This window comes from Sarcophilus harrisii, chromosome 2 (genome assembly GCF_902635505.1).
Source record: "Sarcophilus harrisii chromosome 2, mSarHar1.11, whole genome shotgun sequence".
Classification (NCBI taxonomy): Eukaryota; Metazoa; Chordata; class Mammalia; order Dasyuromorphia; family Dasyuridae; genus Sarcophilus; species Sarcophilus harrisii.
The window spans coordinates 22,185,055-22,473,412 of NC_045427.1; the positions used below are offsets into that span (position 1 = coordinate 22,185,055).

Below are 288,358 nucleotides of genomic sequence, written 5' to 3' on the forward strand. Positions count from 1 at the left end.
AGGCTGCCAGTTAAAAAGACCCTGTTCTTATTGGAGATTGAATGTGGATCAAAATTTAATATTTTCACCTTTGTTGTTATGGTTTGTTTGATTACTTTTTCTTTCTCGCAATATTTTCCCTTTTAGTCTGGAGAAAAAATAAGGAACACAAAATTTTACAAAAATGAATGATGGAAACTATCTTTACATGTATTTGGAAAAATAAAATACTATTATGGAAGGAAAAGAGTCTATTCTGGTTACATAGCCATTTGAAGGACATTTTCCCCACAAATCCTATCATTACTATGTTATCCATATATTAACCTGCAGAAATGATGATCAAAAAGTGATTATCAAAAAAGCTGGCACATAGTAGGAGCTTAGCAAAGATCTTTTGTTTTTACATAACATTCATTCCTGAATATATCTTTTCTTTCCTCATCACATTTTTGAATTTGAACTCTATCTCGTAACACACAAAAAAATTAAGCAAACATCAGATATAGCTATTTTATCTAAAAATTTATACAACTTTCTGTCAACATAACAAATTTGACAATTATTGTTATCAGATTCATTCAATAGACATTGATGATCTCTGTAAGGAGGTGAAGAAATGCAAATGGGACTGAAATCACTTTATCCATTTAGCCCCACATATTTATTGGATGAAAACATTTTTCTTTCTCTAGGTGACTTGGTCACCACTGCTAGGGCCTGAATAAGACCCTGGGGGTTAGAGAAAGCAATCAAACCAAGAAAGAGTGATGATAACCAAATCTCTAAGGAAGAACTACTTGTTGGGACAGGAATAGAAACATCGCACTCTCCCTTATCCCAACTCCTTTTAGTCCCCAGCTACAGGAGGACTATTCTGGAGCCTTCACCACTTGTCTTGACCAATGTCTTGCCACTGGACTCCAATAACTCTGCAGAAAGTGAGGCGGATAATTGCACAGCTTTGCTTCCCTTAAATCCAAGCCATCTGTAAGTCAAGACATCACCCTTGTGCCATTGGGCCTCTTGGAGAATGGAGGACGAACAGGAGGATTGTGTGAGTTTTGAAGGCTCTGGAGGATTTTGGATTTCCCTTCCCACTTTTGGTGTCCTATCAATGCCCAGAGAATAGTTGATGTTTGCAGCAAGAACCAAGGATAGACTGGCCCGTGACTATCACAGACTCAAGCCTCCAGGAAAAGCCCATCAAAAAAGCTGCACCATAATTCAAAGGAATATCTTGACACTCTAGCAAAAGGATTTCTGGGGGCCGTTCTTGACCCCCTCTGACCTCTCAAGCCATGTTCTCTCTTACTGGCTCATTCTGGAATTCCTCCCAGTGCCTTGGGCCCATTCCCCAGAAAATTCTTGTGGCCGCTCGCCGTGGAACGTTCTTCTGCAAGATCTACCCCACCTTCCCTCAATGAGTTCCTGCTGGAGACTCCATTTATTCTCTTCCTTCAAAACCATGATGTCAGGGGCCTTCTTCCCCCTTTCAACTCTTTTATGTGTTGCTCTTCTTAATGAGAATATAGGCTCCTTGAAGGCAGGGATGCTCTCTTTTTTGCCTACATTTATATCCCTAGTGTCAAACCTTGACTGAGGTGTGTTAATAACTCAGGTCCGGTCGGAGTGAGCACGGTACATAACAGCAGGTGTAAAAGCCTAGGGCCGGGGAAGGTGTGGGCAAGACTGATGGGAGCTGACTGCCTACAGCTGCCCCTGCTTCCATGGGTTGGTGATGACCCCATTAAGGCCTCCAGATTGTGACTTCCTTTGGGCAGGGTCAGTTGGACCATCCATCCCACTAGAGAGTCAGCCATAGTGACCAACCAGCTGGTCAGTTCTGGCAAGGCTGGATAACATTGGATAAAACCATGGATGATTTTTTTTTTTCCTGAGGCAGTTGGGGTTAAGTAACTTGCCCAGAGTCACACAGTTAGGAAGTGTTAAGTGTCTGAGGCCAGATTTGAACTCAGGTCCTTCTGACTTCAGGGCTGGTGCTCTATCCACTGGGCCACCTAGCTGCCCCCTTGGATTTTTTAAATACAGTTTTAGAAAGGTATAGTTCTGTGGAATGGGAAGGGTTGGAGGTTTTATCCGAGGTACACTTACAGTGTGAACCCAGACGGTGTCCTGGGGTCCCATAGGCTTATCTTCTGAAACTTGTGCCCATTGGGATGTGACCAGTGGCCGTGACTATGACTATGCTAAACTTCACATGCTTAAATGAGTTATTTGGCTAAGCTTGTAGAGGCAAAGGAAAGGGCACATGCCTTACAGTTATATTCACACATAATATAGGGATTTAGACATTTAATTAAGTCATGGAAACAGCTGACAGAGTAACGTTCTCTGCTTTACCCAGTTCTCATTTCTCCATTTCCAAAGCAAATCTTTTCATGAGAGGGGCTCATAGATTCCACATTAGCAGCTACCATAGTGCCTGGCACATGACATGTTTAATTAATGCTCGTTTCCTTCCTTCTCTTGGCCACATACAGTTTGAAACCTTGTCCCCTTGGAATCTATGTGTATTTGTGGAGAGTTCATCACAGATTTTTGGGGGGAGAGGAGTTCGTAATAATTTTTCTTACTATGCAATATATAAAAATATCCTTTTAAAAATTTAAAAAAATTTTAAATTAAATTAAAATTAAAAATTTAAAAATTAATCAATTCTGGCTGACTAATTGATGTTAACTGATAATCATAGCTGGGTCAGTGTAGTGGTAGGGGCTCATGAACTATAAAACTAGAAAAGACACCTGCTTTGGGAGTATTCCTAGAGCCCTGAGTGGAAATGTAGTAGACACAAATTACCCAACTTGTTAGTGCAAGTGGGAAGTGGAGTAGTCATCCCAGAGCCCGTGCTACACAAAGATGAATGGGAAAGGGTACCTGCTCTCAAGGAACTAATAGTCTAACTGGAGACAAAAAGCTAGAGAAATGTGTGCAATAGAGTTCAGAATGTGGTTCAGTGCTACCTTGCCAAGAGTTGGCACAAACAATTTAGGAGCTCGGGGAGAAATAGAGGAGGCTCCATGGAAGAAGTGCCGATTGAACTGGGCCTTGAAGGTTGAAATCGATTTCTACTGGTAGAGTTACAGAGAAAGTTCCAGGGAGAGAGAAAAGTGGGGAAAGTACAAGGAATGATTGGAGAGAATGAGTGGACCATTTTAGCTGGAGTACAAAGTGTGTGTGTGAAGCGGGGAGAGCACAGTGGGAAATGTGGACTGTGGCCAGATTGTCTTAATTGTCAGGTTTGGATTTTGTTCTGGATTCACTGAAGGCTTTTGAGGGGGAGGCTGACACAATCTAATCCAGCCAGGATGGGTAGAGTACACTGAAGGAAGGGGAATCTGGAGTCTGTCACTATAGTTTAGATTAAGAGGTGATGAAGGTCCAATTAGGAGAGGGTCAGGAGGAATGAATAAGAAGAGATCAAAGGGAAAAAGAATCAGCGTGACTGGCGCCTGATGATGTAACTAGGACTAAAATACCCATTAACCTCTCAGATGATCACAGTTTTGTATCTTGGTACAGTCTCTTCTGTAATACTGGGAACTAAATACTGAGATGTAACATATTTCTAAGACACCAAAAAGGGGATTAGGGGAACTCCAGGGGGAAAAGATGGTAGACTCTCCTGGCCAGAGTCTGCTTTCGAGTTCCCTGCCTGTGATCCATTCCCAGCTAAGATATTCAGGCAATTTGGAGGTTTTCCTCCATTTACATCATAAGATAATACTGAGACTTAGACCTAGATTTCCTGTTTTTCACTTTATCGACTAGCATCATTGAATCAAACATCAGGTAGGAATGATCTTTCTTATATTCCTTTGCCTTCTTGCAGAAGGAGTAACCCTTCAGAGACCCTTCCTCAGTATTTTGAGGCCAAATTCCACCTCCTATCACTTTAGTTTCCTACTCACAACATGGAAATGGTAGATAGAGCTAACCTACAAGTTAATTGTTTTGTTTTTCTTTAGTTATTTTTCAGTTATGTCCAACTCTTCCGAACCCTGTTCCTAACCAACAACCCTGTTGTTGAGGGTTTTCTAGGCAAAGATCCTGAAGTGGTTTGTCATTCCCTTCTCCAGTTCATTTGATAAATGAGGAAAATGAGTCTGAGGCTGGATTTGAACTCAGGAAGATGAGTTTTCCTGACTTGGGGACCAGGATTTCATCTCCTGTGCCACCTAACTGTCCTTCATTATCTTATATTCCTATCAAAAAGGACCTACACAAAGGCAGTGAATTCTGACACTTGTTAATTGTGATGCTGGTTAATTCACTTAAATCTTTTTAAAAAATTTTTATTCTTACCCTAATAAAACACCAAATAAAATGAGCATTTTCATACTAGTAGAACAGAAATGAGAAATGTAATTTCTCTTATGTACAGCTTACTTTTCTTTTCAAGTATATAATAAATCCAACCTGTAGTTTTCTTTTTTTCCTACATTTTTTCCCCACTGAGATGAAATTATAGTTAGTAAATTAAGCAAAAAATAATTAGCATCAAAGAGAATGGCTTCTTAAAAACTGTAATATTGACTGATGTCAGAATATGTTAAAAATTATGAGTATAAATATCACATAAAAATATGTCGACATTTTGATCACCATCCAAAAGGAAATACCAAAAACTTTAGTTCTTTTTAATAAGCATCTTTCATTTTAATTCATCCCATCAACCTGCTAGAAATTAGATCTGACCCTCTCTAAATTAGGTTAATATGTGTTATACATTGCACGAATTTTAAATGACCAAGACCACTATTATAGGGACAAGTAATTAATTAACCAACAATTTTATGCTTATGTTTTAGTTAACAGAATATTTGAATTACCAATGTATATTGTATTCTTCTTCTTCTAATAGTGTTTTATTTTTCCAAATACATGCATAGATAGTTTTCAACATTCACCTTTGCAAAACCTTGTGTTTAGAAGTTTTCTTTCTCTCTCCCTTCTCTTCTCTCCCCCCAAACCACCAATCAATTTGAGATAGGCTAAACGTGTAATTCTTCTATATATATTTCCATGTTAGTCATGCTGCACAAGAAAAATCAGCTCAGGGGAAGCTGGTTGGTGCAATGGGTAGAGCACCAGCCCTGAAGACAGGAGGACCTGAGTTCAAATCTGGCTTCAGACACTTAACATTTCCTAGCTATGGGACCCTGGGCAAGTCACTTAACCCAATTACTTCAGCAAAAAAAAAAATATATATATATATATATATATATATATACATATATATATTAAAAATAAAATAAAAATCAGATCAAAAGGGAAAAAAAAACATGAGAAAGAAAAAAAAACAAGCAAAGAAACAACAACAACAAAAGGTAAAAATGTTATGCTTTGATCCACATTCAGTCTCCATAGTTCTTTTCCTGGATGTGAAAGGCACTTTCCTTTTCAAATCTATTGGACTTGCCTTGAACCACTTCACTGTTGAAAAAAGTCCATCAGAATTGATCATCACATAATCTTGCTGTTGCTGTGTACAATGATCTCCTGGTTCTACTCATTTCACTCAGCATCAGTTCCTATAAGTCTCTCCAGGCCTCTCTGAAATCCTCCTCCTGGTCGTTTCTTACAGAACAATAATATTCCATAACATTCATATACCATAACTTAGCCATCCCCCAACTGATGGGCATCCATGCAGTTTCCAGTTCCTTGCCACTATAAAAAGAGCTGCTACAAACATTTTTTGCACAAGCGGGTCCCTTTCTCTCCTTTATGATCTTTTCTGGGAAACAGACCCAGCAGAGACTTCTGGATCAAAGCACATGCACTTTTATAGCCCTTTGGGCAGAGTTCCAAATTGCTCTCCAGAATGCCAGCCTGGAGTTTAAAAAAATGTTCTATGTCTCTGTGCTCCTTTTCAGCCTTCTTTTTCTTCTCTGTTCTTTTAAAAGATGACTCATGTAGGATGTATTTGTGTTTCCCATGAAGATTTTTTATATATAAAAATCATCATGGGCAACACAAATACATCCTCTATCTATCTATCTATCTATATCTATCTATATGAGTTTGGCTAAATGTGGTTCCCAGGAGACATTAATAGATAATCCTGTCACCTCGCCTAGTCCTCTCCAAGAAAGTCTCTGATTACTGCCTTGGAGGGGAGTAGGACATTTGGACCACTAACCTGCTCTGTTCTTTTCAGAGGAGACTAGACTAGAATTATATCTTTCTTTCCCCTCTAAATGTTGCTAATCTAGGGGAAAGGTTTTTTAGGTTCAAAACAATTTCCTGTCAGTATGAGAAAGAATTCCCTAAGCTATATCCAAAGACTTGAATCTCTTCCCACCAAATTTTAGTTACACAAAACCAATCACAAATAGCAAATAGCAGATAAATTTAATTTATCCAAGAAGGTAGCAAACAGAAATCAGAGAAATCATAGAGTGGAACAAACAAACAAAAAATATCTCGATTGAATGATATCTTCTTTTGAGAATTCTATCTCTGTTGAGAGACAGAGACAGACAGAGGGGGGACCCCTGATCTCACCCTCAGGGAAATGTCCAAAATCTCCAGTATGGAAAGCTGGAAATAGGGGGATGTTAAGGTACTGACTCCTTTATATCTCTGCTTCTTCTTGAAGTGTTTTTACTCTCTTCAGGATTCTCTCCCTGGAAAAAAGTCTGGAGCCACCTGTATCTTTTTTTTTTTTTTTTTTTTTTTTTTTTTTTTTGCTGAGGCAATTGGGATTAAGTGAATTGCCCAGGGTCACACAGTTAGGAAGCTGAGGCCAAATTTGAACTTAGGTCCTCCTGAGTTCTTTAGGCTTTAGACTTTAGACTCTTAAAGTCCTTTAGACTTTAAGGTGGATGCTCTATCCACTGTTCCACTTAGGTGCTCCCCTCCTATCCCTTGTATCTTTTGACAAAGCTATAAACAAGAAGAGATTCTCCTTTCTCAAGCTCTCACCAATTCACACTATCAGGCAATCATTCTGTCAACCAATGAGAATCTCAGGTAAATGAATCCAGCCTCTTGAACCCCAGTTTATATTCAAAAGGTGCCTTAATGAATCTCTTTTCTTGTGTGTATTGCTACTTAATGATACTCCCTTCACACATACCCTTCATCTCCACTGGGAAAGGAAAAAGAAAAACAAAGCCTTTAAAACAAAAATTTACATTCAAGCAAAAACAATCTCCCATATTGACATGGAAAATATGTCTTATCTGGCACCCTGCAACCTCAGGCACTTACTTGCTAAGTGGACAAGTCAATCCACTGGAGAAGGAAATGGCAACCACTTGAGTATCTCTGGCAAAAAAACCCTACATTCAGCATTGCCATGCTGTGGTCCATAGGGTTACGACTGAGTGACAACTCTGTTATCTCTGGAATATATATATTATTTATTTCTGGCTTAGACCGGTGATTTCTTTGTAGAATAGAGGGTTGGAATTGAAGACGTCCATGATCCTTTCCAGCTCTAAATCTATGACTCTGCGAACCTGATGCCCTGAGAGATTGAGGAACTTCCTGAAAATTAATCAAAGACTAGACTCGAACCCGGATTTTCCTGACTTTGCAGTAAGTTCTCTGTCTACTATGTTGCTTTTATGAACATACTTTTTTTAATTTTATTTTTTATTATAGCTTTTTATTGACAAAACATATGCTTAGGTAACTTTTCAACATTGACCCTTTCAAAACCTTCTGTTCCAACTTTTCCCCTCCTTCCCCCCACCCTCTCCCCAAGATGGCAGGTAGCCCATACATGTTAAATATGTTAAAGTATATGTTAAATATAATATATGTATACATATTTATACAGTTATCTTGTTGCACAGGAAAGATCGGATTTAGCAAGAAGGTAAAAATAACCTGAGAAGAAAAAAACAAAAATGCAAGCAGACAATAACAGAAAGAGTGGAAATGTTAAAACACATCTTTTAAAGACAGGATACTGAGTGTACAATATAAACAGCAAAAATGAGCACAGAACGGTCATAGAAAATTACCCACGCTACAGAGAGCACATAACAGGCGCACACATGTTAGCATTCAGGTCCGAGGAACTCAGCCAAAGCTGTCCCCCCCGGGATTGAGACCATAGAGCGTGCGTAAAAATACTGCAAACGGCAGCCCAGGAACACGCATCCCCTATAGAACACAGGGACACATGTTACAGGGTGTCAGATGCATAGATTGTGTGGAAAAACACAACACAGACGTGGATCACATCAGCATCTTGGTGAGCACAAGGCCCAAGAATAACTCAGTTAGAAAGCGTACGGGAGAGCGCAGACGCACTTTGTAATGCGTTCCATATGTTGCAGTTACATATAAAGCCCTGTTTCAGGTCCTCCGGCAACGGTTTCATCTGGCTCCATGCGTCCCCATTGTTCCTGAAGCGCCGTAAGTTAACTCAGTCATCGCTGGCCCAAAAGGGCCCCTTCTGGTAGATTCCCGGTCCCTTCTCCATCTCTCTCGTCTTCCTGTTCACTAGGGAGTCTATTTAACTTCCCAAAAGGCAACAGTGGGAAGGGAAAGGAAGGAGCAGCCTTTGTAGGATGCTTAAGTTCCCTGCCAAGAACTTCAGCCAAGGAAGGAAGAAGTGATCTGCATCCAGAGAAAGAGCTGATACATAGAAGCATGTGGAATAACTTTGCATATCTGTACATATTTGTATCTAATGGTACCCAGCTCTAGGATGGAGAAGGAATAAGAGAAAGTTACGTGATAACCTTATCATATAGTTAAAAGGAATAGCAAGTTGTATTTAATAGAACGGCAGTTTTCTATCCTACTGGGTTATGGAAATATTTGTTTTATTTATGAAGTTCAGAATAAAAGAACTGTAGGGAACACACAGAACAGTGGAACAATGGAAAGCTATGCTAGGCCAACTGGTGGAAATATTATCCATTCTAGGAGATAGGCTTTGAGAAAGGTCAGAACTTTTTGTAGTCAATATATGGCAACTTCTCATTGCCCGTTGTGGAGTTAGTTGGACTCCTAGGTGATATATACATACATATATATATACATACATATATATATATATATATATATATATATATATATATATATAATATATTAATTGACTAAACATTTGGATACTGCACTAAACACTAGGAATATAAATATGAACAAGCAGGATATTCCTCAATTAGGAAATGGCTGAACAAGTTATAGTAGATGAATGTGATGGAATGATATCGATGAAAATGATAGCTTTGAAAAAACTTGGGAAGATTTGTATGAACTGATGCAAAGTGAAGTGAGCAGAGTAAAATTTACAGAGTAAAATGAGCAGAACAGAGAGATTCTCAGGAGAACAATGTATGCAAAAACAGTAACACTGTAAAGACAAACAACTTTAAAAGACTTAGGATCCAGATAAATGGAACCAACTGCAGTTCCAGAAAATCCACAATGAAACATGCTATCCATCTCGAGATAGAGAACTGCTAGATACAAAACACATATTGAATTGTATATGTGTATGTATATATATTATGAAAGTATATTTATATATATATTAATAAATGAAAATCTGTGGATACATATATATATGTGTGTGTGTGTATATATACACACACATATGTGTTGTGGACATGGCTAAGAGCAGGAATTTATTTTGCCTGACTATACATATTTGTAATGTTTTGTTTTTCCTGCTTTCAAAATAGATAAGGGAGGTGAGAGGGAAAAAATCTGGAACCAAAATTAAAATAAACATGAATTAAAAAACAACAAGTACAAACAGACAAAACAAGACCAGCCCTCAAGGAGCTTATATTTTAATCAGGGATGACAAAAAATAAAAGGAGCCTTCACACTCCTGTTGAGTAGTTGGAGAGATGCCTGGGTTATCAGAAGGCTGGGCTATCAGAAAGATGAGTCAAAAACTCACCTAGTTGAACCAAGTTTGTTTTTGTGGCAGAATCCAAAGTCAGGACGATGGAGCAGGACAAAAAAAAGGATAGAAAGTTAGTCAAATGGCTCTGATAAGATCTCAGTAATCAGGAACAGGACATTTAGCAGCTTTGAAGAAAGGGATTCAAATAAAGAAGATAAGAGGTGTTGTGACAAGCCAGAAGGATCTAGAGATGCTTCAAAGCTATCCCAGGCCCCTCTGGCCACAGAATACTGGATCTGGGAGCAAAAAGAGCCGTGTTTGGGTCAGGGGCCAGTTCAACAATATTTTGACCTATAAATTGATATAACAAGCCATGCTAGCAGAGTGATGAAATGACTCTCCCATCCTCACACTCTCATCCTAAACTAAACTAGGTGGGGATTGTGGGAAGAGAGGAATGGATTCCCAGATCCGCGAGTCACGAGGTTACCTATTGGCCCCACGAGTTTACTATGTGTGTCTCACGACCTTGGTAGTTTATATTTTGAGCCCACTTTCCCCAAGACCTTTGAGTAGAAGGGAAGAGTAGAGTCTTGAATTCTTGGGATTGTTTTGTAATTATTGTTCTTGCTACACTTTCTCATTAAATACTTTTTTGTAAAAGCTAATAGATGGTCAGATTATCCAGGTGGCACATACCTATTCTAGAAAAATCCTGAAATTTGAGCCAACAAATAATGATAAAGAAATCCTACAGTAAAGGCTTGTTCCATCCCAGAACTACACACACACACACACACACACACACACACTAACCAGAATAAGAAAGGAGGTCACTAGCAAACTAGCATCAGTTCAGGCAATTAAGCCCACAGCTTCCCAATCAGATCAGAGACTGTAGTCTGCAGAGTAATAGGGAAGAAGAAACAAATATAATTTCAGCACCTCATTGGAGGGTTAAATAAGAGAATCAGAGATGTTGGGGTGGGTTGATTTTATTCCAAGGGTTTTAAGAAGAAAAAGAGAAAGGAAGGTAAAAAGGGGCTGAAACTTGTTATTTTTCATAATTAAGTTGTTAATGAAGAGTATTCAATCATGCAAGAAGGGGTATGGAGAACTGGGATCAATTGAACTTTGTTCTCATCTAAAAAGGACAAAGGAAGGTGAATCACATGAGTTTGATTTAGAAATACATTAAACTCAACAGGGAAACTAGTGAGGATGGGGGGAGGCAGTTAAGAGAGAGAATGATTACCAGGATGGAAATAGCTACAAGCAGATCAAATTTCATGAATCTAAAGAGATCAAAAGGATGGAAAAAAGCAAAGAATTCAAATCTAAGGGAGGTACCTATTAATGAGAGGAATGGTGGAACAAATTGTGGTATAGGAATGAAGTGCCACATTATTACAGTGTAGGAAATATCCACATCCAGAGAATCTGCGGTGGCAGAAATTGGTACAGAGGAAAATGAGCAGAACCAAAAGAATAATTTGTACAAGGATATCAATATATATATATATATATATATATTTTAAATAATAGCTTTTTATTTTTCAAAATACATGCAAAGATAGTTTTCAACATTCACCCTTGCAAAACCCTGTCTTATAAATTTTCCTGCTTCCCTCCTCCCCCCTCCACTAGACAGCAAGTAAGCCAATATAGCTTAAACATATGCAATTCTTCTAAACACATTTCCACAATTATCGCGCTGCACAAGAAAAATCAGATCAAAAGGGGCAAAAATGAGAAAGAAAAACACAAGCAAGCAAACAACAACAACAAAAAGGTGAAAATACTATGTTGCGAACTACATTCAGCCCCCATAATCCTCTTTCTGGGTGCAGGTGGCTCTTTCCATCCCAAGTCTATTGGAATTGCCCTGAATGGCCTCATTGTTGAAAAGAGCCACATCCATCACAATTGATCACCATATAATATAGTGACCTTTCTGGCTTCCTTTAAGTCCCATCTAAAATATACTATAGCTCCTTTCAAACCTTTCATCTTTCCAATAACCTTTAATCTATCTGTGATTTTAATTCTCCAGAGATCCCGCTGTTAATGTGACCATGTTGCAATATAAAAATACTGCAATTTAATCTATTCCTTTCTGCAGTGAACCCCCTCATCTTAACTCTTTCCCCAACAGTTCCTGCATCTAGGGCCATTTCCAATCATCCTGATCTATATCTTGTCACAGAATCCAGATGGCTCTAGAGGAGAAAGTGAGGCTGGTGACTTTGCACAGCCTTCTCTCACTTAATTCCAACTCACTTGCATGACTTCCTGATGCCATGGTTCTCTTGGAGAATAAAGGCTAAACAACAACAACAACAAAATCCCACCTTCTACAGGAAGCTTTCCCAATCCCTCTTAATTCCAGTGCTTTCCCTCTTTTTATTATTTTTTAATTTACCCTGTACAGAGCTTGCTTTGTGTGTATTGGTTTGAGTATTGTCACCTTCCTTAGACTGTAAGCTCTTTAAGGACAGGGACAATCTTTAGCCTCTTTTTGTATTTCCAGTTTTCACCAGAGTGTCCGACACATAGTAGGTACTTAATAAATCTTTATTTATTGATTGATTGAAATGGAAAAATAACTTCCAGTGGGTCACACATCCTAAATCCTTGTGGGGGACAGCTTTCCATGTCCTGGGAAGATTTCCAGGGGCCAGATTCCCTTCTGATAAGGGAAGGCTGACACTCTTCCTCATTGTCTTTGGGTTGAGGAAAGACACTTCCAGTACCAAGACAATCCACTAGATTTCTGTCCGTGCTCTCAAGTGAGGAAGACTGCTGCTCGCTGCCAGGTAGAGCGAAGGGCAGCAGCAAGCTGTGTTGTTCTACTCAGCCACCATATTTATTTGGATGTAAGGTGTTTCTTTTGTGTTCACTTTTACCAGAGGTCCAAAAATGCACAGAAATGGGAGTGTGGAAGTGGTTGGTGAGCCTGAGGGATCTATCAAAATCATTCCAAATTCCCTCGACAGTCAGAGTCCTAGATCTGGTGGAAGCAGTAGCGAAATTCAGGGGCAGTTCAGCAGCTGAAGGACCAGCAGTAAACTTGGACATCACTTTATGAAGGGAGTCTTCTCTGCTGAACAAGAGAGTAACTTTCTCATCACTGAAGTTTAGCCCAGAAAGGACGTATGTGAAGGGAGGTCTCGGAGTCCCAATCTTTCAGTCCCACGGGTGCTCACATGTGTGCCTCAGTAGCTTTGCTCTTTATTTTGAGCCCACTTTCCCCAGGGACCTTGAGAATCATACAGAAGGGAGAATATGCCCCAGAATATTGTTGTGATTGATGTCCTTTCTATGCTTTCTCTGTAAATATCCCTTTATAGAAGCTAATTTATGTCAACCAGTAGATCAATATTGAGGGAAGTGTATTTGGTGGAGGCTGATAAGCAGAACTGTTAGAAAATGGAGCTCCTTAAGGGATCTTCTGAGGCCAGGAGAAGGGACCTGGCCAGCCATTGTGAGTGGGGAAGGAGTTTAAGATGAGAATGTTCATTGCAGAAAGGAATGGACTAAATTGCAGTATTTTCCAAATGATGCTCTATGATCACATTAATAGCATGAAGATTAAAGGTTATTAGAAAGATGAAAGTTTTGAAAGGGCTACAGCATATTGCCAAAGATGAGTCAAATCAAAAAGACCTTGTATAAAAGGAATGTATAAAAAGAAAAGGGGAGAGGTCAGACTACATCAAGAGTAATGGATAGAGGCAGCTAGGTGGTGCAGTGCATAGAGCACCAGCCCCGAAGTCAGGAGGACCTGAGTTCAAATCTGATCTCAGACACTTAATAATTCCTAGCTGTGTGACCCTGGGCAAGTCACTTAACCCCAAATGCCTCAGGGTGGGGGGGAGAGAAGGTCAACAGCCTCTTCATTGCACTGATTCTAATGAGATATTAGAAGAATCAAAAGAAATTACATAGAACTGTGGTGTTAAGCACAGGATGGGACTTCCAAGTTTTGAAAGAACAAGACTAAATTGCAATTGGGAAGTGTTTAACAAAATCAATGGAAGTAGTATAAAGCACAGACAATATTAGCAGATAGTTTTCTAAGTCGGTATGTGGACAGCAAGGATCCTTATGCATAATTTAGTGATCTCATTTTCTGTTTGTGTTTGGTGCTACTGTTGTAGAATACTGGGTAAACATCCCTTTCTGGAAGATTCTGGGAAGATAAGACCCTCAGGTTCTTCCAGAAAAGAATCTAATACTCTTTTTGTAATGAAAGGAAAAGAAGAATCACACAGGATGAAATGTGGGGGGATCTCAATCTGCCCCCATGAAAGGAGAATCTATAAGAATGACCTCACAGATCCACTAAAGAATCAAAAGAATAGCCTTCAAGACTCAACTGTTTAGCAGGACAATTTTGAAAATGACATGAATTTATTATATACCAAAAAAAAAAAGCTGTAATATTTAGCAGAGATTTGAAATTTTATCACAATTTTTTTTCCTCTGTTTTATCTGCTATGTGGAAATGCTCATTTTATTTGGTGTACATTCAATTTAGAATTTAAAAAGTTAACGTTTTAAGAAATTGCCCTAGAGAGTTTGTTTAGACATTTCAGTCATGTTCTACTCTTTTTGTCATTTCTTTCTCCAGCTCATTTTACAGATGAGGAACCTGAGAAATAGGGTTAAGTGATTTACCCAGGATCACACAGCCAATAAATGAGTGTCGGAGTTCAGATTTGAGCTCAGGAAGATGAGGCATCCTGACTTAAGGCCTGGGACTCTATTTTCTTTGATATCTAGTGGCCCTTGTCCTAAGGATATTGACTTTTAAATTACTAGGTGTGTTACAGTTCTTGAAAAGATATCTGAGCTGGATCAAGGTTCCAGGTAGAATGCCTGTTAAAATCCCTCCCCCTTGTGGTCAATGACTACTTGGTCCCTAATTCTTGGTGGATCTGGACCTCTTTATACTTTATTCATGCTTGTTGTGTTTCTCCTCCTCACTTATTATAACTGCTTTTCTTTTTTTTAATCATCTTTGACAATGCTGGATGTGAGGTAAAACAACTCAGGGTTATTTTAATATGCATTTTTCTAATGTAACCCCAGTCTCAAAGTCCATTGGTCAGAGACTTTTTACTTATTGGTGGGGATCAATGTCCCATGCCTGCGTGAAAGATGGGATAGAATGCTGAATACAGGGAAAAGACGAGCTCTTCAGTTTTCTTAGAACCTTTCTGAGCTTGAGTCTTTTTTTTTTTAATAAAGCTTTTTCTTTTCAAAATATACTCATAGTTTTCAACATTCACCCTTGCAAAATCTTGTTCCAAATATTTTTTCCTTCCTTTCTCCCCATCCCCCAGACAACAACTAATCGAATATATTAAACGTGCAATTCTTTTATACATACTTTCACATTTAATATGCTGCCCAAGAAAAATCATATCAAAAAGGAAAAAAATAAGAAAACAAAATGTAAGCACACAATAAAAAAGTGCAAATATTATGTTGTGATCCACACATGGTCCCCACAGTTCCCTCTCTGGATGCAGATGGCTCTCTCCATCACAAAACTATTGGAACTGGTCTGAATCATCTCATTGTTGAAGAGTCACATCCATCAGAATTGATCATCCTATAGTCTTCTTGGTGTGTACAATGATCTCCTGGTTTTACTCACTTCACTTAAGAGCTCCAAAGTCTTCCTCAAATTCTCTTCAAGTTTTGAGTCACTTTAGTGCTTCAAGAGGAAAGATAGATTGTCAATCCCGATGCTGAAGAAAAGGTTTTCAGAAGGCACGAGAGCCAGCATCCTCCATCAGGTCTCTGTTCCCAGCTTGTTACTCTAAAGATTTCAGGGATTACCTCTTTTTTAATTAAAGCTTTTTATTGACAAGACATATGCATGGTAATTTTTCAACACTGACCCTTGCAAAACCTTCTCTTCCCACTCTTCTCCTCCTTCTCCCCATGCTCTCCCCTAGATGGCAGGTAGTCCAATATGTGTTAAATATGTTAAAATATGTATTAAATCCAATATGTGTATACATATTTATACAGTTATCTTGCTGCACAAGAAAAATCGGATCTAGAAAGAAAGAAAAAAACCTGGGAAGGAAAACAAAAATGCAAAGCAGACAACAATAGAGAGAGTGAGAGTGCTATGTTGTGGTCCACACTCATTTCCCATAGTTCTCTCTCTGGGTGTAGATGCTTCTCTTCATCACTGAACAACTGGAACAAGTTTAAATCATCTTACTGCTGAAGAGAGCCACGTCCATCAGAATTGATCATCATATAGTATTGTTGTTGAAGTATATAATGATCTCCTGGTCCTACTCATTTCACTCAGCATCAGTTCATGTAAAAGTCTCTCCAGGCCTTTCTGAAATCATCCTGCTGGTCATTTCTTACAGAACAATAATATTCCATAACATTCATATACCAGAACTTATTCTCTAATTGATGGGTTTCCATTCTTTGCCACTACAAAAGAGGGCTGCTACAAACATTTTTGCATGTACAGGTCCCTTTCCATCCTTTAAGATCTCTTTGAGATACAAGCCCAAGAGTAACATTGCTGGGTCAAAGGGTGTGCACAGTTTGATAATTTTTTGAACATAGTTCCAAATTATTCTCCAGAATGGTTGGATCCATTCATAGTTCCACCCACAATGCATTAGTGTCCTAGTTTTCTCACATCCCCTCCAACATTCACCACTATTTTTTTCTATCATTATAGCCAATCTGAGAGGTATATAGTGGTATCTCAAAGTTGTCTTAATTTGTATTTCTCTGATCAAAAGTTATTTGGAGCACCTTTTCATATGACTAGAAATAGTTTCAATTTCTTCATCTGAAAATTGTCTGTTCATATCCTTTGACCATTTATCAATTAGAGAATGGCTTGATTACTTATAAATTTCAGTCAATTCTCTATATATTTTAGAAATGAGACCTTTATCAGATCCTTTGGATGGAAAAATGTTTTCTCAGTTTATTGCTTCCCTTTTAATCTTATCCGCATTAGTTTTGTTTGTACAAAAACTTTTAAACTTAATATAATCAAAGTTATCTATTTTGTGATCAATCCAATCTATAGTTCTCTAGTTGTTCTTTGGTCACAAATTCCTTCCTCCTCCACAAATCTGAGAGGTAAACTATCCTATGTTCTTCTAATTTGTTTATAATATCATTCTTTATCCCTAGGTCATGAACCCATTTCAAACTTATCATGGTATATGGTGTTAGATGTGGATCAATGCCTAGGTTCTGCCTTACTAGTTTCCAATTTTTCCAGCAGTTTTTGTCAAATACTGAATTCTTAAAGGATTACATCTAGGACTCTTTTTCTTGGTTGAACTGAATTATTTTGCTCCCAAGGGGAGAATGATGTGATTTTTTTGGGGGGGTCTGGTATATATTCTCCTATGTATACTTTTTCTGATTTTTGTTTTGCTACTGATTTGGATAAATAGATGTCTTGGCTAATTGTTTATATTCTTTCACTGTGGAACAGGTATTTGGTGGTAAGGGAGTAAAGTATTGCACATAAATCTGCTTGAACCTAAAAATTTTATCCCTAGTCTAATAACATTTAAAGGAGCAGATATAATTCTAGTCTAATACCCTTTCTCTCTGAGTGGAAGCATCTGTCTTCTACTTCTTGTATCTCATCCTGGCAGGAATTAAACATTTTTTGGGGAGAAGGTTTGAAGAAAAGGCCAGAGATGTCTGTTCTGCTTCCCTTCAAGCGACACAATGACATCTTGTTGCATGTAGGGGAACTGCCCTCACCACACCAGCCCTTGCTGTGTTAATTAAACTACATTGGTTTTATCTGTGCAAGATTTTACCATTTTTATCTTCTCCAATCCTCTCTGTCCCTTATTTGGTCATGAACTCCTTCTCCCCCAAAAGATAATTTCTTCCTTGCTCCTCTATTTATTTTTGATTTGACCTTTGATGTGTTTTATCCTTTTGAAACTTATCTTGATATACAGTGTGACTGATGATATACAGTGTGATATACAGACTAACTTCTGCCTGCTTTCAAGTTCTGCCAGTTTTTATTAAACAGTCACCCAGAAATAGAGCTTCAGCAATTTAATTTTAATAAGTATTGAATATACATTAGTGGTTACACTTGTGTTAGATATTTCTGAGAAAGCAAAAACAAATTATCTATTCAACCACAGAAATTAGAACTGGATCAATCAAGCACCCAATATTTACTTAATGCCTATCATTTGCCAGGCACTGTGCTAAGTGCTAGAGATACAAGAAGAGGCAAAAGAAAGTTCCCATACTCAGAGAGCTTACAATCCGTGTGAAAAATACATTCAAAGCAAGCTATATATAGGATAAATAGGAAAAAGCCAGGAGGGAAGGCACCAGAAATCTTCCTGAAGGTGGGATTTTTAGCTGGGACTTAAAAGAAACAGTAGGCAAAGTGGAAGAGGGAAAATGTTGCAGGTATGGGAGACAGCCAAAGAAAATGCCTAGAGCCAAGGGAGATGGAACAACTAGGAGGCCAGGGGCAATAGGCTGAAGACTATGTATTGTAGAGTAAGGGATCCAGAAAGGTGGGAGGGGGTTCAGTTGTGGGGCTCTGAATGCCAAATAGCATTTCAACTCTTGAAGGCAATAGGGAGCCACTGGAATGAGGAGTGACATGACTGGACCTGATCTTCAGGAAAATCTATTTATTGAATGGAAGATGGACTGGAATGAGGAGAAAGTGAAGGCAGGCCCTTGCAGTACTCAAGGCATGAGGTGGTGAGGGTCTGCCCCAGAGGGATGGCAGAGAAAACTAGGGGTATATTCGAGAGATATTGCAGAGGTGAAATGGATAGCCCTTCATGACAGCTTTGATAGTGTTGTGTGTGTGTGTGTGTGTGAGAGAGAGAGAGCGACAGTACAGAGAGATAGAGACAAAGAGACAGAGAGAGGGAGGGAGGAAGGGAAGGAGAGAAGAGACAGAGACGGAGATAGAGACAGAGAGTCAGAGAGACAGACACAGACAGAGAGATAGAGATAAAGACAGAGAGGCAGAGATGGAGAGACAGAGAGGGAGATGGAGAGATAGAGAGAGGGAGAGAGGAAAGGAAGGAGGGAGGGAGTGAATGACAGAGACAAGAGAGACAGAGAAAAACACAGAGAGATAGACAAAGATAGAGACAGAGACAGACAGAAAGAGGTGAAGTGCTAATAGATTAAACAATTATAGATTGGATAAAGGGATTTTAGAATTCTTGACCATGGAGGTGGTATATTTATGGATGACAAAATCAAAAGTATGACCAAGGTGGGGTGGATGAGTATAGTTTGTGGGGGGTGAGTAGACTGAGGAACTGAGTAGGGTGTTTGAGGGAGAATTAAAACGTATGTTGATGTCTCCCTGTGTGAGAGCAGAAGTTGGGGAAGAAACGGCAAATTCATTGAGGGAGTGGAATGACTTGAAGGGTCTGTAGCCAAAATTTTGGTTGAGTGATAGATATGAGCAACATGAATCTCAATGGATGCTCTGAGCAGTGAGCCCCAGGGAAGGAGCCCAGGTGCAGCCAGTATTGTAAAGAATGGGCAAGGGGCAGCCAGGTTCTGGTCAGAGCTAATGGAAGGAGTGGGAGAATAGATTTAAGATGAAGGGAAATGGCCAGAGGTCACAGGGAAGATGAAACCCTGGGGTGAGAAGGTAGATGAGTCTGAGGATGAGGAATTGGGTGGTAGAGGGTGAAAAGTGGGTTTTGGACGGCTCACTCTAGGAGTTCAATCCCTGGGAACTGAAGGGTTTGACCAGGTATGAGAATGTTCATCACTGAGTGAAGGTGCCATTCATCTACCATCAAAGGGGAATCTGGATTTGAAGGCAGAAGTGCTCAGGAGAGTCCAGTGCATCTCTTTTTACAGATGGGAAAACCGAGCCCTACTAAAGTGAAATGACTTGCTCAGCCATGCTTAGCCCAACCCTCCCTTGGGACAGACAAGATCACCTTAGCAGAACAAACTGGTGTCATTTCCATGTCTGACAGGATGCGTTCCTCGTCCTGTACCCATAGCCCACCACTTTTCAATGACTTTCATCATCAGTCCTCCAGAATTAAAACTGGTCCTTACGCTGATCTCCAAAGTCATTTTCCTTGTGTTCCCTTGGTTCTGTATCAGTTCAGAGAAATCTCTTGAACCTTCTCTGAATTCTCCATGCCCAGCTCTTGCCATGGTGCAGCAGTGTTCCATTCCATTCATATGCCACCATTTACTCGGCTATTGCCCAACTAATTGTCTTCACTTTTCCGAAGGATGGAGAGATGGTGCCTCTTTGTCAAGGAAGGGAGCAAATAAGCTGGTCAAGGAGATCCTCATACTTTTTTTTTTTTTAGGCAGAGACTTTCTCCTTCTACCCAACTCTCAACCCCCTCTCCCCCAAAACCAAAACCCAAATCCCACAAAACCTAGGATGGCGATTTTCTATTCCTGGGAGGCCGGAGGATTTCTAACCCCTCTCTCTCCTGGTAGTTGCCATAGAGACCATGTCCTTTTATTCTCTCCCAGCACCAGGCACATGTCACCAGTGCAGAAAGGACAGAGGGTTTTAGCAAAAACATACAAACTATGGGAAGAAGCGCCCCTGGGTGGTGTGTTTACCGCCAACAGGTCTTACAACGGGCCAGCTGAGAAAGCCTGATGGCTACCAGCTGCTCCCCAAAGTCACAAAGGACTGCCCGGGCTTGGGCTTTGCCACGGAGCCGGCTGGAGGCCCCTGGCTAGGGCTCAGCAAAGCGTGAAGGGGACGGGGTCTGCTTGTCAGGCCCTTGAGGAGGTTTCAGTCTGGACATTTGTTAGCTCCCTGCTTCCTCTGGAAGGAAGGAAAAAGCACTTAATGGGCACTTGGTGTGTGCCGAGCAAGCCCTTTGCGGAGATTATTTAACCGGCTGAGGAGCGCTAGTGGGAGCCGGGCTTCAGAGCTGCGGAAACTGAGGCAGACACAGCTGGTGAGGATCCGAGGCTGGACGAGAACCGGGCTTTCCTGCCTCCAGCTCCGAGGCTGCCTCCCCCGCGGCTGCTTCTCCGCAGAACCAACTGCAGCCCAGTGAGGGGTGTCAGAGGGACCGAGTCGGAGGCCCCCCCTCCTGCGGGGCTCTGGGCTGCTTCTGTGGGGCTTAGGCCCATTTGGAAGGTTTTGGGTCACGGAAAGACGGTTGTTTTGGGAGGGGCCGGGTTTGAGGGGTGTTTGGGGGCAGTTTGTTACGGGAAGCTGAGGCTTAGAAGGTACTTTTGGGGATGATTATTTTTATGAATGGCGGGGTTTGGGAACTGGGGCGGCTGTGCGGGAGCTGGGATGCGGGAGCTTGTTTTTGGAGGGCTGGGCGATGGGAGGGGGCTACTTGTCAGTGTTTTGGGCCCGCTGTGGGGGGGGGGGGAGCTGGGGGACTGCAAAGTCTCCTTCTGGAAGTTGATTTTTGAGGGTACGGTTTTGTGGGGGGTGGAGCTGAGAATTCTGGGAGGCGGGTAATACACGCCCTGGAGGAGCAGGAGATGATTTTTCAGGGGAGCGATTTGATGGCTAATCGTGGCACTCGCAGGGAGCCTGGGAGGTTGTTTTTGGAGATTATCGCGGATCCCGAGGGGGCTGAAAGCGTTTCTGGGAGGTGGCATTATGGGGAGCCGGGGTTTTAGGAGGCACATTTTCGAGGGGTGAATTTACAATATAAAGGAGCTGGATTTTGGAGAATAACCGGGGAGCTTTGGGAAGGACGGAGTTTGGAAGGTTATTTTTGGCGGGAGTCCTGGGGGGTTTAAAACTTTTTGAGGTGACGTTATTTTAGGGGGCGGTTGGAGTTATTTTTGGCAGGTGACATGATTTGGGGGGAAGGGTTTGGGGGGAGGGGGAGCCTAGCGGGAAGGGGGCGGGGCAGCGCCACCAGGGGGAGGGAGCCTGGAATAGGCGGGAGCGCCGAGTTCCACCTTCTTTCCTTAGAGCAGTCTTCCCGCCCACGGGACGATGGAAGGCGGGGACATTCTTCAATTGGGCGGACCCTCCGTCACTCTGCCTTTTCCGGAGCCGATTGGACAAGAACGTGCCTTTCTCGGTCCCCCTCCTTCTCTTCCTGCCGGTTTGGCTCCCTCCCCCCCGCCCACCCCGCGCCTCTCTCATTGGACAGCCATGCAATCACTCTCCCCCCATCCCGGGAGCCCATTGGGCGGATAGCCGCGATTGGCTCGCTCTGCGCCGGCGCATGGGGAGGAGGCCCCGCGGAGGGCGGGGCGTCGGCTGAGGCAGCAGCGGCCGAGGAGGGGGAGGCGGTGGGCACGGGGGGCTGGCTCGAGCGGGAGAGGCGGCGGCTGCAGCTGATGGGAGCGGGTCGGCCTGGAGCGCCTATGGAGCATCAAGCTAGGGCCTCTGCTACCGCAGCTGGTACTCCCCCAGGGCCGCCGACCTCCGCGTCGTCCTCGTCCGGAGAGCCGGGACCCGGGGGGCCGGCGTTGGAGCCGCGGAGGCGAGAGCCCGCCCGTCGCCGGGCCAGCAGCACCTCGGCCGCTTCCTCCCTGCCGTCGAACGCCGCCGCGACCGTTGACAGCCAGTGTCGGGGAGCGGCGGGCGGCATGAACCGGGAGCGACCGGGTTCCTACAGCGGCGCCACGCACGCCACCCGCCAGCGCCTGGAAAGCCTCAAGAAGAACCGGCCGCGTAAGTGATGCCCGGCCCGGCCCGGCCGGCCCCGCCGCCGAGCCCCGGGCCCGCCCTCCAGCCCGCCCGTCGCCCCCCGGTCGCCCCCAGCCCCGGTCCGCCGTTTTTTTCCCGCGCGCGCGCCCCCGCCCCACTGCGGAGGCCGGCGGAGACGGGGCGCGCCCCCGCCCGCGTGCTCGCGAGCCTCGGGGTCGCGCGTGGGGGCGCGCCTCTCCCTTCTCCTTTGGCCCCGCCCTCCGCGTGTCGCCCCGCCTATCTCCGCTTCTTTCGCTCCCTCTTCTCCCTCCCTCTTCGCCCCGCCCTCTCCTTTCCCTTCCCCCTTCTCTGTTCCCGCCCCCTCTTGTCCCTTTTCCTCTGCTCGCCCCGCCCTCTCCTTACCCCCTCCTCCTTTCCCCGCCCCCCTTACCCGCTCTTCTGCTCGCCCCTCCCCCCTTCTCTCTTCTCGCCCCGCCTCCTTCCTCTTATCTTCCCCCTCTGCTCGCCCGTCCCTCCCTCTTTCTGCTCTCCCCACCCCCTCCTCTGCCGCCATCCCTTCTCCTTTCCCCCTCCTTCCTCCCCCAGCCTCTCTTGCTTTTCCCACCTCTTCTTTTCTTTTCTCCTCCGAAAAACCCCGAACCCTTTTACCTTTAGCTCCAAATTTTGTGTCCCCCGTTTTACTCCCTTTCATTTCCCACCGCAAGTCTCCAGAGTCACCGGGGCGGTAGGGGTCTAGGCGGTGCCCTGGCCGAGTTGGAAGGACTTACGGGGTCCTGAACGCCAGGCCCGAGGACCGCCCCTCCCCTGGGGAGACGAGCGGGGGAGGGGCCAGGCATTGGCCTTCTTGGGGCTTTTGCCAGGCCTGGGGGAGCTCAGTTGGGAGGGGCTTCCCCCCTCCCCAAGTAGATTTCTGGTTCGGGCTCACGGCCCCACCCTAGCGGGCGAGGTGGGAGGAGGTGGGTCGGGACAGTTCTGCCTGTTATTGCCGAAGGGAGGGGGGAGGGGGCTCCTGGAACCTTGACCCTGCTGTCCCCTCCCCCCCCTTGCCCCTTCCTGGACGCTGGACACTAAGCACGCCTCGCCCCCACCCCTCCTAGGGCTTGACCTGCAGGTGGTCATCCGTGGATTCCCTCGATATTTGCCTTTTGTGGGATTAAAAACCCCTTCTTGGAGGCGGGCACTCTCCAGATGTGCCCTGAGAGCTGCTCCTGCTCGGGCCTGTTCTTCAGGGGCCTGTTAGTGTTTCCCTACGAACAAAGACCTCTCAAATCCTACACCTCGAGCCCGGATGGCCCTTCCCTGCAGTTAGAGAAATTGCCCGCCCTCCTGAGCTTTTAAACTGGGAGAAATTCTGTCTCTCTCCTTGGCTGAAACTAGTTCTTAACGCAGATGTGATGGTTAGAATAAAATGGCTTGGCCACATAATCTGAAATCCTCAGCTGTGATCCCATTGCATGACACCCCGTGTTGCATGACAACAACTTTGAAGCAGTTAATCAGGAACTTTATATTTAATAACAAAATGACTAGTTAAGCTTAACATTTAAATTAATTTCAGTGCATAAAACTTAACTTTCCGAAGGGATTCTTTGTCATGAGGCCAGCTTTTTGGTGCATATATGAGGGGGGAGGGGTGAAAGGGTCCTCAGAAGAGTTTGGGCCAATCCCCATTTTTTGTGTAGTCTCCTTAAGCTATAGTTTTACACTCACATTAACATTTCACTTAATCTCAGAGGTTGGCTCTGAGAGTGATGCATGTTTTTACTGCTAGTCATTTTGCTTCCTGATCTTAATGAATTAGATGTTGTCTCTCACTTCATGTCCTAGGAGTGAAGAATTACATTTACTCCAATGAGGTGATAAAAATAGTGATTTCCTTAAAGATTCTATAATGTGGAGATGTCCCTTCATCCCATATGCAGAAGAAATAGCATTATTATAAAGATAGAGCCTGGACTTGCGGTTTCATTAGTAGAGGGAACCCTACAAATCCCCAGCCTGCTTAGGAATTTTCATCAAATGGAAACAATGAAAACAAATGTCCAAGTTGCAGACAGGATTGGACTAGAAAGTGAATTTAGCATGAGTTTACACACACATATATATATAACTATGTCTGAAATATGAGCATGACTTCCTAATCCAGTATGAAACTGAGAGAAGATTCACTTGTGTACCACAAGTATTGTAGAGAGCAAGTTTGAGAGAATATAGTTAACAATTAGTGTTTTTGTAGGAGATCAAGTGAGTTATTCTCAGGAGAAGAAAACCCGCCTTTTGTTTATTTCTTCAAGTGTTCTTACCTGAGTGACAGATCAGGTTACCTTATTAGGCCCACAATACAATTGCAAAAAACCATTTGTGCCATGTTGCTGACCTTGCCTTACTTGCCTAAAAAATTGTTGACATTTGAAACTTGCTAGAGCTACGATCATTTATGTTGAAAGAGGAGAGAGAGCTTTGACACTTTATTGACATTAAATTGTGCTGATTTTTATTTTGCTGGATAAATGACTGGGAAATTTGGAAGATTTACTTTGATTTTTGATCTCTTATCCTCTTCATTGGTGTGTCTATATAAGGGTGAAATAATGTGGCTTTTAATTTGCTGCCTCCTGCTTTAATATTCAAATTACTTGAATGCATGTAGTATTTTTCCTCTGAATAAACTTTATAGTTTGATAGTACCTTATAGATGTTGAGGCCTAGAAAGCTTATGTGACAACTTGAAAACATTAAGTTGGTGAAAAACTAGGAGTAGCAGCAAGGTATACATCATCCTCCCTGAACAAATAAAGGTTCCTTATTTAAAGTGGGGAGGAGGGATTAGAGAAAAAAATAACTATATATTCAAGGAATTTGAGTAGGATTTGGAAGTACAGAGTAATTAGGAGGAGCAAATTGAGGTCTACAGAAGGAACAAAGGCTGGGGGTAGGGGTAAGCATGCTATATTGGGGGGGGGGTAATAAGGAAACTAACAGTTTCACTCTTTTCTCTGAGAATTTGTTGGAACTTAAACTGTAACTAACACAGGAGGTGCAGCAGGTGCTTTCAGGCCTGCTCACTGAAAAATGAGTCCAAAGGAAGATGTACAAGCTAAGGGAAGGCCGAGGCGGATCTCTTCCCAGATTCTAGGAGAGGTTAAAAAAAAAGATGCCTGTGGCTGAGGGTGAGGAAGGCACACCTGGCATATGGACAGGAGCGCACTCGAGGAACTGAGGCTCAAGTAGTGCCAGCCTTGCTGCAGTGTGCCCGTTTAATAACTTGGTTTTAAAATAGCTCCACACCTCTATTCCAGAGTTGATTTGAAGCTTAAACACAGGTCTACTTCATAGACCCTTGTTTTCTCCTTTTGTTAGTACTACAGAGCCAGGAACCTGCACCAAGTTATAAAATGTTTGCCAAATTGGGGCAAAGAGGAGTGTGGTGAAGCTTAAGTTTGTTGGGAGATGCCATGGCACTTTGCATTCTCTCTAGAGCCTTCAATTTAGTTGGAACTCTAACCAGGCTTGTGAAAAAATGATTAGTTTTTTTGCTTTTAAATAAAGTGTTTTTTTTTTTTTTTTGCCAATTTTAAATATACATAAACCTAAAGCAAACATGGCTTGTCTTCTCACAGAAAAAAACAAGGAATATAAAACGTTGGCAATATCTAAATATAGTCAAAAGGAAAGTGAATTATATGGTGGTAAAATGTTGTAGTGCATATTGTATTTTAGGGGCTTCAATGGTCTGCACATAGGAATCATACATTTGAATAATAATATAGCTCCAGGTTTCAGCATCTCTGCCCTCTTGTTTATCTGGAGAGAGGACAAGTAAAAAGAACTGTATATTATGTTATCAGACACATCTTACTTAAATTATAGAGAGAAGAGAAAAACCATATTTAGTACTGTAGGCAGTAAAAAGAGTGGGGGGCGGTGAAGGAGGAGAGGATTTTCCACATTGGCTCTTTAAAAAGCCATTTTATGTTTAAAGCTTTAATCCAGAGTCTCTCAGGATTCATAACTTGATGTCTCCTTTTCCTTATGTAGTAATTGTCTTTTTGAGTCTTTGAGAGCATTTCTTCCTTTATGTACTTGTGCTGGTAATTGGAACAGTTGAGATGTATGCTCTCAAAACACTCATCGCGCTGTTTCTTTGAATAATGTTATATATTATCTCCAAACAAAAGCTTATTGGAGACTGCTGTGTTGTATATACGTTGATTCCCTGATTTACTACCCTTTTTGTGGAAGCAGAAATAAGCATCTCTCATTATTTGATTACCTTTTATTTATATGTTGCATATGGAAACTTAATGATAATGTGTATGGGTTATACCTTTCCCCTAAGGATGGTAAATAATGCTTTAAAAAATAACGGGGATATTAACTTATTGTGATAACTGTATAATTTCCATTGGGGAAATGATTCAGAATATAAACGCCTTAGTTTATTTCAGAAACTCAGCTTTTCCAAAGGGAAAATTCTAGTGTGAAACACTAAAATTCTGCCATAATTAATGTAAGGGCAACTGTGTCACTTAATAAGTTAAAAGGAATTATTTCAAGGAGGTAAAAGTGTGAAGACTTTTTATTGTATAGTTTTGCAAGTAACAGCTTATCAAGAAAATTATGCCAGCTTTGCTTAGACCTTGGAAGATATGAATAATCCAGTAGATTTATTAATGTTGTCTTGACTTAATTTTACAAAGCAAACTAGAGTAATGATATTTCCTGAGCTTTTAGATTGGCAAAACATTAGAAAATAATGGAATTATAGATTATATAGCAGATTAAGTTTTAATCATCAAAAAACTTAACTACTAATAGACCTTTCACCATAGCGTTTTTTGTGAGGATGAACAGTTTGATCCATTATTAAAATGAGAAACCATGAAAAGGCATATATGGTAACTTTTATTATCCATCTTCTCTTTAATATCTTTTTTCCTTTAATCTTTCCTTCCTTTCCTTTAATATCTTTATCCTTTTCAGAAATACTGAAGTATTTCTACTTTAATTTTCTGAAAAATTCCAATATTTAATTTGTCAAAAGCAGGGTGCAGGTGTTTTGAATTCTCAGGTATATGTAAGTTGCTACTTTCAAACAGTAAAAAAAAGCTAACAAGTTTAATAATGTACATATTTTAAAGTTTTATGGACATGGAAACTTAAAGTAGGAGAAATTAATTTGATTTATGTAATTAACAAATGGAGGTACCAAAAGTGTCAATGTGGTTTTAAGATATTAAAGCTTAAAATGTTTCTGGAATACCTTGTATCATTAAGCAGAGACCAGAGTCAGGAATTTAAGTTAAGTGTTTGCTATAAGTAGCATTCAGACTTTTAGCTCCGTTTGCATATGGGTGCACTCTGTATTTTTCTTATGTCAGATGAGTGAAATTCTGGGATTTTAGCAGGAATTAATTTTGTTTTATTAAAAATTTAATAATAGCTTTAAAAAATTTTAAATAATAACTTTTGCTTTTATGTAACAATAGTTTTTCAACATTCATCCTTGCAAAACCTTGTGTTCCATATTTTTCTTCCTCCCTTCTACCCACCTTTCTTCTAGACAGCTAATCCAATAGAGATTAAATTTTGTGTACAATTCTTCTAAACATATTTTGACATTTATCATGCTAAACAAGAAAAATTGGGTCAAAGGGGGGAAAAAGAGAGAAAATAAGTAAACAACAAAAAAGGTGAAAATACTATGTTGTGATCTACATTTAGTCCCCATAGTCCTCTCTCTGGATGCAGATTACTCTTTCTCTTTCAGGAGACTATTTTAATTGGCCTGAATCATCTATCGTTGAAAAGAGCTTGGTCCATCACAGTTGATCATCACATAATCTTGTTTTCTCTGTATACTATATGTTCTCCTGGTTCTCATTTTACTCAGCATCAGTTCATATAAGTTTCTCCAAGCCTCTCTGAAATTAGCCTGCTGATCATTTCTTACAGAGCAATAATATTTCATTACATTCATATACTGATTTATTCAGCCATTCTCCCACTGATGGGCATCCACTTGATTTCCAGTTGCAAGGATGAATTTTAATTATGTGTAATTTCTGATCTTCCATTTTACATATAAACCTAGATAGAGCTTTCGTATTTTTGTACTTTAAGAGGATGTATTCATGTGATGGACTGCAGAATATACATTTTTAAAAATAAGATATTGATTATACTCTTTGTTACTCCAGCATGGGAAAACTTGACTTTAAAGGGTAAACTACTCTTAATAAAAAATGATCTTCAGCCTCAAGGAATATAAAATTGGATTCTCAAACTCTCTTTACTATTTAGGATGATTTAAATTTCTTCTTCTGTTGATACTTTCAGACAACTTTTATTTTGTTTTGCGACTTTCTTTTGAATTTCTCAACTAAAATATGAGGTCAAGTAGGTTTTTTTTTTCTTGAGCAAATAAATGTTTTGGAGCATTTGTATTGTTATGGTCTATGGTGTGAAAGGGAATTTTAAAGGTTGGGAGAATAAAATAATAGAAAACTTTTGTATATTCCTTAAAAGTTGATAAAAGCACGTCATTTGGTTCACTAAATTTTTTTATATGTGATATCAATGTAAGATCCTTGAGTTTTAGGGACAGTTTTTCTTTGTTTTATAGATGGTTAATGAATACTTGTTAATTGGTTGGTTTTACAGGATCCTTTATGGCAGTGCTACATTGCATGTATAGATAATTATGTTCTGATGCTGAGATCAGTGGGGCTTTAATGAGGCAGAGTACCAAGCTTCACATTAGGAAGAATTGAGGGCAAGTCTCAAACCTCTATTTGCTTCAGTTTCCTCATCTGTAAAATGGGGATAATAATATCTCCTGGGGTTGTTAGGGAGCTATATAAATGTTAGTCGTTTTTAGTGTATGAGCAATAAGCGGGAAACCAAAATGCTGTGTAGGCTTAGAAGGACAAAGGGAAGGTATGTAGGGTGTTACTTTTGATTGCTTCTGTTTTCTGTATTCCCTTTTTAAAAGAATATTTTTTGCACACGGTGGCAAAAGTGCTAGATTTAGATTAGGGTTGTATTCCCAGTTCTGTTTCTGACTATACTTGATGTCTCTGGGTTTAGTTTTGTCACCTGTAAAATGATCTCTTCCAGCTTTAAACCTTTGATCTCATGATATATATATATATATAGTTTTCTTTCATGCTTTTCTTTCTTCACACTCGCCTTTAAAATCCCCCTTTTAGGTAAACAACCTGTCCAATTCAATTCCTGTTACTAGTATGTTTTTCTTAGATTGCAAACTTAAGTCCTGGCATTCTTTATTTCTGGTGACCTAGAAGGACAATTCAATTGCACTAGAATTTAATTTTAGCACTACCTTTCCCTCCCCATTGTAGTTAAGCTAGAACTATATAGCTCTCCTTCCCTTAGGCTGATAGTAAGGAAGAACAGCAGTCCTAAAGCCATTTTTCCAAATGTTTGTGTTTATGATTCATTATTTTAAATATAGAAACTGTTTGACTATGAAATTCAGCATTGTTTAAATCATCCTATAGATTAATAGAGCGCTCATTTTATTTTCTAAATTTGACCTTTGTCCTAGTTTTGTTTAAATATGTGATTCTGAGATTTTATTTTACTGTGTACTTTTCCTTATACTCTGAGATGAGTTTCTGTTTAGTTGTTTTTAAGATCTGGTCCTGCTTGAGAAATTTTAACTATCTCAGATCACTGTATCTTCCTGACTGTTAAAACTTAAATAAGGTAAAAGTTAGCACAAAGCTGCCTTCAGAGAAGTGTGCCTTCTTTTTGATCGGAATATGACTTTTTAAATTTGATGTTCTCTAGATTTGTCAATTAAATATGAAAATGAGAGGAACTTTATAATTTAATTGTAAAAGTATGGACAGTTCCATTTAAATTTTGACCTTTTTAAAATAGTGCATTTTACCACCAAATAGTGCCTATGCTAAGAATATGTAATAAGCATAAGATTATTCTCCAGAATTATATTGGAAATAAGGTAATTAAAATTTTTGCAATCCACAGTCACCTTGTAAAACTGTAGGGAGTGAACCTAGATTGCTTAGTTTAATTGGTAGGCAGAATTACAATTTATCGTTGTTGGTTATTGCAGCTGCAGAAAAAAATAAGAAATTTTTTTCTTTTTTTTCCCTTTTATTTCCCATTTAGTCTTTCCGTGGTTTGGCTTGGATATTGGTGGAACCCTGGTCAAGCTGGTTTATTTCGAACCCAAAGATATCACTGCTGAAGAAGAGGAGGAGGAAGTGGAAAGTCTTAAAAGCATTAGGAAATACCTAACCTCAAACGTGGCATATGGGTCCACAGGCATTCGGGATGTCCACCTTGAATTGAAGGATTTGACCCTGTGTGGACGTAAAGGCAATCTACACTTTATACGCTTTCCTACTCATGACATGCCTGCTTTTATTCAAATGGGCAGAGATAAAAACTTCTCAAGTCTCCACACTGTCTTTTGTGCTACTGGAGGTGGAGCATACAAATTTGAGCAGGATTTTCTTACAGTATGCATTCTTTTTTTAGCTTATATACAATTTATAGTCTATAATGCTTTGTTCTTAAAATAGTACAATAGGTCATGGTGGAAATATTTCCATCTGCTTCATTATTTTAAATCCTGGCCTTCTAAATTTAGAGGGGTTTTTTTTTTTTTTTTTTTTTTGAATCAAGTTCAAATTAATTTTGATCTGGAAATAAACCAATAGCAAAGTGGGACTGTTAAATATATGTAGCTTTTGGCTTCTTGATGTGCAATGCAAGAATCAGCCCTTAAAGTATATATATATATATTTTTTTTGGGGGGGGTCTCTTTTTTTTTCTTTGGTCTCTATGATGAATATTAAAAAAAAAAAAAATAAACACAAACAGAGAAGAAAATGCTTGAAAAGCAGTTTTCAAAGCTAAGACCATATATCCCAGTCTGTAATCTTTACTTCCTAAGTTATTTCTAGAATTATTACCAAATGACTCAATTTTATTTTTTAAAGAATTAATGGAAGACAGGGAAATATTAATTGAAAAAATACAAATATTGTCTTCAAATAAATTATCTTAGTAACATTAGCCTGCTCAGTCTTACCTAAGTTCCATGTTAGAAAGAATGTAGCGAACTTAATTGTTATTTGAAATTTATGTTTTTGTGTCTTAAAACCAATATTACAGAGAGCAGACTAAGAACAGATTTGTGTGTGTGTGTGTGTGTGTGTGTGTGTGTGTGAGAGAGAGAGAGAGAGAGAGAGAGAGAGAGAGAGAGAGAGAGAGAGAGAGATTGTAAAATGCAATAATAAACAGAGACTCTGGAAATCTTGATGTTAGGTTTTTTGGTGATTTTATTTAAGCTTAGTCACCTTACCCCTAAAATGAGAGGATTGGACTGGATGATTTCTAAGGACTTTTTAAAGTTCTCAGCATTCTAATTCTATAGAACACAAGTGTAATGGATGTTAGGAATGAATAAAAGAATGTTTTGAGGAGGTATGCTAGAAAACTCTCCTTTCCTTCCTCTTACATTATCCCTGAAGAGCAAAAATCTTTTGGGTTGAATAGAATTGATGTGCCACAATGTGATGTTGGCCTAAAACTGTTGAGCTTTTCGGGAGGAGAAATATTTGACATAGAGAATATGATTGTCTCTGAATTTCCCTGTAATATGTCATGATGGTGATAATAGGTTACATTCACAGAATACTTTGTATAGCTAGAGGAAGTGGCTGTGATATAGTGAATGATGCACTAAAAGCCTGGAGTTCACATCCAGCCTCAGATACTTAGTTATTTCATTTTGGCTGCCTCATCTGTAAAATGGGTTGGTATGGGATTCCAGTGAAATTATATTTGTAAATTACATTATTTGGGACGTTGCAGGGACATAAATGCTTGTTTCTTTCTTTCCTTTTCTCCTTGAACCTACCAGCTCTGCACTGGGGACTATCGATCAAATGACCATTTATTTTTATTTATCTTAGGATATTCTGAAAGGAGTAGATCATCTATTTCTCCTCCAAAAGCAATGACTTTCAATGAAGTAGCATAGTAATAAAAATAATAAAACATTTCCCCATAAACATTGAACTTAGGTCCACAAATAGAAATACTTTTCCTGTGAAGAAGGGACTTATGGGAGGATCCCATGTGAGGTAAGATGCAGTCAGGTTCATGCTTCTGGTGCCACAGAGCTGCCCAAATCTGCTGGTGGTGTTGTTGCCTTGCTCTCTGCTGGGTCTGTTCCCTGGAGGAGTTGGCTCTGCTTAGCTGGTTTCCAGCTTTTCATCTCTCTTCAGGCCCCTCAGCTTCTGTCCAACATCCCCAGACCAATATCTTACTTTAAGTATGCTTCTCCCTAGCCAGTAGAGCTGCTCCTCGGCCAACTCAGAAGTTGATAGTTCTCATAGGCTAAGGTCAGATCTCCTCAAACTGCCTTATAGTATTCTCTGATTCCCTTAATTCAGCTTTCATCTGATTTAAGGACTGAGGACCTCTTTAAGTCAGTTCTTATCTCACTTGTTAGTTTAGCATAAATACTCCCAGTAGCAGATCATCTGATGGAAATGCTTTTGTTGTATGCTTTTTAAACTTGGAAGTATTTTGTTTAGATTATTAGAAATAAGCATCACTGGGCCACATCCCTAACCTTTGAGGACGATTTCATAGTATTAATCTTAACTGTGATCTATAAAATGCTATCCCTTTGTCTCTGCCTCTTGATGCTTTTTTTAGTGAAAGTATAACTAACCTGAATAGACCCTTGATATGGAGTGTGTTGAATTTAGTTCTTTTGTTTATAAGTGCAATTATTTGTGGGTGTTCTGTAACAGACATGTTGCGTTAGTAATTTTTAAAATATATTTTGCATATGAAAGGAATGACTTGTTTTCTACTTGGCCAGTTAATAAAGATATATTTGTTTTTAGCAGAAGAAAAGCAGCTTAACAGACCTGCTTGAGCTTTCATTTGCAGAATATATTTAGGTGTGTGGGTTGTTTAGATTTCATTGTACAGCACAGTCTTCTGTTCCCTTCCCCCAATCCCTTCCCCAAACAGATTGCTCTTTGTCTTCTATAAAACATATATTAGTTCTATACTTTAGTAACTAGCCTTGATTTCACTTGGAGGGGAGGGGGGAAGGACGCGGCAGGGAGGTACTCTTGGAAGGATTTGACTTTACCTTTAGCATTTAAAAAATTTTAGCCAATTTTTTTTATTTCATTACAGATAGGTGATCTTCAGCTTTGCAAACTTGATGAACTAGACTGCTTAATTAAAGGAATTTTATACATTGATTCTGTGGGATTCAATGGACGGTCACAGTGCTATTACTTTGAAAACCCAGCTGATTCTGAAAAATGTCGGAAGTTACCCTTCAATCTGAAAAATCCTTATCCTCTTCTTCTGGTGAACATCGGCTCTGGGGTTAGCATCTTGGCAGTATATTCGAAAGATAATTATAAACGTGTTACAGGTACCAGGTAAGGTCCATTAAGCAAGTAATCAACATAATTTTAATGTTAGCTTGGTTTCTAAAGAGCTGAAAAGTATGCTTTTTGAGAACATTTTAAATCATTTCACCATATGATACATTAATTTTTTGTTATTGTTGCTAATACCCAGACTTTTAGTTTAATGCTTTCTTAAAAGTTTAGAGTTTCCATTTTCTTGACATTCTTCATTTGTCTGAATCTGAGATGAGATGAACACTCTTAAGATTGTTCAATTGCAAAATGTGTCATAGGTTAGTATGCCAGTTGGGACACTCACTTCTTCCTTTACTTATTGTCTTGGATGATTAAATGGTAAATGTGTTCTGAGCATGGAGATGAATTGTCTTAAATGTTAACATTTTTGTGTTGTTTGCTCTTAGATGTGACTGGCATCTCTATGTTTCTGAATTCTCTGGATAAACTGAGGTGTGGGGGTTCATGGTTCCTTGAGGGGGGTGTTTTTAGTTACATAACAAAGTTCTTCAGTCTTTATTTTGAAGTTTGGAGAAAACGATGCAATGTGTGATACTGTTTTTTTTTGTTTGTTTGTTTTAATCAAAGTCTTGGGGGAGGAACCTTTTTTGGTCTTTGCTGTCTTCTGACTGGCTGTACCACTTTTGAAGAGGCTCTTGAAATGGCGTCTCGTGGAGATAGTACCAAGGTGGATAAACTCGTTCGAGACATCTATGGAGGGGACTATGAGAGGTTTTCATTGCCAGGCTGGGCTGTAGCTTCTAGGTAAGACTTGCTATGGGAGAGGTGGGAACCTCAAAATATTTGGAAATAAAATATTTTTATGTTGGCTTTGTGACTAGGTTTAAATTTAAAAATGTGACTATTACATTTTTGAGCACCATTTTTTGATAATTTTTCTGATATGTGATTGCACTATAGATTATTATTTCAGTGTGTTTGCAGTGTTGAATTTGCATTAATCATTGTAGTTGTAGTTAACCAATTTAACTTTTCTAGCACCATTATAATTGTAGATATCTCCTGATTCCTTGCCAGAGGTGTGAAGGTGGAGGTTCATAGAACATCATATATATTTTCATTATATTAATTTATTGGGCTCTCATTGATTCTTAATTTTTCTTTTCATTTTTTGTTATTGGATAGGCTTCTGGGAAAGATAAAGGGAAAAATACTAGGAGAAAATTTAGCTGAGATGAAAAGATATCAATAAAAATTCATTTTTAAAATATAGTAAAAGAAAAAGAATTTTCAATATTACACTAGTTTTAATTCTTCTGAAGTTTTTAAAGAGATTTGATTCTATTTAAATAAAAACTTTAAGAAATGCCAGAAGTATTGACTAAAAACTCTGATTCTCCTGTATTCATTAAACCTACTTTATGGAAATTAGGAAATAGACATTTTTGCTTCTTTCTGCATAGCAGGTTTGTGTTACACATCTTGCTGTAACAATCCAAATGGAACAGCTAGCTAGTTGAGCGGTTAAAAAACATCCTCTTTTAGGATTGGGGATGGTACAGGAAGAGAAATGGAAGCTAAGAGGTTCAAGGCCATGAATCAGTCTTCTCAGACGTTTCCTCAGGGACCTAATGAGGGCCTAATGAACTTCAATGGACTGAGATGATAAGCAAAGAAAAGGCTCAGTTGAATATTTGGATTTTTCTAATTTCTAATTATTAAAATTCCAATGCAACCATATTACACAGCTGTCTTTTTGTTTAAGATACGTTTGTATTTCAGTTGACACAAATTTTTGTCTTTGACTAATTTCCCTATAGTTTTAAAATAAAAATTTTATTTCTTTTCAAAATTGAGTTTAACTGTACTAAGTTTCCAATACCTTTTGCACTGCCTTGTTTTTCCCCTCATGTAGTGCTGGGTTTTCAATATTCTCATTATAGTTTTGGGAACATGATGAGCAAGGAGAAAAGAGAGGCTGTCAGCAAAGAGGACCTGGCCAGAGCGACTTTGATCACCATCACCAACAACATTGGCTCAATAGCACGCATGTGTGCTCTTAATGAGGTAATAAAAAGAAACTAATCTCTTGGTGGTACTTTGAGAAAGAAAAGAGACTTCCCACATGCCGTGAGGCAAGTTTCAGATTCTGGCATTAATGAAGACAAAAGTGACATTTATAGAAGGGGGAGGGAGAAGGGAGAAGACAGCAGGTGCTGTGGGGGTTGGGGGCGGGCTTGCAGTGGGGGAGCAAAGTGGGGATCAAGGGAAGGTAAGAACCTGCTGGGAGGTGGAGGAAGAAGGGAGCCTGAAAACTGGGTCGCTTGCCCCAGGAGACTCTGGATGGCTTCTCTCTCTTGGTGCTTTCAGCTTCTTTACAGTGCTGCCTTGTTGCATTGATGTCAAGCAGCATTGTACAGGGCTATGAAAGAACCAAGACGGATCTTCGCTGCATTCGGGCAATAAGAGTGTTGTGTAGTTTAATGTTAAAGAAGCATTTAGTCTTTTAGGGTTTGTCTCCTACATTTGAGAATCTGTTTGAAGTCAGCATTCAGTAATCTGATAATGGTGTGTCTGGAGTTGGGAAGACCCGGGTTTGAATTCTTGGGACTGTGGGCGAGTCACTTAAATCCTGTAAAGCCTCAGTTTATCATCTATAAAATAGGGGTGATAACCTGTGCAAGATATTTCATAGAGCTGTTATAAAGGTCAGAAAACCTTTAAGTGCTCCATAAAATGAGTTATTTTTTCAGATTTCTTCTCTTTATGTTAGCACATTTCTCTTAGTGTGGAGTGAAGTGTGAGAGGATGGAGTAGAGGCCAGTGTTCTGAAAACTTGTTGATAATGAACCTGAGCCTCGTCTTATCTTACCAGCCATTCCTATTCCTTCTGCATTGTGCTGAAGCAGACAGTATCAGGGGTAAATGAGAAGAGGTTTTGGGGGGAGGAGGGTATAATGCTACCGTAAGATCAGGGGAGAACTGGACTTCAGAAAAAGCAAATGGTAATTGCCCTGCCAGGGGTAGGAGGCAGAAGCAGGGACCTGTTCAAGTCAAAGTAAGGAAAGTTTTTGGTCTTAGGCTCCTTGGCTGTCTCCTAATGCTGCTTCTGTCAGCAGAAGGGAAAGGGAGAGATGGAGACTGGCCATTAGATGACCTCCCTTCCTGTCTTCAGAGTGCTCTGTGTTCCAGAATTGACCTTCTATGTGTGTGTCTGCCCCTTCCCTTGGTACTTGGGGGTGAGAAAGCCATCTGCTGTGGCTGCATGTGGCTGACAGGGTGGCTTTTTTAGTTTCTTCTGTGGCTTGCTAACCTCTCTTCTTCCTTTCTTTTCCTATCGATAGTTTTAAGTATCTGTAGGTTTTAATTAAAAGCCCTTACAAGCAAATTTTTCTTTTGTGGCTTATCTTGGAGAGAGGTATCATTTGTCACCTTATTTTCCTAAAGAGCCCTAGATGTCCTAATCTCCCCTTTGGGGACAGGTTTAGTAATCCATTTTCTTTTAATCAAGGACCAAAAAGAGGGCACCTAGAGTCCCATTATTCCAAGAGTTCCTGGTTGACTATGTTGCCCCCTCCCTCATTTTGGGAATGAAGATGTTTGGCACAAAGCTCCTGAGAGTGGATTGATTTAAGACAGGGGTGGACCCTGATTCAGTTTTTTGACCTCAAACTTAATATTGGGGAAGGAGGAAACAGAGCAATAGCCATCTCTGCTCTTTACCCTTCTCTTTTGACCTTCCCCTTCTTTCCAGTTTCAGAAATCCTTGCTTTTACAGTGAATTAACTTTATTTTTGTAAACAACTTGACATGGACAGTGACAGTTATATAGTATCCCATTTAAGATGTAGCAGACAAATTGTAAATTTTGTTTCAGAAATTTGGCTGTTTGGGTACACTCTAGCTTCATAAAACAATCTTTTAACTTTGAAATTAGAAGGGAATTTGGACATAGGTATTTATTAACATCATAGACTTGTAGAACTGGAAGATATCTTAAAGGAGATTTTCATATCCAACTCTAATTCCCTTCCCCTTTCCTCCTCCCATAAGGTGAGTGAGGTGTAGAGAGGTTGAAGTCCTGGGATTTGATATTTTGTTGGACAGAAAACTGAAGCCGTGGCTTCTGGAGATTAATCGAGCCCCCAGCTTTGGAACTGATCAGAACATAGGTTATGATGTAAAAAAAGGAGTGTTGCTTAATACCCTGAAGTTACTCAACATCAGGACAAGTGACAAGAGGAGAAACTTGGCTAAACAAGTAAACAAGTCTTGGCTAAACGCAGAAGAGACTTTATGGTCAGGGTTCAATGAAAAGACTCAAGAGTAAGCTTGAAAGTTAGGTGAGCCTTGGACAGAGTGCCTCCTGTTTGACTTGTTCTCGTTTGGAGAGCTGTCCCACGTGGTCGGCATTAGAGTTTGTAGTCTTGTCTTCTTCCTAGTGGTTTTTCTTCATTCTTTTGAACTCTTAAGCAGTGTTGCTTGTTTTGTCTGGAAAGTCTTTGCCTTCTTGAAGTTGCTGAGTCTGTTGCACATATAATGGAAGATACCTATAAAGGGCTGGGTTGTGTGCTCTATGCATTCCATTCCTCATGGCTTATAATTCAGCTGTTGGCTATTTCCTTACATATGCTTTGGGGGAACAGTGTCTGTCTGTCTGTCTCTCTCTCTCTCTCTCACACACACTTTTGCTGAGGCAGTTGGGATTGCAAATTGCCTTAGGGTCACACAGCTAGGAAGTGTTATGTCTGAGGTCAGATTTGAACTCAGGTCCTCCTGACTTCAGGGCTGGTGCTCTACCCACTGCGCCACCTAGCTGCCCCATCATACACATATATTAAAATGAATCTGATTTTGTGAATTTGGGAGTCTTGTCAACACGAATTAAGTATTTACTATACTGTAATAATATATAGAGCTTCACTGTGTGCTAAGCACTTTACAGTGATTATCTCATTTGATTTTCACAGCAAATTAATCCCATTTTACAAATGAAGTTAAATGATTTGCTTAGTAAATGTTTGAGGTTAGATTCCAACTCAAGATTTTCCTCACTCTAGGCCCAGTACTTTATCCACTATGCTACCTAAAAACAAGCAAAAAAGCTAGTCAATTCCTGCCTTCAAGGAGCTGAGAATGGGGGAAGACAAATTTGTGTATTCACTCTAACTAGAAAGTTTGTCTGTGCTCTCCCATCCTGGGCGTGTCCTCTCAAAACTTCACTGCAGGGTGTTCAAGCCCACTGGACTGAAGGTCTTCCTTTTCTGCCCTAGGACAACCCTCTGTCCCTTTACCTATCGTTCCTCATCCTTGCCTTGTGAATTTAACTTTGGGTGTTCCAGGCAAGGAACACATTTGGTGTTTCTCACTGGCTACACATGGTAGCCTACTCTCACTTACCATAAATCAATAAGCATTTGTTAAGTGCTTTATCTATACTAAGCTCTGGGAGTATTATCCAATGAATGACACATTTTCTTTTCTTATGGGTCTTATCTTTTACAGTGCATCTCTGTTGTCTCCATGTGATAGTTATTTTTTTTTTATCCTCCTTAAGAGAAGTAGATCAGTGGAATGAATTAAATAAGTAAACAGACAGCAGTCAAGTGTTTGATTAACAAGAACACTGTCCACTAGACAAAGGAATGCATTTGGTAAAAACTGGGAGAACAATTTGGTGAAAAATAGGCTTGGAATCAGTATCTCTTAGATGTTGTAACAAATTCCAATTGGATTGTATCCTAAATATTACAGGTCATAGCAGAATAAAATTAGAAGAGAATGGGAGATTATAACTTTAACAAATCTGGATAAGGAAAAAAAATTAACCATATAAAAGGTGAAGTTTATAAGAATTTGCTTTATCTGGACAAAGTTATAAATTCACTGGTGGGAAGTGCTGACTCCAGCCAACCAGCAAAATGTTCTCTTTACAAAGTAAGGACTTTGGCATATAAGAATCTCCTGGCTTCAAATGATGTGATCCTAAAACGTAGATCCTTTTTTTTTTTTTTTTTTTAAACTGCAACCCTCCTTGATTATGGATAGAGGGGGGAGAGGCTGTTTTGATGTTTTACCTTTGTTGTAGCATGTTTTTGGATATGTTGCTTTTCAGGTTTAGTGGCTGCTAATATGGAAGCGTTTGGTGTTGGGAGTGTGTGGTTATGGCTGAAATAAGGAAGTCCACCCCCTCCGAGTACTTTTTTACTTTGGAAAGTGAAAATTAGACGTTTTTTAAAGGGTGAGCACCCTATATTTGAGAATATCCCCGATGTGCATTCATGAGACCTCACAAATCGGTGTATCTTTAGGATGTGAGCTTTGAAGTTCACTTTAGGGGGTAACTATGTGGCACAGTGGATAGATCTGTGGAGGATCTCAGTTCAGATTCGGCCTCAAATACTAGCTGTGTGACCCTGGGCAAATCACTTAATCCAGATTGCCTCCCCCAAAAACAAAGGGGAAAAAAATCCAACAGCAGACAAACTTAATTTTTATATCACCATGTTTCTTTCCTTTAAACCATGAATTAAAATTTATTTGCATTTTTTGTTGTTCTTAAAGTAGTATAATAACTAAGACAAGTAACTTAAGATAATTTAGTTTGTTTTTGTAGTGAAGGGGAAGGAGATGGAAGCCTATTTTCTGTAGAGGTGTCTTTCTTCATTTCTGGCATGCTGTGAAATGGGGACTTAGAACTGGGAAAGCCTTATAAAATAGCATAAATAAACTCATGAATGGTAATATCACCCTGAAACTCAAATGCTTTTACTACTCAATCTTCCCCATCTACCCTCAGAATGTTTTATTGATTAAATAGTCATAAAGATGCTCTTTGTATGTGATATTTAAAATGGAATGGTAACTATGTTCAAATCTAATTCCCTTTTTTTCCAATGTGCCCAGAATATTAACCAGGTGGTATTTGTTGGAAATTTTTTGCGAATTAATACCATTTCCATGAGACTTCTTGCGTATGCTTTGGATTATTGGTCCAAGGGGCAATTGAAAGCACTTTTTTCAGAACATGAGGTAAGCCCATTTAAAATAACATGAATAAAACTGAAGTGCATGCTTAATATTTTTCTATTAATAATTTTTGAGGTATAAAATAATGAGCATTGATGATTTTCATTCTTTTGGGGAGGAAGGGCTCAACATGGGGTCAGTGAATGTAGTCTAAGGTATGTAGCGTTAAAGCTAAAAATGGTTTTGGTGTATTGAAAAAGAAAATTCCCAGTTTTTGGCTGAAAATAGAGAAATTTTGTATAAATAGCCTGCTTTTTCATACTAAAATAAAACAAAATCATTACGATGGTTGCATCATTTCTCTGTGGTTATCTTGCCATTCTCGAAGTTATGTCTGAAGCAGGAAACCTTTGATACAAGAAATCTCAAACCATGCAGAACAATTAGAAATAATCTTTATATGAAATAAGATCCAGTGTATTTTCCACAGACCATTTTTTTTTTCTTTCTGTATTTATTTATTGATTTTAATTAAACACGTATAGGTTAATAAACAGAGTTCAGAGTTAATAGGTTGGTGTTAGAACATTTATTAAAATAATGCCGTGGTTTAATAGAAACAGCAAAGAACCAAAGAATTAAAATGCAAGCTAAAATCCCACTAAAAACCCAAATGTATCTGATGTACTCATTCAGTAGCTAACTAAAAGGCCCAAGAAAGACTCAATGTAAGTAAATTTCTTAAATGTAAGAAAGGACTGCAAAACAATTGGAAATTTTCAGTTATCAAAATTATGGGATTTGCCTTTTGTATTCTTTTCTGAATCAGGAAAAAAAATTCTTTTTGAATGTTATGTACCATATGTATAGAACAAGATAGAAAAATACATTATAAACTTGTAACTGTGGGTGTAAATACATTATCTTTCTTTTTTTTTTTTATAAGCAATAGGTTGGCTATGATATATACATAGCATGGAACTATTAAAATAATAAAAAGTATACAAAACGCATGTCAACTATATGGTAGCATACAAGCAACATTTCCAATCTACCCATTCTAAAAAATTACATAATACTGTCAGAAAAGTCTTAAAACTACATATTTTAATAAGAAGTAAATTCAGTAAAGAATGATAATACTGAGAACCAAGACATTCAGAGATTTCAAAAGTCATGCTTTTTTTATTTCATCCAAAATTACGTCAAGTAAGTTTTCAAAAGTTTGATTAGAAATGTCACACATATATTTCATACATTTACTTTCTTCCCAATAAAAGCTCTTTGATAAATATTTAAAATGTCCAGGTTTATCATAGTTGAGATGAAACTGGAACATGTATTGGTGACATTTTAGTACATGAAACTGTTCTTGAAATTAGATTTGGTAGTTTCATTCCCATTACCTTCATCTCCCAGTTATTTTTTAATTTTAGTAATTATTTAGGAACATTCATTTAAATCTTGGTGTACTTTATTAATAAGTATCTTGGCTTTTTTGCCTTTCTAGGGTTATTTTGGAGCAGTGGGCGCTCTCCTAGAACTGTTGAAATTACCCTGATCTGTTGTCTGAAGTTACTACCAGAGCCTTCTACAACCACAATGGAATATGCAGACTTTTTTTCCCTTATAAAAAAAAGAGATGTATTCCAGTGGCTTTTATGATAATAGAATATAACCTAAATCAAAGTGAGAGAAAGGACAGAAGTATTTTTTAAGTTGTGAAGAGAAATCTTGAGTTATGTCAAGAGAAACCTCTAAAAGAAATGAATATAGAGGGGTGGACTCTGCCCATTCATTGAGTATCCCCTGTTTAAATTCATTCAGTAAAGTCACGTTAAACCTGCTGTGTGGAAAAATAGTGTCACTCGATGAAGCCTCTTCAGGGAAGCTGGTCTGGCTTCAGTAGGCAGCTGTTCAGTGTCTCATCCAGAATGTTAAATGTCAGTCACCTTGTCTGTATTCTAAAATCTAATCACATCTTTTGTATAGTTGCTCTTGGGAATCTTTTCTCTCCATGTTATTACTGAAGTGTTGGTTTTTCAGGCTTTTGTGTTGCTGAGAATGTCAAGCTGTAACTATGATGTGTGTATATGTATTTTTTTTTTTTTTTAAAGTGTTTTATTCTGAAAAGTTCTGTGTAGTCAATCCTTGGGTTTAAAGGTTTCTGTGCCATTTTACTCAACTTGAAAAACTTGTTTAAAAAAGGCAATTTGTCAGATTACATTATAATATCTTAATCTTGGGCTAAAGTATTTTTTTAAAGCATTCCTCTTAAAAATGGCAGTGTTTCCTTCCCTTTTTTTGTGGATTGGATTATTGAGACGTTTTTTCAGTCACTGGTAATATGTGTATAGTATGTATAGTTATATGTGGAAGAACTAATGGATAAAGCAACCAGTGTCTGATGTCGACTTAATTTAGGTTACTCAAAAAGGCAAGCAACAAATAAAAATTGACAAGTTGTCAGGAGGTGGGAACTTGGGAGACTACTTCAGAATTCAGTATAAAATAGACTAGAGGCTTTATTTGAAATTCTAACATTCTCAGAGAAGTATTTTTTATAAGCTATGGAAAATATATGCTTTGCTGTTTTTGAGAGTAATCAGAAGAAAAATTCCTTCAGAGGCTGGCAAAGGGAAAAATACTAAATCTTACTTGAATTTCAACTTTATATGGAGGTTTGGTGAGCCTAAATTAGCCCAAATGCTAGATTTTCTGAAATTACAGGATCAAAATTCGTTCTCCCCCAAAACATAACAACTTATTAAAGTTGTTTGACAACGACCATTGCTGCCATTTACTAATTTAGAAGCAGGTAGGGCATTTTGATGGGTCCTTCTCAGCACAAAGTGCTATCCTCACTTAGGTTCGTGTTTCTCTAGTCAACCTTTCCTCTCCCTCCTTGAGGAAAATCTGTAAAGGAAAAAGTCTGGGCACTAGTAGGAAGCCAGGTAAGTCAGGTTGGGGATCAAGAAGAACTGATAGGTGGAATTTTGAAGATCTCTGGAAAAGTTCCTTTATATGAAGGAAGGGAAACTTCCCTAATCCATCCTCTGTAAGATTTAAGTTGATGATTTATTTTCTAAGAATTGATAAGTGAATGGGACCTTGGCATTACTTAATTGGTGCTGATGCTGTAATTAAGTATCAGCTTCAAAAGATGGCCCAGGCTGAAGTTCTGGCCCTCAATTTAGGTACCAAGAGGACTTGGAGCAAATATTCCTGACGAGGAACTTTTATTTTAAACATGATTTTCTCTTCTAATTGTTTGTGTAATGCTTTTCTTAATGACTCAATCAGTATTCCTACAGTTCTAAGTCCTGACTTTTTTGGGGGGTGTGGAGAGGGGCGTGTTCCTGGATTAGGGAACAAAGATCTGGTCTCTACTTGTATTTAAATGATTAACTGTCTATCAGTTCTTAACCTAACATCATCTTGCTAGTTTTGAATCAGGTGTCTCACCAAGAAGCACAGCCGCTGTTTTGTTACAAAATATACTGTTCTCTAGAGGAAAAGTATAATGCTCCTGACCATTTGATTCCTACCACTGCTGCTTTAACACTATGCTGAAATACCCCATTCCATTTTCCTCTGAACTTAACACAGTGTTTAGTGTCTAGAAACCCCAAGTCAGGATTTTTGGGTGCTACATCTGTGCTGGTCAAAGCATCGGTCCCAGTTAGCACCAGCTACTAAGACAGTTTCATTGGCAAATGCATTTTCCTGACCTCTTCAGAAATTCCTCAGAAAAGATCAACGAAGTCTAGACAGCACCGATCGGAAAAGCCTGTGAGGAATTAGGTTTGGAGATGTGGGAAACTAGTCCCTTGGAGTTTACTCTTTCCCCTGTATTAGATTATAGGATGCACAGAAGGATATCAGGATGGTTTGCAATGTTTTCAACTGACCAAGCACCAGAGTACATGCCTTATTTTTGTCTGTCCATTCATCCTCTCCTTACTACCGGTGTACATTCTTAAGTCATTTGGCCTGGTGCAATTATGTATTTTACTAGACCCTGGCAGTTGTGAGCAAGAGTTACAAATACAAAGCCTGAGCCTGCCCTCACCATCATCTTTTACCCTTTATTTTTCCACTTTGCCTGCTTCATCAGTGTCTGTATACCTGTATACACAGAACTGAAATACTGGAAATAGTTTTGGAGAGAGCCAAGAATTTGGCCTTTTTATTTTGAACATTGAATTTATGTATGCATGATGTATTAAAAACTTTTTTTGTAAAGCAGTTTTAAAAAGTTCACTGTGGATACACTTATTATGATTATTTTTATATTCTCTTAAATTATTGAATTAATTGATCTGCATCTCTGAGAGGGAAAGAATGAGTACTATTATCCCATGGAATCGGGGTGAGCAATCATGGGTTAGATACTTTCTCAAGCCAGGTAACCGTGGTCATCTTCAGTTGAATTGTAAAAATCTTTACTGGGCAGAGTGTTGGACCAGACTGGATCCTGACCGACCCGAGTTCTGTGAGAAGGGGGCACATTAGTCCCAGCAGTTGGAAAGGGCTTCCTGGATGCTGGGCCCTGTTGAGGGACTGGGGATGTGCTGAAAATCTCAGGTTTCTATTCTAGTGGGAGAGACTAGAAACATAATTAGATAGAGGCAAGGTAAGTAAATGGGGAGAGGCTGGTCTTCCAGGAGATGCCTCTTAGAGAAGGTGGGGTTTGAACTGACTTTTAACAGGAAACCAAGAAGTGGTTGAGGAGGGGGGGAAGAACTTGGTCCTGGAGCTAAGAGAGCCACTATGGGCCAATATGGTTAGAACTGCCCTTTAAGAAAAGAACTGGCAAATGGGCAAGAGAATTAGTACAAGTCAAATTCATATTACATATTTCCATTGGGCTGGAACCGTTCAACATATTTTGCATAATTATAACATCAAATAGTGCAAAGCTTTTTCCCTCCTATTTTTAAAAGTTTAATATTTCATTTTTTCCCAGTTTAACATGTTACTAAAACTTTTGAGTTCTAGATTCCCCTTCTCCCCTCCCCTCCCCATTGAGAAGTAAAAAGCTTCTTAAACTCTTGATTACTGCCCCATATGGGGTTGTGTAACTAACTGAAGGTGGGGGGTTGCAAAAAAAAATTTTTTTTTGGTGACAGTAAAAGGAATGAACACAACCAAAAATTAGAAATCAAATGTAATGAATCTGAGGTGTTTCTGGCAAGGCTCGCCAGTGTTGCATTGTGCAACTTCACTGTGGCCTCCACTCTGATCTCCCAACATCTGCACCTTGTACTTCGAGTGCGCGAACACTGCCAGAACACCTCCAGAAACACCGTGGCTCAGATTTGAGATGGGCAAAAAGGTCATAAGTGGAAGAAGGACTGAGGAGGTGTGTTTTAGGGGGAGGGTTGGTTCATGGGACCAGGTGATAACCTGAATTAGGGTGGTCTTAGTGTGAGTGAAGAGAAGGGAAGCCATTACAGCTGAGAAGGCTTTGGTTGTGGGCTAGATATGAGGCAGGGGAATGAAGAACACTAGCCTCAGAAGGCGACTTGAGAAGGTGAAAGGGATTGGGTGAGCCATGAATTATGTGGTGGACATATTGAATTTGAAATTTCTAAACATCAGTGATTTGACATGGGAACTTTGGACAGAGAATAGGGATGGGTCTTAATGATTGGAAAATAGTCTGTTTTATAGAAGTACTTGAATGGTGGGAGCTGAGGTATAGCTAGAAAGGGGGGCCCAACAGAGAGTCTTGGGGGACTCAAGTGAATAGGCAAGAAATGAGGGCCTAGGAGGACTGATAAAAGGAGGGATCAGGGAGCTAGGAGGAGAGCCAAGAGAAAGCAGAGAATGGGAGTCCCTGCTTTTCAGCACCTCATCTCCACTTTTAACGGGACTAATAGTACTCGGGTGTACTTGAGTCTATATATAAAATATTAATAGTACCTTGCCCACTTTTTATGACTGGACTCTATATAAGCCTGTATCTGTTCTTTGGGTTCGGTCCTGTGGGAGGAGAGGGTCCATATCCTAAGGTTATGGTCTAGTTAGGTAGAAAAGATTCATGGGAGACCGATAAAAGCAGCTGCCCAGTGATTGGCATTGACCTTGGACTGAGGTAGTGGAGCAGTTCCTGGAGACGGTGAGGATGGCAGAATTGAACAGATGTAGGGCAGAAACTTGCCTTTGGGGGTAGCAAAAGCTGCCATTTATATCGTGTTGTGTGGGTCGGGGTACGCTTTGTGCTTATCTTTGAGCTCTATAAGAACAGCTCAGAAAAACAAATGGGATCTTAGAATTGTAGAGTGGGAAGAGTCCTGAACAGCTGTTGAGGCCAGTCCGTGCCCCCATTACAAGATATCAGACAAGGGTCTGAAGAGCTACAGTGAGGGAAGTACCTGTTTCCTTTGAAAGCATCCCCTTCTTTGGGTGAGCTCTTGTTAGGAAGTTTTTCTTGAAGTGAATTCTAAATGGGCTCTTGGAAGTGTGGCCCTTGGAGAAGCCTACCTTTCGGATCTTAAAAGACACCGAGCTTGTACCTAGAGCAACATTTTCTCCAAGCTCAATGTTCATTCCTTTTTCCATCCTGGTTACCTTTTTCTGGACCTACTATGGCATATTAATGCCTTTTCTAAAATAAGTTGCCTAGAGACTATAACTTTTCAGAGGAGGTCTGACTCTAGACCATGATGGGGAGCAGTTGTCCTATCCGTATTCCTAGAACCTGCCCAGTTTGTGACTGCCTAACGTCTCCAGCCCAGCTGTGTTCTCCAGGTAAGCCAGAGCTGCCTGGAGACTTGTCTTTTAAGCTATAATTTCTATAGACACTCATAGGCTTGCCCTGACACATAGTACTTTGGCCAGTATTTGAAGACCTATTTGTATGTCCAGCTGGGCTAAAAATGGGGGAAATAAGTAGCCTCAGTTCTTATCTTGAAGTGCAAAATCCACCTAGTACTATTGTTTGAACCCATTTAATGTTTGCCACAAGAGTATCAGACTTCATTAAAAACCTTAGTTATATTTCCCTCACCTGCCAGTTTAATATTATTTAATAAAAATGGGAATCTTGATGTAAATTCATTGAATGTCTTGTAGGTTCAGAGCTAACTTGGTAATGGGGAATGTTCCCGAGGTCCATCTTTGGTTCCATTCAACAGGATAGGACCTGTTGTGCTACCCAACATCTTGTACCAGGATTTGGAAGCCTCTCAGATGTACCTTACTGGCTAGTAGTAAAGACTTCCTTTAGGTGATTGGACATGCTGAGCAAACTCCTTTATGCTGGACTTCTTTCACAGTCCTTCCAGAAACCAGCATATCCTTGACCACCGTTTCCTACCCTGCATCTTCTGTTGCCTTCACCCTATTTTCTGTGTTTATTTCATGGATTTCATACTACATAAGCGCAAATGGGTCTTCACTGGAGCTGACTAGCCCTTGTCTTTCTCCTTAATCGATGGCCTCTTTTCCCACAGAACCTATTAGGTAGGAGTTCCCTTTTCTACATCCCAAAGCTTCTCACTCCTTGGAGCATATCTGTCTTTGTGTTGTGTTCTCAATTCCATCCTCGTCCGTTGAGTTTTCCCCTTCTTCCTTCCATCCCACCGGATGCTGCTCCCTTTCAACTAGTTCCTTCTCTTCCACTCTCAACCACACCCTAATCTCCCCATCCTTAAAGCCTCCACTAGATCCTGTCATGCTCTTGAGCTACTCAAATATCTTCCTTGAAAAAAGTGATTTCCACACTCATATCCACTTCTCAGCTCTTTGCATTCTGGCTTTTAACCTCATCACTCAGGTGAGATCTCTCCAAAGTTATGCATTCTTAATTTTCATTCTGTCCCAATTAATCCTTGGCTTACTGTTGGTGACCCTCTCCTGTCTTAGGTTCTTTTCCTGCCTTTTTCTTCAGGTCGGGAGCCCTGATAATGTCCCCCAAAGCTCTTTCCTGGGTCCTCTTTTCTATATCTCAGTGAGTGAAATCTTCAGTTTCTCCCCAGAGCTTTGATATTTCAAACTGGATGTCCAGAGACATTTTCAATATTGACATGTCTGTAACTGAAACCGCACTCCCTTAATCCTTCCCTTTTCTGGATTTTCCTGTTTTAACAAAGGCAGTCTTCCCCTTCTAGTGTCTCAGGTTCATAGTCTTGCCATTATCCTTGATTCCTCAATCTCCACCCCATGTAGCCAGCTGCCAAATCCCGCTGTTTTATCTTCCTCTCAGTTGTATCCAGTCTCTCTCCACAGCTCCCCACAGAGCTACCTACTCCTTTAGTTCAAGCCCTCCTGTCTAAATTATTCCAACAGCCTCCAAATAGGTCTTCCTGCCTGGAGTCTTTCCTATATACTACTGCCAAAGGAATTGTCTTTTAAGTGCAAATATGACCGTGCAGTCCCATACTAACCCAACTCCAGTGGCTTCCTGTTACTTTGAGGATAAAATATAAACTTTATTCAGCTTTGAAAGCCTTTGCTTCAACTTCCTTTTCGGGTTTTAATGCACATTTACATTTTTCCAGCACTATTGTCCAGTCCAACTAGCTTTCCCTCGATTCTTTGGGTCAGTTCACCTCTCATTTTTGTATTGGCCATCCCCCATGCCTAGAATTCATTCTCTTTACCTCCCTCTTACTGAGTCCATTTCTCCCTTTACATGCTCAGATATTTTATATTTATCTTTATTATGTTTGCATTTGCTCACCAACAGATAACATGTTTTATTAAAATGTAATTTTCTTGCCAAGTAAGGATTGATATTTTGTGTTTGTATTCCCAGACATTAAGCACATTGTAGGTGCTTAATACTTGCTGATTTTTAGCAGATATCATCCAAGTATTCTCTTAGCTCTTGACGCAAATAATTTGTTCATTGATGACTAATCATATATTTGCCAGGACTCCAAGTCAAGCTCATCTATGTGGAAGTTTTGTAGACTTTTCTTTTTTGGAAATTAGGATTTTTGTCTTTCTCCAGTCCTGTGACTCCATTTTCTCTTGGGATTTCAAATATTGAGATTAATAATTATATCTGCTAGTTCCTTCATACTGGAGATGCACTTTGGGCATGCTGACTTGTGCTTATCAAAGGTAAATAGATTCTCATTTTCTTTGAGTAAGAGGAGTCCCTTTTGTTTGGTTCTTCCCAGGCCGGAATGGTTTATCCACACTGAGCAGTCAGTCCTACTGCCCCTTTGATCTCTCTTTCCCACTGTCTTCCTGACCACCAGATCTCTCTCTAGCACACTCTCCCTTCCAGGGCCACCTCAGACATGGCAGCCCTGCCCTAGGTGCGGTTTTCCTTGTGCTTCAGCGGTTGGCCGATTTTTCTTCTCCACTTCTTTGTGGCCAACAGGATTATGGGACTGGCCCAGGGTCAGCCTGGAGGCGGCTGAGGGCAGATTTGGGCTCTCCTGATCCAGGCCTGGCACTCTGGCCAATGCAGTTTGCATTCACATGATTTTGAGTCCAGATCTGGCCACATTACTCCCTCACTCACAATCTAGAGTCCCCCTCCCCCAGGATAAAATAGACACTTCAGCTTTTAAAACCTTTAGCTTGCCTCAACATACCTTAATTTCATTTTATGTTGTTCCCCTTCTGGAACTCAGCTCCTTTGTTCCTCAAAAAACGCACCGCCATGCCTTGGCACTGGCCATGGCTTATGTCTGGAGTGCTTTTTTTTGTGGATGGGTAGTAGGGAAAAAGAAACGGAGAAATTCCCCCCTAGCGAGGAGTTTGTGTTCTTCTGGGGGTATGTTAAGAAATGCAAACAGATTATTTACTTGAAAGCTAATCAGACTCCCTTGTCTCCACTTGGAGCATCCTTAGCTTCCTTCAAAGGGCAGTTCATCCCATGTCCTCCAAAAGGCCTTTCTCATCCCCTAGTAGGATAGTATAGTTTTGAATAAACGGGGAAGAGAAATTAATGAGGAAACAAAATGGTGTAAGGGGCAGAAAATAAAATTTTAAAACAAAAGTGAAAGAAGAGGGAGGATTTTGCTTGACTATTGGAATAATGGGAAAGAATGAAATTGGTAGATGGAAAAAAAAAAGGCAACAATGAAAAAAGGGTATCATGGGAGTGGGTGGGCTTAGGATAAGGGGAAGACAGCTGGTGGGAATAGGGTTGCTTTTAAAGTAGATCAAGCTTACAACGAGACAAAGTGCTATATGGAGGAAGATCAGGAAACAAAAAAAAATTAGCAAATGGAGAAAATAGTAAACAGCTGTCATAACTAAATGTGAATGGATTAAAAACTCCAATAAAATGAAAAAGTAAAAGGTTGGATAAGAAAACAAATCTAACATTTCATAGGAAACACCTGAAAAGCAAAGAGACATAATAAAAATGAAGGTTGGAAAATTTTTTTTATGTATCTGGTGAATCCAAAAAGCAGGAATTGGAATCATGTCAGATGAAGCAAAGACAAAAAGCCAAACTGAAAAGGGATGAACAAGGAAAATGTGCTGAAAGGAATCACTGACAACAAACCAAGAGCAATAATAAATCTATGCTTCAAGTGCCTTTGCATCTACATTTATAAGTCAGCAGAATTACAGGACATATACATACTAGCAGATTTCAGTATTCCTCAGTTTGGCATAAATCTTAACAGAAGAAAGAAAAACTACAGAATTTAATCGGAAAATTGAGCTAAAAGACTAAATAGGGACTGTTTAAATAGGACTTCAGCACCACATGGAACTTCTACAAAAATTGACCACATGCCAGGGCATTGCAAACAAATGTAAAAAAGGGTAGAAATAGTATTCTTTATAAACCATAGCTAATAATATAATCAGGTCAGGGAGGACAAAGACTCAAATGGGGACTTAATAAAATCCTAAATAATGAGCGGATCAAAGAACAAACTAGAAACAATTATTGAAGTCATGAGACCAAAATTAGATTCTAGCGCTAAATTGTAGAGAAGGTGCTTGCCAATTTTTACTAGTAGCAGGAGTCCCTTCTTGATGGCAGTTTTTGATACCCGTCCTCCCCGTGTAGTGTGGACGCTGACGGCCAGTGAGTTGGGGCTTGTGGCAGCAAGTCCTGTCGGGGCTTCCAGGATGAGACGGGAGGGGCTGCTTTCTAGTGGTCCCGGAGCCCTCGGCGCGGCCGCAGCCTGGAGCTGCTTTTGCCCGCACGTTCCCCAAAGCCGCCCGGGGAGTGCCTCTTGCGGAGCTGCAGTGTCTTCTTTGGGAGGTGCTTTCATTGGGGCTGCAGTGCCTTCCTTGGGGTGTGCTTTCTGCGGGGCTGAAGTGCCTTCTTTGGGGGGTGCTTTCATTGGGGCTCCAGTGCCTTCTGCGGGGCTGCAGTGCCTTCTTTGGGGGGTGCTTTCTGCGGGGCTGCAGTGCTTTCATTGGGGGTGCTTTCTGCGGGGCTCCAGTGCCTTCTGCGGGGCTGCAGTGCCTTTTTGGGGAGTGCTTTCTGCGGGGCTGCAGTGCTTTCATTGGGGGGTGCTTTCATTGGGGCTCCAGTGCTTTCTGCGGGGCTGCAGTGCCTTTTTGGGGAGTGCTTTCTGCGGGGCTGCAGTGCTTTCATTGGGGGGTGCTTTCTGCGGGGCTGCAGTGCTTTCATTGGGGGTGCTTTCTGCGGTGCTCCAGTGCCTTCTGCGGGGCTGCAGTGCCTTTTTGGGGGGTGCTTTCTGCGGGGCTGCAGTGCCCTTGGTCGGAGCCCCCCGAGGACACAACCCCCTTTCCCGTCAGCCCCCCCCCCCCCGCTTGCCTTGGGGCCGCGCTGCACCCCCGGGGGCCCGAGAGCGCCCGGCGCCCCCCTGGGAGTTCTCCCCAGGCTTGGCTGCCTCGGCTCCCGTGGTCGAGGTCCGGAAAGGGTCCCTCCCAAGGGAAGCCGCTCCGTTGCCTGGAAACGGGCCGCCTTAGAGCTTGGGTCCCTTCTGCGAGGCGAGGTCTCCTGGCTAACAAGGGCCCCACCTAGGACGGAAGGCTCCGAAGGCGTTTCGCGCCGGTCCCTCCGTTTTGCCGCAGCTGCGCGGGCAGCGGGCACTTCTCCTTAGCGGTGTGAGTGAGGTCCTGCCGAGAAACGCCCCTGCCTCTAACTCCGCCCGCGGCTCCCGGGGGCTTGTGACGGACCCGGGCTGGGTCGGGAGCGGGGCCACGGGGCGTCTCCTTCCGGACGCCCGCAGCTGCCGGGGCACCTCCCCGCCCCCCGGCTCCTCCCTCACCCACTAGTGGCGGGTTAGAGCGCGAGCTCCCGCGCAGAGGCCGCCTAACGTCCGGCCTCGTGCACACAGCAGGCGCGCGCTAAGTGCTTTGTTAAAAACCCTTTTTTAGGCGGGGCCGAGCCCGGGGGCGGGCGGGGCCGAGGGGGCGGGCGGGGCTTTCTTGGCCGAGCCCGGCATCAGACTCTTGCCGGCCGCTTGTGATCCTGGGAAAGTCACTTCACCCGAGCCTCAGTTCGCCCTTCTATGGAAGTGGGCTCGTCGCTTCTCCGCAGGGTGACTGTGGGGGCTGAAGCCCAGCCCGCGCCGCGTAAATCCCTCACCGCCCCCGCGCCCCCGCCCGCCACTGGGCCCGCCAACGGGGCCGACTTCGCCAGCACCTCGCCCGAACCCCACCGGCCCGGTCCGGGTCGGGACGTCGCGGGGCTCGGCTCCGCCGGCTGGGGCAGCGGCCGCCGCCAGGGGGCAGCGCGGCCCCGCAGGCGGGATCCCGACGTCCCGCCTCCGGCCTGGGCCACGGACCCCGGGGCTCCCGGGCGGGCTGACGGGGGGAGAAGGGGGCGGGGGCAGGGCCTGCGCCCTCCCGAGACAGACTGGGGGGGGGGCGCCGGGTCTCCGGCCCCCTCCCCCCCTCCCCCAGCCAGGGCCGGTGGCTCGGGGCAGGCCGGCCCACGGAGCTCGGAGCCGGTGGGAAATCCCAGGCCGCCCGGCCGGGCGGGAACGCCTGTTCCGGCTGCTCGGGGAGGGAGCGGGGCGGGGAGGGGGCTCTTGTGGGGCCTGGAGAAGGTCACGACGGCTGCGGGCCTCACGCTACAGCTGCGGAAGCGGGGCTCCCGTTCGGTCCTGGGAGCGGCTCCTCCAGCCTCAGGCCCCCGGCGCCTGGCAGAAGCTCCCGCGGTGGGCGGCGCCCGGGGCCGCGCCCTTCCCTGGGACCTCCGCCCCGCCCCCGCTCGGCCGGCCCTCCGCCGTGCCAGCGCGCTGCCAGCCAGGGCCCAGGGCCCTCCCTCGGCCTGACGCGCGCCTGCCCTGGTCCGAGACACGTGGTCAGCTCTGGAAGGGAGCCCAGAGAGCTTCAGGCTCCCCCGAGGCGCGAGAGGCCCCCCAGGACCGACCGCTGCCCCGAGGCCTCCTGGGGCCTGGGCCCCCCCAGTGCCCTTTCCGGCTCCGGCTCCTTGTGGGGGTGGGGGCGGGACAGGCACCCGTGGCGGCCCCGACTGCTGGGGGCAGAGGGAATGAGAAACCTCCTCTACAGGTGTGGGCGGGGGTAGCCGATCTCGTAGGAGGTGAGGGCCCCTGCAGATGCCCTGGGGGTCCCCGTCTCTTTGGGGGCCATCTCTGAAGGTGTAGTAGGGGTCGCTTCTCCCCAGAAGACAGCGGCCTGGGGGCAGAGGGACGGTGGCCCCGGCTCAGCTGGCCCCTTCCCTCCCATCCCCTTCCCCTCCCCTCCCCCTCCCCTGCCCGGAGGGCCCCTTCCCTCCCATCCCCTCCCCTCCCATCCCCCTCCCTGCTCGGCGGCCCCCCGCCCCTTTGGCCCCTCATCCCAGGGGCAGATGTGTGCAGGGAGGCGCAGTTTCGGTTTCCTTGAACTCTTTCTGTGCCGGGAATCTTGATCCTCTGGGAGAAGAACAGAAAGTGAAATCTTGGAATAATTTGGCCTGTTTAGGGGAAGAAAAGGAAATGAGGGAGAGTTCTTCTTCCCAAGGATCCCAGGCATTCCAGGAGCCAGAGGTCCCTCCCAGCATTCCCCAGTGGCTCCGGAGCCTCCCCTTGAAGGCCGGAGGAACAGAGGTTTCCCTTCCAGGTTCTGTTCCAGATGGAGCATCCTCCATGCCGGCCCCTGGGAGGAGACCAAGGGAGCAGGACCCACGGCCCCACCGGGGCTGGGGACTTAGAGGCCCGGACTCGGATGTTCTCCTGCAGCTGGAGGCTGGGGGTCTGGGATCAGGGGTCCCTCCGTCCTGGTCAGGCCCCGTCTGGGGCGGAGGCTTCGTGCTGAGGGCCCCGCCTTGGGAAGGACCCCGACGTGCTGCAGGGGGGCCGGAGCAGGGTGGGGGGCAGATGTAGGCTCGATGCAGAGGCGTCCAGCTGGGGGGCCGGGTCTTCAGGAAGAGCCCCATGGGCCTGAGCTCAGTGCAGCCAAAATGTCGACAAACTCATCTTCCCATAATTCACTGGACTGGGAAGCGGCCACGCGAGCATTTCTGGGAAGAAAACCTCATGGACAGAGTGGTCCACAAGGCCAATCCCCAAGAGCGATCCAGCAAAAGTGGGGCGGCTGCTTGTTGGGGTGCCGACGAGGGGATCCTGGACTCCTGGCACCCGCGTCCCTTCTGGAGATCCCAGCTCAAGGGCAGGAGGTGGAGACATGGCTCCCTCCCTCAAGGAGCCCCGGTCAGCTGCAGGGCCAGCACTCGCGTTTGGAGGTCAAGCTCCCTGCCCATCTCCAGCTACAAGCGGACATGTTCCCCTTCTCGCCTTCTCTTCCCAGAATACAGTGGTTATGTCATTGGGGTCCCAGAAATCATTACTGATTACGTCCTCCAACCTGAGGAGGGGGCGTTCTCACATTACCCATTCCCTCCTTTCCGTTTGAAGAGATCATCCCCAAGTTTTCTTCTTTTTCTTTAAAAAATGATTTATTTATTGTTACATTTGGGTTCCAAGATGTTTCCCTTCCTCTTTCCCAGCCCTGAGTTAGAGAAAGGCAACGTCTGACATTATATATGACATATATATATATATACACACACACACACACACACACACACAAATACATATTGGACTTCTCTTTCTCTGGAGCCATTAGCATCTTCAATATTTTTTCAATATTATTCAAGATTCAACTCAATTCAATGTTCAGTATTATTTAGATGTTTTCTTAATTTCATTATTAACATTTGTTTCTCATTTATTTATTTCACCGTTCTCCTTATTTCATGCAAGTCTTTCCAGGTTTTTCTGGGATCAGCCTGCCCAGAACTCCTTAGGCCATCACCATCACGATCCGGTAGCACAACTTTTTCAGTCCATCCCCAATGTCGGGGCAGCCCTTTCCTCTGTAGTCCTTTGCCACCACAAAGAGCTTCTCTAACTATTTTGGAAGCATTGGGTTCTTTTCCTTCTCCCCGATCACTTTGGGAAACAACGAATAGTGAGTGATCTTGTTGGCTTAACGGGTATATCCAGTTTGATGACTCTTTGGGGGAAGTTCCAGATCGCTCTCCACAACGGCTGGATCCCGTTGCGTTTCCACCTCCGGTGAATTAGTGTCCCCGTTTTTCCCACATCCCCCTGACACTCGTCATTTTCTCCTCATATCATTTTAGCCAATCTGATGGGTGATGATAGATATTTTAATTTGTATTTCTCTAATCAATAATGACTTGGAGCATTTCTCACATGACTATGTACAGCTTTGATTTCTTCCTCCCAAAACTGCCTGTTCATTTCCTTTGTCAAGTTATCAACTGGGGAATGATTTGTATTCTTAAAAAGGTGACAAGGTTCCCCACATATTTGATATGAGGGAGGCTTTTATCCGAAAACTCTTATCAAATCCCTCCCTCCATTTCTCTACTTCTTTCTAATCTCGGAAACATGTATTTGTAAAAAAACAAAAAAACCTGAACTTAATGGGATCAAAATTATTCACTTTATGTTCCACAATGCTCTTTAATTTGTTTATTCATAAATTCTCATCTTATTCATAAATCTGATAGAGGGTACGTTTACTTATGAGATCTCCTTTCACGTCTAGGTCATGTGTCCATTTTGATCATATCTTGGTAAATGGTATAAGATGCTGGTCTATACCCAGTTTCTGTCAAACTGCTTTCTAGTTTTCCTTCCAATTTTTTTTTTTAACCAGATGGCGAATTCTTGTCCCGAAAGCGTAAACCTTTGCATTTGTTAACCAGGAGCTTGTTACAGTCTTTTCCGACTGTGTGTTGTATATCTACACTGATCCACCTTTCTGTTCTTTAGTCAGTACCTGCAAGTTGAAATAATTATAGCCTTATGATGCATTTAAGAGCTGGACTCTCATGCCAGATCTCCTTCCTTTACTTATTTCCATGAGTTCCTTTGATATTCTGGAGCTATTGTTCTTCCAAATGGATTATATTTTTTCTAATTCAATTAATTTTTTGAGTGATTTACTTCAAATGGCACGGAATAATTAGATTAATTTAGATAAAATTTTATGATATTGGTTTAGCCCACCTGTGAACAATGAATATTTCTCCAGTTATTTAAATCTGACTTTATTTGTATAAAAAACTTTACAATTATGTTCATGTCTGGTTTTTTCCCTTAATGCGTCTTTTTCTTAAGGAAAATCTTTGCTTGATCCTGAATCATTGCACAGAATGCTTCCTTTCCCTGTCAAGTTCAAGTATTGATAAAGCGCCTACTATGCGCAGATACTCTGCAGGAGGAGGCCGGGTTCTGAGGGGCTGGTTGGGACCCTCCGAGGCTCACAGCAAGTCCCCAGGTCCCGCCGCCCAACGCCTCTCACGGATTTCGCGGCCTGTCCATGGTCCCCCGGGGCTCGGGGTCCGAGGCGGGATTTGAACTTGGGGCTCCTGGAAACGCAGCTGCTACTGCGGGGCCTCGGAGAGAGCGTGCGCCGGCCCGGAGAGAGACCCGGAAGTCCTGGGGAAGAGCTGGCCCAGGGAAAGGGAAGGTGGGGGCAGGGCAGAGTCTGGGGAGGCTTGGGGGGGGGGCCTGAGGGGCCGGCCGGGGCCGCGCCCCCCCCCCCCCGCCCCCCCCCCCCCCCCCGGGGCTCACTGAGATGCCGGGAACTTGTAACCCGGAAGTTTTACTGATGATTCTGAGGTTTAGCCCCAAGAAGGCCCCGGAGTCAGTCTCCTCTCCCCAGGCCTGAGGCCCCCTCCTGGCCCCCGGTCACTCCCCCCCCCCACGGGTCCCTCCCTGCTGCCAGCCTCGGGCTGTGCCCCCGGGGACCCACCTGCTGGGCCTGCCCTCGTCGCAGTGCTCAGGTCACCCGGCGCACAGAAGGCGCTTAATAGATGCTCAGAGACCGGAGAGGAGAGGCCCGCGTACCGACGGCTGCCGGGGGGCGGGGGAAGGCGGGGGGCAGGCCTTCTCCTGGTCCCGCCTGTGCCGCTGCGGGTCCCGGGTGCGAGGCCCCCGGCCTTGGCCCCCGCCCGTTAGCCGTTAGTTACTTGGGCCAAGCCCTGCCCTGAGGCCCGAGGCCCCGAAGGTGGGGGCGTCTGAGGGGGAGGGGGCTGCTCACTGCCAGGGGCTCGGGCTTCGTTGCTGTTGGGTTCATTCCCCGGCGAGCTCCTCCTTCCGGAGAAGCCCCGCACTGAGGGCCGGGCGCTGCCGCCGCTGGAAGGCTTCTGCTCCCCAGGACCTTGCGGAGGAGGCCCCCGACAGCTCGGCCGCAGAGAGGGCGCGTCCCGACAACATGTATTTTCAAAACCTGCTTTTATTTACATTTCAAGTCAATCACATGCAAACGTTATTTTTTCAAAACAAGGATGTGATTAGCAAAAGATGCATTAGAATTTTAAAATAGCAATTAAATATACAAAAATATAGCTTACAAAAACAGCGAATGATTTCAAAAATATTCTGCTGCAGAATCCTTAGTGTATAAATATGTCTATGAAACCAGAGGCTCAGAGTTTCACAAACTTTCGCAGGAGTTACACGATATCGACTTGGATCACCCAGGGGCGGCGAGCGCCGCGTGGAGACCAGCTCGCGCCGTGGGGAGACCAGCTCGCGCCGAGGCACCGGAGCGGCGGCTGGCCGGGCTCCCCTTCCCGGGGTCGGGGCTGCCTTATTCTTTCACGGGAGACTTTCAGTCTCTCCACCCGTTAATACTGGATGTCTTGCCTGGCGATCAATCATTGTTAAAGGAGAAGGGCGTTCCAGCCATCCCGAGGGTCAGCAAATGAGAAACAGCGGGCATGGTGGGAGAGCCGCCGGCAGCAGTGCCCGGGCCTCTGGCGGGACTGACCAGGAGGCCGAGCCCCGCGCCCAGCTAACCGGATGGCACCGATTGGGGGCCCAAAGGCCCAAAGGCTAGAAGGGCTGGCGTCAGGCCCCGGGCAGCCCCAGGACTGGGGCGGTCAGAAGTCCCAGGGACGTCTGAGGGGTTCGGTTCTAGGAGAAATTGGTTCCTTCTGGGGGTTCCGATGTTAGGGTTCTTGGCCACTCACCCATGAAGACGGGAGACAAATAACGCTGATGAGAACGACTTGTAACAAACCTCGATCCTAAATCTCAACTCCCAAATACGTAGTTTTCAAGATATTTTTACAGACTCTGAACCGGGAGTAAGCGTCCGAGTCGTTTATGAAAAAAAAGCAGCGACTGATTCTCCCCCAAAGCCACCGGGGACAAAGTTCATTGCATAAAGCCTGCACAACACCCCTCCTTTCCCCAACGATTGTTTGCAGTTTGGGTAAGGAAAGGGTTAGTGACTCAGGATGTGGGTCTGAGAGAGGGAGGGATGGAGGGAATAAAGTCTGAAAGGATCTGAAAAGTGCTTCTGCCGAGCCTTTCCTTTCAAGTTTCAGCTTCAAGGCTCAGGATTCAAGTGCTTTTGGCCCAGGGCCGGGCCAGGACTCAGAAAAGACGAGGAGGTGGGGGCTGGGGGAGGGGAACTTTGCATGTGGCTCTGGGTGGCCAGAGGCGGCCGGCCCAGTGGCCGTGCACCAGATGTGCTGTCAAGGGATCCGCTTTCCAATCCTATCTCCACAATTACAGCCGGTTTAGCCGCCACTAGGAGCCTGGGCCTTCCCCACTCGCCGGCTGGAGGAGGAATTGGCTCTCCCCGCGCCGGCCCCTCCTCAGGGAAGGAGCGCCCGTCTCTGGCAGCCCGACACAAGCCACGGGGCCCTTCCTCCCCAAGCCCCCCGGGCTCCAGCTTCTCTAAGGAGGTGATGAGGAGAAAGGATGGAAAAGGTCCGGCTAAAGCAAGGGCGGTCGGGGAAGGGGATGGTTTGGCTGACTTGGGCCCGGGCCACATGAGGGCCCTGATGAGTCCACGTCCCATCTCTGGTTGGTTGGGCACTTAAAAGGTCAAATCTCAGCTTTTATGGCGAGGGTGAGGGAGGGAGTGGAAGGTTCCGTTTGTCTAGAAACAAGGAATTCCATTATGTCGTAACCGAGGATCTGTCTTGCTGGAAAGGAATGTGGTTCAAGAGCGATTCTGCGGTTCCAGATGGACTGACCGTGGCTGGGAAGGGGAGCCATCTCCCCTCCCAGAGAGGGCTCACAGTCAGCCAGCCCGGAGAGCTCAGAGCCATGGCCGGGCTGGGGCGGTGAGGGGGGAGGCTGAGGGCCGACAGCGGCAGGCGCTCCTCACGGGCAGCCCTGGGAGCCCGCTGGCACAGTGACCACCCCCGGCCACCCCTGCAGGTCATGGAGCGGTCTGATCGTGGTGGTAATAACCTGACAGGGGAGGCCAGCTAGTCCTCGGCCTGGGGGGCTCACGAGGGAAACACACGTGGGCTCTTGTTCCAGACCGAACGCTCCAGGTGTGGGCTCCATGATTAGAACGTAAGCCCTCGGAGGGCAGGGAGCCCAGCATGACCCGGCAAGAGGAGGTGGTGCTGCCTACACTTTCATTTCGTTTATTCTGTCCCTAAATCCCTCCTGGCGGGTCTCATCTGAGGAAGTGGAAAATGCTACAGGTTCTGCAGCTAAGAAAGCCGGGAAGCCCCGGGCTGCCTCCCAGGCCCAGCATCAAAGGCCGCGGGTTCCTGTGCCCTGTCCCTGAGTCCCAGTGAGTACAAGAGATTCCGGGTCAGCAGCTGGAGAAGGCGAGTGAGTGGCTGGCGACGGGTCAATGAAGTCCAATTTTTCAGCTTCCTTTCTTCATATTTCAGTTAGAAACACAAAAATCATTGATGGGTAAATAGGCAAAAGTCCCCAAAGGCCTAAACTTCCCCCTGGATCTTCACCAAGAGATGGGGAGCGGCCAGTGACTTCCAGGGCTTTCAGCTTGATTCAGGGATCAAAGGGATTCTTTTCTCATTCCTTCTTTCTCCTTCTTGGATTTAATACTGGTGCCAAACGTGCAACTACACCTACAACTACGTTCTGTATTGTTCTGGCCGGAGCGCACGATCACTTAGTATTTCTATCAGGACCGGTCCGGAACGAGCAGGGAATGCCCCTGGGAGGTCTTTGAGCAAGGACCGTTGGCTTGGCCCAGAGGGTCTCTCCCATCGCAGACTACGGGCTGGATACCTCCGTTCTCCACTAGGTCAGGGTCACAAGTCACCAGGCTTAAGGGGCTGGGAGAAGTGACTGGCTTTTGGCACTGGGTCCTCAAACTCCATTACAGGAGCGGATGACTAAGCAGAGGCAAGATTTCTTCCGATCAATCGCTTGCTTAACATCATCCACTTTGCTTATTGACTAATGTCAGGATGGATTCGTGGGGACAGTGCCGACTTTCTGCTTAGACAATTAGTGTAAACAAACAGTACAGACACCAGGTGGAGTCTGTTGGGACATTTGTACCCAACTGGACTCCTTTCCGATCTGTGAATGAGAAGACATTTTGATTTTGTTATTTTGGCCCTCGGTCGACGGAGCTAAGTTGGAATTATAGAGTCAATGTCTGAACAGACTTTCAGCTGGAAAGAATATTTGAGATATTGGACTAAAATGTTTTGCCCTTAAAAAAAGTCCCTTGCTGAGGTCCCTACTCAAAGAAGCAGAGCAACGGCCCCAAGGGGGTAGTCCTACAGATTGGGGTTGGAGGGGACGGGAGCACAAGCTAAAAGCTTCACGGTCCCCAGATTTCTGACTTCTGTTTTGATCGTGGCCCCATATGGAAGAAATGGCACTTATTCCAAAGCTGTCCCATGTTCCTGGAAAATCCTAGGCTGTAAACAATGTAACTGAACTGTACAGATCCAGAGACAAGCCCAATATTCTCTTTTGACATTGGTCACTAAAAATATTTTACTGTAAACCTGTTTTACCAAAGTTCAGGCAAATCTATTGGTTTCCCGGCACTTAACGACTGCCAGAGATGCAGAAAAGGAATAGATAAGTCAGAAGGGAGGCGGGAGTACTTATAACTGGTATCCTTTCCATTAATGGCTCAGAAAAGAAGCATGGAGCCCAGCAGGTTAAATTTAGCTCTACTATAAAAATAGCCTTCCCTTCCACTCCCTTGTTCGAGAACCCGGACAGGACCTACAGAACCCCCCAGATCAGACCGGGGGAGGAGTCCGCCGGCTCCCCACAACTGCAGTTTCCATTTTCCTTTTCTAGCCCCCTAACCGGTGGAATCCCTTTCTGATTTCTAGTGGATGGTGGGGAGGGGGGGGCACCAGCGGGAAGCACTTGAGGATGAAATCTTTTGCTTTAGTTCAGTCTTGGCCCGCCATGTTCCAGCAGGTGTGGGACATGATACAGGCAGAGCAGCCTTCCCGGACACGGAGGCCTTGCCGAAGTTATGTGAGGGGCCGGGCTGGGCCGTGGGGAAGAGCCGCTAGGGCCATCGCTTCTTTCTAAGAGCTAATTTACAACATATTCTGGTACCCCCCAAAGATCAGCTACTTTTGGGTCATTTCTACAAAAGTCTGTGAGTGCAAGAGACAAAGCCATCTATGGCTTCTATAAATAGGCTTTTTGCTAATGTTTCCAGAGCCAAGTACAAAACTAAACACACAATCGTGGGCTCCTTAATCCTGGGCTGCTGAATACAATATTTACAAGTTCAAATATTTTTAAAAATACAGACCGTGGGATGTTTTCAGAGCAGTGCCTCAGAGCTAACTGGAAACTCAAGAACCGTTTGTTCTAATAAGGACAAGAGATGGGTAGAACTGGGGTCAGACAAAGGGGTTTGGGGAGGACAGACGGGAGGAACAGTTGTGGGCTGAGCCTGGGATCGGGTAGGCAGGTGCTTCTTTTGGGGGGCTGACTTTCAGGGGCGCTGGTGTCCAATCTGGCTGCACGGCCACTAGTCTATCCGCTGGCGGCCCAGCTCCCGGAGGCTTGGTGACTGTGGGCTTACTGAGTCATTGGGGAGGGTGACGACCCGGTCCGGATGCTCCCTCCTGCCCTTGGGTCTCGGGGCTGCCCCACCCCAAGTCCTGTTACTCAGTTCGGGCCAGCAGGAAGTCCCGGGGAGAACCCGCCGCCGCCTGGCTGGGCAGTGCTGACCACCCATGCTCTTTCTCCGGCTCCTCACTGTCTGACCACCGGTGACAATCCAGTGCCGAGGGCTGTGGCGCAGTCACCGCTCCCCTGGGCCTTGCCCAATCCGGCCCACAGCGGCTCCGGGCTTTTCATCAGAACCACGGGATTTGGGGATCCAGGATCAGGATGCCAGCGGGTCTGGAGCGGGCCGGCTCATCTGGCGGCTCAGGGAGCTTCACGCTTGGTCTCTGGGGGGGGGTTGACCTGGTGGTCCAGGGGTCCAGCCCCCGAGGCTCAGCCCACAGTCCCTCCTGCCACACTTACCATCACCCACTTGCTTATCCAAGGCAAACTCTGGGTGGGCACAGGGGCTGGGGCCGCACACGGGACCCCCCACCCGCGGGCCCTCCGTGCCAGGACGTGGGCGGGCGGCCGAGGCTTCCGGTGGCTTCGGGACCCAAAGGAGCAGCTCTTTGGGAGGGCCGGGGATCACTGGTGCATCTGCGCGGGGGCGGCCGGTTCAGGGGCGAGCGGCCCTCCGCCTGGGGTTCTCTGCGATATCGTGTGTCCGAGTCCGTCCTGGGGGCGGGCTAGACTATGTTCTCGGCCCCAGGGAGGGGGCCCGGGGGGGGGCCGCGGTCCTGCTTACTGTGTAGCTGCGCCAGCTGCAGCACCGGCATGTTGCACAGTGGGCACACTTTCCGGACCTCCAGCCACTTGATGAGGCACCTGCAAGTGAAAGACAAAGGGACAAGGGGGCATTAGTCCCCTGCGGCAGCCCCTTTCTGGGGGGCGGCCCCCCATATCACGTACGGCCTTTGTGAGGAAGAGAACGACGAATGACAAACTGGACATGTAATGGTCCAACGGGGGGGGGGGCTGAAACCCAAGAGTGGGGCTGCTCTGCTTCAGTCTGGGGGCACGGGGCAGTTCCCCCCATTCTGTGGTGCTGCCCCCGGTGGCCACATCCCAGACAGCAAGTCCCTGGTCCCTGGCTCTCTTCTAGTAAAAGCCCCTCCTGTCCGTGGGACTCTGTCACTCAATATTTCCTAAAGGAATAGGCCGTCTTGGAAGGTGGGGAAGTGGAACGAACTCTCCTGGGAGAAAAACAGAGCAAGTGCAATTTTTTTAGGCCGTCAGGAAAATGCTCAGCAAGAAAACCAGTATATTTTGCCAACCCCGATGTCCCGGATTCCGATTTAAAACCATAATATGCCCTGACTACGAGATTATTTTGCGAGACATGATCTCCAAGTGGACAGCGTGGCCGAGCCGCTGCTGCTCTGGCTCTATCCAGGGCAGAGGTGTGGGCGGCTGGGGGGATGCTCTCCTTCCTTTTCCCTTGATGATTTGCCATCCACTCTCACGCCATAAACCTGACTTTCTCCCCTACCTGGGAAGCATCCTGCCCACTGGAAACCTCCTTTCCAAATATAGCAAAGAGTCAAAGACAAAAGTTTTGTCCCCACGTGACTCTTTCCAAGAAGGAGGTGATTTGGGCCAGTTCCAAAGGACTTGTGATGGAGAGGGCCCTCTGCACCCAGAGGCCTGCGGGGACCAAGTGTGGACCACAACACAGCATTCTGCCTCTTTCTGCTGTCGTTTTCTTGCATTTTACTTTCTTTCTCATTTTTTCCCTTTTTAATCCGATTTTTCTTGTGCAGCAAGATCTGTATAAATGTTTACCTATATTGGATTTAACATGTATTTTAACATGTTTAACATACATTGGATTACTTGCCATCTAGGGGTGGGGGTGGGGAGAAGGGGAAAATTTGGAACACAAGGCTATGCAAGGGTCAGTGTTGAACATTTTCCATGCATGTTTTGAAAATAAAAAGCTTTAATAAAAAAAAAAAAGTTTTGTCACTAGAGGCAAGACTGAGGGAGCATCTGGGTTATTTTCCTACTTCTGAATGCCCATGGTGTGCTCCGTTAAGATGATTCTAATAGAAAATGAGTTTTCTGGGATTTAGTAAACATAGCCCAAAATAAAAGGGGGCAATAGAGGGGTGTATTTGACCTTGGCCAAGGGCGTTAGTGTGGAGGGGGTACCTAGTCCCCACGGGACCTTAATTTAAAGCTGCACATATCCTGTCACTGATGTAAATACACCATAACACGCAAGAGCCCCATACTCACTTCCTGTGGAAGGCGTGCTTACACGGGCAGATACCCAATTCATCTTTGGGCTTGAAATCTTCCAAACAGACAGCACAGATCTGAAAGAAACATTCCCAAGTGAGAGCCACTCCTTGCTGGAAACAGTAGCCTGGGGCAACCCCCAAGCCCGGGCAACCCCTAAGCCTGGGTCCTCCTCACCCTGCAGGGCCAGAGCATCCCCCCAAGATGTGACTCTTTCTCAAACATGACTGAAGCTTTGGGAAACAAAAGCCAGAAGTCGGGAACACTCCAGGAGAGGGCTCGGGGCTGTCCTTGCTCTAGCTCTGGCCACTCAAGGCTAATGGTTCCTCTATCACAATTTAGCTGGAGCTAGACCCTGAGGCAAAGGCAGCTCAGCGGGCTCCCAAGGTTCTGTGAGCCTTCAAGAAGCACTTTACACGTGGGTAACTGGATTCTCACAACAGTCCTGTCCCTTACTGGTTGGAGGCAGACCAACTACTAAGTGTTCATTTAAAGCTAGATTTGAATTCAGGTCTTCTTGCCGGCAGGCCCGGTGCTGGGACACTATGGTGCCATCAGCTCATTATAGGGTCTTCGATTCTGATTTGTCGTGATTTAGAAAGTTTTGAAAACATAGAGGGGGAACCGAGAAACTGAGCCAACTGTTGGGAACAGTGGCAGAATTTTCCCCGGGGCTGTGGTGTTGGGCGGGAGGGGAGGGGGGGGGAGGAGGGAGGGGGACAAGCTAATGGGGGGGGGGGGGGGGGGGCACGAAGCCGCTTTCACCTGCTTCCCTTTCCCTACCAGGAGCATAAAAGGTCTAAGAGAAACAGCTAAGCAGAGGGTGGGAATCTGCTCCCCAGTCCCCCTCCTCAGGCCCTGGGGCCCAGCTTCTTGCTCTGTGGGAGGGGGCAGCCGGGAGCCCCCGCAGAAAGCTTCCCCACAGAGCACTGGGAGCATGGGGGGGGGGGGGGCCGGGGGCGCCGGGGGGCCCAGAGGTGGGCGGGGAGTGCCTGGGAGCCCGTGCTATCTTAGGGCAGGACGTGAGCCTCTCAGGGTTCATGGGAAAGGGTCGCTCCGGCTCAGGGGCCGTGGTCTTGGTCTCCTTCCCACGGAGATGGGAGCACTATACACAGCCCGTGGGCTGGTGCTAAGATCTCTAAATACCCGCCGGGGACGGCCCCTGGCCAGGGTTCATTTGACACAAAAGAAAAAGTGTTTCTAAAATTGCTGAATCCATGCTCAGGAAAGGCGGTACTGAGCCAAGCCGGTTACGGTGAGGGGGAGATCTGGGTCCTGGGGGGCCCGGGGGGGGGGGGGGCCGGGCCGGGCCGGGAGGAGCCTCTCCTCTTTTAGGGCTGGCCCCGAGGCCAGAGTCTTTCCCTTGGAAGGGTCAAGACTCCGCCACACAGGCTGCCTCTCTTCATCCATTGTCATCTTCATCTTCTTTTCCTCCTTCTGCTCCTCCTCCTCCTGCTCCTCCTTCTCCTCCTCCTCTTCTCCTCGGGATGCTAGGGCCTTTTCCAGGATTCTGGATAAAGCCGTCCGAAGGCCTCGGTCTCAAAGCCTACAGTCCCGGGGGATGCTGAGGAGCGGCTCCATAGGAGACAAGGGAGGAGTATCAGGAAGGGTCCTGTCCCGCTCTGTGACACACGCCAGGAAGTCCAAGTACTTGGCCATGAGGTAGAAGGGCCTGGGTTTGAATCCCACCTCTGCCTCTGATGACCCCCGCGGCCTTGGACAAATCATCTTCCCCCAGGCTTTGGTTTCTCTGGTCGCTGAACCTCTCTCTACTCCAGAGCCACGATCACATGGAAGCGGACGGAGGTGGAGGATCCGGATCGGCTGAGCAGCCCCAGGCGCACCAGCAGCGGCAGGTTTGCTACCACAGAATTCTGGGGCAAACCGTTTGTTCTGTAGCTTCAGATTTCCTTGTTGTTGTTTGGGGACAGTCTGGTGCACCTTTGTCCTGATTTATAATAATGGAGAAGTGAGAGAAACCGCTTTCAATGCTCGATTCCATTTATAGGGCCCGGAAGGGCAGCCATGACTTCCAGGATGGCTCCGGTGTCTGTGCCTGTATGAGTAACTCGCAGCATGACAGCCGGTGCCAGACAAAGCTCCCCCCTCCTCGTCCGTCAGTCGGGCTCAGTGGGCTGCGCCAAGGGGCCCCCGACCCGCTGAAGAACGCCCGGGTCATGCCTTGTGATCCAGCACAAGGCTGATGGCTCCCACTCCTTCCAAAATCAATGTATTCTTTACAAACACAAGTCTTTCCCAGTGACTGCCGCCAAGATGGAAGGTGGCAGAGCAGTGTCTGCCCCAGGCCTCCTTATTTCTCTTGGGTACGGCTGTGCCCCTTTGCCAGCCGGGGCCCTCCCCATGAGGACTTCCAGCATGGCCGGCCCTGGTCCCAATGGTCCTTAGGGCGTCGGGTCGGAGGGCAGCTCTTTTCCATGACATGCTGCCTTCCTCCCAGCCGCCCTCGTGGATCCAGCTCTTTTGTTTGCAGAGCTGTCTCACACATGGTCCTGCAGCTCTCAGAACCAAACCCAGGGTCCCGATCCCTCCGCAGGCCAGGCTGGGGGGCATTTCAGAGGCAGGAAGGAGCTCAGCAGCCAGGCAGCCCCGGCCAGACGGAGTCCCCATTCTATCAGCCCTGACGAGGGGCCATCCAGCTGCTTCAGGGCCAGAAATGGCTCAGCCCCCCGAGGACGGCCGTCTGCTTCTGACATGAAGCTCCCACCCTCCCTTCTGCGCTCTGGGACCAAGCGGTCAGTCACTGGGCATTTATTAAGTGCCCGCCCTGTGCCGGGGGCTGTGCTAAGTGCTGGGGACACCAAGATGTCCACAAACATCCCTGCCCTCGAGGGGCTCACAGTCCAGTGGCAGAGACGATATAAAGACACAGCAAGCTGTGCACGAAATAAATGGGGCATGATCCCCAGAGGGGAGGGGAGGGGAGGCTGGGGAGAAGCACTCAGGGGGAGCTGGGCAGGCCAGTGGGGGAAGCAGAGGAGGGAGAGCTCTCCAAGCCCCGATTGTGTCGGGGGGAGCAGGGGGCTGGCTTATAGGGGCTTTCCTCCCAACCAGAGGGTGTGTATCTGGTCCTGGAGTCCCCCGGGAGCTCTGGGAATTTACTGGGGGTACGGCAGCCATGAGGAGCCAGACTTTGGCTGCTGAATGGTGGGAGTGTGGGGGAGGAGACCCAAAGCGGATGGAGGCTACAGTCCAGGGAGGGAGGAAGGTCTGCACTGAGGGGAGGCCGGTGTGAGAGGAGAGACGTGAGATCGGAGGCCCGGCAGTGGCCTGGGTGTGCCGGGAGAGACCGGAGTCTGGGATGAGTCCCAGGTTGTGAGCCAGGGGCACTGGGCACAGGGCACTGCCCTCACAGAAGGAGGGAAGGCGTGAAGAACATTAGGGAAGAGCCCCATGCCCACTTTGGATGATGTCTGCAAGCCACTCGGCTGGAGAACCCAGAATGACAGCCGGGGACGGGACAGAAGAGGCCCCTGGATTCCTCCTTGCTCTCAGCCTTGTGGACACGGCCCTCACGCTCCCTTGGGTGTGAGGGGATGCCCCGTTCCTTCAATCCACCCTTCCAGCCTTGGACTCGAGTGCTCTCCCACGCCAGAGTCCTCTGGATCCCTCCAGGGTGTCAAGGCCCTGCCTGGGGGGGAGGCCCCTGAAGCTCCAGAGGAGGTCGGGTGCTGTGGCAGGCTTCCTGGAAGCTCCGTCTCCCTTAATTCAGACCGGGAATGAACACGCTTTCTTGGCCACCAGACTGACGCCCAGGACGCTCGCAGTCCACCAAAACCCAGAGGCCTTTTTCAGAGCTCTTGACTCTCCATCTCTCCCACTTTATGGTTACGAAGCAGTTCTTTGGTGCCCAAGTTTAAACGTGACCTCCAACCCCAGTGAATTCCATTTTCTCCCCACCTCAGGGTTTAGCTTGTCGGAAGGCGCTCTCTCCTGTCTCGCTCTGGGCCGCCTGCCACCGGGGGGACCGGGTGCCTTTCTCCCACTCGCTGGCACGGCAGAGCCGGCACAGAGCCTGAGCGGCTTCCCTGGAGACTTCCTGCGGGGCTCGCGGAACCTTTACTGTGATTCTGAGTCTGGCCGAGCAACCAGCTTTGCATCCATCTGAGGTTGTTATCATCTTGGGTCCATATTTTTCCTTCTCTGAAGAAAGGCATAAAATACTTTATCCAAATTTTGCTGAGATCTAGTGATCCAGAGGATTCTACTCATCCGATTAAGCTTAGTAACTGTCAAAAAGGGAAATGGTCTTTCATGAACTCTTCTTGATGCAGTCAAGCTGGGCTCTGTGACCACAACTTCCTTTCTGAGTGTTTACCAACCTCTCTGTCTCTGTCTCTCTCTCCTTCTCTGTCTCTCTGTCTCTGTCTCTCTCTGTCTCTGTCTCTGTCTCTCTCTGTCTCTGTCTCTCTCTCTGTCTCTCTTTTAACCACCCATCTCTTTAATGAAATGCTTAAAAACAACCAATGGCAAACAATTAGTAAAAAATTAAAACCCGCGTACAGATGAAAGTCCAGAAAAAGTCCGGGTGCCTCTGTCTACTCTGTGGCCCCAGAACTGCGTCCTGCCAGCCTGCCCTTGTCTGACCAGTTGCTATGGGTCCCTGAGCCAAGTGGAGTAAGGGCTGCTGTCCCGGCTGCCCTGGGGCTGAAGTCACATGATGGCTCTCATGGTCTCAGGCATTCCAGAACCGCGGTTCAGTTGCTCACTAGTTTCAGTATCACTATTAAAACAACATTCAATGTGTAACCATTTTTGCTCCCTTGGTAATCATTTAATCAGCACAGGGCGCCAAGTATTGTTAAGACATTGTTTTGTTAGGCTTCAGGAATGCACAAAGGAAAACACTTTGGCGCAAGACTCCTGCTACCCAGAAACCGGGGAGAATGGGTGGGGAAGTTAAGAAGCCACACGGGGATCCCTGGGGAAAGCCGAGTGGTTCTGTTGGGCTCCTCGGCCCGGCTGGGTCAGCGGCATCACTGAGGCAGAGGAAAGGGCGGGGGTCGTCGGCAGAACCATGTACCATGCACCCCGCCCCAGAAAGGCAGGTCCCTAAGCAGAAGGGACAACACTACCATCGCTTAAGTCTGAAAGCCAGCTTAGAACTAACTCGTGGCCGTCACAGGCCTTTGGGTGTGGAAAGGTTAGACTCCAGCAGAGATCAGGGTGAATCTCAAACCCGGGCCTGTTTAACCAGCATTCGGCCTGACGAGCTGGGAGAGAACCATGGAAGATGAGCTTTTTGATAAAGGAATCTGGGTAAAGGGAAAGGGAGTTTCAGAGTTCACTTTGCAAAGTTGATGACTCTTGAAAACCTGAGTTCGAAACCTGCTTCTGATCCCTGTTGGGCAGCTTAACCTCTCGATGCCCCTGAAAACTCTAAAATAAAAACTGCAGAAGAGCCGGCAGTCTGAGCTAGAAGCAGAACTTCTACGACAATGACATCACAGGTCTGATCCCACCCTGAAGTCTTATTAACTGAAAACCTCTTGCAGATAATGCCCATCAATAATAACACATTTAAAATCCAACCCCCTATGAAGTCATAACTCACTCAAACGCCCCTTGGCTGACTGCCCATTTCATAAGCAGCATTAGCAAATTAACTGCCTCCAATTTTTTTTTCTTTACTTAATATTGTATTTCTTTAGAATCAATTAAGTTTGGTGAGGATATGGCTGGAGTCGTGTTTAATATGGAGGAGGGGAAGGAATACAGAAACCTTTACAAATACGAAGTTATGATAAAAGTTGTATAATAAATGGGTAGCTTAAAAAACTCCAACCTGACAACTTGGGTTTTGGGATGACCTCTCCCTCTTCCCATGTATTCATTCTTTGTCCAAATCTTGATCCCCCTGCTCTCAGTTTGTAGGGACCATCCCCTAGCTTCCCTTGGATCCCTATAGTCTCCCAAGTGGCTTTTCTGGTTCAGGTCTAATCCTTCTTCCATACAACAGCCAGAGGGACAAAAATAGGCTGAACTCTGTCACTGCCCCCTGCCCTAGAATGAGTCAGTGGCTCCTTGCTGATTCCTAAGATAAAAGTCCAAAATCTCATTTGGCGGCTAAAGCCTTTTCCCACTTGATCTGCAGGCCTGGTTTTCCCTCTGTCGTCCCTCGTGCACATTATAAGTGGGCCTGCCAGACCTGTCACTGCTGACCTTATGCCTGATATTCATCTCCATCCAGTACCTCTGACCATTGACCCCGGGGCCTTCTACTTCTTCTCCTCCAGGAGAAGACCCTGCTCCTCCCACAAAGTATTGACTTGTATTGACGGCGCCCACTTCCAGGGATGCAATATGGGGCCTTTTTCTCCTCATGGGATGGACGGAAACTCCTCCAACGTGGAGCCCTCTTGCATTCTGTTCCTCCTCACTCCTTCCCAGTCCAGGATCAGGCCTCTGAGCCAGGCGGCAGCATCTGTGCTTTGTCTCCTTCCTTTCTCCTTTCAGTGCTTTCTTCCCTGTTAGCAGGCAAGTTTTTTCAGGGCAGGGATTTACATTTTTGCATCTCTGACACTTGGCAGAGTGTCTAGAACACTAATTAAATGTATATTCATTTATTTATTCAGCGCTCTAGACGTATACAGGCCCTGAAGAAATTTGACGATCTGAACACAGATTACAAGAATTTGAATAGAAGCTGGAAATTCTTTACATACATTTAACAATTCAATCCAAGAGCATTTATTGTATGTGTGCTATGGCCGAGGTCCTGTGCCAGGTGGCCCTGCCCTTCAAGTGCCCACAGACCGTGAAACGTGTCCTTGTGCTGCCCACTGTTCACTGCAGATCATCCCTCTTGCTTCCTCCTGACATCAGGAGGACATCAGAAGGAGCTTTCTGGCTTTCCCCTTCTCTCTCCTGCCATGTGTCCTGTTCCCCTTCCCATTGTTGTTTGGAGTTTCTCATCGGTTCTTTCCATTGCCCTGTATTGGACCCTCATTTTGGGTTTTTGGAGGAAGTGTGTACCATGTTTTACCAGCACAGCAGCAAAGTTTCAGTGTTGAAAAGAAGGATCTTTGCTTTTACGGGGGCTTGGGATCAGTAAAAGAGCTCAGCAATTTCCTAAAAGCAACTTAGCCACCACCTTGTTTCTCTTCGTTTCACGTCTATCTGTACAGTCTGTCCCAGACACACAAACTGTTGGATGAGCTCTGTAGCGTATTCAAATTTCTGCTGAAATGTGGGCAATAGACATTCTTCTTTTCCCTATTCTGCAGGGAGGGACGGGCCAAATTCCTTCAAGGGCTTTCAGATTTCTTTTGAGAGGATCTGCAATATCTGGGGGCTGACATAATTTTCAAAGTGCCATCTGCCAACGCCCATACGTTGGTATTACTCAGAGATCCGGGACAGCGCAGCAGCAAGACTGAGGCAGGAATCCTTGAGGAGACAAGGTCCTCGAGATATGAAACCCTTAGTGCAAACATGGCGTAATTTCTGGAGCTGAGGGAGACTTGGCCATCGGGCAGTCAGAAAAGGTTTCCTGGGGGAGGTGCTTTGAAGGAATCTAATAACTTAACGGATTGTTTCATATAATGTTGGAACCTCCTAACTTCTGTAATTTCAGAGGTCATCCTGAGAAACATAGGCTCAAACTTGAATAACAAGCAGGGATAATCTTGCCAATAAAAAGAAACAAACTGGTTCGCTGAAAAGTAACCCTGACTTTATCCCATGCGACCAGTAATCTCTTGACAACTGGCCATTTCCTGGGCATCTTTTCATTCCATCGGATGATATGGGCCTCTAGGGAGTGCCAGGTGACTGAAATCTCTTCATTCCTTGCTCATACCCTCTCTCCCTCCCTGCATTTCTTCCTTCCTTCCTTTTCTTTTTTTCAGTTGTGAATTCTGCCCCCCCTCCAGCCCCTCCCTCACCCATCAGGATAGCAAGAAATAGGATATCCATTATCCATAAGAAGCAGTGCAAACCTGTTTCTATATCAGTTGTGCTGCAGAAGAAAAACAAGAAAAGCAAAGGGAAGGAGGCGGGCTTCAGGCTGCACCCAGTTCCTCCTCCGGAGGTGGACGACGTTTCTCACTCGGGGTTGTTTGGAGCCGCTGACCGTTCACAGTGTTGCTGGTACCCTGTGGCTCTTGGTTCTTCTCATTTCATTTTGCATCAGTTCATACAATTCTTCCCGTGAGTTTTGGAGCGCGCCCTGAGCGTCATTGCTCTCAGCCCCACAGCGTTCTCCCTTGGGCCCATGCCTTGATCCACTATTCTCCAACTGACAGGAATCCCCTTGATGTCCAGTTCTTTGCCACCGTAAGATGAGGGAAACAAGTGTTTTTGTACATCATCTATTACACTTTCCTTTCTTTCCTTTGGGATGCAGACTTTGTAGTTACACTGCTGAGCCATGGGGTATACACAGGTGTATGGTCCTTAGGACAACTGCTCTCCAGAAAGGTTCGATCAGTTCACAAAACCACCAAACAGTGCGTTAATGTTCCAGTTTTTTTCACATTCGCTGCAACATTTGTCATTTTCATTTTCTGCCGCGTTAGCCAATCTGATAAATATCAGGGAGGATCTTAGAGTTGTTTTAATTTGCATTTCTCCAATCAGGAGTGATTTAGAGCTTTGTTCCAAATATGACAATGGATAATTTTGATTTCTTCTTTTGAAGACTGCCTGTTTATATCCATTTGCCAATTGGAGAATTTCTCTTTCTGTTTCTCTCTAAGTCTTCTCTTCTTAACAATCACTCTCTTTCATTATCTATTCCCTTAGTTATTTTTTTTATCCATCTTGCTTCTAAACCAGTAACATTTGAATATGAAATAATAAGAAAGTAGCAAGACATAGTACTTAATGCCTGATTAAAATGCTTTCTCTAGTGCTATCTACCCAATGAGTTCTCTGTTAATATAAAATAACTGATCTCAGTGGCTCTGAGACAATAAACTCACCAGAAGAATCCAGTGATCATCTTTGATAATTTTAAGAATTGTGCAAATTGGGACTTTTAAAATTAGTTGTTTATCTGAATTACAAAACCGTGGGCAATAGATAACAGTTATAGGAAAGTAATAATAATAACAATAATGATCATATATATAATTTTAAGGTTTGCAAAGCACTTTCCAATTATTACTTTATTAGAACGTTAAAATAATCCTGGGAGGTAAGTATTGTGATTATTTCCATTTTGTTGATATGGAAACTGAGGCCAGAACACATTAAGTGATTTGTCCAGCTAGTGTCTAGGGTAGCTACTCGGGTCTAATTCAGGGCCTTCTGAGAGGGTACAATGCTATTTAGCTGCTTAATTTTCTGTTGTGAGAGAAATGTTATTCTCCATAGTGTTTATGCAGGGAAGAAATTGCCTAATTTTTAAAAAAAAGATCTCATCTATAATAAGCACAGAGAAAATCTCCAGCTGTTTTAAGGATTGTGGAGAACCCATCAGTCAAACTTCAAAAAGTGCTGTACATGAGTGTATCATGATGAGTGTATCATCACATTGTCTATCAGCTGGGTTTAAAGCAGCCATAGAATATAAGTGAAAGGAATTCCTGTCTGTAGTTAGTGGTTGAAGGGTAATGCTAATAAAGTATAAGCATGAGGATGTCCTTGTGAGGTGGTGAACTTTTCTCTGGTTTGTGGTCATCAAGCCCATCCCTCCGCTCTGGCCCTTCACCCCCAACATTTGTCTTTGCTCCTGAGCAGCCACAAATAAAATTGCATAAAGGAATCCTTAGCAAACCATTCTGTTTAAAACAAGGATGCTCCTAGTTAACCACCATACAAGATAAACTACTCACCTCATGCAAATTCAGCTCTTTTACTTTTTCTTTTAATATAACCTGAAAAAGAAAAGCTTAAGTTTTTATGCTGATCTCTTTGTGTTCCCAGAATTTGTTGTTATTCTATTTATAAGGTTTTAACAGCTTTTCTTCTGCGCAGCCAGCTCATTTCATAACCATAAATTCAATGTTTTTCAGAATTTTTTGTTTGAAATGATATTGCAAAGCATTTTAATTAATTATTTTATAAACCATGTTCAGAAACCCTTTACTCACTCCCAAGACAATTTAATTCAAATGTTTAAATGTTTCTCCTAATTGAAGGATATAAAAAAGGGACAATGGTTAAAAGAAATGTCAAAATGATGAGGTCCCTTTCAACTCTAAGAAGCCAAAAAAAGGGGGGGTATTTTCAGGAAGGGCATTTTCGAGAATAAAACTGGTTTTATGTTGTAGAAACTACTTTTCAATTTAAAACAAAAAATAAAGAAGTCATGTTTGAGAATAAAAATTCTAGAACTGACGTAGATCTCTTCCCTAGTCCCAACAAAGAAGCAAAATGACTTTTATGGTAAATCATATTAAAAACGTTATAATCCCATATTACCATTCTCTGCCTTGGGAATGCATGCCGTGTTCCAAGATGATATTACTAATTTCACTCCCTCAAAGATAAGTTTACTTTCCCCTTTGGAGACAGTTTTGCTTTCTGACCCACTGCAGGGTCCAGTTTCACTTTCTGAGTCTGCCCACATACTACTGTTGTGTTGATGTTTCAACATTATCGGAGGAGGCAAACAGAAAGTAATATTTCTGTGAGTTACTTGTTACAGTTAAAGGGCAACCAATGCTAAAAATAAGTTGAACTACTAAACGTCTCTTTTAATATTCTGCCTTTTCAACTGTTTATGAGACAAGAGAAGTCGTGAACTTAGAACTGTTATTTTTGAAGAACCCTTAAGAATATTTGATAAAATAGGAGACAATTGCTAACAGATAAAAGCACGTTTTGGGGCTGACTTGGCCAAATTTGAAGATCACTATTCACACAGAAAATTGAGCACTATTGACTTTATTGGGATTTGGGGCTCATTTGGATAGATCATCACTCAGAAGCCTCTCTCGAATGGTCTACTTCGTTAGCAAAGGATGTACAAGCTGATAAAGCAGTCTGACATCTGAGAAGATATTAATTCCTACTATGAGATGCTACACTGAAATCAAAGCCGAAATGAAGATTTATTGCATGGATACTGGCAAAATGGCCATTTTAAAGGCTAGGGTGTTTTAATTCTAGACCGAGAAGCTACTAGAGTGATTAGGATCAATGCAAACCATAGAGTCCACATTAAACAGCTCCAGCTAACATTTTTTATCCTGGTTTCCTTAATGGGATGCCTAACAGCTCTTTATGGCGATATCTACACACAGATTCAGAATATGTTGGGCTGTGTAAAAATCCAGCCAAATGCTAGAGTCAATTCACTCTGGGATGACAGAAACTTAAAGTGGTAAATATACAGCATTTATATACTTCCTTGCAAAAGTCTTCAAAAGAATTTAAAGGCAGACACTGATCCATATGCATGAGATTTGGGAGTGTTCATAAAATAGGAAGATTGGAGAGAAGCAGTTTACTCATTTAAGGATAGTTAGATAGAAGGACAAATGAAATTGTAGTAGCCTTTGTAAATCATTCAATGAAAATGTTTTCAGTTTAGATCTAAAATGTACTATATAAATTTAATTTCACAATTTTTAGCGGGTAGTTTATTGGTTTATTCATACGTTGTTCAACTCCTCCTGCTTTTAGTCAAAATGTTTTGCATTTAACTATTCTCATTACAGATATCCATCTGATTGAAACACATTTTTTTTTTTTACTGTCAAATTCAGATTTATGGAACAACTACAAATGGCAACTGTAGAAAATTAAATGTGGGAACAAAAGATTCCTTCTATTTATTTATTCATTTATTTACTCATTTATTTATTTATTCATTCATTCATCTATTCATTCACTCATCCATTTATTTATTTACTCACTCACTCATTTATTTATTCATTCATTCATCTATTCATTCATTCATTCATTTATCCATTCATTCATTCATTCATTTATTTATCTATTCATTCATTCATTCACTCATTTATTTATCTATCTATTTATTTATTTATTCATCTATCTATCTATCTATTTATTTATGTAATAAGGTGAAGTGACTTTTGCCCCAAATCCCACAGGATTCTTTAACATGAGAAAGCTCATCCCAATTGGCCCAATAATTCTTTTTATTCCTAGCTGGTCAATGTCCTTTCAGGTCACTATGTTGTGCTGTCTGTTTTCTGTAGCCTTAAAGTTCTGAGTGAAAAGGCCTGGGAATGGTAACCAATAAAGATGATGCCCACAGGATGCCCACTCCACCTGCTCAGCACTGGCAGGAAGAAGCCCATGACTTCTCAAAGGTTCAGCGTAGTTACGGGCAGCAGAAGCGTGTTGGCTCTTCTTTTTTAGGAAGAAGCCAAACGAAAGAAAAGGTACAAACTACTTTTATTATCTCACCTGTTTGTAGGCGTAAAATTCTTTGTGGGCTTGATGTCTTAGCCTAAAAGAATGGAAAAAACAAAACGGTCTCAGATCACAAAATGCCAACCAAGCGCTGTGCTCAAGGCTAAGAAACAAACCTGCAAAAAGACAGTCCCTGCTCCCAAGAAATGCACCCCCCTCCAACTGGGACAGCCGACACAAATGAGGTTTCAGCTTCTGGGCAGATGGGAAACCTCAGGGCTCCTTTGGATGCCTGAGCTGGGGTCAGGCAGGATCTGGGAGTCTGGAGGATTTGGGGCAGAGCCTGGTGGTCCTATCTCACTGGATGGATTTCTGCATCCCAGTCTGTTCAAGCAGTATGGGCAGCGGATTTCTCTTCCAGAGTGCTGGGATAGGGTCTGGGCCAAAGGAAGGGCAAAGGGGAAGGCCATGCTCACCGGGAGTTCTTCTCGTAGGACCAAAAAAAACTGGGCTGTTTCTTGGAAGAGATGTAACCTTCAGTGGCTCACTACTGATCCCCGAGTCAGTGGCTCGATTCTGCTACCCTACTATTTGCAGTTTTGTTGCGGAAAGAACAGAAGGCCTGAGCTCTGCTCCTTATTAGTCATGTGACCCTTTGAACCTCATTTTCCTTAGACAGTGTAGTACTTGTGTCATGTACAAGCCTCACAGGACTGCTGAGGAAAATTCTTTGTAAACCTCAATATTGCATAAATGTGAATCATCGTTATTTTTATTAGTTGTGTGTCCTGAGGCAAATGACTTCCCCTATATGGCTCTCAGTTTCCTCATCTGCAAAATGAAATAGTTGAACCAAATGACTTCTAAGATTCCTTCGCTGTGACATCTAATGAACCTAGAAGTTCACTATTGCAGGAGAATGGTGTACAAGGCAAAGACTCGTTTTGTAATCCAAACAATCCCTCTTTAATGGGCCTGTTTGCTCTGTATTTTTGTGGACTGAATTTCCTTAAGGTAAAGCTATATCTGTACTGCTTCAGCACCTAGCACTGCCTTCATTTGAATTGCATCACCCTCTCACCTTTGCAAGTATATTAGGAAATGCTTAGAGAATGAAAAAAATGGAAAATAAATTTCAAGTAGCTGTAAAGTTTTAGCTCACAGTATTTTGTCTGAGGAGAATGGTGAACAATTGAGAAACCCTCAAATCCTGAATTTAGCTTTTAGATATAGTAGCTATCTTTTATATATATATCTTAGATATATTTGGTTCTAAATATAATTTGTATTCCATGGTTAATGACAAGTCAAATATATGTAAACTCCACGTGTAAGCTTTTAGTTAAAATTGAACTCTTTGCACAATGCGCTACTAATTTTTCTTTAAACAGAAAAAAAGGATAAGAATAATATTTCCCTTTTTAAAAAATCTGCAGACTGCCAAGATTTATTTCAGGAATTGGTAATGTTATAAAAATGAAAAAAGTATAATTATTAAGTATATAAATATATACTTATAAATACATATATAATATATAAATAAATATAATAAATAATATTAAGTATATGAAAAAGTATAATTATTAAACTGGTGGCAAGAACCACAATCTAAAATTGCAACATCCCAATCATGATCTTGACGAACCTTCTGAAGGTAGCTTTCTCCAGAGGGATCTGCATACACCTGACTTTTTAAAAAGTCACATCTTTTATGTAAGACATTGAATGGATGAACTGTAGTTGTAACCAATATTACACTTTTTCTCTTCTAACTCAGATCTCTCAGGATGAAATGTTGAAAATACACTGATCACAGGAGTCCTAGGTCTGGATCTGGAACAGATCTCAGAAGCAAGCCACTCCAACCCATTTTACAGTGAGGATATTAGGTTCAAAGGCACATTGGTAGCAAGGGATTTTAGAAGTAAGGTCCAGGATTCTGAACCCCTCGGCTTCTCCAAAACTCTCTTAAAGCTCAAGTTATTTATTTAAAAGTAAATAGTCAATGTTCAGGTATTCAGTAATAGCAAGACTATTTCCCAAAGTTATATATGTTAACTAAGGGCCAAAAATTTTATAGAGATGAATAAGATTGCCAGTTTCAAGGTCAGAACACTGAAAATTAAACTGCTAGCCGAGCAGGACTTCATCACATAAATGCTGTGGCAAGTCATAATTATTTCCAGAACATAACTCTTGATGTAATAACATTTTAAAAAATTTCTAACAATTCCCTTGAGCTTTTGGACTTAATGTCTGATATGCCACCAAATAAGAAAGAATAAGAACTTGTTTCTAGATTGAAGATTTCATATATTTTTATTTGCTGCCCATAAATGGAAAGACAGTTTTTCAAATCATGAAAAAAATGAAAATAAACTACAAAATTTCCCTGAACACTCATATATTCTTTAATAGAATTTTCTGTATTTCATCAAACTATGAGATATTGCACTTAGCTCCCCAGATCAACAAGTTACTTGTTTCTTCTAAATTTAGAATCTAAAAGGTTATAAAAAGGAACAAACAAAAACTTCCAGTTTCTGCATAACTAAAAAATTCAAAAAATCAACTAACCTTAATATGTAATACGTTAAGTTTGTATTATAAAAAATTATCCATGGGCACAATTAAATTTTATTCCTTTGCTTATGTTTTCATAGTAAATGAAATAAGATTATTTGCTTCTCTCTTTCCTTTGTTGACGCTTTAAAAAAATATCCAATGAAGTACAGAAAAGATTGATAAGGTGTCATTAGGATATTTCCACTCTTAACAAAATTAAGGACATTGGGTTTTTTAAAAATATTAAATAACCTATAATAGGCCCTTATACATTTTGGAGTGACATTAAATACTTTATTATCCTAAGTCTTACTTAACAATTGTTTTCTTTTCCTTATGCTTCATATGAAATTTATTTTGTCATCTTTATTAATAATTCTGTTTTTAAACACTGAATTGGCAAATTGCCTATAATCTATATAGTGCCATTTATAACAAATATTGCTTCTGATAACAGTGGTCCTGGAAATAGTTCTATTTAAATGGTCACAAAATCATAGAATTTCCGAAGGGGAAAGGAGCTGGGAAGCCGTCTGGTCCAAACCAGACCTGAAGAAAGACTGTATGTATCCAAAAGCATCATTTAATCTTCTCTGAAGGAGCCATCGGAAGCCCACGCCATTTCTGCTCTTGTCTAATTGTCAGCAGGTCTGGCTACATTGGCCTTTGGGAGCCTCTGACCCCAAACACGACAGATCCTTCCTCCCTATAACAGCCCTTTGAATTCTTGAAGACGGCTATCATGGCAGCCCTGTCTTTCTTTCGCTTTCCTAAGATACATCTCCCTAGTTACTGTCATGTAGGACTCAAAGCCCTTCACCATCTGGCACCCTTTTCAGAAATGGGTTTAAATATAACATCGGTTTGGACACAGTGAGTTTGGGATGTCTGGGGACCGTCCTGGTGAGATGGGGGACTGGAGCTTTGGAGAGAAAGAAGGTGGAAAGACTTGGGGGGGGTCTGCATAGAGATTAAGGTCAACTATTAAGTCGACCCCTTGGGGACTGAGGAGATAACTGAGAGCAGAGGGACAGGGAGGATAAAGATGATGATCCAGCACAGGTGGCTGAGAAAGACTGGTCTGGAGAAGGGTAGAGTCGTGGAGATCCAGGGAGGAGAGAACAGTAAGAAGAGGGGGATGGTCACAGTGCCAAATGCTGCAGAGACGGCAAGAAGCACGGGGACTGGGAAGAAATCAGTGGGTTTAGCAAAAAAAGGACCTCTGGTAACCCTGGAAGGAAGGAAGCTGGGCTGCCTATGGCTAAGAAGTAAATGGGGCTGAGAGAGCTTTTTCCCCTAGGAGCCTGGCTGCACAAGGGGGAAGTTATAAGGCAAATATCCTCTGCCTCCTCAACAGCCATCATATGATCTCAGGCCCTCATCATCTGCTGATGAACTCCTCTCTGGTCTTTTGCCTCCAGTCTTCCCCTGCTCCAATTTCATCCTCCTAAATGGCCAGAGCATTTTCCTACTAGGCTGGTCATGTAATCCTCCTCTTCCCCCACGTGAGGTTCAATTTTTCCTGTCATGTCTCACTCCTTGTGACTGTGTGATTATCAGAGGTTTCATTAGGGCAGACACATGGAGCGGGTCCCCATTTCCTTCTCCAGCTTGTTTTACAGATGAGGAAACCGAGGCAGATAGGGCACGGTGACTTACTCAGGGCTACCCGGCTACGAGTGTCTGAAGCCAGATTCCTGATGCCAGGTCTGGACCTCTGGGCCCGGGGGGGCCCATGGCACCCCCAGCTGCTTCTCGGCCCCTCTTGTCTGCTCTGCTGACTGTTTCCTTTCTAATTCTTCCATTTCCCGACCTCATTCCCTCTATGAACTTCAGGGGCCTCCTCCTCCCAAGGGCCAGTCTCTCACTCTCCCTTGTTTCCCTCTCCCCTCCCTGGGCTCCTCTGGCCTGTCCCCAATGACACCGGGGGCTCCACTCTGGGCTGCCTGTGCTCCCTCATCCCGTCAGCCATCAGGCCCAACCTTGGGTTACTCCACCCTCGGCTGCCTTTGTTCCCATTTGCTCTCTGGTGAATTAGTCTGGAGAGGATCCAGCCGCTGTGTTGACTGGGATCACAGCAGATTATGCTTGCGTTTGTTCCTCCAGAACAAGGGGCCACGGCCTGGAAAAGTCTCTAGATCTTTTTCAAACCGCTTCCTGAGCGAGTCTCTCCCATCTCGTTCTTGGGAAGCTGAGGTTTCTGACCCGAGTGAAAGACTTCATGGTTACCCCCATAACCCTTCATCTTCTTCTTTTCAGGACAAAGGTCTCGCTTACCGAGATGCTGCTGGAGACTGACCCCGTTATCTATCCGTGTGTCAAGGTCCCTGCCAGGGTCATCTGCATGGGTGGCAATCAAACTACATCGAGGCCTTGTCCGTGCACATTTTCTACCCGTCATACAACTTCCGTAAATGCTGCTTTGCCATAAACTCAGTCACAATCTATTCATGAATTATCCTAGGGATCTTCTCTCGGCACAGCTAGACTTAACTTTGGAATATGTGGTGTAGTGACATCTGTGGTCAAGGCCTACAAATTCATTTAACGAGGGGCTTATGTGAATTAGGGCTTCAGAGAACGGGGAATCACTTACTGCACTCAGTTTTACATTCCTAACCAAGTATTTCTATGATTTTTCTCTGAATAGTGTGAAATCACCGTTACCAGAAAAGCCCAAGCCACACCATGAATATCATCAAGGAGAGAGATTCAACCCTGAGAAGGACTCACAAGGACCTAGTAGTCACTATTAGGATAAGTTACTATAAAAGCTATTTTTACAGTGACTTTTTTCTCCATTATAAACTATGATTTAAAAACATGAAGCAAATATTAATTGTATAATTATTTAACTATTGTCATTTATATGTATATGTACTTCATGAATATGTTAATTTAGTATATTTTTATATATTATATATAATAATATAAATTAATATATAATTTAGTGTATTTAATAACTGATATGTTATTTCCACTTCTACCATAAAAGTTCTTCTCACTCATTATGCCTTAATGGCATCATATTTTCTCTCTCTTAGATTTGAAAATCAGGACTTATTTTTTATCTTAAGGCAGGACATCGGGGTGAAACAACTGAATGAAATTCAAAACTAGATATAACTAATTTGTAGCTGGTGCTGCAGAAAGAACAATGCACGTTTCATCCTGTAGCTTATGATTAAAGAGACACCCACAGAAAACACTCAAAACTGTCAGGCAAGAAAGAAAAACCTTAAATGTTTTAGGGAAAAGAAACTTGTTTTTTGGGCCAAAATTCTACATTTTTGATAATATCCTACATTCCTGAACAGCGATTCTGTATCATTTTCGATTATCATATGAAGTCTGGAAGTTATTTGAAATTTGTGGGAATGGATCTCCCTGTATCTAAGACAAATCCAATAAAAAGGCTACTTAATCTTCAAAACAATTGAGCTGCTAGATGGAAAGGAGTAATATATATTGGTGGCCAAATATCAATTCTAAAAGTATATTATTCCCATTTATAGAAAGGTTTCATTTAAAGAATGCATTTAATTGCTTAAAATAGGCTGAAATATCACAGAAAGGAAGTACAAAATGAATTTACCTGATTAAGTAGCAACAGAAGAGTAAACTAAGTATGAAGACAAAAATCGCAGTGCCAAAAACCACAATGTATATGTTGAGAGGCAGATTCTGGAACCCGATGTTAGGCATTCTGAAAGTGTAATGCTGGAAATCGGAGCTCATGGATATGCTGGAGAGAAAAGAAAAATGGGGGGGGGGGGACAACAGCATGTTAAGGAGAGGACAAAAATCAGGGAGCATTAACTTTGTAAGGAAAATTAAAGAAGGGAGGGAGGCAAAGGCCTGCTTGTGAGTATACTCCTTTTTAGGCACCTCTGTACTTACAGATTAACATCATCATTGATTTTAGGCTTGGATGGGGTTTTCTGGGAGAGGAGATGGAGAAGAAGAGGGAGAGAGAGACTATAATACATCAGGAAGAGAGAATGATGTGGAGAGCAAACCAATAGGAAGCTTCACTGACAAATTTATCTCCTTTTCAGAGATCTTTTGCCTTCTTTTTGATAATTTATTATAAGTGAATGAATGACTAAATAAATGACGAAATCCTCAATTCTTCAAATTATTCCCTTCCCATGACTCCTCATGTCCACCTTGGCTACACACAGTGAGGAGCACACATACCCTTTGTCTTGCTGTCACCCCCAAGCTGAAACGTTCAACTTCAAGAACTCCAAATTTCCGGTATCTGATCATAATCTTTGATTTTTCTGTCTTTCCCTCTGCCTCATGACCCCCACCGCCCCTTCATCCTCGATCTCCACTCCTTCTGCCCCTCAGTTCTTTCCCAAGATGTCATCTTTGCACTTTGTAAAACAGCTCAACTCTACACTAATTTTTGTCCTCAAGCCCCTGGCCTCCTTATCTTGTCACCAGCCAAGCCTCAACCCTGGACCATTTGCTGCTTGTGCTTCTACTCATTCGCCACTGAACCGAGCTGGAGACCACGCTGATGGAACCCACTACAAATCTGCTACCTTTTCGGGGCAAACCTTTCACACCTCCCGATTTGATTCATTATCCCACTCACCACTGGGGTTCTTCCAACCCTCTTCATCCCTCCTCAAAATTCCTATCGCCTCCCTTCCCCCATCCTCTCAGAAGAGGAACTTGTCTTATATTTTGCTAAAAAGGAATCGATACCATCCCTCCTCTCCCCTTGGTCCCCATCTTCTCCTTCCACTCTTGACCCAAAGAGATGGTTTTTCTCTCCTTGCCACAATTACGCATGGCGACGCTGTTCCATCTGACTTCTCCTGGAGAGCACTCCTTATTGATTTCCTGCTTCCCCCCAACTCCTGGTTGCTTTCTTGCCTGGGTCTCCTCAAGCTCCCTGCCCACTAACGAGATCCCCGTTTCCCCATCCTTTTCTGGCTGATTCTGAGGAGGCGATCTCTAACAGGCGCCTCCACTTTTCTCCTGGCTCTCTGCTAAACCTTCTACAACTTGACCTCGTCCTTCAGCTCCAAAGCAACCCCTCCTCCCGAATCTCATGGCCTTTTCTGCCTTCACCCTTTGGGTCCTCTCCGCAGCCTCCGACCTTGTCAGCTCTCAATGCTGATTTCTCTCTAGTTTTCGGTGGGTCAGCTACATCCTGGTTCTCTTCCTAGCTGTCACGTCACTCCTTCTCAGTGTCTTCTGCAAGAGCCTTGAAGGCTGCCCTGGACCCCTCTCATCCTCTCTTTTGCTATTATTTTGCTCAATGACCTCATCAACTCTCATGGTTTCTCAACTTATTCCACAGCAGATGATTCTTACATTCTTACAATCTGGTTGGGCCAGACTCTTACATCTTTGGTCTAGCTCTCACTGATCCCATGGCCTACCAGACATTTCGAAGGGAAATGTCCTAGACCTCTTAAACTCAGAATGTCCAGCACTGAATTCATCAGCCCAACCTTCCCCTCTTGTTTATCCCCCCATTATCATCGCCAAGGGCACCAGCAGCCTGCCAGTCGCCTTGGCTCACAATCTCCCTCCCCCCATATATCCATCTGTTGCTGAGTGCTCTACACAGCGCCCCTCTCACTGCCAGAAACGGCTCTTCATTTCTACTCTCCCATCACTTGTACTAGAACATCAAGAACTGCAGGTATCAGAGGATCGATCGTCCTCTTCAGTCGACCCCCTCTTAAGCAAACAAAGAAAATTTGAGCAAAATGATGGCCCAACACTTTTAAGTTTTTCTCAATCTTGGCTCATTTGGGACAGATTTCTCTTCACAAAGCATTTTCCCCTTTATTTTAGCTTCCTGTCCTCAGATCTGCCCGGGAAGGCAGGGAGAGAGAGCTAATAAGCAATTTTAACAGATCCTTATCATACATATGGCCAACAATTATGGCTACATAAAATTGCACTGCACATTCTCCACTTTCATGACTCTTTTAGTAGTCTCCCAGTCCTCTGAAGCAGCCATTACTAAGCTTTAAACTACTCCCTCTGCTTAATGGGAAAATAATTTCCTCCCTTAAACAGATGGTGCTTAATAAATTTTTTTTTAAATCATTTTCAAAAGTGTCAGGCTTGAGTCAGCTGTGAGCCGGTTAATAGTCAAAGAGGAACAAAGAAAGGCGTGGAAGGTATGTGGCTCACGTGGGAAGAAGCCAGGCTGGAAGTAGGGAGGCTGGGCTGTCACAGCCTCCCTCCCAGACCCAGGTTCAGAATTCTCCCACCTCTGTCCCTTCACGAGTTAAGGCACAAGCCTTAACTTCTCAGGCCTCAGACCGCAAGGCGAAGAGAGATTACTCTAGGGCCAGAGACCTCTGGGATTCTGGGACAGCCTTGCCCTACTTTATCCTGAAGGCGGGTAAGGGACGTGGTCGGAGGAAGGCTGAGAGACTTTTCTTTTTGTCCTTGTCTCTTCGGCCCTTGGTACAAGGCCCGATACATTGTGGCTGTTCAGGCCTGTCCCACTCTCCATGACCCTGTCTGTTTTGTTTGTTGGGCCAGACTTTGGAGCGTTTGGCCATTTTCTTTCCCAGCTCATTTTATAGCCGAGGATCTAAGGTAAACGGGGGTGAGTGACTTGGCCAGGGACACACAGCTCCTAAGTGTCTGAGCCGGCTGTGAGCCCACTGCCCCCCAGTACCCCCGTGGCACACAAGCTGGCTGGCTGATTAAATCCAGGGAAGCTTGGGACGAGACAAGAATTAATACAGGACAAAAGAAGCGAAACTAAGTCAATCCAAACCAGCCAGCACTTATGAAGCCCTTTCTGTGGGCTAGGCCCTGGCCAAGCCCCACAGCTCCGTGCACAAGGACTCTGCCTGCCCTGAGGAGGAAGGACAACATGCACATGGGCTTGGCGGAAGAAGGTGTGTACTGGGCAGACCTTGGGGACAGGGGGACAGCCTGAAGGGGCACAAAGGCCCGGCTGGCCTGGCTGGCTTCCTTAAAATGAAGGTTCTGAGGCATTTCCATCACATGAGCCAAGAAAACAAGTTAACCTATTGAAGCCACAATAATGCAAAGAGTAAGAAAAAACAGTCACAAAGCTGTGACTAAAACCGACTTGAGAAGACTGATAACAAAGCCCACTCTTGGCTGAGCAGGGGTAGATTATGGGAGCAGAATAAGGCACCTATTGTCAATTATGGTCAATCTGGTACTTTTTTTTGTTAAAGGAAGGAGTTCCTTGGAGGAAGAAGGCACTTGCAAACTACAGCCAGGCAACAACAAAACACCTTCTTTTCAAAAGAAACAGTATACAAAGAATAACATAGTTTTTAGACCATCTAGAAATAGTAACAACTTTTAAGTACATTAAATATGAGTTTTAAATCTCCAAGGAAGTCTCCCCTTCCCTTACTCTGAGCCACTGAAGTCAAGTCTTATCAAATCACCCCTGGATATCCAGGACCCAATACACTGACAGGGCCTGCAGACCTGAGCCTCCATCTCCACAGCCAGGGCTCTATGCTCCAAGGTCCCCGACTCCAGGACCAGAGCCTCCACCTCCCACTTCCAAGCCCTAGCCTAGGACAAAAATGTAGTGATCAGATAAAGTAACGTGGAGTGAAAAAGAACAGCATGTACAAGGACTATGGCGATACAAGTCGGTACTAATGGAAAAACATTCTGGACAAATGGGTCACTTCTATACCCTTTGGGTTAAGGGCCTGGGGTGAGGTGGATCCCCTGTGATAGATTTATGGGAAGACATGAAGGATCTTACTGTATTAAGAAGGCATAGGTGGTTTTTGGTCCTTCCTGTTGAAGGACTCAGCAGAATAGAAAGCCTGAGCTTGTATATGCAAAAGTATATAAAGATCATTATGATTTCGAGCTAGATATAGCTGTTAGGTGGCCAAGTGACTGTGAACAATGTACGTGTGCACAGTATCTTTGCTGCCATGCTATTCATACAGCTCATCCACGCAAGACGCATAATCTAATTCGATTTGTCTCTATTTCAATACTTTTTATGTATAATAGGCTATTTCTCTAGCATTCTGTCAACCCGAATGTTTACCTGGTATTTAGAAGGTAAGTGATAATTTCACATTCATATGATAATGCTGCACCTTACTCAACCATCAAGGCAATTAAATGATCATTATGATGACTCTAATTTAGTTTTGGGATTTTCACTGGGCTCTGATTGTTTGAAATTGGTCATTCACATAACGTTTTATTTGATAGTTGACAGCTGTATAAAAGCGAATATCTGCTTTATCAAAGCACCGGATTCTATAACCTGCAGCAGTAAGTGACTGGGCTTTCTGCTCGTCGATGGCTCACCTTTGTGTATCTTGGCTCCATGAGTGGAAGAGGAGGCTCAACTAGAAGAGGGCTGAACTGTACAAGGCAGGCTGGCAGACTAGTATATCAGAAGAATGGGGTACATGGAGTTCATCTAGATTTTATTTTTTGAATGTTATTGACACACTTTGTTTCGACACAAAATGTATTTTCCTACAAGATAATTCTTCTACAAAGTTTATTGTTATTGTTGAGTCATTTCAGTCACGGCCCCATCTGAGGTTTTCTTGGCAAAGACACTGTGGCGGTTGCCCATTTTCTTTTCCAGCTCATTTTTACAGATGAGGAAGCTGAGGCAAACTGGGTGAGGTGACTTATTCAGGGTCACACAGTCAGGAAGTGTCTGAGGTCAGATTTAAAGGCAGGTCCTCCTGACTCCAGGGCAGGTGCTCTGTCCACTACACCACCTACCTGCCTTCTGAATGTACAAAGTACCTTCTCTAAGACAGTCAATAAGTAGAACAGCAGAAAGGAGGGCGAGGGTGCATCTCATGTCTGGGGGACAGTCAATCAAGGTATCGAGACAAAACATGTAATATAAATACTACTCATTCTTTGTTCCTCATCAATGACCATTTTCCTATTTTCTAGTCACCTATTATTTTACGATACACATGCATACACTGTCACTGATAATATGTTGTAGCTCCCTTAACAATGTCTCTACATTGAATTTGGGGTTATCTTCTGTAAAGGGCTGAAGCTCTTGAGTCGATGCACTGGGGTCGGTTCTAGCACTTGAGGCTAATTACAGATTGGACAATACTCTATGGGCATGTGCTTGGGGAATGGCCCTTCCCACTATGCTGTGCTGGCTCGATAATTGGTGTATGCAGAGAATTGTAGGAGGGACTAGGAGGTGGAGTAAGGCTAGCGAGAGTCACTTTTGGCAATAGAAGAGGAAAAAGGAGGCGTGGAGATCCTGCATCCATCCAATTCAATCCTACCTCTAAAGACCAAGAATAAAGACCAAGGACTTTTCCTTATCCTGACTCCGGCTGATTCTAAGGTATCCAGGGGGCTAACATGGTCATCACAATCTTCATTTTGATTTACAATTTCCCCAAAGCAATCTAGCCCACTGTCTTCCTCCTATTCAGCTCTGGTCCCAGCTTGTTGCCTGTTTGTAGTATCTGTCCAAGAAATGTAAAGTTTTACACCTGCTCAATGAGGTGACCATTCAACTGCAATTCACAGTATGAAGAGAGCCATTCTTTGTCTGGTTGGTTGTTGTTTTTTCTTGCATGGATCATTAGGCCAAACTCTGCAGTCATTATGCATCTCAGAAAGCGCTGTAGAATTTTGAGTCTTAACATAATTAGCTAAGTATCATTTATCCACCACAGGCCCAAGACTCTTTCTCCCTTTTGGATTTGGATCAGTGGCACGCAGCTGCAGTGAATATGTTGTATCCCTTATTACGGAGTATCCCCCCATATTAAAAATCTGAGGGCTGAGCACAGTTATTTATCCTTCTTTTGTCTTGTTATATTACATCAAGTAATTTTGTGTGAACTACTGAGTGAAATACTTTTAAAGAGTCAAATTCTGTGAGATCTTATATTTCCTGTATCTTTCAGTCAATTATATAACTGTAAAGGTTTGTGATATAAATTTGTAAATTTTGCAAATAAATTTTTGTAATTTGTTTGTAATAAATATTTGTAAATAAAAATTGTGGAAGCTTGACTTCTGTAACTTCTCATATCAAGAATATTTCTGATACATGTGCAGATCCTCCTCAAAGATTTTTTGAAGAGGTGAGAAAGTGGGCATATACCAGCATGTTCTGTCAGCCTTGACAAGGCTTCTTCGTTTAAAAAGAGGGGTTTTTTTTTGGAGGGGGGAAACAATGGAGGAGAAGAAGAAGGAAGCTAATGATAATGATCCATAAAGAAAATGATAAAGGATATCTTAGAGGAATACAGACAAGCAAGGCAACTTTTGAACTAGTGAGAAAAATAAATTTCAAACTTAAAAAAAAAGATGGAGAATCATAGTTTCAGCTTTTTCTGTTCACTGTATATATAAAATTATTCATATTTACTAATATTTGTCAAGTTCACGTATATATGAATATATATATATATATATATATATATATATATATATATATATAAAAGCATATATACACACATGCACATACCTACACATAGATATAAGAAAGCTGACATATGGGTCAGTAATTTTTGGTGTCTTTGAAGTGTTTTTGCCCAGCATTTTTCTCTTGGTCTGGATCTGGGGTTTTGTTGGTATGACAAGTCTCTCTCTACATATACAGCTTTTTTGCGGCTTGTCTTAAAGACTAGCTTGGGGCATGGGGGTTAACTGATCTGCAGGTCACACAATCAGCGCGGATCTGAGGTCACACATACACACAGTCCCGGTTGTCTGGCTGCCAGGCCGGGCCTCGATCCAACCATTCCACATCACATTTTTTAAAAAAATAAATTCCTTGGTAGCTTCCCCTCTGGGACATGTTGAAAACCAGCCACTGAGGCTCTCCAAACCATGTGTATCTCCTCTGGCCTTGGCTTCCTCTGTGTGGGCTTGTATTGATCCAAATGCTATTTTGGTTCTCATTTTTCTTTAGTGTCATTTCCATGTCCTTGGGCAATACAGGGGCATCTGATAAATCTGTATACTACTAAATACACAAAGATTATGAGCTGGCCAGTTTGGGAACTGTTTTGCTTAACTATAAATTTTTGTAATAGGTTTTGTTCTTCTTGCTTACTTAGTAGAGGAGGGAGGAGAAATGAGAGGAAGATAATGCAGATTTGAAAATATAATAAATCCTTTCAAAGTTTAAAAATATTTTAAAAAAGAAATACAAAAAAGATTAGGAGATGAAGGTTTGTGGGAAAGGTCAGGCAACTCAAGAGGAGGAAGAAGAGGAACCAGGTTAAAAACAAAAACCATCTATAAAGTTTCAGTCTGAAATATTTAACAAAATCCTACCTGGGATTAAGGCAGAATAAACAAGGCAGAAAGACTGATGTAGCTAAACTGAAAAGACCAAAGAGATCACTTATGATAACTTCTGCTGACATATAGGAAACAGGACCTTTTCCAAGGTGGTAAATACGACCTGACCACAACCACAAAGTTAGTTTTGGTGGAGTCTGGGCTAAAATTCACACCTCCTTTTGTCTAGGTCTGGGGTCTGTCATCCCAGCTGTGTCCTAAATTTTAAGGAAAGAATATGAAATACTTTAATTATGCCCTTTTCCATATATTAAAATCTCATTAAGCAACTCAATCAAAAAATATTTAAATGTTTGCTGTGTTTAAGACACTGGACCAAATGCCCTATACAGAGAAAGAGAGAGAAATGGTCTCTATCCTGAGGGTACCTATATTCAAATAGGGGATTCAATGTATAAATCAGAATATGCAAGAGAAACAGAGTAGATGGGTGATAACTTCAGAGGCAATGACACATTTTAATTTTAGTGTTTGGATAAGTTGGAAGCCCATTGAGATGGAGTGCATTAAAATAAGAAAAATTCTATATTCAAATATAGCCTTGTTTCTATTTTAAATGGCCTGAAATGTAACTTGACTACTGAGAGCTCGTGAAATAAGAATTACAAAATGAATTAAAAAAAAAAAAACAACTCCACCTATCCCTTCCATATATTGTTAGAGGAAAAGGTCCTTTGTAGGAAATACCAAGATCCAGGTACTTTGCTTAACTTATCCTATTTAATCATACAAGTACATTTTCAGTACACATTGGGGAAAGAACTGCTTAATAATGGGATGGCAAGGGTGAGTAAAAGCATTAATTTCCCCCCCAAGTTTATTAAACTATAACTCTTTTCTAAACTATGAGAGGATACCATGATGAAAATTACATAATAAAATTAATTTATTACTGAATCAGGATTAAGAGACTTTCTGGAAGAGACTTATCTGCTTGGAGTTTGGCCAATGAATCATACATACCAGACCAATTTATCTTCAGGGACAATTGCCTGAAAACTATGTTTCTCTTTAAATGAATTTGAGCTTAGTTCCAGTCATATCTTTTCCTAAAAATGAGTAATTCCTACAAAAAAGTTCAGGTTTTTGTTTTAAATTACAATTCTTGAAAAAAGGATGTGAGACAAATTTATATATTTAAAATCTGCAAATAATTAAATGCTTTTATAAAGATCCAGCAAAGCAGAACTTTGGCTAGCTAGCAAGGTATGGCCCCAATTTTTTTTTTAAGAGTCTTATACTTTGACTTGAACTCAAGAGATGGACTTTGTTCAAATAAGGAGAGCTGAAAATTTCAAAGAAGCAATTCTTCTATGAGAAATACCCTGAAGATTAAAGTTACTTTGAGAAACCAGAGGGAGTAACTCTTATTATAAGAGATAAACAGTAACTATGGTGTTGTAAAGAATATCATTGGATTATATTTTATAAATCCAAACTTAAAATACTATATATTTATCTGATTGGGCAAAAAGAAAATCTATTAACTCATAAATTATTTGCATATTCCAGTTTTTGGAGGTGATCTTGGTAACTGCTGGCACATTGGATACGTTTCTCTGACAAAATATCTACTAGTGGTTGTTGTTGCTGTTGTTTCATTCGTGTCTGATTCTTTGGGAACCCATTTGGGGTTTTCCTGGCAAGGATATAGGCGTGGGTTTGCCATCTCCCTCTTCCACTCATTTTTCAGATAAGGAAACTGAGACCGAGTTAAGTGACTTGGGTCACTGTGACCCTGGGTCACAATTAGTGTCTGAAACAGAATTTGAACTTGGATCTTTCTGACTCTAGCCCAGCACTCTATCCACTGTGTCTGACCCTCTAGAAGTCAATCTTAATAACTTTTCTAGCCATTTCAGACTGTGTGAAATATATTCTTTATTAAAGATGGAGCTCTGTTAGACCAAATGCAGCCGTAACAAAAATGTCCGTATAACCGGGTTCCTGAGCCTAAGCAGACAATGCCCTTCTTTCCCAGAGAAGGGCCTGGGCCACTTTCTTCATGTTTGTGGCAGTAAGAGTTGATTTATAAGCAGGAGATGGGAGGGGAATGAGCGCCTCTCATGTTCCAGGCTTTGCCACAAATGTCCTTTTTTGCACTTTATCTCTGGGCCTCCCAGCAGCCCTGGGAAGCACTTCACTTCCCATGTTAGGAAACCCAGGCCCACTGCAGATATATGGCCCAGGCTCCCGGCCGGTGAGTGTCTGAGGCCCTTTCTGGCTGCCTTACAGTAGCCCCCACCCATCCAGAAGGGGTAGACCCAAGGCTGACACTTGGGGTTAGCATAATTAACCAGGCCGAGGAGAGAAGCCGAGAGGTGCTGAGAGGGCCAGAGCAGACAGAGGCTTCCATCTCAGGCTCCTCAGGCCCATCCCCACCCCTAACTGGTCCTCCTTTCTCCCTTCCTTTTCAAATCTTGCCTTTCCTTCTCACTTCCCCAGATTCCCATAGCCTTGCCCTAGGCCCGATCTTGGCTCCTAGTCCGGCTTCAGCCCCCAGACTTTCTGGGCCCAGGTCCCCCAGAGTCACTTTGCTCAGGATTTCCCTGTCCCAGAGCCTCAGAAGGCTCCCCACGAGGACAGGACAGTGTCTGAACTCCCTGTTCCGGCCTTCATAGTCTCCAGTCTTGTCTCCTGTCACTGATTCCATTCATTCTCTGAATCCTCCCTCCCAAAGTTTCTTTCCTCATGATGTTCTTCCTACCTCAAATGTCTTTTCTAAGCCTCCAAGTCCTCCACTTTTTTCTCCTTTAAGGTCTTGCTCATATCACCTTTTTCTTGAAATCATTTCCAATTTTTGGTCACTTTTGACACTTTGTGAACCCTTACTGCCGGTTAATGAACATTTATTAAGCATCTCCTATGCATCAGGCACTGTCCTGCCCTCAAGAAGCTTATAGTCTAACGATGTGCGAATAATGACCTAAATATATATATATATATATGGAACAAATTGGAAACAAACAAAAAGCATGAGAATTAAAAGGGATTTGGGAAATGCTTCCTGTAGAAAGTGGGATTTTAGCTGGGATTTAAATCCCTCAAGGAGCTTATAGTCTAATGGAGGAGGCAATGTGCAAATAATGACCTAAATATATATATATATATATGGAACAAAGGGAAACAAACAGAAAGCATGAGAATTAAAAGGGATTTGGGAAACACTTCTTGTAGAAGGTGGGATTTTAGCTGGGACTTAAAGGAAGTCAGGGGTAGAGATGAGGGAGGAGACATTCCAATCCTGGGGAACAGCCAGAGTCACAGGATCCAAGAGTAGATCAGGTTATAAAAGGCTCTGGACACCAGGTTGGGGATTTTATATTTTCTCCCCAAAGTGATCCTGAGCTGCTAGAGTTTGGTGACTAGAGGGTGATGGGACTTGGGTGATTTAGAGGACAGGCCCCTGAGAAGTGATGGTGGACAATTGATGGTGCTCTCAACAAAGTGGTGATCATTTAAGATGCGGGATGAGATGTACAACTTTGGACATGGGACAATGGGAAAATTTATCTTTCTTGAATACACATATTTGTTATAAGAAATTTCTTTCCTCTTTTATAATAGAAATGAGGTGGCAACAAGAGAAAATAAGTGCCTGCTAACTGAAAATAAAAGCATTATTAATTCATAGTGGGGTTTTTTTTGCCAACTTGTATTTTCTTTTCTTTTTCATGTATTTTCTTAATCTATAAACTTTAATAACACAACTATTACCATGTGTATGGTGTGTGTTTGTCCATTAAATTGTGTGATATTAAAAACAGGTTCTTATGTTAGAAAACATGGGAATTACCATGTTTGAATTAAAAAAAAATACTGGCTTGAACACCAAAGTCCACTCAGCAAGTATTTAAGTAAGAAGTCCATCTTGCTCAATATTCTGTTCTTAACAGTGACACCAAGGGAAGGTTATGGGCAGTTCTTTATTGTATCAATCTTGAAAAATTTAGCAATCTTCCAAAATGTCCTCCTTTCCTTTAATACTTTTTTGGAATTTATTGTTAACAAATTAATTTTGATCTTTTGAAATGATTTACAATTTCAGTTTGCTTTTCTTGATCTAATTTTAGCATATTCATGATTTGCAGATTTTATCTTTCCAAGTTGAAGAATCCTAGTTTTTGTAGCCAGTGCTAATATGACAGCTTCTCCATCCCTTTGTTAATTTTAGGTGATCTTTTTTGAGTCTTTGTCTGACTCTATCACGTCTTTCTGGAGGGAAAATAGACAAAGAGGGTGACAGAAAGAGACTGTAGCTTGTTCTGTGCTCTAGATGGGCAGTGTTTTGCAATTTAAAAATAATATTCAATGAACCTCTATTCCTAGTTAAACCATTTTTCTTTCAATATAACCAGTTTAAAAGCATTGTTTTATAAACTGATCCTAGCAAAAAGCAATTTATTTCCTCTTTTCCCTCCCCTACCCCCAAAAGGCAAACATTTTCCCTTCTGGTACTTTTCAAAATTGCAAATATTTATTACATATCAATTTATTTTGGATCTCTAGGGTATCAGTCAGCATACCCAAAAGAGGTAAATAGTGAATGATATTTCAGTGGCCCCATTCAATTAATTTTCTAACAAAAGATAAAGAAAACGCCTTTCCTTAATAGTAGCTTTAGACTCGATGTCCTATTAATGGGAAAGAAAAATGATCAACCAATGAAGCTTATTCATGGAAAGATGAACAGAAATAAGGATTTAACACTGAAATTTTTGTAAAGCGACTTTCCATTTTATTTCTATCTTACATCTTGCTATAGGGGGACAGCTAGAAGGACTTTAATTCAAACCCAGCCTCAGATACTTCATATTACTTGTGTGACCCTGAACAAGTCACTTAACCCCAACTGCCAAAGGAAAAAAAGATTTAATAAAAAAGAAACAGGGAGACCAAACTTAGGGGCGGCTAGATGGTGCAGTGGATAGAGCACCGGCTCTGGAATCAGGAGGAACTGAGTTCAAATCTGGCCTCACATACTCAAAACTTCTTAGCTGAGTGACCCTGGGCAAGTCTCCTAAACCCAACTGCCTCAGCAAAAACAAAACAAAACACCAATATCTTGTTGCAATACAAAACTTTTTAATCTGGGATCTATGGTCCCCCAACACATTGGGAAGAAATTTCAGGAGATCTGAAATCCTTGGCTTTCTTTGTAATCCTTTGCATTTTATTTTATGTACTTAAAAAACATTATTCTGAGAAGGGACCCACAAGCTTCACTAGACTGCCAAAAGGGGTTAGGACACAAACAATGTCTAATAATCTTTGCTTTGATGTGACACCAAAGCAAATAAAAGGAATAACAAAAGACATTTAAGTTATAAAAATAACATCTGTATGAGGAACATTCAAGAGCTTATTACTAACTTGGCTCACAGTTAGATCTACTGATTATTCCTTAAACAGGCCCATAAGGTAGACCATTGATTCAAAGATAAAAAAAGACATAGAAATGTTTTTTCCCCCAAAGTAACAGCCCATGGCAGAGAAAATTTGTTCTATTTTCTTCTTTCATTTCAGCTTAAAATATCTAATTATTAGGTAATGAACTACCAGCAACCATCTGGTTTTTATTTAACATGGGAGCTAAAACTGCTCTGATGTCTATAAAATAACTGAAGTTGGGGAAATCTTATTTTCTATTCAACACTGCTTCATCCTTGATGCACAAGATAAAAAATTGGAAATGTGGCCCACAGAATCTTACACTAATTTTGACCACAAAACCTGAAAAATGCAAATATTTGATTCAATTCCGATGGACAGAATTGATGTCTTATCTCTAGTCAAAAGACAGAAGTAGGACAGTCTCTGCTCTCCAGAAACCCTCATTCTCCTGGGGATATATGGTCCTCTAGCCATAGAAAAATAAAGCCCAGCAAGTTGGAGGAAGGTGGTGGGGGGGCAGGGGTAAGTAGCCATGGAGGGGAAGGTTCCTGGAGGAGATTCTCAGGTGAGCCTGGGGCAGGACTTTACTCTGGCCATGGAGAAGCTTCGTGGGAGTGCAGGGCACCGAGGGAGCCTTTAGTCTAAGCTGAGAGCGAGGCAGGGGGACACGTTTCATCCCTGGGGCGAGGGGCCCGATATGGCCAGACCTACTACCTAGGATGATTCCTTTAGTAGGTTTGGGGGAGACACCTTGGAGGGGCTGCAGGGGCCAAGCAGGGAGACCAGAAGTGCCAAGGGGAGAGGGCTTTGGGGGGTTGGGCAGAGTGGGGGAGAAGAGCAGAGTAGGGAGAGTGTGGAGGGCTGGGCAGGGCTCGGTCAGCAATGGGGTTAAGGGAGGCCAGAGTGATTCCTATGCGACAAACCTGGAGGGAGGAAGGAGCGTGGTCGCCTTGGTAAAGACCAAGGAAACTTGGAAGAGCCGGAGGCTTCAGGAAAGGCAAGTGTCAGCTCAGCTTGGACACAGTTAACTGAGGGGCCGACAAGACATCCATGGGGCCCCGGCAAGTGGCTGGCGACAGAGACATCTGCCCAGGACGTATCTAAAAAGTCCCACTCTGGGCATTTCTTTTCCTGCTGAGGAGTCTCCACTTTTGGTTAATTAGGCTGACATGAGTTCTTCATGGATGTTTATTTTAAAAATGGCCAGAGACTAGACTTTATGACCCCTGCCATCGGACACCCCCTGTCTTAATGATGTCCCTCAGTGATGTGCTTGCATTAGCATTTTGGGGCAGATTTCCCATAGCTCTGAGAGGAAAGCCCAGAATGCACAGCCTGTAGTGAGCAGGAGAAGGGCAAAATGAAGAAAGACGTCAAGGAGGAAAAGAAGAGAAAGATGGGGCCGCCCTTCCTACCCCCTGCTGAGGAGCCTCAGGAAGGGCCCCTAATCCCTACCACCCCAGCCCCCAAGGAAAGCTGGGCTTTCTGGCTAAGTCTGCACCCACCTTTTTCTTTCAGCAAAGCTCTGGGCGTTCCTCCTTAAAAGAAGGAAACCAGAGGGAAGCAAATCGCTGCTCCCCTGACCCAGCCAAGTCCACAAATATCTTCGTGTTTAACGTTACAGGTTACCTGGATTAATCGCTCCCCAGCACACAATTCAGTGAAAACCATTAGCCCTCCTTGCCTTTAAGCTGGCACTTACTCTGTACTAACAGCCTCTTCCCCTCCTTGGGGCAGGTAAGCAGGGATTTGGCAGCAAACCTCAGGGCAGGGCCAGCCAGATCAGGAAAAAGCTGTCAGACAGTTCTGTTCACCCAGTGTCTGAGTGGCTGCCTGCACAACCTGCTTGGCGAGCAGACAGCATTTCTGGAGAAGGGCAGCTCCAGGTACCAGCGCCCTCAGGGGCCGGACTTGCCACATCTCCCTGCCTCTCTGGCGTTAGAGCCCCAGGAGAATGGCAGCTCCCTCCTGAGCTTGCTCTGGGTCCCCAGAACCCTGCCCAGAGCCCCAGAAGGGAACCAAGCTATACCCCCATTGTACAAAATGGGAACGGGCATTCTGGGAGCCGTGAAATGGGGCTGATGCCAGCCTGCCTCACGGGAGTATCCAGGGAGCTGAAGGAGACAAGACGGGCAAACCCTCGACAGACAGGAGGCTTTATTTTATTCATTTATAATATAATTTTCCCTAGAATTTGGGAAACCACAATTTCAATAGCAAGTACTTGGAGCGGGCAAGTTCCAACTCGGGTTGAAAGGCCTAGAACCCCAGAAGAGGGAGGTGACCGTCCTGTGGAACCCAGCCTTGGTCAGGGCTCGCCTGGAGCGCTGTGATCACTGCCGGCCCCAAACCCCAGCAAGGATACATCTCCCGGAGCAGCTCTGCCTAGATTACGGACGTAGCCAGACCCGTTGGCTGCTACGAAGGGTCCACACACTGAGGGGAACAGGCCGGAGGAAAAGCCACCGCATCCTTGAGACAGAAGCTACCCTCGCTCTGACAGATGCTTATTTTATATCGGAGAAGAGCCAACAGCCTGGATGATCATTATGGTAATGCTGACCTCCTAGTCTAAGTCTGGCAGAGGCTCAGGAGGGTTCCCTATGCAGATTTAAAAACCTGATGAATGAATATGCACCAGAATTGTACATTAAGGATTAAAAATCAACAACTTTAAGGATATTAATGGAAAAAACAAAATGACAAAACTGCATTCAACCATAAAAAAACCAAGCCCAAACTGCCTGATGGCTCCAGATTAACAGCTCCTCCCCAGTTAATTCTTTCAGTGAGAAAATGCTTTCATAGTATCAGTTTGGGAGGGAAAAAGCCAGATTTGACTGGATTTCTCTCTCTCTTAAAAATAGCAAAATGATACCCAAGATTTTACAAATAAATGGTTTATGAAAATTTAAGAACTGACATTAATGGAAATTAACTAGTATTTTTATTAGATTTTGATCAGTTCTGGGGAGAAATGCAGCAAAGTATGGATCTGAGACAATGAAATGAAGCCAAAGACTTATAGATTACACAGAAGCTTCACACTTTAAAAAATTATGAGCATTTTAAAACAAATTAGTAGGCACTGGACACAATGAGATCCAAATAACAGATTATATTTTAATGAACAAGAAGAGACTTGCTATTGACAGAGAAGTTATGCCTGTAAATACTTAGATCACAGAGTCACCAGAGCTAAGATCGGGTTTAGAAGAATAAAGACTAATAATCATAAATTATTTAATTGAAAATCAAAACTGGGAAATGGACTAAAGAAATGAAATCAATATTGATATAATGATTTATTCCAAAAGCTTAACCAATTTAAATTAGCTGCTGAAACAAGGAGACCAAAAGAGCCAGAAAGTGAGCAAACATCTACTGCCAAGGTAACACTTTGAACATAAACTCATTTGTAAAATCTTACAAAGAAGGACAGCATACAATTACGAATGGTATTAATGTTATAAAGCAAAGAGAAGCAGTGAAGGATATATCAATTTAAAGAAAGCATGGCAAGATAGCCAACTATGCAGCCTTCCCAAAGACTTAAGAATGAAAATGGAAACTGTATTACAAACAAACAAAAAAAGGAAAATATTTGCAAAAACTATTTTAACAAACTTTTCTTAATTAAAGTTGGTGGAACCATCACACTTAGATTCTAACATAATATCCCCCAATGTGTTTATAGAGGAGATACATATGAAACTAAAGTGAACAGAGATGGGAAAAAAACAGATTCAACCAAGTATATAAAGAAGAGACCCTTTATATTTAGAGAATCCTATGGAATCAACTAAAAAACTTGAAATAATTAACAATTTTAGAAAAATTGCAGGATATAAAATAAACCCACATAAATCACCCGCATTTTTATATGCTATCAACAAAGCCTAGCAGCAAGAGATAGAAAGAGAAATCCCATTTAAGATAACTGTAGATAATATAAAATATTTTGTAAGACAAATCCAGGAATTACAATTACAAAATAGTTTTCACAAAAATCAGATCAAAATACTAAACAAATCAGATCTAAACATCTGGAAAAATATCAATTGCTTATGAGTGGGTCACCCAAAGTTCATGGATATCAGCTCCTCAATGAATTTTCTTGTAAGTGAGGGTAAATCAGAGGAACGGTTACCAGCATTGGCCTTTATCTGGATATTCTATATTTTCAGGTTCAGTGCAGCCCAACCGTACTGATCACTCTCCTATAACCAATCTCTGGCCTGCTCCACCTCTACACTCTCTGTCTGGCCCCTTTAGGCCTATAAGGCTCTCATCTTTTAATGGTACCAACTCCTACCGCGTCCAAACTTTTCCCATCTCAGTGATGTCTAAAACTGTCAGTGTATAAAACCTTTCCACTGGGCTACACCCCAAAGAGATCAAAGAGAAAGGATCCATATGTACAAAAACATTTACAGCAGCTCTCTGTGGTGATAAAGAAATGGGAACTGAAGGACTGTCCATCAAATAGAGAATGGCCACACAAGTTATGTTATGTGAACGCGATAAAATACTGTGTTATGAGAATTGAGGAAGAAAATGGTTTCAGAGAAACCTGGGTAGACATGGATGAACTGATACAAAGTGAAGAGGAAAGAGCAGACCAATTTAATTTAATAAAGGTAATTAACTTTGTAAGACTTAGAAACTCCGATGAACATAATGACTAACCACAGTTCCAGAGGACTATGGTGAAACATGCTATCCACTTCTAGACAAGAGATAATGGACCCAGAATGAAGCAATTTTTTAAGTATTCTTTTCTTTTTTGGGGAGGGGGTGGAGGGACATAGCTAACTGAAAATTTGTTTTGCATAACAAAACTTATTTGTAATGGATTTTGTTTATTTTACTTTCTTAATGGGTGGGGAAAAGGGGAAAGGAGGGAAGAATTTGAAATTAGAAAAAAAAAAAGATATTTATCTTTAAGAGAAAACAGTTGCAGCTATCTAGGACAATAGAAATAATTAGGAGTCCAATTTTGATACTGACTGAGGTCTATTGGGTGCCTCAATTTACACTCTAACTGCTAGAACAGGTCCGTAATCTCTAAAACTCTTTCAGTTCACAGTTGAGGGTCCTCTGAGGATCTAGGTTAACTTCTGATGTAGAAAACCCAAGATTGGGTATCTTAATTCCTGGGGAATCCCTAGCTATTGGAGAGACTCCAAAATTTCCAAAATCTAATTGATTATCTTATAATTCCTAAGGATCTCAAGTAAAGCCATCTGTTCATTAAAAATTCCCATCTCCAAGGACCAAAGATTATTACTTGGAATGTTTATAGGCAAAAGAAAACTCCAATTTGTAAACTGCAATGTTAAGTGCCCAAGATAAAGAGGGATGTGAACTGGCTCTATTTGATGGCCTGAATATGGCGGCCAGACACTCAAATAGTTTACAACTATCTAAACTTTGGGCCACTTGCTTGATAGGAGAATTAGCAATAAAAGACAACGTCTATGTTTGTTTAGTGGGAAAGAAATTAACAGGGAGAGTTATTTAACAGCGCAAAGAAGGAAATTCTGGAATTTATATTATTAGAGAGTTTTAAAAGTAATTGAATCATCTGCCTTAGCTTATGTAGGGTTCGTTAGCCTGGAGACAAGGGATTGGTTGTTTATTGCTCTATGTTGCAGGTTTCTCTTTTCAGAGCAAGAGTCCTCCTTACTTAGAATCAGATTTGAGCTTTTTATTAATGAGTTCTGGCTTTTAAGTTCTCTTGAAACAGGAATGAACTGAGACTATCCAGGGCCACATTTGGAGGTCTGCACCAAAATGAGGAACAGAGGGGTACTTCTGACAAATGGGCCGAGTTAAACCATAGCCTCTTTAATGGAAATCTATGACCAACTCGGGTGAATTAAATTCGTATACTGTAACCATCATTTTCGACTCTGGTCTCCGAGGAAAAAGTTGCCTGCCTATGTTATTGTACAAGAGCCTTTTCACTCCCACGATTTAGACAGTATCCTTCAATCTAGCAAAATCTTGGGTCATGTTGTATGTAGTTTGAGAGGAAAAGTATTTGCAACTTCTGGGGCTATTATGCCTAACATTACTGATGCGGAGTTCTTTCTTTGCCTACCATTCTTGCTTTACTGTGTTAAACTGAACCGTAGCCAGATGGCTTCATTATGAGGCCTATTTCTGCCAGATAATGAATCAGCTGAGACAATAAAACAGCTGAAATACATTATACAATACAACATTGTGGGGTGTGTCTGGTTTCTGCCGTTGTTATGCTTTCAAATATTCTGAACAGGTCACAGACATTCCACAAGGAAGGAATAATTCTACTGTAACTGAGTCATGAAGAGTTGGTACATTTAAGATAATTAGTACTGGCAGTCTCTTTTCTTCTAAAATATTTTATGAGGTAATAATTAATACCCTTCATACAAGGCACAATTTTGTAGCCAGGTAAACTGAAGCTCACTGAAATTAGCTTACAAAATTTAGCTCACAAAATTTAATGTAAGGTAAGATTTTTACCATCTACTGGTGGAAGGAAGGGTAGAGCACAGCTTTATTTTATGTTAAATGACTAGTGATTTAAGTCACACATAAGTTATGTATGTCTCGGAAACCATCAGAGAACCAAAGAAAATCAAGTCAAAAATAGCCTCACAAAACATATTTGCTCAAACTGCTCTTTTCAACTTTTTTATTAGCCATTTGGCATTACTAATTCTGAGGTATTCAAAATGTCAGTTGCATTTATTTTTCCTTTAAAGAAAAATCAGCCCCAAAGGTCATGATGGAAGGTTATTTTCTAAGCTCCATTAAAAAAGAACTGTTTTCCTACATCTAATTTTTGAATGCCTGTAGGAGTGCAACTGGTTCTTATATATGTTTCCTGTAGTATGACCTTAGAAATATTACTAAGTAATATTTATGTATTTATGCTATATTTATGTTTAATATTTATATATAATATTTATAGTATTATGCTATCATTTTCCCAAAATAATGAGCTGCCTTGGGAGGCAGAGAATTATCTCTGAGGGTCTTCAAATTGAAGTTGAATGAGCATTTCAGATAATCAGTGTTTATTAAGCACCTACTATGTGCCAAGCATAGAATTAGGTGCCAGGGCACAAATGAGGAAAGGGAAACTTCTTTAGGAATGAATAAGGGAAGCTATATGTACGTCTATACTAAATAGACACACTGGGATTTGGCAGGGCCGAGGTGGGTATGGGAGGGGGCAGGCACTAGCAGTTGGAGTGGGGAATAGAACAGGCTTCTTGTATACAGCAAGGGCCCTTGCACTGAAGCAAGCTAGGGATTCTAAGAAGTAGAGAGGAGGAGGGAACATGCTCCAGGTGCAAAAAGCAGGAGCTGGGATAAACCCCGTGAGGAACAAGCCCAGTTTGGATGGATGATGGTGGGGGTGGAGGGGAAGGGGCGCTCGTGGCCATATAAAGGGGGACAATTTGTCCTTTTGGGAGTAGACTCCCAGGCCTGGCTTCCGAGACCATGACCCTGGATGGGTCGGGTCTCTTTAGTTCCCCTTTCTTTTCCCCTAAGCTCCCACGGCAGAGACCTTTCTTTTTTTATTAGTGTCTCTAATACTTAGCACAGTGCCTGGCACATAGGGGATGCCTAATAAAGGCTTTTTAGCTGCTCGCCTGCCTCAATAGTCGGAGGGTCTGTGATTTCATCAGCATCAGGGCTTCCTCCACTGATGCAAATCAGCATCTCTCTACAATACAGCCCATAGACAGCCCTGGAGAATGGCTGAGGTTGCAGTTACTAGGGGCCTGCACTTTTGGAGAGCATGTACTCTGGCATTTTTAAACTGGGAGAGCTGGCAACACCACAGAGAGTGCCATCCTCCGTCGTGTTCGGGGATGCTCTGACTATGGGAAAGACTGGAGTGGGAGCCGGGCAATGGCCAGCTGAAAACGCAGACCTTGCTACCGTCAAGTGATGTGGTCCGAAACACTGATGTCTCGCCAGGTGGAACGGGGACTTCTATATTGAGCACCTCATGGGGGAACAGGTAACATAAGGAGTAATTATGTAAACGTGTATTTTAAACTTTGTTTACAATGGCAGAGTATATTCGTTAAAAGTGATTAATAAATGTTTCCTGTTCCCTGAAAATCCAGGTGAGATAACCGTGTCTGAACGCTCCCCCAGGTTGCCACCAGCCCAGGACTAAGCCCAGTGGGAGCCGTTTTTGCCGGGCAGAGGCCGGCCTGAGCCCAGGGTCTGTTGGCACAGAGCTTCACCGGCCCAGTGCCACTGGCCCCGCAGGATGTGGTGTGACTCTAGTGGACAATAAAAAAAATGAATCAGAAGGAAAAAAACTGGAGCTACCACATGCCTTCAAACAAAATTTCCTTTTTAAAAGCAAAGAAATGAGCAAATTGAAAGAAAAAAAGGACCATTCCAACATAAGAAGTACTGTGGCTTAAAGGTACTGAAGCTGAAATAGAAGGACAATTAAATAACCTTGAGGCTTCCTTTAAGGAAGCTGAAATAGTTTTTAAGAACACCAAAATGGGTAAAAGTTAGGTCAACAAACATTAAGCACTTACCGTGTGGAAGGGGGGGTGGGGAGGAGGGAGGAGGAAGGATGCTAAGAAAGACAAAGAGAACCTGCCTCCAAGGAGTTCCCAATCTAAGGAGAGAGACAACCTGTAAGCATCTCTAGACCAACAAGATGCAGACAACATCAACTAGAGATTATTTGAGAAAGCATAAAGATTCAGAAGGAATAGGAAACATTTCTTGCAGAAGGTGGGATGTTAGGTGAAGGAAGTCAGGAGGTGGAGGGAGAGAGGTGAGGAGGGAGAGAATCCCAGAATTCAGGGAAAATGAATGGAGGAGAGTGCAGGAAAGGTAGGAAGGGACCCATTGAAAAGGGGTTCTAAAAGCCAACCAGAAGATTTAATAGTTGATTTTGGAGACAATCAGGAGCAACCAGAGTTTATTAAATAGGGGAATGACATGGCCAGACCTTGGCTTTAGGAAAATTGTTGGGTGAGTGAGCCTTGGGGTAGGAGACAAACCAGAAGTCCAGGTACAATATGAAGTGTGGAGGGCCTGCATCAGGGTGGCAGAAGGGGCAAGGGCAGGGCGGTACACCAGAGATGCTGTGAAGGAAGAATCAGTAGCACCCCTCGTCAGATAAGATTTGGAAAGTGAAAGAGAATAAGGCGCCTGGGTAACTGAGAAGAGGTGGTACTTTTTACAGAAATAAGGAAATTATTGAAGGAAACAAAAACAAAGGAAAATGATAATGGGATGTAACAAAGAAGGTTCAAGATGACCTGAACAACAGTTTAGAACAGTATATGAAGAATACAAATAAAATAAAGGCTTTAACAAAAAACATTTTTTCCCTGAAGATTATAGAATGAGACCCCCCCATACTCCCATAAACAAGCAGACAAGCACAAAAAAATCCAAATAAAAAGTTCTAGGAATGTTAGCAAAATAAAGAAGCCATTGGATCTGAAGAACAGAGGTTGGAAAGATAACCTAAAACTACTATATTCTTCCCAAAACAGGAAGAATAAGCTTGCCTTCTCTATTACAGGAAATCATATAGGAAATATTCCAGGAAATATTAAAAACAAGGGGCAGATTACTGAGATTCTTAGGAAGAGTAACAGAATTCTTAGGAAATTCATCAATCCCAGAGCCATGTCATTGAGACACAATGACAAGGAGATGTTTTACATGCTGTTATGAGGAAGACTTTTTTAAAAAAATTGAACTACATAGGATTTTTTTCCAATATATGATAGTTAAGGAAATTAACATTTCACATCTAAGTTAGCTTCCCAGAACAGTCAAAGATACTTTCTGAAGATAAAATAATCGTTTAAGAGTCCATAAGAATTTCAAGGAATGTACTGGGCTTAGGATAAGTGAAACCAAGAAGAATTGGCTCGAAATTCACCCTCAAGATATATGTTAGGTGAAATGTATAACAGTGATTTCCATCTCAATGTAATTTTTACTAGGGAACCAAATATAACAGCATTGTGGGTCTAACAACAAAATGACATAAATGGGCTTGAGGGAAAAGAGAGGGAAAAGGGAAAAGCGAAAGACAAAGTTGATTGGGGCATCAGAGATAAAAGGATGAAAGGGAAAATAGGCAGAGTGAGGAGGATAGTGTGGGAAAAGCCCATCTCAGAATATCACTCCCACCATAACCTTAGAGACCAGCTGGTGAGAGAAAAGTTTGTCAAACCAAAATAGAATGGGCTGTCTCAGGGGAAAGAGGGATCCCCTTTTACTAGATGTCTTTAAGCAAAGGCAGGGTGACTTTTGTGTAGCTAGATGATCTGTGAAGAACCTTTTGTATCTAATATTTGTGATTCTTTGACAACTCTATTGGGTTTGGTCCTCATTACTCTATAGATAAGGACACTGGGACCCCCAGAAGTTAAATGACTGAGAGTCACACAAGGTGGGAAGCAGTCAACAGGAAGTTCAGTAGGGCTGACCATATGCCAGGGGTCCTGCTCTCAAGAACTTATGTTTTATGAGGGGAGATGTGTGTGTGTGCCCCCTCCCCAGGTGTAGATAAAGCTTGTTTTATGAGACTCCATCCCCCCATCTCCACCTCACATTTGTTCTAGAACTCTGCAGATTAAAGGGATCCCCCCAGCTCATCTTCTCCAACTCTCACCACTTGGCAAATGGGGCTCCGAGAATTGCAGTGACTTCATTTGACAAAGTGGTTTGGGGGTCCGGCTGAGAGTTGAATCCGAGTCTCCTCCCTCTTTATCAATGTGATTTAGGGCGGCGTCACCCTGATGATGAGCTTGCTCAGTCTGTCAATTTATCTATTTTAATTTATCTAATTTTAACTATGATCGACTCGGCTCTTCTCAGAAATACGGTGATCCAAGACAACTCCAAAAGACTTGTGGACAATGCCATCCACACCCAGAGAGAGCACTATGGCGTCTGAATGCAGAGCATTTTCACTTAAAAAATTTTATTTTTGGTATTTTCTTTCTTATGCTTTTTCCTTTGGTATGGATTCTTCTTTCGCAGTATGACTGATATGGAAATAGGTTTAACATGATTATACATGTATAACCTATATTGGGTTGCTTAATGTCTTGGGGAGGGGAGGAGAAAAATTTGGAACTCAAAGTCTTATAAAAATGAATGTTGAAAACTATCTTTACATGTAAGTGGAAAAGATAAAATATTATTAAATGCAAAAAAAGGTAATTGCTAACACTTAGCTGCCTATTGGTTCTTAGAAAACAGGTGAATGCTAACTCTTCAGTGCAACTGATTTAAAAGAGGGAAGCTGGAGGGGTGTGTGTGTGTGTGTGTGTGCATGCACAGGCGCTGCCTGAATACGTGCTCCGTCTTTTGTGACATTTTGCTGTGGTAGCCATCTTTATCTTTCAGAGGGGACCCGAATAATTATTTTAAGAAACTGCTCTTTCTCATCCAATGCTCTCCCCAGGGATACTTGTCTAAAATGTCAGAATTCTGTGTTATTAACTGAGGAAATGATTTTAAATTTTCATTTGCTATCAAAATATAATTTTTCTAAAGTCTAACAGGTATCTGTAAGAAATGACCAACAGGATGATTTCAGAAAGGCCTGGAGAGACTTACACGAACTGATGCTGAGTGAAATGAGCAGGACCAGGAGATCATTATATACTTCAACAACAATACTAGATGATGACTAGTCCTGATGGATCAGGCCATCCTCAGCAACAAGATCAACCAAATCATTTCTAATGGAGCAGTAATGAACTGAACTAACTATACCCAGAAAAAGAACTCTGGGAGATGACTAAAAACCATTACATTGAATTCCCAGTCCCTATATTTATGCACACCTGCATCTTTGATTTCCTTCACAAGCTAATTGTACAATAATTCAGAGTCTGATTCTTTTTGTACAGCAAAATAATGTTTTGGTCATGTATACTTATTGTGTATCTAAGTTATATTTTAATATATTTAACATCTACTGGTCATCCTGCCATCTAGGGAGGGGTGGGGGGAGTAAGAGGTGAAAAATTGGAACAAGAGGTTTGGCAATTGTTAATGCTGTAAAGTTACCCATGTATATATCCTGTAAATTAAAGGCTATTAAATAAATTAAAAAAAAAAAAAAAAAAATAAAGTCTAACAGGTAACAGCTCAAAGTACATGATTTAAACTCAAACCAGATTAAAACAGAGTATCCAAGAGGGCAAAATGAACATTAGATGAATGTGCTTAGTGCCCAGGAGAGACAGGTCTAGGCAAAACGCTAAGAGAAAATGGGAGAAGGGTGGGACTGCTTTGAAATGAATCAAAGAAAGGAAATAAGAAAGCAAAGACTGATTGCCTTTTAACCGTGACCAAAGTAATTTAGGTGCTTTGAATGTGGTTATTTCCATAATATTTAAATAGACGTATGTTTAAGAATCATGCCTGAGATTTGGTTGAGATTTTGACTAAAGTCACCATCTTTTGTAGCTTACATGGAACACTTTTTTTCCTTGGGGTGGGGAGAGAGGGTTAGGTTTAAATATATATATTAAGATAATGGTGTTAAATCAAAAGAGGAATGAGAATCACTTAACTATTCATAAAAATCTCTGAAGAGGCATACTGACTTAGAAAGCCACATATCTATGTTTTATTGTATTATTACTAATTTTGTTGAATATTTCTGTAAGCACATATTAGCTCTAGCTGCATTTGGGAGTGTTATAGAGTGTTTAACACCTCTAGTTCAAGGAATTAATTTTCATTTATAAAGCAAAATTCTGGCAGATTAGTCCTTCTTTCTTTTTAACTTTAGAAATTGAAGTTTATAATTTGAAGGCATCTGAAGTAAATTTTCCTGATATTTCATTCACTTCAATCATGAAATACTTTAATATTATCCAATATAAATGATGAAAATTACAAAGTTTCTAAAAATCATGCTAAATTATTGGTTAACAGGTATAGAAACCATATTTTTGAACCCTAAACAATCCAAAGGATATTCTTTTAAGTATACTTATTTTTAAATCTCTACAGTTTCAAAATATGTTATATCGATTTGAACACAATATTAATGAATGTAAATTACTGGTTTAATAAGTCTAATTATTAGGCACTCAATATTTACTCAGTGAGGGATTTTAGTTCATTGTGTTAGAAACATTTTTAAAAACAGAATGAATAATTTAAATTATGGCACATGATCTTTGTAAACTGGGCATGCTACTGCTAAAGTTGCCTACATACCAAATTTTTATAAATAAAACAATATTTGGCTTAGTAATTTATACAATCTCAGCATCTCGCAGTAGGAAGGAACCTCCATGGTCCTCTAATCAAACCTGAACAAGCATTCTCTCATCAACACACTGACCTCCCAAGGAAACTCATTTCACTTCTGGATGTATTTTCCTTTCAGGGCTATCTTCCAAGATTTCTGGGAAGTTTTAGACGGAGTCGTGATTCGTCGGTGTGGACTTCTCCTGGCTTGCACCAGCCCCTGAGCCTCTCTGGTCCTCAATTTCTTTATTTGTACGATGAGGGGTTGGACTTGATGGCCTCCATTCCTAATCTACATCCGTGATCATACGATACCCTGTGGTTTGTGGCCCTTCTAAAATTTAGCAGAAGGACTTAGAGAGTTTGGCCAAAAGGTTCACGGCTCTCCAGCCAGCCTGGTGAGAAGCATCTCTGAATGAACTTCATCCCCGATCCGAGTTGGGCAGGACTGGCCAAAGTTTTTGTACTGAGAATCTAAGATGAAGGCGTAGGGCTTACACATATAAACAATCACTCTGGTGAAACTGCTGCGAGAATCCTTCCTAGAGAGCAGAGATTCTGCAGTTGTTAGAAACGGTTGCTCCCCTGAGTTCTGTTCCTGAAGTTCTGATTTGTTTTAGGGTTTGCTTACTTGTAAGGTGAAGCAGGACAGTGTTAAGAAACATTGTGCTCTTGCCCATAAACCCAGAGCATAGTGGGACTCAAGATGGCTAAGTTGTCATTTCACATTCTTTTCAAGAAACCACATTTGAGGGCTGGCTTTCAAAGGGCTAAACTTTCAGTTCCAGCATCTCCTCCTCCCTCACTTCTAACCAAGTACATTAGAACAACTGCCAAAACCCATCAGCAGCAAGATAGCCTGTGAGCTGAACTGTTCAAGAGCTCCTCAAGATAATATTCCCATTTCAACAGGAGACTAGAACCACAGGATTCTGTTATTAATACAGAAGCAGACAAAACAGAGCAGCAGAAAACTGGTTTTGAAAATTCATCTTTTCCTTACAAACTTCTAAAGATAAAAAACCCATACCAAGACCAATTTCTATAATAAATTTGGATAGAAATTATCCATAATAAAAATCTTATTTTTGTCATATATACTTGCAGATGAGTTTTCTTTTAGAAATCAGATAAAGAATATACTTTAAACACTCCCTTTATTTCTATGCCAGCTTTTTCTTCCTCAATTAAAAAATACCCTCCTAGTCTCTTCTAAACTCTCACCATTTGGGTATATCCCAAAGAATGCTGGATAAGCACAATGAAATCCAGTTTTATCTAATCCCTGTAATTTTATCAATGTGTTGAGCCAGTAATCCTCCGAGTTGGTCTCACTGTGAGAGATCAGAATGAATCTCTAAGACATTTCATTAGTTTTACTGAATAGGAATGTCAAGAGATGTAAGAAAAGAACAGCAGAACACAGGCTAACTATGGAGGCTGCTGCCACACAAGAAGCATTAACATCAGGAAAAAAGCTTAGGGACCCATCCTAAGAAAGGTAATTTTCTCATCAAAATCTCCATTTTTAATACATGTCAATATTAAAAAACAAACAAACCTGTAACCCATAAATTGCTTTCTCTGTCTCAAGCTAAGGCCATATAAGACAACCATGTGAAAAAATATTAATAAAAAATCATCTCTCAATATCAAGATAAATGGAGACTACAGAAAATTTTGTTATCCAAATATACTGAAAAGAAGAGCAAGACGTAAAGGTCATTTGGAAGGCTGAAGTTTAAAAAAAATTTTGCTTTCTAACTCTTTGGAAAATATAGTTTGTAGACAGTGGTCAGGAAAACCTGTGATGGAAGGATGCAAAATGAAATAAAAATAGAGAAAGAGATAACTAAAATCCTCTCTTTCCCAATCCTTTCCTCCCCCCAAAACCCGAACCAACTATATTCATTCAATGAACCACACAGTCGGGTAACATACTAGATTGGAAAATAGTTTGAAAAAGTAGTTTTAGAAGTATTGATGTTCAAGAAATCATGAAAAGTTTCTAATGACTAAACAAAGGGCAATGATCATGTAATTTTTCTAGAGAGTGATCCTATAACAGTGATACCTCCTAAAGTTCTAGAACAAGGAAAATAATGTGCACTCACGGAGAGCAAAGTGATCCACCCTAATTTAATTTCCCTTTTCTACACTACAAAAGGCCCAATACTGGGGAGAGATCAGATCCCAGAGAAGGTAATTTGGCCTTTTTGTTTATTTTTTAAGAAAATAAGCACCACAAACTACTGATGGACACAGGAAAGCCTGCTCCAAGTCACTGATGTAACAGAACAAATGAAAATCAAACCCCCCCAAGGAAGCCTCCCTCACAACCCACAACTGGTGACCTTAGCAGGCCCGGGAAGACGGGCCCACTAACGAACGTGCTTTCGGTTGTGCCGTTAATTGGTCTGACCGTTATGGGAAACAATTTGCAATTATGAGAGAAGATGCCCTAACGCGGGCCTGTCCTTTGAGCCGGAGATCCTCCTGCTGGGCGTACCCCGGACCAAAGAAAGCAGGACCCCCCAGACCCCCCCAGAGCCCCCCAGAGCCTGAGCGGGCCCAGAGCACAGAGCCGGGAGACGGCTCCAGACACACGATGTGGGGGACGCAGCCTCCTGTGACAGACACTGCACCAGAGGAAAAATGATGTGACCAACGGACCAGCGTTCATTAAACAAGCCCTATTGCCAGGCCGGGGCTGGGCCCTGGGAATAAAACAGCGCCAAGAAACAGGGACAAAGGCCCACCCCGAGCCAGCTCTGCCCTTCCGGAGCCTCCACACTCTCACGGGAAGAAACGCACACACACAAGGTACAGATGCATGGAGCACGACCCGGAATCCCTCCAGGGGACACTAACAGGGGCGACCGCGAGGCCTTTCCTGGGAAGTGAGGCATGAGCTGAATTTTGAAGGGAGTGGGAGCTGCTTTTTTTTTTTTTTTTTGGTCACTGTAAATATTCCACTCATTTGAATATTATTTTTCAGAAGTTTGGCTTTGCCAGGCCCCCATTTCTAAAGGTACCCTCCTCTCCTCGCCCGCCTGGCTACAAAAGCAACAGGGTGGTCCTGGAGACAGGAAGATCTGAGTTTGGGTCCAGGCTCAGACACTAGCTACATCTGGGGCAAGTCACTGGGCCTGCCTCATTTTTTTCATCTGTAAAATGGGAATAAAAGGGTTGTGCATCTCCTAGGATTGCAAAGTTCAAATGAGACAACACCTATAAAGCACCTTGCAAACCATAGAAATTCTTCCTGCTCTGCTTCCTCTCTCTCCTCCGTTCTCAGAGTCACCAGTTTCCTGAATCCGTCCTATTTATTGTTTTTAGTTGTGCCATAATCTCCCATGGCACCCCACACTTAGAGAAGAGCATCTCCATTATTTCTTCTATGACTTCTTGGATGCAAATGGGACCTTTTCCCCCGTCTCTAACATCCCTCCCCGCTGAGCAGTGGGAACTCTGTATTGACATTTTGGTAACTTTTCTAAGCATCATTCCAAGCTGCTTTCCAGAATAGTTGGATCGGTAATTAACTCACAGCCTAAAGGTTTCCAGAGCAGCCCATTCCATTCTAGGATCCTTGTTTTTGAAGTTTTTTCTTATGCTGAGTTGAAATCTGCCATTCTATAATTTCCATCTGTTATTCTTATGGCTAGGAATGGTTTAGATTGCCTTTCCCATGGAATTCTGCTATTTTGCACAATGTAAATCGGGACATCAAAAAAGTATATGAAACAATTGGGGGATTAAAAAAAAAAACAACCAGCTTAATCTTCTCTGTTCCGCTCTAGAACGAAGTTTCCAGAACTATGGGTCACGAGCCCACATGGGTCACATAACTGAATGTAGGGGTTGTGAAAAATCTGGCAACAATGAAAAGGATCAGATTTTCCACCAAGATTTAATTCTTTATGTAAAAATAAACAAGCCCATCCATCTCATCAATATCCAAATTCATTTTCATCTTTAATAAATGGTAAGATGATATGTATAGTATAATATATATATAACAATATAAAGAATTATTTTAAAATACATTTCTTTATGATTGAATAACAATAAGTGTTCAATTTGCAAGCTTATTTTATATGCCTTTATACCTGAGGTTGTGTAAAAATTTCTCAGAAGAAAAAGGATTGCCAGTGGGAAAAGTTTTAAGAAGCACAGCTCTAGAATTTCCAGTTGTTCTTTAACCCAGTCCTAAATCTCTTCCAGACCAACTTCCATGAACTCTGACAGTATATTTGATGCTCTAAGACGCTCTGTGGCCAAATTACTTTGGCAAACACTGGAATAAAAACCCACTTGCCTCAGTGTACAAAGCACTGAACCAAAAGGTCTCCTGAGGCGTCTTCTAGTTGGAAGATTCTAAGTATTTATTGAAATGAACTTTAATCTATAAAAGTTTTGCTTAATCCCCACCTAACATTAAGATTTAAGTACAGCGTTTGCCTTCTGTATTTATTTTAAATTGTCATAGAAACAAGTTCACATTTCATTAAGATAATTTAAAATTTGCTATTGTTTGATTTCTCTCGGTTAAACTCCCTAGGGAGTGGGGGGGGGGAGGGAAGAAATGTGACTGGATTTCAATTGTGTAGGGAAAATATTCTGATCGATGCCTGGCTTGGTAATCTATAGTCTCAGAGTTGTGGGGGCCACCAGAGGTGAAGGGACTTGCTCTGAGCTAACTAAACTGATTAAAAAAACTTACATGAAATGGTTAGATATTTAACAACGAATCCTACTTTCTTTTAAAATAATCTAATAGATCTACCTCAGAAAACAAATATAAATTTAAAGAATAGTTTTCCGTTCTGCTTTCCATATGGCAGCTGGTTTTATATCCTTCCTTCCTCATCCCCCAACTAACTGTGTAATATTTCTGTACTGTTCTGGAACTTCAAATGGTGATGACAATAAATTCGCAGTGAGAAAAATGAGACATGGAAAAAAAGGAAGCCACAGCTGTGATCTGCACTGATTTCAGAGGGTTTCTTTTCCACAAAGATCTTGTCTCTTGCTTTCTCCATCCTCCCTCTCTGGAAGGATGACAGGGCAACCTTTAGGAAGCAACATGCATCAGGGATGCTGAAAGTACCGATGAAAGGGTGGCCACATTCATATTCCAGGGCCCCCTGAGCAAACCCCTTTATGACAGTTTCAGATCACAGGCTTTTCTGCATATGTTGGAAGGCTCCAGGGTAGAGTGGAGGCAGAACCAGCCTCAGAGCCAGCAAGCCCGGGTTCTGGGTTCTATTTCTGACAGATCCCAACTGTGAGCCATAAATGTCAGAGAACGGTCCGACCACTGGCCGATCTCAGAACTGTGAGAGAACATCTGAGCATGTGAGGAGACTCGGAGAAAGCTTCGTCCTTCAGGCTGGGTCCTAGAAAGTGGAAGATGGAAATGGCAGCCATTTCCATGTCCATTTCCCAGTGTGACAGGATTGTAATGTATTTAAATGAGGTACACAAAATAATGAAGGTAAGGGTTGGGGGCAGGGGTGTGTGGGGAGGGGGCTGCCATCAGATCTTGGAGGAACTTTTAAGTGCTTAGCTCAGGAGTCTGTATTTAACCTTGTGAACAACAAAGAGCTACTGAAAATTCCTGATCAAGGGAGGAGCCCTGGGGAAGCCTAGAAAAATTATTTTACGGCTGTTAGAAGGGGGGAGAGAAGTGGGAGGGGACCCACTTGGATTTATATTACACTAGCTCAGGTGAAGGGTGATGGGAGGCTGAAGCCGGACGGTGATCCTGTGAGCTAGCTAGAGATTGGCTGTGAGGGATAATTCAGAAAAGTTATAGACAAGACTTGGCAAATGTGATTGGTTGTGGGAGGAGAAAGAAAAATCACAAATAACTCTGAAGCTTTAAAGCCAAGTCATGGGGAAGATGGTGACGCCATCAACAAAAATAGAGTCGGGAAATTTAAATTATATCACAAAGAATGTAACTCTTTCTTATCCATACAAAATCACAGAATAGTCCTTTGGCACCTCTCTGGCATCAAGGAGCATCTGATTGATTTCTAAGAGCATTTATGTGGCCCAGACACCTTTATTTCAACCTGGTATTTAGGTCAGCCTGAATCCAGTGGCAGCCAAACAAGGTGTTTAATTACATTTCCAAAGGGGATGGGGGAGATCAACAAACCCAGAGTTATTACTGAGGCTGTCTTCCTTCTCATCACAATCTAGAAATTGCTTTTTTTTCTTTTTTAAACATAGTGTTACTACAGTAAGGAAGCACTGAGGCATCTGGGAAGAGTTTCAGGAGGGGGTCCTGCTTCTCCTCCAGTTATTCTCTAAGAATTTTTCCATGATTCCTATGACAATAGAGAGCTATGAACATCTGGGTGTGCATCTGAATAGCAGTGATGTCCCCAGTCAATGTTCAACAGGATTGTTTGCCCATCCCTGCCGACAGCCCTCGTGCACACAGCTATCCTTCTGCCGCCCTTTTCCTCCTTCCTATAACTTTGCATTGTCTCAGAGGGATCAAGTTGCAGTTAAACTGGCTTCATTTTCATTGGTGATGGTAAAGTACTCCCTAGCCTTTCTGCCACATTTCTTATGAGGCTTCGTAAAATTTATTTTCCACTGAAAGAAAGAAAATGAATGTCTGGCCCTTCTGAATTCAGTCTCCTTCTTCCAGCCCTTTCCATAAATTATACTATTTCGGGCCTGGGTTTTCATGGCTGCCAAGTGCTTCTCCAAGACAAAGTACACTGAGGATGTGCCCGATGTAGGCAAATGATTGGCCCCAGAGTAGGGGAGCACCAGGGGCTGGGGTTTGGTCAGAATTCACCATGGCCGTTATCTGGCAAAAGGTGGGTTTATTTAGGAGAAGAGGTTACAGACAGAATGGAGGGACCCAGTTGGCACTGGGAATGGTGACTCGAACAGAGTGGGAGAGCATACAGTTAGCAAGAAAGGGATCTTAATGAGTCAGGATGGAAAAGAAAAGTTCCTGGCGGAAGTCACCATTACCCAGCAGAAAGGGGACACCCCCATGGGGTTGGGGCATCTGCTTACCGAGCAGGCTAAACCCTAAAAGGGCTCTATCACCCTAAAAGAGTTAGTTAGCTGTAAGGAGACACCATAAGGCACAGTGGGGTTAGGAGAAAGATCACGTGGCCCGGGAGAGGGGAAGGGGAAAGACTGACCCAAAGGAGGGCAGCCAGGAGGGCGTGGGCCCTCGGCAGGTTTATGGGCAAGATTTTTCCTCAGGGACATGACTGGGAGTTCCTGCAGGAACGGCAAGGTGAGGCTGACCACAGACCCCAGAAGGCCTTGACATCACTTGGATTTCTAACTGGATGATCTCCAAGAGGACAGGACTGTGGAGCTAACCTGATTTCTATCTCCCTGCCCACCCCAGCAAACAATTCCACCAAGGCTCCAGTTTCTCTCAGCCAATCACATCCACAATTCAAAATCCCATCCCTGGGATGAGATACCTGGATTCTGTTTCAGGGTAAAAAAATCACTTCTATTTTTCCAAATCCCTAAATAGAAGACAAGGGATTATATCTGGTGCTTTTTGATCTCCTATATATGACAAACACACTGTGTAATAAGTGAAATTGGTAAGGAAAGAGACAATTTAAGGAACTTAATGGACATGATTGGGTTACTGATCTTAAGAATGAGATCTACTCATTATCAGATAAACAGAAAAGCGATTCCATTGGCAGTACCCTATTAACTGCTTTTGTCCCCATCTAAAATTAACATGTCAGAGAGTTTACTGATGGAAAGTATTCTGCTAAGTGAAGAACACATGGGGAATAAAGTGAGAGATCAGTTTTCAAACACCAACCTTCCAGAGGGGTGTGAATAAAAAAACCCAGTTTAATCTTAACAATCAGACTTAATGACTATTACTGCCCCAAAAGACTATTTCTTTAGAAGACCAATTTGAACTACGCTTTAGGAAGACTTGATCTATGAAAATCAGGACTTTCAAACTGGTGAAAGGAGGCTGAATAAATTAAAAGTATTAAAATATAGCATTCTTTCAAATAAGGAGCTCTCAGTGGTCAATTTACATTAACCTTGTCAAGAGGAATCCTGTTGTTTAGAAGTGGGGAATATTTGTAATACTATTTAAAGCGGCTTTATTCCCAATTCATGTATTTAGAATCAATTATAAAGCGTGGTCTGACTCCCCAGAGACAGGGCCATGGACCACTCAATGATTCTGGATTGTCCCTGAGGCAGATAGAAGGCCAAGCCCAGCTTCCCTAAGAGTAGCCAGCTGCAACAAAGGATGCCAACCAAATTCTCCAGGGCCAGCTGGCACAGAGTAAAGTGGCTACACTCCGGGTTCTTACTCCCACAGTAGACAGGTTGCAGCCAGCTGGCTTCTCAATGGACTGGACTAGTTGGAGTGCATACAATCCCTTCAAAGCCATCTGGTATTTTTTTTAGAACCCTAAATTTACCCAACCTGACACTCTGATATCTGAGGGAGCTACTTTGTTGTTCAATAGTTCTAGTTACCTTTCTCCATAGGGAAAAAGAAACAGAAATGAAGGAAATATTTTCTTTTAAAGTTTAAACGAGAGACTAATTTATCATAAACAGCTTTTTAAAAACCTATTGTAAATGACACTTAAAAAGCCCCATGCCAAAAAAGTATAGGATATAAGGATAAACTAAGAAATAAATATTAAATATATAAACAATTATAAACTCCCTTTGGCTATATTTTGATATTGTGTTTTTTTTTTTAGAATCTTTTTTGAGTTTCTCTCTTTCCTCCAAAGTTCGATAGCACTTACTATCACATTGGTTCAACAAATATTAAATGCCTACTGTGTGCTGAGTGCTGTTCTGGAATATGGAAAAGAAAAAGTTGGATATGGCCTGGTCCCTGCCCTCAGGTAGCTAAGATGGGGATAAAATAGCAACATATATAAAGCATATAAGTATTTTACACAAGAGATTAAGTGTGTTTTAGCTGCATAAAACAAGCTTCTAGTAGAGGTCTTCAGGGAATGTCTGAAGCTGATCAGGGAAAGGTTCATGAAATAGGTGGCAGTTGAGTTGGAAAGGAAGCAAGCAGAAACAGATTATGAGGAGGAGAGAATGCAATTCTAGCTTTAATAAAGAGAGTGTGAGCAAAGGTACTATTGCAGGTGAGCTGGAGCAGAGTGCAAATATAAGAATGAAATTATATAATCATTATCACCATCTTTAGAGCTAAAATGTTTTTAAGGTTCATAAAATGCTTTCCTCAGTGTAAGATCAGCTTTCTCTTCCTGAAGATCGAATCCCCCCCCTCAGTCATTCTCTTTATTCTCATCTTCACTCTCCCCACCTACTGGCTCTTTCCAGGCAGCTGAGTGAGTCTCTCTTCTCTTGAAGTGCTCCTATCCACTCACGCTCCCATATTAAATGTTTCCTCCCTTTGCAAGACAAAACTAGAAAAATAATTCTTTATGAACTCACTACACGCACTTTTTCTTGTCTTGCTCATTTCCAGTGGATTGCACCTTGTTCCTGACCTCATCACTTGACTGCCACATCTGATGCAATCCTCTCTGCTGCATTTGACTGCTGACCATCTCCTCCTGGAGACTCTCTCTTTTCAGGATTATCAAGACCTGCTGTCTTTAGATTTTCCTTCTTCCTGTTTGACTAGAGCTTCTGTTTACTCTGCTGGTTCTTTATCCACACGTCCCTTTCACTGTGAGGTTCAGTGATCTTTTTGATCCTGATGACTCAGATCTATATATCCAGCCCTAATCTCTCTGGCTGCCTCCACCTGCCTCTTGGGCATGTCACACTAGCTGTCCTATGGCCATCTCAAACAACCCAATGCAGAACTTTTGTCCCAACCCCCTCCTTCTTCAGAACTTTCCCATTTCTATGAGACCCGTAGCTACCATCCTTGCACTCACCTAAGGACACTTACTCTGACTCCTACGGTCCCTCAGCCCTTATAACCAGTCAGATGCCATATATGGCCATTTCTACCTCCAGAAAAATCTCTTGATTCTTGTATATTTTCTGGATTCACACCACCTTCATCGAGAACAAATACGACATCGAGGTGAGCTGTCCTATGGATGGTAAATTCTTCAACCGGAAAAGGCTACAAGCCAAGCCTAAAGTGGAGGGAGTCTTAGGGGATGGGGGTTTTGGGTTTGCACTCAGGGCAGCTTCTGGAGCTGAGATGCGACATAATATGGTGGGTTCTCTGCAGTTTGTGCCAATCTGACCCAACAAGGAGCACAAGAGAGCTCAGGTCCCCCACCAGCCAGCACCCGCCAGCCGCATGTGGAACCCCCGTTACAGAAAGTGGAGAAGTTCTGGAAGCTGTAGATGAATTCATTCCCTTGGCAGTAGACTTTCCAGACACGTACGTGCCCATTGACAATGAGGTTGACACATACATGCATTGCCGGAGCTAGCTCGGTGTTAGGGAGGCTCCGAAGGAAAGTGTGGGAGAGGAGGGATCGGACTGATCCCCAGACTGAAGTCTGCAGAGCCCTCCTCGACCTCACTGCTGTCCGCCTGTGAAGCCTGGGCAGTCTACCAGCGCCATGCCAGGAAACAATTGCTTCCACGGGAACTCTCTTAGGAAGATCCCGAAGGTCGCCTGGCAGGAGAAGGTACCAGGCCCTGGGGGCCTTTCTCAAACTAAGCTGCCCGGCATTCCGACTCTCCCGCAGAGGGCACCACTCCATGGCCCTGGCCACACATGCGCATGCAAAAAGATTTTTTATGGAGCACTCACAAGGGAGAATCTCCAAGGCTCTCTTCAGAACTTTGGAGTAGTTGTGGGACTGTGGGAGTAGTCAGTGGGGACACTGACACGGGACAGCCCATCATGACACGTCCTCATCAGAAAAGGTGCTGTGTTCTGTGAACAAAGAGGAACGAAAGCAGCTCAAAGGAAACACGAGATGTCCCAATTTAGAAAATGTTCTCCCTTGGACCATTTGTGCCCGACCTGTGGTAGAACATTCTGAGCCCATATTTGTCTGCCAGCTGTAGCTGGACACACTGTACCTGAACTCTAAGATAGCGATGTCATTTTGGTCAATGGACAATAACCAATCAGCTCACATCACCCCCCTAATTTACGGCCTTCTAACCTCTTGTTCATCCTGATTCAAATCTCTCCCCTCTCCAATTCATCCTCAACTGCCAAGGTGATTTTCCCTTAAGTGGAGTTTTAACCATGTCACTACCTTACTCAGTAAGTGCTAGTAGCTCTCTATTGCTTCTAGGATCAAATATCTTTTTGTCATTTAAAGCCCTTTATAACCTGGTCCCTTTATACAACTACTGCCTTTTCTGTATTCTACTATACGGGTAAGCTACTCTTCCTGTTATTTTCGTTTCCCATCTCTAACTTTGCAATGGTTATCCCCTCCATGGTGCTTTGTAGAATATCTTTTTTCCTTCAAAGTTCAACTCAAAATAGTTTATACATGAACCCTTCCACGAACTCCTCTGCTACTAGCAGCCTTCTACCATTATGAATTATTTTTATGCTTATTTTGTATATACTTAGTTCATATGTTCACGTCTCTTCCAATAAAATGCAAGTAATCTGAGGACAGGGACTTCCATTTTTGTCTTCTAGGTTCTGAGAGGAAATATTTCTTCTATTCCTTTTGGAATACAGAGAAAGCAGTCTCTTTCAATTGATCAAATATCTCTGCTTTATTTTTGACTCCTAAATTCAGACTTCATAGATTTTACCCAGTTCTGGTATTTTCATCAGGATTTTTCTGTGTAGGAGTATATTCAGTTTTTCTTCACAGTAAGCCTTTATCTTTCATAGTCCAGGCTCTCCTTTCTTGCATTGCTTTGTGTGACCGTGACCGTGGCTCGTTGGTACATGAATTCTTTTTGTATGTCTCCACTATTTTGTCTTTAGCTTGGAACCTCCAAATTTTGGCTATGACATTCCTGGGAGTCTTTATTTGGGGGTTTCTTTCAGGAAGAGAGAAAGATAGATTCTGTTTTCATTTTGCCTTGTGGTTTTGATAGATATTCATGATTTCTTGAAATAAGGTATTCAAGGTTTTTTGGGTTTTTTTAGGGAGAGGGAGATAGAGATGAGTGGGAGCAGGGCAGGTAATACAGTGATTCTTAGACTGTCTTTCCTTCACCTGTTTTCTGGATCAGCTTTTCTTTTTTTTTAATAGTAAGATGCTTTTTATTTTCTGTATAGAGAACTCAAATTTATAAGAATACAAGTCATTCCTCAACTGAGAAATGTTCAAAGGATATAAACAATTTTCAGATGAAAAAATTAAAGCCATTTCTAGTCAAATGAAAAAATGATCTAAATCATTATTGTTTAGAGAAATGCAAATTAAGCCGAGGTACGCTCAGATTAAGATGACAGGAAAAAATAGTGATAATTGTGAAGGGGATGTAGGAAAACTGGTTCACTGATGCATTGTTGGTGGAGTTGTGAACTGATTCCACCCTTCTGGAGAGTAATACATATTCTTTGATCCAGCAGTCTCACTACTGGATCTGTATCCCAGAGATAATAAAAAAGGGAAAAGGACCCATGTGTGCAAAAATGTTTGTGGCAGTTCTTTTTGTAGTGACAAGGAACTAGAAATGATGGATGCCCATCAGTTGGGGAATGGCTGAATAAGTTATGGTATGTGAAAATGGAATATTATTGTTCCATAAGAAATGATGAGCAGGCTGCTTTCAGAAAAGCCTGAAAAGACTTGCATGAACTAATGCTGAGTGAAATGAGTAGAACCAGAAGAATACCGTACATAGCAACAGCAAGGTTATGTGATTCATCAACTGTGATGGACTTGGCTCTTCTCAACAATGAGGTGATTCAAAACAATTTCAACAGACTTGGGATGGAAACATCAGTTGAATCCAGAGAAAAAACTATGGAGACTGAATGTGGATCGAAGCATAGTATCATCTTTTTGTTTGTTTGTTTTTTTCTTCCTCATGGTTTTTTCCATTTTGGTCTGTTTTTTTTTTTTGTTTGTTTTTTTTTGCACAACATGACAAATATGGAAATACATTTAAAAGGATTATGCATGTTTAACCTATATCAGATTGCTTGCTGTCTTGGGGAGTCAGATTGTTTGCTGTTTTGGGGAAGAGGGAGGTAAGAAAGGGAGAGAGAAAAATTCAGTTCAAAATTGTACAACAATAAATGCTGGAAACCATCTTTACATGTATTTGAAAAAATAAAATACTAACAAAAAAAGATGCTTTATATTTTCTCCTGCTTTTCCAATTTAAAAATTTCATTATTTCTTGTCATCTCACAGAGTCCCTAGTTTCTAGGATGTCTAGTCTAATTTTTAAAGAGTTCACTTCTTGGGTAAGATTTATCACTAAATATTCTAAGCTATCAATTCTCCTTGTCAATCTTTCCTCCCTCGCTGTCATTTCATCTAACATTTCATTTCAGGTCTCTGTTTCATTTCTTGCAGGTTCTCTTATAGTCCCTGGGTACAGAATGTTCTTTTCCCAGGGCTTTGTTTGGGCTTGCTGTGCAGTTACATTTTGTTCAGGTTTTACCTCTTGGGCTTCTCTCAGGCCGTGGTATTCTTCCTTGAGTGGGGCATTTTTTCCTGTTCACTGAATCTCAGTTTCTGCACCAGGCTTTGTTTGGGGGTCAGATGCTGTTCCCTTTTGTGTTTCTGGGTGACGGGAGCTGTAGGCTTTATGTGCTCCTAGATGCTCCGGCTGAAAGAATACTAGGTTTGGTCCCTCAGCAAGGGCTTTGATCTTGACCTCTTTTCTATCTTCTCCCTTTTTGAGTAGTCTCAGATCCAAATGGACTTTGCCCCGAGCTAGGACTCTGATATGACTCAAGAAAAGGTTAGCTCCGCTGGGGGTGTCCTGCACGACCTCCCAAGGGCTCTCTGAGCCCATTCCCCTCACAGCTGCAGGGTTAACCCCAACTCTAGTTTTGCATTCTTCCCCATCCCATTACTCAGTTAGCTCTGATGTGAGGTTGATGCTAATCATCTCTAAATCCTGGTGACTTCTAAGTCATTCCCTTCCTCCAGGGGCTGGCTCACAGGTTTTCTCTCCCAGCTCTCCAATCAGCAGACTTCGGCACATACATTGATTCTCCTCCTCATCATTCCGCTCTTCAGTCTCTCCGCTCCTGAGACTGGCTCCTCCATCTCCTCCCCCCCAGCCACACACACGGGGGTCCCACCTTTGCTCTTGCCATCACCCTCAGAGGCTCCACGTCAAAGAATTCTGCACGAGCCACTCCCGCCTCTTCTCCCCATCCGGGCTCCTGGATGAACAAGTCCATGCTGCCCTCCTCTCCTGAAAGCCTGGCTCCCTGATCTTATTGCCGATTATAGCCTCACCAGCCCTCAGCCATTCATCACCTGCCCACCGACATACCGACCCAACATGGAGAAGGTCGTGCAACTGTGCTGACCGAATCCATGACAGACCAGCTCAGCTGAACCCCGCTGCTGGGCAATGCTACTTTACCCCCTCATCACTCACTCTTCCACTCTCCACAGCACTTCTTCCAATTTTTTCACCCCTCCTCAATCCTCCCATGACTTCCCCTAGCCCCAGATCTCAGCTGAGAACTTTGCCTTATATATTACAGAAAGAATTAAGGCCAGTGACAGTAACTTCTCCACTCTTCCTTATCTTCTATCCCTCAGGGCTTTTCTCCCATTCTCTCCTCCTTCACCTCTGTCTCACATGAAGAAGAGGCGGCCTCCTCCCTGAGGTTAACCACTCTGTCTGTTTAGTGATTCCACACTTGTCAGGAAGAGACTGCTCCAAGGTGTCACTTCTGGTCTCCCTGTTTAGTGGTTTTCCCCTTGTTCCTATCGATATGCCCATGTCTCCCCCATCCTGCCAAAACCTCCCCTGGAGCCTTCCCTCCCTGCTACCTCAGTGTCCCTGCCCTTTGTAGCTAAGCTCCCCAGTAAGGCGTCCCCTCACCATCACAGGGGCCTCCACTTTTCTGGCTCTCACCGGCTTCCTAGCCCTTTATAGCTCAGCTTCCAAACCCACCTCTCATTCTACCGGAAGTATTCTCTCCAAAGCACCAGTGATCTCTTAGCGATCAAGTCCAGCAGCCATGCTGATCCTCCTGGAGCTTCCTCTTGTGCTTCTTGGAGCTCTTTCCTGAGCTTCTCCGGCTTCCTCTCTGAGCACTCCTCACTGGGTCCTTCCTGATCCCACCCCCGACCACAGATGTCCTTCTGTCCTGGGCCCTCTTCTCTTCTCCCTCGGTAGTCTTCGTTTGGTGACTTCCTTAGCTCCTGTGGATTTAATTTCGGCCTCCGTTGATGGCTCTCAAATCTCGCTTTTCTGCTCACCCCCAGCCTCCAACTGCCTTCCACACTTCTCAGACTGGATGTCAGTGACCATGTTAAACCTCTCCTCCCTACTGTCTCCATTATTTTAGAGGCAACACCCTCCTCCCAGTGCTCCAGGCTCCCCCCAGGATCTCATCTCTTGGCAGATCTCTTAAAGAGACCCTCCCCTTTCACTTCTGACCTGAGGAGGCCTTCGGTATCTCACACCCAGACCCTGGCAATAACCCGCAGTCGGATCTTTCCTCGCTCCAATCCGCCCTCCACTGGGTCACCAAAGTCCCTGAAGTGAAGGTCCCACTTTGCCACCTCCCACTCAAATGCCAGGGCTCCCTCTCATCTCCAGGACCCAGAACAGACCCTCTGCCTGGCATTCAAAGCCCTTTTTGACCCGCCTCCTCCTCTGTCCCATTTTCTGTCATCTCACTCCCTCTCAAACACAGTCTTCAGTCCAGGGCCGCAGCCTCCTGGCTGTTCTGCAAACACAGGCCTCCCTCTCTTGGCTCAAGGCATTCTCTCTGATGGTCCCTCACTCCTGCAAAGGTCTGTTCCCTCCACTAAGCCTACTCATCTCCCTGGCTTCCTTTGAGTCCTTTTATTAGAAGGCTTCCCCAGTGCCTTCCCTTTCTCATTACTTCCTATATATCCCAGAACTGGCCTGCTTGGGATAGAGTGGTTTGCAGGTTGCCTGTCCCTTGTACTTTCACTTCTTGGCAGTGCCTGGCATGCAGTAGGAGCTTACTAAGTGCTTCCTGCTTGGTTACTGGCCTTTTCTCTTTGGGGGCTCACTTGTGGCTTGGTCGTCCACTGGCCAGACCCTGGGCAGCTATAGGCTGGGGGCCGGCATGCTCGTCTGGCCTGGTCTTGTGGTGTCTGACACCTTCCTTGGGCTCCTGACAGTCTTGTTCTGGCCTGGAAGAAGGAGTTTTGAGCTATTTGCTTTGGTTTTCTCCGTCCTCATTTTTATTGCGGTTTTGGAGCTTGATGTGTTTGCAGGAGGTCTGCAGACCCTTCACCATTTCCCCCCAACTCTTTGCCCATTTTAATCTTTGTATCCCCAGTGCCGCCGAGGAGAGGCTCTTAATGTGTATTTGTTGATTGAGACAAAAATTTTTAATAACTGGCCCTCTGCAGATGAGGAAACTGAGGCTCAGGAAGATGGCGTGATCTGCCCATTCACATTTGCCCATCAGAGCCCAGCTCTTCACTGCAGGGCCAGAAAATCGGCCAGGAAAGATCTGATGGGGATCTTTGACTTAGAGGCAAAGGGGCAGGGGAGAGTGGCTGAAGGTTCCTGAGCAGAGATAATCTGAGCAGATCTATGCCGTAGGATGATTATTTGAGCAAGAGCATTAATGGATTGGAGAAGGAAGAAGGTTGAAGAAATAATAATAAAGATTAGCATTTATGGAGCACTTTAAGGTTTGCCAAAGTACTTTACACATCCAAACTCCATGTTTCCTCATAATAATCCTGGGGTATTAAGGTTGGTATCTGAGTAGGTATTATTTACCAATAAAGATGCTGAGTCAGAAGTTGTCTGAGACAGGATCCGAACTCAGCTCTTCCCAACTCCAAGCCCAGCTCTATTCATTGTCACTATTTCTGATCGGAAAGGAGACAACTATTACAAAGTTTATGTGGGTAGGAATAAGGATCTTTCCTAGAAGGGAGGGAGGGAGAGGGAGGTGAGAAATGTGAAGGGGACTCCATGGGACTTCACTGATGGCAGGAGAAAGACTAAAGGAGACAAGATAAAGAGAAACCCTAAGGTTTGGTGAGCAAAAAGCTTGTGGTCCCACAGATGGAAAGAGGAAGTTGGATGAAGAAAGAGGCTGGGGAAGGGGAAGTAACAAGCTCAGTTGTGGATATGTGGAGTTAAGAGGTGAGCTGGAATAACCCACTGGAAGTCCAAATCTGTGGAAGGGTATTCTGGAGCTCAAGAGAGAAGTTAGGACTTAGGGTTTGGAAGAGGAAAGATGGAAGCTGTGGAAATAAATGAGATTCTCTCTGGAGAGAACAAAAAAAGAAGTAAGCTGAGGACAGGCCCTAGAAGGACTCGCATATTTATTTTTTTAGGTTCAGAAAGATGAGGATCAACAAAAACAGCTGTTAGAGAGGCATAAGAACTAAAGCAGCATAGTTAAAGATTCTTTTAAACATCTGTTATTTTGAACTCGACAAATAGCAGAAAAAATGAGCATTTCCATATACAAAGAAGAAAAAAATTAACAACTATGCATGAAACAGTGAGTCTTCATTACATATAACTATAACTTATATATATATATATACATATATGTTATATAACATAAAACCATAAATTGGTTTTTAAAAATAAAATATATAATACATTTGGCATGTTAGTCCCAAGGCTGTCCCACTTGTTTGTTTCCCTGTTCTGGGCACTTAAAGATGCTACATTGATGCTATAATTTTTTGCATTACTGTTATTACCCTCTATTTTCCTAAAAAAATTTAATCCCTCTCTTCCAGTCAATAAAGCAGTCAAGCAAAATAAATTGCTACACTGTCCATATCCAGAAAAATAACATCTCATTCTTTACCTCCAGTCCATCAGCCCTGTGATGAGATCTTCTGGAAACATGCTTCATCATTGGTCTTATGCAGTCAAAAGTAAATGATTAAAAAAAAATTTTTTTTTAGACTCAGAACCAGAATTCCAAGGTGCAAATTCTGCCTCTAATATTGGTTATCTGTGTGATCCTGGGCAAATCACTTCATCGTGATAATAATTGGTATTTCGACGGTGCATTGAACTCTGAATCTCAATTTTCTCTCTTACAGAACAGGGATGTTAATTAACACGAATAGTATCTACTGCGGCAGCATTGAGGTGGAACAGTGGATAGAATGTGGGGGCGGGGGTGGAGTCTGGAAGACTCATCTTCCAGAGTTCAAATCAGGCCTAGCTGTGTGACCTGGGAAAATCACCTCACCCTGTTTGCCTCAGTTTCCTCATTCGCAAAATGAGCTGGAAAAAGAAACGGCAAACCATTCCAGTATCTGCCAAGAAAATCCCAAATGGGGTCATGAAGAGTCAGACATAAGCAAAATGACTGAACGATAACAAGATAGTATCTCCTTTCCATCTTCTAGAGTAAGTCTTCCCCAATTGTTCTTAACTGTGTGCCTTTCTCTCTTAATTATTTCTTATTTACTCTATACATATTTGTTTGCATGTTATCTCCCCATTTAGAACATGAGCTACTTATGAAAGTCTTTTTGTATCTATGTATCTATGTATACACTGTGTAAGCACAAAAGTGCTTAGCATAGTACTTGGCATATAAGAGCTTAAAATATTTTTATTGATTTTGCTGACTGAGTGTTGTAAGGCTCAAGTAAGGCAGTGTAGATGAAATAATTTGTAAACCACAAGCACCATATAAATGCCATATATTAGACAAAGTTGTGCTGTTTCCAAAGCCAAAAGAAGAAAGTGTCCAGTATTAAAAAGAAGCATTAGTGTCAAAAACTACACATTTTCCCAAAAGGTTAAGATCTGGAAAGAAGTCATTAGATTTGGCACCTAGAAAGTCATAGTGACTTTTGAGAGACCAGTCTCGATAGCAAGGGAGAATTTCAACGTTTCAGATCTTGGCATTCTGAGAGATGGTAAGATCTAGTGTGAGACCATCCTGATGCTCTACCAAGTTGGATGACTGAGGAGATTATGAAAATTGAGTAAGCTCATTGTTGGTAGAATTGTAAATGGATCCAACCATTCTGGAGAGCAGTTTGGAACTGTGCTCAAAAAGTTATCAAGCTGTGCATACTCTTTGACCCAGCAGTGTTACTACTGGGCTTATATCCCAAAGCTATCTTAAAGGAGGGAAAGGAACCTGTATGTGCACGAACTTTGTGGCAGCCCTGTTTGTAGTGGCCAGAAACTGGAAACTGAGTGGATGCCCATCAGTGGGGGAATGAAAGTAATGGAATATTATTGTTCTATAAAAATGATGAACAAGCTGATTTCAGAAAGGCCTGGGGAGACTTACACAAAATGATGCTGAATGAAACAAACAGAACTAGGAATACAGCATACACAGTAACAGCAAGAGTGTGTGATGATCAACTATGACAACTTGGTTCTTTTTAATGGTTCATTGAAAAAGGGCAATCCCAACAAACTTTGGATGGAAAATGCTGCCCACATCCAGAGCAAGAACTATGGAATGAATGTAAATCAACCATGCTACATTCACTCTTTTTCCTTTTCTTTTTTTATTTTTCTCTTGTGATTTTTCCCTTTTGCTCTGATTTTTTTCCTCCCAACATGTTTCATAAGGAAATACGTACATATGTAACCAAAACCCAAAAACAACTTTAAAAAATATACATGTATAACCAAAAGCCCTCCAAAAATTTTTTATATGTAAATGTGTAACTGGGGACAAAAAAAAGGTCCATGAGGAAGAATGGGAGAAGGTAACATCAGGCGGGACCTTATTCCTTAGGATTTGGGTTCTTCAAGGGAAGGCAAACTTTCATTGAATGAATTTCAAATTCTTAGTCTGTTTTCACTGTTATTATTTTCATATGCATATCTTAGACTTTTTCCAATTGAAGTGTAAGTTGGGATTTGTTTGGAATTGCAGGGAAGCCAGAAAAATTGGATTTAATTCCCACTTCCAACACGAGCTAAATATAAAACCACTATAAAAACCACTTAAATTTTCTGAGCCTTACCTGTAAAATGTGGTTAATAATAGTGCCTCCCTTATAGAGTTGTTGGGCTCAAATAATATTGAAAAAATGTTTATAAACCTTATCAAACCAAAGAAATGCAGTTATTCTTATCATTACATTGCTTTGTATATCTAGCATGTGCTCATTCATATTTTAGCCATTCAAAAATTTATTGTCGGATTGAGATATTTTAAAGAATTTTATTTCAATTTACTTATTGACATGCATTTATTAATTATCAACTATATGCTAAGCACCATGCTAGGGGCACAAATATATAAATAAGTCTCTGCCCTTACAATGTACTAGGGAAAATTGGCTGGAGAGGGAGGGAATATGAACCACTGGACAATGGCATTGAATCACAGGCTTGGCTCTAAAGCAAATCATCAAACAAATGATTCAGCAGCTGTGATGTGGTTCAGTTTCTTTGTCAGATGAAGATAGTTCTACTAACTTAGAAATTAAAGGGTTAATGTGATGAATAGAAAAATAGTACACGAGGCATAAGATGGAACCCTCAAGCACCATCTAGTTATAAGTGGAAATAATGTAACACAGTAGGGATAAGTCAATTTTTCTTTATAGAATTAGGCAGCCAATTGGGGTGGTGAATAGAGCACTGGGCCAGGAGTCAGACAGACCCGAGTTCATATTCAGCCTTAGGTACTTATTAGCTGTGTGATTCTGGGCAAGTCACTCAATCCCTGCTTGCTTCCGTAAATCTATAAAATGAAGACCTTCCTCTTTGGATTGTTGTGAGGATCCAATGAGATAATAATTGTAAAGCACTTATCATAATGCCTGACACATAGAGCTATATAAATATTAACTGCTCTTATTAAGAAAAACATTTCAGTGACTAAGGCAGAATCAGCCCTGTAAATTGGGCTAGGCCGTATCAATTATAACTAATTTGCGAAGAAGGAAAGAATCATGCTTGGTCTCTTGAACTATGGCCACCCAGACAAAAGAAATAATAAAGACTAGTATTAGCTGCCATTCATTAAGGTCTGCAAAGTCTGACAGACATCATCTCATTTAATTCTCACAACAACCCTCACCTAAGTCCCACAGGCATTGCCACTCCATTTCACAGATGAGGTAAGTGTAAAGAAAGGCCTTACTCATTTCATTTGTCTCACAGGTGGAATTTGAGCTCAGATATCACTTAATTTGAAACCTAACCCTCTTTTCTGTTTTAAGCTCAAATGCACACTGGTCCCTGCGCCACATGTTGACTTAGAAAACCACAACTGCACATTTTCTATGTTGTATTTTTCTTTCTTTCATGAAGCGTTTCCCTGCACCCTTGCGCCTGAAAGTGGCCGGTCTAACACCTTTAAACTAGGCCCCACTGATAATGACAGTAAAAGGAAGTCACAGCCAGATGGACAACTACAAAGCTCAGCCGGAGAATGCAGAACCACAGGTCCTTTGCACAGAACAAGCAATCATAAAGGAGTGAAGGCAAAGAGGTTAACAAGGAAACTTCACACCGTGGAGGAACACCAGCGGATAGCAGATACCAAGGCCCAGAGGGGAGGACTTCCAAAAGTCCTAGAAGAGTTAAAGGAGGAAGGCTGGATTTGGATTGAAGCCCTCTGCCTCCAGACCCCCATCCTTCCATCACACCATCCCATCTGTCTCAGAAATGAGTCCCCAGTTCAAATTCTGCCTGACACTCACTAACTTCTGTGATCACAAGTCCTGGCCTCTGATGGCCTCAGCTCTCTCATTTGATAAATAAAGTAACACTTGCAAACCTACTCATGGGACTGTTGGGGGAAAAAAAAATTCTTTCTAGGCTTTAAATAGCTACAGCCAGGCAGACTGCATTCCCATAATCTGAATGAAACGCTTTAGGGACCGACAGCGGGAGCAGCTACTTCCCAGTTGATGGTAGTGGGTTGTAGCCAGAGAAAGAAACCCAGTTCTTGGGCTCTTGACTTGGAAAAGATGGAAAAAGATAAGAAGTGATATCAGCGATATCACTAGAAAGAAACTGCCTCTTTTTACAGGAGAGGATGGCCTTGTGTACTGTAGTGGATGTGTGTGTAGGGGGTGGGGGGGAAGGGAAGGAGGGAAGAGATGGTTCAGATAGTCACTGATGAGGTGGAAAAAGCAGTTTTATTCCTGTTGATAACAGGTCTGCCTTCTGGAGCGGCTCTGATTATTCCTGCTGTTCCTTGCCCTGTGATGCTAGAAAGAACAGTTTATCTGGAGTGGATAACTTGATGCTGTACAAGAAGAGGTCATACAACACGAGAGCCCGGCATTAGAAACCAAAAGGCTGATTTTGTACAAATCCTGGATCCGCTCCTGGCAAGGTGATTTACATGCTGTCTCACCTATCATACCATTCACAGCTTATGAATGCAGTGAGATTAAGGAATAAAATACATTAAGTACTTTGAAATCCTTCGTGGACACTGGTACATTTAAAGTGGGGCTGTTAATTTTAACTCCTCTGGGCTCAGTGGTCTCTGAAGAGAGGCCAATGGTCTGGCTCCAAAGGGTCTATGAGCAGTCAATAGAAGGATCCCATCGCCAATCCTAAAACTTGTGTCCAACATATTCCTACTCTCCCTTACTCTCATCTCCTTCTTCTATGCAAGGTCCCCACGTTCTTGATTCTGAGCCAGAGTGGGAACCTCAGAACAGTTCCAGGAGATCTGAATCTAATTCAGGAGTTCTTAACTTTTTATGCCATGGACTTTGGGCTGTTTTGTGAAATCTATGCACTCCTCAAAATATCTGTAAATGCATAGATGTAGAGATTACCAAGGAAAGCTCAATTTGTCTCTGTTAAGAACCCCTAACTTCCTAAACATTCTCTGGGTACACCCACAAGAGCAGCTGAACAGGTGCCATTGGTACAACCCTCGCCACCCCAAGCATCCATCCTGACAGTCAGCTCTATGAGTGAGTCACAACAAAGAGCCTATCCCTTTCTCCCTTCCCCCTTTTCTTTCTGGGGCAGGACAAGACATGGCCTGTAATCTGCATTAACCTTCCCTCCAAATTCACTCTCCTCCTCGGAGGGCACAGCCATCCTTCCAGTTCATCCACCCCTGCCTCCTCACTCTGGCTCACCTCCTATCTCCAATCAGCTGATCAGTTCTCCTCCTTCCCACTCCCACAGGCCCCCAGGCCCTCTCCCTGAGATGACTGTAAAAGCCTCCAACTGGTCCTTTTTCAAGCCTTTCCCTTCTCCAACCCCTCCTCTGAATAGCCGCCCAAATGATGTTCCTCAGGCCCCTACTAAACAGCTTCAGTGGTTCCCCAATGATTCCAGGGCCAAATGTTATCTCATCTAGGTAAAGATAAAGAAAAGGGCACCAGGACTGGGAAGTGTTGCTGCTATAGAAGTGGCCCTTGCGCCCCCAGGAAGAGAAGCTGTTAATGGGTCTTCTCCTCCCTGAGGGTCCTGCATCATCACCATCCAAAGGGTGATGGGGGGCCCAGCTAAAGCCCAGCTAAGGCAGAAGAAGATAGAAACCTGCCTTTGCTATGGAATTCCCATTCATCTTTCTAAGCGTGGTTCCTGGAAGCACTGAAGATTTGGTCACAGGGACAACAGATCAGACCGCTAGGTTATCACAGGATCCCTTTCCCCAAGGGCCCTAGCTTCACCTGCCTGACACTGACATAAACCTGATTCCCACTTCTAGGCGCTGACACAAACCAGCCTAGGAACCTTTCCCCCAATTCCCCAGTCAGCCTTCCGGTTAAATGCCACTGGGATTTTCTCCTTCCCAAGGCCTAGTCCCCTGGCTGTGGGGTTCCTCACACAATCACCTGTCCTGACATGGCAAGCTAAGGACCCCCTGGCTTTTCTATTATACAGATGAGCTATGTACACACACACACACACACACACACACACACACACACACAATTTCTCCCAAATAGAATTCTTTGAGAGCAGGGACTACCTTGATTATCTATTTGCATTCCTGGCACTTAGCATAGTCTTGCCGCTTAAAAAGTGCTTAATAAATGTTTCTCTATTCAATTTCATTTATCTCATCTTTTTAAAATTCCTACTTTCTGTGTATGTTTAATGATATACATAATTATTAGGACGGCAGCATGTATATAATTTGCAAATAAATGAATCTACTTTGCCTGCACATTTTGTACTAAAAGAAACAAACTAGCAAAATTTAGGAACCAATATTCTAGAGATGACCTCAAAGGCCCCTTTCAGCTTTAAATTTATGAACCTGTGACCCCTGAAGAAAAAGTTCCATTAAGAGAAAAACCAAGAATTAAACTGGTATTAAGGTCAGGCAGAGAAACTCTTAAGATTACACTGAAAAGGCTTTCAATTTTTAATCAAGAATACTATGGTGTCAGGAGGGGTTTATAGGAATGAAAAGAACAATTTGGCAGCAGAATCTCTCTTGCCTTTAACTACATAGGACCAGGTGGTTTCCACTGATTCATGGGATCAGGCAGTCACAAAGTGTTCTTAAATCGTGAATTTACAGATTATAAATTTTGAAATGGTAGAAATATCCTTAATTTATTAATCCATAATAAATCCCATTTAGGTGTTGCTTAATGGTTTTCTGGTTGATTAATTTTAGAATAAACAATTATAGAATTCATCTGCTTGTTAACTTTAAATATATCTGATTTGATTAAGGGCAAATGGTGGTCCTCCATTCAAATAGTCTAGGAAATAGTTACTGAAGCATAGCAACAGCCTCAAATTTCACCTCCATTTTATTTGTACTACTATTAAAAGCTGCATCTCTTTTCATAAAAACCTGTTATACTCTCCTGAACAAAAGAATAAAGGACTAAATAATACAACAAAGGTAAGAAGGTAGTAAACAGGACACTGAGTTGGTTAGGTGAGAAATCCAGATATAAAGCATTTAAGGATAACCATTTCCAAAGAATGAGAATACAGTAAAATACATCTAATACTGTTTCTGAACAGAAAATCTCTGTGATAGTCCAGAATTAACTTCATGATTCTTCAATATTCCAGTAACATCACTATAAACATTATCACATCATCAGCCATGTAAAGTGATAGTTTTAGAAGAATAGGATCAAGAGCAGAAAGTTCAGTGTATTTAGATCTCTTAGATAATATGCAAAGTAGCTTTGTCAGGTGTCTTTCTATTGACCAAAAATCTCCTAGATTTGACAGGATTCTGAAAACTTCTCAAGCAGTGATCAAGTATGTTTCATCAACAACTGACAGAAACAGTTCATAATAAAACATTTGGAATCCTTCAAAATTCAAGTTCTTTAATTTTCGAAAACTTTGATTCCCTAGAGTTGATTCATTGATATTTAAGTTACTGAAAAGGATTCTTGTTAAATAATGCAACATAAATCCAAAAGCTGTACAGAGGAAAGTTCAATCTTTGCCGATTTAAACCATGATAAAAAAAAAAAAAAAAAGAATTCAGTTATAGACACACCCAAGGTGAATTTGTAAGCCTCTAAAATGCATACTATACAGATGAATAATTTTTACCCTCTATTAAAAGTCATTGTTTTCTATAGGAGAAGATAAATCTTTTTTTAGACCATGGCTAAACTTTTTTTAAAGATTCAAGGACTCAAAAGCATTTAGCTAAAAAAGAACCATAAAAGGTAATCAATTAATAATCTATACTCGGCCACATCCAGGGACTGGCCGATACTAGGTAATTTTTAACACTGGGCAGTTTGTCATTAGTATATTTTACCCCTCTCCCCCTTCAAAAGTGTGAAGCCAAAAATTTCGTGGGAGACATTTCCTATTCTTGTAGCTGAGGAGGCTGGTTAAAGCAAACATACATGAAAGTATGATTGTCCCTATAGAAACAGCTCTAAAAACTGACAATTCCAATCTGAAAAAAGATTAAAAATAAAACGAGGCAGACGGGCCCGGAGGGATGATCTCTGTCCAGGGAGGAAAGGGCTCCCTTTATAGGAAAAGTCACCCACAGACACATAAGACAACAAAGTAAGCCAAGTCGGCCCGACAGCACGCAATCCTGCCAGAGCCAAGTCCTAGAGGACCAGGACAATGGGAAACGGCACTCCGACATTCGTTTCCCGGCAGTCCTGTGAGAGGAGCCATTGAGCCGGGCTGCATGACCCGAGGATTAAAAGCAGGGCAACTTCACAGCAAAGCGAAGGGGACCGTAAGAAAGCCTTTAGCTAAAGGTTAAATTAAAAAAAAGGAAAAAGGAACAAGAAACTACCTTGTTCCTGGGACACAAGGCAACGGGAAGGAGCTAAAAAGGACGAGAGCGTACCGACACCCAGCTAAGCCCGACGAATTAGGGCACGAGGCGCCCGGGACGATGCTCCTGCCAGGCAAACCCTGCGCCGTGCGGGGCCCCTCGGGCGGGCTCTCCCGGGAGCCCCCGGCTCGCGGCAAGACCTGGATCTCACCGACGCGAGGGGGAGCGAGCGCGCGCCTGCACAAAAATAGCAGAGACCAAAAGCTGGGCTAAGTGGGCGAATCTGGGGGATGGACGGAGACGGTGCGAGCTGTTGGCGAAGGGAGGGAGGGGACGCTGCGGAACCTGACGGGGAAACCCCTGCCAGGCTCACAGGTGACCCCCCGGGAACGCGCCGCGCCGCCCCCGCCCGCCCGCAAACTTCCCGGGCGGCCCCCAGGGAGAGAGGGCCGGGCGCCGGCCCCGCGGCGGGGATGGCAGGGACCGGGAGCCTTCCTTCTGCGACTCCGCCGAACGGCAGGTTCCCGGGACGCGCGTGCGGGGCTGGCACAGACGCCTCGGGAGGCGCGCTCTCGGCCCCCGCGGCCCCGGAGCCGCCCCGCGCCCCGAGGGGCGGCCAGCGCCAAGTGCGGCCCCGCCTCTGCTCGGGCCCCTCTCCCGAGGGCCGGAGCGGCGCCCCCCAGAGAGGGACGGCTCGCTCACCCGGGGTGCTGCCCCAGCTCGGGGCGCAGGAACTGCCTGAGGGGCGGGGAGCGGGGGCAGCTTCCCCCAGGACCCCCGGCCCACAAGCACGGCTGGCCCCCGCTCTGCCTCGCTCCGCCAGCGGGACGCCCCGAGTGCGCGCCCTGCCCGGCCTTCCCGGGGCTCAGAGGTCCCGGGGGCGCCTTTCCTTAGCGCCCTCCCGACCTCCCTCCAACCCCCTCTCAGCGCGCTCAGCCCCTCGCCTCTGCCCCCCTTTCCCAGCGCCCTCCTCACTTACTCCTGTTAGTCTTGTCCTCTTACCCCGCCGCCCAGGACCGCCAGCCCCAGAGAGCTCTCCCGGGCCGCCTCCCGCCCTCTGAGGGTGCCCACCTCGTCCCCGTGCCCCTTACACGCTCTCCGCCCCGCTGTCCCAGACTCCCTCAGAGAGCCCCCTGCCTGGCCCACCCCCTCCCGGCCGTGCCATCCCCCTCCCTATCCCATGACCTCCCTCACTGACTCCCCCTCACTGACCCATCCCCTCCTGCCTGACCCCCTCCTTGTCCCATCCCCCCACTGACCCACCCCTCCTCAGTGACCCCCTTCACTGATCCCCCCTCACTGTCCCATTCCCTCCCATCCCCCACTCATGGAGCCATCCCCTCCTCACGGACCCCGCCTCACTGACCCCATCCCCTCCTTACTGTCCCATTCCCCCCATTGACTCCCCACTGACCCCTCTCCCCCCACGGTCCCATCCCCTCCTCACGGACCCCTCCTCATTGTCCCGTCCCTCCTCACAGACCCCATTCTCCCCACTGACCCATCCCCTCCTCACGGACCCTCCGCCCCCGCTGTCCCAGACTCCCTTAGAGTCCCTCACTATCCCACCCCTCCTCACTGACCTCCCTCACCGCAGCACCCCGTGCCCCATCTCCTTACCCCGTCGCTACTGCCCCATCTCCCGGACTTGTCACTCGCACCCCCCCTCACTGACCCCCTGTCCCTGTCGCACCCCCCCTCACAGACCCCCCTCCCATCACTGTCCCACTCCCTCCTGACAGCCTCACCGCTGTCCCCATCCTCGGCCGCTCTCCCTCCCATCCCTTCCCCGCCCCCTCCTCGCCCCTCTCCCGGACTCCCGCCCCGCGCACCCCCTCCCTCACTCACTGGCCCGGGACTGCCGCGGACCGGGGTCGGGGTCGGGGTCGGGCCGGGCTCCGGCTCCTCGGCTCCAGCAGCGACCGCTCCTCCTTCTCCTCCTCCTCCTCCTCCTCCTCCTCCTCCTCTTCCCCTCTTCCCCTCCTCCTCCTCCTCCTCCTCCTCCCGCGCCGGTGCCTCTGTCTGGGGCTCCCTCGCGCCGAGGGGCGGGGCGGGGGCTCCCGGGGGCGGGGCCTGTGGGGGCGGGCCGAAGCCGCTGCTCCTGGAGGGAGGAGGGACCCGGATGCTCTGGGGCCGCTGAGGGCAGAAGCGGCGTCAGGCCCCGAAGCGCGCCTGCGCAGCCGCCGCTGGTTTGGGGCTCACTGCGCAGCCTCCTCGGCCCGCCTCCCCCTCCCCTGTTCGCAGCAGCGGGAGAGGCGGTTCCCGGCTCCCTTACCCCTGGCGCCGCAGAATTTGGGGAACTCTCCCTCCTGAAGCTTCTTGGCTTTGTTCAATTTGCTCCGGAAGTCCTCCCTTTGCGGGGCGAGCCCCGGGCGCTAGCTCTCCCCAAGCCCTCTCTATACTTCCCGTGCTGGTTGGGTGGTCCGAGGGAGAGACGGGGACGGAAGCGCGCCGGGCTGGCCCTCGTGTCCCGGCCCTCGTGCCCCGGCCCTCGTGTCCCGGCCCTCGTCTCCCGGTCCTCGTGTCCCGGCCCTGGTCTCCCGGGCACCGGCCCTCATGTCCCGGCCCTCGTGTCCCGGCCCTCGTGCCCCGGCCCTCGTGTCCCGGCCCTTGTGTCCCGGCCCTCGTGTCCCGGGCGCCGGCCCTCATCCCGGCCCTCGTGTCCCGGCCCTCGTGCCCCAGCCCTCGTGCCCCGGCCCTCGTGTCCCGGCCCTTGTGTCCCGGCCCTCGTGTCCCGGGCGCCGGCCCTCGTGTCCCGGGCACCGGCCCTCGTGTCCCGGCCCTCGTGTCCCGGGCACCGGCCCTCGTGTCCCGGCCCTCGTGCCCCGGGCGCTGGCCCAGGGCTCCCGAGCCCCTGCACGCCGTCCTGTGCCCTGAGTGCGCGCTGCTCAGGCCTTGTTTAGTCCCTTAGCTGAGCCTGCAGGGGCTGGGAGCGATAAAGCCTCGCTCCTTGGCCACCCAGGGAGTAATAAATCGGTGTCAATCCGCCCCTCACAATTTGTGGTTGCCCCAAGCTTGCATCTGAACGCCCCCGCCCCGCCAGGGGCCTGTTAGTGCTCTCAGAGGTCAGCCTGCAGGCCCAGATGCACTAATGCACGGCCAGAAACGGCGGCCTGGAGGCCGACCAGCTCCTGCTCCTGCTGCAGGGCCTGTGCCCCTCAGGAAGACGGTGGCTTGGGCCGATGACCCTCCACGTCCCGAGGCTATGGTCAGGGTCCTGCCCGCGGGGCGGGCTTCCACCGCGTTCCAGGCCCTGTAGCTTGTGCTTGTGGCGAGCCGGAAGGTCAAGGCCGGGGACCTTAGGCTTGTCATCTCTGTGACCTTGGGCGGGAGAATACTCTCTGGTCTGTCCCGTTTCCTCCTCTGCCCAGTTGGGGCAGATCTTTAAAGTCGCTTCCAGTTCTGACCTGTGTAACTCATCTCTTAAGTCCCCTTAAGGGTAAAATTGTAGAGGACAATGCCCCTATTCTTTTTTCTTTCATAGTCTCTTCTTTCCATAAATCACTCTCCTCTTTTCCAAGATAGTTTCCTCCGCTGGCTGTTCCCCCACCTGCCAAGAAATGCAGGGATCTCCCAAACTCATTCATGCCAAGGTTATTAGGGACTTAGCGTACTGTCTGTCCTCGGAGTGTTTGCATTTTAACACTGGGCGAGTTCTTTTTTAATTCTAGGTTATTGGGCAGCAGTCCAGAACCTGCTACTTCCTTTGCTCCTAAGTAGGTCGCCAGTGTAAAGGACCCCTGTTCATTCATTTTGTGTTAGTGACTCACCCTCGAGTTCCTTGGAGAGGGGACACATGGTCCACACAGCTAGAGATGAGTCACGCCCATCCAGAGAATTCTGCTGAAGCCTTTGGATTGATCGGGGAGATGATTCTTTACTATCCAGAGCCAGAGTTCTGGCCCTTTTTGATGCCCCGGACTCCTTTACCAGTATAGTGCAGCACATAGATCCCTTCTCAGAATATTGTTTTTAGATGGATAAAATAAAATATATGATTACCAAGGAAACATTGTATTGAAATACATTTTTTTTTATAACACATTGAAAGATCTGATCTAGGGTCTTAGACATCATCTAATCACAACTCTGGAAATTTTTAGAACAAGGCCCAGAGAAGGAAAGGAACTTGGATCTCTCCTGTCTTTCACAGTTGAACTGCTAGACAGACTTCACTTTGATTTTTACTCACCTCCCACTCAGTTCTCAATTCCTTGCTATCTTCCTTCCCACTTCATTATTCAATTGAAAGTGCTTTTCCCAAGGTTACTAAGGATAACCTTAGCTGCTAAATACATTTAATCTTTACTTCTTTCTCAATCACATGTAAACAAAAATTTTAATATTCTTTTCCCCCTTCATTTTGAATTCCATATTGTTTTCCTCCTTCCCCTTCTTTCTCCCCTCTTTGAGAAGGCAAGCAATTTGGTATGGATTATACATATACAGTCATGCAAAACATTTTCATATTAGCTATGTTGCAAAAGAAAATACAGACCCCCCAAAAAAACAAATTTTTGTTTGAAAAAATTTAAAAACTATGTTTTGATCTGCATTCTGACTCCATCAGTTCTTTCTCTGGAGGTAGATAGCATTTTTTCATCATAAATGCTTTAGAATTATCTTGAGCATTGTATTGTTGAGAATAGCTAAGTCACAGTTAATTATCATGTAATATTGCTTTTACTATGTACATTGTTCTGGTTCTCCTTATTTCATTTTGCATCAGTTCATGAGTTCTTCCAAGTTTTCCTGAGAGCATTAGTATTCCATTACATTCATATACCACAACTTGTTCAGGCATTCCCTCAATGTTGATGGGCAGCCCCTCAAGTTTCCAGTTCTTTGCTACCACAAAAAATTAGCTGCTAAATCCAACGGCCTTTTTGTAGGGCTCTTCTTTCTGGACCTCTGTAATTTTAAACATTGTTTATTATCTTATTTCTAGATAATCTCTCTTCCTTATGATCCTAAGTCTAGAGTAGGAAGGGTATTCAGAAGTCATGACACATTCTATACTTGAGGTCCACAAAGGTTAAGTGATCTGACCTGCCTGCTATTGTACATAAAGTCCCAGATGGGATTTGAACCTGTTCCTCTCAATTCCTTGAGTGACTGCTCAGTGTTAATTCTTTCTGTCCACCTCTGACTATTCAGTTTTCATTGTTGGATCAGCTTCTTCCTGATCTCTGAGTATGATTAACCCAAGCTTGTTTCTTCTCTCTCCTCTGGACTTTCTTCCTTAGTGCTGCCATTGATTCAGTTGTAGACAATGAACCAGACTTGGCAATGAATTGAGGGAGTAGGAAGAGGCAAAGATGAACCAAATGGCTGGGAAGAAGGGATACCAGAAATGCATAAGTGCATCATCTCCCTGTCTGCAGACCTAATCCTAAAGTCTTTTCCAACCCCTTCCCATATTAAAGCTGCCTGTGGGCATCTCACACTTGCCTTGTCTGGAACATAAGTCATTGAGCTTCCTCCCCAGACCCTTGGTTACCCCAAACTATTCTATTTCTTTTTTTTCTTATTGTAAATTGTAAATTTTTATTTACAAGATATATGCATGGGTAATTTTTCAGCATTGACAATTGCAAAACTTTTTGTTCCAATTTTTCCCCTCCTTCCCCCCATCCCCTCCCCCAGATGGCAGGTTGACCAATACATGTTAAATATGTTAAAGTATAAATTAAATACAATATAACTATACATGCCCATTCAGTTATTTTGCTGTACAAAAAGAATCAGACTTTGAAATAGTGTACAATTAACCTGTGAAGGAAATCAAAAATGTAGACAAAAATAGAGGGATTGGGAATTCTATATAGTCCAAAACATCCTATTTCTGTTGATGATACTTTAAACTTCCCAGTCACCCTTGGGGTCAAAACTTCAACTCACCTCTACTGCTTCCCTTTCCATTGAATCTTCTTTCCAGTGAGTTGTCAAGTTTTGTCCATCGCAATACAATCTTTGAGGTAGGTCAGGCTCTGATCACCTCTCTCACCATTTTGGGTTTTCTTGGCAGAGATACTGGATGATTCGCTATTTCCTTCTCCAGCTGATTTTACAGATGAGGAAACTGAGGCAAACAGGATTAAGTGATTTGCTCAGGATCATACAGCTAGTGTCTAAGGCTGGATTTGAATTCAGGTCTTCCTGACTCCAGGCCCAGTGCTCTATCCATTGCTTGACTTAGCTGTCCCAGCATAGATGGAAGGTAATCTGAAAAGGGAGAGCATACAATTTGGAAAGACCAGGAAAGAGCTCCAGGAAAGATGGGCTTGGAGCTGGGCCTTGGAGGAAGTCAGGAAAACTAAGAGGGAGAAATGAGTGGGCAGATCACCACAAGCATGGCTCCCAGCCACTGATATCCAGACAGGAAAGTGAAATGTGCTAGGGAGAGACATCAGGGAATGGAAAGAACGGAAATTTAGAAAAAGGGGCCAGGTTTTGAAAAGTCTGCAATATCAGAGGAAACCAGGGAGAAGGCTAGGTGATAGTCCAGGTGAGAGAATCAGACGTGACTAAAGAACAAAAACATTGCTGGATCTATCTTGTTTGTGCCTAGTAGTTTATGTGCTCTCCCTCATGTTAGTGTGGAAGCTCTTTGAAGTCAGGGATTACATCTCTTCTCTTACTTTGTATCCCCAGTGCTTAACACAGAGATTGGAATGTAAGAAGTACTTAATAAATGCTCTTAGCTTTTTGCCTCCTTAATGTTCCTAAAACCCAGACCTCAGTTGCTTGGAACAGGGATGGGTCTGGGGAGGAAACATGAGCTCTGTTGCAGACGAGAGGCGTGGGGCAAGCCCTGTGAGCCTGCCACCCTTCAGAAATCTTTGCTGATTTCCTTTTGCCTCGAGGATAAAATACAAAATCTTCAGTCTGACATTTGAGCTCTTCATAATCTAATTCCCAGCTACCTTTCTAGTGTTATTTCACATTACTCATCTTTACTCATTCTTTATTCTAGTCAAACTAGCTTGGTTGCTGCTCTTCTCTGCAAATGACATTCCACCTCCTAGAATCCCTAGTTTCCTTTAGAGCATGATTCAGGTCCTCCCACCTATATGAAGCCTTCCTTGATCTCTCTAGTTATGGTCACTTTTGAAATCATATTCTATGAATTTTTTTTATTTGCCTTATTTAACATAAAGAACTGCTGGGACCAATGGGGTGGGACAATTTCCTCCACTAAGGAGCCTCTTTATTCTTGAATCTCCCAGGCCTGGGTCATGAAGAGGGATCAGGCTCCTTTTATCCTCCGCTTATTGGCTCATTAAGACTCCTCATTCTGGTTAGGTCATTTTCCACTAAAGCTTAGTTGGCTTATGTTTAGGGTCTCCCCAAAAGGGAGGAGTAGGGAGACACTCATGCAATATATTTTTTTAATTATAGCATTTTATTTACAAGACATTTGCATGGGTAATTTTTCAGCATTGGCCCTTGCAAAACCTTCTATTCCAACTTTTCCCCTCCTTCCCCCCACCCCTTCCCCCAGATGGCAAGTAGACCAATACATCATCATGCCATATGAATCAGGTATGGGACAATTATTTCTTTCCTACCCACTAAAGAAATGCTAAACACAAGACACTAACAAGCAACAAACTAACCAGACTGAAAAACAGCAAGAAGTAACAACTGATATCCTCGTCTTGGAGCTCATGAAGCAGTTTCCAGAGTTGCTGATTAAATATTTTACATTTCACTTTGACTCTAAACTATCTCCATGTCTTTTTGGCAAGCCTGGCCAGGAGACTGGGCTCATCTTCTGCAAGAGCACTGGGATACTTGCCAGGACTCCGCCCTTTGCTTCAATCTCAGTCTAGGATTTTATCTTGTTTTTCCTTTAAATATACTTTGTGTCTACTTATATGTGCACTCATGTTTCCCCTGATGGAGTGTAAGCTTCTTGAGGGCAGGAACTGATTTGTATTCTTAGTACCTAGCATAGTCCTTAACACATAGTAGGTACATAATCTTTGCCTGGCAGGAGCTTAATAAATTGTCATTGATTGATTCCTCTCTATATTGATCCATTAATGGTATCCTGTTGGAATCTTATAACATCTCCATAGTTGCCCATAGAATCCTTTTCTTCCTCACTTCCCCTTCTAATTTCCTTCAAGACTCAGTCAGTCCCACCTTTTGCAGGAGGTCCATTGCTGTTCCTGCATTTGGCATCCATACTACTTCCTTCCCTCAGATGACCAGACATTTCCCCTACATGTATCTTAAATATATGCAGTTTTTGTAAGTTGACTTCTCCATTGGAACATGCGCTCCTTGAAGCCAGAAATTGTTTTTGTCTTTCTTTGTATATTCATTGCTTAGCACGTAGAAAAGGCTTAATTTGTGCTTGTGAAATAACTGATTTCTGTGTGATTATAAACTCTTCAAAGATGGAGATGGTGTCGTTTTTAATTTCTATATCCCAAATGCGCTGAATGTAGTAACTGGCTAGTAAAATGGCTAACTGCACCCTGAATGAGGGGCCCATGAGAAATAGTCTCTGTTTGTGGGGTGCTTGAGCTTAGATGAGGGAATTCTAGCCTCAGGATTCACTGTAGCCCTCCTCCCCCTCCTTCTGAAATGCCAGGTCAGCCAAGAGTTGATGCAAAGAGAAGTGCATGAATAAAAGGGGACTCCTTCCAAGTAACACCTTTCAGACCAACCCAGTGAGCTCACAGACTTGAGACAATGCACAGGAAAAACAACGCAGCCCTCTTAGCCTGGAGAATTCTCCCATCATGCCTGTAATTACCCTTGGTTTCAAAGAGATGAAGTAAGTCATGAATCTCTCCTTCCGCCATTGGCTTGGGATGGAAAATCGTGATTTACGAAATCCTGGGATTGGGAATTAAAAAGGGTCTTTGAGATCTTCTAGTCCAGTGGTTTCCAAAATAAGGGTAAAGGGTAGGAGGTGCTATGGTTTTATCCCAAGAGATGCATGATCATCTAGTTGCGGGAAGGAAGGAACTTGGTCACATCCTTTCCTCCCTGAGGAAATAGCCAATCATGGGGCTTGCTTCCAACACAATCATCTCTACTTTTTACCCACTAGCTAATAATAACAATAGCTGGCATTTATTTGTATAATCTTTAGGGGTTTGCAAAGTACTTTACAAATATTATGTCCTCTGATCAGGACAACCTTGAGAAATAGGTGCTAAAGTAGATAGAATACAGTTCCTGGAGACAGGGAGACATCTTCCTGAATTCAAATTCTACCTGAGATACTTACTACCTCTGGGATCCTGGACAGTTTCCTCATCTGCAAAGTGATCTGGAGAAGGAAATGGCAAATCACTCCAATATCTTGCCAAGAAAACCTCAAATGAGGTCACAAAGAAACAAATACAACTGAAAAGTGACTGAACAAAAACAACAATAGGAAATGTTAGTTCTTAATGTAACATGTAAAATGAGACACACGGTTTTGCACCAATATGGAAATTCATTTTTTAAAACTATGCTTATTTGTTTCAAGAGTTTTATTTTTCTCTTGGAAGAAGGAGAGATGGGGTTGAGAGGAATAAATACTTAACACAGTGCCTGGCACATAGTAGAAGCTTAATAAATGCATATTGACTAACAATAACATTTTAAACATTTTTTTATATTTATATTTAATATTTTTATTTTCCTCAGTTACATGTAAAACAATTTCTACATTTCTTTTTAAAACTTTGAGTTCCAGATTCTTTTTCTTCTTTTTCACCCCCACACATGGAGTTTTGCAAAATATTTCCATAAAAATGCTGTGAAAGAAAACATAGACCCTCCCCCCAAATAAACCCTCAAGAAAAAGAGGGTGCTTCAATCTGTATTCAGACACTATCAGTTTTTCCTCTGGGTATGGATAGAATTTTTCATTATATATCCTTCAGAATAGTCATGGGTTATTGTATTGCTGAGAATAGCAAAGTCATTCACTGCTGGTCATCCCACAACATTGCTGTTACTTTGTACATACAACACTTCATTTTTCCTAAGTTTATGGATGACTTTCTAGGTTTCTGAATAGCAATTTTGAAAAAAGAGAATTATCCCTACTTTTACTCCTCAATATAATAACCAGGGAGAAAATTGTATTCAAGGAAAGGGTGTATATCAGAAAAGTTGGAAAAACATGACTTGATCTATCCCTATCATTTCTACAGAGGAGTCCACTGAAGTCCAGAAAATGAGTTCTAAGTAATGTCCAAACAAATAGCTGAGCTGGGGTTTGCACGTAATTCTCTGGCTCCCAAGTCTTGGATTCCTTCCACTGCCCATTTGAAACCTCATTCCTCCTCCTCCTCCTTGTCCTCCTCCTCCTTCCCCTCCTCCTCCTTCCCCTCCTCCTCCTCCTCCTCTCTGCTTTTACTTCTTTCCTCCCTCCCTTGTCCTTCCATTTGACCTCCATAGCAAAGGGCAGGGCAGACAAGGTGCCTGATCAGTCCCTGAGTCACCGGGCAGCATCCCTGTGTCATCCCTGCCAGGAGCACGTGTCCACCTCCCCGGGAGAAGCTCTTCAGATGGAGAACCACATCCTTGTTGACTGGGGGATTCATCCATTTGATCAGGGGCTCACCATCACTGCCACCGTACGTTAGACTTAGAGCCCTGTGACTGACCTCATGATCACAGGACTGCCTCCCGCAGGTGAGCCAGGTCAGGTTCCCCTGTCTTAGTGGGAACACTTGATTGTTACCTCATATAGATGAGGCAATGTGGCCAAACAAACCAACAGACGTTAACTAATCGCTTCCAAAGCCTCTGTTCTAGGTACTAGGGACACAGAAACAAAACAAAACAGAAAGACAATTTGTACTTTCAGGGAAAAGATGGTCTATCGAGGGTAAACTAGAAATAGACATGACATATGATACATACATATATTATATATAAATATATGGTCTATCGAGGGTGAACTAGAAATATATATGACATATGATTCATACATATAATATATGGTCTATCAAGGGTAAACTATACATGTACATGGCATAATATATACAGGTAGTATGTAAATAGATGCTATATGATACTACAAACATGAGATGAGTACTGATACATATATGATATACTAAATATTACATATGATAATGTGCATGGTATAGAATACATATGTGTGTGTATGCTGCAAACATATTATGTAGGGAATATTTCACATATGTGCACCAATATGGGAATTTGGGGGTTTTGACTATGCTTATTAGTTTCAAGGGTTTTGTTTTTCTCTTGGAGGAAGGAGAGACGAGATTGAGAAGAACGGATACTTAGCACAGTGCCTGGCACACAGTGAGAGCTTGATAAAAGCAACTGATTAAATGAAGAATAACATTCCATACGACATGTGACACATGACACACAACATATATGTGACACACAAATATCACAGTACACTACAAGTGTGTGAAATCTGTAATACACATATGATATGAGCCATGTTATACATGTGATATGTGATACATGTGTGATGTGAAAAATATATGTATACAAGAAATATAGATAATACATGTTATACCCACATGTGACATATGGCATATGATAAACATGTGTGATATGTGACATACTATATGTGTATATATACACATGCAAACAATGTGTGATACATACGTGGTGTACAAAATATATGTATCCAACAAAATATATGATAAATGTTATACACATGTGATATATGGTATACTATAAATATGTGTTAAGATATATGGCATATAAATATATATGATAAAATATATAGTAAGTAAATATACATAAAAACTTGGAAGCTATGTATTGTAAAGGATAGAGTACTAGACTTTTGAGTCAGGAAGATCTGAGTTCAAATCCTGTCTCAGATACTTAGGAGCTATATGACTCTGGATAAGGATAAGTCCCTTAACTATTGTCTGACTCAGTTTTCACATCTGTAAATTGGGGATACTAACAACACTTACCTCCCAGAGATGATTTAGCTGCTAAGTAGCACAGGGGATAGTATACTAGACCTTCCAGTAAGGAAGACCTGAGTTCATAATCTTCCTCAAGCATATCAGCTGTGTGATCCTGAGAAAGTCACTTAATCCCTCTGTTGACTCAGTTTTCTCATCTGGAAAATAGATATATTAAAAGCACCTACTCCTTCAGGGTTGTTGTCAGGATCAAATAAGATCATTTTTGTAAAGACCTTTGCAAACTTTAAGGTACCATAGCAACGCTCTCTATTATGATGAACAATTATGATAATTTAAATTGTAAGGATCTAACACTAACCAGAGAAGTGATTTTTGAACTTTTATTGCTCGTGGCACGGTGTTCTTTGCCATGGGAGATTATAGCTCTCTGAACATTAAAGTTGGCAGCCCTAAGGGAGATGCAGTTGTGGTTTCTCTTCAACAAAAGCTGTTTTTGTTGAGTCTGTGGGGAATTCAAGGTCTAACATGTTTTGAGGTTAGGTCATACGTGTAATAGATGAGTTTTGTTTATTTTGTGAATTCTGTGCTTACCCAACTTCAAAGACTGGATAAGGAGGAAAAATTTATATAAACTAAATTATTTTATACATTTTATTTGAACAGGAATAACCCAATCTCCAAAATTTTATGTCCCTCATAACAAAACTGAAAGTGCACCCGTGGGCCCCGGTGAACATTTGGAGAACCATCAAACCAAAGGAATTAGGAGAGGCTTGTCAGAAAGCATAACATGGGACTCTAAGTCAGAAGGAGGAAAGGAGGCCATATAAGCAGGGTCCACAGCACGGAAGCTGGACTACTGACTTTGGGGATAGCTGATAAGCCAGTCTGTGTGGAACCAGCTGATGGTTAAATTTGCCTTGTGAGCATTTGGATATGGGCAAGCACAAATCAGGGCTTAATGATTGTTTTATTGATTATTAAGATTTAAGAAAGAGAGGGAGGAAAATGTTAAACATTTTGTGTGAACTCAAAAGTGTCAATGGTACTCTCCCCTCTGGCTTGTTGTTACACTTACCAACACCTCCCTGCCTGGGACAAAGAATAAAGGGAAGTTATACATGTTAGATCCTAAGCTCTTTGGAGGTAGGAATTACCTTTACTTCTTTTTGTATTCCTAACCTTAGCGTGCTTGACCATATAGGTACCTGAGATTTTTTTTTTGAGTGGATGTATGAATGTACAACAAGTCCAGAAAAGAAGATTAGAGCCAGATCTTGAGTGATTTTGTATGCCTAACTGGGGAATCTGTATTGTATCCTAGAGACAATAGGCAGGTATTGACATTTCTGGAGCACAGTCAGTCTTGTGCTTTAGAGAGATTGCTTTGGCTGTGGGATGGATGCTCAGGAGAGGGGAGAGCCTGTAGTCCAATTAGGAGGCAGTTGCAATCCTTCTGACTGGAGGTAGGTCTCCTGATCTCTTGGGGGTCCAGCTTCCCCAGGATTTTGTCACCCCCTACGAGGCTAGGCTCCCAATGGTACCTTCTACCAGGATTTGGATCCTCCCAGCTCCTCTTCTCCTCCTGAAATTACTCTTCATTTATTTAACTCCTCAGTCTATATTTTACTCTCCCCAAATAGATTGTAACCCCCTTGAGGGCAGGCCTCTTTCTTTTCTGTCTATATATCTCTGGCAGTGCCTGGAACTTACTAAGGCTTAATAAATGCTCACTGCTCTGTGAACTGACTGTAAAATGAAGGGGTTAAAGAACAACGTCTCTAAGATCCTTCCCAGTGGATAGATAGCGCACCGGCCCAGAGTCAGGAAAGCATGAGCTCAAATCCAGCCTCAGACACTTACTGGCTTTGTGACCCTTGGTCACACTCACTAGGGTGGGCATACAGTGTTTTATACACACACACACACACACACACACTATATACACGTATATATATACATAGACACATATGTATAAATACATACACACATTCACATGTATATGTGCATATATATATAATATGTATATTATATATACACACATGTGTATTTTATATATACATATATATATGTATATATATATATATATAATATATAATTTGGTATGTCTACATATATAATATAGTATAGATAGTAGTGTCTCTGCCAAGAAAACCCCAAATGGGATTGTGAAAAGTTGGATGAGACTGAAAGGAAAGGACTAAGTGGGATCTAAATCCCATCATGGTTACAAGCTAAATTGATCCATATTGATATATTGAGAGCCTGGTCTGGGGAAGGCCTGTTGCTATTGGGGAAAACACTAGGAGAGTTCACTGTCTCTGCTCTTAAGGAGTTCCTCATCTTGATGAGGGGAGATGTGGGGGGAGACAAACCCAGCTTGGGTCTGAGAGTGGGCAGCTCTGGGCTCCAGACTCAGCTATTCTTCCTTCTCAGGATCTGGGGCCTCAGGATCCCCACCTGAAAAACCAGAGGGGGATGGGGCCAGATGGTGATAATAATGAATCATATTTTAGAATGCCTTGTCAAGGCTGGTCTCTTAAAATGTCCTCCAGATGTACTGTGGCTCCCCATGCAAGGATGTCAGGCAAAGAGAGGGAAAGGGCTCTTGTAGAAGGCTGGGCTTCTGCTGGGACTTAAAGGAACCCGAGATGGAGATCCCCTTGGAGGGACAGCTGAGGGAAGTGCCTGGAATCGGAGCAGCCAGGAGGCCATTGTCACCGAGTCCTCCCTGGCTCTTAAGCCTTCCACCTGCGGTTTATTGTTCGTCCTTGACATATCCTGTTTATTTGTTTCTGGGATTAAACAATGTCGTACTCCTTTGCATCTCCATCACCCCATGCTTGGCCCTGTTCTCGGCTGGAGACTGACCACGGTCGGGAGGGGAGGGTCTGACATCTGGCCTGGGCAGCAGAATGTGGGAGTATCGGCTTCTGGGACACCAAGGGAGCCAAGGGATTGTTTTCCCTGACGAGGGCCTTCTCCCGGCCTGGCTGCTGCAGATGAGTCAGCAGTGTGACGTGGCGGCCAAAAATGTAATGAGACATCAGGTTGCTTATTCCAGGATGAGGGAGCTGGCTTTGCCCACTGGGCTCTGCCTCCTCCGGCGGCATCTTCACAGGGATGACAGGTGTGGCTGGGTAGCTGCCCCCCAATTGCATAAGGAAGAAATGTTTGCACATGTCGATAATAAGCCACCTGCCACAATTAATTCGTCAGGGATCTGCTGCCTGGAAGACCTGAGTTCCAGACTTGCCTAGCACTCCTGGGACTGGGCGACCAAGTTACTTAAGCTCAGCTGACTTACTTGGGTGGAAGGGACTTTCCTTCCCTGGGAGTTTCCCACATCAGTGAAATCCCAGGTCCAATCTCCATCCTTAAGGGGATCATAAGTTTTATTTTTTTTTATTATTTTTCAATTATAGCTTTTTATTTACAAAACATATGAATAGGTAATTTTTCAGCATTGACCCTTGCAAAACCTTCTGTTCCAACTTTTCCCCTCCTTCCTCCCACCCCCTCCCCCAGATGGCAGGCAGTCTCATCCATGTCAAACATGTTAAAGTATGTTAAATCCAATATATGTATACATAGTTATACAGTTATCTTGCTGCACAAGGAAAATTGGATCTAAAAAGAAAGTAAAAAAAACCTGAGAAGGAAAATGAAAATGCAGGCAAACAACAACAGAAAGAATGGAAATGCTGTGTTGTGATCCACACTCATTTCCCACAATCCTCTCTCTGGGTGTAGCTGATTCTCTTCATTACTGAACAATTGGTTTGGAAAGCACTTTACACACATTCTCTCCTTGGAGACACAAGTATTACCATTCTACATCTGAAGAAACTGAGGTTGAGAGAGAGGGTAAGTGACTTCTCCAGGATCACCCAGCTAATCCATCAAGCAGAATTCCAACTAAAGTCCTCTTGCATCCTGATGAGTGCTCTAATCAATGGGCAATGTTGCCAGGTCACAAAATTGAGCAGGAGGGAATCTCTGCCGAGTATGTTATCACAGGTAGGGGAAGAGAATAATTGTTTACATAGCACCTACTATGTGTGTCAGTCACTAAGTGCTTTTACAAATGTTATCTCCTGCTTACAAGAATTGATGCTGACTGAAGTGAGCAGAACCAGGAGATTATTGTACACGGCAACAGCAAGATTATACAATGATTGTTTCTGATGGACCTGGCTCTTTCCAGTAATCAGATGATCTAGGCCAGTTCCAATGATCTTGTGGTAAAGAGAGCCGACTACCTCCAGGAGAGGACTGTGGGAAATGAAAGTGTATCACTGCAAAGCATTTTCACTCTTTTTGTTGTTGTTTGCTTGCATTTTATTTTCTTTTTCATTTTTTCCTTTTTCACCAGATTTTTTTTGTGCAGGAAAATAATTGTGTAAATATGTATGCATATATTAGATTTAACATATGTTTTTATCATGTTTAACATATATTGGATTACCTGCCATCTGGGGAAGGGGTAGGGGGGAAGAAAGGGAAAAATTGGAACACAAGGTTTTGTAATGGACAATGTTGAAAAATTATCCTTGTATATGTTTTGAAAGTAAAAAGCTTCAATAAAAAACCCAAATGAAGTTCAAATATTTGATCTTCTGCAACAACTTTGCAATCAATGCTATTATTATCCTTATTTTACATATAGGGAAACTGAGGCAGATAGTGGTGGCCAGGGTCACTCTCAGCCTATTATCCTCATTTTACATATGGAGGAACAGAGGCAGACAGAGGGTAAATAATCTGCCCAGGGTCACTCTTGGATGCTATTATTATCTCCAATTCCCCAATCCCAATTGGGGAAACTGAGGCAGACAGCAGTCCCAATGAGGGGGATTTGAGCTAACATAAAAAAAATGACTCAACAGAGCTTTCTGAATATGGAGTGGGGCACTCGGTTAGGTAGTGAGCTCTTCGGTATGGAGTTATTCAGGTCGATCCCATTTTAGGGAGATCTATCCAGTAGGGTGGAGGTGTAATTGTCTGTTGTTTTTCAGTTGTGTTTGATTGTTTGTGACCCCAGTTGGGGTTTTCTTGGCCAAGGTACTGAAGGGGTTTGTTATTCTCTTCTCCACTTCATCTTACAGATGGGGAAACTGAGGCAAACAGGGACACACAACTAAGAAATGTCCGAAGCTGGGTTTGAACTTGGGAAGAAGAGCCTTCCTGCCCCTAGACTCTGTGCACCATGGGATCACTTACCTGCCCAGATGGGGGTTGTAAGGTCTGGCCCCTAAGATTTGGGGATTCATGCTGATTCGCCTGAATGGATCGAGGGCACCTACAAGAACAAGAAGCCCAAAGTCCAAATCCAGCGACTGCTGGCAGGCAGGCCCAGAGAATCTGGCTTGGGAGCCTGGCGCTTGCCTGCCTCGGTGACGTTAGGTGAGTCATTAGTTCTTTGTGAAACGAGGGAGGAGGGCCACTTGGACTAGGATTCCTTCCAGCCCCAGAGCCTGTGATCTGATTCTCCTCTCCCCTGCTGGGGACTCGACTGCGGCAGCCAGAGGGATCAGTTCGTTCTCCAAGGCTCTTCCCCTCTCTCCAAAGTCAGAGGGGAGAAGAGATGCTCGGTGTTCTGAGCCCAGATGGATGTTCCCATCTGGCTCGTGTTCTTCCCTCCCAGAAGTGTCTTTAGCAGCTTGGACTATGTGGGGATGGGCCTGGAGGCTTCTCACAAGGCTTCTCCCAGGAGTCTGTTTGTCCCAGTTCTCCTTCCCGGCCCGTCTGCTGTGAGCCACGTGTCACGTACAAGTATCCGCAAGGTCCGGCGCCGCGGCATTTCTCGGGTACTCGGGCTGTTGCAAAGGGAGGAGTCCGCCTTGAGCCAGAGCTTGAGGTCAGGTCATGGTCAAGGTTAGATCTCAAGCCATGGCAAGAGCGGGGGGAGCAAGGCCGGTCCCATCAGACCAGGACACGAAGCAGTAGTAGGACAGGAGATGATGGGAGAGTCCTGTGCCTTTGGTTTTAGGACTCAGGGTTCATAATCTGTCAGGGTATTGAGCGGGTCAGGGTTGTAGAGGGCCACACTCTCACTTGAGGAGTCCCTTCCCTTGGTGACGGACCCTTCTCCCGAGGACTCCCTCCTGCTTTAGCAAACTTTCCCCTCTCACTTTTTCTCCAGAGCGCCTGGTCTCTAGGTCCTGGCGACCTATCTGTCCTCCCAGAAATATCCCTCCCTTTCCTCTTGTTCCCTCCTTATCCCTTCCTCTCACACACCATGTCCCTCCCCCTTTACGTGCCCTTGTGCTCAGGGACTCAGTGTCCTTGGGACTTAAAAGGCTCGTGTGAAGAGTTCCCGGGCCAGTCACCAAACCCCTTCTGCCCTGCTCCTCAGGGGCAGGTGGAGGGTCAGGGGAGAGCCTTCCACACGCTCTTCTCCCAGTCCGCCTGGGAGTCGGGCTGTGGGAATGCCCCATTTACAGCCGATTCTGAGGGCCCAGCTTGATTCTGGGTTGCTGCCCCCCCCCCCGCCCCGAGCTCCTTCCCTCTCACTGCCCTTTCCTCTGTATTCACTTGCTTTCTAGAACACTCCAGTCAGATCCTCAGACACCTCTGAGAGGTCATTGTCCCGTTTTACAGGTGAGGCCCTGACGCTCAGAGATGAATTTCCAGCCGTTCCCAGCGGGGAACATTTTGTACCTCACTAACTCCAAGTCTGTCTTCCTGAAGCTTGTGATTGTGTCTCAGCTATGGCCTGATGGGGAGTCCCAAATACATTGCCCTCCACCAGTTCCCATAAGCCCATTATTCGGGTTTCTGCCCTGTCGAGTTTGGGAAAATCTCTTAGGAATCCTTTACATATGGGGAAACTGAGGCAGTCTTTTTTTTTCCTTTAAGGCTTTTCAAAGACAATTTTCTCCTCCCTGTCTTAGGAGGGAGAACTTCAATAGAATCCACGTTATTTAAGGCAGGAGCCCCAGTACATCCCTAGCACTAGCGAGGGCCCCCAGCCTAGGAAACATTTCAAACTTGAAAACTTGACAATGAGTGGAAGACTTGTTTATTCTCTGGGTAGGGAGAGTGGGAGGGTGGGGGAGACATCCTCCCCAGGGTCGCCCTTTCCCTTCTGGCCTCCAGCCTCACTTCTCGATGCCGCCTTTGCTTGGCCCCCGCAGCTGGGACCCGGCCGCCTCACCCGTGAATGTCTCAGTGTTTTCCCGGTGTGAAGATGGTGTGTGTGAGCGCTGGGGGATGCTGGTGGGGATGGTGGCGGCGAAGGGTCCTGCTCTGACTGGTACCCACACAGACGGTCTCTGCTTAACCTTTGGGCAGCGCCCTCTCCTCCATCCCTTCCTTCCCCCACAGCCGCCTCGGGAGGCCAGAGTTAACCGGGCTCTACAAAGCTCCCATTGAGAAGACCCCTGGGCTTTCCTGCAGAGGGTGACAAGTGGACAGTGAGACCAATGTTTTCCGAGGCAGGGTTTGGGGAACGTTAAAGAGGGCCCTGTGGAGCTTGGGGGAAGGGACTGAGGATGCTGTTAAAGAGGCAGGACGGCCCCAGAGTGCGCCGTGTTAGTGTGTGTTCCCAGAACACCTTGCTGTCTCTGGGACTCCAGGCCCGGCCTCCCAAGGGTTATCTCCCTCATGAACTTCTCTGTCTCCGCCATGCCCAGGCTGCTGCTTGCTTGGGACCCCTTCCAGGTGCAATGGGGAAGCTGTACCCACTTTTACAGCCAGCGAGAATAAAAGAAAGGGAGCTCCCTTGTCTGTGGGCATCCTGCCTCTAGACTCGCATCTCCCCCTCCAAGATCCCCCCCAATGGCCCCAGAATCCCAGTTTTAGCGCCCAGAGGCCACTAGCCCGTCTGCCTGAGGAAACAGGCCCAAGATGACAAAGTGCCCTATCTAAGGGGACATGGGGAGAAGCAATAGGGTTGGGATTTTGCCCAAATTCGGTGCTCGATGTTCAGCAAATTTTCCCTTGTCAGGTTAGGGAAGCAGCCTGCACCTTTATCAAATTTGTGAAGGAAAGGGGAGGTAGAGATGGGTAGAAGGGAGCATCAAGAAGCACCCGCTTACTTGTGCAGGGGCAACTTATACATAGGGTCTCCTTGCCTGCTCACAAGGGACCTGGGAGTGAGTGCTGTTATCTCCGGAGTGCAGCTGAGGAAACTGAGGCAGATAGTCGAGTCAGTGAGATTCGAATCTGTGTCTTCCTGATTTGAGTCCCAGAAGTCTATCTGCTGTCCTAGCCAGCTGGGGAGCTTAACACATCCTCATTTTACATAGGAAGAAGCTGATGTGACACTAAAAGACTAGTAAAATGTCCCAAGAATCCCAGGGCATCATTACTTGAGTCTGTCGGCTGCTGTAATATTCAGCGTTCTCTCCGCTACACGCGGCACGAAGCCGGGAGATGATTTCTTATGAGCCGGATGGCAGACTGTGATTTAAAATGCCCTTCCATGACAGGCTGGAATGATGGGCCGAGTCTCACAAATGAAATGGGACCATTTGTCCTGATTCTGGGTTAAAAAATTGCACAGTTATCTGAGACAGCCCGAGAGAAGGATCCGTCAAGGCAGCACTCACGGCCCTGTTTTGTGACCAGCTTAAGTGATGGACATACAAAGACAAAAGGAGAAATCATGGGGGAAGGCAGCACGAGCACCTCAACACGGAAAAGTGCATCCTGGGTAACCTTGCAAGGGAGGCAGAAGCTTGGGGAAGGGTGGTGAGAACGAGGGAAGGACTGTTTCAGAAGGAGGCTCCTGTGAGACTGGGGAGACAGTAGTGTAAGATGCAAAGAAAAACCAATGGGTGTTGTAGGGAGGGGATGGCAAGCTCCTTATAAACCAGCTGTGTGACCTGACTGCCTTCTCCCAGATGTCAATAATGACAATAGTAAGGATAGGATGGAGCATTTGTATGATGGGAACCTACATCTTTACAGATCTACTCCAAGTTACGTAGTGGAATTGGAGGCAGTTTTATCCCCATTTTATGGATGAGAAAACTGAGGCTTAGGTAAGGATTGAAGTGACTTATTTGTAGTTACACGGCTAGTGTCATGTAGAATTTGAACCCTGGCTCAACATGGTTTTTTTTAATATCCGTCAGACTCTGTACCAGGCACTGAGGATGCAAATACGATAAATGAAATAATCCCTACTTGGAAGGAAATTGAGATTCTCTATGGCAAACCCATGGGGACAGCTGTGAGTGCTTGGGGAATAAAGGGGTTAAAGTACAAAGATGTTGTTGGAGGGGTTGGAAAAGGCTTGCCGCAGAACTTGAGCTGTTCCCCTTTGCACTGGTCAGACCCCTTTGGGAGGACTGCCTTCAGCTCTGGAAGAAGGTTCTAGCACCCATAAAATACAGAAAAAACTAGAGGTATTGATTTTGGAAGAAAACACCCAAGGATATGTTGACTGTAAGTGTATGTTTGAAGGTCGTAGACTTGCTCCAAAGGGCAAATGGGTGGGAAGGAAGTTTCAGGGAGGGGGATGTGACTCCATTTAAGAAAAGCTTTCTTACAAAGCTGTTCATAAAAGAGAATGAGCCCTGCATACAGTAAGTGCTTAATGAATGCTCATTTGTGCATTCTGGTTAGACAGTGAGCTCCCCGATACTGGAAATGGTCAACCACGAACTGAGTGAGCCCTTCTTAGGGCTATTGTAGAGGGATCCCTGCCTTGGGGTGAAGGGTTGAACTAGAAGATCATTTATTTCAAGATCTTTTCCTTGACCCCGTGACTCTGTAGTACAGAGGAGGAGGGGGTGGTTTGGGTGAAGGGCATCAGTATCACCTGGAGAGAGCAGAAGATGGGAGGAGGACAGCAGACCCTTAAGGGGGACGGTCTCACTGTGTAGCCTCCATTGCCCTTAGTCCAAGAACAGCACACACCGGGGGGGGGGGGTGTCCAGCTGGGCAGGGGTCTATAGCAGGCACTCAGGGCTAAAACTTAGGATTTTACCTGAAGACAAAAGCACTTATGGGAGACTTCCCCATCACCCACGGGAGAAGAATGGGATTATCTGGATCAGTGAAGTGAAGGTATTTTCTGGATTGCCAAACAAGCAATAAGAAATGAGGGGCAGGGATCCAGGAAATTTAACTCTGTTCCACACAAGCAAGAGCCAGAGGAGGAGGGCAAGGGAAGGAGGAAGGGCCAGTTTCCAGGCGTGTTTGCCTTGATACATACAGGGAGTAGGGCGGGGCTGGCGTCGTACCCATTGGTTTTCAAGAGCTTACCTCTAGGGCGGCAGAACCAGGGCTACGAGGCCAGCTCGGATTCCCGGGCCATTGTTCTTTCCGTGACATCACTAGAAATTCCTGGGAGCAAGGAATCGAACAGAAACTTTAGATCGGTAGAGAAACTGGATTTATTGTGGACCCGGCCAGAAAAGAAGGACCTCAAGTGTTGAGACTCTCCTAAGTCTGGTCTAGTTCCCACTTAAGGGAGGGAGGATGGTTAGTTAGGAACTGGATCCCAATGAAACAGCTGCGGACTCTTTGGCATTCAATAAAAAGCAGCTTACTTAACAATTAAAAGGCAATTCAATAAGTATACAACACTAACTCGGTGGAAATTGTGTTCCCTCTGCCTCAGCAGACTGAGTCAGAGAGGTGTGTTGGCCGGTTTAGCAGCGAGAACCACAGTGTCCTCAAGGCTGGGCCTTTTATTCTTTGCCAGGTGACCAAGAAATGATCATCATCAGCCCTGGTATTCTCCCTCCACCCAGGCAACTCTCCTGAGGATGCTCCTTTAAGAAGAAACCATCCCAGCCTCCTTGGAACAAACGTACTTCCTGCTGCTCAGTGATGTTGGATGAAGCTGGGGGATGGAAAGGATGGCAGTACTTTCATTTTTGGAGTTTTCTTGGCAAAGATCCCCAAGTGGTTGGCCATTTCCTTCTCCAGTGCATCTGACAGATGAGGAAACTGAGGAAAATGGGATAAAGGGACTTGCCCAGGATCCCACAGCTACAGTCTGAGACTGGATTTGAACTCCGGAAGATGAATCTTCCTGATTCCAAGCCCGGAGCTCTATCCACTGAGCTGCTTTGATACCTTTATAAAAAATGGGCAAGTTAAGAAGAGGGGGAAATTTAGGGGGAAAGAAAAGGAGTTCTTTTGTGGACATAATTGAGTTTCAGATTCCTATTGGATATCTGGTCAGAAATGTATACAGTCAGTCTGGGATTCTTGATTGGAGCTCAGGACAAGAACTAGAAGAAAATGAGCATTTATTATGGATCTACCATGCTTTTATTAACATATACCTTATAGATAGAGGCTAAATGAGATGCCCACGGTCCTGGAGTCTTCCTGACTCCACCCTCAGAGTTCTGTACCACTGGGACTAAAAAGAGAGATCTGGGCAGAGATGGTAACTAAACCCATGATAGCTGAGGAGGTTACCCGGTGAGGATAGTAAAAGAGTCAAGAATGGCCCAGGACAGAGCCTTAGGGGACACCCACAGTCAGGCATGATGGTCCGGGCAGAGGAGAAGCTGGACAGGTTACAGAAGAGCCAGAAGAGATCTGAGCCAATCCAAGAGGATAGGGGTCAGCCGGTCAGATACGGCAGAGGGGGCTGGGAATCAACCAGCTCATTGGATCTGTCCAGTAGGAGGTCACTGATGAGTCTGGAGAGAGCTATCTCAGTCCGGTGATGAGGCTGGGGACCAGATTGCTGAAGATGGAGGAGAGAGGAAGTAGAGGCAAAGGGAGAAGATAGATTTTGTTTTTCTAAAGCTGGCTGTGGGAGAGTGGAGGACTGTGGGATGAAAGTGTGGAAAGGGTGGTGAGGTCAAAAGTGTGTTGTTTCTTTTTACAGGATGGAAAAGGCTCAGGGCTCTCTGGAGGCAACTGGGAAGGAGCCAGCAGGGAGAGATGCCCAGGGTCCTGCAGCTAGGAAGTATGAAGTCTTCCTGACTCTTCTCTTCTCTCAGTCTCCCTCTGAATATAGATGGTTCTCTTATCACAAGCTCATCGGAACTGGCCTGAATCACCTCATTTTTGAGGAGAGCCACGTCCATCAGAATAGATCATTGTATAATCTTGCAGTTGCCGTGTACAATGATCTCCTGGTTCTGCTCATTTATCCAGCCTCAGTTCCTGTAAATATCTCCAGACCTCTCTGAAATCCTCCTGTTGGTCATTTCTTACTGAACAATAATATTCCCTAACATTCGTTTACCAGAACTTATTCAGCCATTCTCCAAAAACAAAAGAAAGGGGGAGTGTCTTAATGTTCTCCCACTGATGGGCATCTACTCAGTTTCCAGCTTCCTGCCCTCACAAAAAAGGGCTGCCACAGACATTTTTTGCCCATGTGGTCCCTTGCCCTCCTTTAGGATCTGTTTGGGATACAAGCCCAGTAGAAACACTGCTGGGTCAAAGGGTGTGCACAGTGTGATAGCCCTTTGGGCATAGTTCCAAATGGAAAGAGCCACATTTTCAACAGAGACTGGATGGAATACATCCTTATGAGTAGATGACGGGAGATAATGTCAAGAGAAAGGGAGAGCAGGGAGATCACAGTTTCTGCTTTTTCAGAAGTCAAGCTTCTTTACTGAGAGGGTAAAGATTGCTCACCACTCCCCATAGGTATAATTAGCCCTATTTTACAGATAAGGGAAAAAGAGGTTCTGCAATTTGCCTGAGATCATCTAAGCTGCTTACTTCCTGGTGTTTAAGGTAGCATTTTCCCATTCATCCCTTGGGTCCTCTCACCATCTAAATTATAGTTCAGACTTGCTGTTCCAGGAAATGGGTCTGAATCTCAGGTCTTTCACTACCTAGATGATCCTAGGCAGGTCACTTAAGCTCTGAGTCTCAGTTTCTCCTTTTGTAAAGTGGGGTGATTTGACTTGATCTTTAAAGCTCCTAGTTTTAGCATTTAACATTTTTTTCCTTCCTTCCCTTTTTTTCTCCCATCCTATTCTTTTGTTCTTTTGGCATACTTCCAGCCTCGGCTCCGGCTCCTTTTTTTGCTTATATTGTACTAGCTGTTTTGTTCTCTATTGAGAAGCTTTGTTCAGAGAACATGTGAGAGATCAATAACCATTTTTACTGGAAAGAGCTCGTCAGTCTCCTCCCCTGTGGCACAGTTCCCAATGTCCATGAGTGCCTAGAAGACCAAAATTCCCTTGTCTGGCTATGGCTTCCTTAATAGATACCGTTTGTATCCCTCTAATAGATACTGGTTACATCCCCTAGTAGATACCAACTGTATTCCCCAGTAGACTATTAGCTCCTGGAGGGCTAGGGTGATTTCACTTTAATATTTGTGTTCTAAATGTCTGTCACCATGACTGGCAAGTGTATTTGTTTATTTTAAAAGATTTATATTTATTTTAATAACTTATGTTCTATTTTAAATTTAAATTACACTTTAAAATATGGTGGATTGATAGATTCTTAGACACCATCTTCTGCATGAAGTCTTTTCTGATCTGGGCCACTTGTTTCTGCCCTCCTTCCCAAACTACCTTGTATTTAGCAACTTTAAACCTATTTGTGTATATGTAGTAGAGTGCCGGGCTCACAAGAAGAGCTTAATAAATGCTCCTTGACTGATTGATTTATATAGAGGGTGTTCTCAAAGTGCAGAAACTGCTGAGACTTTTGGGACACCTTGGATGTACTTTTCCCATCCTCTCTTAGAATCTAGAGAAGGATTGTTGGGAGGCACAGTGGGTAGAGCATCGGTTCTAGAGTCAGGAAGATTCATCTTCCTGAATTCAAATCTAGCTGTAGACACTCACTGACTGTGTGACCTTGGGCAAGTCACCAACCCTGTTTGCCTCAGTTTCCTCATCTGTCAAAGGAGCTGGAGAAGGAAATGGCCAACCACTCCAGTATAATTGCTGAGAAAACCCCACATAGATTCACAAAGTCAGACACGACTGAAGAAGAAAAATAATGACAAGTTTGTACTGATATACCCTGCCCTTGTACAATACCCAATACAAATAAGCATAATTGCTCCTTTGCTTGATTGTTTTCATTCATTCACTAATTATTAGGCACCTTTTCTATAGTCTTGTGCTCAGAATTGGGGGGAAATCCAAAGTTGAGATAGTAACAATAATTTGTAAAAGTGCTTTAAGAGTTGAAAGGCACTTTAACCAAGACAGATGAGGAAACTGAGGCAGACAGAGATTAAGCTGCCCAGGGTCACTTTGCTGGTAAAGGTCTGAGGCAACATTTGGACTTAGACCTTTCTGTCTCCAGGCTTGGTGCTCTAAGCACTGCATCACTGAACAGCTGTATCCCCCACCTCCTCCAACTCACACCTGTGCTCTTTCAGAAAGAGCTCCAGTATCTCGCCAAGAAAATCCCAAATGGGATCATGGAGAGTAGGACAGACACAAAACAACTGAATGACAATATTCTAGGAGGGCTCATCACCAATGACCAATCCTGCTTCTCTGTCTCTTAATAATAGCTCACATTTATCCAGTACCTTAAGGTTTGCAAATCCCTTTATAGACATTATGTCCTTTATGTATACAGAAAGTGCTTAATAAGTGCTTGTTGAATTTAATTATTCCCCCAACTGCTTTTTTTAAATTAAATGCCCAATATAACTGGTTTATTCTCTTAGCTAGACTTGAGACCCCCTTTTTCCTCTGTTTCCTCCACTTATTCAATAGTATTCTATTTCTTCTAATTAAATGTAAAATTAGCTTTCAAAATTCCTTTTTATAAGCTTTTGAGTTCCAAATTTTTGTTTTTCCCTTTCTCCCTCCCTCCCTCCCTTCCTCCTCCCCTCCCTCCCGAAGACAGCGAGCAATCTGATATGGATTCTACATGTACAATCGTGTTAAACATATTTCCATATTAGTCATGTGAAAGAAGAATCAGAACAAAAGGGAAAAACCATGAGAAAGAAAAACCAAAAACCAAAAAAAGGAGAAAACCAGAAAAGGAGTATGTTTTGATTTGCATTCAGACTCCACAGTTCTTTCTGGACAGGAATAGCATTTTCCATCTCAAAACTTTTGGAATTGTCTTATATCCTTATATCCTATATATCCTTGTATAGCTGGCAAGAGCTAAGTCAAAGTTGATCATCATATAATGTTATTGTTCCTGTGTTCAACTTTCTCCTGGTCCTGCTCATTTCACTCTGCATCAGTTCCTGGAAGTCTTCCTAGGTTTTTCTGAAATCCCCCTGTTCGCCATTTCTTACAGAACAATAGTATTCCATTATGTTCATTCATATACCACAACTTGTTCAGCCATTCCCCAACTGACGGGCACCCCCTCGACTTCCAATTCTCTGCCACTACAAAAAGAGCTACTATAAACATTTTTGTACATGTGGGTCTTTCCCCTCTCTTTATGATCTCTTTGGGATACAGACCCAATTGTGGTATTTCTGGGTCAAGGAGGACGCACAGTTTGTAGCCCATTGGACAAAGTTCCAAATTGTTCTCCAGAATGGTTGGATCAGTTCATAACTCCACCAACAATGTATTAATGTTCCAATTTTCCCACATCTTCTCCAACATTTATTGTTTTCTTTTTCATCATATTAGAAAACCTGATAGGTGTGAGGTGGTAGCTCAAAGTTGTTTTAATTTATATGAATCTATAATGATTTAGAGCATTTTTTCATATACCTGCAGACAGACTTCTGAAAGCTGTCTGTTCATATGCTTTGAATCCGCTTTTCCTGTAAAGGGTTCTTCCCTTGGGCCAGGTTAATTGTTCTTAATTAACTTAATCTTCTTTAGGGACCAACGATTTCTCAACTGGAAGATCTAATGATGCTCTGTGTATGTCAACTCCCAGGGGCTTCTGTCTCCTAAGCTCTTGATCTGAGGGATACCTTCTGTTCCAACCACTCACCTCTCCCTCCCTTCTTCTCTGTCTCTGTGTCTCTTGTCTCTGTCTCTCTCTGTCTCTGTCTCCATCTCTCTGTCACCTTAATCATCTCCATCTCTTAAGCTTGTGTGAGAAACCATCCTACACATTTGAAGGAAGAGAAAAGAAGGAGAAAACAGACAGAGTGGGAAAGCTTTAAATGGGCGAGAGCATTGATTGTGGAATGACTAGCCAAACTGTGGCATGTGAATGGAATGGAATATTTCTGGGTCATAAGAAACAAAAAATGGGAAAAACTAAGTTTTTTTAAGGATGGAGTAAGTAAGGAATAAGTGACTACAGTAATGTAAATGAGGGGGAAAAACCTAACCTAAACTAAAGGTTATTAAAATGACCAAGCTTGGTTTTAGAGGAAATTTGAGAAAATGCATTTTTCTACCTTCTCTATCAAAATGAGAAGCCTTGATTTATTTTTTAATATAACTTTTTTATTATAGCTTTTTATTTACAAAGTATATGCATGGGTAATTTTATAGCATTGACAATCGCCAAACCTTTTGTTCCAACTTTTTCCCCCCCTTCCCAGATGGCAGGTTGACCAATACATGTTAAATATGTTAAAGTATAAATTAAACACAATATTAGTATACATGTCCTAATAGTTATTGTGCTGTACAAAAAAAATCAGACTTCGAAATAGTGCACAATTAGCGTGTGAAGGAAATCAAAAATGTAGGTGGACAGAAATAGAGGGATTGGGAATTCAATGTAATGGTTCTTAGTCATCACCCAGAGTTCTTTCTCTGGGCGTAGCTGGTTCAGTTCATCACTGCTCCACTGGAACTGATTTGGTTCATCTCATTGTTGAAGAGTCACGTCCATCAGAATTGATCATCATATAGTATTTTTGTTGAAGTATATAATGATCTCCTGGTCCTGTTCATTTCACTCAGCATCAGTTCATGTCAGTCTCTCCAGGCCTCTCTGAAAAGCCTTGATTTATTGACAGACACCATAGATTGCCTCTCTTCTCCCCATCTATCCATTTGTCTGGGAGAAGTTTAGAATTTTAAAATAAACTGGGCAATCCTGAAACCCAAAGCTGTTTGGGGATTCTTGGGCAAATGGATATTGCCTGGTTACAGCTTAGCCTGAAGGATGATGAATTGAGAAATATAATGGATAGTCACTATTTAGAGTGTTCTCTTTCATCAAAGGGACCCAGCCATTTAGCAGGAAGAGTTGTAAAAAAGGAAATCCTGATCCTTTTGTTCTCCTATCTCTTGTCTAGGAGATGGCAAAGCCTCTCAGAACCAAGGACCTCATGGGATAGAATTAAAGAGACCTTTGTCAGTCTTAGCTGAAGGATCTCTGTTGTTTTTTCCCCTGAAAGAACACTGTGGTGTTCAGCTACTTATCAGAAAGTAAATCCTGGTAGTCCAGAGGTGAGACTCATCTAGCCCACTACAATCTGAAAGCAGCAACTACTTTGTGGAAATCCAACTGGAGAGAAATCAAATACAAATTGAAGAAGTTGCCCACAGGAGGTATTATGTCAATGAAATAAAAATTTAAAAAGGGGAAGAGAACTAAGTAATAAAGGGATAGAGGAAGTTATGGAAGCCATCTAATCAGAAGTAGGGAAGAATGAAATGATCCTTTCAAATTCAGCTCTCCCACCTCAGTTTCAGGCAATAAGGTCCTTATCCTGAATTTGTCTGGATTTAACTTACAAACCAGAGAGGTTAAGAGATTTTCCCTCAGTCGCACAAGTAATAATGACTCCCATTTTAACAGCCTCTGGACTCCCTGTTCTTTTCCATCCATCAAATTCCCAGATTATTTAATAGTCTCTCATGTTTAGAACACTTTCCACAGCACTTTCCCATCTTAGTGGAAAGGAGGTATATTCCAGGCCTAAATCGATAATCCGATGTGATCCTGTGACCAGGTCTGACTCACTACAAAAATGTGATAACCGACCTTTCTTTTTTAAATTTCTCCTTAGTTTTCAGTTTGCAATAGTTGCTCAATCTACGGCGTCAGTGGAGGCTCGGGTTGGTTGTTTGACCTCAGGGAATCCCCTGACTTTTTCTGAGTCTGAATTTCCTCTTCTGTGAAATGAAGATTATCCTATTCATTCTACGCATCTTAGGGAATCAGGAGGAAAGTACGTGGTCAGCGATGACAGGCTGTAGCAATGAAAGTCTCTCATCTCCATATCTAGCTTATGATCTTCGCAGACTAGATTTGAAATGTCCTCCTCATCCATGCTTCTTACAAACCTTAGCTTCTTCCAGAATTCTAATCATGTGTCCCCTTCCACATGAGGCCTTTCCTGAGTGGGGAAAAGAAACACTTCCCCAGTAGAAGTGGGAAATTCTCACCTCCAATCTCTCCCAGGACTTCAGGAACTGATTTTGGGGGGGTTTTCCCAAGCCTAAAGGAGGAAACAAAAGTAGAGATTGAAAGAAGAAAGTGAAAAGGCTAAGCTGCAGGCAGGCTTTTACAGGGATCTTGTGTAGAAGATTTGATTGCTTCTGTCTCTACCAAGAGAAGAAGCTCTCCTTTTTCTTATAAAAGACCTTGTAATACACTTTGCTCTCATCTTCAAACATTTTCTATATCCTGATTTTTGTTTCAAACCTGAGGAGACTAGTGGTTAGAGATTAAATAAGTTTATCAGGTCAGAGAGTCAAACTTCTACCTGGGTGTTAGAAACTTCCCTAATTGGGGGCTCTGAGCTAAGGCGATTGTACTGCTAACTCCTCTGCTATGCGGGCCATAAAACAAAGGAGAATGGGACCCAAGGCTCTTCATATACTGCTTCTAGTTGTTTTAGCTGGATGTGGCTGATTAAATCTTCAAAGAGAAAAGGGGTGAGTGGCTGACTGGAGGAAAAATACACCCTGAACCAAAGGAATCTGACTCATACCCTGCACCACTCCAGAGAGCTATCCAGACAGGTTAAAATCTAACTAAGAAACAGTGACCCAAATAAATACAAATTCAACAGAACATAGATAATATTAATCCTAGTTTTCTGAGTCAACATGTGGCCTGTAGGGATGCTTCTGGCAATTAAGTGGGTCCCATCTCTATTTGATTTTGGTACTGCTGTCCTGAACTGTCCTCCAGGGAGCACACAGGAAAGGCCTGGGAAGGAGTCAGTTCTGCCTTTATTGAGCTGGAGAGAGGGAGCAGAGTGCACCAAACAGCAGTCGGTCAACTGCATTCCACAATGACATCCACCCCCACTGGGATGATAGAGGAAGAAAACTGCGATGAGCTGAAGACTCCCGACGAGCTGAATTTAAGCCCTCCCTATGACACTGGGCAGGGGATCCTGGCCAAGTCACTGACATTGTGCCTTAGTTTCCCTGGATGTAAAATGAATGCGTATTTTTCAGAGTTATAGTGAGAATCAAATGAGCTAACGTAAGTGAAGCTAACATAAGATTTTCAAACCTTAAAATCTACATAAGCAGTAGTAGTGACGGTACCAGCAGCAGCAGCAGCGGGGTCAGTAGTAATAGCAGTATTCAACAGTGGTAGAAGTAGCAGTAGTAGTAGTGGTAGTAGTAGTAATAGCATCATTAGCAGTAGTATCAGTAGTAATAATAGTTCTCAACATTTGTAGCAGTGGTAGCAGTAGTAGTGGTGGCAATAGTAGTAGTAGAAGTAGTAGTAATAGTAATAATAGTAGTAATAGAAATAATAGTAGTAGAAGTAGTAGTAATAGTAATAGTACTATAGTAGTAGTGATAGTAGTAGTAGTAGTGAAGTGCCCAGGCAAGAGAAAAACAGGGCAGCCAAAATAATGAAGTTTTGAGCGTTTATTGCTAGCTAGCGACTGAATCCCAACACCAAGATGGGAGGAGTCAGTAATGAGTGGCCTCAGGGCCACATATTTATAGAAAGAAGAGAGAGACATCAAAATGTTTCTTGATACATTTGTCATAATAAAGGAATTTCTATTCTAAACAGGAGGCAAAAAGTTATCACTCTAAGGAGGTCATTCCCAGACAGCAATAAACAGTATTTCTTTAAGCTTATCAGGTTGTCAAGGTCTCGGGTTTGTCAGGACAGTACATCTGGGTTGTTAAAAATGCCATCTGCATTAGGGAGTGAAAAACTAGTGATAGACTTCTAACTACAAAGATTCAAGATTATGTTTCTCATGGTCCCATTTGGAGTGCTTTTTCACTTCACTAGTAGAAGTAGTAGTAGTAGTAGTAGTAATAGTAATAATAATAGTAGTAAAAATAGTAGAAGTAGTAGAAATAGTAGTAGTAGTAGTAGAAATAGTAATAATAGTAATTGACAGTGGTAGTAGTAACAGAAGTAGTAATAACATTAGTAGTAGTATCAGTAGTAAGTAGTAGTAGTACTAATGGTAGTAATAGTAGTAATAGAAGTGGTAGTAGTAGTAATAGTAATAATAGTAGTAGTAGAAGTAGTAGTAATAGTAGTAATAATAATAGTAGTAGTAGAAATAGTAGTAGTAGTAGTAGTAGTAGTAGTAGTAGTAGTAGTAGAAGTAGTAGTAATAGTTGTATAGTAATAGTAGCAGTAGAAATAGTAGTAGTAGTAATAGTAGTAGTAGTAGAAATAGTAATAATAGTAATTGACAGTGGTAGTAGTAACAGAAGTAGTAATAACATTAGTAGTAGTATCAGTAGTAAGTAGTAGTAGTACTAATGGTAGTAGTAGTAATAATAGAAGTAGTAGTAGTAGTTGTAATAGTAGTAGTAATAGTAGTAGAAGTAGTAGTAATAGTAGTAGTAGTAGTAATGACAGTAGTAGTAATATCAGTAGTAGTAGAAATAGTAGTAGAAGTAGTAGTAATATTAGTAGTAGTAGAAGTAATAGTAGTAATAGTAATAATAGTTAGGATTCCCAGTGCTTAGTACAGTGTCTGGCAATCAGTATACAATTAATAAATTCTGGCTGACTGATCGATCAATTTGATGCTAGGTGTGTTTTTATCATAAGAGTGTTAGCATAAAAATTTCTACAATTCTCCTCCCATCTGTTGGCAAACTCCCTTCCCTACATTCAAGTCCATCCTCACCTTCACAAGCCCAGTGAGTTCCCGGTCTCATTCCCACTTTCTGTTGCTCTTGTGCCCCTTTCCCCAGAGCCCATTCGATTCCTTCTCAGAGTTTTATAGAATCTCAGAATGTCAATGTTTCAGAGACCTCAGGAGCCATCTAGTCTAACCGGTTTTTGCTACGTGTTCCTCCTTTGAGCTCTGTCATATTAAGTTTGAGTGGATTTCATTGGTGGCTCCCTCTGAACTCATTAAAAAAAAAAATTCCCTTCTGGCTCTTGCTTCCACCCTTTGTCCTTTATGGAGACTTCTAGTCAGGGAGTTGGAGAGCCCTCCTACTGGGTCATGGATATAGACAGAACTGGAAGGTACCTCCGATCTGGGCTGTCTAGTCCAACTCCCTCTGCTTTCTCAACTGTAAGATTGGGATAACCATAGCACCTATCTCATAGTTGTTATTACGAGGATCAAGAGAGATAGTACATGTCAGGTGCTCTCTAACCTTAAAGCTCTATAATTAGCTATTGTTATTATCATTGTTATGGCAGATGAAGAAACAAGCTCAGGGAGGTTAGTTGACTTACTTGAGATTATATTGAATGTCGGGCAAGATTTGAATCCAGGTCTTTGATCTCCAGGGCTAGACGTCCTCCACTTCATGACCTCCGTTAAGTCCTGATCCCCATGTTCCTAAATTCAAGGACTCGTGACCTCATCGCAAATCCTGATTCTTCCTTTGGTTTAATAATAGCAATAATAGGATCTAACATTTTCATAACTATTTTAAAATCTGAAAGCATTTCACATATTCATTTCTGGTGATCCTCACAACAACTCTCTAGGATAGGTGCTATATGATTCTCATTTTACAGGCAAGGAAACTGAGGTAAACTATCTGAAGGAAGACTCTTCTGGCTGCCAAGTCCAGCCCCCTCTCCATTTTGTCATGCTGCTGATCCACTTAATGGGTGGGTTTGGGTGGTCCTGACCCAGAACCAACCTGAATCACTCTGCCAGTGCCCTGGGTCAAGACCTGGTCTTTCTACCTTTGATCCTTCAGTGAGCTTTTAAGGTACTTCCCATTCCATCTCCCAAGCTGCATTGCATAGGTTATTAGCGCTGGAAGGGAACTTAGGAATTCTTTACTTTTTCATTTTATTGAGGAGGAAACTGGGCCAGGAAAGGGAGAAGATTTGCCTAAGATTACCCAAGGGGCACATTCCAAACAAAATTTGAACTCATGGCTTCTGCTCCTAATTTAGTTCTTTCCATTCTTTCACTACATCTTGATCAGATGATTCATGGGCACATTTAATATATTAATATTTAATAAATAAGTCAAGCATATTTAATAAATGCTTATTGATTGATTGAAGTGAAAAAATCTTTATCTCCCTAGATAGAGATCTCAGGAGATCTCTCAACTGGGCTCCCTATCATCCCTGTTTCTCCTTGTCCCTCCCTTACTTAAATGTTCTTACTTCCTCCTACTTCTCTAAAGATCTCAGTCAATCAGATCATCAGTAAGCATTGATTAAGCGTTACCAGGCTAGGTGTTGGGCTTATGTATGTGACAGAAATACAAAGATGAAATTGTCCACATTTCTGTCTCTTCTCCCCCCATTGGAGATAACTTTTGGGTTGTTTTTTTGGGGGGGAGGTGTTCCTTTGGAGGGAAAGATTTCCCCTTTCCCTGTTTTCCTGGTCCTTTTCATTGCCACATCCCTCCCTCTAATCACAGCTGTCCCTCCAAATCCTCTTCCATCTTTTTTTCTCTGTTCATTCTTTCTTGGTGACTTCATTAGTTCCAATAGTTTCACTTTTCATTTACGTACAAGTTATTCCCAGATCTGTGTATATGATTCTCATCTCTTTCTGGAACTTCTCTGAGCTTGTTGTCTAGCACTTAATTGTATTTAATTAATGTTTGCTGATTGATGGACTGCCCATTCATGACTTGATTCTCTGGATTTTTCCTCTTCTAATTGCCTTTCCATTCAGGAGATATCTCTGCCCTGAGGTCCCATTCTTCTTATCTAGCAACTGTTTGCTGGGCCTACTATTTTAGGAGGGACTCTCTTACCCTGTTTCACGGGGTCCACAATTTTCCTCCTCACCAAACATCTTCTATTTCCCAGCTCACCTTTTTGATTTCTCCAGTAGAATCTACAGTCCTTGAGGGCAGATACCATCTTGTTTGTTTGCATTTATATCCCTTGGATATCTTTTTTTATCTGCTTGTCATCTCTATCTCATTAAACTTTTGTGAGAATTGAATAGTATGTTTGCATAATTCTGAAAGTGCTGTTCTTATACTAAGACGCTCAGATGTAGCCACGATTACCTTGACTATTGTCTCCAGCAAAGAAGAACATAGCATCTTATCCTTGCTTTTCTATCTCGAGTGGTTCTTGTTTTTTTGTCTTCCCACGAGCTTGCCAGAGGGAGTCTACCCCAAACACAGGTTCATTTTCTCCTGACAGCTCAGGGAGCACTCAGGTCATCTCCCTATGATCCCTTTGCTTTTTGTCACCCGATAAACCCATCTTCTCCTTTTCATCCTCATGTATTTCCCTGATTACTCCCTTTTTCTGGAGCTGTTCTCTGAAATTCTTCATTCATTCTGGGCTACAATCTGTTCACATCCCTCAATGCCTCTCCATCTGCAAGGTTCCCCTTCTTAATGGGGGAGGAGGGAGAGAATTGGGTGAAAATTGGATTAATTGTATTAAAAGGGATGAGTCTTTATTTCTGGGAGAAGTTTGGACTCCCTGAAGGAGCTTTGCGGTTTCCTGAGGGATATTTGGCCATGAATGGAGGTGTTTTTTTCTTTTGTTCTTTCTGTGCCTATCACAAAGGAGACACTTGAAAAATGTTTGTTGATTGACAGATAGATTGTATGGAATTCTGGGTCCAATCCACAATCTTCTTTAAATCTCCTGCATTCCCTCTGTGAATTATCTTCAGTTTATCCTCTATCTAAATTGTCTGCACATAGTTGTTCACATGTCATGGCCTCTGTGAGATTGTGAGGATGGGAGTTGCCTTTTTAGGTTTCTATGTATCCCCAGTGCATACAGGAGATGCTTAATAAATGCTCGAAGACTTCTCATTTGTTCAAGATATATAGATGTTGATGGAAAGCTCTCTAAGTTGTTTTTGTAACTACATGTTTTCAATTAGAAAACAGGAAATTCAATTAGAGCAGTTGGACCACGTAGCTCTGTTGGGTAAACTAGCTTGTACCTCCCTTCTCCCCCACTATTGTATGAGAGACTACATGGTCTTTGGGTGGCAGTGGATTAGCAGTTGTAGCTGGTGCTGATGAGGAAAGTGGCCCCTTCTCTATGATGATTCTTCCCTTCAGTGATTGATGCAGGGGCTGGGACAGAAGCAGTACTCGGGGTTTGGGGCATAGTGCTGTCCCCAAGGACCCTGGGTTCTCTCCATCAGGGCCTGAAGGAAAAGGGGGTCAAGATGATAGCGGTGGGTTTGACTTGACTGGCACTTTCCCTTGCAGACTCATTTGTCTGCCCTGTGGGTGACAGTTGGCTGGCAGTGGGTGGAGATGGCAGATGGTTTCTGAATCCTGCGGGGTGGGTAGGGTTTTCCCAACAATGAAGCCTTAAAAACATCAACCGAAGGATCCAATGAATAAATGGTTGTTTTGTCTCTAGGATATCCCCTCCAAACCTTCCAGCGCAGTAATTCCATCAGGTTATCTTCCAGGTGTATGGATCTGATGAAGAAGGTGGACCTTTGAGGCCCAGAGAAGGTGTGAAGGGCACAGCCCAGCTCACAATCAAGCAGATGACCTCCATTTGTACTAGTTTTCTGGTACAATTTTTTACAATTACAAAATTTCTGGCTGCTTCCTGGTTTTTAATTCATCGCCACTGCATCCCGGTGTCTCCTATGATGTCCGTCCGGTTTGGGCTGCTTTTCTCTGCCTGGTGGCCGGTTGGGCCTGAACCATTCTTGGTTTCTGTTCTGGCCTGTTGGTCTGGATCTCATGTTCCTGGTTACCTCATCTTCTACTGGCTGTGTACCACCCGGACCAGTACTTGGCCAGCACTCGTAGCTGTTCGCCCTTTATTTCCTTCTGCTCTGTGGTGTGGTCTACCCTGGACTTAAGTGATCTAAAAGATCATTGATGTTCTTTGTTTCGGCTTTACCAACATTTCCCCATAATCTCTTCCCCAACACTCCCTTGTAACAAATAAATACAGTAAAATAAAAGAAATCACGTTGGTCTTGTTTGAAAAGGTATGGTTCGTTCTGAACCCAGAGGCCATCCCTCACTGCCAAGAGGTGGAGGGCAAGCTTTAGCAGCAGTCTTTGAAAGCCAAATATTGATTGCTACATTGATTAGATTTTTGAATTCTTTCAATGTTAATTTCCTGTACATTTTCATGCTCTTTGTGTAAGTTGCTTTCTTGGATCTGTTTACTTGGTTTTGGTCGTGGTCAATCGTTTCAGTCATGTCCAAAGATTTGTGACCCTATTTGGGGTTTTCTTGGCAAAGATATTGGACTGGTTTGCCATTTCCTCCTCCGGTTCATTTGATGTCTGTCAGGAGTGTCAGGAAACCGAGGCAAAGAGGATGAAGTGATTTGCCCAAATCCAAACATCTTGGATTCAAACTCAGGTTCTCTTGACCCTAGGGCAGGAACTCTACCTAAGTGCTGCCTTACTTTATTTTGTATCAATTCATGCAAGTCCTTCCAAATTTCTTTGAATTATTTTAAAATTTATTTTATTTTTGCTAATATATGATATTTTATTTCCCTGCAATTACATGTTAAAACAAAAATTTGATTTAAAAATAATGAACCTAATAACTGGTGATTTTAAAAAGTTCTTTTAATATACCAAGAACAAAAATGTAAAGAAAACCATGAATTTGTGTGCTATAGTTTTTTTTAAACCGTGTATATTAAATGAAATAATATAATATATTATAATTAAATTTAAGTCTATATTAAATTTAAAAATTATATATTAAATTTTAATTGTTCTGTCTGGGTTCCTTTCCAAATTCTGAACTTTTCCTGTCCATCTCTTCTTACAGCTCAGGAACAGTCCATCACATTCATGAATCTCAATCTGCTCAGCCATTTCCCAGAGGATGGCCACTTTTCTTCCAGTTCTTTGTTCCTACAAAAAATGCTACTACAAATATTTTTGTATATTTGGGAACTTTTTCTCCACTTTTAACAATTTTTTTTTAACTTATCAAACATTAAGTTTCTTGCCTCAGTTTCCTTATCTGTAAAAAGGGGATTAATCATGGCCCTACCTCCCATGATTATTGTGAGAATCCAATGAGATAATATTTGTGAAGTGCTTGTGAAACTGTAAAGCACTAGATAAATGCTATTATTATTCATTATTATTATGAATATTGCCATTAATCTTCTTCTACCCATTGAAAAGAAAGCAAGCCCCTTCACATCACACTAGCAGTCAAGTGAATCATATTCCCCCAATGATCATGTCTCATTCTGCATATTAATCCACATCTCTGCTGGAAGTGGGTGGGATTTTTCATCGCCAAGGCCCTGGAATCATGGTCAATCTTTGAGTTGATCGGTGTTTACATCTGTCAGAGTCTTTCCTTTTTTTATAATACCAATGTCATCATCTAGATCGTTCCCTATTTCTGCTCCCTTCATTCCACATCTGTTTGACCTACTTATGACAGCTGAGTCAAAGGGCACGTACCATTTAGTGCCTTTTTCCAAAGCTTAATTACATATTATTTTCCACAGGGAGTAGGAGAATTCCCACTCCATGACTTAGAATTCAGTGTGTCTGTCATCCCGTCTTCCTGCCCCCGTGGGGACTATTCCTCTCTTTTATCCACTTTGTTAATTTGCTGGTAAGAAGTAAACCTCAGAATGGTTTTGATTTGTATTTATCTTATTACAAGTGATTTGGAGCACTCTCTCCTAGGCTTTAAAATTTATCCCAATTAGCCCCGAATCAGCCTTCTCTCCTTTCTAGCCTCCCCCTCTTCCCTGAGCAAAACAAAGCCCTTCACAAACCTCTCACTTGCTTGTCGATGATGGCAGTTCTTCTTTTGAAATTGGCCTGTTCCTATCCCTGTCCCACTGCTGACGCTAATTCTGATATTTTTGTACCATGGATGACTCTGCTTTTCAGACATACGGTCTGTTCTACTTTCCGTGAGAGTCAAGGCCCCTCAGACAGAGGCTGGGTTATTTGCTCGGCCTTATCTTAGGCGCCTTTCCCAATGCCCTTTGCTTCTGTCGGGCTGTGCTACTGGGAACCCTGAAGATATTCTGCCTCTGCCTCTGTGTGAACAATTTCCAGATGTGTAACTAGGTCAGGGTGACCCGGGCTTTGCCCCAGAGCACTCACATTTAGATAACGCTGATAGTATGTGGAGTCGTAAATAGAGACGACTGAAACTACTGAAAAGTAGTTGATTAAAATTGGAAGCTCCCAGATGATCCTTCCTTCCTTCCTCAAGCAGCCTCACCCCAGGTGAACTCCTCCAAGGCCTCACCTTTCTCCCCACCCCAAAAATTGGTCTCCCTGGCAGGATGCTCACGCCACCACTCCCTGCTGCTTTGCCTTGAGCGTTTTTTCTTTCTTTTTTTAAATTTCAGATGCAAAAATTGTGAATTATGGCTCCGACTGATTCTCTGCTCTTGGACGTGAATTTAGGACTAGGGTTGGTCATTTTTAAATATGATTTTTTTGGAAATTATATGTGTCTTACTGCCAAAACAACAGTGGTCTCCACAGCAGTCAGGGGTTAAGTGATTTGGAGATAAATTGAGATATTCTATCTTAAGTATGGGAGTGAAGATTTCACAAGCTTGCATTGGGCAGGCCACTGCCTTATTCTGGTTTTGCTTGACAAGATGGGCACCAGACAAAACAGGGAAATCTGCCTTTTAAACCCTTTCCCCTTCTTTATGACAATACAAGCTGTGTGACGTTGGACATTTAATTCCGGCCTACCTCAGTCTCCTCATTAGTAAAATGGGAATATAACAATGGCACTTGCCTCTCAGGGTTGTTGTGTGAGGATGAAATGAGATCATTTTTGTAAAGCACTTGGTGAGCCTTAACGTACTTGTAAATGCTAGATTCGTTGTCGTTCTTGTCATCATTATTATTATTGTCATTTTCCCTGTACTGTCCTAAAGAAAGGCAAAAAATGGTCCCTGCTCTGAAGATATTCATAATAATAGATGCAAATGTATGTAAAGTGTGCAATCTATGTACAGAAGCTCATCTATTCCAACCGTTAAACAGGTGAAAGGAGTAACTTTAAAGCAACTCATAGTCACTCTATTTCAGGCTCATAATTTGTGTGTATTTATTTATTAAAACTCCTCTTCAAGGGAAGCTTTTGGGGTATGTCATGAGCTTCTTTTTCACTAGGAACATCACTGGCCAAGCCCAGACTTGTGTGTGAATTGGATTTAAGGGACACAGGATTGTGCAAAGGTGTCCAGCTCCCAGTACAGAGGCAAAGCAAAGGGCAATGTCCGGGGATGGGGGGATGACCTTGGTGTGCTCCACGGCGGGTCGGGCTCTAAGCCTGTACGATGCTCCCCTCACGGCCTGGGAGCAGACTGTCCTCATCGGCCCGCTCGCCGACACGCTTCTAAGTCACCAATGGAGGTAAGGGCTGTTGCTTCTTCTCGTGAGATGTGGGGGCCAAGGGGGCTCCAAAGGTGGAGGAGCAGCCCCCACACCAGAGGTGCTAGCTCCCCTGAATACCCCATCGTTCAGGTCTATCAGTAATTTCTTGGGAGCTCCCCATTCTCTCCTCACAGTTATCATTCCTGTGCAACAAAGGCAAATAATAAGCCATTACCTTTGATGTAATGAGTGCATCTGACAGCATGAGCCTGACTGTGCCAGTGGTCCCTGGATCACTCTGCCATGAGGAGGAAGGACTCATTTTCTCTTCTTCAATATGAAGAAGAAGAAGGAGAAGGAGGAGGAGAAGGAGAAGAAGGAGAAGGAAAAGAAGGAGGAGGAGGAGAAGAAAAAGGAGGATGAGGAGGAGAAGGAAAAGGAGGAGGAGGAGGAGAAGGAGGAGGAGGAGAAGGAAAAGAAGGAGGAGGAGGAGAAGAAAAAGAAGGAGGAGGAGGAGAAGAAAAAGAAAGAGGAGGAGGAGGAGGAAGAGAAGGAGGAGAAGGAGAAGGAGGAGAAGGAGAAGAAGAATTTATACAATGACTACAATGGCATAAATGAAAAGATCACTGAAAAGAAGGCATGTTTAGTGATTTTTTTTATGGTTGTGAAAAGTTCTTGATCGTCATCTCTTCTCATTTTAAAAAATAGTGTGACCATTTATATTCTAATCTGAATCCTTTTTGAGTTTATTATGATATATGTGTGCCATATAGTGTAAGATGATGGTCTAAATTTCATTTGCCCCAAGATGCTTATCTGTATCTCCAGTAGTACTAAAGTAGGACAGCTTTATGATAGAGTCTGGGGCCTAGTGATGCATACCATTCCTCCTTCAGTCACATTTTTTTTCTCATGATGTCCCTTGAAATTTGAGACTTCTTGCTCTTCCAGTGAAATTTTTAAAATTATTTCTTCTGATTCTAAAAAATATTACATGGTAGCTTGATTGGGAGCCCTACGTCTGTAAGATTAATAGGGCTTAGAACTGTTATCTAACAAACATTAATGACAGCAAGCATTTATTAAGTGTCTACTGTATGTGGAAGCTATTAGGGATATAAAGGCAAAACCCCAAATAATCCTTTCCTTAAGGAGTTTCCATTCTATTAACTATAAATCAGCCAATCAGCATTTATTAAGTGCCTACTGTGTGCCAGGCACGGTTCCAAGTGCTGGCATATATAATCATGTTTCAGTCGCGTCTGACTCTTTGTGATCCCATTTAGTTTTTGTGGATTATTTTTTGTAAAAGTTGTTTGCCTTTCCTTTCTCCAGCCCATTTTACAGATGAGGAAACTGAGGCAAGCAGGATGACATGTCTTGCCAGGGTCACACAGCTAGCGTGAGGTCAGATTTGAACTCAGGGCTTCCTAATCCAGGCCCAGCCTCTGCCCACAGAGTCATCCAGCTGCTTCAGAGTTAGAAGAGAACGAATTCTGACCCTAACACGTTGTACTGTGTGGGTGAGCTTGGACAAGTCCCACTGGGACTTTCTGGGCCTGTTTTCTGGTCCACAAAATTGGGGGATTCCGAGGTCCTTCCAGCTGTGTCTCCGGTAGCAAGATCCCTGGTCCCTCGGAGGATGACGGCACTTATTAAATGCTTGCTGAAAGCAGGGGAATTGGGACGGTTTCCTCTGGGGGGCAACCCTTGGTCTAATCCTTGATGGAGCTGAGGCTTCTGAGAGGAGGAATACACTCCAGGCCAGGGAGCCGGCTTAGGGAAGGCGATGGGAAATGGGGGTGGAACTCAGGGAAGAGCAACTAGGGCAGTTTGACCGGCCTGCAGATTATGGGAAGGATTATAGTGTGAACCGAGTCTCTGGTCAGATTGTGCTCTTCTTCAAATACTTCAGATGTATTTGGGGGAAGAAGATGTTCTGGTTCTCCCAGATTCCCCACATTACAGCTGGGGAAACTGAGTCTTAGGGAGGGGAAGTGACTTGTTTTTTGGGAAAGTGAGTCTATCCTTAGGATCTCCTGATTCTAGGCTGGTGGGAATCACCCCCTCGCTAAATCTCGGCCTGGTCCTGAATCCAGGCACCTGGCAGGCCGGGCGTGGGGAAGGCGTTTATTTTCCCATGGATTTGTACAGTCTCCCCAAAGCCTCACAAATTCTTTTACTCTGCAGCACCCTTAAAAATTCCTAGCAGGGCCCGTGGCACCCCCAGAGTCGGCCAACATAAGCTCCGACATCATTTCCCCGTAGCCTCTCACAGCCTGGAACAGAAGCTTTTTTGAGTGCCCCCGAGTTCCAAAGGGGACCCAGCCAGATTGGACACAGCTTTGAGTCCAGAATCTTGTCAAAACACCATGTTGAGCCAATAGCTTGCCTGGAGGCTGGTACCTCTTTGGAGAGGATTCCTGTCCCCTCGTCTTTTGTCCCCAGAAAAAGAACTCTGTAAATCAGGGGGTCTCCCGGAGTGGGGGTACAACAGCCTCCCTGGGCCACGGGGCATGTACACCATCACTGCCATATTCAAAAGAATAAAGGGCTTCAGGAACCTCAAAAAGTGGCTTTTCTCCCCAATGGTTTCTTCTTCCTGTCTTCTTGGCTTTCTTCCCCAAGGAGGCGTTGGGTGTCCGCCAGACATTTGGGCCGTTGCCTTGGTACTGCGTGTGTGATGGAGGAAGGGAGTGGGGCGAGGAGGATTACAGGGGAGGATCTCCAAGGTTCCATCCAGCTTTAAATACTGCCATCCTCGCAAATAAGTTAACATAGTAAAGGGCTTTGAAAAACTTAGAGCAATATTTCCATAATTAATAAAATATTCCATAATTAATCACCCTAATGATTATTGTAATGGAAGGAAAGGGAAAGGGACCAAGTATTCATTATAAAATAATTAGTATCAGTATTTAGCATTTACCAGGAGTCAGGCACTTTGCTAAGCATTTTACAAACAGCATCCCAACCACAACACAACACAATGGCACAACACATCAACAGCAATAACAACTTCACTCATTTTCCTCTGCCTGCTTGCCTGGATCTCCTTCTGGATCACACCCTGTAATCATAGGTGTCCCTCGGGGATCTGTTCTGGCTCCCCTCCTCCCTCCCTCAGTTCTGCTTCCCCTGGGGGCCTCCTCAGCTCCCAGGCATTTAATGATTATTTCTGTGCCGGTGATTCTGCCCCAATCTCTCCGCTGATCTCTTCTCTGTGACCTGTTCTGAGACCCTTTGAAGATCTTAGCTTAAAAAGCCCAAGCTCTCCCATTTCATGCAGGGCCATCTCTAGTCATCTCGATCTCTATCTGGCCACTGGACCCAGAAGGCTCTGGAGGGGACAGGGAGAAACAGTCCTAGATCCAGGTACTTGTATGTCTCTCCCTGATTCAGGGCCCTTTTCGAGAATAAGGACAAACCACAATAAAACGGCCTTCAGATACCTCCCAAAGGAGCAGACAACATTATCTGTCCCCTTAATCACCCCGTCCTACTCCCTGCTCCTGAGAGGACCCCATCCTCCCAGAGTCTGGTGATAATAGCCCAAGAGCCGTCCTGGATTCCTCATTATTTCTACATCCAACTTGTTGCCAAGGCTAGTCGATATCACCTTTACAATATCTCTCCCACGGACCCCCCTCTCTCCTCTGCCCCTGTCCCCAACCTGGTGCACCCCACACCTGGACTCACTACCCTGGCTGCTGGGGGGGGGTCTATCAAGCTCATGTCTCTCTCCCCTCCATTCTGTCCTCCATGTTTTAGCCACTAATAAACCGAAGTCTGACTGAAGCACTCCTAACTCATTAAATTCCGGCAACTCTGTCACCTTCAGAGTTAAACACCAAATGCTCCATTTGGCCTTCAAAGCTCCTCCTAACTCCCTTCTGGCCTGGATTTTTAGTCTCTTTGCTCCCTACTGCCCGATAGACTGGCAGTTCTCCTGGCTGTTCCGTGAACAAGACCATCCTCTTGGCTCAGGGCATTTACCCTACCCGGTTCCCGTTTCTGGAAGGCTCCTCCTCTTCTGCTCTGACTATTGACCTCCCCAGCCCTCCTCTAACTCCCTACTAAAATTTCACCTTGTAGAAGTCATCCTGATCTTTCTTTCTTTTTTTTTTTTAAATTTATGGAAGAAAACAAGAATGTCCACAATATGGTACAATGAAAAGATAATTATATATAAAAGCATAAATTCCCTATGCACAACTTGCTGTTCCTTTTAAATATCCAACAAAGTTATATAAATTTCCTTTTTTTTCTTCCTTCCACTTTTCTCCTCATAAATTACAATGATTAGGCACATAAATATACAGATACATACATATACATATATATGTACCTAATTGGACCTAATGTATGCATACATATATATGTAAAATTCTTCTATACATTCTATACACACTTCTATTTAATAGTTCTTTCTCTGGATGCAGGTAGTATCCTTCTTCATATGTCCTTTATAATGAACTTAAATATTCTCCTGCTTTTCTTCTGTTAATTATTTTCTAATTATCCTGTACATAGCTTGCATTGTCTCATATGTTCTCCCCTCCCCTCCTCAGACTGTAAGCTTCTTAAGGTCAGGGACAGTTTTCTCAGCACCTAGGACAGTGCCGGCCATTTGGAAGGTGCTTGGCTGGCTGTTGCCCTTCCTTCTTGAAGAGACCAAAATGACTTCCTAGGTTAGAATCCCATTACAGCGTGTCCGACTGTGGCGGATCAGACCAATACGAGCTTGGGAGGCTCTGGCAGATCGGACACAAACAGGTCCTGGAACATTTTTTGGGGGGGCACATCTTGCATTTCTGCTGGGCTAATTCACTTCTCCCCTGCCCAGAGAGCATGATGCCTTCCCTGATGAGGGCCCGCCATGTTGGGTGCCTCTGTGCCAGTGTCTCCCACGTCTACAATCGATTCTAAATGTGTCTGTGATACAAGAACAGCAAAAATGGCCCCTTTGGGATTTGGGATGGGGGAGAAAGGGCCCAGATTGATCACCAAGGTGGTTCGGGGACAACTGGATGGGAGGACAGAAGAGAGAAAGCATTTGGCAGCTCTTTCCAGCCCAGAGCACTGGGCCTTGCTTCCTTCACTGGTTAAAATACTCCTTTTATTGCTCTTTAAAAAGATCCAAGAGGCAAATATTCACTGGAAGGAGTACTGGGCTTAGGAGGAAAGAGAACCCGCGTCTCCTGCTCACTTGGGGCAAAACTCTTCACTTCTTAAACATCAGTTTCCTTCTCTGAAAAATGAGCAAGATAATACTTGCCCAACCCACAGGGCTGTGGTGAAGAAAGGGCTTTTAAAGCTTAAACCACTCTTCTCTGGGGCACTTCTTTGGACACTTGTATTCCATACAATGTTTCTAGTGTATTCCAGGCAACGTCTCTGCCACACAGAAATACTGGCAGTATACAAACCATAATCAACATCATTATAATCATAATAATGAATAATAGTACCCTCTCACGAAAACCTCTGAGATGACCTATTCCTTTGCTTCTCCCCTTTGAAAGGTCCCATTCCTTCAATGTTTATTCTTCTTGATTACTGAAAGCTTCAGGACCTTGCAAACAGTAGGAGCTTAATAAATACTTACTAGATCGACAGCTTACATTTGTATTGCAATTAAGAGTAGCATATCTTAAGATCCTCAAATTTAGAACTTAAAGGAGCCTTGGAATTTTCCAGAGGAGGAAACTATGACTCAAGGAAGTGGAGGGATTTCCCCAAAGTCAGGGGAACTGGTAAATAACAGCCAAGATCCCAGTGAAGGGCATCGAATGCCCAGTCTAATGTTTTTTTCCCATCAAACTGCCTCCTTGGGGAGATGCTGCCTTTAAAAGAACGCCTAGGAGGAGTTCTGTCTGCAGTCCAAAAAAAATGAAGCTGTAATGGTTGGATTTCAGGCATGAAGACAGGCACGAGGGGAGCCTTTTTTTTTTTTTTTTTTTTTTAAAGAAATGATTCTTTAACATTCTCACTTTTTGTTGTTGATTTGCATTTTTTCTTACTCATTTTCTTTCCTTTTTGATCTGATAATTGTATAACTATGTTTACATATATTGGATTTAACATATATGTATGTTAAATATATATTATATTTACATATGATATATATTTAAATATATATAATATATATATATATATATATATATATACATATATTTTAACATGTCTAACATATATTGGATTGCTTGCCATCTAGGAGAGGGGGTGAGGGGAAGGAGAGGAAAAACTGAAACACAAGCTGTGCAAGGGTCAATGTTGACAAATTATCCGGGCATAGGTTTTGAAAAGTAAAAGCTTTAATAAAAAAAAAAGAAATGATTCTTTGTGATACCATTCAGGCTCTAAAAGTGAGCCATTGTTATTAGAGTTATTTTGATTAATGGTCAGGCTATCAGCCAACTATCATTTATTAAGCATCCCCAATGTACCAAGTGTTCAAGCACTGAAGATACAGAGCAAGACAAAAGCAGTTGCTTCCGCCCGCAAGCAATTCTAGTCTACTGGGACAGACATCATGCAAATTAACAAATTAACTAGGGGATAATTTGGAGATAAATCTGGAAGGGAAGACCCTGGAATGAAGGGGACTAGGAAAGACTTCCTGGAGAAAGGGGGATTTCACTGGACCCTGAAGGAAGGCAGGAGATTGAGAGCAGGGAAACGTTCCAGACATGGGGGGCACCCAGTGAAAATAACGAGAATTGGAAGATGGAGTGTTTTGTGAGAAGAACAGTAGAGCTGGGGGTTTCCTTGTGGATGAAAGCTGCCTATTTTGGTGGGTGGGAGTCTGTCCCATCAGACCATTTCTGCCACCTTTGAGTAGCCTGGAAGTGGGACTTGGGAAGTTGGCTGCCATCACTCTCTAAGCCAATGGGAATGTGAAATACATATGAGATCCCCGAGACCGTGGCCAAGAAGCGGGCCCGGCCACCCCCACATCTGGAAGTGCTCTCGGATGGTATCCACGGTATTCAGGAGCAGCCGCATCTGGCAAATAGTGGGTTTGGAGGAAGCCGTCCAGGAGAGGTAATAGTTCTGCCCATTCCCCAGGCTGTTTGCCTCTGGGTAGGAAAGGATCAAGTAAGGAGGGGTGGGGGAGGCAGAGGGGAGAGCCAAAAGCAGGGTTGGGCTGCCCAAAAGTGGGGGAGGGTGTTTCTCCTGATGCCCCCAGGGAACCAGGATAGGGGAAGACACCACAAGGGCGCAGACTGGTAGGGACCCTTGGGATTCTGTCTCAGATCCGATAGTTGTGACGGGACCGCTTGGCACTTGGGCCACTTTTGGCATTATTGAGCCTCAAGCTTGGAGAAGGTACCCTGTCTGCCCATCTCCCCAAATCCCCATGGGGGATGCCTTGAATTTTCCTCCTCAATTTATTTCTCCTTCTCTTTTTCCTCTTCAAATTATCTGACAAAGATAACTTCACATAAAGTCCTTTTGTGGCTTATATAGTAATGAGTGGAGATCAGGTCCCTTGGCCCTGCCTGGTCTTGGGTGAGTGGGGGACAAAGACTCAGGCATCCCTGGGGTAGGAAAGTACAGTGGAGAGAGGACCAGTTCTAAAGACAAAGGACCCAGGTTCAGATCCCACCTCTGGGCTGCAAGGCTGAGCAAAAAGCTTGAGCTCTTTGGACCTTCATTTCCTCATGTTGTGAAATGAAGGGGCTGGGCCAGGAGCCTGAAGTTCCTTCTGGCCCTAGAGCTTTTTCTGGGCCAGATAGTAGGCAGGAAACCATAGAACAAACATCAAACTCCCAAGAATTCATCGAGAGGCAGGGAAGAGACCAGAGCTGGGGAAGATGGATTGCGGAATGAGCTGGGGCTCATCCAGACAGACTTGCTAGGAGAGAGACAAATTAAAGTGAAAAGGAGAAGGCTGAGGGGCAGCCAGAACCGGAGAAGGGTGGAGGAGAGCAGCCATTTGGGGAGCTTTCCCAGGCCAGGAAAGTGTGGAGAGAGGACCAGGGTCTGCTCAGGGACTGTTCAGCCAGAAGTCTGGGACTCATCTGGCGTCTTCAGCACCCTGATCCCCAGAGGACTGAGTCACACTGGACCTGGATGGCTTTTTCCACAGCTTGGAGGGAGAGTTGGGCATCAGCCCATCCTGCCCGCTCTTGCTTTCCTCGGGCCTCTTGCTTCCCGGAGCTTTTGTTAGAAAAGCAGTTTCAGGACAGCAAGTCAGAGAGATCCCCGAGTCCCAAGAAAATGGTGAAACTAAAGGGATCCTCTTTCTTTCTCCCTCTCCTCATCACCAGCCTCATATTTAGGCAGAGTGTGCTATTTTACCTGTCTGGGATTGGTCCTTCTCTGCCTGGAATTATCTCCCATTAGAATAGTTGTCTTGGGTCTGATAACAAAGGCAGGACACGGTCTCCAGAAGGCGCCTGTGAAAATGCACTAGTTACTTAGGAGGGGTGGGGGCCTGTGTGTGTCCATGAGGTTTACATATTATTCAGTAAAGCCTGAAGTTTGAGAAACTTAGTGGGAGATTTATGGAAGCTTACCGAGGAGATGAATCACACAATAATGGAGGTGTGTCTGAGCCACAGAAAACACTGACCGTGTCTGAAAAGGTATAACTCATTCTATACCTGGCCTTTGTTGTCCACCACCTCTCTCTTGAGGCACAGGACACACATTTTACCATTGAATTTCTTCAGTCACCATTCAGATCCTGGACTACTGAGATATTGACAATAATAGCACCATACACACACACACACACACACAATTTATTATTAATAAATGTGTATATCAGGTTTTAGGATTACAAAGCCTATGTACAGCATGCATTGGTTCATGTGCTGTGAAGTAGGTGAATGTCACTCACAGTTTTACAATCCAAGCTCCTCTTCCCCCTAGGCCTTTTGTTCCTTTAATATGGAAGCTGTTAGGTTCTGGATAATCCTGATGGTGGTTCCTCTATATTTGAATTGGTTTTTTTTTTGGTTGCTTGGCGTATTTTCTCCTTGATCTGATAATTCTGGAATTTAGCCACAATATTCCTTGGAGTTTTTGTTTTGGGGTCTCTTTCAGGGTATGATAGGTGGATTCTTTCAATAACTATTTTACTTATGTATAACATATATTCATGTACTGTACAGTAGGTGAATGTCACTCACATTTTTACAATCCAAGCTCCTTTGCTGTCTGGAATATCAGATTCTAGGCCTTTTGTTTCTTTAATGTGGAAGCTTCTAGGTCCTGGATAATTCTGATGGTGGTTCCTCAATATTTGAAATGTTTCTTTCTGGTTACTTGGAGTATTTTCTCCTTGATCTGATAATTCTGGAATTACAATAATCCTTGGCATTTTCATTTTGGGGTCTCTTTCGGAGGGTGATGAATGGATTTTTTCAATGGCTATTTTACCCTCTGGTTCTAAGACATCAGGGCAGTTTTCCTTGATGATTTCTAGAAAGATCTTGTCTAGGCTCTTTTTTATTTCATCATGGTGTTCAGATAGTCCAATAATTCTTAGATTATCTCTCCTGGGTCTATTTTCCAGGTCAGTTGTTTTTCCAATGAGGTATTTTACATTTTTTTCTATTTTTTAGATTTTGTTTGATTCTTGATGTCTCCTTGAGTAATTCACTTCCATTTGCTTAATTCTAATTTTTTCACTCACATTTTTATACCCCTGTTATGATGTAAATAGGCTTTCTTCATGGAGATTCTTCAGTGTGGGCACCCTGGGAGAAATGTACTGCAGACTTTTATAAAAATGAAGAAACTAAGATTCTTAGAGATGAAGTCAGTCAGTCAACAAGCATTTATTAAGTACAAAAGGTACAAATCAAGGCCAAAATCTCTCAAGGAGCTCTCAGTCAAAAAAAAGAGAGAACATGGATTTCACAGTTAAAGAAACTGAGACTTATAGAGTGGGAAGCTTCTATTGTTTCGGTTTCTATTGCATTTCTTCTTCCCTGCCCTCAGGTGAAGAAGAACTGTGACCTGGTGTTTTTCCAAAGGTCTGGAGAATCAGCAGCCAGGGTAGGGGAGCTGGAGCCCAGGAAGAAGCTGGGGTTGGAAGGAATCAAGCATTTACTGAGCTCCTCTGCTGGGATTCTTAGCCCAGACTTTAGTGCTGTGACCCAAGGAGACTGGGAATGAATAATTCTCCAAGGTAAAGAACAGAAGAGCCTTAGCCAATGCCCAATTCATTTTTTAAAAATGTTATTTCATTGGTAGAAGGAGCTCCCAATGAGAACTCTTCCTCTACCAGTAGAGATGGGCACCTGTTCAGGAACAAAGGTCTCAGAGAGCTCCCTGGCCACTTCCCTATCTCACTGAGTTAGGAAATGCTGAAGCTGGGATTTGAACTAACTGCTCCAAATCCAGACCTATTTTCACTTTAGAGAATAAAGGAGACAGAGAAGACATTAGAGAGCCAAAGAGAAAAACAAGAAAATGCTGTGATGTTGAGGTCAAGAGTAGAGAAGAACAGCACATAAAGGGGTTCATCACATAGAGAATGGGTACCAGCAGCCCCTGGGTGGGCACCTACCAGCTGAGAGTGACTCAGGGTTAGGTGACCTATGTAGAAGGGTAGCCAGTTTCTGTCTGGATTTGGACTGCAGCCTCCTGGGTGGTCTGGGATGAATCACACATTTCCCCTCCCTTTCTCACATCCTTTCCCCAATACTCATCCAGCCTTGCCCTCTCCCCTGGAAAAAGCAAGGGAAGTCGCTGCTCCCAGATGTGGCCTCCAGATGTGGACCTAGATGGGGAGTGGAGTGGCCCCCCTGGGGTGTAAAGAGTTGAATATTCTCAACTCCTCCATCACCCCAACTCCATACCTTTCTTCTTCTCCCTCTCTGCTTGTGACTTCTCCAGCACCAGGAAATCCAGAGGTAAACCAACATATTTGGCAGCCCACAGGCTGCTGGAGCTGGATGAATAAATAAAAAAGTAGGAAGAAAGAAGCCAAGGGTGGTGGGACAGACTGAGCTTTGTTCCTGTTGGGAGAGGGCCTGGGCTTTGCCATCCGGGAGGGGCAGGGAGCCCCGCCCGCTTCTGGCTAATGTTTGGAGGGCACTTATGGGCTGTCTCCTACCCTGGAAAAGCCCAAGCATTTATCGGGGGCTTTGGGACCCCTGGGGAACTAGGGAAACACTAGGGGATTTCTACTCTCTTTAGGCCCTGGGAAAAACACAGCTGGGAAATTGTGCCAGGTTAACATGAGAGATGGGGAGGGGAAGCCCGGTTTTATAAAAACACCCGGTGGAAGGCAGGTGCTCCCCTGGATTCTCCAATGACTGAAATGAACACTCCCATGTTTGCGTTCAGAAGAGGCTGTCTCTTCTATTGTTGCTTGTGTTTTCTTTTACAACAATTGGATCTGGGCAGAGACATTTACTAGCTGTGTGGGCTTAGGTAAGGTGCTTTGGACCTCAGTTTCCCCCTCTGTAAAAGGGAATAGATGGCTTCCGAGAGGCTTGTAGCAATAAGACTAATAGCATAGAATCCATTCTTCCATTCTGGTTCCCAGAATCACAAAATTTTGGCATTTCAAAGGACTTCAGCAGCCGTCTACCTCCAGCCAGGCCCTTCGGAATTAGAGAAAGCTGGGAGAAATAGGTTGGATTTTTTCTTCAGAGAAGCAGTTGTTAAATATTTACCCGCAGACTCCTACTTTCAAATAATTGAAGAAATCTGTCATGTTCCAAATTACCTCCACCCAGCCTCCAGTCAGACATTCTTAGTTCTTTCACTAGGGGTTCTTAACCAGTGATCCGTGACCTTGTTTTTGTTTTTGTTTTGTTTTTTAATTATTTTGATAACTGTATTTCCATGGAATTGATTTTCTTTATAATATTATGAATTTTGTTTTATGCAGTTAAATACATTATTCTAAGGAATCCGTACGTAAACTCCAGGAAATGCTGCTATAGGGGGCCCAAGATACAGTAGAGGGAAAACCTTTACCCCAGCTCAGACCTAAGCCCCTTCATCAACTCTGTTGTATTCCTCAAAGTACTTTCTGGTGCTTCAATTCCTCTAGCCTGGCACTCTCTTAGGGGCTGAGTATATAAGGTATTTAAGTATATAAGTAAAGATAAAAATAAAAGGGCCCTGGCCTCAAGGAGCTTACATTCTATTGGAGAAAAACAGTATGCATGCAGATTAGTAAAGGAAAAAATACATGAATACATACCAGGTAATCATTTGGGGGGAATAGAATATTTAATTTTCTCTTTTATGTTGTATCCCCTATTAACTTGTAAGCTCCTTGAGGGCAGGAATCATCTTTTTTTAAAAATAGCATTTTATTTTTCAAAATATATGCAAAGATAGTTTTTTTTTTTTTAACAATTAGCTTTGCAAAACTTTATATTCCAATTTTTTCCCTCTCTTATCCTTCCCCTCCCCAAGACAGGAAGCAATCCAATATAGATTAAACACGGGCAGTTCTTCTTAACATATTTCCATATTCATCATGCTGCACAATAAGATCAAATTAAAAGGGAAAAAGCACAAGAAAGAAAAAAAAATAAGCAAACAATAACAAAGTAAAAATACTATGTTAGGATCCACAGTCCTTTCTCTAGATGTGGACTGTTTTCTCCCTCACAAGACTATTGGAATTGCCTTCAATCATCTCATTGTTGAAAAGAGCCAAGTCCTACATGAACTGATGCTAAGTGAACTGAGTAGAACGAGGAGGACATGGTACCCAGAAACAGCAAGATTATATGATGATCCATTCTGATGGACGTGATACGAAGATTCAGGCCAGTTCCGATGATCTTGGGATGAAGAACCATCTGCACCCAGAGAGAGGACTATGGGATTGAGTATGGATCACAACAGAGTATTTTCACTTTTTTATTATTGTTTTCTTGTATTTTGGTTTCTTTCTCATTTTTTCCTTTCCGATTTGGTTTTTCTTGTACAGCATGATAATTGTAGAAATATGTGTGGAAGAATTGCAGGTATTTGATATACATTGGATTGCTTGCCATCTAGGAAGGGGGTAGGGGGAAAGGAGAGAAAAAGATCCCCCCCATTTGGACTAGTACCTAGAAATGTTCCTAGATGCATTGATGTTATTTATACAGAAACTTTTCATTTTCAAGTTTCCTCTTCTCTTATAGGTACAATATTATGTCACTTCAATTACTCTACTTGAACTTTTTTTTTTTTGTAGATGATACTTTTTCTACTGGCTCCCATCCCCTCACCTCATTCCCTTCTTTTCATTTTATATCTCCTCTTCCTCTCTTCCCTTTAGCTAGTCCTGCTTTATAGTTTGAAAACTTCTTTTTGTGAGTGCTTCTTCTTCTTTAAATCTTAAATCTCTTAAAAGAATTTCTCTCTTCATTATCCATCATTTCTTCTTGTTTACTTTAGTCCCTCATTCTCTGCTTCATGTCTCTTGACACTGTCTACTCTTCCTTATTTGTAATGAATTCTTCCTCTGTATTCTTCAGAACAGCGAAACTTTCAGATATTCGTTCTAAGATTTTCCTCTAATGTTTTCTGTTGGTGCTTTGGAGGATTTCCTCCTTTCCCTAACAATGGCAGGTTGTTACTATTACTTTAATAAATAAAAGTATCTGTGTTTATTATTACTAACACAGATAATAATAGCTAACTTTATATAAAACTTATTAGGTGCCAGTTTTACAATTACTTTCTTTTGATCCTCATAACTCTGGCAGGTATATGCAACTATTATTTACAGATGAGGAAAGGAAGCAAGTAGAGGTGAAGTGCCTTTCTGACTCCAGACTTGATGCTTAATCCACCTAACACTGCCCAGTGGTAAGGCCTTTCCCCACCATGTGCCTGATTATGCAGTTGGCCGCTGATCTATACTGTCTCTTGTAGATCTTTTTTTTTTTTCCTGCATTTGCCTGGAAATCCCCTCCATGTGTCCAGCCTTTCTCACTTCTCTTGCCTAAGGACAAGTGAACTTTGAGCATTAGATCCCCCAGACCTCTTCCAATGTAAAACCTCCTTTATACCATCTCTATTCCTTCCTAGGAATGTTTGTCAGGAGAACTCACTCCCATCTCCAAAATAAGGTTTCCTTTCTTTCCCTTTCTTTTCACTCCTTCTCTTCCTCACACATGCCCATGTTGGCTTTTTTCTTCCTGAAATCACTAAAATCACTTTCCTTTCATTCCTAGCTTTTGATTTGACCCTATTGCATCATTCCCTCCTCTGCCCTTATCCCCCTTTCATGTCATAATGCAGTCCCCCCAAAAGAAGCATTTCATCGTAGGCAAGGTGCCACCAGGTATAGTCCATAATGCCTTCCATCTGCCTCTTCACGGTTACTTCTACCAGATTTCTGCCTTTACCCTGTTTGCTTGTGTATATATAGAAAGAAGTCTCTTACTGATCTCTCTGTGGTCAGTCTGTTCCTGTTATTGTCCTTGCTTGCTGCCTTTATTCGCTGCTTCTGCTTTTCTGTTGCTTGAGGTGTTTGAGAGACAAATAATCTTAGTTCTGGTTTTCTCTCTAAAAAGTTTCAAATTCTTCTTTATTATTAAATGTCCATCTTTTGTTCTAAGTGGTCAAGCTCAGACTTACACGACAGATCACCCTAGGCGGCATCCTGACCTCCTTTGCTCTTGGGAACACATCATTCCATTCCATCCTCCTTTTGTACAGAAGAGTCTTTTAATTTTTCAGTGTTTTTTTTTCTTTTGTATTTCAAGATCTTTCTTTCTCTTGGTGGCTTGTAAAACTTGTTTCTCAGTTGAATCATTAAATTTAACCACTATATACCTTGGTGTTTGCACCTTTGGGTTTTTCCTGGAGGTGATCTGTGAATTATTTCAACTAGATTTCATTTTCTGTGTCTGAATTTTCCAGGCAATTTTCTTTCATGATTTTCTTTATTATAATGCTTAGGGTTTTTATCCCTTAATGTTTTGGGAGACCTATGAATCTTAGGTTTCTTTATGCTTTCTGTCTTTGAGATAAATGTCTTGCTTATATAGTAAGAATATTTTTCTTTAAAGTTTTTTCTTTTCTTCCACATTGCTTTTCACTTTTAAGTATTTGTATTCCCCATCTATTTTTCTCTCTTTGTTTCTTTGATGAAAATTTACATTTACTTTTGTTTTTTGGGGGTGCACCATTATTCTTTCCATTTGCATTGTTGTAGTTAATAAATAAATATCCTTACTACAACGAGCTCAGGCTTTTTTCATTCTGCCTAATTATATATAGATCTTTCCATGCTTCTCTGTAGTCATCACATATATCAATTCTTACAGTCCAGTAACATTCCATTACATCCATGTTTGTTTAGCCAGTCCCCAATGAATGGGCAGCTACTTTGTTTCTCATTTTTAGCTACCATAAAAATTCTGTTACAGATATTTTGGAGTTTATGGGGCTTCTTAATTTTTTTCTTAACAAATGGTCTTTGTGGATTTCTCTGTCCTGCTTGTTATTTTTACTGTGCAGAATATAAATTCTGTTCTCATAATTCTCATTCCTCTTTTAAACCACTCAGGGACAGCATGTTATAGCTCCACTTCTCAAATTCCACAGGGCTGTCTGCCTCATTAAGTGCTGGATCACTTTCCTTCATTTTGTAGTAGTTGGTCATAAAAGCCTGAGCTTGTTTAGTAGATTTGGAGGCCATGTTTCCCTCTATTGTTACTGCTCTTCCTGTTGATTCATCTGTTTATATTTAAAGTCTTTGGGTTTTCTTTTCCCTGAAATCTTTGGTACTTTCAGTCATTTCCCCACCTCCTTATTTTCCCTGCTTCTCACTTCCTGACTCCCTCCCCTTTGATTATGATTTCCCTGAGAGCTGGATCTCAGAGCATCCCAACCTCCTCCCATACAGGGCAATTCACAGCCCTAGGTTTCTGATAAAGCTGACTTTCAGGTGCTTAAAACCGGCCCCTGCTGGATGCTGTGTGGCACCCTCTCCTACACAAAGTGTTCCTCTAGAATAGTTTTCCACGTACACATCAATCTGGAGTCCAAACTTGGCTCTATTTTATTTGTAGTACATGAATAAGTGATGAGTATGGGTCTGAGTCAAAGGCTTTGTGGTAATCAACAAAAGCAGTATAAACATCATGGTATTTTGTTTAATAATTACTGAACTGGTGACGTTATTTATATACCTAAGACTTTGTGGTAGACTCATTGTGCTCTTCGTCTAATGTATTGTTTTCTTGTAGGTGTTTATAGATTTTTAAAAGAGAATGCTTTGTACAAAGAAGGGTTCCTATTATTCTCATCCTTTGGTAGTAGGTATCCGATGCTGTTATTATTTTTCCATTCTGGAAGAGGACAATGATGTAAGAGAGATGATACGTGATTTTTTTTTTAAGTGAGTTGGGTTTCAGTGTGGGAGGGCTGTGCAAAGAAAGGCACCTGCCTTACTTTCTCCCCCAGAGCCATCTGGGCTCGGTGACAAAATATGGATCTGGATGGCTTGGAAGCAATGGGAGACCTTGGCCTTTTTAAGCTCAAGTTTTTAATTGGTCGACTGGGGCAAAATCCATTCAATGATTAAGGATAGGTAAGAATTGAGGCAAAGATTGACCTCTTTTACCTAATCAAAAACAGAAAAATCCAATCTGAGAAAGGAAGATCTGCAGGATTTTTGGCCAAAACAGAAACAATTGCTATTTATGTTTCCTCTGGGCCCAAACAATGATCTGTTGGGGCTTGTTGGCCAATGAGAGAGAGCCAGCGTGATAAGGATTTAAGGTCCTTAAGAAAGTAAATCTATCTGGTAAACCCCAAGATATCTTTGGGAGGTTTTACCCAATCAAAAAAAAGAAAAGATATATGATGCAATCTGTTAAGAAAAATGGTATCAGCCTGGGAAGAAGCTGTCTTGTAAAGGGCCTTCCTAGGAATTCATGAGTCACTGAGTCAATGATTATAGATCTTATCTGCTTATTCTATTTTCTTGTTTTGTAGAGAACTGAAAATCGCCTCCCTTGAAAGAAGGTTCATAATGACGATCCTCAAGCTTTCTGTTTCTCATTTCATTTAAGTTGCACTTTCATTTTATTTGTCTTCTGATCACTGTACAGATAAACAGAAACTTTCCACTTCCATCTTTTGGGGACTCTCCCTAGCTTTCTATGTCTTTGGCTCTCTAGCTTCTTTCCTCAGTCATATTAAAAAAATATATGGATGTTTATTTTGGGCTTTCTTCTGCTCTGTGATCCTGGGATCACTTTAACCGTTTGATTTTTTTTTGTCAGTTACTAATTAAGGGCATCTTGAATTGCAGTTACACTTTCATTTTTGGATTCCTTTCTGAAGATGTCATGTGCCGTTGCTGTCTTAAATTGAGCAATATGTCATTCAAGTTTTCTACAACTTCTATCAGATATAAAGTCATCTCATTTTCTGCTTCTCAAGTTTCTTCTGCATGGATGGTGTCAGTCCCAGAACTGACATCCCTTGATAGTTTGGCTCCCTTTTCTATGGTCCCTATGGTTGTTGTAACAACCCTTGCTGTGTAATGTTATGTTCAAGTCCAGAGATATTTTTAAATATTTGTTAAATACTGTGAGAAAATGAATTCATTTATGATGGTTATGGCAGAATCTAACTTTTTGAATGATTCTAGTATGACTGAAATGTTAGTTGGATTCATGTTAAGTTAAAAAAAAAAGATTTCTGGAATTCTGGTCTAAGTATACCCATCTCCTTTCTTAGAATCATGTGAAGTATTGGAGTTATGCTTGTTATCTATTTTGTTATTAACTATTAAATTTCTAAATTTCTGCTTATCTGTATAGTGATCAGAAGACAATTTAGAAATTTCTAAATTAAAATTTCTAGACTTTGCATTAAGTGAACTTTTTATTTAAAATAAATAAAATAAATTACAATAAATTTATTTAAAATAAACTAAAATCAATTTAAAATAATCACATTTTTAAAAATTAAATTTGTTTCCACTTAACAAAAAACTATTATGTCTCCCATCTATCCCTATCTATTGCGTGTTTTATTTATTTATTTTTTGTGTTTTCTGTAGTATTCCTGACTGGGCACTTACTTAAGACTTCTCCTATTTTCTGTTCTGGCAGCTTATCAGCGGATTAAGGATATTTATAGGATGAATGACTACTCTTATGCTCCTATATCCATCATTAGCATTTACTTTGCCCATTGAGGCTGCTCCCCATGGAATTAATCTAAGTCCCTCCTAAGAAGACTGATCCGTATAAAATGTCCATGCAGGACATAGGAGCAAACCTAACTCTCCTCATGTTATATTATCTGTGGGGGGAAATATTCTTATTTTTATATAACATGGAATAAACCTCTTTACAAGATGGTTCTTATAGACTAATATCGACCATTTCCCCCACTCATTTCCAACTTTCTGTGATCTCATTTGGGGATTTCTTGTCGAAAATATCGGGGTGGTTTGGCATTTCCTCCTGACAGTTTAGGAAGTGGAGGCAGAGGTAAGCGTCCTGCTGAGGGTCCCACAGCTGGTAAGCGTCTGAGATCGAATTTGAGCTCAGGAAGATGAGTCTCTCTTGGCTCTGTAACCACTCTGCCACCTTGCTGACTCATGATCTGGTACAGAGTGAAGCAAGTGGTACCAGGAAAACAACATACACAACAACCACAAAATGTAAATGAAAAGAGAAGGGAAGTAAAAATCGGAGTAAACAAAATGAAACATAACTTCTTTTGATAGAAAATGGGGAAGAAAAAGGGGGAGAATGTTGCATTTTTTACTGACTTGGTCACTATATTTTTTGTTTTCCTTTGTAATGAGTGGAGGGCCCTGTCTGAGGTATTCTCCCAACCCAAACTTGAAGGTTGGGTTCCTATGACACCGATGTATAAAACTAAGCTCATAAGCCCCCTCTGGGGTGTTCCTCATCCACTATCAGCCGGGAGACTCAAATTAAGTCAAAAGAAAAGCATTTACTGCCATGGCACAGCAAGAAAGCATCTTCTCCTCTCCTCCCCTATCGAGCTTGGGTTTATTCTCACCCCAGTAGGTATCACAGCATAAGCTTAAAGTACAACGATAGCGAGACACATGTGTAGGGAGCACAAGGAGCCTGAGCAACTCAGAATTTATAACTACAGGATGTTGTCTGTTTTCTCAGAACCAGAAGCCCTCAGGGTCTGTCCTCCCTGTGCAAAGTTCACTGATGACATCTGCCCTGCAGGGGCAGGTAAACCAGATTCCCTGGGATTATTCCTCGCCCAGCAGCCGCAGCCTCCCCCACCTCCATCCTCAGGTTCAGTGGTAGGCTTTAGTGGGAGAAACTTTCCCAGAAAGACAAAAATCGGTAGTCTAGACTGCTGGAATCCTCCCCAGGGCTTTTTCCTCAAGGCTTTCTGATGCTCCCTGATAGAAGGGGAAAGAACAGAGATTTAACCTTTCATTTCCATAACTCTTCCCCTGGTGAGAGAACTCACTCTAACACATGCCGGCCATACCACACATTTCCCAGAGCTTCTCAGAGAACAGGCTGTAATTGGACGATGACCATTTGTCCAGTAGTCACCAACCAACTCTGAGGTTCCGGGTTCCCCGGTTTTTATAAACTCTAAGTTCTTATAAAATCTCTTAGTCTGTGAATAAAAGAATGGGAAAGAGTGCAGAGGCTATTTATGTTCTTCAAGAAACCAAGATGGGCAGCTAGGTGGGGCAGTGGATAGCGCACCAGCCCTGAAGTCAGGAGGACCTGAATTCAAAACACTTCCTGGATGTGTGACCCTGGACAAGTCACTTAATCCCAATTGCCTTAGGGAAAAAAGAAAAGAGAGACTCAGATAATAATAACAATATGGCATTTATGCAGTGTTTTAAGGTTTATAAAGGTATTATCTCATTTGAGTTTTACAATAACATTGGGAGGCAGGTATTATTATTATCTCCATTTTACAGGTGGGGAAGTTGAGGCAGACAGCATTTAAGTGACTTGTCCAGGGTCATACACCTGGTATCTGAGGGTCTTCCTGACTCCAGGCCCAGTGCTCTGTATACTGTAGCTGCCTTAATAGGGGAATGAATGATAGTGGTCTCCAAGTTCTGGAAAGGCTTTTATGCAGGAAAAGGGATGAAATTATTTGAAGGGAAAATACATTAGATTTGGGATCAGAATATCTAGGGCAAAGGCCACTTGTTTCCTGTGGAATCTGGGGAAAGCCAATTAATTTCTCTTTGCCTTGGTTTCCTTATTAGTAAAATGAGAACCATTGGGTGAGATGACCTCCAAGGTTCCTTCAGTTCTGTCATAACTCACTGGTCCTTGGAAGTCCAGAACCTATTAATATAAAAGGGGCGACGAGATTTTATTCTCAGCCTCCAGGTGATCTCTTCATGAAGTGAAAATTAACCTGCCAAGTGAATATAATAGGGCATGATAAGCCCTGATGTTTATTATTTTTAAAATAATTTTAATTTTTTTTAAATTTTTGGTATTTGAGAGAAGACAGACAGACAGAGAGGAGAAAGAGAGAGAGAGACAGAGACAGAGAGAAAGAGAGAGAGAAACAGAGAGAGAGAAGAGAGACAAATAGAGACAGAGAGAAAAAGAGAGAGAAATGGAGAGAGAGAGAGACAGAGAGAGGAGAGAGAGAAAGAGAGGAGAGGGCAGAGTAAGAGAGAGAGAGGGGAAAGAGGAGAGAAAGAAAGAGAGAGAAAGAGAGAGAGAGGAAGAGAAGAGAAAGGAAAAAGAGAGAGAGAGAGAGAGAGAGGAGAGAGAGGAAGGAAAGAGAGAGGGGAAGAGAGAGAGAGAGAGAGAGACAGAGAGAAAAAGAGAGAATGAGAGAGAGAGGAGAGAGAGAGAGAGAGAGAGAGAGAGAAAGAGAGAGAGAGAGAGAGAGAGAGAGAGAGAGAGAGAGAGAACAAACATGGTGTATTGAACAGAGAGCCAGATTTGAAACCAGGAAATTGGATTCAAGTATTGACTCTGGCAGACACTGGCCATGTAACCCGAGGCAAATCCTCTCAGAGTTGTACGCATCTTTCTGAGGTTACGGATTATAGAGATGGCGCTGACTTGCATTGGTAGATGGAGTTTTCCCACCTAGAAGTGCCCTGACTATATGAAAGCCCAGGGTCAGTCGCTGTCCTTATCTGTACTTGACAAATACCAAAATTGCCTGGCCCAGCCCGCTGCCCCTCAATTAAAAACAACAACCCTTTCTTAGGTTAAATAAACATATCCGAGGGAAGCCCGTCCACACACTAGCCGGGTCGGAAGCCGTGGATCTCATTTGGTATCTGGAGTCCATCATGCGTCCATCCTGTCTTTGAGAACAAGGCCACAAACAGCATCCTCTGTTGGCCAGAAGGTAGTTTGCTCATTCCTGGTCTTCTGGAATAGCTACAAGTCAGCGCATCGATCCACATTATTAAATCTTTCAGAGTTGCTTTTCCTTATAGCAGGAGACTCACGGTGTAACTTGTTCTCCTGGTTCTTCTCCCTCTTCTCTGCATCACTGAACTCTTCCCTCGACTTTTTGAATCTATCCCTTTCATCATTTCTTATGGCCCAATAAGATTCCATTAGATGCACAAACCATAATTTGTGCAGCCCTTCTCCCACTAATAAGCATCGCCTTCGCTTTAACATCACGAAAACAAGCTGCTATAAATATTTTTGGTATTCGTGGATTCTTTTTTTGATCTTTTTGGGGTGTAGACTTTTAGTAGTAATATCTCTGGGATGAAATGGCATTATAGTTTCGTAATCTTGGGGCACGGTTCCAAATTGCTCTGTAGAATGATTTTACCAATTCGTAACTCCACCAACCATGTTTTCCCGACGCCTCTCTAACATTTGTTTTTTTTTAAAAATCAGTTTTGTCAATCGGATGTAGGATTATAGAGTAGTTTTAATATTCATTTCTCTGTTAGAGATTTGAAGTATATTTTCATGAGGCTATTGATAACATGGAGGTCTTTTTTGGGAGATATTCCTGTTCATATTTGTTAAGTGAGGAATGACTCTTTTTCTTTTGAATTTGGATCGATTCCTTATATATGAGGCCTTTATGAGAGAAACTCATTGCAAAGGTTTTTTTCTCCAGTTAATTGTTTCCTTTTCATTTTTAGCTGCCCAAGATAATTGTATAAATATGCCTATATTGGATTTAAAATATATTGTAATATGTTTAACATATATTGGATTACCAGCCATCTAGGGGAGGGGATGGGGGGAAGGGAGGGAAAAATTGGAACGCAAGGTTTGGCAAGAGTCAATGCTGAAAAATTATCCAGGAAAAGAAAAAGCTTTAATTAAAAAAAAATAAATTTTAGCTGCCTTGGTTTTGTTTGTGCAAAACCTTTTCAATTTAATGCAATAAAAATTGTTCATTTTATCTTTGTTGATCTTCTCTATGCTTTATTTGGCCAAGAATCCTTTCCTTGTACTAATTATAAAAAGCGTCTCCTTCCTCCAGGGTGACTTGAATCAATCAGTCCGCCGAGTACCAGAAGGAAGCTCATAGGGCAGTCTGGCTTTTGAGAAGCCCAGAAGACAAATGGGACTGGAGAATGGAAAGCTTTAAGAAGCTCCTTTTCCATTATTTCTCTTACATGATGATACACGAGGAAATCGAGGACAGTCCCTCCGGGTCTGGGACATGGCTTTTCTTACTCCAAGGCCAGACCTCCTCAGCTGTATCACAAAACAGAGGGATCCCTATTTGGCTGGGTACCCATCCCGGCTTTCGGATGCCACCTGACCAAAGACATCTCTGTGGGTCTACCTGAAATCCCCGCTCCTACCCAGGGGCCTCCGGGAAAAATGCAAATGTTCCTGGAAAAAGGGCACATATTTCCTCTTTCTTCATTTGTTTATCAAATTAGCGAGCTGGCTCTGGCCCAGCCGGGGAGGCAGGTCTCAGAGGGACCGGGAAGCAGGACTCGGGACAAGTATGTTTGGACTGAGGGAGATGTTTCTATTTAGGACACGGGGTCAGGGACAGGCCATAGCAGCCAAACTGGGACACTGGGGAGGTTTATCTTGGGCAGCTCCACCCTCCCTGATCCTACCCCTTCTCCTTTGCCTGGCTCTCCCCTCAGCTCAGCCAGATGTCCAGAGCCTGCCTGCTCTCCCCTCTTGTCAAAAATAACTCTCAGGAAAGTATTTGGGGGGCAGGTAGGTGCCTCAATGGTAGAGCTCTGGGAGTACCTAAGTTCAAATGTGACCTCAAATACTTGACATCACTAGCTGTGTGACTCTGGGCAAGTCACTTATTCCAGTTGTTTCCCCCTCCCCTCTGTCCCCCAAATTATTTTATATTGTAGAACTTCAGAGCTGCAAAGTCTCTCAGGGAGTGTGAGTTATTCTTATTTTATACAAGGGGAAACTGAGACCCAGAGAAACTGACTTCTCCAAAGTCACAGAACTAGGAAGTGGCAGGTGACAAATAGATTGATAGATGGTTGATAGAGAGAAATAGATGATAGATAGATGAATAGAGAGATAAATAGATAATTAGATAACTTATAGAAAGAGATAGGTAGATAGATAAGTAGATAACTAGATGGATGGATGGAGAGATAAGCAGATAGATATTTAGCTAAATAACTTATAGAAAGATAGACATAGATAGATATGTGAATAGAGAGATAATAGACAATTAGATAACATAGTAAGAGATAGGTAGATAGATAACTAGATAGATAGATAGATAGATAGGTAGGTAGGTAGATAACTAGATGGATGGATGAATGGATGGATGGAGAGATAAGTAGATATTTAGACAAATAACTTATAGAAAGATAGACATAGGTGAATAGAGAGATAAATAGATAATTAGATAACATAGAAAGAGATAGGTAGATAACTAGATAGATGGATGGATGGATGGACGGATGATTAAGCACTGGATAGTCAAGTAGATGAATGAAAGAATCCCTATTTATAATGAACTTTCATCCTGATGGGGAAACAAGTGTGTGTGTGTGTGTGTGTGTGTGTGTGTGTGTGTATGTGCACATCTAAGGACATATGTGTATATTTATGTATATACATTATAAATCGAAAGTGAATCCACATAAATCTACCCAAAGTAGTTAAATACAGTAGTTAGAGGGAGAGAGCACGAGTAGTTGGGGATCAGGAAACGCTCCTACAGAAAGAAGGGCCTGAGTTGTTTCTTAAAGGAAGGAGGGAGGGAGGGAGGGATTCCAGGCGTGTGATCCTGCCCTTCCAAAGAGGCTGGAGAGGAATGGTAACATCCAAGTGGAGGAGAAAGGCTAGTCTGAGTGTATGGGAGAATTCAGAAGGGCAGTAATGACCAACAAGACTGGAAAAGGGGTTGGGGACGGGAGAGAAAGAGCTTTAAAGTTCATCTGAAAGGTACCAGGGAGTCCCGAGTCATTTGATTACACGATCGCATCTGAGCTTGAGAAACATCAGTGGGGAGCCTCTAGAATGGATCTGAGTGGGGAAAGAGAAGGCAACAAGAGCAATGAGGAAGCTGTGGTAATAGTCAGGGAGATGAGCGCCTGAACGAAGGGGGGAGCTATGAGAATGGTATAGAGAAAAGGGACCAGATGCAGGGCAACACATGAAAACTGACCCCAAGGAGGGGATGTGAGAGTGAGGAGTCAGAGAGAACGCTGAGCTCGTGAACTCTGGCAATGGGAAGGATGGCAGTGCCTTTCATGGGAATGGGGGCCTTGGGAAAGGGAAGGTTTGGGGAGAAATGATGAGATCAGTTTGGGATCTCTGGAGTTTGAGTCCGAGTCCGAGATGTCCTACTGAAAATGTCTAATAGGTACTTGGAGAAGTAGGATTAAAACTTGGGGAAAAGACTGAGGCTGGACATAGATACACACACAGGTATCGAGATGTATACATATGCATTTCTAAATATATATACTTATATATGTATATATAATATTTATAGTATATATTATGTAGTACATGATAATATGGTATAATTATAGTATATAATATGTATGTAGTATATATTTGTGAGTCATTTGCATAGTGATATCTTTTTTTAATAAAGCTTTTTATTTTCAAAACATATGCACAGATGATTTGACAACATTGACCCTTGTAGTCTAGTTTCAGATTTTCCCCTCCTTCCCCCTTGCCCTCCCCTAGATAACAAGCAATCCAATATATGTTAAACAGGTTAAAATAAATGGTAAATCCTATATATATATATATATATATATATATATATATATATTTATACAGTTCTCTTGCTGCATAAAAAAAATCAGATTAAAAAAAAAGTAATTGAATAAGAAAACGAAATGTAAGCGAACAACAACAAAAAGAGTGAGAATGTTATGTTGTGATCCACATTCAGTTCCCACAGTTTCTCTCTGGGTGTAGATGGCTCTCTCCATCACAAGATCATTGGAAATGGACTGAATCATCTCATTGTTGGAAAGAGTTGCGTTTGTGATGGTATCTTTTCAAGGTAACTTTAAAGAGTGACGGGGAACTCACCATCATATCACTGGACAGTCCAGATGTTAGGAAGACCTTCTTATCTGCACCACTGGAACTTCCAGTTGTTGTTCCTGGTTGTTTCTGCTCTAATGGAAATGAGTGACTTGGAGATGGGGCTTTGGGAGTGCACTGTATGCTCGGGATACCCAAGGGCAGATGGTGGTCGTGAGGGGTGTGACCATGTCGAGTGCCCTGTGAGGTACTTTTGGCTATGGTGATGTCAAAAGCAGAGCAGATGATGCTGAGGACCCCAAAATACATGACTGGTTTAGGGAGATGGGGCTGTGGGGGAAATGGAGCCAGAGGAGGAGTCAGTGTGTCACATTATCCCGTAACAGAGGAGATTGGAATAAAGACGACCCTCAGTGGCCAGCCTCCCCTGGTCACATGTTTAATTTATATATCTCTATTTTTTATGTATGTTTATATTTTTATAATTTATAATAATTAATTATAATATTCATATAATTTATATATAGGAATATATAATTTATGTATAGGAAGGACGGAAACAAGCAGTTATTAAGTGCTCACTATGTGCCAGACGCCTGTACCATACCCAGAGGATAGAAAAACTAGCAAAAAATAAAAAAGACAGCTCCTGCCTTCAAGGAGTTTACATTCGACACCCCCAAAAGAGTTTAAAAGTAGTGGGCAGGGGAGGATGGTGATGGTTATGAAATTTGAAATCAGAAGCCGGCTGGGGAGGGAACAAAAGACATCTCCACAAAAGGGAGGCCCCAGGAGGGACTCCTCAATGGGAAAGGGAGCTATCAGAAGGCTATTCCAAGGTGAGGAGGCCACATGGATGCTCCAGGATGAAAGGCCCCAGGTGCTGAGGGAGGCTCCAGATTGAGATAGTAACAGAGGTCTGGTTCTGAAGTCCATAGAATCAGAATCACAGCCAGTAGTAGAACAATGACTGTACATGTGACCCTGATTGAATAAGCTCTTTGAGGGGAAGGCCCAAAGCCCAGTGCAATGCTTGGAACATAATAGGTGCTTGACAAATTCTTCCTGGATTAATGGATTAAAAGAGAAAAATTACCATAAGGAGGAAAAATGGGAATTGTCTGTAGGGACCAAGGGATGGAGTCCACCCACAATGTCCAGCAACCCTCTCTTGAACAGTTTTCTTGGAGCTCAAAGCCAAGCTTCCTGACATAGAGTACACACTATTTTAAAAAATCAGACAACATCTGGCCCTCTCAGTCTTGAGCTACTTCTGTCCATTTTCTTAGATTTTAGAGAAGTCTGAGAGAGCACAGGGTCAGAAATCCTAAACTCAGATGGGACTGAAGCAGGGGAGAAAAACTGATGGCAAGAAAGAGGATGGAAAAAAGTTAAACAGGAAAGAGAGGCTGGAAGAAGAGAGAAATCACTGCTTGGAGATAGATGGGAGCATCAGAATTGGCCCCAGAGAGGGGAGAGCTAATGAATCCTCGCACTGGGTTCGTTTCTCTGCCAAGGGAACGGCCTCTGGCTTGGAAAGGACAGAACAATCTGCTTAAATAAGAATTGGTGCCAAAGATAAGTTGGGAGATAAGAGAGAATAAGAGAGAAATGGTGGTTTTGATGGGTCCGAGTCTTGTGGCTGAAATGAACTACATCCTTGGGTCCTGAAGGAGCCGGAAGATGGGGAAGATGGGAGAAAATGGAGAGAGGTACCTCAAGACGGGAGAGGGCCAAGTGTTGTCTCGTTTGGTTTTTAACTCTCTGTCAGGAAGTTCGATTTTGAGCTTCAAAAAGTTGTTCAAGTGAAGACAGGGTTCCTGGGCATTATAGAGGCAGCGCGGTATCCTCCAGAACAGGTTAGACCAGGTTAGACCTTCTTTCTCTTTCTTTTTTTTCTCCTTTTGCCTGGGTCATTCAATTGTCAGGAGGCATTGTAACAGAGAGAATAAAACGTAGTCCTCGGAATCGGGGGCACCGGCTGCCGGTAACTTACCCGGACTCCGGAGGACGGGCTTGCCTCTGCCATGGGCTGGCCGGGCCATTCGGGGCAAGCCCCTGATTTCTCAAGGCCTCAAGCAACTCTAACATGCTGGGCCGCAGTGAATTCCCACTGGGAGAGGGAGTTTCCTTGTGGGGACTTCCCTAGAGATAAAGTTACAGGCCCGGACAAGACAGTGTTTAAGCGGTGGGTCAAAGGAATGCTCTAGATAGCTTACCTAGCTTTTGGCAAAACATTTAGCCAAAAAACCCCAAAAAACAAAAAACCACAAAAAACCCCAGGCTATTCCTGTGGAAAATAATAATAATAATATAATACTGACTTATGAGGTTCCAGACACTGCGCTCAGTGCTTCACAATTATTATCTCATCTGACCTTCCCAACAACCTTAGGAGGTAGTATTAGTATATCCCCATTTTACAGCTGAGAAAACCGAGGCCAACAGAATTTAAGCAACATGCCCAGAGTCACAAAGTTAGTGTCTACGGCTGAATTTGAATTCGGGTTTCCCTGACTCTGCTCTGGCATTCCACCCTCCAGCTGCACCTGATGGAAAAGATGGAGATTTGGAGGAGATGCTATTCCATCGCCTCCCCCTCCTAGTTCTGGTACTACCACTAATAGGGGCCAGACATTGTGCTGAGAGCTTTACAATGGTCTCATTTAAACTTCACAATAGCCTTGGCAGATGAGAGTTACTCTTACCCCTGTTTTACAGATGGGGAAACTGAGGCTGACAGAGCTGAGAGTGACTCGCCCAAAGTCCCAGAGCTAGTAACTGAGGCTGGATTGGAACTTGGGTCTTCCTTCCTGATTCTAGGCCTAGTGCTCTACCACCACCTCGCTGCCCTTGATAGAAAAGAAGGAGACAGGGAGTAGAGGATGGATGTTGAGTGGAGGGAACTTTGAAGCTACGGGTGGGGAAGAGAATGAGAGCCCCTCTCTGGCCACTGGGCCCTGAGGGCTCCGGAGGGGAAAACGAGGTGGGGCCTTGCCCGGGCCTCCCTCCCTTCCTCCCTCCAATCGAGTTCCTTGCAAGTCATGGCAGCCCTGCCCGGACGTCATGGTCGCCTTCCAGAACGAAGGACAAACAACAAGAGTTAGAAATCAAAGGGATCTGGCTAGAAGGGAACAGGGGGTGAATCCGGGAGAATGAAAATGAACATGGCTCTCACATGGGGGTTCAAGAAACCTACTTTCCAAGGACAAGGCAGAGGAAGTGTGGCCACTGCACAAGCTGCCCCAGGAGCTCTGGAAGGTTGGGGAGCAGGTGAGGACCTGCCTGGGAATAGGGAGTTTCCTTTTTGGGAATTTCCTTTTCAAGTGAAATCAACTGCTGTTGTGAAAAACAAGCAAACAAACAAAAAACAAACAAAAAAAACCCCCAAAAACAAACAATAAACAAAAACAAACAAAAAACAAAATAAAACAAACAAAAACAAATAAAACCCCTTCCAGTATCAATCCCCACAGAGCCAATCAAGGCCCCAAGCTTGTCCTTCCCAACCTCACAGCCACATAGATGAATGTCCCCGCTCCGCTAAGCAGTCCCCACCTCTGCGCCCACCCCAAGGGTCCAACGCCCCTTCTCTCCCTCCAAGCCGACACCCGCTCAGGGGCCGAAGGAAATTTTCTGAAGCACAGGCCGGACCATGTCATCCTTCACTCAGTAACCTCCCAGTTATAGTTACTGTATAAATACTGTATAGTTACTGTATAATACTGTAATACTGTATAGTTACTGTATAAAATACTGTATAGTTACTGTATAAATACTGTATAGTTACTGTATAAATGTCTGTTCTTTGTTTCTCCATTAATCTCTATCCCTCTTGAATATGGACATAATCATTTACATGTTGTATCTCCAAAAGGAATAGAAGCTCCCTGAGGGCCGGGACCCTGCCTGGGCTCTCTTACTTTATGTAGCCTGGGACCCCACAGCCCAGTGATATGGGCTCTCCTCCTACTTTACTTTGCCCCCCAGGCAGGGGAGGAGCAGCAATGTCGGAGAAGATGGAGAAAGTCCAAGGCCCGGGGATGCGGGACTCCAGGGACATTTGTATCCTCAGGGCTCAGTACCCGGGAGATAATAGGTGCTTATTAAAAGCTTGTTGCCTTGCTGCCATTGATGAGGAGGTGACAGTTCTGTTAGGCTCTGCCCTCTTCAATCACACCTGGAGTTCTGAATGCTGTCCTTTAGAAGGGTCCTTGGTAAACTGAAGACAGTGCAGAAGAGAGAGAGAGAGAGAGAGAGAGAGAGAGAGAGACAGAGAAAGACAGAGACAGAGATAGAAACAGAGACAGAGAGAGACAGAGACAGAGACAGAGAGACAGAGAGAGACAGAGACAGAGAGAGACAGAGACAGAGAGACAGAGAGAGACAGAGACAAAGCCAGAGAGATCTCTAGAGCTTTAAATCCAAAAAGAGTTGGTTGAGGAAGCTGGGGGTCTGATTCGAAGAAAAGAAACTTGGGGCTTGGAAGAGCTGAGCGGAGGGGACATTTGCTTAATTCAAGTATTACCTGGAAAGATGTTGGAGGAAACGGAAGGATTAGTGAATGAGGGCCTGGGAGGTAGTTGCCTTCCCCATTGGAGTCCATTATACAGGGACACATTGGAAAGCTGTGTTTAAAGGATTGGTTTTTGTTCTCTCCAGGCATGAAAGCATTTTCCAAATCTGAAGTTAGCTGATGTCCTTGAGCAATCTGGCTGTTCCCCTCCTTGGGATAACAGCTTTAGGTTGAAAGGGACCTCCAAGGCCATTTAGTTCTTTGTTGTTTTTTTTTTGTTGTTTTTTTTTTATGGATTTCCATTTTATGGATGAGTAAACTGAGGCCCAAAGAGCTCCGATGACTTAAGATCACATAGGGAGTAAGTTTTCAGGGAGAGTGAACGCCTGGTCCGCCTAACAGAGGCAGAGCTTCGTCCCATATCACAGAGCCTCCCACAACTGGGAGTCAGAAAGAAATCTGGGGCTGGCTCCCCTCTCCTTAGGGGAGAGGTTCCAGGCGGTGCACGCCACAGCCTCCCAGGACTGGGGGAAGTTAGGATGGGCCTGAGCCCTGGGCCTGGGACCTGGTCATTGGGTCAGAGAGGTCAAGCTGGAAGGAACCTGGGAGGTCATGTACCCAAGCCCTTCATTGGCAGATAAGGGAACTGGGCGCCAGAGCCTGATGAGTGGCGGGATTCAAGGGCGGACCCCTTGAATCCCGATCCCGCGGGCTCTGGTGAGACAAATGCTTGGGGCCTAACTGTCTTGGTCTTGAGCCCCGAGGCTTCTGGTCCTGGGTCCCATCCCCAGCACTCATGGTGATTGGGAGCTTGTGTTCCACAAAGGATGCGGGACCGGAACTCCTGTCTGAAGCCCCAGGCTGGGGGGAGCAGGGTCTCTCTGGGGCCCTCCCTGCAGCTCCGGCCTCCAGCCCTGGGAAGGCCTTGTGGGAGACTCGCCCTTAGTCTTTATAACTTGGATCCCTGGGACCGTTGGCCAAGGGCAGGACGCTTGGGAGGCCCTCAGGCTTCTGGCTCCTTGGAGAGTGGACCAGGGGTCGGGGCTCCCCGGCCAGCTTCACCCTGTGCTGCCCATAAGGACCCGGAGAGCAGAGAGCCGCCCTTCCACTCTCCCCCACAGCCAATCCCCCTGACTCCTCTGCTCCAATGAGCCGCGGTAATGTTACTACCGGCTCAGCATCCTTGGAGGTGAATGTTCTGATTCTACGCCTGAAGGACCACAATTTGCTGAGCCCACTTTTCCATCCTTATCTCCTGCTGCTTCTGCACCTCTCATCTCTCTGTCTCTGTCTCTGTCTCTCTGCTTCTCTCTCTGTCTCTGTTTCTGTCTGTCTCTCTCTGTCTCTGTCTCTCTTTGTCTCCCCCCCCCCCACATGTGAAGAACTAGTGGGGGGCTACGGGAGCCCTGCGACACTTTAGAAAGAACTTGGGATTCCCAGTCAGGAAGTCCCGGGTTCAAAGTCAGCCTCTGCCATGTTGCTCGGTGTGACCTCGGTCTCCGCTTCCTCATCTGGGAAACGCTGGGTTCAGTCTTCTCTGATTCCATCTCGGAATCTTAGGTTCCCTTGAACTTCATCCTTAAGCCCCCGGGGCACTCAATGATCTGCCCTGAGGCTTTTCCAGCTTCGAATCCAGAATAGTTCCGCTGTCACAGTCCTTCCCGGCCTTCAAGGCTTCAATAAGCATTTATTAAGCGCCTGCTATAAGGGAGGGGGAAAAAAAAGCATCTGTTAAGTACCTGCTGTGTGCAGTGCCCTGGGAGTACAAAGTGAAACAGTTCCTGGGGCCAAGGAGCTCGGGCACTCTGGGGAAACAACGCGAACGTGCAAGGAGATGCCAGGCAAACATGCGTACACAGAAAACGTGTGTGAAGCGTAAGTATAATATGAAATGTAAGTAGAACATAGTATTTTACAGGATACAATGTATACAAATATATCTATTTCTGCATAGATACAGAATATGGAAACTCTCCTTGGGCAATTCACTTTACCTTCCCTGGTCTCAACTTCTTCATTTGTCAAATGGAGGATTGGAATAGGGCGGGAGTCCTTAATGTGCGCCCACGTGTGAGCTCGTGCATGCATGTGCACGTGGGTCTGTGTGCTTGTGTGTGCTTGTGCCGCGTGTGTGCGTGCACACGTGTGCTTGTGTTTGTGTGCAGTGCGCTGTATGCGTGTGCTTGTGTGTGCACGTGGGTCTGTGTGCGTACATATGTGCTTGTGTAGGCTTGTGCAGTGCGCGGATGCTCATGTGCGCAGTGTATGAATGTGTCCATGCACGTGCATGTGTGTGCGTGTGCATGTGTGTGTGCATGTGTGTGCGTGCGTGTGCATGTGTGTGCATGTGCGCGTGCACACGTGCGTGTATTCCGTCCCTTCGGCACTTGGGCAGCCCCCGCGGACCCCTTTCCAGAACAGTGTTTTTCAGCAGTCGAAGGAGATGCCGGATCCCGGGCGAAGTGAGGGAGAATAAAGCCAGAATTTTTCTCAGCCGAGTTCACCGATCCCCCGAGTTTTCCCCCCCATCCTGTCCTAGATGGTCTCCCCCGGCCCCTCCCGGCCGCTCCCCCGCGCTTGTGCCCGTGCCCTTTGCCCTTGTGCCCGCCGGTGACCCGGCTCCGTCATGGGGTGGGAAGGAACCCCCGGCATCCTTTTGGGGTTGGGGGAGGAGAGGAGGATGGGACCGAGGCCAAGCCCATCGGCTGCCAAGCCGCGGTCCGCTTCCAGGGGAGAAGCAGCTTGGTGTAAACAGCCCCTCCCCCTAGGGTGGGATCCACCCCTCCCCCTAGGGTGGGATCCACCCCCCCCTGGGATCCACCCCCTCCCCCCAGGGTGGGACCTACCTCCCCTCCCCCCAGGGTGCAGACAAGCCTCCCTCCCCCCAGGGTGCAGACAAGCCTCCCTCCCCCCAGGGTGCAGACAAGCCTCCCTCCCCCCAGGGTGGGATCCACCCCTCCCTCCCCCCAGGGTGGGATCCACCCCTCCCCCCAGGGTGGGATCTACCTCCCTCCCCCCCAGGCCGGGTCCACATCTCCTCTGTTGGAGCCCCGGGCTTGTCACCCAGAAAGCTGTCTCCGGGCTGTCCCGCCCCCGGCAGTCACTCAACAAGAGAGTAATGTGCAAAACAGGGAATAAGTGCAAAAATCGGGGCGCTAGGGGGCGCAGTGGGGGGCACCGGCCCGAAGTCAGGAGGACCCGGGTTCGAATCCGGCCTCAGACGCTTTCCCCCTCCCTGGGACGTGACCGTGGGCGAGTGGCCGAACCCTGGGCCCCGACTCAGGCCATTAACAACAATAGCCGCCTTTGCCCGGTGCGCTAACGCTGGTTAGCGTTCGCTGCTCCCTGCCGCGCCGCCGTTACTATTATTCCCATTCTACAGAGGCAGAGACTGAGTCTCATTCTGGATTTAGCGCCTGAGGCCGGCTTGGAGGATTTCTGCATCAGCGCCTCGGGCCCCGCCCCCTGTGACAAGAAGAGCTGTCCTCGCCCCACATCCGTCTTGAGTCTGCTGCGTTCTCTGCAAGTAAACTTTTGCTGAGCGCCCCTTGTATGCATGCGTAACCGCCTTTATCCTCATCCTCTTGTCCAGGGAATGCGCATAATGCAGTTAGAGGTAATTAAAATGTATTTAATATAGTTACATATCGTTAAAAATTAAATAAATATTAAATAGTACATCGTTGTTTCATATTTATATACATATTAACTATGTAAAATATATTTTTGTTTTAACTATAAAATTTATATAAATATTATTAGTATTGTTTATATAAAATATTGTTGAACAACATGAAATATTATATAAAATTTATAGTTAAAATAAAAAAAACTTTTAAAAGTTTTTTTAAAAGCCACAAGTCGCAGCTGGCCTGTATGGGACCCCTGCCCTGGGGACCACCTGTCCCAAAGTGCACCCATCCTTCCCTGCCCTTACAGCATCACAGAACCAGAGTGAGGGGAGATCTGAGAGACCATTTGCCACAAATCCATTTAACAGATGAGAAAACTGAGATTCATGAGATTTTCCACAGATAAGCAACCAGAGGAGAGATTGGAACCCAGTGCTCTTTCCCCTTGGGAAGCTCCAGCCTCTGTCCCTGCTTGGCCTCTGCTCCCGTTAGTGAAAAATCAGGATTCTGAGGATCTCTTCATTACCTGGAGCTCCACCATCCTCTCTTGGTCCCCCCTTGGCTGAGGAAAGTGACATTCCGGAGTGTGAGTCACTCTGGGAGAATAACCTTTGCCTTTGGCACCCGAGATCCCCAGGGCCGTCGATTGCTTCCCCCGATGCAGCTGCATCCTCTGCAGGGTCGGCAGGGTCCCTCCGGGCCGCCTCCAGACCTCAGCCCTCGGGACCCACAGGAAAGATAGGCCAGTTCATCGTGGGTTCATCCCTTGGCTTGTGGAGCGGTCGGTTTGCACGCTCTCTAAGATGACATTTAAACATAGGCCAGGGGCCGGAGCCATAAGCCCAGTTTCCACTCCACCCCAGAAACAGTGGATGGAGGCCAAAAGGGAACACTTGTTGATTGATGACTAGAAGGCGTGTGACTCATGGCATTTGGAGGGGGCAAGCCTGGAACTGAGGAGCTGGCTCCTGTCTGGGTGCCTTGGGCCCTCATCTAGCCAATCAGATTTACCCCCTTGCCCCTACCCCTACCACAAGCTTATTTCTAGTTCCATTCCTTAGGTGCTGCTAAGAGGAATGACTTCCATCCTTCCTATCCATGTTAAAATCCTTCCCTTCCTATGAAATCCAGGAACCTTCCTCCAGGAAGCTCCTTCCACTTACCCAAGGCAACCTGCACTGTCTATGCTCACTCACTATCATGACCCAGAAGATTAGGTTCCTAGAGCATAGGGGTCCCATTTGGAGGACTTGACTCTACAGGGATCGGACTCCTTGGGCTCATCCTCTCTTCTCCTAATCCAGGAGCATCTCCAAGGTAAAATTGAAGTCTAGCTCATGTCTAGGGTGTCTCAAGTGTGGGTGACAGGGTCCTCAGATCTTTAATAGTCATTCAACAGGAAATATGATTATGGGGTATGGGGCAGCCTTTATTCTATCCCGGGAGATACGAAGGACTCCATGAACAAACAAACAAGAAGTATAAATGAAAGGATTAAAAACATGGAGTTAAGGATGTCACTTGGCTAACTCACCATCCTTCTACTCCAGCCGCAAAGTAGAGACTTGAACTTGGGGCAAACATCAGTCATTCCAACAAAGTGTTCCCCCAAGACTCACAGCACCTGTGATTTAGAGCCTCCCATTCCCTCCCATGTCTTTGAAGCTTGTGGAACAAGCACTCGCCTCGTATCATGGGATCTGCTCTAGTGGTTAATTCACCTGCTTTGCTCTTGAAGTAGGAAAGTACACCATAGACCATCTCTCTCAGACTCAAGAACTTGAACTTGGGGTTACCAGTGAAGAAACTCTCAAAGCTAGAGCTTCCCTAGGAACCCTCCCCTACTTTTTCTTTCTAGAAATCCAGACTCTAAGATTATACCATTGAGGGAATTCAGCATCCATCATCTTTTACAGGGAGTTAAAGTTCAGCGTGTCCTGAACATGAAGTGCCATTAGGTTAGGGGCAAGTACATATCTTCATGGTCACCGGCTTCTCCTGCAGGGAACTTCCTGGTCATGGGATGGGAACTGGGGTGGGAGAGAGAATTCTGATGGACTCAGAGGAAGGGGAAGTGAATCCTTATGGACTGAGAGCTTCAGAACAAACACTAATGAGTGATTTAAAAACAAAAACAACCAAAAACCATATCTTTGATTTTATGTGCATAGGAGGCTGGTTTTCAGACTTTCAGATTTATATTTTACATTTTCAAAAATCACTACAAGCCCCCAAAGAGTTTTTGCTTAGGTGGACTATAGCTACAGATATTTACCATATTAAAAAATAAAAAAGATAAAAATTTAAAAGTTATTACTTCATTAAAATTATAAATTGACTTTAATGTGTTAATATTTATTAAATTTACTTTGTGCTTGCATTTATTATATTTGTTATTAATATTTATGTAATAAACATTAAATTCAATATATAAACTATATAAATAATATACAAATAATAATAAAATTTTAAAAAGTTTCTCCCCCCCAAAAACTGAGAAAAGCAGCACTGTTTTATTTATTTCTCTACAAATCTCTTTAAGTTTGATAGTAGTAGAAGAAAACTGAATTCTCCTATCTGCTTCTGTGTTCTATATGTTGTGATATATTGGTTTGAGTACATATGTAATTAGAAATTACATATATGTACAAATATGTAATTGGAAAAGGAGGAATATTTCAATAGGTGAATAATAGAATAGATGAATAGTATCATTGTGAAAATAGCTTTGACTTGTGGAATCCCTTAAAAGGGATCTTGTACTCCCAGGAGTCTAGAGATCACACTTTGAGAACCACTGGTATGTTCTTTTCTTTTTCTGAAGCAGTTGGGGTTAAGTGACTTGCCTAGGGTCACACAGTTAGTAAGCATTAAGTATCTGAGGCCACATTTGAACTCAGGTTCTCCTGACTTCAGGGTTGATCCTCTATCCACTTTGACATCTGGCTGCCCTATCCCCTGGCACTGAGGAATCTTCCCCTTCCAGTACTAATCAGAAACTACCCAGAAAACCATGTTCTTTAAAAAAAAATATTTATTTAATATTTTCCCTCAGTTACATTAAAAAACATTTTTTTACATTTATTTTTAAAATTTTTGAATTCTAGGTTCTCTCCCTTATCCCCACTCACAATTAAGAAAACACTTGTGTTTATATAAAACATTTTCATAAAAGTCAAGTTTTGAAAAAAAATAGATTTCCATCCTAGTAACAATAAAAACCCTCTAGAAAAAATAAGTTTTTTTGTTTTTTTTTTTTTAAAGAGAGAAATAGAGAAAGAGAGGATGCCTCATTCTGTATTTGGACACAATCAGTTCCTTCTCTGGGTATGGATAGGGTTTTTATCATAAGTCCTTTAGAGTAGTCATGGATGATTGTACTACTGAGAACAGCCGGCCATCCCAGGCCATTGTTATTACTTTGCACAAAGTACATTTCACTTTGCTTGAGGTCTTTCATGTTTTTTTTTTTTTTTTTCCTGAGAGCATCCTACTCATCATTTCCCATGAAATAATAATATTCCAGCATAAACACATACCAGTTTATCGAGCAATTTCCCAGCTGATGAATATCCCCACAATTTCCAATTAATTTGCCCTGAAGAGAGTTCAAGCTATGTTCACAGAGAATTACACAGGGCATTAAGAAATTCAATGACTTGTCTAAGGTCACGGGGCTAGTATGTGTCTAAAGTGGGACTTGAACTCAGGTTTTTCTGACTGCAGGGCAGATTGGCTCTCTGGCCACCATGTTCTCATTGCTTGATTATGGATTTCATTTAGGAGACTGCAGTGTTTCAGAGCTTTAGTGTTAAGGACCATGAAGGGGCAGGTTAGTTTTCTGAGAGCCTCCACAGCTGTGGATCATAACATCTGAAGGAATTGTAAACTGACACAGGTGTTCCTTGTGGACTGGGAATGAGATAAATTGGAGGCAGAGGGAAGAGGAGAGAGGTCAGACATCACGGCGTCCCCTCACGGCAAGAGATCCATTCTACAGGTCTGAGTTAGACCTCCAGCAGCCACTGGTAGGCAACTCCTATACCACAACACTTTAGTGCTTTCAAGCTACTAAAAGGAGCATATGGCAGACCTCTCCACCTAAGGCAAATACCTCTTCCACTTGAACTCTGATGGGCAAACACCTTTGGCAAAGTGTTTATATTATATTTCAAGGAATCAAACTTTCAAGGAATCTGAGATCATAGTATAATGGGAAGAAGAAGAGAAACCCCTACTGATCAGCTCTAGCTAGATTATACAACCCCCCAGATCAGAACGGGAACTGGGCCCCTTCTGGGGTCACATTTGCCATGGTTCTTGCTACTCCATCACAGGCTTGGTACTTTGGCATCCTTCAGCCTCTATAACAGCAGGAAGGGAAGGGATTGAGTCAAAGGCAATTGGTCGTTGTAGTAGAAAGACTTGGATCTTAAAATGAGTTATTTCATGTCCTGATGTCTCTTCTATTAGAAGTAGGTGATTTTGGACACAGGTGCTTCGTAAGCGAGCTTTATCTTGTTTTCAGGCCTCTGGCTGCCTGTTCTGCCTTTTTTATTTTGTGTTCCTTTTCCTGAGTCTAGGTGACTAAATATTGACATCAATTATGACATTTTTTTCCAACAGAAAGGGAACTCGGTCCCCGACTGACTCATGAAGACATTCACCTGGAAGGAGCTGTTCATGGAGGACTGCATGGAGGTAAAGATGATATTCTCATTCCCCACTGACAGAAAGTCTCTGTGGTTTGGTGTTTTAAATATCAACTTCCTGAGAGGGGAGAGTAATTGCAAAATCATTGCTTCCTGTTTAAATCTTGGTCAATTTGTGAGTCTGTATTGTAAGCAATGAGTGAGTCTGGTGAATCTTTGTGTTGCAAGCATTTCCTTTGAGTCCAGGAAATAAATAGCTGTCCTATAACTGACCTACTTAGTACAGGGAGTATTTTCTGGTCCTTCTTGAGAATGCCATAGAAATGAGCTATCTTTGATCTTGAAGTGATTTTTTTTTCCCTGAGGCCCTGGGGTGGATAAGGCATTAAAAATCAGATTTTGAGGAAAAAAAAGAATCTGATGATCCCTTTTTTTCAGAGGTTGCAGGACTGATCTTGATCTGTGCACATAAATCCAGAATTTTTGTTGTTCAGATTTTTCTGACTCTTCACGACTCCACTTGGGATTTTCTTGGCAAAAAACTGGAATAGTTTGCCATTTCCTCCACCGGCTCATTTTACAAATGAGAAAAACGAGAAAAGCGAGGTAACTCGGGTGTAAGTGTCCGAGACTAGACTCAAGCCCGGATTTTTCTGACTTCAGGCCTGGCACTCTTATCCACTATACCACCACGATGCCCTTGGGGACAGGGTCCCCCTTGGAAGTTGAGGCTAAGTGCTTTGGCCTTGCCTATACCTCTCCCATGTTCTATATCGTTATAACAGGTTCCTAGACTCAGAGCTGGAAAGGACTTCAGGGATCATGTAACCAAGGCTTCCCATTTTATAGCTGAGGGACCTGAGGCCCAAAGAATTTAAGAAAAATTGTTTCAGGTCACCCTGGTAGGAAAGGAAGGTGGGCCTAGAATCCAGATCTCCTGACTCCAGAATCCATGGCTTTTCTATTGTACCAAATCTTCTTGTATGATTTTGACCTCTGTGTGGGACATACCATATTGGAGTAGTCTTTAAGGTTCTTCTAATAATTCAAAAAAACTTCTTTCTATCAAGAAACCAAAGCAGAGAAGAAGCTCATAGCTTTTTCAGCTAGGTGGTGCAATGGATAGAGCACCAGCCCTGAAGTCAGGAGGATCTGAGTTCAAATTTGACCTCAGACAATTAACACTTTCTAGCTGTGTGACTCTGGGCAAGTCACTTCACCCCAATTGTCTCAGAGGAAAAAAAAAGTGATTATAAGAATATTATTCTCTCTCTCTCTCGCGCACGCACACATATACAAAATGTTGTTTTGTTGTAAATTACTGTTTGTAAAAGCTTCTCCTTTGATAAGAAATGCCCTTGCTATGTTATGCTGAAAGTATCCACATGGAGATATATTATTCTCATAAAGATTTTGTAGAAATGAGAAGTCACACAAATTGGGATTATTGCTATTTTTGGTTCACTTTTAAAAAAAATAATAAAGTTTAAAAATTTCCCCCTAATGTTGAATATGTCTGTGCTTTCTAACAGCTTGAGAATTAGTCCCTTGAGACCCTCAAAATGGTACCATATTCAACACAGATGTCTTCTACATCCTTGGCAGGTCCAGCTTCTCTTTCTTTCTCTGTTTTCCTTAGTGTCATCTCAGTTTGTTCATTTTGTCAGAACAAATATCCCAGTTCACATGTGCCCATTATGCTCTTTCCAGGTTCATCATTCAGTGCCCTAAGGGATGTCCTAACTTAGCTCAATCTACTGCCAAGTTTTCTATAAACACAATTTCCCCTCCATGGCTTCCAGTCTAATGAGGTGATGCTGCTCTTGATCTTCCAATATCTTCTTCCATAAGATTTTATGAATGAGTTTCTATTCTAAGGCAGTGTTGACCTTGGCTGCCATATTCCTCTTCTTGGGAAGGAGATCAAGTATTTACTGCCCCAGGCAGTTTCTAGAGTCTTTTGTCCTCCTTCTTGTGTTGAGTGATTTTCATCAACTTGACTTCCTTCCTCGAAAAATGGTGATAATTCTGTCAGTTTCTATTCTTTTCTCCGTCAGCAGTAGCTTTCAATAGGTTATAATTGCTTCAATTGTGTACCCCACCCACTCCCGATTTTCACTGGTTCTTCACATTTGGAATGGTTTTGATCTTCACTTTAGCAGATCCATGATGGCTCATCACACTGGGAAGCTACCGTTGCTTGTTGGTTAAAATAGAACCCCTCTTGGTTTTTGGTGAGATTATTTAGCATTGTCTATGTTCAAGATCTCCAGATTCTTCTAAATCATTTATTTATGATATCATAAATGTTGGATTTCCATTCTTATGTTCATTTTTGCACTATTGCATATTTTAAAATATATATATTGTGTGTGTGTAGTGATAAGCCCCAAGGGCTTATCAGGTCCTTGGGGAATTTCAGTATTTGTTTTGCTGGAAGCAGTCATGCATGACACAGTGGATAGAGAGTGGCCTTAGAGGGAAGAAGTCACAGGTTCAAGTCTCGCCTTAACCCTAAGCAAATCCCTTAATCCCTCAGGGCTCCAGCCAACTCTGGTAAAGTTGTATAAATTGCAGAAAAGGTGTTCATCTGCATTGGTGGATGGAATATCCTCCCCAGGAGTTCCTGCAGTGATGCAGGTCTGCTTCTAAACCTTCTTCTTTCCCTCCCTTATGGGATGATAACTTGTCTTCATGGGGAGTCTTTCTGAAAAAGCTCATCATGAACACTATATGTTAGTAATTGTATACTAATTAGGAAATGCAACTTAGATCCACAATAAGCCCATTCTATGAGCTCCTGGGATGTTAGGTTTTATCTGTAATGAGTCCATTGGTTCTGGATGTTGAAGATCCACGATAAGCCCGTTCTACAAGATTCTGGGATATTAAGTTTTATTTGCAATGAGACCATTGGTACTGGATGCTGAAGATCCACTAAATCCATTCTACGAGCTTCTGGGATATTTTAGGTTTTATTTGTGATGAGACCATTGGTACTGGATGCTGAGCATCCACAATAAGCCCGTTCTATGAGATTCTGGGATATTTTAGGTTTTATCCACAGTGAGATCATTAGTACTGATACAGAGTCAGATTATATCTGACCAATAGGGCCAGCCTTCCACAGAGGCAGAGCAGGTGGCCACCTGCATGTTCCATTTACAGAGAAAAGGAGTCATTCAGTAAAAGCTTATTCCCTCCTGCCTTTTAGTCAACAATGACACAGGTTGGAAGGAAATGGAGCTGAAATGGTGGTGGAATACTTAATCTGAGGCCTTTTGGGTTCTGCATTTATTGCCTCAATTTAATTGAGTACAAGGCAGGTGGAGGCTCTCTAAGCAGAGCTCCTTGAGCTCCGGGTCATAACCCTAAATGGAGCCATGTAACTGAATGTGGGGGTTGAGAAAAATTTGGCAACACTCAAAAGTTTCTGAATGTTCTTTGTCCTGCAGCATCGAATTTTCTGCCAAGATTTAATTCTTTATGTAGAAATAAACAAGCACATCGATCTCATTAGTATACAGATTTGCTTTCATCTTTAGTAAATGGTAAAATTATGTGCATACCAAAGAATTGTTTTAAAATCAAGTTCTTGAAAGATTTGAATTATATACCTAGTTTTATATTGCAAATATTGGGGATTGTGTAACTTTTCTCAAGTGAAGAGGCTGCAAGTGGAAAAAGCTGAAGTTCTGGACTAAAACTCTGCACTAAGAATCAGAATTTTAGGGATTGGAAGGGATCTCATTTGGTCCCAAGGGATCCTGACTGGGCCACATCTGGCTCTGTATTGGGGATAAGAAGGACCTGTGTTCAAAAACTGTTTTGAAGATCTTTGTCCCCTTCAGACCTAGGTTTCTTCACCTGTACGATGAATAGGCTGGTGTAGACAGCTTGTATAGTCCAGTCTAGGTCTAAAGTCTCTAAATTTATGAGTTTAACAAACAATGATTTATTGCCCATTGAGCGTAAGGTAATTTTAAAGGCTCGAGGTTTAGAAGGATTGAGATGGGGACAGGGCTTCTCCAGAGCAGCCCCTATACTATGGGACCCTTCCTTTTATAGGGAGCGCCAGGACTGATGGGGAATTATACCCCCCCCCCCAGGAGCCCTTCTTTTCATAGGGGAGACACAGATGCTGATCTCAAGAGCCTCTCCCCAGTCTGATAGAAGCCATGGAAATGGGTCATCCCCATCCCCCCTTCCCCAAGCCCTACCTCATCAGGTTACACATCTGTAGAGCCCTCCCCCAACCCCCCAGGAAAGCAGTATCTCCTTTCCTCCCTTCCCCAGGCATGTTGGCGGAGCTCACATTACCCAGTCCTGGCACGGGGAGTGGGAATGAGTATTGATGGGGGAGGGAAGGGGGCAGGGAATGGCGCTGGGCCCTCCCTTGTGCCATTTCTCTTCCCTCCCCCTACTTCACTGGGAAAACAGGGGCCGGGGCAGGGTTTAAAATGGGACTTGGGGATTTTGTGTCTGTCTCTCATTTTCCCAGAAGTACCTTCTATTAAAGGAAGCCACTGAGCAGGGCACTGAGGATTCAGGGGGTTGGGCCCCTTTTGGAGTAACAGGTGGGGCTCTCAAATGGTGAACCTCCCAGCCACACCCCTTCCCTCCTCCCCAGCCCAAATTTCCCTCCTTCCAGGAATATAACTCCAGGCACAGACTATAGCATGAGGATTGCACTAAATATAAGGATGGGCGTCAGTTGAATAAATCAAATAATTGATATATAACTTTCAAATAAATTGAATAAATCAAATTGATCTATTGTTCCTGATACCTTAACTGGGTATCAATAACAAACATTTATTGTGGTCACTATGTATCGGCCACTATGTTATGTGCTTTATAACCTTATTTGGTCATTATAACAACCAGGAAAGGTGGATTATCTGTTACAGATGAGGAAACTGAGGCAAACAAGAAGGTAAATGACTTGCCCAGTGAGTGTCTGGGGCTGAATTTGAACTTGGGTCTTCCTGATTTCAGACCTAACACTCTGTACTATGTACTAGCTTGGAATAAATGTGAAAAATCCTTGAAAACAATTAGTTAAATTGGAGCGGTGACCTAAGAAGATGGATCTGCTGATGCCATCTGCTGATGGAGAACGTGTTGATTTGGTGAACGTGTTCACCAAATATAAAAGGCCAAGGTCTCCCATTGCATCCAGGGCCATCTCCAGTCTGCCTGATCTCTGTCTCGCCACTGGACTCAGATGGCTCTGGAGGGGAAAGTGAGGCAGGTGACTTTACACAGCCTTCCTCACTTAAATCCAACCCACTTGCAGGTCATGACATCACCTCAATGAGATCATGGTCCTCTTCTGGAACAAAAGGCAAATGACCATCAGTTCTAGAGCTCAGAGAGTGGGGCAATTCACAAACCAGGAGAGAACCCTTCTGGCTACTCTCCTTGATAAGGAATCACTTGGGTGGGGTGCACAAGGAAAGGAAAAACGTTCTGATCTTGGTCCTGGCCTCCTCCCAGCACCCTTTGACTTGCTTCCAGCTAAAACACCACTTCTACAGGAAGCTTTTCCCAACACCTCTTACTCTAGTGATTTCCCCTGTTAATTGTTTCTTATATATCATATATAATCTTATATATAAGATTATAATAATGTAAGCCATAAACTATCATCTATCTATCATCTATCATCTATCCATCTGTCTATCTGTCTGTATGTCCATCCTATTCATCTATCCATCTCTGTCTGTCCATCTATCTGTATGTTCATCTATCTGTCTGTCTATCTAGGCTTCTCTGACCAGCCCACATTGCCAGGCCCGCCTATTCTAGAGGTAGCCCATCAGATGATGTTTTGTACTAATGGCTCCTATTGTGCCATCCTGGCAAATAACCTATTGTGAAAACTCACCAGTCTGGCTGCTTAACTGCTACTGACTGATAATCATGGGAGGAAGGACACCGATGGGGGCTCTGGATCTACAGCACTGGAAAGCTGGCCCCCAGCTGCTCAGAATCCTGGGGGAACATAACAGTTGTGGTCTGGGAAGACGTATCATTGGCGGTCCAGTAGGATATTAATGGAGCTCTCTTCCACCAAACAAGAATTTATTAAGCACTTGCCGTGTTGCCCGGCGCTGGGCGGCTTTCTGGGGACACAAATCGACTGTGGGGAAGCTGTTGGGTGACTTACTGGCTAGAGCTTTGGCCGTGAAGTCGGGAAGGTGAGTTCAAATCCAGTCCCAGATACTAACTGTTGCAGTGAAGTTTAGATGAGATGATTTTGTAAATGTGCTGAGCACAGTGGCTAGTACACAGTAACATATAAATGTTTCTGTTATTGAAGGAGATAAATTTTTGCTACTGTTATTATTTAATCTCTGCTCCCATTTTCTCAACTATAAATGGAAATATTATTATTAACAATATAATGTATCATAATTAATATTAATAATATAATTATAATAATATTGTTATTTTAAATATTATTATATTACATATATAGTGGTATAAATATTATATTATATATTATATATAATAATAATATACCTGTCCCAAATCAAATGAGATTTGATTTTTGAGGATCAAATGAGATAAGTATAAAATACTTAAGCATATAATAGATGCTATATACATATTAGATATTAATATTCTTTGATTCCTTGGGGCTCAGTTTCATGCTTGACATAAGTGCTAAATAGTTTTTTTTCCTATTTCTTTGTGAGGACAGGGTGGGATGAGTCAGTGGGGAATAATAGAGATGCAAAAAAGAGGAAAAAATATCAATAGACACTTAAAAACACAGGAAAAAACACAAACAAAAGAATTTCAGACAGTGACTTGCAGGGCAATTTTGTTACTACTTTGTAAAATTTCATATTCTTTGTTTAAAAAAAATGTTCTGGGGGGCAGCTAGATGGTGCAGCGGATAGAGAACCATCCCTGAAGTCAGGAGGATCTGAGTTCAAATTCGAGCTCAGGCACTTAACACTTCCTAGCTGTGTGACCCTGGGCAAGTCACTTAGCCCCAATTGCCAAAGCAAAATAAATAAATAAAAACCCTCTGTAACAGGGCTTCATAGCGTCTTATATAATCTTCTTTTGGTTCTTTATATGTTATGCCTTTTGCTTGTTGATGACTCTGACTTGAAATAAAAATAAACATTTGATTAAAATGATCCCTCAAAGCCATATAGAAATCTGAATTATTTTCTCCTTTTTCTGCTCTAACGGTTGAGCATTTCTGGGAGTGTTTCCTTCTGGAAGAGGTTTCCTTTGGGGACTTCTGGAAAGAGCAATACTTGGGGCCCACCTGCCTCTCCAGCCCTGGCTCTAGCTTCCTACTTCTTCTTTAGAAGCTGCTTCCCTCCTCTCCCATTAGCTACTTCCCTGTCCCCCCCCCCCCCAAAAAAAAAAGACTTTTTCTGGTAAAAAAGCAAATAAAGACAGAAAGAGATGGATCCTACCTTAGGTTCTAGGTTCCGTGGAAGCGAGCGAAACCAATTACCCAGCATGTGAGAGTCTCTTCCACCCCTGGAGAGTCCCCCTATGAAGCCAAACACACAGGGACCAGCCAGGATTTTCTTCCATAATAATAGCAGGGCAGCTAGGTGGGGCAGTAGACAGAGTACCAACTCCGCAGCCAGCAGGACTTGAATTCAAATCCATCCTCAGACTTATTAGTTGTTATCCTGGGTAAGTAACTTAATCTTGATTCCACCTAAAGAGTTGCCCAGAGCACCAAGGAGCTAATAATATTACTTGGAATGGGTCATGTGTGTCCTTCTGGTTCTGAAGCCAGATATCTACCCTCCCACACAGGTATAATTTTTTTCATTAAAAAAAATGGGGAAAAAAAATTCCAATCACATGTAAAAATAATTTTTACATTCATTTTTTTAAAGTTTAGAATTCCAAATTCTCTGCTTTGCTCCCTTCTCTTTTCATTAAGAAGATAATGTAGGTATATATATGGTGTCACATAAAACCTGTTTCCATGAGCTTCATTTTTTAATCAGGGAAATTGAGGCTGTGAGAAATCAAGGGATTTGCCCAAATGCATGGAACTAGAAACCCTCAGAGGCTAGATTTGAAGCCAGGTCTTCTGAATTCCAAATCTAACGAAATCTCCGGTTCTTCTTTCAGCATTCTAGTGAATCTGTTCTCTCCAGAAGCAGGCTGGGAAGAAAGAAATCCTACATCTGCTTGTGATCAGGTCTTTGTCTTTTGCTGTATCTTTTTCTTTGGCACCTAGGAGGTACAGTGAACTGGGGAGACATGGGAAGAACTAGGTACATCTTTAAAAAAAAAAAAATAAATAAATAAAAATAAAAAAATCCCACCTGGGATGTGATCCTGGGCAAGTCACTTGACTTCTCCCAGCCTCAATTTCCCATTCTGAAATATAATATAATTGTTTATATATTATAATAAGTAATAAATAATATATAATAAATATAAGTATTATATATAAAATAAATATATTATAAATGTGTATATAATATGATAATATATTATATTTATATTATATTAATATATATATATATATATAATATTATATAATTCTGTAAAATAAAGCAAAATAATAGCACTTTCCTTGCAAGGTTCTTAAGAGGATCAAATGAAACATTATAGGTAAAGCCCTTTGCAGACCATAAATTAATATGTAAATGGAGAGCTGCTGTTCTGGTTCGGTGACATTCTCCTGGTATTCCAAGCATGGACCGAGCTATATAGAACTAGAAGTACCCAAGGCTAGTTCTGCCCCAACCTTTAGTCACTTTACCTCCCCCTTAATTAGTCTCCATCATCTTCCTGCTTCAGAAATAGAACCCAACCCAAGCCCAATGCTGGTGATGGCCTTAGGCCCTTTGTAATGTTGATTTGATCCATTTCATGGGTGTTTTGGGGGCACTGAGCTCTACCCTAAAAAAAAAAAAAACACATTAAAAGGTTAGGAGCCTGGTGTAGGGATGGCACACAATGGATCCAGAGTAGAAGACCTGGGTTCAAATCTCAGTTCTTCCATCTATGAGACCTTGGTAAAGTCAGATACATGTAAGTAAGCCTCAGTTTCCTTCTCTGTAAAATGGTGAACTACACAATCACCAAATTTTGAAGAGGAAAGGCCTCTGAGATCATGTACTCCCTTCTCTACTCCATAACATGTCTGATAGGCTTTTTTATTTATAAAAGGAAGGTATTGCCCCCATGACCTCAGTTCTTTCCAGTTTATACTATCTGATCCTATGATGAATGTCAGTGATGGGGATGGGGAAAATCACTCCAAGAGCAGCCTATTCTACTTTGGGGGACTCTTAATTATTGAGAAGGTCCCTCATATTGAACCCTAATCTGCCTTCCTAGAATTTCCACACATTGTTCCTCGCTAGGTCACGGCAACATGGGTTTTAGAGCTGGAAGAGAATTTAGATTCCCTGATCCATCTATTATACCCAGGCAGCCAGGTAGGGCAGGAATACAGAATCCCCGACTTTGAGTTGGGAAGATCTGAATTCAAATCCAGCCTTAATGCCAACTATCTAGGTGATTCTGAGCAAGTCACATAACTCTGTCTGCCTCAGTTTCTTTAACCATAAAATGGGGACAACAGCCCCTATCTCCTACCATTGTGAAGATCAAATGAGATAAATATCTGTAAAGCACCTAGCACATGTGACAAATAATAGGTGTTTAATAAATGCTCGTTCTCTTCCCCTATGAATCTAATTCCATGCTAGGGGGTGCTGGTGGTGAGAATATAAAGAATTATGATTAGACCCTGGCCATGAAAACAATTAAAAAAAAAACAGCCTGATATTGCAGAAAGGGCCCTGTATCTCACAGAAACTCTTGACATGATCCTGGCTAAAATTGGCAGACTCAGAATAAGTTGTATATTGACTATTACAGACAGACTAAAAAAGGAAGGAGGCAGCCAGGTGGCATAATGGTTAGAGCGCCAAGCCTGGAGTTGGAATCCAGCCTCAAACTCTACCTACCTGGGTGATCCTGAGCAATTTTTCAAGTGATTCTTTTTCAAGAATGAGGTGACTGTCTACCTCAGTTTCCTCCTCTGTCAAATGAGCTGGAGGAGGAAATGGCAAACCACTCCAGTATCTCTGTCAAGAAAACCCCAATTGGGGATCATAGAGTCAGATACGACTAAACAGACACAGAGGAAAAACAAGGGCAAAGGGAATCGGAATTAGAAGGGACACAGAGCAAATTGTTGATTTACTTTCTCACTGGTTCTAGTTTGCCAAAATGGACGGCGTAGTTGAAAGGTAGTGCTGTAGGAGATAAGAGACCTGAGTTCAAATCTTATTTCTGACACTTGCTACCTTTGTGGCCACAACCAAAAACACTGTCTTTGAAAAATTAGGATCATGATTGTTGTTGCTCAGTCATTTGTCAGTTTTGTCAGACTCTTTGTGATCCCGTGTTGGTTTTTCTTAGCAAAGATACTGGTGGTAGTGTTTGTCATTTTCTTCTCCGGCTCATTTTACAGATGAGGAAACTGAGGCAGCGGGGTGAAATGACTTGTCTAGGGTCATATGCTCTGGTGCCACCTAGTGCCCAATAATGGTGATAATGCTGCACTCATCAAACTACTATTTGGAGGTTGAATGAGAAGTGGTCAAAATGCTCGTGCAAATTTTTAAGCACGAGATGGGTATCAGTTATTTTGTGACTTACATACAATTTTGCCCTTGTTTTTTACTTTATTGAATAGTTGACTTAATAATAAGGTAAAAACAAACCAACAGAGTTCTGTTTTGGGAGTGAGAGGACCTGTATCCAAACCCTACTTTTGCCATTTATTACCTGTGTCTACCTTCAACCATGTCAGTCTTAGTTTCTTTACACAATAAGGGCATTGGTTAGGTTCCCTCTGAAGTTCTTTGGGCTTTAGGTCTGGTGACCTAGCTGGGGAGCAAGGTTCTCTGAGCAGATTTATCCAAAATATTAACTTTCTTTCTTTCTTTTTTTTTTTTTTAAAGCTTTTTATTTTCAAAATATATCCATAGTTTTCAGCCTTCCCCCTTGCAAAACCTTGTGTTCCAATTTTTTCCTTCCTCCCCACCCCCTCCCTTAGATGGAAAGCAATCTGATATATGTTAAACACTCCATTTCTTCTCTCCATATTTCTACATTTATCAGGCTGCACAAGAAAAATCTATGAAAAGGGCTGCAAAATATTAACTTTCAATAGTGACCAGAGAAGGCATGTAATTAAGTGGTCAGAGCAGGGAGAAATCGCTGAGGAGTCTGGGAAGGCGTCTGAGAATTGGGGGATGAGTAGGCCCTAAAAGAAGGGGAAGGATTCAGAGAAGCACCAGAGGAGGGTGTTCCAGGTGTGTGGGAGTAGAGGGGATAAACAGAAACAGGTATGAGAATGGGGTGGGTGGGGGGCAGAGGGCAAGGAGAAAGTGACTGATTCAGTCTAGTCCTGCTGACGAGGCTTCCTGAAACTGCAGGATCACATTTGGAGGCAGAAGCCACGACTTTGGATCCCATTTGTTGCTCCTAGTTGTTATGTCAGGCTCTTTGAGACCCAGGGATCACCCACACCGGATCCTTCTACCCTCTACTATTTCCTGAAATCTGTCCAAACCGAGGTTCAGGTTTCCACGACACGCTCTCCATCTCATCCTCTGCTGGTCCTTTTTCCTTTTGCTTTCCATCTTTCGCAACATCAAGGCCTTTTCCAAGAAGACGGGTCTTCTCATTGTGTGGCCAAAGTATCTAAGTTTCAGAGCACTCACAGCTCCGACTGGTCTGATCAGCCACAGTCGGACACACCGTAACCCGGCTCTAACACAGGGATGTCCTCTTCTGGAACAGAGGACAATAGCCTGAATTAATTTCTTTAAGTACTGACAGGTTTCATTTCCTTGCTGTCCCTCTCACAAATCTTCTCCAGTACCACAATTAGAAAGCACTGATTCTTTCTTTAGAGTCCAACTCTCATAGCCATATTTTATATTTAATAATAATTATTATATATAATATATAAAATATAAGTCAATAATCTCTGTATAAAATCATTAAATTCTGAGTTCCTCAGTTTCCTCATTTGTAAAATGAGATGAAGCACCTGGTTAGATGTTTACTAAGGGTCCTTTGAGATTTCTATGTACAATTCAACGATCCCATGTCAGGAAAAGAGAAAGCAGCTCTTTGGTGTCTTGAACGCCAGACTAAATAAGCAGCTTAGGGTTTGCCATGAAGGCAGGGGGGGAGTCCTTGGAAAGAAGGTCTGGAGGGCCTCGACCAGAGGGGGGATGGATGCTTCAGAAAGATTAGTCTGATGACTAAGTGCAGGGTGGATCGGACTGGAGGGGGAGTGTTGGGGCATTAAATTGCCATTTAATAACAGCTGACATGGCTCACGCAGGAGGTGACAAGGGCCTAGCTTAGGCGGTGGCAATGTGGACAGAAAGGGAAGGGTGGAAGCGAGAGCTGGCTCACCACTGGTCACTTAGTGACAAGTTAGATGCAAGAAACAACGGTGAGGGAGGGGGAAAGATGATCTCTGAGGTCCAAGGTTGGGTGTTGTCACCACTGACAGGATCTGGGAAGGAAGCAAAGAAACTGGTTTTTCTTTTATTTGGAGGGGGAAGGTAATGAAGGATTAAGCTTGTTTTGCTTGGCCCCAGAATTCAGCACGGGATGCCCAGGTTGGAAGCTACAAAGAGGCAAATTTTAGACAGGATGTCATGTAGAACAGCCAACAAACATTTATTTAGTTATTGGATAAACATTTATTTGTTTATTTTTGATTTTCAATTGTATTTTATTTTTCCAAATATACGTAAAGATAATTTTCAACATTCATTTTTTGTAAGACTTTGTGTTCCAAGTTTTTCTCCCTCTCTCCCTTATCTCCTCCTCCCCAAGAGAGCAAGCAATCTGATGTAGGTCAAATATGTGCAATTCTTTTAAATATATTTCCCAATTTGTCATGTTGTGCAAGAAAATCAGACCAAAGGGGGAAAAACCATGAGAAAGAAAAGAAACAAAAAACAAACAAAAAAGGAGAAAGCATGACGTTTGATCTACATTCAGTCTCCATAGTTCGTCTCTGGATGCAGATGGCTTTTTCCATCCCAAGTCTCTGGGAATTGCCTTAAACACCACATTGCTGAGAAGAACCAAGCATCATAGTCGATCATCACATAATCTTGCTGGTACTGTGTTCAAGGTTCTCTTGGCTCTGCTCACTTCACTCTGGATCGGTTCATGTCTTTCCAGGCTTTTCTGAAATCAGCCTAACTCATAAATATTTATGAAACACCTACTATGTGTCAGGCAGCTATATGCTAGGGAGACAAAGACACACAAATGCCCGTTGACTGAGTGACTGGACTGAGCGACTTGGCCCCTGCTCTCCAGAAGGAACTTTGAAGATAAACAGGATTAAAATATATCATTGAGGAAATCCACGATTCCAAATGTGTGTGGGCTGGACATGTGGTCCGACAAGAAGTGGCAGGTGGGCCTGCTGATCTGCATCAGGAAGGAAGGATTCTAGCACATTGGCTGGTCTCTCAGTGAAGAACTGATGGGACAACAAGGGTGGACAGACTGATCAGCCCTGTTGGAGGGAACACGCAGACAGATCCCTAGGAATATTTAATTTGGGTAAAATGTTTTAAACTACAACAAGAATAGCTAGCATTTACATAGAATATTAAGGTTTGCGAAGTACTTTATGTGTGCTATCTCATCTTCTCCTTCCAGAAGAGAAAAAGATGTTATTATTAACCCCATTTTACAGATGAGGAAACAGTCTGGGAGAAATGAAGGGACTTGCCCAGCTTCCTATAGATAACTTGGTGTCTGAGGCAGGATTTGAATTCACATCTTCCTGCCTCGGGGCTCTATCTACTGTCCCACTTGACTGGGTTTGAGAATAATCATGGCAAAGCAAAGTAGAGCAGCTTCCTCTTTCCTGGGAATCTGACAAAGGCTGGAGGACCACTCGTGGGAGGGGATTGTAGAGGGGCCTTGGGGTCAGCATGGCTCAGACTCATTGGTCTCTGGGGTCCCTTCTGGGACTTGGGGTTGGTCTCAGACATGTTGGGTTTGAGGTCATCCGATGGGTCAGTGGAGACGGGGGCTTGCCTTGGACCGGGTTTTGAATTTATAATGATGGGGAAAGGGTTGGGTGTGTGTGTGTGTGACAGTGGATAGAGGGCCAGGTCTGGAATAAAAAAGACTTGAGTTCAAATCTAGCCATAGACATCTATAGCTGTGTGATCCTAGACAAGTCACTTAGCCCTGTTTGCCTCAGTTTCCTCATCTGTCAAATGAACCCGAGAAGGAAACGGCAAGCCACTCTAGTATCTTAGGTAAGAAAATCCCAAATTGGGTCACAGAGTCGGATAGGACTGAAAATGACCCAAAAAATGGTTTTAGGTAATTTGTGTTTCCATATAATGCATTTGCCCCAAAATCTTTATTTTTTGAAATTCAAGCTATTAAAAAAATCTTTTTGTCGGATTCCGTTTCATTTTTAAAAGGATTAATCCAAAGTTACCTACTGAGATTTTGTTAATTTACTAACCATAGATTGGACACATTTCTTTGGAAAATAGGGAGCTAGATCAGGGTGTGGCTGTGGCTGGGTGAGGACTCGTGTGACCAGACCTGAGACTAGGGCTCCGGCCGGTTAGGTCAGGACTCGGCCTGTGATCAGAGCTGGGGTTCAGTTTGAGGATGGGCTGGGGAGGGGAGCAGGGTGACCAGGATTAAGAATCGCATCATGTCATTGTCAGTCTTTTTTTTTTTTTTTTTTTTTTTTCCTGGGAGCTCAATAATGAAGATAAGGTTAAAGCACTGATCCCTGGGGGACCCCCGTCCTCAGTGGGGCCTGAGGCCATCCGTCTGACACTAGGAAAGGGGGTCTTGGGGGGAGGAAGATGCGGGGACTCTAGGGAACCCCACTCTAATGGAAAGAGTTCCAAGGAAAAACTGATCAGGACTCTGAAAACGGATGCTGAAGCTTCCTTCCACTGCTGGCAGAAAGGCAGCAACAAGGGGCGCAGAGCAAGACAGGTTTTCAGCCATGGGGGGTCTTGCTTGTTTAGTTTGTTGTGGTGGAAAAGGGATGGTGGGAAATGAGAAAGGTCTGGGGGAGAAAATTTTGCCCATGTCAGGGGGGGTATGCTTTACAAAATGGCCAGTGACAATGAAGAATGAAAAGATAAGGAAAAAGAGCCTCAACTAAAAATGACCAAAACACAAAAAAAGAGAAAGAGAAGGGAAGAAAATGAAGGGAAAAAAAGAGGAGAAAGGAAAATAAGATGAGAGAAAGGAGAGGAAAGAAGGGAATAAAAGGGGAGGGAGGGGAGGAAGAAGGAGAAGAGAGGAGGAGGGGGAAGAGGGAGGAGAAGGGAGGAGGGAGAAGAGGGGAGGAGAAGGGAGGAAGAGGGAGGAGAAGGGAGGAAGAGGGAGGAGAGGGGAGGAGAAGGGAGGAAGAGGGAGGAGAAGGGAGGAAGAGGGAGGAGAGGGAGGAGAAGGGAGGAAGGGAGGAAGAGGGAGGAGAGGGAGGAGGGGAGGAAGAGGGGGGGAGAGGGGAGGGAGGGGAGGAGAAGGGAGGAGAAGGGAGGAAGAGGGAGGAGAGGGAGGAAGAGGGAGGAAAAGGGAGGAAGAGGGAGGAGGGAGGAGAAGGGGAGGAAGAGGGAGGGAGAGGGGGAGGAGAAGGGAGGAAGAGGGGAGAGGGGAGGAGAAGGGAGGAAGAGGGGAGGAGGGGGGAAGAAGGGGAGGAAAGGGAGGAGGGGAGGGAGAAGGGAGGAAGAGGGAGGGAGGGAGGGAGAGGGTAAAGGAAGGGGAAAAAGGGGAGGGAGAGGGAAGGAAAGAGAAAGAGGAGGAAAAGGGAGAAGAAAGGAAGAGAGAGGTGAAGAGGAGAAGGGGGAAAAGAAGGAAGAGAAAGGAGGGGGAGAAGAAGGGACAGGAGAGGGGAGGAGGAGGGAGAGGAAAGAGAGAGGAAAAGGAAGGGACAGGGAAAAGGGAAGGGAGGGGGGAAGGAGAGAAGAGAAAAGAAGGGAGGGAGGGAGAGGAGAAAGGGAGAGGAGGGGGGGAAGAGGAGGAGAAAGAAGGGAAAAGGGAGAAAAGAAAGGAAGGGGGGGGAAAAAGGGGGAAAGAAGGAAAGGAGGGGGAAGAAGGGGAAACGGGAGAAGGGAAGAGGGGGAAGGGGGAGGGGGAAAGGGGGAAGGGAAGGGAGGAGGCCAGGGGAAAAAGGGGCTAATTTCCCCCGGGCTTTTCCCAAGGGGTCCTTGGGGGAGGGGGCCCGGGCCACCCTTCCCCCGGCGGCCAAAGCCGTGGGTGGGGGGAGGAAGGTGGGAGGGGCCCAAGGGGGGGGAGGGATGGGGGAAGGGGGGGGGAAAGGAAGGGGGAAGGGGGGAAGGGGGCTGGAGGGGGGAAAGGAGGCAGGGGGGAAGGAAAGGGGGGGAGAAAGGCGGGCAAGGCCACCCCTTCTTCCCCTCAGGCCGAGGTTCCCTCCTCCTCCTCCCCTCCTCCCCTCTCTGTCCTCCCCTCCCTCCTCCCTCCTCCTCCTCCTCCCCCCATGAGCTTACCAGCTCTGCCCCCCCGGGGGATTCCTGCGCTGTTCCCGGGATCTGTGGCCGCAGCTGATTTGGCCCCAATGCCAAGGTCAAACCCGACTCTTCCCGTGCTTTCTTTCAGTGACATAAATGGATGGTTTCTTTGGGAGACCGAGGGCTCCTGCAGATGCGGAGCCGAGAGGGCTGTGAGTCCGGCTGCCTCATCTTACAAACGGGGACACCGAGGCCCAGAGGGATGGAAACCGAGGCCCCGAGGGACGGATGGTCTCCCATCGCACAAATACCTGAAGCAGGATCGAATCCGGGCTCCTGTTGCGTCTCCATCCTCCCCCCGCCTCCGGAGGAGGAAGGGACAGAATCAAACCCCAGGCCGGGTAAATGATAAAGAGGGGCAGCCCCACAGCAGATACACGGAACTGTTCTTTGGCTTCTTGAGAACACACAAAATCCCGGTGTTTCTTTATTCCGGGGAGGTCCCCCCAGAGAATGTTGACGTTTCTGCGAACACTTTCCAGACTGTGGAGGAAGCTCGTTGCCCGACTGCTGGCGGATGCATGATGTGTTTTATTTATAAGAGCATAAGTATCCCGGGAGATAATCATGCACTTTTCCGTCGGTGCCGTTTTGTTTTATTTTAAAATGTTTGATTGGCGCATTTCACCTTTATATTCCCGTTATTTTTACAAATGCTCCCCTCCCCTCACCGAATTGGACCTTCCTTGTGAAAAGGGAAAACAAGTAGGCTCTAAGACTGCTTGCACTTGACAACATGTTCACTATTCTGCCCCGGTCCACATTTCTGCCTCATGATACGTAAAAAAAGAAGGAAGGAAAGAAAGAAACATGCATTTATTAAGCACCTACTGTGTACCAGGTACTGTGCTAAGAGCTGTGCAATAATTCTCTCATTTGATCCTCACAACAACCTGAGAGATGGGTGCTACTGTTATCCCCATTTTACAGATGAGGAAACTGAGGAAGAGAGAGGTGAGATGCCCAGGGTCACACAACTAACAAGCCTTTGAGTCTGCATTGGGATTCATCTCTTGACTTCTGGCTCTAGCACTGCACCACCTAGTGGGGAGGTTTGTTTCATTTTTCTATAGGATTTTCCTAGTTTGGGAGAAGCAGAATAGTGATTGAACTGACCAGAGGAGGCCTGGGAGACAGTTAATACTGAGAGGGGGGAAGACTCCCCCATTGTGGTCTGGAATCAAGAAGATTTGGATTCAAATCTCCTTTCCTCATCTGAGAGTTGAAAAGATCTGGCAATATATTCCCCCCTGGCTATTGATCCTATGGTTTTTATTTTTAAGAATCTTATTTATTATTTATTTCTAGACTTTCTTCCCCACTCTGCAGATCTTGCAATTAATAAATGTGATTGAGCAAAACAAACCCACACAAGATTATGTCTCGAATACATCACTTTCTGTCCAAACACGGGCGGTTCCATGTTTCGGATCCATCGCCCTCTGTCCAAACGCTCCATGTCTCGGATCCATCGTCCTCTGTCCAACTGGGGGTGCTTTCTGTCAACAGCAGTTCTCTGGAGTCATGGAGGGCCATTGTGTTTGATCAGATGATTCTAAGGGGGAACCATGGACCATGCCCATGTTTGACAATGCATCAGTGAAGTGCCTACTATGTGCCATGCAGAGGCAGTGTAGAGTGAATGGAGAGCTGGATTCAGAGCCAGGAACACCTGGGGTCGTCAGCCCTCAGACATCTAGTTGTGTGACACTAGGCTGGCCACTAACTTCTCAGGGCAGACAAGTTGCCAGTCGACATTGGTGAAGGGAATTCGCACATCTGGAAATACCCTATACCAGTGAAATCATAGACAGGCAATAGATGGGGCCTTGACCATGGAGTCAGAAAGGCCTGAATTCAAATCTGCTTTCAGACACTTACTAGGACAAGTTATTTTTTTTTGTCTCGATTTCTTCATTAGTAAAATAAAACTAATAATAATATCTAGTAATAACTTCCCAGGGTTGTTGTGAGGGATAAGATGAAATAATATTTCCATGTCCTATTGCACAGCGCCTGCCAGTGTTAAAAGCAAAATTCTCTGGGCTTTTGCCCTGACTAATGAGGCAAGACTTGGGACCAAGATCGTGAAAAGGACTTTATTAAATATGGCGAGGTAGTAACACGCTCGACAGGCTGGGGATCAGTGCTGGCTGCAAGATGGAGCTTGCTTTTACTGATAACTTTGTAATCAGATGAAGATGATTCAGAAGTGTTCGGCGCTGTAAAAGGGGATGGGCGATTGCATCTCAAGCTCCTCCCCAAGGTGCCAAGTAGGTGACAATTTTCAGGTACAAACAGGTAGGGGGTGAGTTAGTAAGTGATGAATATCAGCTGCAGACTGAGTGACGCCTCCTCCAGCACTGATGGGGGAGCAGGTGTGGGAATAATGTGTCACCAAAGCAGCTTCCCTTTCAACAGTCGGTGCTTAATAAATGCTTCTTCCATTTCTTCTTCCTTTTGTTCTGGGCAGGACCTCGGATTTCCTGGTTCTGGATCTAGCTCTCTCTCCATTCCACACTGCCTCTGCATGGCACACAGTAGGCATTTTCCTAATGGAGTGTTAGTCATAGGCAGGGACCATGGTTCCCCTACTAGATAACCTGATCACACACAATACCCCACCATGTCCTTGTGAGGACGGAGGACCCGTCTCTGGACAGAGAGGGGGTGGATTCAAGCTACAGAATGATCCAGACATATTCAGGCATGGCGAATGTCTGAGAGTCACGGGACAGAGGAGGAAAAGGAGATTAAGTCAGATGTTGACTTTTTAACAAGTCAGATCCTGTCAATAGGCATTAATTAGCACGTGTCAGACACCGTGCTAAGTGCTAAGGATGCAAAGAAAGACATTGGTCCCAAACCTCCAGAGGTTCACATTCTAATGGGGAGGTGGGGATAGGAAGGGGAGAGGCAGAAGGCAAGCAACTCTCTCTGTCTCTCTGTCTCTCTGTCTCTCTGTCTCTCTGTCTCTCTGTCTCTCTGTCTCTGCGTCTCTGCGTCTCTGCGTCTCTCTGTCTCTCTCCTCTCTCCCTCTCCCTCTCCCTCTCCCCTTCCCTCTCTCCTCTCTCCCTCTCTCCCTCTCTCCTCTCTCCTCTCTCCCTCCCTCTCTCCTCTCTCTCTCTCCCTCTCTCCCTCTCTCCCTCTCTCCCTCCCTCTCTCCTCCCTCCCTCTCTCCCCTCCCCTCCCCTCCCTCTGTATATATATTGTGTGTGTGTATATATATATATATATATATATATATATATGTATATATATGATGTCTGCAGAAAATATTGGAAATAATTCCTTGAGAAAAGGCACCAAGATTAATGAGAACTGGAACAGGCTTCTTCAGCTGAGACTTGATGGTCTCCAAGGGAGCCAGCAGGTCAGGAGGCAGAGACATGGGGCAAAGAAGAAAATATACTTATAAATGGCGGGATCCAGCTAAAGGAGGCAGGGGGATAGGCTGGGGACTGCCTGTTTCTCCACAATCCCCATCACATACCTAGTGCTCAGACTTCCGAAAGAGGGTCTGCTTTAAAACAGAACAAAACAACTCAAAAAAGTCCCATTCTTATCTCTTACCATTTGCTCTATTGGTTATTAACTCTCTGATTTCTGTGGAGCCGTGGGTTTGAGGAGTCTCTGTGCAGAGACTCCATGGGATGAGGTTGGGAGGATGGGAGGAAAAGGAATGGAGGCAGAGGGTGAGGAAATCGGTGGGGTAGATGTGAGGAATGGGAAGGCAGGAAGAAGGGAGGTAGTGGTGGGAGAATGGGAGATAAGGGTTGAGGACAGGAGGATGCTCCACTTATTTCACTTCTGAGTTCTCACCCTCCTTACTTCTCTCCAGGTTTGTTTTTTCCTTAGCTTCTTCTCTCACTGAGTTGGGAAGATTATTGGTTCCTCACAATTATCCAGGGAGTTGGTGCTTTGGTTTTTCCATTTTATAGATGAGGAAATTAGGACAGAGTAAGCGACTTGTGTGGGGTCACATAGGGGCCCTGAGTATGGGTCTCTGGTCCAGTCACCACACCTGCCAGCTGCCTCTTTAGTGATTCAGATACCTTCACGTAGCAACCAGTTTAACCTTTGACGGAGGATTGTTGATTATAAATGAACCCAAGGCTCAGAGTAAATAACCTGCCCAAAGTCACACAGGCACTAAGGAGCAGGGCTGGATTTGAACCCAGGATCATCGACTACAGATCCCGCTCTCTGTCCTGACCACCATGCTGTCCTTGCATGTTGTTCTCTTGGGAGAAAGAAGCCAGCCAAATGTAAAAAGGAGCAGGTCTGATCCCTCCTGGAAGACCCCAGGAGAGCACACTGGCCTTGGATACATCACAGGCAGATCTCAGAGGTTTCAGGAGGGTGGCTCACATCCTATTTAACCTCTCAGCCTCAGTTTCTCTGTGTAAAATGAAGGGTTCAAGTGGATGGCTTCTGAGGTGGCTCCAGTTCTAGATCCTCTGGACCCTCTGATCCTTCCTCCTCCCTTTTCCCAGCCCCCATCTAGTTCTCCTACTTTCTTGCCTTGAAAATGAGATGGGAGAAAGATGCTCCACTGATGTTTCCTTGTCCTGTGACCTCTTCAGCACGTCTTGGACTCCATTCCATAATAGGGAGGTTGGGCATAAAAAACTACTAAACTTACCTTGGGACGCAGTGGCCATTGAAGGCAGAACCTTCGGCTGGCTTTGCAGAACAAGACCTGGACCCACATGTGCACAAATGTTTGTGGCAGCCCTTTTGTAGTGGCAAGGAACTGACAATTGAGTGGATGCCCATCAGAGAATAGCTGAATAAGTCGTGGGATGTGAATGTAATGGAATATTATTGTTCTGTAAGAAATAATCAGCAGGATGATTTCAGAGAGATCTGGAGAGATTTACAGGAACTGATGCTGAACCAGGAGATCATTGTACATGGCAACAAGATTATAAGAGGATCGATTCTGATGGACGTGGCTCTTGTTAACAATGAGGTGATTCAGGCCAGTTCCAATGGTCTTGTGATGAAGAGAGCCATCTATACCCAGACTGTGGGAACTGAGTATGGATCACAGCATAAAATTCTCACTCTTTTTGTTGTTGTTCGCTTACATTTTGTTTTGTTTCTCATTTGTTTTCCTTTTTGATCTGATTTTTCTTGTGTAACAAGAATTGTATAAATATGTTTACACATATTGGATTTAACATATATTTTAACCTGTATAACATATACTGGATTGCTTACTGGAGGGGAAAATTTGGAGCACAAGGCTATGCAAGGGTCAGTGTTGAAAAATTATCTGTGTCTGTTTTTGAAAATAAAAAACTTAAAAAAAGAACAAGACCTAATCGATCCATCCTGAAGCATTCCTACTATGTACCTTGTTTCTCCTACACCAAGGGTTTGTGTCCTGGAAATCCTCAGATAGTTTGGTGAAATCTATGCCATGTTCCTCCTGAGAATCATGTTTTTAAATGTATAAAGTGAAATACATAGAAGCATCAATTATTTTTTAGAAAACCAATTATTATGAAATAATAAAGTCAGGTGTATTCTTCCCCCATAGTGTGTGGGGATGTCTTTGTATGGGAGCCAGAACAGCCATCTCTAATCTCTTCCTCTCTCCCTTCTCTAAGGGAGACCGCTTTCTGCCAAGAGGGGAAGGAGGATGTTGGATCCGAATCTCAACCTCAAGAGAAGGGACCCCAGAGTAGAAGTATCTATCTATTTGCTCTGTTAAATATTATTAGTCTAGGGGATGAGATTTTCAGATTCAACGCAAAATTGTGATTGATATTTCTTAATAAGAAAGGAGCAGCATCCCAAGCTTTATGTCCAAGACTTGACTCCTTTTGCACCCAGTACATGCTCCACAAGGAATGCCCATGGCAAGTTGCAAAGAGGCCCATTTATCCAAAGAACAAATCAGAAACCAGAGAAAGTGCACGGGGAAGGCGGAATACCTGGCGATACAAGGTGAAGGAGCTCTCCCATTGGGACTGAGGTAACTGAGCTCACTCAAGAGCGAGTCCTAGATCTCTCCCAAGGGAAAGTTCCCTGAAGTCTCTAGTGGAGCAAGCTGGGGATGGACATGTAAGGGGTTGGTCGGCTCCTCTCATCTGCTTCCTCCCAGGCTTGTTTCCCCTCCAGCAGCTTGGAAGTGGGATTCGCAGAGTCCAGTGACTGCAGAGCCCGTGGGGACTTCGGCCTCAAGGATATAAAGAAAAGACTTGAGAAAAGTCCAGAAAGTGATAAGGCTGAAAAGAATAGAGCTCTCATGTCTCCCAGTCTCACGTATTCAGTTCCCATAAGTGTGATCTCTACCAGAGAAGGGAGACTCCCATTTTGGGATTTGAGTTATACCAGTTATCAAAAACAACAACAAAAGCTCCCAAGTATTAGATTGTGAGCTCTTTGAATTTTAAACTTGGGAGGGACCATCTTTTGCCTGTTATTGTATCCCTGTCATTTGGCACAGTCCCTGGACCATCTTGTGGTTGTTGATTAGTCATTTTTCACTCATGCCCAACTCTTCATGACCCCATTTGCAGGTTTTTTTGGCAGAGATTCTGGAGTGGTTTGCCATTTTCTTCTCCAGCTCATTTTACAGATGAAGAAACTGAGGCAAATAATGACACAGATAATGTCTGAGGCTGGATTTGAACCCGGATCTTACTGACTCCATGCTCTATACACTGAACCATAAACCTACCTCTAGGAATTTTCTAAGCAACTATTATGTGCCAGGCACTATACTAGGTGCCTTACTAATATTTTCTGGCTTCCCAACAACTCGGAGGGAATGGTGTTATTATGATCCTTTTGCAGTTGAGAAAACTGAGGCAGATAGAAGTTAAATAAGATAATAAGTGTCGAAGGTTGGATTTGAACTCAGGTCTTCATGACTCTAGGCCTGGCACACTGTCCATTGTGCCACCTAGAACATAATAGACACTTAAAAATGCTTGTTGATTGACTGACTGATCCCAGGCAAAAATTCTTGATAAAGGGGCAAAAGATTGGGGAACCACAGTGGTTTATTAGGAAAAAAGGCTGGATTTGGAAAGAGAAAGGGACATTGAGTTGACATGACATACTCATGTCATGCACAAGTATGTGGTCAACAGAAAATGGTTAGGTCAGAGGAGAAGGTGAGAAAGCAGCTTGAACCCGGGTCAGGAAGAGCACCTGGCTTGTCTCCCAAAGAGGACAGCACCCAAGTGGCTTGCTGCCAAGAGTTGTCTTCTGAGAAAGCCTCTTAGGATTTCTCTGGGTTGCTCCAGCCTGGGACTATCTCTGTCCCTTTCTTTCTTTCTTTTTTTTTTTCTTTGACAAGCTGTTTAATCATTTTTCATAAAAATATAAGAATAATTACTTGAAGGGATTTTAAAAAGAAGTCATCTAGTTCCTATCATAGATTAGTAGAGTCTAAAAATATTTTAATATGAATAGAAATCTGTTGTTCGTAACAATGGATTTAAATTTTATAATCTTGATTGACTTTTCTCTGAAAAACTTCCTCATTCTTCCTTTTTTTTTTTATTTAATAGCTTTTTATTTACAGGTTATATGCATGGGTAACTTTACAGCATTAACAACTGCCAAACCTCTTGTTCCAATTTTTAACCTCTTACCCCCCACCCCCTCCCCCAGATGGCAGGATGACCAGTAGATGTTAAATATATTAAAATATAAATTAGATACACAATAAGTATATGTGACCAAACCATTATTTTGCTGTACAAAAAGAATCAGATTCTGAAATATTGTACAATTAGCTTGTGAAGGAAATCAAAAATGCAGGTGGGCATAAATATAGGGATTGGGAATTCAATGTAATGGTTTTTAGTCATCATCCAGAGTTCTTTTTCTGGACATAGCTGGTTCAGTTCATTACTGCTCCATTGGAAATGATTTGGTTGATCTCCTTGCTGAGGATGGCCTGGTCCATCAGAACTGGTCATCATATAGTATTGTTGTTGAAGTATATAATGATCTCCTGGTCCTGCTCATTTCACTCAGCATCAGTTCGTGTAAGTCTCTCCAGGCCTTTCTGAAATCATCCTGTTGGTCATTTCTTACAGAACAGTAATATTCCATAATATTCATATACCACAATTTATTCAGCCATTCTCCAACTGATGGACATCCATTCAGTTTCCAGTTTTTAGCCACTACAAAAAGGGCTGCCACAAACATTCGTGCACATACAGGTCCCTTTCCCTTCTTTATAATCTCTTTGGGATATAATCCCAGTAGTAACACTGCTGGATCAAAGGGTATGCACAGTTTGATAACTTTTTGAGCATAGTTCCAAACTACTCTCCAAAATGGTTGGATTCGTTCACAACTCCACCAACAATGCATCAATGTCCCAGTTTTCCCGCATCCCCTCCAACAACCATCATTATTTTTTCCTGTCATCTTAGCCAATCTGTCTGTCCCTTTCTTAAAAGGTTCCATCCACAAGGGGCGACTTTATTTGGAGATCAGATTTGATTTGGGAGTTTACAAAGATTAACTGAAAGGGTAGCGCTAAGTCATGGGGGACAGATGTCAGTTCTTTGGGCTATTTAATATGTCCCCTGAAGTGAATGGAAATAGCACAAGAGAGGAGGAAATGTGGACCAGTGAAAAGAGTTCTGGATTTTATCTTGGTGTAGGGTGTTAGGTGTGGGTCAATGTTTAGTTTCTGCCATTCTAGTCTCCAATTTTCCCTACAATTTTTGTCTAATAGTGAGTTCTTATCCCAGAAGCTGAGGGCCTTGGTTTTACCAAACACTAGATTGCTTTAAGTCGTTGACTATTTGTCTTGCGCACCTAAACTATTCCACTGATCGACTTCTCTATTTCTTAGCCAATACCAAATGGTTTTGATGACTGCTGCTTTATAGTTTTAGATTGGGTACAGCTGGGTCACTTTCATTTGCATTTTTCACTAATCCCCTTGAAATTCTTGACTTTTTGTTCTTCCAGATGAAATTTGTTATCATCTTTTCTAGCTCTATAAAACAATTTCTTGGGAGTTTGATTGGGATGGCGCTAAATAAGTAGATTAGTTTAGGTAGGATTGTCATTTTTATTATCTTAGCTCAGCCTACCCGTAAGCATTTGGTATTTTCCCAATTGATTCGATCTGATTTTATTTGTGAGGAAAGTGTTTTGTAATTGTGTTCCTATAGTTCCTGACTTTGCCTTGGAGGTAGACTCCCAGATATTTTTATTATCTATGGTTATTTTAAATGGGATTTCTCCTTGCATCTCTTCCTGCTGGATTTTGTGCGTAACATATAAAAATAGTGATGATTTATGTGGATTTATTTTGTATCCTGCAACCCCAAAGCTATTTATTAAGCACCTACTGTGCTTGGAGATATAAAAAATCAAAGGCAGTATGGGTCCTCAATGAGCTCACAGTGTAATGGGGGAGACCACATGCAAACAACTATGTACAAATAAAGAATATTCGGGATACATTGCTAATAGATAATCCACATCGATGAATAGAAAATCAGCAGAGTTGGAAGGCACTGGAATGAAGAGAGACAAAAGGGCAAACAAGTCCGACTTAATTACCTACCAGCAGCCAATAACCTGATATCCTTCCTCCTTAAATATCCCAGCATTGGTAGCAAACCACAAGGGCCACAGAGTGATTAAACTTTCATGGTTCATGTCTTCTTGCCCAGAGTCAAACTGTGTAGAACAGCATTTATGAACTTGTTTTTTAAAATGTCTTAATAGCTGCCTTTTCATAAAATTGGTTTTCTATCTAATCTGCATTTTTTCTGTCTTTTCAAACAAGATTCTGAGATGGGGTCCATAGGCCCCACATATATATATAGCTATGATATGAAGAAGCAAGAGCCGTGTTTTACTTCTTGCTTCTATTTTGATTTATTCTGATAGCACAGATCTGATAGGATCGGGCTTGCCCGTTTAGCAGTAGAGTTTGTTTTCCTTCTGGGGAGAATCCTAATCCTTACTAAAGTTTACTGTACTAAACAATTACAAGCTTATACGGATCCTGAGGGTGGATCGTCTTCTATTATTATTATTATTTTAGCAATTTCAAATTAATTTACTTCACAGAGAAGCCCTTAAGGCAGCACTGTAAGGTGGAAGACTGTCATAGGTTTTTTGGCAGAAGGCCTTAGGATGTTGGGATTTGGCCAAACTAATTTTTATTCTTTATGGGTTACAATTTGCTTTCATTTGGGCTACAATGTGTTTGGAACTTTTTGTGGGATGAAATAGAAGCTGTCCTATCTCCGATATACATTGTTACCTCGAGTGTTCACACTAGAACCCGGGACTCATTTAACCACATTGTGAAGACTGAATTATAAGCTATATTCAAAGATTTCCTAAAGAAATTCTGGGGAGGAACAAAATTAGTTGGAGATGTGATTTTTCAACAGCCCCAAGACTGAATCTGCTGTTATATAAAATAGGTGATGGGGTGGTAGGCCACTGGCTGGCTTAGAGTGCAATCTTTTTATTCACTCAGGAAAAAGCAAATTTGCTGAAGAATGCTTAACGGATCAGATAATGGGGTGTCCCTGCATATATAATCCTCTACACAACTAATCCATTGGTACTTTGGACAGACAACCAATGGACGGTGAGCTGGGTCTACCATAGAATAGGAGGTGGGGAATGGGTTGGATTTGAGAAATCAGGTAATGTTTTCAGCATCCTCAAGCTTCTCTCTAAATAAAACCCAACTTTTAAAAAACCACCAGTGTTCTTCCAGTGATATCTATATAGTATCCTCTAGTAGACCACTATCAAGAAATAAAAACGACCTAAAGCTCAAAGGAGAGAGTAATAGTGTATGTAAATAAGATGTTAACACAGTGCCGAGGAGGATGACTTATGCAGACAAAATGGGGGAAGAGGGAAGATACTTGCTAAGGGATGCTGGGAAGTGAGCCAATCACATCGTAAGGGCAAAGGATAAAAGGTGGATTGTGAGGTACCCAAGTCATCTTACCTCCCTTAGAGGAACGTACTGGGGCTATACTAGGTGTCCCCGACCCCAGGATTGGTGGGAGGATGTGAATAAAAGCCCAATAGGATAACAAAGTATGGGGCTTCTGCCTATACTTGGCAAGGGAATACACGTTCATACCAAGGACACCGCAAAGCCATTGAAGAAGGAAAGTACAGTTTATAAAGCTTTTTTACAACCATTTTGTCAGCTAATAAATCAAAGGTGTATATGGCAGTTTCCAGTTTTGTCCAGACCTGTCTTCAAAAAGTTATGGTTAGTGACTCATGTTAATAGAGAGTCTGAAGTAATGTACTATGGTAATAACTTCCTAATGGGTGACCCTGTTTCCAGCCTCTTCTCTTTCTAATTCATCTCTCCTTTACACAGATGCTAAAATAATCTGTGAAGATACAGGTTTCAGCATGCCACAGCCTGGCTTGGAAGCTTCCAGTAGCCCTGGTAATTGCAATTATTAACTCCCTAGGGGCAGCTAGGTGCCAAAGTGGAGCACCAGTCCTGAAGTCAGGAGGACCTGAGTTCAAATCTGGTCTCAGACACTTAATACTTCCCAGCTGTGTGACCCTGGGCAAGTCACTTAACTCCAATTGCCTCAGGAAAAATCAAAACAAAATAAATAAATAAATAAAAAGACACCTCCCTAGATTGTGGTTTAAGATTATCCAGAAATGTCTTGCAGTTGATTTAATACTAATATTGTTTTTTTCAGCCAATCTGGGTTATTGCTCTTCCACGTATGTGACATTCTACCTCACAGTCTTCCCCCATGTCCAGAATGTGCTCCCTTCTCACTTGTCCTTATTAGCACCTTTTAAGACTTCTTTGAAGGCTTAACTGGGAGGCTTTCTCCTATTTTCAGCTTTTCCTAACTAGGAGTTAGTGTTGTCTGTGTCCTAAGTTGTTTCAACATTACTTTATATTTATTTTACACAGTTTAGTCATGTCCTACTCTTTGTGACCCCATTTGGGGTTTCTTGGGAAAGATACCGGCGTGGTTTGCTATTTCCTTTTATAGTTAATTTTGAGTAAACTGAGGCAAATAAGGTGAAGTGACTTGCCCAGCTAATAAGTGTCTGAGGCCAGATTTGAACTTAGGTTGCGTTTTCCTGATTTCAGACTTAGCCCTGTATCCATCACTCCATCTAGTTACCTATTGCACATAGTAGGAGTGTAATACTTATGAGAAGTCAATTAATAAACATTTTAAGCTCCTATTTTCATACAGAAGTTTAATAAATGTTTATTGACTGACATTTTGCATCTTTCATTCTCTCCTTTCCCCTCGTAGAGTACAAACTCAATGCCATTGATGGGGCACTCTTACTTGCATATAATAAGTGCTTAATTAATGCTTATTGAGTTGAATTTCAACCCTTATTTTACATCCTTTTCCTTCACACACTCTACTGGTCTAGAAGCTGGTCCCTGAGCTAGAAATTCTATCTGCCATCTGTAGCATTTATTTGCTCAACTCATCACCATCTTGTCTTCCATCTTTCTTCCAAAGCTCACTTTAGGGGACACCTTCTCCATAAATCTCCCCTATTAATACTCTTTACCTCTCCGTATTACTTTGTATTTACACATTGAATGATCTTCCCTCAGTAGAAGGGAGCTCTTGAAACCAGGTTGGGAAAAGACTGAAAAAAGAACTTCTGCTTTTGCGTCTCTAGCACCTCCCCTTCCCTTGCCCCCACCTCCATTAGCATGTACACATTTGGCACTTAATTAAACAATTGCAGAGGACAGTATGGCTCAGTGGGTTGAATACTAGGCTTGGGAGCAGGAAAGCCTGGTTTCCTCTCCCGCTCTGGACACTAGTTAGCTGTGTGATGATGGATGGTCATTTAACCTCTGGGTTTGCTCATTAGTGAAATGGAAATAACCACCCATAGCACCGACCTCATAGGGTTATGGGAGGACTCAAATGAGAATGCATTGAAATCCCTTTGCAGATCTCACACCATCACGAGATATCAGTTATTGCTGTTCAATCGAGTGCCTCTTAAGGGAGCAAAGGGGGTATCGGAGGATCTGGAGTCCGTAGCTCATGTTTTCCTTTGATATATTCCACTTTCCATATAATTTTGGTAAATCGGTGTAATGTATTTTCCCCCACTAGGCGGCAACCTTTCCACAGGTCTCTTTTTTAGTATCATTGATTGGGAACAAAGGCACTGACAGTTTAAAGTAACTAAGATGGGAGGGGGAATGTAGGATTTGGAAACCAGCAAGAGGCCATATTGGTTGGAACACAGAATAAGTATAACTGTAAAAATTAATTTGGACAAATTAAGGCTTCAAATGCCAAACTGCAGTTTGCATTTTATCTTAGATGTCATAGGGAACCATGGAAGATTCATGAGCAGGAGAGTGATGCACTTAAATCTTTGTTTTAGAAATATCAATTTAGTAGTTGTGTGGACTGTGGATAGGAAGGAGAACCTAGAGGCAGAGAAAAAAATGAGGAAGCTGTTGCAATAATTAGAAGGGATGGGGCTGGAACTAGCCGTGTGAATTAGTGGAGACAGGTGGATGGAAAGATGGGGGAGAGACTAAATCAAATAAGTCTGGATCTGCCAGTGGGATACGGAAGGTGAGACAGGTAGAAGATCGGAGGAGAAGTGGAGATCACGAATCTGGACGATGACAGATAGGGTGTACTTAACAGAAAAAGGACAATTTGGAAGAAGGATGGGTTTGGGGGAAGACAGAGGGAGAAAGTAGTGAGCTTGGTTTAGGATGTGTGGAGTTTGACTTTCATAGAGAACATCCTGATGATGATGTCCAGCTGGCAATCAGAGATGTGGCTCTGGAGCTTAGAAAATGAAGGCTGAGTATTTAGAAAAGGGGGCCAGCTGTAGAGAGCTGGTACCTAAGGGAGCTGTAGAGCTGAACCTAAGGGAGCACATGAAATGAAAGAGTCAGGCCAGTAAGTGTGTATGAAATAACTACAGTCTTCCAGACACTGTGCTCATTGGCAGAAATACAAAGAAAGGAAAAATAGTCTCTGCTTTTGAAGAGTGACTCTATCTATCTATCCATCCCTCTGCTTGTCTATCTATTTATTCATCTATCTAGCTATCCATCCATCCGTCTTTTGGTTAGTTGGTCTGTTTGTATGTTTGTCTGTGTCTATCTACCTATCTGTCAATCTATCTATCTGGATATATATGGTAAATGGAGGGGAATGAACAGAAGAAAAAAGTATGATGAGAGAGAGAGAGAGAGAGAGAGAAGAAGAAGAGAGGAGAAGATAGGAGAGAGAGAGGGAGAGAGAGGAGAGAGAGAGGAGAGAGAGAGAGAGAGAGAGAGAGAGAGAGAGAGAGAGAGAGAGAGAGAGAGAGAGAGAGAGAGAGAGAAGAGAGAAGAGAGAGAACGTGAGCACAGATAAAGGAAGAAAAGGGAAAGGGACCAGGCTTGAGCCTTGTAGGATACTCACAGTTGGGGGGTGACATTGGGATGAGGACACAGCAAAGAGAATTGGGTAGGAATGGTACGATAGGAAAAAAAGAGAAATGCAAAAGATGCAGAGAAGTCAAGAAGGATGAGTATTGAAGGAAAGACCATTGGATTTAGCAGTTAATTGGCTACATTTAATTAGCCAGGAGTCAGGAAGACCTGAGTTCCAATCCAGTCTTAGATACCTACAGATGTGTAACTCTGAGTAAGTCACTTAACCCCCCCAGTGCCTCCAAAAAACCCAACTCCCTTTCTCAGAATAGATCATTAATAACCTGGTAAGGACAATTTTAGGGGGGAGGAAGGATTAAAAGATATATGGCAAGATGTGGAGAAATTTGTGGGAGGTGAGGCAGTTGGGGCAACGTGTATGGACCCACGTAGTAAATGCCAGAGTGAAAACTTGAACCCTGGATCTCTCCTGACTCAGTTACTCATCCAACTATACCAAGCTGTTTCTGATGTAACTGGTGGTTCCTGAGACCCTCAGCGACACTGCTCACCCAGTGCCATTGAATTCTGTATAATCAGTGACTATCTCCTGACACAAATACCCAAGCTTCAAAGCCCAGCTCTGAAGTCTTCCCTGGTTACTTCAGGTGGAAGCAATCTTTGTACAAATTTGACCACATGACCTCCCCTCCTCGAATCCCTGTGGCTCTTTCTTGCTTCTGGGATTAAACTTCTATTTTGCTTTGAAGGCCTTCTACAAAATTGCCCCTAGTCTCATTGACTAGTGGGGTCGGAATTAGCCGTGTGAATTAATGGAGACAGGTGGACGGAGAGGAAAGACAAGGAGTCACTAAATCAATAAGTCTGGATCTACCAGTTGGAAGGTGAGACTGGTGAGACACTCTCCATCAAACTGTTCTCTCTGTTCCTCCCTCATGGTGCTGACTTCTCTCTGTGTCTTTGGGTTAACCATCACTTTTGCTTGGAATATATTCCTTTTTTCCACTGGCACCTCAGAGAGACTCACTTCTCCTTTAAAACATAGCTCAAGCCCCATTTTCTGCATGAAGCCTTTTCTGATCTTATCCCTCCATTCTCTTCCAAACTACCCGGTATTTTTTCTCTTTATATTTATTCCCCAAATACTTACATACGCCCTTGTGAGAATGTGAGTTGGCCAATGAACATTTGCTATGTCCCAGCTGCTAACTATACTAAGAACTAGGGATACAAGGAAAGGCAAAAGCATTTCTTGCCCTCAAGAAGTTTCCAGTCTAATGAGGTGATTAGTATATGCAAGATACGTACTGAGTAAAGGGAAGGATATCTTGGAGGACAAAGTATTAGTAGCCAAAACATCTGGAGAACAGGATGGAGGGAAGGGAAGATATTGGAAAGCCTCCTGTAGGAGGTTCCATTTGAGCTGAATTGTGAAAGGGGCTAGGGAAGCAAGGAGGAAGGAAGTAAAGTGGAACTCCATCCTCCAGCTTGGGGACCAGTAATTAAATTAACGTGACTGGATCAGGGGAAGGGACCAAGTGAAGAAGATGGGAAAAGTAGTGTGGGGGTGATTATTGAGCAAATCAATCAGATTTTCCTGGCCTACTTAAGGTAGGGTTGAAGGGGGTCAATATGCTAAACCTTGATAAATTAGACAGATGAGAACATTTTTCTTTGGAATCAATCAATTATGGATTTTAGATTAATGAAAACATCCTTAGTTAATTGAGATGTCAATCTCAATTTAAAGGCAGCTAGGTGGAATGGTGGAGTGCTGGGTCTGTAATCAGAATGACTCGTTTTATGAGTTCAAGTCTAGCCTCAGACACTTACTAGCCCTGTGAACCTAGGCAAGTCACTTAACCCGTTTGCCTCAGTTTGCTTATCTGTAAAAATGAATTGGAGAAAAAAATGACAAACTGTTACATTAACTTTGCTGAGAAATCCTCAAATAGGGTCACAAAGAATCAGACATAACTGAAATAACCACAGCAACTGAGATGTCCTTGAAGATCACTGGATGTATTGGAGTGGTTGATATTAGACTGGGAAATTTTGAGATTGTTTGAAGGAGTGAATGAATGAATAAAGAAAATGAATGAATGAAAAACCTTACCTAACTTCTGGAGAAATTTAGGATTCCACAGATCAATATCATTCTCTTTAGTACTTTATTACTCTCTATTTTTTTTTAGATGGCCTCTTAGATGGTCCCCTTCCAATTTACTGATTTTTATGAATTTTTCATTTTTAAAATTTTAATGGCAGCAAAAGACTCTTTATTGATTTGAGAATGATTCATTCATCACCTTTCCATGTGGTCAGCCCACTAACTTGACAAAACAAAGAATCACGATTCTTAAAACATTGAAAGAATAATATCGAGAGATCCAACATAGTTTTAAAAATCCAACCTTGAATTATTTAAGCAAAAAATCGATAATGAAAAATGGGAAATGACCATCTTAATGACATTGACATCAGTTACAATTTTGTATAGAAATTTAGCTAATGTAAAGCACGTGCCACAAAAGACCATTTACATTTCCTTTCTTTCCTATCCTAAATTCTCTTTTTATAACCCACTGGGTTTATAGTATAAAAGAATTATAAAAGATTACTAAAAGAATATAGTATAAAAGAATAAAAGCTTAAAGAACATTAGGAATTGTCTAGTCCAACTCCATCATTTTATAGTTAAGAAAACTGAGGATCAGAGAGAGAGAATGGATATCTCCCCGAAGATCATGTAGGTAATAAATGGCAGAGTCAGAATTTGTCTGATGATTTTTTTTCTGACTTATTGAAATCCAATCTTACCACTGGGAGGCGACATCTCACTAGTAATCCCCACACTGGAAAGAAACTACCTGCAAAAGACTGAATCACAGAACCTGACTTGATCAATCGATCGATCAGGTAATCAACAAATGTTTAGTAATTCTACCAAGTGCCTGGTCCTTCAAGGCGCTGGAGATAATAGGATAAAAACGAACCAGTCCTTGCCTGGAAAAAGTTGGGTTCTTTCAGCAGAGACGACACTTTTAGCTAAACAAGAATCCCCCTCCCTCCCTATAGTATTTCTGACAGCCCCCTGCAGCGCCTGCTTAGAGACCTCTAGTGAAGGGAAACTCAGAATCAGAAAATCCAGGATCGGAAAGGAGCCTTGGACCAACCCAGATGGAAGCAAGAATTCTTGACACGTGGTCATCCTGTTTCACCTCCAGCAGGAAGCATCCCGTTCCGCTTGGGCCAACTCCATCTGTTGGGAAGGTTCTCCTCAAAGGTCAAGTCTCCATTTGTCACTTTGCAGCTTCCCCCCGTTGGTCCTACTTCTGCCCTCTTGGGCTACAGAGAACAAGTCTAATGTAGTCTTCCATATATTATTATTCTTTCTAATACTTAAAGGTAACTAGCCTGTCCCTCTTGAGTCTTCTCCAAAGGCAGCAGGGTTCATTGGAGAGAATATTGGATTTAGCTTTAGGGGACCTGGGTTTCATTCTTAGTCCTGTGCTTGACCCCTTGTATGATCCCAGGCAGATCATTTCAGCTTCCAGTGGAAAAGGAAGGAGTTGAATGAATTAAGTTGCCTGTATCATTCCTTCCAGTTTGAGATTCATGATTTAATGCAGCCATATTTGTTGCCTGAGTCCATTGCTCTTAGTTCTGACCTCTAAGGGCCATTCAGAGCAAGTCTAATCCTTTATTCTGCAGGATGATCCTTTGTATAGTTGAAGACAGCTAGCAATCTCCAGTATTCCCCTTCACTTTCGGTCCCCAGCCCAGGCTTTTCTTCTCCTGACTAACCATCCCAAGCTCTTCACCATCATGGCTGTTGTTCTCTGAATTATTGTTAGCTTGTCCATGTCCTTCCTGAGATATGGGATCTTAGTCCTCTTCCTCAGGAGCCAATCCTGGGGCTGTTGGTCTCCCCAAAGCATACACCCAGACCTGGATCCATGGGTTCCAGAGTCTACCTTATCCAAGTGTAACTTTGGGTTCAAGGGCCATAACCTACTGGTTTGTCCTTGCCTGGGGGTCATAGGCAGGATCTATTTTGAGAAAAAGAGATTCTAATGGGAGGTGGTGTTTGAGGGAAATGTGATCATTGCAATTGGAGGCAGGAAGAGAGATGGATGGGTCTTGGAGCCTCTTACTACTGGAAAATCCCATGATTAAAGACACTTTTCTTCATCATATAGTTCCCTTGTTCATTCTCCCTTTTCTTCCACGTCTCCCTCTGCTAATTCTGCTCCTTCCCATTGCTTCTGCATCCATCAGTTTCTATCGTCATTTGCTGTTTCTTTGTCATTATCTTTTGCTCTTTCCGATCTATTCTCTTGGACCAGGAAATTATCCCTTTTGTCTCTGCCCCTTCGGTCTCTGCCACAAGACTCACACAGAGAACACATTGTGCTTACCAGAAGTCCCCTCCAGCTCCTGATCCGTTCCCAGCTACCTGGCCCCACTCCAGAGGAAGGGCAGGCTGCCAGTTAACCTCAAAATTTGGGTTGTGGAGGTGAAGACTGACATTTTAGACTTTCTTTTTATTTCCAAATACCCCAAATCCAATTTCTTTACCATTCAGTGAATGGGAAAACCTGAGAACCTGCTGGAAATATCACTAGAGGCAAAGGGATAGGGGTGAAGTGATTGAGCAGGGAGAAAACAGTCTCAGCTGTGGAGATAAGTCTCTTTAAATCCTCTCAATATAGGTTGGGAAACTGGCACAATCCAGACTTTTCAGTTGCTGTTGGCAATGGCTGAGTGAAAGACTCTCACTCCCCCTGGCCCAGATCCTTGCCCCGGGCTCCCTGTGCTGTGGTCTGAGTCTCAGCAGACTGTCCCCTGCCCGTTTGAAACAGCCCTGTTCTGAAATTCTTCCAAGATATCTTCTTCTGGGAATGTATCTACTCCAAATATTTGTGGGTTCTGTGACTTTAAAGCCAGTTTAAAGGCTTAATCTACTGTTGGTTTGAGAGAAAGTCAGAGGAAGTAACAGAAAGCGTTCTAGATCACCCCAGATCACTCACATCTGTGTGTTCTAGATCACCCAAATCACATGGCCTTGTGTCCTAGATCATCCTGATTGAACTTCTTTGTGTTCTAGATCACCCCGAAAGATGTGGTTTTGCACATCTTTGTATTCTAGATTGCCCCTGGATTTTGTGTCTTTGTGTTCTAGATTTCCCTATGATACACATCTGTGTTCCAGCTCACCTGGGGTTATGTATCTTTGTGTTCTGGATTACCCCAAAAAGTGTCTCTGTGTTCTAGATTAGAGATCACTCCAGATTGTGTCTTCATGATCTAGATCACTCTGAAAGAAGTGTCTTTGTGTTCTAGGTCACCCAAAAAGGTATCTTTGTGCTCTGATCACATGTCTTGGAGTTCCAGATCACTCTGGATGTATTTTTGTGTTTTAGATCACCCCAAATGGCATGTCTTTGTGTCCTAGACTACCCAAAATTGTATTTCTAGATCACCTGTCTTGGTGCACTGGATCACCTTGGATGCACATCTTTGTGTTCTAGATCATCCCAGATCACGCGGCTTTGTGGTCTAGATCACCTGAAAGACATCTTGTTGTGTTTCTAGATAACCCAAAACTATGTGGCTTCAGTTCTAGACCACTCTGGATTACATGTCTTTGTGTTTCTGGATCATCCTGAGACACGGGTTCTAGATCACCCAAATCATGTACTTTTGTGTTGTAGATCACCCAGAAAGAGGTACCTGTGTTCTAGAACACCCAGAATGACACGTCTGTGTTCTAGATCATGCCAGATTACATTCCTTTGTGTCTAGATCACCCAGAAAGACATGTCTCTGTGTTCTAGACCACCTCAAACACATGCCCCATATTCTAGATTATGTCAACACATGGATTTGTGTTTTTGTGTTCTAGACCACACCCAAAGTAGTCTTTGTGTTCTAGACCACTCCTTTCAAAAAACCAACCTGGCTGATATCTGAAATCACTCGACTCCATCACTCATCCTCTCTTTATATATGGTCCTCCTAAGTGAAGCTGAGTGACAGTAATCTGGGCTTCCCCTTTTCCTTGCCTGCTCCTTAGGGCACTCCCAGGAGGGTTGTTAAATAATCCCAACAATGGCTGCTCTTTCCATGGAACTTCAGGGTTTACAAAGTGCTTTACATGTATTTTCCCATTTGGTCCTTAATCCAATTCTGTGACATGCCCAAAGGATTTTTATCTCCATTTTCCAGAGGGGGAGACGAGAGAGCAACAAGATTCTGTGATTTGCCCAAGTTCTCAGAGTTTATGTGTCAGAGGAGGGATGCTGCTGAGTCTTATCATGTAGTAGTTGTTTGTGATGAGTCTCATCCAGTGAAATGCTGAAAGCATTTTTATCTCCATTTTCCAGATGGGAAGACTAGAGAGCAACGAGATTCTGTGATTTGCCCAAGTTCTCAAAGTTTATGAGTGTCAGAGGAGGGATACTGCCGAGTCTCATCGTGTAGGAGTTGTTTGTAGTTGCTATCAGTCGTGTGCCGGCTCAGCGATCTGTTGTATCTCCTCCATGCATTTTCTCTGAACTTTGGGTGGAAACCTTGTCTTACCTGTCAGACTGGGGGAGTGTGTTTCTTATAAGATGCTCGTGGGTTCCTGAGGGTGGAGGCTATGCCTCCTAATGATGATGAAAACAATAGCTGTCATTTATATGTCACTTTTAGGTGTTGTTGTTTGCTTGCCTTTTGTTTACTTTCTCATTTTTTTTCTTTTTTGACCTGATTTTTCTTGTGCATCCTGATAATTGTGGGAAAATGTGTAGAGGAATTGCACATGTTTAACATATATTGGATTACTTGACATCTAGGGGAGGGGGTGGGGGAAGGAAGGGAAAAATTTGGAACACAGGGTTTTGCAAGGATGAATGCTGAAGATTTTCCATGCATATGTTTTGAAGATAAAAAGCTTTATTAAAAAATAAAAAAATTATCACTTTTAGGTTTACAAACCCTTTACATATGTTATCTCATTTGACCCTCACAACACTCCTGGGAGGAGGAACTATCATTATCCCCATTTTAAAGATGAGGAAACTGAGGCAGATGAGGTTAAGTGACTTGCCCAGGAATGACTAGGAAGTGTCGGACACAGGATTTGAAATCAGGACTTTCCTTAAGGCAGATGCGGAGCCTTTTTGCTAACAGAGCTGTCAAAGGGCAGAGACTGTGTCTCTTTCATCACACTGGGGCTCCTTGAAATAAGAGACAACTGTCTCCCCAGTGGTACGTATTTCATCTCATGGATGCTCCTTTTTTGGGGTAGGAGGCTGGAGTGAGTGGAATGAATACCCGCCGGGTCAGTATCGGCCAGGTGAGGGAAGCCTCCTATTGGATAGAAAAGAGATGGATTCTGTTGTTGAGAAACGGCGCCCAGGACGTTGACTTAGGCACCTACCCCTGGGCCCGTGCTGTCCCTGGCCCGTTGCCTGCTGCCCAAATCCATGTGGTAGCGCTGTCATGTCGATATTCTTAGCCTTCTGGCAGCTCTGGGAGACACTGTCCTGGGAACCAGCCCCAGAGACCTGCTGATGGAGCAGAAGGACTCGGGGCAGAATCTTGTTGCTGGGCCGGGTCCCAGAAATAAGCACGGTCTGGCCCATGGAGTCGGGGAGACCTGCTAGACCGGACACCTCCCTCTGTTCCCCCATCCCAGTGGGAAAACCTTGGTCTGATGGAGGAAACACAGGTCCAGCCTTCAGGGAGTCCCTGTGTGATGGGGATGGACCCTGCCCCCAGGGAGCCCTTAGAGGAGCCCAAGTCTTGATGAGGAGACCAAAACTGCTGGAGGGAGAATCTCCATTTTTGCCTTTTCTCTATCATTTTCTCCACATACAGTAGGTGCTTATGTTGAGTTTTCCTGAATAGCCCCGAATTGCCCTCCCTGGCTTAATGAAGGATTTGGGAACATGGGGGGGGGGTCAGTATGAGGCTGTGGCCTGGTCACCATCCTCCCTTTGCCTCTAGCTCCCTCGATAGAGCCATAACTAGTCTGGGCCAATGGGCTTTGCCTCAAGGTGCCATCACCTGGTGGGGTGAGTGGGACCCACGTCCCTGGGTTTTCCACTGCCCCCAGCCCCAGGTGCTTGCCCCTCCCCGTAGCCTGGCTGCATCTGCCCTTGCCCTCTGGGCTCCAGGTGAGAAGCGCTCTGCCCACTGGCTGGTTTCCTTCCCTCGGTCTCCCTATCGGATCACTTCATCCTCCCCCCACCTCTAGACATGAGTAAGATGTGGGAGAAATTTGAACCGGGGTCATGAGGTGTAAGAAGAAACCGCGAGCGGCCGAGCTTAGGTGTTCCGTGGGGACCCAGGAGCCCGGTGCCAAGAGCTGCATCTCCTGGTGATCTGCCCAAGCGGGGGAGCCCCGCTCGCCGCCAGGGAGAAGGTCTGCGCTGCCGGAGGGAAGGAGCACCGGGAGGGGGAACCACCCCCGTAACCCATGTACACACACAGCTACGGGTGGTGCCTGTCACGGATGGCGAGGAAACGGGCTCCGAGAGAGCAACCCCACAGGAAGAAGTGGCAGAGGCAGGATCCGAACTCACCTCCCCGGGCTCCGCAGCCAGCGGCTTCCCGGGGACTCAGCGGACAGGTCAGGGAGACCCGATGCTTCTGTGCGGCCCTGGTCAGCCGCCTAACTCTGCCTGCCTCAGGTTCCTCATCTGTAAAACAGGGACCACGGCGCCCACTCGGACAGTTGGGAGGATGGAGTGAAATCCTGTCTGCAAAGTGCTTAGCACTGACCGGCAGCAGGTGCGCAGTGAAGGACCCTCTTGTGTGCGTTCAGGCCCCTTTCACGTCTGTGACAACAAGGACACTTAAGGCTTGCAAATACTGCCCATGCTATCTCACATTCATTCCCTGAGGCAGGTGCTGGGTTGACCGTTTACACCGGGGAAAGGGTAGCATCACGACTTGGCAGGCCCCGCTGCGGGCGTTAGCTCACTCCGCCCCGGGCCGCCTCTCACTACCGGGGCCCAGAAGCACTGGCAGGAGGGCGGAGAACTGGGTTTGGGAACAGGCCCAAGTTCACTCTGGCTTTCCCTTGCCCTCGTGACCTTGGGGGAGCCCCATCCCACGCCCTGGGGCTCCCTTTCAGCTTCTGAGAAATGGGTCCTTAGGACTAAAGGCCCCCTGGTCCTTGCGAGCCCCGCACGTCCCTATTCTCACGGTGCTTCGTTGGTCTGCTGTGGAGCAGAGGGGGGGGGGGGAGCACGGGATCGTGGGAACCGGGGGGGCCAGGGAGCCCAGGGGGGCCGGGGGGCCGGGATGGTGGGAACGGGGGGAAAGGGGACAGGGAATGGGGCCCAGAGGGGGGGAAGGGACGTGGGAACCTGGGGGGCCAGGGCCCGAGGGGCCCGGGGAGCACGGGATGGTGGGGAACCCGGCGGGGGGACGGGAGCCCAGAGGGGGGGGGAGCAGGGGAGGATGGTGGGAACCCGGGGGGGAAACGGGGGCACAGGGAGTCACGGGGGCCCAGAGGGGCCCGCGGGGACCCAAGGGGGCCGCGGGGAGCAGGGGATGGTGGGAACTCGGGGGGTGCCACGGGAGCCCAGCGGGGCGGGGGACGGCGGGGGCCGCGGGGCAGAGCCGGGGCCAGCGAACGGGCATTCTGGGACCCAGGCCTGTGGTCCCCGCGTCTCTCCCCCCGGGCCCTCTGAGGGGGTGGGGTCGTCCTTCCCAGCAGGCCAGCGTTTTGGAAGCACTTCCCCTTCCCTTCGGGGTTCCTGGAAGCCGGGCACCCCCTGCGACCGGCCCCCCCAGGCCCCAGGAAGGGTGGTGGGGAGGGGCCTGCCCTCCCCGCCCTCTCCCACCCCCCTCCTCCCCGTAAGGTGGGCGGATGCCATTTCCCGCCCCTCCCCCGCTCCCCTCCCCAACCCCCTCGGGAGCGGGCAGTGAGGTGCCGGGAAACCCGAGACGTGGCGCTTCCCCCGGGCCGGCTGACTCCCCCTCCCTTCTGTGCCGCCCGGGGCTGTCGGAGACGGGCGCCGGGAGAGCTCCCGGGGAAGCGGGGCCTGATCCCCGCAAAGCGCTATTGTCCCTGCCCGGGGTGGGCCCCCCTCCCCGGCGGGGGCGCCCCCCGGGCCCTCCCCCCCCCCGGGCCCCGGCCCCCCGCTCGCCTCCCTCCGGACCCCAGGGGACCTTAAGGGCCCGGGTCCCCGGCCTGGACGGCTTCCTCACCGCTCCCCGAGCCTCTGCCTGCGCGCCCCCGGGAACCCCTCACCCCCGGGCCCCGGGGCCCTCTCCGGGGCGCCCCGGGGAGCCCCACTATCCGGGCCCCCGGGACGCTGCCCCTCACTAGCGGGAGACGGCCCCTCACTATCCGGGCCCCCGGACGCCCCTCATAGGGAGACGGCCCCTCCTATCCAGCCCCGGGAGAGGCCCTCCATCCGGCCCCCGGGGCGGCCCCTCACTATCCGGGCCCCCGGGACGCGGCCCCTCACTAGCGGGGAGCGGCCCCTCACTTCCGGCCCCGGAGGGCCCCTCACTGCGGGGAAGGCCCCTCAATCCGGGCCCCCGGGAGACGCCCCTCACCATCCACCCCGGGGCGCTGCCCCTCCTGGGGGGCCCGGCCCCTCACTATCGGGCCCCGGGAGACGGCCCCCTCATCCGGGCCCCGGGCCGGCCCCCCATGGGGGACCCCCCTCCCGGGGAGGGGCCCCCTCACTATCCGGGCCCCCGGGACGCGGCCCCTCACTAGCGGGAGACGGCCCCTCACTCCCCGGCCCGCCTGTCCCACTTCGGGGAGGTTTCCGTACATTGGAGCCGGGGCAGCTTCCCAGCCCCCCCACCGCGCTGGTTCTGTGTCTGGGCCCGCGGGGCGCAGCCGGTCCCCTTCCCGGCACAGGCCCTCAGGGGCGCTCCTTTCTGGTCTGGGCCGAACAGCCCCGTCCTTCCCCCGCATCCCCCCCGAGCGGTTTCCTGGGCGACTTCCCTCCTGTTTGCACCGTCCCCCCCCTTCCCCTCCCGAGCGCCCCGGGGACGGGGGAGAAGCGGAGACGGGTCTGGCCCCCGGGCTTTGTGGGGAATCTGATCCCTATGGGCTAGAATCGCTGCCGGCCCTGCTCGGCCCGTAGGAGGCTTCGGGGGTTCGGCCCGCGGGACCCAGAGAGGCCGGGGAGAAGGAAGAGACGGAGGCGTCTCTGCCCCAGGGAAAGTGTCTCCCGCAGGTGTGAGGGTCGCTTCAGGGCTGAGAGCACAGCGGCAGAGGGAGGGAGGGAGGCGCTGGCAGGGGCTACTCTCCCCGAGGCCGGGGTTGGCCCAGACCCACTCCTAGATTCAGTCAGACTCCCGGCTCCGAATAGACTCCCCCCCCCCACCCCCAGCCCCAGGCACAGCCTGACCTTAACCCAAGGGGGCCGGTCACAAGGGATCCGGATGTGTGTGTCTGAGTCAAGGTGGCGGGACTGGGCCGCCTGTTTTAGGGGAAGAGATGGAGAAATAGACCGTCCCAATGAGGGTGATTGCCCAAGGAAACCCCGATTCCCAGAGACTGTGCCGGAGACCTTGATTCCCAGTGAATTGTTCTCAAGACCTTGATTCCCAGTGATTTGTGCCGGAGACCTTGATTCCCAGTGATTTGTGCTGAAAACCTTGATTCCCAGAGACTGTGCTGAAGACCTTGATTCCCAGTGATTTGTGCTGAAGACCTTGATTCCCAGAGACTGTGCTGAAGACCTTGATTCCCAGTGATTTGTGCTGAAGACCTTGATTCCCAGTGATTTGTGCTGAAGACCTTGATTTCCAGTGATTTGTGCTGAAAACCTTGATTCCCAAAGAATTGTTCTCAAGACCTTGATTCCCAGAGAATTCTGAGCTAAGCCCTGCATTACCTGAGCCACTCAGGACATGCATTTTGATGAGACCCCTCAGTGGATCTGATTCAGTCTTAAGTGGGCGGGCTGGTTCTGGGTTAAATATTCTAGGAAGCTTCTATAAAAATGGGGGGTGTGTGTAGAATGAATTGCCCCCCCCCTATCTCTTCCAGTTCTAGATGTTCCTGTTCTCCGTTGGTTCTCCATTGTTTTGCTAAGGAACAAAGGACAAGCACAGTGGGGCCACAGAGCTGAGCAAGGAGGGGACAAACTGATCCTTCTCTTGGCCTTTTGGTGAATCTCTCCAAGTCTGGGATCCGTTCTATCCTCCATTCTCGGGGCTTCTCCGGGCTACGGTCCTGTCTCCCATTCTTTCAGAGTTTTAGGAGGGCAGGAATTGTGTCTTTCCCCTTTGTTTTGGGGGTTCCCTGAAAGCAGAAGCTGGATTTCCCATCCAAACGCTCTCCCTCCTCCCCAAGGAGTATAGGTGGATCTTGGGGCAGATAAAATGGGGATCCAGGAGCACTAGTCTCCATGAATCTTTCTTCCCCGAGCAGGAACACCAAATTGGTTTGTATATGTTCAGTAAACCCTGTTTATTAAATTAAGTCTATTGCATGTCTGTCTCTGTTCTTAAAATATTCTGGATCCAATTAATGCAGCGTGGGCTCATGGTGGTTGACCCTCTCCCAGACGCTGTGGAAAATGCCCTTCCCCTAAGTGGCTCAAGTGAGTCAGAGCTAGGAATGCTTTCCCTTGGGGAAAATTCAGTTGAAAGTAGGATGAGGGGAGCCGGCACCCCCCAAAATTATCTTTCCTGTGGTGCAATCCCACTGGCCTGACCACTGGGGAGTTTGGAGATGGTATGTGCGTGTGTGTGTCTGTGAATGTTGGGAGAAAGTGCCCTGGTGAGAGGACCCCAGTCCTGCCCATGTTGATGCCCACATAAAAGGAGGCCAGAAAGGTGAGACCTAGGGTTAGAGGTCACTAGGGGAAAGACCCATCCCCCTTCTTCTCTTCCCCACCCAATGTTCGAACCCCAATACTAGTTCGGATTGCCCTGCTCCGTCTCCTGGCACCAGTCCGTGTTCTGCAGACTCCTAATCTTTAAATCCCAGTTCCCGTTCTGCAGCTCTATAATGCGAATAACTGATGTTTATAGGATGCTCCAAAGTTTGCAAAACTTCCTCTGTGAATTATCTCCACTAAGATGGAAGTTCCTCTGGGGCAGGGGATGCTTTTATTTCTAATTTGATTCCCTAGTGCTTAGTAGGATGCCTGGCACATAATAGGTGCTTCATGAATGTTTGTTGATGGATCGGTCCCCCAGAGACCTCACATTAACGCTGATAATAGAGGACTATGATTTCATTTTACAGATGGGGAAACTAAGACTCATTGCCCCATTTCAGTGAATGGTAAATTTATTTCCCTTCTAACCTTTTTTCAGACCCTTGGGACTTTAAAACCAGGCTCCTAATGCTATCTTAGGGCAGCTAGTTGACTTGATGGATAGAGTGCTGGGCTTAGAATCAGGCTTGTTTTCCTCTGTTCAAATCTGGCCCCAGACACTTAATGGATATATGACCCTGAACAAGTCATTTCTCCCTATTTGCCTCAGTTTCCTCATCTGTAAAAGAAGGAAATAACAAACCACTCCAGGATGTTTGACAAGAAGACCCCACTTGAGGTCGGCAAGAGTTGGGCAGCAGCAAATTGCTGTGTTCTCCCATAACTTCCCTCAGACCCCGAGGCCCTCCTTGCTCTGGAACATCCCAACTCTCTATGTGGCCTTTTCACCCTCTCCAATGGGTGAGTTCCTCCTAAAATCTCCAGTCAAGTCAGCCTCATCCCCTTCCCTTCCTGACTTCCCAGCGTCACCTTCACTGGTTTTTGGCTCGTTGCCTTCCCCATTAGAACGGAAGCTCTTTGATAGCAGAAACTCATTTCTCCCTACACTTAGTGCCTGGTATACAGTCGGGGCTTAATAAATGTTTGTTCCCTTCCTTGCCCGTGGTCATATTACTAATCTAGAGGAAACGTGAGATGCACAAGGTTAGCGAAGCCCCCAAATGTTTCTGGGAGCTCCCTGTGTCCGAGCTCCACCAAGCTCCTGATTGGCTTCAGAGACCAGACTACTTCTCGGTACTTCTTGGTATACTGACAAAAGGAAGTAGTCCCTGCCCTCAAGGAGCTTACAGCTATAGATAGTTGGAGGAGCTGGGAAGGCCGGGACTCAAAAGCAGCCTCAGGTACTAGCTGGGGACTGTAGGGAGGTCGTTAAATCTCTCTGTGTTGGAGTTTCCTATTTTGTAGGATGAGGGCTTCATCCTACACATAATGATCCAAATAACAGGTGTGGGGATGAGCAACAGGTGTGGGGGTGAGTGTGGCTGTGGGCGTGGGGAATCAGGAAAAGTCTCCAGTGGAAGAAAATGGCCTTTGAAGCCAGCCAGGAGCTTGGTGGAGCTGGGCTGAGAGGCAGCCGGGAGCAGGAGGATGCTCCGCATAGGAGGGGGAAGGCTCTGCCATTTTCTGGTAAAGATGAGAAGAAGCCGGTGTGCTGCTCACCGGTGTGGCCCCTCAAGGACCCAGCTGCCCCACGTCAACAGCACTGACGGAGCGGCCCCTTTGCTCTCCTGTGCTGGGCTCTCCTTGGGGAGAGGTGAGAGAGGGGTGATTGTTTGGGGAAGGTCTAAGGGGAGAGCTCTGTCAGCACTGCAGAAGGATTCAGGGGAGAAGAGAAGAGAAAAGGAGAGGAGAGAAAGGAAAAGAATAGAAGGGAGAAGAAAAAAAAAGAGAAAGGAAGGGGAGAGAAGAGAAGAAAAGAGAAAGGAAGGGAAGGGAAGGGGAGAAATGAGAGAGGAAGGGAAGGGGAAAAAGGGAAGAAAAGATAAAGGAGAGGAAGGAAAGAGAAGAGAAAAGGAGAGGAGAGAAGAGGAGAGAAAGGAAAAGAATAGAAGGGAAGAAAAGAAAAGAAAAAGGAAAGAAAGGAAAGATAAGAGAAAAGAAAGGAAGGGAAGGGAAGAGAGGAGAAAGGGAGGGAAGGGAAGAAAAGAGAAAAGAAAAGGAGAGGAGAGAAGGGGAGAGAAAGGAAAAGAAAGGAAGAGAAGAAAAGAGAAAGGAAGGGAAGGGAAAGGAAGGGAAAAGAAGAGAAAGGAGGGGAAGGGAAGAGAAGAGAAGAAAAGAGAAAGGAAGGGAAGGGAAGAAAAGCGAGAGGAAGGGAAGGGGAAAAAGGGAAGAAAAGAGAAAGGAGGGGAAGGGAAGAGAAAAGGAGAGGAGAGGAGAGAAGGGGGAAAGAAAGGAAAAGAAAAGAAGAGGGAAAAAAAGAAAAAGAAAGGGAAGGGAAGGAAAGGAAAGAGAGGAGAGGAGAGAAGATGGTCCATGGAGCTGAGTGTGTGTGTTTGGGAGAGCGGTGGCGGAGGGGGTGGTATCGGAGAGGGGTGGGGGGCATTCCGGCTGGAAAACCTACAGAGCCACAGCCTGCATTCCACAGGAGTGTGGGAAAGGAAGCAGGGGAGGGGCCGTGAGGGCAAAGCAGTGGGGGAGCAGGTGGGAGCCGGGGCAGAGGGGCCCCGGGGGGGGGGCAGAGGAAGAGGCAGAGACATCCACTCCCTCCTCACTCCCCAAGAGGCAGAGGTAACGAGAAAGGGACGGAGAAACCCAACCCCCCATAAACATATACACTCCACATACACACAAACATACAACCCGTGCCTGGGGGTCAGGAAGGGCCAGGGTCTAGGGGAGAGCTGGGGTCAGAGGCTTAGAGCCATCAGGAGTCCTCCATGGGGTGATGTAGCCCAACAGACCCATTTTATGGTGGGGTAACTGAGGCTCACGGAAGGGAATTGACTCCTCTAGGTACAAGTGCAGAACCAGATTTCAAATCCAGGTCTTTTGACTGCCAGACCTTTCCCTTTTCCACCGAACCGTAGGAGAAACTACAGACTAGAGAACAGAGGACACAGAACAGATGGCAGAGAAAATTTTCTACCAGAGGTAGAGAGAAAGGCCATCTGGGGGCACCACAGACCCGAGTGTGAATCTGGCCTCAGACACTTCCTAGCTGTGTGACTCTGGACAAGTCACTTGACCCAGTTTGCCTCAGTTTCCTCATCTGTACAATGAGCCGGAGGAGGAAATGTCAAATCACTCAGTATCTTTGTCAAGCAAACCCCCAAAAGGGGTCATGAAGAGTTGGATGTGGGAGAAATAATTGAACAAGAGTCAAAGGAACAGAGAGAGGAGGAGACAGAACAGGGCCGGGGGGGTGTCTGTGAGTAATTACCACAGAGCACAGAGTTTGGGGGACAGGGAACATCCTGGGGTGCTCACGAGCCTGAGGGAGGGCACAGGGAGCAGCAGCGACCCAGCCCAGACCCGGGCTCTTTCTCACGGCCAGGGCTCCGTCCCTGTGGCCCGGGGGCCACCCCTGGAGGGTCAGGCCGAGGGCTGCCAATGTTTCAGTGATCTTGCCCGCTGCGGGGTCCCTGGCTCGGTGCTGGCCCTCCCTCCCCAGGTTCCCGTTTCAGCCACACAGTGGGGGCATTCACTATTCACCAGAAGAATGGAGCCCAGCTCCATTCCTGCCCCGGGAAGTCATGGCCTCTCCCAGTGACCCCCCTCTCGCTGCGCCAGTGTCCGGAGCGCCAGGATGCTGGCCAAAGCCCTTTAGCGAGAGGAACACGGCCAGATCCCGAGAACAGAGGGGCAGTTCATAAACAGAATGCTGGGCTCTTGGTACAAACTTTGGCCGTGACCCTTTGATGGGCGCCGGGTCACTTCTCTCAGCCTCAGTTTCCCCATCTGTAAAAGGGTGGCTAAGCTGGCAAAGCATCAAAGCCGGGCCTTCCCACTTCCATGCCCGACTCTCGCCCCGATCCTAAGGTGTGGATCCCCCTTTTAGCCGGTGGCAGTGAAGGCCTCCCATTACCCAAAGGGGTTTATTATGGAACTTCTCTTTGTTTAGGAGAACGAGGAGCGACGCTCTGGGGTCCTTGTGTCCCTTCTTGTTTTCTTGAGCAAAAGAGACTGTCCCTGTCGTGGAGGACCAGCAGATGGGCGGGGACGCTGCTAGGGGTCAGCCAGGAGCACGGCCGGACAGGAATAACCCAGATGAAGATCATGGCTCAGTTGAACCTCGGGCTTGTTGTGAATCAACGGCACAACGTGGAGACAAACAAACCCTGAAACAGCTAATATTGTATATAGAAGCAGGCGGAGGATAGGAGGGGATCTCACCAACCAGGGGAACAAGGTGGGGGGAGGGGGACGGCCCAAGGATGCTCCCTTGGTTGGACCACGTGTGGAGTATCATGGCCACGCACGGGCACCATATTTCAGAAAGGACCTGGTTAGAACGGAGTTCCCACCGATTCCTTTGTCTGAAACGTTTCTCCTTTCAATTTCCATCTGTTGAAATCCAACGAATCCTTCAAGACTCGGCTCACATGCCCCCTCCTCTAAGAAGATCCTTTCTGGTACTGCCCAGGGTCTCTCGCACCCGACGGCCTTGTCCTTGGGGCTGGCTCAATGCCGTTAGCGTGGTCTAACTGGCGATGTTGTCTATGGGTGTGTCACCTCCCCCTCCCTAGAAGAGCTGATTTATCCTTCTGTTTCCCCTCGTGTCTCTCCTAGAGGGTCATTGTGAGCTTTGGAATCAGTCAGTCAGTCAACAAACATTTGTTAATCACTCATGACTAGCAATGAGGATACAAAGGTTAAAACATCCCCAAGGAGCTGACGTCCTCCTGGTTAGTACGTGGCCCGTAGGGTGCGCCCACCGAGGGGATGGAAGGTCGTCTGAGTGAGTCTTGAAGGAAGATCAGGAAACTTGTTGTCTGTCCTTCGTTTTCGCAGAGGACCAGTGACATCCCAGTGATGGCCAAGAGCATTGTGGGAAAGGTCCAAAGGCACAGAGATGCAACATCCCACGGGAGGGACGGCCAGTGGGCTGGATCACAATGTGGACAAGAGAGTGATGTGAGAAGTGACTGGACAGGTGGATCAGACTGGGAAGAGCTCTGACCCGGAGGACCAATGGCTTCTTCCACCTTCTGCAGCTTCTCTCCCACAAGCTCCTTCAGGAATCAAAGTTTCTCTGGTGATCCTGCTTCTAACCCCATCCTTCTTGTCCAGACTTGGGGAGACCTTGGGAGGCCCCACATCTTCCAGACGCAGAAACGAGGGCCCAGGAAGGTTAGGTGGTCGTCATCGGTACAACACCCAGAGGGAGGGTTTGAATGACGCCCGACTGTGCCCTTTGGATCGCCCATTCTTTTGTTAACAAACTGTGCCCGCCCTTAGAAATAACTGTCTTTAAGGAATTATTGATAGCTGGTGCTTTTACGTCATCTCCATTTCCCATGATCCCGCCTCCTCGCCCCTTCCAAAAGCCATCCCTTATCACAAAGAATATGAAATAGAGGAAAAAGGCCGTCACTCAGGTTGGATAGTAAATGCGATGTTCTGCAGTCACAGTCTGGGCAGCTGGGTGGTGCAGCGGGTAGAGCACCGGGCCTGGAAGACTCATCTTCCTGAGTGAAAACCCAGCCTCAGTGTGCAACCCTGGGAAAGCCACTTCACCCCATCTGCCAAAGTTTCCTCATCTGTAAAACGAGCTGGAAAAGAAAATGGCCAACTCCTCCATTATCTGCCAGGAGAACCCCAAGTGGGGTCATGAAGAGTCAGCCACAGTGGAAATACAGATGAGAAATCCTGCATTTTATGGTCCTTTAGAGCTGTCTGGGGGCCCTAAGATAGCGTGGGACCCCCCTCAGATCACAGAGCCAAAGATCCGGCTACTATGTTTTCATCATCTCTCAAAGTCCTTTTCTTCCAGAAGTCTGTCCAGAGCAGGCAAATTTGCAGCCTCTCTCCCTTCTCTGACCCCCTCACTGCCTCCATTTGCCACTTGGCTCACGTGGGTATCATTTCAAATCTTTGTGTAAATGTTGTCTCCCCCTCCAGCCAGAGAGCAGGGATGGGCCCCTTCTAGCTCCCTCCGTTCCCCAGGAGCTAGCCCCAGACTTAGCCCATTGGTTACAAATCCCGGGATCAGAGAATCATCTTTTTACAGTTGGATCGGGCCCCCAGCATCCCCTCGCCTCCCTCCTGCCTGAACCGCCATGATAAGCGCCACAGGGGCTTTCGGGTTCTAGGCCCGGCTGGCCATCATGGCTTCTCCAGTTCTTTCTGGGCTCCGAGCAAACGCCTTGGAGAAAGGGCTCAGTTGCTGTAGGGGCTTTTTCGGGCCCGAGGGACGGGGAAGAGCCAGAGCCCGGTGGTCTGGGAGCCACCTGTCTTGCTTAAGCTCAGCAGCTGAGCCGAGAGAACAAAAACCGGCCGAGGGGGAGGCCGGGGGAGACGGGAGCCAATGTAAATAGGCCGGCCGTCCTCGGCCAGGGCCAAGAATAATCCCCATGGAACGGCTCTTCCTTCCTCCGCAGGAAGCCGGGGATGGGCCAGGGCTGCCATCGGAATTTCCGAGCCGTGGGGACCGCACTGGGGAGCGGATTTTTTTCCCTTGCCTTCATCCGATGGAGTTGGAGCTCAACTTCCCTTAGAACATTTTCTCCCCTGGAAGGAAGTGCTTAATTTAGACCCGTGTGTACCCTTCGGGAAAGGGTCTGAGGAAGCTGTGGGGCTGGGACATGGGGATAATGCCCCCAAGTGCTCTGAAGGGACCGAGAAGGCCGGGGCTGGTCATCTGGGGACCGGGGGGGCGGGGAGAAGAGGGGACAAGTAGAGACGCAGAGACAGACGTGGAGACAGAGCCGGACAGCCCGACACAAAGACAGACAGACAGACAGGTGGATGGAACGAGAAGGGGGTGACATCTGTGGCTCAGCAGTCAAACCGATTTAGCTCTCCTGCTGCTTCCTGTGTGGCCATTCTAGCGCTAGGATTCATTCCTTTGCACATGTTTAATGTATACTGGATCACTTGACATCTAAGGGAGGGAGTGGGGGGAGGAGGGGGGAGTGAAAAATTGGGAGCACAAGGTTTTGTGAATTGAATTTTTGTTTTGAAAATAAAAAGCTTTATTAAAAAAGAGATTTATTCCTTTGGGTGGGAAAGTGTGGGTGATTCTTGAATATAAAAAATACAGTGTCCATAGGAGGGGGAAGTAAGCAACAGCCCACCCTTGTCTCCCTTGGTCAGACCACATCGGTCGTGCCGGACCCATTTCTGAGGAGCCCCTTGTTGGAGGATTGTTGGAGGGTTGGATGGAGAACGTTCAGAGGGATCCCGAGATGGTCGGAGAGAACCTAGATTACGTTGCCAGCAGACCAGAAGAACCTCGGCTAGAGGCGTAGCGAGGGGGACTCTCCCACAGCTTGCTGGAGCTAGGGCCATGTAGACCCGGGTTCAAATCTTGACTCAGTCATGGCAGTTAGTTGGTCAAAACACACTATAAATTACTTTGGGGCACAAGGTGTGTTTTTGATAAAAAGGGTAAGTTTCCCAGGTTGGGATCTGGTATAAAAAAGGAAGGGAGTTAAAACAAATTTGTCTTCCTTTTCGGAACATAGGGGACTTCAACTTTTGGGGAAATGTTAGGGAGAAACAAAGAGTGGGAGCAGAACAGGGAGTCGGTTGGGTTTCCTTGCTCTCCTGTCCTTCTCTTCTCGTCTCTTTCCCCTCTTCCTCTTTTTTCCCTTTCCCCCCTCCCTTTTCTTTCTCTTATTCCTCTCTTCCCCCCTTCCTTTCTTTCTCCTTTTCTTTTCTTTTCCTTCCTTTTCCCTTAATCTCCCTCCCTTATTAAATTTTCGCTTGTTTGCGATAGTTTCTTATCTTTTTTTTTTTTTTTTTCCACTCCTCCCTCCTTTTTCCTGTTTCCTTGCCTCCCTCCCCCTGCTTTCTCCTGCTCTGCCCCTGCCTTTTCTATCTCCTCCCTTTTTTCTATCTTTCTCTTCTCTTCTCTCTTTTTCTTTTTTATCTTTTTTCTTTTCTGTCTCTTTTTTTCTTTCTGTGCTTTTTTTTTTTTTATTTTTTTTTTTTTTTCGTTTTCTCTTTTTCTTCTCTTCTCTCTCTTCTTTTTCTCCCTTTTCCCCTCCTTCTCTCCCTCCTCTCTCTCTCCCCTCTCTCCCTCTCCCTCTCCCTCTCTCTCTCTTTGCCTCTCTTTCTCCCTTTTCTCTTACACACCCGGCCCACCCCCAGGCCTCTCCCTTTTAATCTTTCTTCCTCCTTCCCTCTTCTTTTCGTAATAAACACCCCCTAAAACTCCCTTAGCTCTTGTCGCTATTATTGGGTCACTCCCTTCCCCCTTGACCCGTTTTGGGTCACCCTAACCTCTCTCTAACATTTCTGGACTTTACAACAACTTCCTTCCTCAAAACCCGCGGATGGTTTAGGAAAAATTCTCTGGGCCAAACTGTCCCCTCTTTTCCCGTTAACTTCCTCCGTCATCTCCGGGAACCCCCTTTCTCTCCTCCCAAATCCTTCCAAAACCCTTCCCTCAAGCTCCCCCCCGCTCTCCTACCCCTCTCTGCTCCTTCCCCGGGCCCGGCAGCTGAAGTAAAAAGCCAGGACGGTTCCCACTGAGAAGGGGGAGGGAAGCTTCTCTTCCAGGACCAGGGCTTCCTTCCCTTGGGACCCCGAACGCCGGGGCTGGCCGGGACCCGGACCTTTACCCCTGGCCGGGGAAGGCCGTCCCCCCCAAACTTAACTGGGTACTGAGTTAACTGCTCTGGCCCTCAGTCTTCTCATCTGCGAAATGTGTGCAATGATACCTAGTGTTAATCTGGTGGCCACATGGAATACTCAGGAGATAAAAGGGCTTTTTTTAGACTCTGAAGAGCCACGTCAGTTCCCGGCACTTCTTCCAGAAACTCCCCGTTATCTTTAAATTTTCCTCCCTATTCCGTTCCCTTTTGGCCCCCCCCAAACCCCTAATGTGCATAAAAGGCCTTGAAATCCAAGAACATGGGAGACAACTCTGAGGGAGGCTCCAATTTAATCCTGCCTTTCTACCTGGTCCTTGCTGGAGACCTTTCCCTGGGGCCCCGTTCCTCCCTTTGAAATGGGGCGGCTGGGGGTGGTTCCCTCCCCGATGGGACCCACCCTCCTGAGTGTGAGCTGGTGCCTTCATTACCAGCGCAGGGAAACAATGAGGTTTTGTGCTGCTCCGGGGTTTTATTGCTGGGAGATCTGGGCAATGCGGGCGGGCCTGGGCCTTCCCTCAGCCCTTTGTTGCTCCCCAAGAGCATCCGCAGGCTAATCAAAGGGGTTCTGGGAGTGAGGTGTGCCCCGGCGCCTCCGCCCCCACCCCGTGCGCGGTTCTGGGGAATTTAATAGATTCCACAGAACCGGTTCCAGAACAAGGGCTCCTGGTCAGGGGTTAATGGGAGTTACAAGGTCTTTCCCAACCATGAATCAGAGCATTGTATGAGACCTTGGCCTTTGATTTAGCAGCCGCGCCTTGAAAAATCAGGCTCCTCGGCTTATTAGCTGCCCAGGCTCTTCAGGCAGGAGAAAGTTTCTTCCGCTCACTCGTGGGCTTCGTTTCCTGGAGCACTCAGGGTTGGAATGGTTTTCAGAGGTAAGACTGGAACCTAGAACCTCGGGGCTCGGGGTGGACAACTAGAACCTCGGACCTGGGCCAGTTGGACTGGAACTACAACCTTGGGCTCGGGCCAGTGGGACCCGGAACTACCTGGACCTCGGGCCAGTGGGGAACTAGAACCTCACGGGCCTCGGGCCAGTCGGACCGGAACTAGAACCTCCCGGACTCTCGGGAGTTGGACTGGAACTACAACCTGGGTTGGGCCAGTCGGACCCGGAAAGTAAACCCTCGGGCTCGGGCCAGTGGGACTGGAACTAGAACCTGAGGCTCTGGGCCAGTCGACTGGAAGACCCGGGCTCTAGGCATCAGACTGGAACTGAACCTCGGGCTCGGGCCATCGGACCCGGATAAACCTTGGGCTCCGGGCATCAGACTGGAACTGCCTGGGGCTCCGGGCAGTCAGACTGGTAAGCCTGGGACTCCCTGGGATTTGGAACTAGAACCTCGGGCTCTCGGGCCAGTCGGACCGGAATGCCTGCAGGCTCCGGGATCGGACTGGAACTAGGGAAACCTCAGGCTCTCAGGCCAGTCGGCCGGGAAATGAACCTGCAGGCTCTCGGGCCGTCGGACTGGAACTAGAACCTGCGGCTCTCGGGCAGTCAGACTGGAACTAAACCTGGGTCTCTCAGGCCATCGGACCGGAGGGGACCCAGGCTCTGGGCCATCGGATGGAACTAGAATGGGGCTCTCCCGAACGTCAGACTGGAACAGAACCTCGGACTCCGGGCCAGTTGGACTGGAACTGAACCTGGGGCTCTCAAAGCCCAATGGACTGGAACTAGAACCTCGGGCTCTGGGCAGTCAACTGGAACTAAATCCCGGGCTCTCGGGCCAGTCAGACTGGAACTAGAACCTGCAGGCTCTCGGGCCAGTCGGACTGGAACTAGAACCTGCGGGCTCTTGGGCCAGTCGGACTGGAAGTAGAACCTGCAGGCTCTCGGGCAGTCAGACTGGAACTAGAACCTGCGGACTCTCGGGCCAGTTGGACTGGAACTAGAACCTGCGGGCTCTCGGGCCAGTCGGACCGGAAGTAGAACCTGCAGGCTCTCGGGCCAGTCGGACTGGAACTAGAACCTGCAGGCTCTCGGGCCAGTCGGACTGGAACTAGAACCTGCGGGCTCTCGGGCCAGTCGGACTGGAAGTAGAACCTGCAGGCTCTCGGGCAGTCAGACTGGAACTAGAACCTGCGGGCCTCGGGCCAGTTGGACTGGAACTAGAACCTGCGGGCTCTCGGGCCAGTCGGACCGGAAGTAGAACCTGCGGGCTCTCGGGCCAGTCGGACTGGAACTAGAACCTGCAGGCTCTCGGGCCAGTCGGACTGGAACTAGAACCTGCGGGCTCTCGGGCCAGTCGGACTGGAAGTAGAACCTGCAGGCTCTCGGGCAGTCAGACTGGAACTAGAACCTGCGGACTCTCGGGCCAGTTGGACTGGAACTAGAACCTGCGGGCTCTCGGGCCAGTCGGACTGGAAGTAGAACCTGCGGGCTCTCGGGCCAGTCGGACTGGAACTAGAATCTGCAGGCTCTTGGGCCAGTCATGAAGTAACCCCCTAAGTTTAGCTTAAGGGCTATGCTGCTAGCTGATTGGCTAGCTGATTGCTTCTCTGATCGGATTGGTTAGCTCTAATTATCTCTGTCAAAGAGAGGCTATTAAGTCACTGCACTGATGGGAGTGAAAGCAAAGTTGGCTGGAAGACTCAGTGGGAAAGAGGAGCTGAGACGCGCTGTCCAGCACCCAGGGAAAGGAGAGAGGGAATGAGCAATTGTACAGGACCTACTATGTGTTGGTAAGCCTTTTACAAAAATGCTCTTAATTTGGTCTTCACAACAACCTTTGAGCCAAGGGCTGTTATCTTTCCTCCTTTACAGTTGAGGAAAGTGAGATAGACAAAGGTGAATAATCATATAATAATATGATCATATAACATAATATAATCATATAATAATCCTATAATAGCTAACATTTACATAATTTACATAATGCTTCCTATGTGCTAGACACTGTGCTAATTATTTTACAATTTTCTCATTGGATCTTCCCAGCACTTTTGGAAAGTAGGCCCTATTATTATCCCTATTTTACAGATGAAAAAACTGAGGCAAATAAATATGAGTGACTGGAATAGGTACACACACAGGTAGTCAGTGCTGAGGGTGGATTTGAACTCGGTTCTAGTGCTCTGTCTTTGTGGCTCAGCAGTGCCATTCACAGCATTACTAGGGAGAGTAGCGCTCTGGAGTGTCGCGTGCGGGAGTTGTCTGCACGACGTGGATGCTCTGGCCACATTCACGGCCCGGCCCCTTGAGTTCCTGACGTTTGCGCTGTACCTGGTCATGAATGTGCCCTCTGGAACCCGTGGTGTGGTAATCCGTGGGAGATTTTATATGTGAGCAAAGGGGGGGGGGGCTTTTAGTCTTTGTTTTCTATTACATTTGATTAAATATCTTGTTTTTTGACCCAAATGTCCTTTGTCTGACTGGCAGAAGAGAATGCATCATGGGTAGGGACTCATGGATTTCAGGGTAGTCAGTGCTAACCCCCAGAGCGCTGCAGACCCGAGCTCGGTTTCCTAACACGTGAGGCTCATGTACAAATACTGCCCCGAGGGCTCTCTTAGCAAGAGCTCCTTTTAGCCCGAGCTGACCTATCCGACCTTCTGTCCTGCTTTCCCTGGTTAGTGAGCAACCACTCTGAGAAAGACACGAAAGAACATAAGAAGACAAGAAGCATGCTCAAGGGGTCCTGCATAATTTGAAACAAGGATTTAAATGAACTCTAATTGTTTTTGACTTTTCTCTCTGGGATTGGCTGATGGGAGAAGCTTAGCAGCTTTAGAAACGCTCATCTACATGGAACATTGCATGGACTGGGCATTCTGGGTTAGATAACACCTCGGCACTTCCTTCTCCTTCCATCTTTCCCTTCCTCTTTTTCATTTCTGGGCACTGCCATCTTTGGCTTCTCTACAAGCTGGACATGTCCAGGGGACAGTGAAAAGAAAGACATGAAAACCTAGCGGAGAGAGAGTCAGCTCCTTGGGGGTGGAGACCATTTCACTTTTGTCTTTAGGACCCTGGTATCTCCCATAGGGTTTAGCACACAATAGGCACCTAATAAATGCTTGCTGATTGACTAGTTAAAAGAACTGGGGATCTATAATCTGCCTACTGTGACCACCAACTTGGAAAGATTTTTGAGTATAGACTAAACAACTGACTAAAGTTCCTAAGCAGACAGTAGGCACTTATTAAAGAACTGGGTCTATAATCTGCCTACTGTGACCACCAACTTGGAAAGATTTTTGAGTATAGACTAAACAACTGACTAAAGTTCCTAAGCAGACAGTAGGCACTTAATAAATGCTTCTGATTGATTGATCAATTAAAGGAACTGGGAGTCTATAATCTGCCTATTGTGACCACAATTTGGAAAGATTTTTGAGTATAGACCTAGTAACTGACTAGAGTCCCTAAGCAGACAGTAGGCACCTAATAAGTACTTGCTGATCAATTGATCAGCAAAAAATTGGAGATCTATAATCTGGAGAAGATTATATTACAATAATCTGTAAAGTTGTTGGAATGATCAGTTACCCTGTCCACTGAGACAGATCCCAGACTGCCAACATAAAGGCAGGGGTGAGACTTTTCTAACTGCTGTGGGACTTCAGTCACTTACTAAGTCTATACTCTAAAACCTTTCCAAGTTGGTGGGATTTTCTAGGGCTTGTGTTCATCTAGCACAGGTTTAGAGAACTCAGGATCACACCTGAGGCTAAAGTCTTTTTTTTTTTTTTCTGAGACAATTGGGGTTAAGTGACTTGCTCAAGGTCACACAGCCAGGAAATATTAAGGGTCTGAGACCAGATTTGACCTCGGGTCCTCCTGACTTCAGGGCTGGTGTTCTGTCTACTGCCCCACCTAACTGTTCCTGGGCCAGTCTTGGAATAAAACATTTGGGGTGGGAGGTGAGGTTTCCAGTATTCTCCTTGGGCTCAGAGGTCAGAACCAGAACCAATGGGTGAGGCGAATTGCGGCTAAGAACTTGTATTATTCAACCCTTGAGGTGGTGAGTTCCCCATCTCTGGAAGTGTATGAGCAGTGAGTGGATAGCTGAGTCTCAGGGATTCTCCAGAGGGGACCTATCAGAGAGGACTTCATTCTAGATGATTTCTTGGGTTGTTTGCAAGTTGAGCTCTATCTAGAGTTCATGGTTCCCCCAGAACTTCCCCATGGAGGAACCCGATCTCTTTACCTTTGACCCTGAGATCATGAAGAGGAAAAGGGTTCTCAGAATTTCCGGAGTAATGAACCAACAAAATATTGTGTCTATTGGATGAGGGAAACACTCCCAGGAGCCAGTCGGAGTCTGGACCTACCTCAAGTACTTAATGGCTATGGGATGTCAAGGAAGCCATTCTAAGCCTCAGCTATCTCATCTGTAAAATGGGCACAATAAAGTGATGACATCCCAGTGGCAAGGACCCAGCTGGACTGAATTTGACTGAGAGCTGAATTTTACTGAGAGAGGTGGCGCCATAGTGCGCAGTTGGGAAGACTCCTTTTTTGGGTTCAAATCCTGCCTCAGACACTTCTTAGCTGGGTGAGCCTGGCCAAGTCACTTCACTCTGTGTGCCTCAGTTTCCTCATCTGTCAAATGGGCTGAAGAAGAAAATGCAAATTGTTCCAGTATCTTTGCCAAGAAAACCCCAAATGGGGTCACAGAGAGTCAGACACAACTGTGGGCTACCGGTGGGGTGGGAAAGCAGGGCAGGGCTGGTTCTATAGTCTGACCAGTGCACAAAAATAGGCAGTGTGGACAGGGAGGAAGGGGAAAGAGAAGGGAATCAGCACTTATTAAGCGCCTACTGTGTGCCAGGCACTGTGCCAAGTGCCTCACATCAACCCTGCAAGGTCAATGCTATTATTATCCCCAGTTTACAGAAGAGGCAACTGAGGCAGACAGAAGTGAAGGAACTTATCCAGCTAGTGAGTGTCCAAAGCTGAATTTGAACTCAAGTCTTCCTGATTTCAGTCCCCAACACTAGCTGCCTCTCATTATGTTATGGGGACCCATCATCATCATCATCATCATCATCGAACTGGGTCTTCCCACTCAGAAAGGGGTGATAAAATTATTTTCTGCAAAAAACAGGGGAAAAATGATTTGATGATAGTCAACTATGTGGTGCAATGGTTAGAGAGAAGAACTTGGGTACAGAAAGGCGAGTTCAAATTCTCCCTCAGACATTTCCTAGTAACATAACCCTGGACTAGCTCCTTAATATCTCCCAGCCTCAGTTTACTCAACTGTAAAATGGGAATAATTATAACATATCTCCCAGAGTGGTGAGGATCAAATGAAACAACCTATGTAAACCTTCAAGTAATAAAACTTTCAGGTGATAAAAATGCATGCTATTTTAATGATTAGAAAATAATATTTGCACATGTTTAACTTATATTGGATGAGTTGCTGTCTAGGGGAGGAGAGGGAAGTGGGGAGGGAGGGAGGGAGAAAAATTTGGAACGCAAGGTTTTACAAGGGTGAATGTTGAAGATTATCTTTGCATGTATTTAAAAAATAAAAAGCTAGTATTATTTAAAACCAACAATCAAAAAATAAATGATGAAAGATGATTATTAAAAATTAAATTATATTAAAATATTATATTTAAAATTATTATAAAAACAAAAATTAATTTTTTTTAAATTTTAAAAACAAAAAAACATAAAATTCATTTTTTATCTCTACCAGATTGAGGAAAACAGAAGTATCTGTGGTAAGTGTTTTGTTTCTTGCGACACGGGAAAATGAGCCAATGGCAAGCAATATCCCAGCCTTTCCAAAGCATGCTTTGAAAGAATGTCTCTTATCTGTTCCCTGGTTTACGTCCAGCCCTCAGATCTCACATCTTGCATGGGGAGATAAGGAAAGAGATTTTGCCAAAAGACATACCAGGGACAAATGTCTTTTCTAGGTTATCTAGTTCATGGAAATAATTTATAATATTTAAAAAAAAAAACCTTCTAAGAGACTTGTTTGTTTTTCGAGGAGATAGAAAACTTATAGGACTTCTTTTCATATTTTAATTCCAGAGATAAGAGTATCAGATTCCTCAGGGCACAAAATATATTTTTTTAAAAATCTTGCTTTGTTTTTAATTCTTTTCAAGTTATCTGTTTAAAAAAGATGAGGATAAGCTTTGGAAGAGCGGATGGTTGATATTGCTGGTCACAAATCACATTAAAAATGAAGCAGTTCAAGGTCAGCATCAGACATTTATTAGCTGTCTGATCTTGGGCAAGTCACTTAACCCTAACTGCCTCTAAAAAAAGGGAAAAAAAAATAAAAAGTGTTTTTGTGATTAAAAAACAGGGAGGGAATAATAGCAGAGCGGGCAACCACGAGATCCAAGCTCCTGTTTGTTGCCATGGAGTAAATCTCTATTAGTATGAACATTTTCATCTGGCTATAAATCAGGACACGATGCATTGTTTTGTTGGTTTTTCTAGACTTAAGAAAGCAATGGAGGAAATGCTAATGGTGCAAATTAACTTTCTTTATTTCTTATTTCTCATGTTCTAGCAATTCCTGCGTCATCCTCATTTATCTAGACTTGGGTCCCGACACCAGACTTTGACGTCTCAGGAGGAAAGACTAAAACTGATCGCTTTGTGGAGCTCTGCTTCCCTTAAATCCGATTCCAAATGAAGCTCCCCCCCCTCCCCCCGATTAAATGCAAGTCTAGCGATTACCTGGGATGTCATCAATGCTCTTAGACAATGAAGGATGGACTATAAATTACAAATGCTACTCCAGCGATCGATCTGCATTGGTGGAGAGAGGGGATACAAAGGGAGTCCCTATTTTGATGGAATTACAGACTTGCACCAGCTGTAGGGACTTTCCCCAAGTAGGTATAAGCAGTAAACGGAGTTTGGAAGTACTGGGCAACTGGTCCATAGGCTATTTGGTTTGATGAGTCTTAGGCAGCTTCCTAGAGGGTGAGTTATACTGGGTTAAGCATATATATATATATTTCTATATATTATATATAATATTATAAATGTAATATATATTTATATTATATATTACATAATATTATGTTATTATACTAATGATATAATTATATTATATTAACAATATATTATATATAATTATATTAATATATTTATAATGTATAATTATATTACTTAATATTATTGGTTATATTAATTGCATATTATTTTATTATATAATGTGTAATATTATAATATTATAAATACATAATATAATATAATATTTTATATATATATAGTAGAAGGAGTTCCCATACTGGGAGCTCAGAACCAGTCCCTGATGCATTGACGTAAGAACAGCTTTGTTCAGCTGTGCTGAGGAGACAGGAGCCAAGTGTCCCAGAGGCTCTGCCTTCAGGAGCTGCCAATCTCACTGGGGAGATGGGATTTACCCGGGAGAAGCCCCCTAAGGAGGGAGACCAAATTGTGTGTGGCCACGTCGGCCGTGAGGTGATACCGGGCTCTATAGAGATGTGTGCAGAGCATGTGTTGGAGCCTCTGGTCCTTGGGTCGCCTGCTTGGGAATGGGGGGAGAACTCAAAATAAATCAAAAACATGGCGATGAGTTGGCGTTCTTGGTATTCCGGGCTTCGCCAGGGCTCCTGGGACTGAGACACCGGCACAAAGCTGGCTTTGTTAGGGGTGAAAGAGGGCTGGAGAGTGGGGGAGGAGCGAGAATTAGGCCTGGGGAGGATCTCCTCCTCTCCTTGGGCCGAGGACTCCAGAGCCCTCAGCCAGCTGGAGCCCAGGCCCTAGTCTCCAAGGCAGCCCCGACTTGTGGCTCTACTCAGGGCCCTCAGATAAGGGGAGGGGGGCAGGCAGCCACAGTGGCTGAATGTGCATCCTCCCTTTGGGGAGGAGTCCCTGGTCCTTCCCATACAGGAGGCGACAACTTCCTTTCCTGTTAGTGCCATATTTTAATCTCATCCTAACTGCGTTCTAAACTTACTCTAAATCTGCCTTAGCTCCCAGTCACTTACTCTCCATGTGACTGTTCCTCCGATTACTATCACTATGGCAGCTGATAACTCTTGCTCCTGTTAGTGCTGCTGCTGCTGCTGCTGCTGTGTTTCTCCCACTATTATTATTACTACCGCTGCTGTTTCTACTGCTACTCCTACTTCTACTATTACCATTATATCACTCCTGTTGCTGCTGCTGACTGCTGCTGCTATTGAATATTATTACTGCTGCTAGTGCTGTTCCTACTATTACTACTGCTACTGAATGCTATTGATTGCTGCTGAATGCTTCTCCTCCTGCTATTATTATTATTACTGCTTCTGTTGACTTCTGCTGCTGCTTCTGCTATTTCTACTATTGCTACTACTATTATACTACTTCTTCTATTACTATTACCACTATTACTATTACTATTTCTACTACCACCACCACTACTACTACTACCACCACTATTACTATTTCTACTACCACTACTACTACTACTACTACCACTATTACTATTTCTACTACCACCACTACTACTACTACTACTACTACTACTATTACTACTACTACTACTACTACTACTATTACTACTAGTACTATTACTACTACTACTATTATTACTACTACTACTACCACTACTACCACTACTATCACTACTACCACTACTACTACTATTACTACTACCACTACTACTACTACTACTACCACTACTACTACTACCACCACCACCACTACTACTACTACTACTACTACTACTACTACTACCACTACTACTACTACTATTACTACTATAACTACTACTACTACTACTACTACTATTACTACTAGTACTATTACTACTACTACTACTATTACTATTACTACTACTACTACTATTACTATTACTACTACTACGACTACTACTATTACTACTACTACTACCACTACTACCACTACTATCACTACTACCATTACTACTACTATTACTACTACCACTACTACTACTACTACTACCACTACTACTACTACTACTACTACTACTACTACTACTACTATTACTATTTCTACTACCTCTACTTCTATTTCTATTACTAGGTACTGACTACCAGGATAATAATATTGCCTATCTCACAGAGAAGCTAGGTGGCACCACAGTAGATAGAACACCACTGAGCGTGGAGTTCCTGAATTCAAATATGGCCTCAGATAGTTACCAGCTTTATGACCCTGGGCAAGTCACTCAATCCTGTTTTTCTCAGTTTCCTCATCAGTAAAGCCGGAGCTGGAGAAGGAAATGGAAAACCGCTCTTTTATCAAAAAAAAATCTCAAATGGGGTCGTAAAGACTTGGACATGACTGAAAAGTGACTGACCAATAACAGTAATATTGATAATAGCAGTCAATCTAAAAGCATTTATTTAGCCCCTGCTGTATGCCAGGGACTGTGTTAGCTGCTGAGGATACAAAGAGTAAAACAAAAATGGCTCCGGCCCTCAATGAGTTTACATTCCAATTGGCAGGGACAATGTAGAGTTTCTCTTCTATAAAATGGGGATTATGACAGCACTGCACCCCCTACCCCCACCTCCTATTGTTACGAGGACCAAATGGGATAATTTTTGTAGAATGCTTTGAAAAACTAAAAGTGCTGTTTCCACCTCAGCAATTAGTAACCTCGTTCCAGTTAATCCATCGGGCTGTGAGCCTTCCTCTGTGCCAGGCGTTGTGCTAAGCCTGGAGACCCTAAAAGAGGCAAAGGTCCTCTACTGGCCCTCCACGACCTCACAATCTGTGGGGACAGAGCAGAGAAACATTGTCCAAACAAGATCCCTACGTTGTAAGCGGGGGAGCCTCAGATGGCGGGTGACAGTCATCATAGGCAGGAGGGAAGCCTCCAACAGAAGGCAGCTGAGAAGGAGAACATGGGGGAACTCAAAGGTGGTCCCTGAATTGACTTTCAAAGGAAGTGAATGATTCTTTTTTCTTTTGCAAGTCTATTGAGTTAAGCCAGTAGCCACTCCTCAAGTCAGGGCCTTGATATCTCTCATCTGGCCCATTGCAATGACCCTAAGTCCGTCCCTCTGACTCTCTCCCCCTTCCCCATCCATGTGCACCCCAAAGAGACTTTCCTAAAGCACAGATATGGCCACCTCTCTCCCCTGTGCAGGAACCTTCGTTGGCTCCCCATTATCTCAGCACCTTGACATCCAAACCCTCTAAACGCCAACCTACCTTCCTATCATATTTCCACCATTTTAACCTTTCCATTCCATCCCAACTGGCCCATTTACCATTCCCTGCCTCTATACAAGGGCGGCTGGATGGGTCAGTGGATAGAGCACCACCCTGGGAGTCGGCAGGGCTTGAATTGGGATTGGCGGGGGGGCGGCTATGTGAGTGGAGAGATGCCGAGAAGGTGAAAGGGATAAAATCTGGAAACTGGTTGGCTGGAGATCAAAAATCCAGAGCTCCAGGGACGCCAGAGGCCATCAGCCCCAAGCCTCCCATGGTCCAAACAAGGAAATTGAGGCCGGTGGCTCCATGACGTCCAAGATGACCCAGACAATACTTATCAGAGATAAAATCTGAACCCGGATCCTCTCATCTCTCCATCATCCAACCCTGATGTGTCCCTCCAGTCACTTCCAGCTCTAAATTTATGAACGAAAAATGGAGAAATGGGGCTTATAGCATCACAGCTGCTTCTGGGTTTGCTCTAAGACAGTGAATGGGATTTCTGTAGGGAGACGGATGGAGATTCCTGGACAAAGATCGCTCTGGAAACATCCTGACTTTTTCTGGATCTGTGGGAGGTTCGGAACCACAGAAATGTGCTGGGCGCCAGGAGGGAAAGTCCTGGTTAATCCCTTCATTGTCCTCTTTGTGAGTAGGAGGGAAGTTGTGTAGAAAGTCACTCTTCCTTTTCAAGAACTTGGGAGACTTTTACTGGGACCCTTCTTCTTGATTAATCACCAGGAGGCGTTTCCATTTGCTCCTTGGGGAGTGTGGGGGCTCTGGATTGGGAGAGAGCGCAGAACTGTCCTGGGGACCTGGGCTTGGATTCTCCCTCTGAGTGAGTGATGCTGGGCTAGTCTCTGAACCTCTCTATGGAGGTACTCGCTCAGACCAGGTGGTCTCTGAGGTTCCTCCGGGTCTAAATCTCTTGATTCTGTGATCGGGCTCCTCTTGGAAGGGTCAGGGGTCAGGGTACCTGTCCGCGAGCAAACTGCCTTCTGCAACCCATTGATAAACAGCCATCTGGCATGGGGACTCGCTTGGGTTTGGGAAGGTAGCTCTGGTTTTCCCTCTGGGGCTACAGAGCGTTTACACCCAGGGCAAAGGGAGTAGCCAGCAGTGGGCTAGGGTAGGGACAGCCTGAAGCAGGCAGAGAGATGTGTCCCCCAGAAGGGCACAGAGGCCCAACCCCTAACCCCATCCCCCTCCTCAGGGAAGGCAGGCTCCAGGAGGAAGGGGCTACAGTGATGGGTGATGCAGGAGTCACGTGAGGGGGGGTCCCACCTCACAGTGTGACAGGAGGCGCAAAGGGGCTGCTGAGAGGTAGGAGAGCGCTCCCCTTCCCCCAATGTCGGTACCCTGGAACAATGAGCCGCTCACCCTAACGACAGCTCTGAAAACCCTTCCAAACTGGAAAATCCTTCTAAAGGAGACAGCTAGAGCAAAGACTCCCTTCCACCTGTCTCTGTGGATGATGGGGATGGAGGAAGAGCATTTACTCTGGACTCAGAGGACCTAGGTGCAAATCCTATCTTTAGCACTGGATTCAGTCTCAGTTTCCTCATCTGTAAAATGAGGAGATGGGACTAGTCCCTTCCAGCTGTGGTTCTAAGAGTCCTTTCTTCTTTCTCCAGGCTAAACCTTTCTCTTTCCTCAATTGTCACAGGGGCAAGACCCCCACCTTGCTGATCACTGTCCTCTGTATTCTCTGCAAGTTCTTGGTGGTCTTTCCATTTCTTGTTGTATTTCAGTCATTTTCACTTGTGTGATTTTTTTTATGACAACGACAACAACAAGAAGTAGAAAGACCATCAAACACCTGCAGAGAAGACAGAGACTAGCAAGGTTGGCAAAATAAAACTCTGACTCAGAGAGAATCCTGTGGGAGCGTTCTCACTGCAACTCCCAAGCAAACGCTCTCCCGTGTACATCCTGGGAGCAATTCTCTCAGTGTACATCAGTCTTGTTTTTGTGGTTTTTTTTTTTTTTTTTTTTTTTTTTTTTTTTGTGGGTAGGAAATAAATAGCTGCCCTTTACCTGATTTACTTATATATTATTGATGAATGCTCTACTCCCTACTTGGGGAGACCCACCGATGAGACAACTCCTAACCTTGAAGTAATTTTCCCCTGGAGTAACAGCGTGAGTAAAGGGGGTGACAAAAGAGTCCAACCCCTCTCATTGGCAGCCATTCCCTAGGAAAGATTTAATTAAAAACTCTGTGTGTGAATTCAGAGCAAAGAGAGTTCCCACAGGGGAGAAAGGAAGTTATGATTATAATATAATTATACATAAAAATATTAATAAAAATAAAATAAAATATAAATATAATAATAATATAATACTGCTGATTATAATATCATTTATCCATCTCACTCAAAAGAGACCCCTCTGCCCGGCTCTCTGATTTCACCTGCTGGTTTCAGCTCCATTCAAGAAACATTAAGCACCTACTATGTGTTAGTCACTGGGCATAGAAAAACAATATAAAACCAATGGGTGGTTGGCAAATCCAATTCGAAAATACTCAGAGCTATCTCAAGTGAAGGATAGAAGGGGACAGTCCGCTAACTATAATCACAGAGGGTGGAGGTCTGTTTCCACAGAGGTTGAAGTGGGACCCCAAGAATCTATAACCCCCCTCCCCTATTGATTAATTCTCACTCCCCAGTGGGCACAAATTTGCCGAATTCCGGTCAGGCCCCTATGGCCAGCTTTACTGTTTGCAGGTGTGTTTTCCTAAGCTTCTGGATTTATGGCGGTCAGTTTTACAAGGTTTACAACTGTTTACTTGAGCCAGTATTTGCACCCTATTTCATTTCCCCAGATTCCCCAAATAAACTCAATCTAAGTTCAATCTACCTTAGTTAATAATTTTATAAGAAACCACAGAGTCTCCCACAATAAGGAGATTTGTTCAGAGGTAATTAATCCATTAAACTAAAATAACCAAGGAGACTCAGTTTATCTCCGGCTTCAACAAATAGAGATTAGTCAGTTTTTAGACCTCTCAGAATATCTCCAGACCATGAAAGAGTTAGATTCTTCTTTAAGTAGTTAAGTAAAGGTCCAGGAGATCACCACGGATGTTTCTACTAGAAGAGCAAGCCTTTTGTTCTCCTTCCCAGAACCTTAATGATTAACAGACCTTTGAAATTGGGTCTGGAATTATCGGGGGGCTATTCTGAGAAGGTCTCAGTTTCCCATTATGCTCCCAAAACCTTCCCAATCCTCAAGTGGCTTGCTGTTCTGCCCTTCCTTCAAATCAGAATTCAAGCATCATCTTCTAGGCTCCAGTGGTTTGACCCATGACATCTTGGGCAAATCCTTCCCTCGGCTCTCCAATTGCCAGTTGCTATCTTATATTTGTTCTCTTTATATTTATTTGATATCTGTTTGGATGTGTCCTTGTCATTTCACCTGATTGTGTAATAATCATTAGCCTTTCTAGAGTGTTACACAGATACTTTACACATGGACTCTCTTTTGAGTGTCACAACAGCCTTGTGAGGTAGGTGCTATTATTATTATTATTATTTGTTTCTTATTGTATAGCTTTTTATTTACAAGTTATGTGCATGACTAATTTTACAGCATCGACGATTGCCAAGCCTTTTGTTCCAATTTTTTCCCTCCTTCCCCCATCCCCTCCCCCCAATGGCAGGTTGACCAATACACGTTAAATATATTAAAGTATAAATTAAATACAATATATTATTTTGTTTTTATAGTTGAGGAAACCAAGAGGAGGAGCAAACGAGTAGGCAGCTGGGGTAACATCTGAACTCAGATCTTCCTGATCCCAAGTTGACTGAGCCCTATTGCTGAAGAATATAAATTCCTTGGGAATAAAGAATGTTTTGTATTTGTGTTTTATGCTCCCTATACCTGGCACGGTGCCAGGCACATAGTAGGGACTTAACCTTCCTAAACATTAGATAGCAATAGAAATAAGATTTTTTAAAGTCTATGGTAGCAAGTTATATACAGTAGATTTATGTTTTCATGTGCAATCGTCTTTTTGTTATACTGTATTATGGAAATATTTGTTTTATTCCATAAGTTAAAAAAGTTCAAAAAAGGTTTATGTGTAGTGGGGAAAGAATGACTGTTTGCCGACCCACGGGATGGTAAGAAGACGATGAATGTTTTCAGCCAGGGCTGGGTGGGATGGTCTCCAATTTGCCTTCCAATTCTGAAATTCTGTGATTCTAGAGTAGGATTCATGGCTCCTGTTGGGGAAGTTCTTCACTACAGAGAATCATGTGAGGGATTAAATAGGGGATATGCTGGTAAATGCCAGTAACAACCAGATTTCCAGGGGGAAAAATGGATGCATGGCGCACTTGTAAATTTAATCTTCCTTCTTGCTATTTTCTCCATCACTATCTTAAATCTAGATAATCCACAAAATAAAAGCCATGATTTGCAGCAGGGTGTCAACCCTCACACTGAAAATTTAACAGCCGGTTCTCCACAGTGGTTGGAACCGGTTCTAGCACCCACCTGGACTGTCATCATCAAAGTGAGTTTGGGTGAGTTTTGGGCTTAGGGTGGTAAAGAAAGGGAAGGGATGAAGGAAGAGAAAGTGAGTCTCATCTGACACCACAGATCTGCTACTACCCGTGTTATTGTTGTTCAGTTGTTTTCAGTTGTTCCTGACTCTTCATGACCCTGTTTGGGCTTTTCTTGCCAAAGATACTGATATGGTTGGCCATTTCCTTCTCCAGCTCATTTTACAGATGGGGAAACTGAGGTAAATAGGGTTTAATGACTTGCTAAAGTGTTTGCTATAAAGCCTCAGTTCCCTCCTCTGGGAAATGGAAGTTGGATCAGGTGACCTCTGAGATCCCAACTAACTTTAAAATCCTATACATCTAAAACCTTGAGTATTTATGTTAGAGGCCGCTGTATGGGACAGGACAACGGACCCGACTCTAACTAGGGATCTTAAGTTTGTAAGTGGAATAAAATGAGATCCCTGCAACCCATCTCTGTGGTCCTTCTGGAACCCCATCTGGGGTTCTCTTGGCAGATACTGCAGTGGGAGGCTACTTCCTTCCCCAGCCCAGCTTACAGATAAGGAACTGAAGCAAACAGGGTGACTTGCCCAGCATCACCCAGCTGGGAAATGTCTGAGGCTGGATTTGAATCCAGATCTTCCTTGCCCCAGACCCAGCAACGCTGTATCCACTGCAGCCATCTAGCATCCTTTGTCATGTAACTGTTAACGAAAGGAGATTGACAAACCATCGCGAGAGGAGAGGAGCCAAAGCCAGAAAAGGATTCTCATGGAGAATACAGCTGATTCCAAAGCAAAGGTGTGTGGGGGTCCTGCTGTTGGTCTGTGGTACAAACCCGCAGGGAAGGGCTCCAGCCTCGGATCCTGGTTACTTTCTCCACACAAGTCCCCAGCTTTAGTCCCCTAAACCCCTTAAAACACTACTTGAGGTTTCAACACTTTTTAAGGAAAAGTTAACTGCTTGGGGCAGGGTTTAGGACACTGCTCTCACTACCTTGGGGAAGTGGGATAATCCTGGGGTCTGATAAAGTCTGGTTAAGTGGACAGAGCACCTCGGGAAGACCCGAGTTCAAATCAAATAAAAGACACTTTTAGTGGGTAAATCACAACATGCATCCAAAGAGAGAGGGTTTTTTTTTTTTTTTATTTAAATCTAGGAGTTCCTTCTAGTAATGACCTCACAGGTCCCATGCTAGGCACATAGTAGGCACTTTATAAATTCTTCTTGATTCCTTGGTTAGAATGAGAGATGCCCGAAGTTCTTGAACTCTATAATGGTTGTTGCCAGTCCCAGTCAAACCCTGGAGGTCCTCAGAGGTCTTCTTCCCCCAATAGCACAAGCCTTGCCGGTATCCAGCACAAGGTCAGTTTGGACCACTGTTGGAAGCCAAGAAACTGGGTAATCACAAAGGAGAGTTTGTCCTTGGGCCCCCTATTATTCCTCCCTCCCAAGGCTGGAGATGCCTTCTGGAAAAGCCAAGGAGAAGATTTAGGGATGGAGCTGAAAGGATGCAGGACTTCCTTCCTCTCCTCCTCCTGCTCTTCCTCCCTTCCATCTCCAACTTTAGGGACATGTCAGCCTGGGGACAGAGAGACACACAGACACACACAGACAAACATCTGTGTACTGAAATGAGACCAGAGAGACTGAGGGATATAACGGGCAACCCTTTTCAATGAACAATGGGATAATGTTGCCCTGGGAGTCAGATGACGGGGATTCATATCCTGACTTTAAATTTAAATATCTGTGTGTGATCTCAGAGAAGCCATTTCCTTTCTTTCTATCTCTGTAAAAAAAGAAGATGATGGACTAGATAGCAGGGTCAGGCTCAGGACCTTTGCGGTCCCTCCCAGAATGTGGCTGTTTTTATAAAATGGGACCTGCATTTAACACTGGGTGAGATATACGTCTAGCCTGCTTACAGGCTCAGAAGGGAAAGCTGACACAGACGGATAATTAACATTTACAATAATACTTTTTAAGGGCATGAGCTCATACAAAGTGTTAGGTGAGATTAGAGTTGTGGTTGCTGACTTGTGTTTAACTCTCCTTGATCTCCTTTGGGGTTTTCTTTGCAAAAAGTGGTTTGCCATTTCCTTCTCTAGATCATTTTACATATGAGGAAACTGAGGAGATGGGATTGTGGATTTTAGATAAATACTGCTTATTCTTTTAAGGAAAGCTCCCTTTATCCCTATGCTCTCTAGTGTTTTTTTTTAATAGAAAGGGGTGCTGTATTTTGTCAAAAGATTTTCTGCATCTATTGAGATTATCGAATGATTTCTGTTGCTTTTTATTGATATGGTCAATTATGGTAATAGTTTTCCCGATACTGAACCACCCTCCATCTCCAGTATATATGGCATTTGGTCATAGTGTATTATCCTGTTGTTGAGTTACTGTAAGTCTCTGCTAATATTTTATTTAAAATTTTTTGCATCAATATTCATTAGGGAGATGAGTCTATAATTTTTTTTCTGTTTTGGTTCTTCCTGGTTTAGGTATCAGGGCCATATTTGTGTCATAGAAGGAATTTGGCAAGACTCCTTCTTTACCTATTTTCCCAAATAGTTTACATAGTATTGGAATTAATTGTTCTTTAAATGTTTGGTGGAATTTGCTTGTGATTCCATCTGGCCCTGGAGATTTCTTCTTAGGGAGTTCTTTAATGACTTGTACAGTTTCTTATTCAAGTGATTTATTTCCTCTTCTGTTAATCCGGGCAATTTATATTTTTATAAATATCCGTCCATTTCAGATAGCATTCATACAGTTCTTATGTGGGTTTTAGGAGACCAACTTTCAAGTATTTTTTATGTTCTGTAGCTATTTTAAATGGAATTACACTTTTTTTCTCTTCTCAATGGGTTTTGTTGATAATGATCGGAAGTGTTAATGATTTGTGTGAATTTATTTTATATTCTGCAAATTTGCTGAGGTACTATTTCAATTTTAATTGACTCTCTAGGGTTCTCCAAGTAAACCATAGTATCATCTGAAGAAAGTGATACTTTTCCTCCTACTTTTTCCTTTTCTCAAATTTTTTTCTTGTCTTAGTATTACAGATAGTGTTTCTAGCATTGTATCAAATAACTATGATGATAATTGTTATCCTTGCTTTACCCTTGATCTTACTGGAAAATCCTCTTGTTTATTTCCATTACATTTGGTTCTAAATAGTCTAATATTTAGATATTAGAATATTCTAATACCATATTAAGGATAGTTCCATTTATTCCTGCATTTTCTAATGTTTTGTATAGGTGGCACAATGTGTGGTAGACGGAGTCAGAAAGACTGATCTTCATGAGTTCAAATTTAGCCTCAGACACTTATTAGCTGTGTGACCCTCTGTAAGTCATTTAACCTTGTTTGCCTCAGTTTCCTCATCTGTAAAATGAGAAATGGCAAAGATGCAAACCACTGTAGTATCTTTGCCAAGAAAACTGCAAATGGATCACAAAGAGTCAGACGTGACTGAAATGATTCAGTGACAAAAATCTTGTGATGAGGATTATTTGCATCTATAGATACAATCACCTACTTTTTGTTTTCATATTATTAACATGGTCTATTATGTTGACAATTTTCCTAATGTAGAACCAAACCTGCACTCCTGGTATAATAAGTCCAACCTAATAATAGTAAATAATATTTGTGATATTTGGCTATGGTCTCCCTGTTAGCATTTTACTTAACATTTTTGTATCTATGTTCAATAAGAAGATCTATAATTGTATTTTTCTGTTTTGCTTTTCCCTGGGTTAGATATTAAAATCATATTTATATCATAGGGGTTGGTAGGTGTCTTTCTTTTCCTAGTTTTTCAGTTTATATAAAATTAGAATTAATTTTTATTTGACATTTGATAGAATTAACCTACAAATCTGTTCTTAGGATTTTATATTCGGAAGCTCGTTTGTGGCTTGTTCAATATTTTTTCCCCTAAGCTCAAGTTAATTCATTTATTTGCTCTTCATTTTGTATTTTGTAACTATTCATCCATTTCATCTAGATCATCATTTTATTGCCATGTAATTGAGTGAAATAGTTTCTAATAATTTCCTTTATTTCTCCTTCATTTATTGTGAATATACCTTTTTTCATTTTTGATATTGGCATTTTGTTTTGTTTCTGAAACCAAATTAGCCAAGAGTTTATCTATTTTTGTTGTTACTACTGCAAATTATCAGGGTAATTAGGGTCACACAGATAATCAGTGTCAAGTATATGAGGCCAGATTTGAATTTCGGTCTTCTTGACTCTAGGGTCTATGCTCTATTCGCTGTGCAACCTAGCTGCCCCCTAATTTTATTAATGCCTACTTTTATTTAATTAATGCATTTTTGCTTTCAATTTTATTAATTTCTTCTTTGATTTTTAGGATTTATATCTTGATGTTTAATTGTTTATATATATATATATATATATATATATATATATATATATATATATATTGGCAAGGCATTGAGGTTAAGTGACTGGGCCAGGGTCACACAACTAAGTAAATGTTAAGTGTTTAGCTGCCCCTGTTTAATTGTTTTTTTTAAAAAAAATATTGTTGATTTACTAGAATTTTTTTAGAAGCATGCTCAATTTATTGATTCATTTTCACTGATTAATGTATTAAGACGTATAAAATTTCCCTAAGGACTGCTTTATCTGCATCTCCAAAATTTTGATATATTGTCTCATTTTTATTATTACCTTTAATCTGATTATCTATTTGTTATTTGTCTTAAATTTTTTTTAGGATCAAGATATTTAGTCTCCAATTAACTTTTAATTTTTCTTCAGTGTTCCTTTATTGAATAGGGATAGCTTGGTAGAATAGCTTGAAGACAGGAAGACCTGAGTTCAGATCTTGCCAGAGATACTTGTTAACTTCTGTGCTTTAATTTTCTTATCTATATAATGAGGATAACAACAGCACCTACCTGACAGCATTGTTGGGAGAGCCAAATGAATTAATATACATAAAAGAGTTTTGTAAATCTTAAAATCCTGTATTAATGCTGGCTATTATTGCAATAATTTTATTGCATTGTGTTTAGTAAGAAATATCTTTGATATTTCTGCTTTTCTGCCTTTGTGAGGTATATATATATATATATATATATATATATATATATATATATGTATTTGGTAAAGGTGTCATATTTAGCTGAGAAATGTGTTTATTCCTTTCTTATTCCCCTTCAATAATCATCAGCAAAGCACTATACCT

General features: G+C 43.8%; 2 protein-coding genes and 1 long non-coding RNA gene across 9 annotated transcripts; 2 read left to right on the plus strand and 1 right to left on the minus strand.

The window, feature by feature from the left end:
• The first annotated feature begins 22,092 nt into the window (after positions 1-22,092).
• Positions 22,093-45,125, plus strand: PANK2 (pantothenate kinase 2). 5 transcript variants are annotated; one of them, XM_031949755.1, is made up of 6 exons: positions 22,419-22,499; positions 33,696-33,949; positions 34,523-34,699; positions 35,839-35,962; positions 40,802-40,927; positions 42,375-45,125. In XM_031949755.1, exons 3-6 carry the CDS (start codon positions 34,596-34,598, stop codon positions 42,423-42,425), a joined length of 405 nt encoding a protein of 134 aa, XP_031805615.1. In that variant the 5' UTR covers positions 22,419-22,499; positions 33,696-33,949; positions 34,523-34,595; the 3' UTR covers positions 42,426-45,125. The 5 variants fall into 5 exon arrangements, with proteins under 5 accessions (XP_031805611.1, XP_031805612.1, XP_031805613.1 ...); XM_031949754.1 differs by lacking the exon at positions 22,419-22,499 and adding an exon at positions 34,342-34,387 and having other exon boundaries at positions 33,839-33,949; XM_031949751.1 differs by lacking the exons at positions 40,802-40,927; positions 42,375-45,125 and adding an exon at positions 30,636-30,988 and having other exon boundaries at positions 22,093-22,499; positions 35,811-35,892.
• A 13,343-nt stretch (positions 45,126-58,468) lies between these two features.
• On the minus strand, positions 58,469-138,390 carry RNF24 (ring finger protein 24). Of its 3 annotated transcripts, none has more exons than XM_031949757.1 (6): positions 138,269-138,390; positions 83,768-83,917; positions 77,662-77,704; positions 75,117-75,158; positions 65,317-65,396; positions 58,469-63,903 (listed from the first exon to the last, which is right to left on the minus strand). In XM_031949757.1, exons 2-6 carry the CDS (start codon positions 83,908-83,910, stop codon positions 63,765-63,767), a joined length of 447 nt encoding a protein of 148 aa, XP_031805617.1. In that variant the 5' UTR covers positions 83,911-83,917; positions 138,269-138,390; the 3' UTR covers positions 58,469-63,764. The 3 variants fall into 3 exon arrangements, with proteins under 3 accessions (XP_031805617.1, XP_031805616.1, XP_003758725.2); XM_031949756.1 differs by lacking the exon at positions 138,269-138,390 and adding an exon at positions 110,267-113,121; XM_003758677.4 differs by lacking the exon at positions 138,269-138,390 and adding an exon at positions 84,073-88,734.
• A 72,999-nt stretch (positions 138,391-211,389) lies between these two features.
• Positions 211,390-231,973, plus strand: LOC116421244. Its single transcript, XR_004231545.1, has 3 exons — positions 211,390-211,638; positions 214,948-215,022; positions 231,645-231,973. It is a non-coding gene; the product is annotated as an uncharacterized LOC116421244 (long non-coding RNA).
• The last annotated feature ends 56,385 nt before the right edge of the window (positions 231,974-288,358 follow it).

Bases quoted from the DNA above. Each gene is read 5' to 3' on its own strand.
- PANK2 (XM_031949751.1), top strand. From the start codon at position 22,163: ATGGGAGCGGGTCGGCCTGGAGCGCCTATGGAGCATCAAGCTAGGGCC. The intron at 22,500-30,635 runs GTAAGTGATGCC...TTTCCCATTTAG, and splicing joins CCTCAAGAAGAACCGGCCGC to TCTTTCCGTGGTTTGGCTTG. The intron at 30,989-33,695 runs GTATGCATTCTT...ATTTCATTACAG, and splicing joins TTGAGCAGGATTTTCTTACA to ATAGGTGATCTTCAGCTTTG.
- RNF24 (XM_003758677.4), bottom strand. From the start codon at position 84,161: ATGTATTATAGTCTCTCTCTCCCTCTTCTTCTCCATCTCCTCTCCCAG. The intron at 65,397-75,116 runs GTGAGTAGTTTA...TGTTTCTTTCAG, and splicing joins AAGAGCTGAATTTGCATGAG to ATCTGTGCTGTCTGTTTGGA. The intron at 63,904-65,316 runs GTGAGTATGGGG...TTTCACTTGCAG, and splicing joins AAGCACGCCTTCCACAGGAA to GTGCCTCATCAAGTGGCTGG.